Below are 238053 nucleotides of genomic sequence, written 5' to 3'. Positions count from 1 at the left end.
TGTGAGCTGTTGAACTGTATGGCTGGTCAATGACACGGTGGTGATTGACACTCTTCAGATCTTTGTGAAGGGTATCGGCCCACCGCTGTTTTGCTCGTCCTTTTAGTCTCCTATCGTCTTCGCGATAGTGTCAGCCCCTGCCCTTATTACATGTCCAAACCATCGTAGATGACTCTCGTGCAGTTTTTCTCGAATCGGTGCAACGCCAAGAATTGTGCAGCATAAAATGCTTCTGTCAATGGCTCATGAGTTCAATCTGAAAGTACAGATCAGAAACCTGAATTACCATGAAAGGGGTATGGCACACCCAGTCCAAACAGACAATGTAAACAACTTCCTCGCTGCATAACATGTATTCATATCGTGCAGAAAGACGAACGTGAATCATACAATATCAGCGACAAAACACAATGTAGAGCACGAACTTAAGCCAAGATATTGAAGATAGAGAAAAATTAAAGGTTACCAACCAAACAAGCAAGCAAACCCATCACGCACATGAAAAATCGGGCCGATGCCACCTTTTGTTCTTAGCAGAAATGAGCACACATAAGCAGACATGTAAAGGAAAGGAAGTAATGGAAAATAAGTCTGCAACAAGATAAAGAAATAACACAAAACAAATTGCCTTAATTCACATAACATTTTTTATTAATATTTGCTTTAGGTCCCACCGACACAGATAGGTCTTATGGCAACAATGAGGTAGGAAAGGCGTAGGAGTAGGAAGGAACCTGCTGTGGCCTTAATTAAAGTACAGCCCCAGCATTTGCCTGGTGTGAAAATGGGCTGAAGGCGCGTGGCTGTGAGCTTGCATCCGGGAGATAGTAGGTTCGAATCCCACTATCGGCAGCCCTGAAAATGGTTTTCCGTGGTTTCCCATTTTCACACCAGGCAAATGCTGGGGCTGTACCTTAATTAAGGCCACGGCCGCTTCTTTCCAACTCCTAGGCCTTTCCTATCCCATCGTCGCCATAAGACCTATCTGTGTCGGTGCGACGTAAAACCCCTAGCAAAAAAAAAAAAAAAAAGGGCTGAAATTGGAGTTCAAACCCACTATCTCACGGACGCAAGCTCATAGCTGCATGCCCCTAACTGCATGTCCAACTCGCCTGGTAATTCACATAAATTCCAATCATGAATACATTACATTCAACCCTTTTAAGCCTTCAATAATACATTTTTGACGAAATTATGTGAAGTAATTTTGTATCAGTGTCATTATATGCAAGATAACTGTGCTTTGCTCCAGTAAAGACCAAAGTTTTTTCTAAGTTGGATCTTTCTTTTTGTGTAAATAGTAGTGGAAATAAATAACAGTAATGAGACTGAATATGCGATAATTGGTGACCCTGACGTGATTTTAACACACAACCTCATTCGACTTCATTCAAGTCTCAACAACTCTTTACAGACTATGAATCTCATTGTTGAATACATGCGGGCCACATAACGTAAGTTAATTTTCGTTCTTCATAACATAATCTACATGTCGTTCCTGTTAGTCACCACTTTTCAACCTTAAGTCGATTTGTATTATCCATTTTATAGACTAAAATCAGATGGTTCAACTTCAATAATGCTTGTATATCAGCCCAGGTTGGAACAAAAAACTAAGCCAACAGTATACATATACCAGTTGAATCACACCAAAGGACAACAAAAAGCATTGAAACAGAAAGCCTTCCTGCTCAAGACTGTTTTAACGATCAACATTTCACAGTTTTTTAACTTTCATCATGCTTTTTAAAAACTTTTTGATTAACATTTCATTTTGTATGTTTCCTATGTTTTAATGCATCATACATGTCTTACTGAGGATGACGCAATGCCGGGTCGAAAAATGTCTATTTATATGTTAACTTTTGTCTTAATTGGACGTAAAAGTTTTGACTAGGAGGATTAAAATAGTTTTGTACAATTTTGTTAGAAACTATATTAAGTATTATCTTATTAAAAACAAAGACATTGTTATGTCAAGTCAATATTGCCAACTCTTTCCTCTACAAACTCTTGATGTAGTGCATTCAAATGCATGTGGTAAAGTGCTTTGTAAATCAGAAACATGTTTAGGGCTGAGCCCAATTGATTCTAAGTGCTAATGCCATTCATTGATATTGTTTTTTCATAGTGATGAGACCAGTACTACACCTAGTCAACATTTTCATTAGTGCTTGACTGGTTTTGAAATTCACATTCTGGGGATGACATGTTTATGTATTCTTTTGCAGGTCCTTACCACCAGTCACAGTGGATATGTCCAGATGAAAGTTAATGAGTTTGATCAGAATAAGTTGCAGCAATGCCTCCAAGATTATGGAGATGGGTAAATTATTTTCACATTATTCTTATGTCAAATACCGCAACTTTAATGTTTCCATATAAACTTCTGATGAGCCCATCCCACTTCAAAGTTGAGAAAGCATAATATTATGGATATCACTGATAGCGCAAGACAACATCCAGTTTATGAGCACAATATTAGCTGCTGATAAAAAACTTGCCTGCAGCAGAATTTACCTTTGGGTGATGTGAAACTACTGGTATCTGCTTGTGATTACGAACATGATGGATTTATTTTTTTGCAAGTTGCTTTACTTTGCACTGACACAGACAGATATGTCTTATGTCGATGATGGAACAGGAAGGGGCTAGGAGTGGAAAGGAAATGGCCGTGGCCTTAATTAAGGTACAGCCCGAGCATTTACCTGGTGTAAAAATCGGAAAACACGGAAAACCATCCTCAGGGCTGCCAACAGTGGGGTTCAAACCCACTATATCCCGAATACTGGATACTGGCCACACTTAAATGACTGCAACTATTGAGCTCGGTCGAATATGATGTATGGGAAGTAGGATTTATCTTTCATATAGTGGTTATTGTCGAGACTGAATCAACACTTGAGGTGGGAAGAGAACTGTGAGGCCTGCTATCATAATTCCTAATTCCTAATGACTCATTAGACCAAAGACTGGTTTGATGCGGCTCTCCATGCCACTCTATCCTGCCCTAACCTTTTCCTTTCTGTGCAACTACTACATTCTACATCTGCTCTAATCTGCTTGTCATTTTCATACCTTGGTCTACCCCTACCATTCTTACCACCTACACTTCCCTCAAAAACTAATTGAACAAGTCCTGTATGACTTAGGACAGGCCTTTCCAACTCGAGCACTCAGTGCTGGGGCGCACCAGCGCTGCACTCAACAGCACCGTTCCCCTCCTTCCCCACCTACTCCATGCAGTGCATTGTATTTTACATCAAGGACAATTATGCGCAAACAACTTTTGCAACTTTAAATCTGTTATGGATACTGTGTCAAAATGTGTAAATTTCTGCAGAAAGTAAGTTTTGAACCATCCACAGTTCAAAGAATTTTTAAAAGATCTCGAGACAAAATGTAGCGGCATTCCCTTTTATTGTATTATGCGCTGGTTAAGTTGCGTGAAAGTGCTAGCAACCTCCTTTGCAATAGTTGAAGAAATTGCTCTGTTCATGGAGATGAAAGGTTCTCCACAACCAACTTTGCGGAATAAAAATTGGGTAGCTGACCTCGCTTTCTTGGCAGACATAATGTCTTATTTGAATGATTTAAATATTTCATTGCAAGGGAGAAACACATTGATTAGCACTATGTGTAATAGAATTTAGGCTTTCAAAATGCAGTTTGTTATTGAAAAGTCAGCTTGAAGCCGGAAATTTTGACTATTTTACTTCATTAAAATCATTACATTTGTCTACTCACGAAAATCTTAGAGACTATCAGACGTAATTACAGACTTTGCACCATGAATTCAATTCCGAATTCAAAGAAATGAATGATATGGCACCTCAACTTGAAATATTTATGACACCATTTTCAGTGCGTCCTGAAAAATCACCATCATATTTCCAAACAGATTTGATAAACCTACAGTGCAACGCAATCCTAAAGGACAGGGACTACCACTACAACGGTGATTGAATTTCCTTTTACAAAGCTGTTCATCCACAAGAATTTCCCAGACTTCATGCACTTGCCTTAAAATTTACGTCAATGTTTGGTACAACTTATGCTTGCGAACAGATGTTTTCAATTCTGAATTTATATAGAACTAGGACTTCTCCGTCTGATGTTGTCTGAGAGGCTGTGTTTAGATTTTCTACTGCCAAATCTATTGTACCCATTACTGTATTGGTAAATTAGTTGCCGCAAAACAATGTCAACAATCGACATAAACGCTGAAAGTTCATTACGGCAAACACAATGTATGTACAGAATAAATTGTGTGTTTATGTGTTCACAGAATTGTCATAAATAATATTGTTCTCGTAAGCTGCGTGCTGACTTGACGACCTGTGGTTCTGCCTCTGCCACTTCTCCTCCTTCCCCCACCACCTAGCCGAGGCCGGCCGGGGCCATGGGAGCACCTCAGTTGGAATCGCTTGACTTAGGATGTGTCCTATCATTCTATCTCTTCTTCTGGTCAAATTTACCCAAATCAATCTCCTTTCACCAATTTGATTCAGTATTGTGATTCGATCTACCCATCTCACCATCAGCATTCTTCTGTAACTCCAAATTTCAAAAGCTTCTGCTCTCTTTCTTCCAGAGCCAATATAATAATAATAATAATAATAATAATAATAATAATAATAATAATAATAATAATAATAATAATAATAATAATAATAATAATAATAATAATAATAATAATAAACACCAACAACAACAAGAACAACAACAACTTCAAAACAAATATAATACTGTTTAGTTGTCAGTTAACATGCCATCTACAGAAAACCTGTCAGTCATCAACTGAAGAGCAAATACACGCATCCAATCATTGTATCAGTGCAACTTCCAGAAAAACAAGTTAGGTCAGCATGTACTTGGCTGTGTGTCAATCAATCAATCAATCAATCAATCAATCAATCAATCAATCAATCAATCAATCAATCAATCAATCAATCAATCAATCAATCAATCAATCAATCAATCAATCAATCAATCAATCAATCAATCAATCAATCCTGATCTGCATTTAGGGCACTTGCCCAGGTGGCAGATTCCCTATCTGTTGTTTTCCTAGCCTTTTATTAAATGATTTCAAAGAAATTGGAAATTTATTGACTTTTCCCTCGGTATGTTATTCAAATCCCTAACTCTCCTTCCTATGAATGAATATTTGCCCCAATTTGTCCTCTTGAATTCCAACTTTATCTTTCCTACTTTTAAAAAACATCACTCAAACTTATTTGTCTACTAATGCCATTCCACCCTATCTCTCCTCTGACAGCTTGGAACATACCGCTTAAAAGTAAGAAACAATGTTAGATTTTGATCAACCCAACCAATACACATCACTTTACAAGTGAACTATTTAATAAAAAAACATGTTAAATATATTTAAGGACATGTTTCGTCTCTATTTGAGACTCCATCAGCCATAAAATCACATGGTAGATTACAAAACTCAAAATTCAGAAATTTAAAAAAAAATTGGAAGAACCCAGTGCCTTAAGGACTATTTGAGAAATGCAAAAGATATAAATATAGTCCTTAAAAACTCCCCTTCCTATAAATGAATATTTGCCCCAATTCGCCCTCTTTATTTCTACCTTTATCTTCATACTGTGGTCTTTCCTACTTTTAAAGACGCCACTCAAACTTATTCGCCTACTAATTTCTTTCCACGCCATCTCTCTGCTGACAGCTCGGAACATACCACTTAGTCGAGCAGCTTGTCTTCTTTCTCCCAATTCTTCCCAACCCAAACTTTGCAACATTTTTGTAACGCTACTCCTTTGTCGGAAATCATCCAGAACATATCGTACTGCTTTTCTTTGGATTTTTTCCAGTTCTTGAATCAAGTAATCCTGGTGAGGGTCCCATACACTAGAACCACACTCTAGTTGGGGGTCTTACCAGAGACTTACATGCCCTCTCCTTTACATCCTTACTACAACCCCTAAACACCCTCATAACCATGTGCAGAGATCTGTACTCATTATTTATAATCCCATTTATGTGATTACCTTACATTCCTTATATTAACACCTAGATACAGTAATTACAATTATCCTCAAAAGGAACTAAACTAAGAGGACTATTTGTGAAACTCACAACCTGACTTTTAACCCCGTTTATCAACATACCATTGCCTGCTGTCCATCTTATAACATTATCGAGGTCACGTTGCAGTTGCTCACAATCTTGTAACTTAATTATTACTCTATACAGCCTTACCTCTGATTCCACTTCTTTATTCATATCATTTATATATATAAGAAAACATAAAGGTCCAATAATACTGCCCTGAGGAATTCCCCTCTTAATTATCACAGGGTCAGATAAAGCTTCATCTACTCTAATTCTAAGATCTATTTTCTAGAAATATAGCAACCCATTCAGTCACTCTTTTGTCTAGTCCAACTGCACTCATTTTTGCCAATAGTATCCCATGATCCATCCTATCGAATGCTTTAAACAGGTCAATCACGATGCAATCCATTTGACCTCCTGAATCTAAGATATCTGCTATATCTTGCTGGAATCCTACAAGTTAAGCTTCAGTGGAATAACCTTTCCTAAAACCAAACTGCCCTCTATTGAACCAGTTATTAATTTTGCAAACATGTCTGATATAATCATAAAGACTGCCTTCTCAATGCTTACATGCAATGCATGTCAAACTTACTGGCCTGTAATTTTCAGCTTTATGTCTATCACCCTTTCCTTTATACACAGGGGCTACTATAGCAACTCTCCATTCATTTGGTATAGCTCCTTCAACCAAACAATAATCAAATAAGTACTTCAGAAATGGTACTCTATCCCAACCCATAGCATATCCCCAGAAATCTTATCAATTCCAGCTGCTTTTCTAGTTTTCAACTTTTGTATCTTATCTTAAATGTCATTGTTATATATGTAAATTTCTTTAGCATTATTCCCCTCCTCTATCTGGACATTATCCTTGTAATCAGCAATCTTTACATACTGCTGACTAAATACTTCTGCCTTTTGAAGATCCTCACATACACACCCCCTTGTTCATTAATTATTCTTGGAATGTCCTTCTTGGAACTTGCTTCTGCCTTCTTACCCTTCCATTTTTCACAAAAATTTGTATTACTGCCAGTTACGCTTGCCATCAGGTTATCCTTAGCTGCCTTCTTTGCCAGATTCAATTTCCTAATAATACCTTCAGTTTCTCCTTACTTCCACAGCCATTTCTAACTCGTATTTCTTTCCAATCTGCACCTCCTTCTTAGTCTCTTTACTTCTCTATTATAATAAGGTGGGTCTTTATCATTCCTTGACACCTTTAAAGGTACAAACCTGTTTTCACATTCCTCAATAATTGCTTTAAACCCACCCATCCCAGAGTCTGTTTTCATTTTTATTTACCGTTTTCCACCGATCATAGTTACTTTTTAGAAACTGCCTCATGCCTGCTTTATCAGCCATATGGTACTGCCTAATAGTCCTACTTTTAAGACTTTCCTTTCTATCACATTTATTTTTAACTACCACAAAAACAGTTTTATGATCACTAATACCATCTATTACTTCGGTTTCCCTGTAGAGCTCATCTGGTTTTACGAGTACCGCATCCAGAATTTTTTTCCCTCTAGCTTGTTTCATCAATTTCTGACTCAGCTGTCCTTCCCATGTTAGCTTATTTGCCAATTGTTGGTCATGCTTCCTGTCATTCGTATTTCCTTCTCAATTGACATTGGATAAATTCAGATCTCCCGCTACAATTACATTCCTTTCCATGTCGTTTCCCACATAGCTGATTATCTTATCAAATAATTCTGAATCCCTGTGTCAGTGCTACCCTTTCCCGGCCTGTACACTCCAAATATATCAAGTTGCCTAATATCTTTAGAAATGAGCCTTACACTTAGAATTTCATGCTTGTCATCTTTAACTTTTTCATAGCTTACAAATTCTTCTTTCACCAGAATGAATACTCCCCTTCCCACCATTCCTATCCTATCTCTATGATACACACTCCAGTTCCATGAGAAAATTTCTGCATCCATTATATCATTTCTCAGCCATGATTCAACTCCTATTACAATATCTGGTAAATATATGTTTACCAAACTACCCAATTCCATTCCCTTCCCCACAACACCTCCACAGTTCAACACTTTTTTTTTTCTTAGTTGCTCTACGTTGCTCCGACACAGATAGGTCTTATGGCGACGATGGGACAGGGAAGAGCTGGGAGTGGGAAGGAAGCGGCCGTAGCCTTAATTAAGGTACAGCCCCAGCATTTGCCTGGTGTGAAAATGGGAAACCACGGAAAACCATTTTCAGGGCTGCCGACAGTGCAGTTCAACACTAACACCTCCATTGGCAGGTGAGTGAAATGAGTGAACTGAGTGAACTGAAACCAATATCAGTATGAATGTGAATGAATTGAAATGATATCGCTTCAAAACCAATACGAACTCTGCACAATCAAATAGCGGCAAGGAATTGCTGTTCTGTAAAGAAATTGTTGTATTAGGATGAAGCTATAGTATATCAGGATACAACACCAACTGACATCAGAAACATCTTTTCATAAGTACCAAAATGTAAAGAAAGTAAAGGGGTGCATGAAAGTTGTTTGTACATTCGATAACCTAATTCTTGACACAGAGGCCCTGTCAGCATGTCACATGCATGACCAAGAACCCCCCTAACCACAGAAAATAATACTGAATTCAGTAAACAAAAAACAGAATTTTGTAATGTAACCATTCTATAAAGAAGTGAGATATCCCAGTTCAAAAGATGTGAAGATTCATAGTATATAAACAGATCGTAATTTGGATTAATCCACAGACTGCAGCTAGTCATAAAAATCTGCAGTGAATAGGATAAGAAACAATTTCCCTCAACTTGATGGAATTTATCAAAGATTAAGAGCTGCTGTGGATGTTGTATTGGCCTAACATTCTGTTTATTCAAATAAAAGGGTGTCATACAAATATTATGTATATTTTGACAGAATTTCATTAGCCAGTTATGTTTTAATGATTTTTACACTCAAATATACAATTAAATGCAGTTACTACATACATGGGTGACATTAAGTGGAGAAAGTTATGTCACATGTATTTTATCAAGCTCCCTATTTCCATTTCTCATAACTGCATCGAGTTCGGACAAAAACAGTCATTCTTGTATTTATTTTACCATTTCTTTAAGCAATCATAATAACAAGTGATTTTAGACTGGACTGCTCCTTTAACTTTTCATGGATCAGAAATATTTTTTTTCTATTATTTTCAGAGAGAAGAGGCTCAAGCGGTGGCTGAATGATGCTGGCTTGCTCAAGAGAGAGCATGTCTTGAAGTGGATGCAGCATGTTGTAGACAAAGCACTTGTCACTATAGAAAGTGATCACATAATGGTGAGTTCTAATGCTGTTACACAATATTATAGGACTGGATTTTTAGATTTTATCCACTTTAACAGGGATTTTTATTGTTATTCTCAGTTATTGTAATGTTTTAATTTTGTAATATGTCTTTACTAATAAACAGCAATAAAACCCATTGCATGGAAAGATACTACAGGCTCTATGAGAACTTAAAATGAAAAATGTGGAAATAGTCATAAGTTTTCCTAATAAGAAAAGAATTGTGGATCCCCATTCAAGCTTTTCCCATTCGAGTTATCCCAGTTTTAGAGTAATTTACTTGATTTTTATGACTTTTTGATGTCTTTTTTATTTCTTAGCTCTTTAAATTGAAGTGCATACAAATTGCATCATCCTCTGAGCACAGCTCAAATCATACCGACTGAATGATGCTTCTAATACCTCATAATGTTGCAATCATTTGATGTTATGTCACTCCGCATGGCCTTCCACTGTCAACTGACAACTTTTAGTAGGTTTCTTCAAATCAGCCATTATTGTTTCAAGATACTCTTTAAAAAGTATACATTAAAGTTTACAGTCTATGTTTTGATGGCAAATGCCTCTAGTTTTCTCGGTTGTGGAATTATAAATCAGGGACCAAACTTCATACATTTAATGGTTAGAGGTTTCTCTTTTTCAACTTGGGTAGATATTTTTCAAGAATGCCATTTTAAGCCTTTTTTATGTTGTGCAAATCCACTCGGCCAGAGTTTTCAAATCACCTACGTAGCACCCGAGAAATACGTATTAATGTATGAAGCCATGGTCTTTTGTGTGTATTGATGGTAAAGTTTTCCTCTACTCTGATATATTTCTGTGGTGTAGGGCAGGGTTTCCCAAACATTTTGTGTTTGAGGCCCCATTAGCATATTGCATGAGTGACCATGTCCCCCCTAGCCACAGAACATAATACAGAATTCATTAAACAAACAACAGAATTTTGTAACCATGTTTGATTTTATTCATACAATTTAGGACTAATAATTACTTTCAAAGTAATCATGCTCATATTGATCCGTATTGACTATACAACTTGAGAAAAAAATAGATGAACCACCTAATCAGTGCACCATATAGTAATCTACAAAGATTATTTATGAATGTAGGTTTACATTCACAATCTTTCTTTCAAATGTGTTTATGTGCTATTAATTTATTTAAGTGTTTGTGTCCTGATGATGGCTCCCAAGAGCTGAAATATGTCCACTTTTCTTTGAAAAATATTATTTTTAGTGTATAATATGGTGTATTGATTAGGTAGTTGATCTATATATATATATATATATTTCTCTCAAGCAATATTTACTTTCTTTTAAAGTTTAATTTAACTTCATTTCCATAGATACTTTATATATGCATTGCAATAACAACAGCAGCAACAACAAAAACAACAACAACAACAACAATAATAATAATAATAATAATAATAATAATAATAATAATAATAATAATAATAATAATAATAATAATAATAATAATAATAACCCGTGTGGGGATTTACCGGTTACCTCCATCGGGCGCGTCCCATTGGAATTGGGGAAGCTCGCTGACTCTGCCGCCAGCAGAGTCAGAGGGTAGTAGGGAAATAAAATACCACAGTGAAAAAAAAACTGGTCCCTTTCCAGGGTTACGGTGAAGACTGGTAAATGACCAGAAGCCAGAAAACATCTTGAGGCAACCTCTAGGGCTAACAACCCTAGTTGTAAAAGGATGGGTACCCGTCCAAAGCAAAGTCAAGTCAAAAAGCATGATGGCACAACATTTCAAGAAACATACCCCAGGGGGTAAATCTTCGGATAAATCCCTCGTCGTGAACGCCACGGCGCACGAGTCTCGTTCGGATTCTGGGGGAGACTCGACATCATGCAAGAGATGAGTCGGAGCGTCTCGATGTACCCCGAAGAGTCAAAAACTCAGGCCAAAATCTAAAACCTTTCTAGCAACTTTCAACATAAATTCACTTACACAAACTGGCAAGCTGAAAACCCTCACCAAAGCTCTTCACGAAAATCAGGTATCCTTAATGGCCCTACAGGAAACAAGGTACCCAGATGAAGAGATTTTTGAATCCGAAGGCTACCGATTTTTCAAGAGCAAAGCGCAAAGAGGAATCCTCAGTGGAGCTGTGATGCTTGGAACCGCGTTTGCTGTTAGAACCAAGATCCTTAAATTGGTTGCAAATTTCGAACCTGTGAATGACAGATTGTCTATACTCACAATTAAATGCACGAACAAAACCTACGCCCTAGTTAACGCACATGCTCCTACAAACGATAAGAACAAGTCTGATCCAGACGAAGTTGATAATTTCTGGGACCTACTGGATGAAAAATTAAACAAAATCCCCAAACACCATGTTAAGCTTCTTTTGGGTGACTTCAATGCCCAACTAGGTCGTGAACAGAAGTACAAGAAAGTTATAGGAAATTACCCTGCTCACAAAAGAACCAATCCCAACGGCAAAAGACTGGTGTCCATTTGCGAAAATCACAACCTGCAGGTCATGTCAACCCACTTTCGCCATCTACCCAGAAAGCAAATGACTTGGCGTTCTCCCGTCCAAGCTCTCGGAGAGTTCCAAATTGATCATGTTGCGATCTCCAGGAGAAACAGCCCTGAGATTATGAATGTCAAGGTAAAGAAAGGCATCAATATGGCCTCAGATCATTATATGTCTCTTATCAAATTCAAACCAATTCCCGCAAACACAAGGAAGACAACCAAACAGATCACACGCTTCGACAATGATAAACTTCGGCAAAGGGTCGAGGAGTTCCAGGAGAAGGCTAGACCAACTGACAGTGACTTTAACAACGCCAAAAGTCTCCTTGTTGAGGCCTCCAAAGACGTTGCAGAAATCAAGAGAAGCAAAAAGCATGCCTGGTGGAATGGTACCTGCGAATCAGTCCTCCAAGAAAGACTCAATGCGTGGAAACAGTACTACTCTACGAAATCAGAAAATGATTGGGAAACCTACAAAACCCAACGTGCCCAAGCAGCTAGGGTGTTCAGAACTGAGAAACGTAAATACGAAAAATCTCTCATTGAAAAGATAGAACAAAACTTTAGGAAGAATGAAAGCAGAGAGTACTACAGAGCCTTCAAACACAAACTCACTGGCTATAAACCACCATCTCTATGCTTTGAGCGAAAGGACGGCACACTGGCGACGTCAAATGAAGAAAATTGCAGCATTCTGGCAGATTACTTCAAGAATTTACTTAATTGCTCTAAACCGCAAAGCGCTATTGAGACCAAGGAACCCTAACTCAGGTACCCAGATTCCAGACCACCCGACAAAGATGAAATCAAGCGCCACATTTACCATCTCAAAAATAATAAAGCGCCGGGGGAAGACTCAGTAGTAGCAGAACTATGGAAATATGCCCCAGAGGAATCACTTGATATCTTGCAAAAGCAAATAGAAGAAATTTGGAACAAGGAGACCCTACCCGAAGATTGGAAAATAGCTTTGATCCATCCATTACACAAAAAAGGCAGCATGAAGAACATCAACAACTACAGAGGAATATCTTTGCTACCCGTGACTTACAAAATTCTATCACTTGCCATCCTGGAGCGTTTGGAAGCACAAGTCAAACATCAAATAGGCGAATTCCAAGGAGGGTTCAGAAAAGGTCGCTCAACAGCCGAACAGATCCAAAATCTCAAAACAATCATCAGATATTGTACACTAAGGTCCACGCAGTATGTGTCTGTCTTTGTGGACTTTAAGAAAGCGTACGACTCCATTGACCGGGAAGTCCTGCTAAACATCTTAAATGAATTTGGAGTTGATTTGAAACTGCTGGCATTAATTAGAGCCACCCTGACCGATACAAAATCCAAGGTGAAGTTCCACGGATGTCTCTCGCATTCCTTTGACATCAAAACAGGAGTCCGACAAGGTGATGGGCTATCCCCGATACTCTTCAACTGTGTTCTTGAAAAGATCATCAGAACCTGGCGGGTGAGATTACAGGAAACCAACTACAGTCCATTGAGAATAGGAACCAAATCCAAGGGGATCGCAACAGACTGCTTAGCATTTGCTGATGATATTGCTGTTCTCTCAAATGACATAGAAACCGCTAGAGCTCAAGTTGAAAATTTAAAGGAAATTGCCGAACAACTGGTTTGCAGATATCGTTTGAGAAAACAGAAGTAATGACTAACATCAAAGAGGCTCCACCAAAACTCCATACAAAATACGGGGACATCGCCCGAGTAGACAAATTCAAATACCTGGGTGAGATCATCATGAAAAATGGACTGGACAAAGAAGCACTTCAGGAGCAAGTACGCAAACTGGAAATAGCCTACCAAACATCCCGCACAATCTACAACAAAAAATGCCTTTCCCAAAACAACAAGATACGTCACTATGAAACAGTTCTGAAGCCAGTAGTTCTATATGCAGCCGAAACCCTGTCTCTAAATGCCAACAAAGGACTCCTTGAAGAACTGGAGAAAAGAGAACGCAAAATTGTGAGAGGAATCTTGGGATCAAAGTACAGAAATGGAATCCATCAAAAGAGATCCAACAAGGAAGTCTACAGCAAAATAGAGAAAATTACCGACACAATCAGAAAAAGACGGGCACGATTTTACAGTCATCTGAAAAGAATGGATGGAAGAAAGTTAACTAGAGAAATCTTTCACTTTTTTGATTCAAACCCCAAAACCAAAATTCTCTGGTTTAGAAATACTAAAGAAGACCTGCAATTGCTACATATCTCAGCTGAAGACACCCTTAACAGAGATCTCTTCCGCAAGAAAATATTGACGAACGGGCTAAACCGAGACGAGCAACCGAAGAGAAGACACGGTGCCCCTTGGACAGAGGAGCGTAAGCAGGCCCACTCACAAAGAATGAGGGAAATTTGGGCTCTAAAGAAGGCCAAGTTCAGTGGTCCTTGATGGCTCCAGTGAATTTTATATATAATAATAATAATAATAATAATAATAATAATAATAATAATAATAATAATAATAATAATAATAATAATAATAATAATAATAATAATAATAATAATAATAATAATAATAATGTTAGGAAGAGGAAACAAAAGGATCAAATTAAATTGTCTTGCATTTGCAGATGACTTTGCAATACTTTCTGAAAATGTGACATCTGCTATAACCCAAGTAAATGTCTTGGAAAGAATCGCCAGCAGAACTGGCTTAAGAATTTCCGCAGAAAAAACAAAATTTTTAACAAATATTTGGGATGCACCAAAATTTCTGAAAATAGATATTGGCCAAATAGAGAGGGTAAAAAAATTCAAATATCTAGGGAAAATAATCCAAGAAAATGGTTTAGAAAAATCTGCAGTAGAGGAGAGGGTACATAAAATGGAGAGAGCTTATGGTGTCACCAAAGATATCTACAATAAAAGATGCCTATCCAAAAATGCAAAAATAAGGCATTACAACACAGTAGTGAAGCCAGAATGCCTATATGCAAGCGAATGTCTGGCATTAAACTATAATTTAGATAAACTAGAAATACTAGAAAGGCAAATCATGAGGAAAATATTGGGCCCACAAAACACAGCAGAAGGTTGGAAATTACGAAGTAATGCTGAAATATATCAAAAAATAGAAAATATATCAGATGTAATGAGGAAAAGGAGACTTATTGTTTTTTGGACATTTATATCGAATGCAAGATAGTAGATTAACCAGTAAGATTTTCAGATATTTGTGGGGTAAGAAATCAACAACAAGCTGGGTCAATGAAGTAAGAAAGGATTTAGAAAAAAACAATATAACAACAGAAGAAATAAATAATAGAGAAGGCTTTCGGGAAAAAGTATTGAAAATAGAAGGATTCCAAGGTAGGAAAGTAAAAAAGACTGGTTGAAAGTGGTCTGAAGACAGAAAGAAGAAACATAGTGAACAGATGAAAGTGTACTGGAAGAAAAGGAAAGAACAAAGAAGAAGGAATTGAAATTGGCACGTGGTCCTCTGGTGGCCCATTCGAAATAATAATAATAATAATAATAATAATAATAATAATAATAATAATAATAATAATAATGATGATGATGATAATAATGGTGGAGGTAGACAGTCGTCGTCTGTAGATTTGGTGCATTGTATCTCCGTTTGTGGAAGGGACCTGTACTTCATTTGTGGCTTCCTGGTAGTGTTTGTGATGATGTGGTATGTGTTGAGTGTACGTTGATGTTATCTGGTGGATCCGAGATCATTTAGTGTTGGTTTTTGGTACAAATGTTTTGTGTCTTTTGTGCCCTAAGTGTCAGCCATCTTGTTTTATTTGCCATGCCTGCCATGGAAACCATGAAGAAGTCAGGCACTCTACATGCCCTCACCAGCGTTGCATAGGTTATGGAATGTATACTTCTCGGTACCATTATAATGGACATACTGATTTTATAATGCTTTCATCCACATTCATATGGTCAATGTTTTATCAAATTTATTGTAGTGGATCTTTATCAAGACCAAGATGTGCATTGTAATGGGGGTTTTAACGAGCATTTTCCTTTGTATTATATTATTATTATTATTCAACTCCAACACGTAACCTACAAGAGGTGCCCCTGTTAAGCCGAGCAACCTAGTGGAAGGTTGGGTAATCAATCCCAGTGGGAAAACAGGTCGGCGAGATGATTAGTTTTGGGGGAAATGCAAAGATGGTCAACAGCTACAACACCGGAAGAGGAAAATAATTCCCAGCGGCAAAGAAGGTGGAAGAACTATCTTTGATGAAACTTAAATCCATCAGCGTATCCAGCGACTAATGGTCAGCGTCTGTTGGCTCATTGAGCTCGGCTGGAAATACCATGCTCCAAAAGTCTCAACAACCTCTGGTCCTATCTGGTCCTGGCAGTCACCAGGCCAAACCAATCAAGTACAAGCAAACATGAACTGTGCAAGCAAACACAACTCTACCTCAGGTGGCACACAATCCACCCGTTAACAGACGACAACTGGACTTTCGGATTCTGGGGAGTCCAGGTGAGCACAGCTGAGGGTGTCAGAGATCTCTGGTCACCTTTCACACAAACAGAAAACATTCATCAATATCAATACCCTAATTCAAACAAGAAAATTACACAGTGTCGCACAAGAAATTGACAGACGAAAAATTCTCATTCTTGCTCTTCAAGAAACTAGGATGACTGACAGCGAAATTATGGACTGTGAAAATTACCGCATTTTCAAGAGCAAAACATTACGGAGTGTCGAGAAGGGTACACCAATCTTCGGAATGGCTTTTCTTGCCCATAAATCCATAATTAACTCTGTCAAGCAAGTCACACCCGTTAATGATCAAATTATGACCATGCGAATCCAGGGCGCCAATTAGAAATACACACTTGTCAATGCTCATGCACATACTAACATCAAAAATAATAAAAATCCTGAAAATGTTGAAAAAGTTTGGAAAATCTAGAAAAAGTTATGAGATGATGTGAAAATCCTGATGGGAGATTTCAATGCTCAGCTTGGCAAAGAAAAATCTTATTACATGTTATAAATTTCTTTTTTGGTCCGTTTTGAAAATTTACAGTTCAAAAATAATAAAAGTGTTCTTTAATCCACCTATTCAATACTTTAATTTCCACATATGCTCACAATTTCATCAGCGGCCTTGAACCTGTTGTATTTATGACATTCATTTTTGTGCTTGTGTTTCACGCCCTCATGTCTTTGGCATTATGTCACTGTCACTTTGGTATTCCACTAACAATTTTAAATGAACCATTTTAATTAGAAATTATAAGTAGAATTTTGTAAACAATATAAATTTATTAAGGATGATGTGTATGTTTAATAGAAAAAATTATTAGCGTAAATTGTATAATATTGTATTCTAGGAAAATTTTCTTCGTCTCCTGTTAATTTAAAATTTAGTGCTTGACAATAATGTATTTTAGTGTACCATTTGCCACCGAGGTAGACACCTCATTTGCAAATAAAGAGATTTTGATTTGATTTGAAATATCTGTTCCGTCTGCAGCGACTCTTTCAAATTGTGGTGTTGTTGTGATGTTTCAAAGTGGTTGGGCAATTGGGCTTTAGTTTCACATTTGCTGTAATTACTGCATAATGAACATACACCTGTTTCATGCACTATCGTGACTAATGTTTGTAGCTTAGTGCAGTATCTCTTACTCATCCGTACCTACAAGCATCCGCAACTTCTTATCAGATGAAGATAGTACTGCAAGAACCTGGATGTTATTATAAGAAAATATCTTCATTGGGGTAATCACATTAATGAGATTGTAAATAAAGGTAACACGTAGTTCGGAGGGTATTTAGAGTTTACAGTAAGGATGTAAAAGAAAGGACATATAGGTCACTAGTAAGACCCGAGTTAGAGTATGGTTCTGGCATATGGAACCTCACCAGGATTACTTGATTCAAGGACTGGAAAAGATCCAAAGGAAAGCAGCATAGTTTGTTTTTGGATGTCTTCAGACAGAATAGTACTGTTACAAAAATGTTGCAAACTTTGGTCTGGGAAGAGTTGGGAGTAAGGAGATGAGCCGTTGAACTAAGGGGTATGTTCTGAACTATCAGCGGAGAAATGACATGGAATGAAATTAGTAAACAGATAAGTTTGAATGGAGTTTTTTTAAGTAAGAAAGACCATAACAGAAGATAAAGTTGGGATTCAAGAGGACAAACTGGGGAAAATTCATTTATAGGAGAGAAATTAGTGGATGAATAATTTATCAAGGGAAATGTTTGAGGAATCTCCAGTTTCTCTGAAATCATTTAAGAAAAGTCTAAGTAAATAACTGATAGGGAACCTGCCAACATTAGTGGTGATTGATTGATTGATTGATTGATTGATTGATTGATTGATTGATTGATTGATTGATTGATTGATTGATTGATGTCCCAACAACCAAGCCTTTCTGGACACATATTGATGTAACATTTTCGTGTTCTCTACAGATGAGGAATCCTTACCTGAAGTTTTGTTCACAAGAATTTCTTGTCAGGCCTTGGCGCACGTGCAGCAGCCATGTTTACCCACCCCACATCCACACGACTTCCTGTCAGATGACCATAGTACAGTGGTTTCCAGGAGGTACTTTCGTTCCGTCAACATAGTAATCAAAACTTGGAGGACTTTTTCTTTTGGTAAAACTTACAACCTAAACTTTTTCTTTCCTGTTCTCAGGTGAGGAATCTGTACCAGAAATTTTTCCTATTTTTTTTCATTACTTTGTGCAGTATAAATAATTTCTTATCATAACGAGTCCACCGATTAGCTGTTTGTACAGACTTTTCAGCAGTTATACTCAAAGAAAATAAGCATTTCAACAACCTATTATTTTATCCAGTTGGTCCTGCAACTTTATATTACATTATAACTATTGTTACTTCATGTTTTGTGGCTCCCCAACATTAACATCAATTTATATAATGCATATAATAACACTGCTTCGGTATAATTCTCCAAGGTTCACATTATGATTGCCAGGATTGCCTTATGTTCTGTCATTCAGGTCTATCGCCATGTACAGTAGTGCACTCAATTTATGTCTGAGTTAGTCAATCGATCAGTCCTGTGACTGTACTCAGTCTATTGACATGCCTGCTACTCGCCTTGATGTCCACCACCAACTGCAAAAAAATGACGCCAGTGTTGCTTCGCCAAAGTACAACCATATTTTTAATATGTAATAACCTCCCCTACTCCATTTACCTCCTATGACTGCACCATTGTCCGGCTCCATAGCTAAATGGTTATTATGGTGGCCTTTAGTCACAGGGGTCCCAGGTTCGATTCCCGGCAGGGTTGGAAATTTTAACCATAATTGGTTAATTTCGCTGGCAAGGGGGCTGGGTGTATGTGTCATCTTCATTATCATTTCATCCTCATCACACCACGCAGGTCACCTACGGCCGTCCATTCAAAAGACCTGTACCTGGCAAGCCGAACATGTCCATGGCCATACACCATTTCATTTCATTTCATTTCATTATTACTGCACCATTGTTTCTACTTGTTGGGCAGCTTTTAATAAATTCACATAGGCTTGCAGACTGAACACTGAAAGGCATAACAATCTATAATGAAGGTGTGTGCGTGTGTGTGTGTGTGTGTGTGTGCACGCGCACCAGTTATCATGTCTGTTACTTCTGGCATATAAATACGTAGGGGGTTTGAAAAGTTCTCGGAATGTACTAGAATTAAGTATCTTACCTCGGTGGAACTGCTTTTATTTTTCAACATAGTCTCCCTGTAGACTAATGCATTTGGTCCAGCGATGTTCCAATGCCTTGATCCCATCTCAAAAATGAGATTCCTCCAGGCCTGCAAAATACCTCTCCAATTCGGCTGTCAGTTCTTCCCTTGTAGAAAATCTCTGTCCACCGAGGAAAATTTTCAGCTTGGGGAATAGATGAAAGTCTGATGGTGCCAAATCAGGTGAATAAGGTGGATGTGGCAACAATTCATACCCCAGTTCATGAAGTTTTGCCATGGCAATAACACTTGTTTGTGGCGGAGCATTGTCCTGATGAAAGATGACCTTTTTCCTTGCCAAACCAGAACTTGTTTCGCGTATCTTTTCCTGTAGTTGGTCTAGGAGGTTTGCATAGTATTGCCCCGTAATTGTTTGGCCAGTAGGAAGATAATCTATCAGCAGAATGCCTTTTGCATCCCAGAAAACTGAGGCCATGACCTTTCCGGCCGAACGCACTGCCTTTGCTTTCTTTGGTGGTGGTGAATCAGCATGTTTCCACTGCTTTGACTGCTGTTTTGTCTCTGGGGTATAATAGTGGACCCAAGTTTCATCTGTAGTCACAAACCGGCGCAAAAATCTTGTTGGTTGCACTGAAAACGGGCCAGACTTTGTTCGGACATTTCCAATCTGGTGCGTTTATTGTCCAATGTCAAGAGCGGCGGCACCCATCTTCCAGATAATTTTCTCATACCCAATTCTTCAGTTAAAATATAATATACCCATTCAGAAGACATCCCTACAGCTTCAGCAATCTTCCGCACTTTCAGTCGACGATTCTCCATGACCATTTTATGCACTTTTGCGATAAATTCTGGGGTCGTTACACTTTTTGCCCGTCCACTACGCGGATCATCATCCAAGCTCTCCCGACCAAATTTAAACTCGCTGGTCCACTTGGCAACAGTTGAAAATGAAGGAGCAGAGTCCCCCAGGGTGTTCTGAAAGTCCGCATGAATTTCCTGTGCTTTCATACCTTTCTTTACAAGGTATTTAATCACTGCTCAAATCTCAGTTTTTTCCATTGTCACAAATCACTACGCGGGAACAACAACAAAGAGTCGTCACTGCCACACTCCTGCAGCTAGAGCACTGACACGCCACATGTTCACTCACAAAGGATGTGTGATTATTGCGCGGGAACCTCGTTGCTCTAGCACTGACATCTAGCGGTGATTCCGAGAACTTTTCAAACCGTCCTCGTAAGGTATCCTGGATACATGTAGTTTTCACTCCATACGGAAGTCAGAGTGATGTAAAGATACTATAGTTTCATCTGAGCACTCACTTCTTGCTTACAGTGTACCATTGATCACAACTGTGAGCGAGCAGCAATCCTGAAGATTGTTTTCCGTTGTTTCCCAGCAAACCTTAGTTAAGGCCACGGTCACTTCCTTCTCACTCCTACCCCTTGGTACACATCCTAAGTACGTGAAATGATTCATCTGTTCCACATATATATTTTTGACCTTACATGCATTCATCTTAGGCTGGTTGTACATCAGTGCGATATGATATATATCTTAAGTCATAAGCAGTATGCAATAATTATAAGATTGACATCACTTATGCATGTCTAAACGGAATTCAGATCAATAAACTGGTGTACACCAGTTCGATAACAACATCTATGTGTATTAAGCAACATGCTCCACCAGCCTCTTTGCTCAGTATCATATGATATTTCAAGCAAACGACATGTGGTGCAAGCAAGGCTGAAGATACAATATTCTTAATTTCCTTCATTGATACTTTTGAAAAACTGAGCGACTGGCCAAGCATGTTAACGCACTGCTGCTATGGAGCCAAGCTCTGCATACGGAGGGTAAATATATGCATGCACCATGTACCCCAAGGTTTATAACATTATAAGGAAGTAGAAATTATGCAAATCTTATTTTGGATTGATATTAGAGGAGCGATACGTTCATTGTGATGTCCAGGAACCCACTGGCCCCCCTGAGAAGTACATTTACTTTTAAATTCTAATAAAGTGCAGCGCATGGCATTCTCCATTGCTAAAGTAGCTACTTGCATTGCTACTGGCCGAAGTAAAATAGGATGTGACGTTATTCCCGTCAGTGATGATAATTAGATTCCATTATCAACCCTGGCAGAATAAAAGGGCAAATAATAGAACATGTCAAGGAACCTTTCACCCTACCGAATGCTAGGGGCCTAAAACCCACTTTGCGACCCTAATATGGGAGCTTACACCCTCGGACTGCCTTTGCTTGATCACAGTCCAATGGTTTTGTCACTAACCGGACGTAACCAATCCTTACCGATGGTTTGGTTACTTGCCCGAATGATAGGTCCACATGGCAAGAAAAAAACTGTAATTCGCCTTTATAACTCACCTTTTCTTAGTGCTTACCTTAGTTCTAACTAGATAGGTTGGCAGCCTTGTTGACCACCCGACCATGTCTTCCACGAGAAGGCCATGAGAAGTAAACAAACTACAGTCATTCTGCACGTAAATGTTAGCAACACAAGTTGGGGAACTCGTGATACAGTATTGATCATTGAGAGATGCATGGGTTCAAAGCCCACTGTCAGCTGTCCAGAGAATGGTTTCCAGAGGTTCTCCATTTTCACTTCCAGGCAAATATTGGGACACTTCTAATTCATAGGCCACAGCTGATTCCTTTCCCCCTCCTTACTCAGTTTCAACATCTTCATTATATATACCACAGTGCTTCGGTTGTAGAAGGATCAGCTGCTGGGATTTTCCCAACGTTGCCCAGGGTAGACCTGATTGTTTATCACAATCTTTGGGGAGACTCCTTCTGTGTACGTAATCCATCCCTGTGTTTAAAGGAACAACCTTCTGCAGGTTTTCACCTTCCGTATCCTATCTTGAAGACCCTCAATCGACTGTGGACAGGTGTTTCAAAGTACAAGTCTAACCTAGTTAAATGGGGCTATGTACAAGGAGATATCACCTGTGATTGTGGACCACTACAGGATGGAGCACCTTCTGGTTTGTCAGCATTTACCATCACTGTGCACAAAGGAAGATGTTTTGCATTTTGCAGGCCAATGATAAAGCTGTTCTTGTATCCGAATATTGGAAAAACATTATTTAGCAGTGTATCTGGACATAGAAAGTAAATAAACCATCTCCATTAGATCCTCAACTGAGGTTGGTATCAGGAAGGGCATCCAACCATAAAACAGGCCATATAAGTTCATCTCACTCAACCTCAACCATGGGACTTTGGTGTAGACAAACAGTATTTTTGAAAAACAGTTTATTTTTAATGGATTTAGAAACTTAAAGATTACAGTAAAGATGAGGTGACAGGTTTGGCCTGGAAGACTATTTTTAATTTAATTAATTACATTTTACAGATGCATCTAGTACTTTCTTTTCCTTCAGTTCTTTAAATACCAATACATCACAACACTGCCATTTTCATTTGACAAGCTCATTATTAAAACTGACTGGAAAGTTTGTCTTTTAGTAGCAGAGAGCATATCACATTGATATGTAGCTAAGTTGTAATTGTCGTGTACAACTTACGACTTGAGATATATATCGTATCATTACTGTTGTGCAGCTGTCATTAGGTTCCTTCCCAACCGACGTCACTGTAGTTTTGGTAAGACTAATTTTGTATCATATCTGCTTTTTTTAAGCCCCAAGATATTGGACTGAAGACATTTTGGACAGTCTGCCATTCCCATTTGTTGATATAAATTATTTCTACCCAACTGATTATGTCTCTGCCATTTGATACCTTACAGTAAATAGTCCATGTATACTACAAACAATAAGGATGTTAGATTACAGCCTTGTCTAACCCTTGTATTTGCTTTGAAGTAAGAACACATTTGCTTATCATTTCTTGTAGTAATCTAATAATCGATACTGGGCGAGTTGGCCGTGCGTGTAGAGGCGCGCGGCTGTGAGCTTGCATCCGGGAGATAGTAGGTTCGAATCCCACTATTGGCAGCCCTGAAAATGGTTTTCCGTGGTTTTCCATTTTCACACCAGACAAATGCTGGGGCTGTACCTTAATTAAGGCCACGGCCGCTTCCTTCCAACTCCTAGGCCTTTCCTATCCCATCGTCGCCATAAGACCTATCTGTGTCAGTGCGACGTAAAGCCCCTAGCAAAAAAAATAAAAATAAAAAATCTAATAATCTAAATAAAACAAAAAAATAATGTTTGTAAAATACATTGCAAAGTGTTTCCCTCTGTTTTTTTCTTTAGATACATCGCAGAAGATCAGTGACTGCAATCATTTTGGATATATATAGAGTTCAAGGATCTCAAGTAATGGAATTTTCAATTGATATGGTACCTTTGTTTATATTTGGGGTTGAACATTGGCCCAAACCTCCAGTTCGTCAGCCTGTCATCTCTTCATCAGCGGTATGTATTGGAGCATTGTTTCGGAGAAAATTGCAATACAATGTGTTAAGTTTTTCTCATTTCACTGATGAAGGTTTTCTAATTATTTTATTAACTCATATATAGAAGAATTGAGATAAAAATAGGACCATATAATAGGATAAACACAGAAATAATTCAAGGAAAGATAGAAAATCGAAAGGAACACACATTCAAATAGATCAATAATCAGTGATCTGCATTTAAGGCAGTCGCCCAGCTGGCAGAATCCCCATCAATCGTTTACCTCATATTTACATTTATTTATATTGTTTACCTAGCTTTTTCTTAAATATTTTCAATGAACTTGAAAATTTTTCAAACATTTCCTTTCATAATTTATTCCAATCCCTTACACCTCATCCTATCTATATAAATAAAGTTCTAGAGTGTCTGCTGTCTCTAATTTTGTTTGTTTTGCCAATTTTTTACATATTTATCTGATTTAGGTCAACTCAAGACCATATCAGTATTTTTTAGCTTTTGTGACTGTTTGTCTGTTTGTCCATCCATTCCACCATCACGGCAAATTTCATATATAGAGTAGACTGATCCAGGGGAAGATTTAGATATGCGCATGATTTAAAATCACATAATAGAATGGGGGTTTATAGGGAGACTACAACAGTTTTCTTCCATTTTCTCCTATTCCATTGATTTTCTGTAAACTCTGTGGACTATACGTGAAACGTCCCTTAATTTTAAACAACTTTTGTTTGAGCATAATTTTTCTTACTTTTCAAATGATGTAGAAAATTACTACTTTGTGCAGGTTTCATGCTCTGCATTGAGTGGCTGACAGACCGACAACGAACATACTGGTTACCATGGCAACGTCTCTGGCTGCTTGCCAGCAGGGAAGTAACATAGGTTAATGTCATTTTCTACAAAATTCCTGTAAACTCTTAGTTGTTCCTTGTGTAGAAGGCAAGAGAGACATGGTGCTGCCATTCTGCTGGATATTTGCAGAATCTCGTTGGAGGTTACAGTTGTTGTCGAATGGCTCTAAAGGAGCTGTTAGCATTTGAACAATACCACGGAGTGTAGGCTATGATTTCACACCATAAGGTGTTTTCTGGCATTTTCTATAGATTTTACTGCATTTCTCTTCATCTTCTTCTTCATCTGTTTTCCAATATATATATATATTTTTTTTGTTTGCTCTGTCTTTCCTTTTCAGACTTAAGTAATAACACCATAAGACATCCTCTTATCTGTTTACCCAAGAATCCTTGCGCCTGAATTTCTTCTCTTGTTTTAGCCTTCTTACGAGTATATCCTGACTCATATCATCACAATTTAATGAGGGACATTTCATTTTACAGTACTATACATCCACTTGCTATTTACATAGGCCTATTTCTCCTATTTGGCTGTCCTCATTTATAATCCTATTTTCTATTAATTTCAACTTTCTTAACTGTAATACTTTCTTCCTTAATTATTCCGTCTGTATGCGAGTGCTAATCCAGAAACCTGGACATTCTGTCCTTTGAGGAAAAATTGGAAGCTGTTCAAATGTATAACTCTTTGGCCCCAGAACATATCGAAATGTGGAGGCAATTCAATGACGGTTTAGACCTTCATTTCAGAATAATTGGTGGCTAAACGGTAAGTCATATTACAAAACAGAATTCACAATCACATTTCAATTTCGAGAGATCTACAACTTTGGTCCTATGACATATTGTCGTATCTCGATCCCTTATACATTAGATAGAGCTGCATTTTTCAATTTTAAGTTAATTTTGTATTTTTTATATGTAATTCTTATTGTTTGGCACACTTATAGGAAAGATAAAATTATCAAATGCAGTATGCACATTGACACGAGCAGTGGTCATATGTTAGCCAAATTTTATAATTTCAACTGCTGTATAAGTATCCAAAAAATAAAGTAATGTGTGAATACTGTACCCAAATTTCACTCTATTTAATGTTTCTTAATTCAATCTAACCCATAAATATAGGCAATAGGAGTAAATGTCATAGGGTCAACCATGTAGAACACTAAAAGAGGCATCTGATGGCATAATTCCTTTGTTGATATGACCTGCCATTTAAAAGTAGTAAATCTCGAAATCATGATCTGCACTTATAAACTTGCCCATGCTTATCTATACAGAGTGATTCAGCAGCCACTTCCAATATCATTTGCTGCAGCCCAACTAACGTGCACATGGTTATAGGGGTGCTATTCCCCTGCAGGCGTACTGTATAGTACTAATGTTCAGTGAGCACAGTTTTCACACAATTCTGAACCATAGCAAAATGTTATAACATCTGTTCACAAAACATGACACCTTGAAATCATTTAGCAACATCCTTTAACCATGTAACTATGTTAATGTGTCATGCCTCGTGACCAGGTGGAACAAAGAGGGGAATGAATGCATAAAAGTAGGTAACAGTGCTGTAATTAATGTCTTAAACAGCAAACCGGATGGTGTATATACTTTGCTCTCGTCGTACTACCAGCATATTTCCAGCAGTGTAGCGTAGCAAATGTGGTTAGGTGTTCGCCTAGCAATTGACGGAATGTCCCAGTGGTGGTTCGAGTCCTGCATCGTTCAAATATTTTTGCATCAGTATGATGTTGAATACATAAACACAGTCTCACATTTACCACATTCAAACAGTAGAATGATGCTCTTATTCATCTTGTGCCCTGTGCATACTCTGCTGGTTTGGGCCTGAATGTACTGTAATCTCTGCTGTCATTCGGCATGTTTTCCACAGAGGAATAAGTTGACATACTACTCATTTATGGGGAAGCAAGACAAAATGCATGTGAGGCACTACGTCTGTGCCAGGAACGGTATTCCGACAGGCAACACCCGGCTGCTACGACATTCCGCCATGTTGAAAGATGCCTAAGGACAACAGGCATGATTCCCAGCCAGCCACCAGTCCGTGATAGGCCTGTTACATCTGGTGAAATAGGAAAGGCCATCCTGGAGGCAGCTCACGACAGGTGAACACCAGCCATTTATCCGTCTGGCAAATACTGCATGAACATAAATTTCACATATACCATCTTGAGCTGCACCAACAGCTCCATGGGCAGGATTTCAAAGCCTGGCTATTAGGCAGGCTGGATAATGATGCAGCATTTGTATCGTAAATCTTGTTCTCGGAAGAATCGTGCTTCCACAGTGCAACAACATGCACTATTGGAGTCCGAAAAATCCTTACTGGGTGCGACAGGCGGCCCATCATGTACGATGGGGAGTGAGTGTTTGGTGTGGAAACTTGGGGACCACCTGATTGGACTTTATTTCTTTGAGGGTCATTGGATGGGCCCATGCTACCTGCACTTTATGCATCAGGAACTTCCACTGCTGCTTGAGGATGTGCCCTGGCATGATCGTTTGACAGTGTGGTTGTAACAGGATGGAGGTCCATCATATTCGATTTTGACCATTCATAAGCATCTGCCAGGTAAATGGAGAGGATGAGGAGGCCCTGTTTCTTGGCCCGTCAGATCACAGGATTGAATGCCTTTAGACTTTTTCTTGTGGGAACATTTGAAGAATGTTGTGTACAATCAAGCGCCAGTAAACTCCGATCAGCTCCGGCAATTCATCACGGATGCCTGCTGAGCAATTATGCCTGGAATGCTTTCAGCGCGCAAGACGATCTATTGGACACTGGGCTCACATGTGCATAAACTAAAATGGTCATCACATCGAGCATTTGCTGCAATGAAACATTGTCAGGGCAGTTGTGTTCGTATTATTTACAATCTGTATGTGTCCAGCCTGCTAACTAATCGGCCCTTCTTAGGGTGACAAACACATTAATTCACACACAATTTGCATGGAAGTGGATACTGAACTTACGCTGCTTGCGGTACGTATTAAACAAAGATCTCAAAAATTTCAAATCTTCGTCACGGACTCGAACCTCCCACCTGGCATGCAAGCCCATTCCATCAACCTTTATCAACTACACTACGGTTCTGTAAGGCACACTGGGCAGCTTATAGCAAGTATTAGGTTTACTGCGGTCACAATATCAATTTAGTGTTCTGCCGGCGCAGGGTCAGGTTCATATGATCTAGAAGGCACACACATGTCTTCCAGTGTTTAATACAAGTATATATTATGGTGCCCTATTATGGTGAGGCAGTAAATAGCAGGATATCCGGTTGTGTTGTCTCGGCATACCGGCAGAGGAGAAGTTTTCGGGACGGAATGAGTATTGTGGGTTGCATAAAACTACAGTGGAGGGGCAGCTGAATCACACTGTATAAATAAAGTTCTAGGGGTCTGCTGTCTGTAATTTTGGTTTGTTGTACAGATTTTTCAGATATTTATTCGATTTAGGTCAATTCAAGACTGTATCACTGGTTTTTAGCTTTCATGTCTATTTGCATGTTTGTCCGTTTGTTCCACCATCATGGCAAAACAGCTTGATAGATCTCGACCAAGCTTCATATATAGAGTATACTGATCCTGGGGAAGGTTTAAAGCACATGACTTAAAAATCACTGAACAGAATGGGGCTTTATAGGGTAACCACAACAGTTTTCTTCCATTTTCTCTTATACTATTGGTTTTCTGTAAAATCCGTGGACTACACATGAAACATCCCTTCATTTTAAACAACTTTTGTTGGAACACACAATTTCGCTTACTCTTCAAATGACGCACTTTGTGTGGGATTCATGTGAGGAATGCAATGGGAAACTACCTCACCACTCACTTCTTTAGTATGCCTCTTCAGTGACGCCTAGGCTAACTATGACAGCTATTGGTGGAACTGTGGGGGATCAAACCAGCCTTAGGGCTGAATACCCATCATACATGCTCTGTACTGAGTGGCCAACAGACCGACAACGAACCTACCGGTTACCATGGCAACGTGTCTGGCGTCTTGCCAGTAGGGAAGTAACATAGGTTAATGTCATTTCCTTCAAAATTCCTGTAAACTCTTGGTTGTTCCTTGCGTAGAAGGCGAGAGTGACATCATGCTGCCATCTGCTGGATATTTGCAGAATCTCATTGGAGGTTACAGTCATCGTCGAATGCCTCTAAAGGAGCTGTTAGCATTTGAACAATACCACGGAGTGTAGCCTATGATTTCACACCAAAGGTATTTTCAGGCATTTGGTATAAGTTTTACTGCATTTCTCTTCTCCTTCTTTCTGATTTCTTAATAATTTGCTCTGTCTTGCCTCTTTATACTTAGGTTATAACACCATAAGTCATCCTCTTATCTGTTTACCCAAGAATCCAGCGCCTGAATTTCTCCTCTTGTTTCAGCCTTCTTACGAGTATATCCTAACTCATATCATCACAATTTAATGAGAGACATTTCATTTTACAATACTGTACATCCACTTGTTATTTACATAGGCCTATTTCTCCCATCTGGTTGTCCTCAATTATAATCCTATTGTTATGAATAAAACTTCATAAGTTTTGTTACACTGATTTATTCAGTATGACCCTGCAAATGCACACACACATATTTAAACTCACACAGTTCTAACAAGTTATGAATGGCCACACTTACTAATTACTAGTCTATTCACAAGTCCCTTGTCCTTACGCACAGTAGGAGGTCCAGCTCGCTTGTCTACTTGCAGATGAATAAGACTCACATTCACTTCCCCAGGTCCAGTCAATCAACTCATAAAGCAACTGTGTGTAGATCACTGGTTTTGAACACAGTACCACTGGTGACATAACACATGACGACTGTTCATTGGTTTTACTCCACAGACAGTCCGGTAATTCACACAGTCACATGCAGTGAACAACCAAATAGCTCAACAGTATTCAAAAGCAGAACAATACTCACAACAGTGAACAGTAACACAGGTCCATTTGCCTTCATACTTGCGATAGCGGCTTTCCTCAGAGATCCTCAGTCCACAGAAATACACAAGCACACTGTTCTCTCAGGTAGTACACTTCTTCTGTTCTGTCGTCTCCAACTACACACTTGTCTCTCCGACACCACAACAGCTTGCTCGCAGGGGCCTTGTATTCATACCTCGATGTTGGGCCACTAGAACATTCAGGGTTTTGGCTGTAGATGAAACCTTCCCTTCGTATCTTCCAGAAATTTCATGGGGAAGCTAGATGAAGGGAACAATAGAGGAAGGGCCATGGCATGTTCTTGGGTGGGCTGGGAAGTTCCCCGAACTGGCTTAGTCATCCTCTTTCAGGTAATGCCAAAGGGGCTGCGACAAGACTGATTGTTGCCTGAGCATGTAACATCGCCCCCCCTTCGAGATCTGATCGTCCCGATCAGTTACCTTCTTCAGCTTCTCCCCAGTAAGAAACCATTTGGTCCACATGCACCACCTTCATATTGCTTGTCGGGCTCCGTTGTATGTGATAGATTACATCATTTATCCTCTTGACAACACTGTAATGGCCTTTCCATGCTGACTGGAGTTTGGGGGACAAACCTCTCTTCCTTATGGGGTTATACAGCCATACCAGGTCTTCTTCCTGATATCTGGTAGCGTCCGCTCGTTGGTCGTATTGTGCCTTCATTCTGTCGATCTCTGTTCTCAATCTCTTTCGGACAGCGGCGTGTACACCCTCTAGTTTCTTTGCTAGATCGAAGCAGTACTGCTCGGTAGGGACAGGATGATCGTCAGGTCGACCGAATGCTAAATCCTCTGGGAGAAGCAGTTCTCTGCCAAACAACATCCTTGCATCCAGTGGCCTTGTGCACTGCAGACTGGTGTGCTAAGAGGAACAGGGGAAGGTAACGATAGCATTCTCTCTAATGTTCACTGACGACTATTCACAGGTGATTCTCAATGCTCCTATTGAATCGTTCCACCATTCCATCCGATTGGGGATGTAGAGGTGTGGTCCTGGTCTTCAGGATACTCAACAAACAGCACAGATTCTGGAAGACTGCTGACGAAGTTCCATCCCTGATTGGAAGGCAGTTCCAATGGTTTGCCGTATCTACTGACAAACTCGTTCATGAGGGTTTCCACCACCGTAGTTGCCTCCTGGTTCAAAAGCTCATACGCCTCCGGCCACTTCATGAAATAATCAGTCACGACGAGTATATAACAATTTCCTGTGTCAATGGTAGGGAATGGTCCGGCCACATCAATTGCCACTCTCCCGAGGGGTGCACCCATGTTGTATGTCTTCATTCGGCTTTTATGTCTCTGACTTGGTCCCTTGCTAGCAGCACATCCGTTGCATCTAGTGCAGAAGTCTTCCACATCTGATTAGCAACCTACCCAATAGAACCTCTCTTGGACCTTTTCCAAGGTCTTCTTGTCTCCGAGGTGCCCTCCCAAAGCTCCACCATGAACTTCTTTCAGGGCTTTCGCTACCATACTGCGTAGGACAACCACTTGTTCCCGGAGAGTCTTCTCATCACTGCTTTCCCAGATGCGCTATAGTAATCCATCCCTGGTCACCAGCGAGTCCCATTGTGAGCAGTATGACTAAGTTTTGGGGATGAGGCACAGACGTTTAACCTTCCAGGCCTCGGTATGATCTTCCACTCAGCCAGCAGACTGATGTTCTTATCATCCCTCTGTGCATTGGTCCAGGCTTCATGATTCCAGCTTCCCTTGAACTCTACTGTGGTCCCATGGTGGGGAATATTGTGTCCACCTTCCTTCTTGGAGCAGAGCAGAACTTCCAGTCTTTGGGACAAGTACATCAAGACAGAACATTGGCGTTGGAATGTAGGTGACCCCTGCGGTGTTCGATTACATAAGTGTACTGCTGCAGTCTCTCCAGCCATCGCGCGAGCTGTCCTTCCGGGTTCTTGAAATTTAGAAGCCACCTGAGTGATGCGTGGTCAGTTCTTATGAGGAATAATTGGGCATACAGGTACTTACAGAAATGTTCGATGGCCTTCACAATGGCCAGCAACTCTTTTTGGGTGATGGAGAAATTTCTTTCCGGTTTGGAGAGGGCCTTACTGAAGTCTGCAACTACTCATTCTTCATTATCCATGACCTGGGACATGACGCCCCAAATACCAAATTTGCTGGTGTCCGTCTCGAGCACAAATTTCACCCCAGCTCTGGGATATACCAATACTGGTGTTGTACATAGTGTGTCTTTCAGGTGGTTAAAAGCTTTTTGGCATTCCTCTGTCCAGGTGAACCATTGGTCATTCTCCGTAAGACGATGCAACGGCTTGGCATTGTTTGCAAATCCCCCGACGAATAGATGGTAGTAGGTGCAGAGACCCAGGAAGCTTCAAAGCTGAGACTTTTCCTTAGGTACTGGCCACTCCCTCACCCTCATGGTTTTCTCAGGATCCGTTCGGACTCCTTCCTCCAAGATGATATGGTCAAGGTACTGTACTTCCTTCCTGAAGAACTGGCATTTCTTCGTGCGCAACTACAGCTGGGCTGCTCTCACTTTCCCCAGAATCTCCCTCAAATTCTTCAGGTGTTAATGGAAGGTGCTTCAGAGAACAATGACGCCATCCACGTAAATCAGGCACATCTTCCAGTGCAGCCCTTTCAGCACAGTCTCCATCAGCCTCTCAAATGTTTTCGGGGCATTGCACAGCCCAAATAGCATTACCTTTAACTGCCAGAGACCATGTCCAACTGATAATGCAGACTTCTCTCAGTCTTCAGGATGAATCTCTACTTGCCAGTAGCCACTCTTCAGATCCAGCATAGAGAACCACTTTGATCCAGAGTGTCATTAATCCGGGGTAACGGGTAGCTGTCTTTCTTTGTGACATCATTTACTCTTCTGTAGTCGACACGGAATTGAATAGCGCCGTCCTTCTTGTTCACCAATACCACTGGGGAGCTCAGAGGGCTTTCCGAGTGTTCTGTTACTTTCTGTTCTTTCATTTCTTCGATAATCTGGTCTACTTCCTGTTGCTTCATGAGTGGGACTCATCGAAACGGAGCTTTGATCGGTGTGCTGCCACCCACACCAATCCGATATTGTACAAGTTTCGTCCAGCTGAAATCGTTGCTGTCCAGAGAAATGATGTCTTGTTACTCCAGCAGTAGGACTTCTACCTTCTCTCATTGCCCATGTTCTAGGTTGTCGGTTGATTTTTCTTACACCTTCCACAGGGCCTCTGGTAAGTTCTGCCCTGATCTTGCTCCTGTTTCTGGCCAATCTGACTCGACAGCTTTGCAGCGAGCTATCAATACCACGGGCTGTGCCTTAGTGGATGGCGATGTCGTAGTCATTCATGTTGGATAGTTGAACGTAAGGCTGATGAGAGGTGCTGATCAAGGTTTTGGCGATCAGTAGTCCCTTTGTTTGACCGGTCTGATATTCCGGCTCCACAGTGGCCATCAAAACTCTAGCAGCTCCATCCACGTCCACAGCTGCATCCACCTTGGTCCTTGCTGGAATGGTCAGGTCCTCTCACAGCTTAACCTGGCATAAAGCAGTGCCTTCCTGCACTGGTAGCATGGCACATTCTTCATTCCCGTACCGAAGCTTGTTGACGCTCACATCCAGGATGATTTTGTGTTCGTTCAGAAAGTCAAGTCCATATGATTATCTTGTCCATGATGTCTGCAATGAGAACCTGGTGCTTCACTGTCTGCCACCCTACGGAGAATTCCATCACTGTCTCACCGTGGACAGGCATCGTCTGTCCTGTGGCAGTAACCAGGCTGAGGTTCACCGGAAGGGGTCAAAATCTCCACTGCTGTGCAACTGTTGGCTTCACGATGGTCTTCATTACGCTAGTGTCAATCAGTATGCTCCGTGCTACCCCGTCGATGACTTCGTCTGCCATGAGGCTGCTACAATCTGATCTCAGCCTCGTTACATGGGCATGGACTGCTGGGGCTTGACAAATTTCCTGAGCCAACCTTTACCCCCCAAGGCTGGCTAATGGTCGTTTTCCTGACTGGTGTATTTCTCGGCCATCGGGACGTCAGATGGAGGCTGCCGTCTTTGGTGGTTTTTGCAGTTCCAGCCTATATGGCCCTTGGTACCACAATTCTAACAAGTGACAGGTCTTCGAGGCACTCGATGGCTCGAGCGTTGCTCCATTGTCTCATTCGCTGGGTTCCGCTTGGCTTCATAGCACCTTCCCATGGCTTCAAGGAAAATCCGTCAGGGACTTATCGTCCTGCAACCATGCAGTTTTGTCCACTTCAAGGCGGCGCACCCTAGTTTGTAGTCTCGATGCCTGCTTCGCGGCCTCAAACTCCAAGTGGCCGAGAGCGTCTTCTAGGGTCTTGTGTCAGGCGAGGCGAAGGGCTTGTTGAGTATCTGGGTCGTGTAATCCATCTGTGAAGATCTGCCTACCCAGCTGTTCAAGAAACTCTTCTGGTGGTGAAGGATAGGCCAGGCAAACAACACAGGCGACATCTGTCTCGAATTTCTGGAGTATCTCCGTACTCTTCTGAGTTCTGGTTTGAAGCTGGGTCTGGTACACCTGTTGTAAGTGGCGATCTCCATAATGGGCATCCAAGTGGGCTACTAGCGCTGTGTAGTTGTTCTAAGCACCTTCTGGTATTGCCTGTAGTACATTGAGGGCTTCCCCTCTCAGAAACATAACGGGAGGTGTAGCTTTGTCCCCTTCACTCCAGTGGTCAGCAGGAGAGGCTGCCTCGAACTGCCGCAGGTACATACTCCATGGTACCTTCCCATCAAACTTTGGTGGTTTCATGTTGGTCAAACTCGGTACTGCAGGCAGTGGCCCCTCCACACAGGTCCCATATCATATGTTATTGTGTAGCTGGGCAACTTCTCACTTCAGGTCCTGGGAAATAGCATTTAGTTTTTTTTGATTGACCGTAGCTATTTTCCCATCAACCATCCCTATCTTTTCTTCAAGTTCATCTTTCAGTTTAGTTATTTCTGCCTGCAGAATATACTTTATCTCATGGTGACCCTACTCGATCTATCTCTGTATGTTTTCTACCTTCTTGTGACCTTCCTTTATCTTCTCCATCATCATTTTCTGGCCTTCTTCTATCTTCCTCTCCTTCTTATTTTGATTTTCCATCTTCTCCTCCACCTTCTTTTGATTTTCTTCTGTCTTCTTTTGATTTTCTTCCATCTTCCCCTCCATCCTCTTTTGATTTTCTTCCATCTTCTCTTCCATCTTTTTCATCACCATGTTGAAGAGTGCATTTAACTGTGCCTCCATTTTTGTGTGGCCTTTGGTCTCAACTGGCATGCAGTAATTAACAAAAAGTGAAAAAACATTTATATGAGTGTGCATTCACTATACACCGACGTTCTGGAATGTTCCCGGTAGTGGTAAAACCTGCAGTACGTGGTTCGCTGATTCACGCTGATTACAATGATGTATTACACATGGGGTCTATTCGAACTTCTGACAAAATTTTGTTATGTATAAAACTCCAGGTCCACCTCTGTGATGTAGTGGTTAATGTGATTAGCTGCCACCCCTGGAGGCCCGGGTTCGATTCCCGGCTCTGCCACGAAATTTGAAAAATGGTACGAGGCCTGGAACGGGGTCCACTCAGCCTCGGGAGGTCAACTGAGTAGAGGTGGGTTCGATTCCCACCTCAGCCATCCTGGAAGTGGTTTTCCGTGGTTTCCCACTCCTCCTCCAGGCAAATGCCAGGATGGTACCTAACTTAAGGCCACGGCCGCTTCCTTCCCTCTTCCTTGTCTATTCCTTCCCATCTTCCTGTCCCCCGCAAGGCCCCTGCTCAGTATAGCAGGTGAGGCCGCCTGGGCGAGGTACTGGTCATCCTCCCCAGTTGTATCCCACGACCCAATGTCTGAAGCTCCAGGACACTGCCCTTGAGGCGGTAGAGGTGGAATCCCTCGCTCAGTCCGAGGGAAAAACCGACCCTGGAGTGTAAGCAGATTAAGAAAGAATAAAACTCCATATGTTTCATTATTCTAATTTATTCAGTATGACCTAATAAATGCACACACACATTTTATACACACAATTCTGACCAGTTATGAATGGCCAGACTTATAATTACTAGTCTATGCACATGTCCCTCTTCCTCACGCGCAGTAGGAGGTTCAGCCCGCTTGGCTACCTCCGGACGCTTAAGCCTCACTTTCACTTCCCCAGCTTCAGTTAATCAACTCATACAGCAGCTGTGCGTAGACTGCTGGATTTGAACATAGTGCCACTGGTGACACAACATACGACGAATGTTCGGTGCTTCAACTCCACAGGCAGTCCAGTAATTCACACAGTCACATGCAGTGAACAATCAAACAACTCAACAGTATTCAACAGCAGGACGATACTCACAACAGCGAACATTAACACAGGTTCATTTACCTTCACATTCACGATAGCGGCTTTTCTCGCTGGCTCACGGCGATCCTCAGTCCACAGAAATACACAAACACACTGTTCTCTCAGGTAGTACATGTCTTCCGTTCTGTCGTCCCTAACTACACACTTGTCTTTCCGACACCAAAACAACAGCTCGCTTGCAGGGACCTTGTATTTATACCTCAACGTTGGGCCACTAGAACATTCAGGGTTTGGCTGGAGATCAACCCTTCCCTTCGCATCTTTCAGAAATCGGATGTAGAAGCTAGATGAAGGGAAAAATAGAGGAAGGGCCATGGCATGATCTTGGGTGGGCTGGAAAGTTCCCCGAGCTGGCTTAGTCATCCCCTTTCAGGTAATACCGAAGGGGCTGTGACAAAGCTGATGGTCACTTGAGCACGTAACACTATTTTCTATTAATTTCAACTTTATTAACTGTAATACTTCCTTCCTTAATTACTTCGTATGTATGCGAGTGCTAATCCAGAAACCTAGACACTCTTTCCTTTGAGGAAAATTTGCAAGCTGTTCAAATGTATAACTTTTTGGCCCCGGAACGAATCAAAATATGGAGAGAATTTTAATGATGGTGCAGACCTTCATTTCGAGATAATTGGTGACATGGTGAGTCGTCTCACAAAACAGAATGCACAACCATGTTTCAATTTTGAGAGATCTACAACTTTGGTCCTATGACATATTGTCGTATCTCGATCCCTTATACGTTAGATAGAGCTGCATTTCTCAATTGTAAGTTAATTTTGTACTTTTTACACATATATCTTATCATTTGGCACACTTATAGGGAAGATAGAATCATCAAATGTGGTACGCACATTTACACGACTAGTGGTCATAATTATGTTAGCCAAATTTTATGATTCCAGCTGCTGTATAAGTATCTGAAAAATAAAGTAATGTGTGAATAATGTGCCCGAATTTCACCCTACTTAATGTTTCTAATTCAATCTAACCCGCAAATATAGGAGAAAGGAGTAAATGTCATAGGACCAACCACATAGAACACTAACAGAGGTGTCTGATGGCAGAATTCCTTTGTTGATATGACCTACCGTTTAAAGCAGTAAATCTCGAAATATAGGTCTGCACTTATAAATGTGCCCATGCTTATCTATATAAGTAAAGTTCTAGGGGGTCTGCTGTCTGTAATTTTGTTTATTTTGCCAATTTTTCAGATATTTATCCAATTTATTTCAACTCAAGACCGTATCTGTGGTTTTTAGCTTTCATGTCTGTTTGTCCGTCTGTTCCACCATGACAGCAAATCGGCTGGATAGATCTGGACCAAACTTCATATATAGAGTATACTGACCCAAGAGAAAGTTTAGATATGCACATGATTTTAAAAATCACTGAATAGAATGGGGGGTTTATAAGGAAACCACAACAGTTTTCTTCCTTTTTCTCTTATACTATTGATTTTCTGTAAAATATGTAGACTACATGCAAAACATCCCTTGTTCGTTACGTCCCGTCCATTTGTTATGTACATTATTTTGCTTGGTCACTGCACACTCTTTCCTTTAAGGGAATATTCCAGGCTGTTCAATAATGTATTACTTTTAGGCCCCGGAAAATATCCATATATGGAGGCAATTTCCATGATGGTTTAGACCTTCCTTTTGTGGTAACTGCTTTCTAAACCATAAATCATTTCACAAAGCAGATTACAGAATGGGTGCTCTATTTGGAGAGACCTTTAACTTCGGTCCTATGCCTTATTGTTGTATCTCGATTTATTATGGTTTGGATAGCACTGCATGTCTCGGTTACAATCAAATATCTCCAACTCAAGTGGCACTATCATTAGGAAAGTGGCCTGTCATTGTAATGAAAACTGTCCTTCTCTGTTGCAAATGGCAGCTGGAAAGCGAGCCTGCCATTATTGTAGAAACTCCCAAACTCAATTGTGAATGGCAGTAGGAAATGTGGCCTTCGTTTATCATCTAAATTTCCCCAATGTTCACCTTCCTTCTGAAACAACATATGACGTCTTCCCCATACTTTTCTTGCATATTGCTATGAGATGTACAATTTAATTTAATCTTTCTCACTGCGTGTACAGTAACTTACGTAGAACTCCGTATACAAGGTACAATGGCGTAGCAAATCATGGGTACATTTGCTAGTAAATGAATATTTGCCCTAATCTGTCCTCTTGAATTCTAACTTTATTTTCATATTATGATATTTCCTACTTTTAAAAGCTCCACTCAAGCTTATTCTAATACTTATGTCATTCCACGCCAACTCACCACTGACAGTCAAAACATACCACATAGCCGAGTGATTTCTACTTGTATTCAATTCTTTGAGTTCCTCTAAATATAATGTTATTACAATGATTTTCAAATTCCTCATTAAATTCATGACCATAACTGATGTCTTAATTTGTTTTTGTTTTTCAGACTTGGTGCATCGTGCCTAAAGCCCCGGCATATGCGCCATCAGAAACGTACTGGAGAATGTCTTTCTATGACCAAGAGAGGAGAATGATGACTGGTTATGGTACTATGAAGCACATTATTAAACTTATAAAGGTGAGGCTCTGTGATTCTTTTTACATCAGTGTTGGGTTCCTCGTGATCTTCTTACGTGTAACTGCAACCAGTGTTACCACATGGAAAACTTAAAATATCGTTACAATCCCCACAGAATTTGAATACATACATTTCTTCCTCCTCTGACTAACGATATAGGATTTGCTGATTTATCTCAACCCATTAGGCACATACAGCTTAACCCTTTAAAATTCTTCTTAACCCTTGAAGTGCCAAATGTCACACTTGCGACAAAATGCAATATCATTAGAATGCCAACGTTTGTGACACATAGTGCAGACATTGGCACTATCAGTTATAAAATTAATTCATCTTTCACTGACACATTCATATCAAGTATAAAATTGAAGGCAAAAGTTACATTTTTTCATAATTCATTCCTCGACATCGATGATTCAGTGGTAGAATGCTTGCCTGCCAATAACTCATCTATATAAATAATATCGTAACAACCGTGCATCTGAATACCAACTATTTTGGCGAAATTTTCGTACAGTTATCCATTTTAGGTGTAATGATGACCATCTGCATATTTGTTAGCTTTGGTTTCCTGAAAGTCCTCATTTTACCGCCCACCCCCCCACCCCCCAAAGCAAGATTGAAGCACAGTCTTCCGGATGAGCTAGAAAATTGGAATTTGGCAAAATTATCTTAGCCTGTAATCGACAGAAATCTTTCAAAATCTTGACATATTTTATTTTTTACCCCCCAAAAATATTGGAATATTGCGGCAATTTTAATGCAGACCTTCGTTTTGAGATATTTCGCAGATAAACCATAAGTCGTATCACAAAACGGATGGCACAATCTCCGTTCAATTTGGAGTGACCTACAACTTTGGTGCTATGACGTCTCATCGTGTCTCTATTCCTTATATGTTACATTTATCTCTATTTTTCGATTATACCTACAATTTGCTTTTTGCATACATATAATTCGTAGTTAGAATCACTTATCGAAATGTAGAATCATCTAATTCTACACGAACGTTGCCCACCCTGTATCCATATGTGAGCCAAATTCTATGTTTGTAGCTGACATATTAGTACCAAAAAGTAATGCACCGTGAGAATACCCTACCCAAATGTCACCCTATTCAATGCTTCTATCTGAATTTTACCCATAAAAATAGATAAGACAGGAGAAAATACCTTAAGACAGCCTTTTAGACCGCTAAATGAGGCATCTTATGGTACAATCCGTTTGTCGATATGATGTATTGTTTAGCAGCAGTTAATCTGCAAATGAAGGTTTGCAGTATTGTATACATGCATATAATTCATGTGTCGATCTATATATATTCATTACCGGGCGAGTTGGCCTTGCGGTTAGAGGCGTGCAGCTGTGAGCTTGCGTTCGGGAGATAGTGGGTTCGAGCCCCACTGTCGGCAGCCCTGAGGATGGTTTTCCATTGTTTCCCATTTTCACACTAGGCAAATGCTGGGGCTGTACCATAATTAAGGCCACGGCCACTTCCTTCCCATTCTTAGGCCTTTCCTATCCCATCGTCACCATAAGACCTATCAGTGTCGGTGCGACGTAAAGCAATTAGCGAAAAAAGCTGCAGCCTTGCCTCACTTCTTTCTGGATTGCTGCTTCTTTTTCAAAGCCCTCGATTCTTATGACTGCAGACTGATTTTTATACAAATTGTAGATAGTTCTTCGTTCTCGGTATCTGATCCCAATCACCTTCAGAATCTTAAATAGCTTGGTCCAATCAGCATTATCGAATGCCTTTTCTAGATCTACGAACGTCATGTACGTGGGCTTATCCTTCTTAATTTGATCCTCTAGGATCAGACGTAAAGTCAGGATTGCTTCACATGTTCCAACATTTCTTCTGAAACCAAATTGATCTTCTCTCAACTCAGCTTCAATTTGTCTTTCCATTCTTCTGTAAATAATACATGCTAAAATTTTGCAGGCATGAGATACTAAACTAATGGTGCGGTAGTTTTCACATTTGTCAGCACCGGCTTTCCTGGGAATAGGTATAACAACATTGTGCCGAAAATCAGATGGCACTTCTCCTGTCTCATACATATTTCACACTAAATGGAATAACCTTGCCATGCTCGTTTCTCGTAAGGCAGTTAGTAATTCAGAGGGAATGTCATCAATTCCAGGTGCCTTATTCCTATTTAGGTCTCTCACAGCTCTGTCAATATCTGACCTCAAAATTGGGTCTCCCATTTCATCAGCATCAACATCCTCTTCTTGTTCCAGAACCAAATCATCTACATCTTTACCTTGATACAACTGTTGGAGATGTTCCTGCCATCTTTCTGCTTTGTCATCTTTCCCTAGAAGTGACTTTCCATCTGAGCTCTTGTCCGAGTTGTTGGTTGAATGGTCAGCATACTGGCCTTCAGTTCAGAGGGTCCCAGGTTCAATTCCCAGCCGGGTCTGGGATTTTAACCTTCATTGGTTAATTCCAATGGTCCGGGGGCTAGGTGTTTTTTCTGTCCCCAACATCCCTGCAACTCGCACACCACACATAACACTATCCTCCACCACAATAAAATGCAGTTACCTACGCATGGCAGATGCTGCCCACTCTTATTGGAGGGTCTGCGTTACAAGGGCTGCACTGGGCTAGAAATAGCCACACGAAATTATTATTATATATGAGCTCTTAATATTCATACACCTAGATTTCCTTTCTCCAAAGGTTTCCTTGATTTTCCTGTATTGCAGTGTCTACCTTTCCTAGGACCATACAACCTTTGACATCCTTGAACTTCTCCTTCAGCCATTCTTCCTTAGCTACCTTGCATTTTCTATCCAGTTCATTCTTTAATCACCTGTATTCTTTTCTGCCCTCTTCATTTCTAGCATTCTTGTATTTTCGTCATTCATCAATCAGGTCTAGTATCTCCCGAGTTATCCACTGATTCTTAGTTGATCTTTTCTTTCTTCCTAACATTTCTTCAGCAGCCCTACTGACTTCATTTTTCATGACTCTCCACTCTTCCAATATAGTGTTTCCTTCAGCCTTTTCATTTAGTCCTTGTGCAACATGTTCCTTGAAACAATGACCTAATGAGGATGAAAGAAATGGGGAAGACATCATAAACACCCAGTCCCAAAGCCGTGGGAATTAAGAGTACAAGAGGGTTGATTCTGAGTATTGAACCGGGGCCATTGGATCAAAGGCAAGCATTCTTTCCATTTTGCCACAAAGCTCCACTTTAATTTGTTACCATTTCCTCTGATCAGGTGTTGATTCTTGACAATAGCAGAGGTCAGGACAGTAGCTTCTGAAACAGCCTTGACAACACAGCAGCCTACTCCGTTGTCTATTGGCTGCAGCTCAAAACATTTAAGGCTCGACATTCACTAAACCAACTATTGAAAGGGATAACCTAAGTCTAGAGGTAGCCCATGTTTTGATCCCAGCATGTGCTACTGTTTAGTGTATATAATCATTGGCTGGAGGGAAAAATGGAAAAACGTAATGTGAGTGGGAGACCAAGCCAGGAATTTATTGATTTGATCAAGCCAGGAAGAGAATACGGTGAAGAGAAGAGTCTGGCATTAGAAAGAAGGAATATCTGCAAACCTTCCAACTTCTTGGTTAATAAAAAGAAGCAGCAGAAGTAGAAGATCATTCATATAGGTCTAAAATATGAATGAAAATAATCCTGGAGAAAGCAAATCATGTGACTGGCTAGAACAAAGTGATGTATCTGATTCTGAAGACACTGAAGTTGATCCTGAACACACGAGTAGTGATGATGTTAACAAAGCTGAGTTTACTGGCTATTGTCCGGCTCCATGGCTAAATGGTTAGCGTGCTGGCCTTTGGTCACAGAGGTCCCGGGTTCGATTCCCGGCAGGTTCGGGAATTTTAACCATCATTGGTTAATTTCACTGGCACTGGGGCTGGGTGTATGTGTTGCCTTCATCATTATTTCATCCTCATCACGACGTGGAGGTCACCTACGGGTGTCAAATCGAAAGACCTGCACCTGGTGAGCCGAACATGTCTTCGGACACTCCCGGCACTAAAAGCCATACGCCATTTCATTATTACTGGCTATTAATAGTCTGCTGCATCAGTTAATGGTAGTGACTAAGCAACTGAAGAAGTTGCTGTCACAACATGGACTAGAGTCACACCTTCAGAACCATATGCTCTGTACATACAATTACACGTTCTTCAACAGTTCTGATGCACTCAATCACTACTGATCTGCATTTAGTGCAGTCACCTGGTGGCAAATTTTCTGTCTGTTGTTTTCCTAGCCTTTTCTTAAATGATTGTGAAGAAATTGGAAATACATTGAAGATCTTCCTTGGTAAGTTATTCCAATTCCTAACTCCCTTTCCTATAAACAAATATTTACCTCAATTCATCCTCTTGAATTCCAACTTTATCTTCATATTTGTGATCTTTTCTATTTTGAAAGCCACCCTTTAGACTTATTTGTCTACTAATGTCATTCCATGCCATCTCTCAAATGACAGCTCAGAACATACTGCTTAGTCGAGCAGCTTGTTTCCTTTCTCCCAAGTCTTCCCAGCCCAAACATTGCAACATTTTTGTAATTCTACTCTTTTGTTGTAAATCACCCAGAACAAATCGAGCTGCTTTTCTTTGGATTTTTTTCAGTTCTTGAATCAAGTAATCCTGGTGAGGGTCCCATACACTGGAACAATACTCTAGTTGGGGTCTTACCAGAGACTTGTATGCCCTCTCCTTTACATCCTTACTACAACCCCTACACTAAGCCCCATGAGAGTTGGAGTCTGACCTTTAGCACCACTGGCAAGGAAAAGTTGACTAACACTGCTTGGAGTCTGACGTTTAGTGCCACCGGCAAGAGAAAGTTGACTAACACTGCTTGGAGTCTGACGTTTAGTGCCACCGGCAAGAGAAAGTTGACTAACACTGCTTGGAGTCTGATGTTTAGTGCCACCGGCAAGAGAAAGTTGACTAACACTGCTTGGAGTCTGACGTTTAGTGCCACCGGCAAGAGAAAGTTGACTAACACTGCTTGGAGTCTGACGTTTAGTGCCACCGGCAAGAGAAAGTTGACTAACACTGCTTGGAGTCTGACGTTTAGTGCCACCGGCAAGAGAAAGTTGACTAACACTGCTTGGAGTCTGATGTTTAGTGCCACCAGCAAGAGAAAGTTGACTAACACTGCTTGGAGTCTGAAGTTTAGTGCCACCGGCAAGAGAAAGTTGACTAACACTGCTTGGAGTCTGACGTTTAGTGCCACCGGCAAGAGAAAGTTGACTAACACTGCTTGGAGTCTGACGTTTAGTGCCACCGGCAAGAGAAAGTTGACTAACACTGCTTGGAGTCTGACGTTTAGTGCCACCGGCAAGAGAAAGTTGACTAACACTGCTTGGAGTCTGACGTTTAGTGCCACCGGCAAGAGAAAGTTGACTAACACTGCTTGGAGTCTGACGTTTAGTGCCACCGGCAAGAGAAAGTTGACTAACACTGCTTGGAGTCTGACGTTTAGTGCCACCGGCAAGAGAAAGTTGACTAACACTGCTTGGAGTCTGACGTTTAGTGCCACCGGCAAGAGAAAGTTGACTAACACTGCTTGGAGTCTGACGTTTAGTGCCACCGGCAAGAGAAAGTTGACTAACACTGCTTGGAGTCTGACGTTTAGTGCCACCGGCAAGAGAAAGTTGACTAACACTGCTTGGAGTCTGACGTTTAGTGCCACCGGCAAGAGAAAGTTGACTAACACTGCTTGGAGTCTGACGTTTAGTGCCACCAGCAAGAGAAAGTTGACTAACACTGCTTGGAGTCTGACGTTTAGTGCCACCGGCAAGAGAAAGTTGACTAACACTGCTTGGAGTCTGACGTTTAGTGCCACCGGCAAGAGAAAGTTGACTAACACTGCTTGGAGTCTGACGTTTAGTGCCACCGGCAAGAGAAAGTTGACTAACACTGCTTGGAGTCTGACGTTTAGTGCCACCGGCAAGAGAAAGTTGACTAACACTGCTTGGAGTCTGACGTTTAGTGCCACCGGCAAGAGAAAGTTGACTAACACTGCTTGGAGTCTGACGTTTAGTGCCACCGGCAAGAGAAAGTTGACTAACACTGCTTGGAGTCTGACGTTTAGTGCCACCGGCAAGAGAAAGTTGACTAACACTGCTTGGAGTCTGACGTTTAGTGCCACCGGCAAGAGAAAGTTGACTAACACTGCTTGGAGTCTGACGTTTAGTGCCACCGGCAAGAGAAAGTTGACTAACACTGCTTGGAGTCTGACGTTTAGTGCCACCAGCAAGAGAAAGTTGACTAACACTGCTTGGAGTCTGACGTTTAGTGCCACCGGCAAGAGAAAGTTGACTAACACTGCTTGGAGTCTGACGTTTAGTGCCACCAGCAAGAGAAAGTTGACTAACACTGCTTGAAAATGGTCTGTTGCTATGGCAACAATAACAGCGATGTTACATTTAAGGAAGTCATCACCACGTGGGTTGGCTTGCTTAGTCGCTTTTGTGATATTATTCAGAGTGGTACTGTATGAGCTGTTGCTGCTTTATGTACTTACATGTTTATTTTCTGAATATTATTTTAGTTGTTAGTTATTTTTTCTGTAAGTTAATCAGTGGCTCTGTTCTGTATTTAACATGTGCACTTGTTCAGGTTATTGTCAGAAACTTATAATTTTGTTAGTGATTGTGAAATCTCATATTTATAAGCAATGACGTGTTCTGTCTTGAATGCTGGAATTATTGGCACAAGCTTAGTATTTTTTTTTCCGCTAGAGGCTTTACGTCACACTGACACAGATAGGTCTTATGGTAATGATGGGATAGGGAAGGCCGAGGAGTTGGAAGGAAGCGACCGTGGCCTTAATTAAGGTATAGCCCCAGCATTTACCTGGAGTGAAAATTGGAAACCATGAGCTTAGGAATGGGCCAAAGTTTTTTGAATTGCTTTAGGCCTTCATGTTTTATTAAACACTCAGTCTGTATGTGAGGTGATATGCCAGAGATGAAGGTAACTATGACAGCACAGCATACTTCGTAGTTACCGCTTTCGCCACTCAGATGTCAGACTCCAACTCTCGTGGGCCCAACTGTAAATACTCTCATAACCATGAGCAGAGATCTATACCCTTTATTTACAATCCCATTTATGTGATTACCTCAATGAAGATCTTTCGTTATATTAATACCTAGGTACTTACAATGATTCCCAACTGGAACTTTCACCCCATCAACTGAGAGGACTTTTCCTATCTGTGAAACTCAAAACCTGACTTTTAACCCCGTTTATCATCATACCATTGCCTACTGTCCATCTCACAACATTTTCAAGGTCATTTTGCAGTTGTTCACAATCTTATAACTTATTTATTAATCTGTACAGAATAACACATCATCTACAAAAAGCCTTATCTCTGACTTCACTTTTTTACTCATATCATTTGTATATATAAGAAAACACGAAGGTCCAGTAATACTGCCTTGAGGAATTCTTCTCTTAATTATTACAGGGTCAGATAAAGCTTTGTCTACTCTAATTCTCTGAGTTCTATTTTCTAGAAATACAGCCACTCATTCAATCACTCTTTTGTCTAGTCCAATTGCACTACATTTGCCAGTAAAAGATTAACTTTCTGTAGAAACTTATGTACAGTGTTCAAATTTTGCCAGATGACATGGAGATATATTTGCTTAGATTTTTATACAGGGTGAAGTGAAATTCACGCACTCGGGTGTAGCAGCAAGACTCCTCACATGCCAGCAATAAAAAAATTGTCTCTCACAAAAGTTCGTCCTGCGAGTATATCTGGGAGAAACAGGTCATTGAAGAGTGGCAATCTGGCAACACTGTAACCACATGTAGGGTAACTACCTATGTCAGCACTTATTAGCCATGCTGTACAGTTGGAGCAGTGGATAGAGTTTTGGGTTAACATGCAGGAGGTCAAGGGGTCGATCCTGGTTTGAGGCGTATGTTTTTTATTTCGTAAATGTAGTCCAGGTGGCATGGTATCTGGCATCTTAATCGTCAACAGCGATTGCAGCGGGTTCTCTAGAAACAATTTGCACTTATATACTACGATCCTAGAAATGGACGAACATTCGTTTTCTTTGGTCAGCTTTGAAAGACGCCCTTTCCACGTCGTGGGCGTGAATTTATTCGCACCACTTCATCTACTAGAAGCATTACAATGTGTTCAGCATTACAAAATTTTGTAAATGTAGGGTACATGTGACCTAAGAAACGGTGTCTTACTGTGTTTCATTATGTAATGTCCGATGGAAATTAGCAAATTAAAAAACGCGCCTCAACCCAGGATCGAACCCTTGACCTCCTGCATGCTAACCCAAAACCCTATCCACTGCACCAACTGTACAGCACAACTAATACGTGCTGACAGATGTAGTTACCCTACATGTGGTTACAGTGTTGCCAGATTGCCATTCTTCAACGACCTTTTTCTCCCGGATATACTCGCAGGACAAACTTTTGTGAGAGACTTTTTTTATTGCTGGTATGTGAGGAGTCGCGCTGTGACACCCGAGTGCACGAATTTCGCTTCACCCTGTATATTGGATTTTGTCCATCATGTTCCATTTTTGTATCATAAGGAACATGTATTTATGTTCTGAAATTTTAATATTCTGTTTTTCACATTTGATGACCAAGTTCAGGCTTTAGAATGATGTATATTATGATATTGTAACATATGATATAGCTTAAAATCAAGTAGGCTAAATATTTTACCAAGCAGTTTTCTCATAAAATGGCTGCTGGTAGAGTGTTTACCACCACTGGTTGTAGAGGTAACATAACACTAATACAGATTGTTTCTACTTACTCTCCAGTTCCTCAGAGACTGCCAGAAGTGGGACCATCTTTCAAGCTATTATATAAAAACCGTCTTCATGTGGGAGATGGAAAAACGAGACCAACAGTTCTGGCAACAGAGCACTGGATTTCTGTTCATTCATGTGAGTATAGGCATGTAATTTTTAGAGTGCTAGTAAACGATGTTTCATATAAAATTTGCTCAAGTTCAGATACCTACTGGAGTTAGAAACACAGAAGTGGTATATCTCATGTACAGCATCATTTCTTCATCTATTCAGGGGATTGTCCCTCACCCAGTCACCCACGCTGCGAGCCTGTCTCGCGCCAAGCACTTTGGCATGATGCGCTTCTCGGAGTCAAAATTTCCTCTCCTTTGGAGTCTGCTGAGATCTTTATCAACATAAGGTTCTCTTTAGTCAAGTGTTCATGTGTTTAGTGCTCAGTGTGTTGTTCCAACGCCATTTGCATTACTTTAGCATGTGTATAAACATAATACCTTCATAAATTTCAGAAAAGTTTGTGCAAAAACACTATGACTTAGTGCTGAGCAAGCACTGGCCATATTAGGTCACAGTACTTGTCGGGAGACAGGCTCGCAACACAGGTGACTGGGTGAGCAACGATCTCCTGAATAGATAAAATAATGTCCTTTTACTTACGTATATTTACTGATGTCTATGTTATTGTGTTGCCTGTAGTTGTGTGGAAGTTACCATTTCTGGTTGTGAATTTTACATCCAAAAACTGTAAACAACCCTGTGTATATCAGTCAGATGAGTTTATTGGAGGATCTGGCTCCTGTTTTAAACCCACTCGTGTTGTGTTAATTCTTACCCTTTTTTGTTCTTGTAAACTCTCTCTGCGGCTCAATGGTAGAGAGTTGGGCTACGGATTTCGAGATTGCAGGTTAAAACTCGTCAGAGGTTGTCAGATTTTTGAAGCATGGAAAAAAAAAAAAAAAAAGTCGATTTGACACTGTGTCGTATGAAGTCAACATGTGAAAGATCTCGGTAATGTATTTGGTGTCACTTCACAAAATTTATTTTAAAAATTCACTCATAGGTTGCCAGTTTACTCTGCTATCAGGTAGAGTAATACCAAACATTGAAATTGACATGCAGGCAGCCTGGATGGCTTCAAATTAAAATGTGGCAGCTGAGGCCATATTATTATTATTATTATTATTATTATTATTATTATTATTATTATTATTATTATTATTATTATTATAAACAGAATCCAATTACCTATTTATTAACAGTACATATTTCATCCCCATGAGGGACATCCTAAGCTCAAGACGTACAAAAGAAGTTAAAGATATACAACGATAATAGTTAGCTAAAAAGAAAACTTGACAAATAATTATTGAAGGAACATTCTTAGTTCAATATGCATCCAATGTCAGATAGAAATCCAAACGTGTTAGATCGTACAATCCCAAAAAGGAAAACACAACACTTGATGTTAAAAAAGGTGTGCAGGGAAGACTAAAAGTGGTAAGTGCATCAAAATAGGTACAATGTCATTAAATGTTGTGTGCATTAAGTTAAGTGAAATCCATTTAATATATCACAAGAATGAAATGTTCATTTTTACGTGCTGATGTTGCAGCAGCTTTTTTTGTAAAGTCAGGAAAACTCCTCTAATTTGAGATGGACGATGATTCTCATAAAATGCTGGAATGAAATTATTTAAATTTATCTCATGTATGGACCATTTGCCAATAAAATATATATAATTGGTTAATTCCTTTTCTGTTCCATTCTTCATATCCTCAGCTACTTTTCTATTTAATTTCATGTTTATTGGAACACTAGCTGATTACCCGTGCTTCGCTACGGAATTCTACGTTGTATACAGAATTCTAGGTTAGGTAGTGTACACGTTGTGAGCAAGATGGTATGAAATTACATAGGTCTTAGCATTACCCTAGAAACGCGACGGGGAAGTCACCAAACATCTTTTCTCATATGAAGACTGAGTTAGGGAATTTTCACTGTAATGGTAGACCCGCTTGCATACCATCAGTCACAATCAGGTTGGGGAGCTTTCATTATAATGGTAGACACTCACTCTCCACCTGCCTTTTTACATCCTCAGAAAGACTGTCTTAGTGGTTTTCCCAACTGGAATGAACATACATTATAAGGACGTCAGTAGGAATGACGCGATAAAAAGCAATGCTTTCATATGAAATACTCGATCAAATGGAAAACCACATATTTTCTCACTTTTAACGAACAGGACTAAGCTGCCAACCTAACAGTCCAAAGTTCCAGAGCTGGAATGACCAAGCCGCAGACAGCCGTGATTCGTGAACACTCTTCGTCCCTTTTCGGTGGGGAGAGGGTCGAATAGTGGCGACTCCCAGGGCAAAAACTATGCCCTTTTACTAATCTCTTTCCTAGGAGTACCAATGAGTCGGAAAGTATCAATTCAGTACACTGGCGGCGGAAAAATCTATCTGACTTCGAGGCAAATTTTTCCTCCAAGCCAGGGGAGAAACCGCCTCTTCACTGCTAATTTGGAATAAAATGAATGTAGAATTTAATAAAAGTGAAGAGGAAGAAGTTTTTCTTAAGAAAAGGCTCTTTACAGGGTTCAATTTTAAGTTATTTAGTGAATTGTGCTGCTATAATTTGGAATAGCCCTAATTGTTATTCTAGACCATGCCATACTACTACCACCATCACCACTGCCACTGCTCTACTAAGTGAGCCTCTGCCTTAAGTATACCCACTGCTCATTCAAAACAGCACATCAGAGTAGGGACTGAAAAGCTAGAATACTATGATGTACCACTGTGTGTTACGTACCAGCTGTATCAGAAAATGTATGAACCAGAGGAATGGCATGCTAAAGAATAAAGTTTTCTAGCTCCCTGACTATTTCCCGCCAATATTCAGTCAGGCTGTTATACTCGGTACGCAGCAGTAATCCCATCTATCGGAGTTGAGAGGCAGCATAAGAGACAAAGAACATCACAACAAACAATGGTCAATGTAATGTCATTGTTGATCAATGTTATGCACTTTCGATATTGTAGGCCTTCACATTTAGTTTTCTTCCGACTCTGAAATACCACTCTTATCATAGTCGGTGCATTAAACTGAATAAAACATAGGTAAGGTAAGGGTTATTCTGCCCGAAGGCAGGTCCAAACCTGCACAGAGGTGTTCCTGAGCCGGAGTTTACGTGCGGTAGAGTGGCCAGTTCCTTTCCGCTCCTCCATTCCCTTACCCCCCACCAACAGCGCACGGCAACCCATCCAACTCCTGACCACGCCCAATGTTGCTTAACTTCGGAGATCTCACGGGATCCGGTGTTTCAACACGGCTACGGCCGTTGGCAATAAAACATAAATGACCGGAAATTGTGTTCTCTATAACTTTTGTTATGTAGCACTTTTCGATAGGACCAATGACATAGGTATTTAACAATTACATTTTAGGCGCCTTCCCCTAAACTACAATTTCATCCAGGGCGAATACAATTGTTTATAGTTTAGACTGTACTTTCTTATTCCCCGACTCTTTATACCGATTTTCATTAAATTCTGTTTACCTATTTTCTCGTGGCTCGGCGTTGATATGGAATTAGCAACAAAAATACAAATTAATGAATATCTGTGTTATCATAGCCAGTGTGGTAAAAATGTATAAGACGTAAATGGTCGGAAATGTAATTTTATATAACTTTGGTTATGTAGTAATTATCGATACGACTGCTAATAATATAAATATTTGAGAATTAAATTTTAGGCCTCCCACTAAACTACCATTTCACTCACCATTAATTAAATCATTTATAGCCTTATATTGTAGTGGCTCATTCTCCGAGTTTGCATACCAATTTTCAATGAGATAGGACCACTAATAATGCAAATATTTAAGAATTAAATTTTAGATCTTCCCCTAAACTACCATTCCACTCAACGTGAATGAAATTATTTTCAGCGTAGATTTTAGCGACTTATTCTCCAACTTTGTATACCAGTTTTTATCAAGATAGGACCACTAATAACATAAATATTTGAAAATTAAATTGTAGGCCTTCCCTAAACTACCATTTAAATCAGCGTGAATAAAATTATTTATGGCCTAGATTGTAGCAACTTATTCCCCGACTTTGCATACTGATTTTCATTAAATTCTCTTTAGCCGTTTTCTAGTGATGCGTGTACATAGAGACAGACAGACAGACAGACAGACAGACAGACAGACAGACAGATAGACAGACAGACAGAAATTACGGAAACGTAAAAAGTGCGTTTTCTTGTTACTGTGGACATGACCGATACAGAAATACCATTCTTTTCAAATTCTGAGCAATGTACAGACAAAACTCTTATTTTATATATATAGATTAGTCATATTGTGGGACAAGTTTATGTAGACCCTCGTTGTAGAAGTCCGCCGCCTATGAAGAAAACCATTTCTGATTTATCGCTCACTTTGTCATGAAGTGTAAAAATGCTTTCCACCGAGGAACTTTTTCAGTCACTTAAAGAGATGATTGTCACTAAGTGCAAGGTCAGGACTGTAGGGAGGGAGATTGAACTGTCACCAGCCAAAAGACTGATAGCATATGAACAAATCCTGATGACTACCACCTCTTTCTGCATCCTCGGTGGTGGCAGCAGCAGTCGTAGTAGCAGCTTATATCTAATCTGAGTTTTTTTTCAGTTTCCTCCACCTTCCTGAGAGACTATCTCTCGTGCTGTTACAGGAAAATAGTGCCCTTACTGGAACAGTGCAGAAGCTGTGTTGAATCAGACAGTTCCCATGAACTGAGGCATTGATTTTCTGCATTCAAATGGGTTGTCATTGGATTATATTTGTCACACCTTTGCCTTTCGTTAGTAAAATACCGAAACACGTTCACATGTAGGAGCAACATTGCATCATCATCATCATCCTCCTTTAGCCTTGTCAAGCTCCTGCCAGGTTGGGATATTTATGCTATTTCTCCACCTTCCTCTCTCCTTCCACCATTCCTCTTCCATCACTTTGTCTCAGGTCCAGATTTCTTCTTCTTCTTGCATTCCTCTTTATTGAATTGATCCAACTTTTCTACGTCTCCCTCACACTCTCATTCCCTCAAACTTCATCTGCATCATCTGTTTTGGTATTCTTTCCTCTTCTATCTTCTTTACATGCCCAAACCATCTTAGTTTACTCCTATCAGTCAATTCTCTCATTTAGGTTTTCCATTTCTACCTCATTTAACATCTTTGTTTATCAGTCTGTCCTTCCTTGTCTTTCTTATCATACTTCTTAGATGTTTCAGTTTGGTATTTCTTATCATACTTTGTAGGTATCTAATTTTGCTGCCTTAAATTGTACTCCCCCCCCCCCCCCCAATTGTCATTGTCCAGGTCTCAGCTGCATAAGTCAATACTTTTTCTTCTTCAGGTTCCGTGTCGTCGCAGAACGTTGGCGATCAGTAGCATGATCTGTTGTTTGTTCATAGCTGTTCTGAACAGAGTAAGCTTTGTCACCCCAAACCACTGGCTCAGGTTGCCGAGCCATAATGTCCTACTTCTCCCCAGACCATGTTTTCCATTAATTTTCCCTTGGAGTATTACTTGCAGAAGGTCGTATATACTGTTCCGCATCATATGACCAAAGTATTCTAGCTTCCCTCTCTTGATGGTAGTGAGAATTTCTGGTTCTTTGTTCATACAGTGTAAAACTTTTATATTGGTCATTTTAGCTGTCCAAGGTATCTTCATCAACCTTCAGTACGTCCACATTTCAAATGCTTGCAACTTCCTGCACATGATCTCAGTTAGTGTCCATGCCTCAACGCCATATAACAGAATGATGAAAATGTAACACCGGAATAGTTGTGTCTGTAGTGTAATGGAAATATCACGGCTTGTAAAAAGTTTTCTAAGTCTCTGAAAAGAAGTTCTGCCTGCTCAATTTTGCATCGGATCTTGTGAGCAAGGTCCCAGTCATCATTGATGTGACATCCCAGGTACTTAAATGTTGCCACTCTTGCGATCTGGTCTTTTGCTGCTGTGAGATTACCTCAAATGCCATCTTCTTTCCTTTGCCCAGGTGGCAGATTCCCTATCTGTTGTTTTCCCAGCCTTTTCCTAAATGATTCCAAAGAAATTGAAAATTTATTGAACATCTCCCTTGGTAAGTTATTCCAATCCCTAACTCCCTTTCCTATAAATGAATATTTGCGATTTGTCCTCTTGAATTCCAACTTTATCTTCATATTGTGATCTTTGAAGATAAAGTTGGAATTCAAGAGGACTATTTGGGGCAAATATTTGTAGCACTTGGTCATCTTTACATTAAGCCTCAATCCCATGGTGTTGCTGGCTTCAGTGACAGCATTAAATAGTTCCTGTTGATCTTGGTCATTGGTTGCAAGTAGAACAGTGTCATCATCATACCTGATGTTATTTATGATGAAAGTAAGTCAATATGAGGTGGGTAGGGTTGATGCTCTGGTCATGGGGGATTCCATCGTTAGACACGTGGGGAAAGTGTGTGGAGGAAAGGGAACCAGGGTAGAATGTTATCCAGGAATTAGGTTGAGGCAGATGTTGAGGAAAGTAGAAGAGAGGGAGGAGGGGAAGGAGAAGTTGGTAGTGTTTCACATTGGTACCAACAACGTAAGGCAAGCTGATATAAGTACCAACATAGTTGGAGATGTGTGGGATCTGGTAAATGCAGCACGGGTGAAGTTTAAGAAAGCGGAGATTGTTATTAGTGGAATACTGTGTAGGAGGGATACTGACTGGAGGGTGATTGGGGATTTAAATGAGACTATGGAGTGGGTATGTGGGAAACTGGGAGTGAAATTTCTAGATCCTAATGGGTGGGTAGGAGAAAGGGATCTGCGCTCGGATGGCCTTCATTTAAACCGCAGTGGTACGTATAAGTTAGGAAATTTGTTTGGAAGGGTAATAGGGAGGTACATTCAGGGAAACGGGATGGCCTAGGGAGCGGTGATAAGGGAACAGGGAACTGGAAATCAAGTAGGGATGACATAAAATTGTTAGTGTTGAACTGTAGAAGTATTGTAAAGAAAGGAATAGAATTAAGTAATTTAATAGATATATATTTACCAGATATTGTAATAGGAGTTGAATCATGGCTGAGAAATGATATAATGGATGCAGAAATTTTCTCACGGCACTGGAGTGTGTATCGTAGAGATAGGATAGGAAAGGTGGGAGGGGGAGTTTTCATTCTGGTGAAAGAAGAATTTGTAAGCTACGAAAAAGTTAAAGATGAGACACATGAAATTCTAGGTGGAAGGCTCATTTCTAAAGATAATAGGCAACTTGATATATTTGGAGTGTACAGATCGGGAAAGGGTAGCACTGATGCGGATTCGGAATTATTTGATAGGATAGTCAGCTATGTGGGAAACGACATGGAAAGAAATGTGATTGTAGCGGGAGATCTGAATTTGCCAGATGTCAATTGGGAAGGAAATGCGAACGACAGGAAGCATGACCAACAAATGGCAAATAAGTTAATATGGGAAGGACAGCTGATTCAGAAAGTGATGGAACCAACCAGAGGGAAAAATATTTTGGATGTGGTGCTGATAAAACTAGATGAGCTCTATAGGGAAACTGAAGTAATAGATGGTATTAGTGATCATGAAGCTGTTTTTGTGGTAGTTAAAAATAAATGTGATAGAAAGGAAGGTCTTAAAAGTAGTACTGTTAGGCAGTACCATATGGCTGATAAAGCAGGTATGAGGCAGTTTCTAAAAAGTAACTATGATCGGTGGAAAACGGTAAATAAAAATGTAAACAGACTCTGGGATGGGTTTAAAGAAATTGTTGAGGAATGCGAAAACAGGTTTGTACCTTTAACCCATTAGCGCCCAGAAAAAAAATGTTCCTACTTTAATTATATTTTCATTAATTTGTGATGGTTGGGGTATACAAATTGGGAAAATAACACAATATTTTCAAACAAGAATTCATTTTATGAGATATTAGCTGATACCATATGGTATCGCTGGGCGGTTACACTGCTATCATTGTACAGGGTACAATAAATTGTTAATATTGTTCCAACCTGTTGACACAGCTCACTGAGTATGGTATGTAGCAAAACATGTTACGCAAAAGCCTACATTACACTTCAGACACATTGTTCTGCCGAATGACTTGCACTCTTCATTGGCACATCATCTCCTATTGCAGTTTGCAACAAAGTGATTGAGTCCATCAAATCTCAAAGCTGGCATTGTATTTCGGGCAACACTTACTCTCTCAGGAATCTTTTGTGGGACACAATAGCATTTTAGATACACTTGAACAACTTCTCTACGGAAGTCAAGTTGTGATGTGCCCTTGCAGTCAGGAGGAGGGTAGGGAACATCAACACGTTCTAAGTCACCGTCATTCCATTCATAAATAGCTGGATTGGCTAATCTTTCTAGAATCCACTCAGGAGCTTGTTTTTCAGGTTGTTGTTGTTGTTGTCGCTGCTGCTGCTGTTGTTGATTTTTCTCCGTAGGCTGCATGGATGGTGAGAAAGTACTAGAGGAAATATCAAGGGGTTCAAAATCTCCTCCAATACGTTCGTTGTTTGCTAAGCGTGTTCCAGCTGCAGCACGCAGCCGACGTCCAGTTAGGTTATGAACCATTCCTCCTTCATCTTCATTGGATGAATCTTCATCTGTGTCAACGTTACCATCAGGTGGTTCAATGAAAATATCCTCAGTCTGATGTCCTAACTCATCGTCTGCTTCCAATATATCCATCACTTCTGATAAGGCCAGTCGACCCCTCGAATAATAAAAGATAAATATGTAATCAACTACATTTAGCACATAAGTAACCTTCGAATGTACGATATAAAATTTTTAAAATTACTGTATCAACGGCTTGACATCATAAACGCCCAGTGATACCATATGGTATCACGCACTTAGAGGCATTGCTGTGTTGTCACAAATAACATTGTTGAAATTCAAACGTTACAGAAGGTTTCTTTGATTCATCGTCAATGTTCTAATATACTGATTAGAAAGGAATAATAGATAATAAGGGCAATATTATACTTACACATATCGAACGTGCATGATTTTCACTCCAGAGAATCACACCTGAATTCATGCAAGCGCTCCCGCCAACAAACCACTCGTAAGTGTCGGAAGCTTCTTCAGGCGCATGCGTCACTTCAAGCCGAAGAACGTATAAAGCTCCAACTAAACCCCTCTTGCGACTCAAGCCAGTACCAGCTCAGTTAAACTTCTACTGTCTCCTGATACCATATGGTATCAGTGGGCGCTAATGGGTTTTAAGGGTGGTAAGGAATGGTAAAGACCCACCTTATTATAATAGAGAAATAAAGAGACTAAGAAGGAGGTGCAGACTGGAAAGAAATAGAGTTAGAAATGGCTGTGGAAGTAAGGAGAAATTGAAGGAACTTACTAGAAAATTGAATCTAGCAAAGAAGGCAGCTAAGGATAACATGGTGGCAAGCATAATTGGCAGTCATACAAATTTTAGTGAAAAATGGAAGGGTATGTATAGGTATTTTAAGGCAGAAACAGGTTCCAAGAAGGACATTCCAGGAATAATTAATGAACAAGGGGAGTGTGTATGTGAGGACCTTCAAAAGGCAGAAGTATTCAGTCAGCAGTATGTAAAGATTGTTGGTTACAAGGATAATGTCAAGATAGAGGAAGAGACTAAGGCCAAAGACGTAATAAAATTTACGTATGATAACAATGACATTTACAATAAGATACAAAAGTTGAAAACTAGAAAAGCGGCTGGAATTGATCAGATTTCTGGGGATATACTAAAGACAATGGGTTGGGATATAGTACCATATCTGAAGTACTTATTTGATTATTGTTTGGCCGAAGGAGCTATACCAGATGAATGGAGAGTTGCTATAGTAGCCCCTGTGTATAAAGGAAAGGGTGATAGACATAAAGCTGAAAATTACAGGCCAGTAAGTTTGACATGCATTGTATGTAAGCTTTGGGAAGGCATTCTTTCTGATTATATTAGACATGTTTGTGAAATTAATAACTGGTTCGATAGAAGGCAATTCGGTTTTAGGAAAGGTTATTCCACTGAAGCTCAACTTGTAGGATTCCAGCAAGATATAGCAGATATCTTGGATTCTGGAGGTCAAATAGACTGTATCGCGATTGACATGTCTAAAGCATTTGATAGGGTGGATCATGGGAGACTACTGGCAAAAATGAGTGCAATTGGACTAGACAAAAGAGTGACTGAATGGGTTGCTATATTTCTAGAAAATAGATCTCAGAGAGTTAGAGTAGGTGAAGCTTTGTCTGACCCTGTAATAGTTGAGAGGGGAGTTCCTCAGGGCAGTGTTATCGGACCTTTATGTTTTCTTATATATATAAATGATATGAGTAAAGGAGTGGAATCGGAGGTAAGGCTTTTTGCGGATGATGTTATTCTCTATAGAGTGATAAATAAGTTACAAGATTGTGAGCAACTGCAACGTGACCTCGAAAATATTGTGAGATGGACAGCAGGCAATGGTATGTTGATAAACGGGGCTAAAAGTCAGGTTGTGAGTTTTACAAATAGAAAAAGTCCTCTCAGTTTTAATTACTGCGTTGATGGGGTGAAAGTTCCTTTTGGGGATCATTGTAAGTATCTAGGTGTTAATATAAGGAAAGATCTTCACTGGGGTAATCACATAAATGGGATTGTAAATAAAGGGTACCGATCTCTGCACATGGTTATGAGGGTGTTTAGGGGTTGTAGTAAGGATGTAAAGGAGAGTGCATATAAGTCTCTGGTAAGACCCCAACTAGAGTATGGTTCCAGTGTATGGGACCCTCACCAGGATTACCTGATTCAAGAACTGGAAAAAATCCAAAGAAAAGCAGCTCGATTTGTTCTGGGTGATTTCCGACAAAAGAGTAGCGTTACAAAAATGTTGCAATGTTTGGGTTGGGAAGAATTGAAAGAAAGAAGAAGAGCTGCTCGACTAAGTGGTATGTTCCGAGCTGTCAGCGGAAAGATGGCGTGGAATGACATTAGTAGACGAATAGGTTTGAATGGCGTCTATAAAAGTAGGAAAGATCACAATATGAAGATGAAGTTGGAATTCAAGAGGACAAACTGGGGCAAATATTCATTTATAGGAAGGGGAGTTAGGGATTGGAATAACGTAACAAGGGAGATGTTCAATAAATTTCCAATTTCTTTGAAATCATTTTGGAAAAGGCTAGGAAAGCAACAGATAGGGAATCTGCCACCTGGGCGACTGCCCTAAATGCAGATCAGTATTGATTGATTGATTACAATATTTACATCCATGAAATAGATGAAACCATTAAGTATTGATTGATTGACTCCAGTAGAATACATTCCCCTGTAGCACCCCCATGCTAATCTTCATGTCCAGTCTTGTATTCTGTAATCACTCCCTAGGTATTTGAAACTGTCAACAATATTTCAAGGCTCTGACTGCCAGTTTCCACAATGCCTTTCCTTTGTCTTTGTCCTCTTGATATCATCATGTTCTTGCTTTTCTCTACTCTGACTTTCATACCATACTTTTTTTTTTTCTTGTCAGTGCATCAAGCTGTTCTTGTACTTCTTTGCTGTTCATTCCCCTTACCACAGTGATGTCTGCAAATAGTAATAACTTCATCTCCCTATTCCCATATGGTTCCTTTTTTTTTTTTTTTTTCTCCTTTACAATTTCATCCATAACCATTAGAAACACAAGAAGTGACAGCACACTCCCCTGTCTTAGTTCATTTCTAAACCATTCTGTCTTTCCAACCAGAAACTGCTGATGCAGTTGTTGTTCATTACTTGCACCATTTCTACAATTCATGTACCAGTTTCTTTTTTGACCAAGGTTTCTCAAACCTTCTCCCTGGGAATACTACTGTATGCCTTTGTTAGATCTATGAATTTCATGACCAGATCCTTTCCATAATTCCAATTCTTCTACTTCTAAAGTCATACCATTCCTCTTGCAACTCTCCTTCTCCTCTCTAATATCCTTTACAGTATCCTTTTTTTTTTTGCTATTGGCTTTACGTCGCACTGACACAGATAGGTCTTATGGCGACGATGGGACAGGAAAGGGCTAGGAGTGGGAAGGAAGCATCCATGGCCTTAATTAAGGTACAGCCCCAGCATTTGCCTGGTGTGAAAATGGGAAACCATGGAAAACCATCTTCAGGGCTGCTGACAGTGGGATTCAAACCCACTATCTCCCGAATACTACAGTATTTTTGACACTTATGATAATGTGATTCCTCTGATCACATACCGTACGTTTACAAATATTTACGAACAGAAATTGAGCAATAAGAAAAGGTTGGCTCACTGCAGAAATCCATTCTCAGGACAGCCAACGGTGAGGTTCGAAATGCATACCTACCTGCCAACTTTTAGAAATCAAAAATAGGAAGATTTCTTGATTCTTGGATTTCAGTTATTGTGCCACGGTCTAGGTGAAAAGAGAACAGGATAAAAGGCATACATTTCCACAGTTACCGTACATTGTGAATTGATCATTAAATTTGAGATCTTACACTGAGAAAACATAAAAATGGTTACAAGAAAATGTACCTAATCATTCTCATTTATGAGACATACATACAAATGATAATATTTATACCACACCGACACACGTAACAAAATGCATAATAGTTTCCCTTATTAAACTGTAAAGTGAACGGAAATTTGTAATTTTATAGGTATCTCTGAATGCTTGGAGATAACATTTGTTATGTTTTTTGGCCATAACGTGAAGAGAAAATAACTGTCATGACACCACTCCCTGAAATAATTTTAACACATTAAAATTATGAAGTAAGAATAAACACAAATGCACTGAAATATACAAAACTACCACATACAAAACAGATCAGTATGTGTCATATATTATTAACATACGACTTTGACATGAGGAAAAGCACAGGACCACAAGAAATAACACATGGCCTACAACTCCAATGAAACTATGCACGGAAACGATGTTAAAAGCACACAAACCACACAATAACAAACTCATTCTTTCGTCCCAATTAACTGAGTCGCTAGCGTGCACTAGCCTCTCTTGCTTGAAGGATGATTGCCATCCTGAATCCCCAGCTGTACAGCAACTCACACTGCTGTAGTGAGCAGGAGGTATGATACATGAAGGTTACGGATGATTTACTTACGAAATAAAGCGTCAAATACATACACTTGAAAATGAGGTTGCGTAAATGACACAAGCACATAACAATTTATCCTTTATCGTAGGGGAAGAGTATTGACCTTACTGGAGGTTATATTGGTCAAAAATAGGAAGTAAAAATAAATTTGAAAATCGGAAGACGAGTTAAAAATGGAAAGTTTCCAGGTAAATCGGAAGGGTTGGCAGGTATGGAAATGTATGAAATGAAAATAATTGTTTTTAAAAATCTACAGTACATACCTGAAAATGCAAAGTTTTGAATTTTCACTCCATTTACTACACATGCATCTCTCTCCAGAATGGTCAGCTCCCCATTATAGATGTTTCTGATTATATCTTTAATGATATATCTTCATTGTAGTTCTTTAAGGGAGCATGAATGTCCGATCTTGTCATTGTTAAGGATTCTATTTTTGTCTCTAAAACTTCTCAAGCTAGAATTGTTAAGTTTTGAGGAATTGTTTTGGCAGATCTTGTAAGTTCATTGTACCAGAATGAAGTGATACTTATAGTTTGAGTAAGATTTATGAGTTCCTTTCAATTAAAGGTATTTTTGGAAGGAATGAGTTCTCTTACCTGTTATATATTGTTACAAATAAAACTCCATCTGTTTAATTACTCTAATTTATTTCAGGATGACCTAATAAATGCACACACACATACAAACACAAGCAATTCTAACCAGTTATGAATGGCCACAGTAATTACCAGTCTATTTACAAATCTCTCTTCTGCACACACACCCGGGAGTCCCGGCCGGTTGTTACCTGGGAACGTCTATAATCCTTACTTTCACTTTGCCAAAGTACAGTCACCTCCTACAGCTGCTGTGTGTACATAGTTGGATTCGAACACAGTGCCACTGGCTATACAACACACGATGACTATTCGTTGGTTCGACTCCACTTATAGTCCAGTACTTCACACAGTCCCATGCAGTGATCAAGTAAACAGCTCAACAGTATTCAACAGCAGGACGATTACTCACAGCAGCGGACACTAAGACAGGTCCATTTATCCTTGCACTCACGATAACACGTTTCCTCGCTGGCTCACGGTGATCCTCAGTCCACAGAATTACACAAACACACCATTCTGTCACCTCTAGTTCATGCACTCGCTGGTCTTTCCGACACCACAACAACAGCTCCTGGTTCAGACCTCGGTGGGACACTAGCGACAGCCAACTCCTCTGTTGCCATCAGCCCAGCCATTGAACCCCAACTCATTGAGTGTCACACCGACTCCACCTCGGAGCCCAATTGTCACTCCGAGTCCAACACCGACCGACTGTCTGCGGCTAGCCTCCCTTTTTATAGCTCGCGTGATTTGGCCCAGAAATTTTGTGATGTCACTAGAGTCAGAACATTCCTGTTGAGTCTCCAAGAAAGTCACAGGTAAGCCGGCCGCCGAGATCAATACACGTATAGGCCGGCCCCACCCACAAGCCGGCTGAGAGATTCCAGGTCGTCTGAGTCACCAGCCCCTTCCTGGAAGCACCAAAAGGAGCTACCAGGGTGCTGGCACGTAACAGTATATGATGCATCTTTATATTCCTCTAGAAGGAATGACAATTTCTTGAACCACAGCACCATACCCTCTGTGTCCACAGTATGGAAGAGAAGACACTGTCACTGTAGATTTTGAAGACTAGATATATATGCTGGTCATTTCTCATTTCATTCATTTAGAGAATGAGAAATATTTCAGTACAATCTGAATTCAATGGCATTTTGTAATTGTTTTATAAATTTGATAAATATTTTAGTATTATTCTTTCAGTAGTTTGTCAGGTAGAGGTACTTTATTACACTGAGAATGTGAAATGCTGGAAGTTAGATCAAAATAAATGAAATAAATGAAACACTTAACTGCTAATCAAGAATTGCAGTTCAGACAGTTGTACATGTTATAGTGTTACCAACATAAAGAATGATGCCTTCTGTAGAAATTCTTAGAAACAAAATCCCTTTCTATCAGTTGGGTTAGGAAATGGAGAGGTTTGAACAGAACCACATGAGAAATTGAATATTTTTAACTATAACTGAGTAAAACCTGTTATTGGTACAAATTTCTTAACAAATAATATACTTATATTAACCACAAAAATGTTATTTATTCTGTTAGGGGAAAATCTGAAAATACTTGTGCAATTATACAGTAACTCGCCTTAAGGAAGTTCATTCAGTCTATAAAATTATGCCCCAAAACTAGAACTAAGGTAATTTGCTCAAAGTTTGTTTGGAATGAACATGTATAACCCGCCTCCATTTAAGTTCAGTGCCATTGTCCAATAGTGTAGGCTAAAGGTAAAAACTACATGTTTGTCAGCTCTTATCTTTATCATCTTCGAGAAATCATCAGTTGTTGTAATCAAGAGATGACGATTGATTGACATTATAGGATCTTGCTGCATTCTCTCATATTTTAAAAATTTATGAATAAAAATTGAATTGCTCAATTGTTCTCTCTTCCTCAGATGCTGAAATGTCTTGTCTACTACCTGAAGGAAATGAAATACATACCTTTCTACTGGGACAGGCGTTCCAACTTGACTGATGGTTTGGCTCGAGGAACCATTGTAAATATTGGAAATCATATCAATCGCATCATTAAAACTATTGAGCGAAACCTACGGGACAACCCAGACATTGTGAAAACCTATTCTCCTGACTACTGTACCTGCTAGAGCCATTCAGAATGATGAGTTTGTTAGATTTGTTTATTATTATTCATATAATTTTAGAATTGTGAGAAATATTGAAATTTTATACATGGTTTTAGATTATAAGGATACGTGCTCAAAAATCCATTTTATTAAGTGGAAGGGCTGGAAATATTATTGAAATATTATGACTTGCTAGTTTTCTTATTCTACCTGTTTAAACAACTTTACCTTGTTGTCAGTTGTAGGTTTTTCCTTTTGCACTAACCTTAGGGATAGTATATTAAATATTTTATTATTACTAGCATTGAAATTATTTTTGATTTATTTAGACCTCCAGTGGCTATTTTTAAACATTTTGTTTTGTACTTTTTAAGTCTTGTAATAAATGATTTAAGATTTCTTGTTAAGAATTTTAATCCAACTTTTTATGTATTCCAATCACTTTCTTTCTTGAGTTAAAATCATAGGTAATCTGAAATATTTTTAAAAAATGGATTTCTCATTACACACTTTGGAAAAATATACTTGTTGGTAATTTCCGTTGAACAAAGCCTGTGTGGTGGCCATGATCATTAAGGCATTGAAGTCTATATGGTCTGACACTATGGTTAGCCAGTTCGAGTCCCATTGGTCGAAAAAAATGTCACCATCAGAATGTTGGCCAGCAGGGTACAAATTTCTACAATTTCTAATCACTAGAATGCATGCAAAAAGCCTGGATTAAATTCCAAACCTCTCTGTAGTGTTCATATCGAGTGGGGGCATATGATGCTGTTGATGGTGATTTGTCTGTTGGATGGAGATATAAAGCTTTGAGCAAACCTCTTGATGTTATTTGACAGGAGTAGGCTACGTGCTGAAACCGAGTTTCACCCTGTCCCTACCTCATTATCATCATCCCTCATCCAGATGCGCAGGTTTCCTACGGGCGTCAAATAGCACCAGGCAAGCCAAACATGTCCTTGGATATTCCCGGCACTAGAAGCCATTTGATAAATAAAATTCATTGAACATAGCCACAGCATCTCCAATAGCAAGGAAACAGAACTTGCATTCTTAAAGAGGGATAAAATCAGTGAATTTGCCAGGGGTTTAAGATTATGTGCTCTTTCCATTGCCATATGCTGACTCAGTGTAAATTCCTAATTCATCCTGATATTTCTAGTTTGTTACTTACTCTGAATTACCTATATTAACTACTAATATGGCAGAATAGTGCAGTAGATTTAAGTTCTGTATATAAAGTTTAACCTTTTATTAGAACATGGCAACTGATCAAATTTAAATTTACAAAATAGTGCTTCACCGTTAATAGAACAACTGATTTTCTTCCACGACCATACACTCTTTATCTTATTGATAATCACCATCAACAGCATTAACATGAAGTCAGCTCCCAGGTCCCAGCTAATAAACTGTAACTGCGCATGCACAACACTGCTCTTTCATCTGCTACAGAGGATAAAGTAGACATTCTTTGCAAAGGGTGAAAGGAGGTACTAATACAGAGGCATGCATTGTTTGTAAATATTTTGGTAGTTGCTTTTCAAATTACAGTAATTGCATGAGTTGTTGTTACATTTAAAAATGGCCATGTATGTGTGGTAGACTGGGAAGCTTCCTTGGGCTATGGTTGAATTTGCTAATACTCTGCTTGTCTCTATTGATTTAGTTTTTTTTTTTTTGAAAAATGTAGATAGAGTAAATCCTCACTGCATCATTTTTCAAGAGGTAGGGAGAACAAAATGATACAATATGGTACTGTACTTGGGCTTTTTCCTTTATGAAAACCTCATGTTGTATTCCAACCGTTGTATGTGTGATGAAAATAAGCACGATGTTTATTTTTTCTTTTTCACTTTTCTTTACATCTCATCATAATTGTAACCCTTTAAGGCCAGTTCCATTATTACGAATTAATGCTGTAAATGGATATTACAGTGCTGACCTGCATTTTCAGTGAAATACAAACTATTTTAAAGGATATTTTAAATATTTAATATGAAAATAAACTTTCAGACTTCGTTTCGTTCTTTACATATGTAATGACTGGAAACTTTATCATGAAGTCAGCTCCCAGGTGGCTTCCAGCTAATAAACTGTAACTGCAAATGCACAATATTGATCTTTGCTTCTGTTTGGTACAGAGGATAAAGTAGTCGTTTTTTGCAAAGGGTGAAAGTAGGTACCAATACAGAGGCATGCATTGTTTGTAATATTTTAGTAGGTAGTTGATTTTCAAATTACAGTAATTACCGATACATGAGATGTTGGTAATTTAAAAATGAACATGTTGTACTGGAAAGCAGGTCTAGATATTTACTGTAACTGAACACTGTAATATTTGTTAGGTTATGTATGACCATTTCACTTCATTTACCCCTCTCAAATAAGTTTAATAAAATAGCAAAACCAGTTAGTGCTAATACTAAATGCAAATTTTTATATCACTTTTGTTATAAAGAGAAAAAATGAACACACTAATTTCACACCTAACTATACATCCTTTTATTATTGCTCTTGTTCAGCAAAAATCTTGAAAAACATATTACCACATTTTTGTTTCATTGAAACTTTGAGTTTTAGATGAAGCAAAGCCTTTTCTACATGCATAATATTATCTTTTTCATGCTCACTGATATCACATCTATACACAAAACATTTCTTTGCTAAGGCGACATGTGCTTATATGAAACTCGGGACTTCTTAGAGCTTCTTCCCCTTCCCCACCACACCCGTCTCTGCTTGCTCTTCAAGTAGCAAGTAGCAAGTAGCAAGTACCAGGAAAGCGATTAGCAAGGGACTTGCTAAATGGACTATCTTCACATTGCATTCGTCTGATATTGTTTAGATGAACCATGGAAATCATCAAGCAGAGTGGGTGCAACAGTTGGAAGGAGACAGAGTGCATTCCGACAGCTCTACTTGAGGATGGTCTTAATTAAACATAATGTGGTCTAAACTGTTAGATGGGGAGTATCAAGGACTGATGGAAGGGTAAGTCCGCTATTCTGTTTATGTGTGCCTTTGTGTATGAAAACAGAAATGTTGCACTCTTACTTGTGTAGAAAACAGAAATGTTGCACTCTTACTTGTGTAGACTATGAGCTGCTATTGTAAATATGGAAAAAAATTCTGTGAGAACAAAACTCTCAAGCGTTGTATACTGTTTTCATGAATGTGTAATATCTACTCAGAGGAGTAGTTCAGAGAGGCTCTCAAGGATGTAGAGGATGGCAATTCATTTTTTTTAAATTCATGTGGCTATTGCTAGATTTGTGCAGCTCTGTCAGGGCTGATCCTGTTTTGTACAGGAAACTATGTGTTATTGTGCTAAAGAATAGTGTTGTGTATAATGTGAGAGATGCATATAAGTTGAAAAACTAGTATGTTGGTTCTACCCAGTCAGTACTTATAAGTTTATTTACAATTCACAGTTGTAAAAACATCATATTAGAATGACAGGACGTGTTTTAGCCATATTAGGAAGGTGCTCAAATACATCAGCCTCATGTTGTTAGATTTACTGGCATATAAAAAAAACTTGTGCGGGACAAAATTCCAGCATCTCGGCATCTCCAGAAACCATCAAAAATAGTTAAAAGGACACAAAAACAATAACATAAATAAATTACAGTATTACTAGAGTGAAAACAAAACTGTTACTCATAAGTAAGAGCTGTGACAATTATAATCCAATCTATGTCAATAGGAAACAACTGTATAGAGTACAGAATATGGAGTGTTTAGGATCTTCACCAAATGAGAGATGGACCAAGCAGAGTGACTACGACCATGGAGCCAAGCTCTAGATTTGGGAGACGTGTGAGTTCGAACCCCACTGGTGGCTGTCCTGGGAATATTTTACTGTTGTTTCCCATTTTCACTTCCAGGCAAATGCCAGGACAGTTCCTATTCATAGAGCACAGCTGATTCCTTCCACCTCCTTCCTCAATTTCATTTACCATCATTCATTCATTTTCATTAGCTCCTCAGCTAAGGTTGGCATTAGGACTCCATTATCAGGGAACAGGACTAAGGGATAGACACACTAAAATCCGACTTGATAACACACAACCGGCATTCTGTCGCATGAAGAAAGTATTGCAATTTAAGAATCTCACAATTGATCCGTATTTACTTTACAGTACAGAAATATGTAAATTAAAAGTCCACCTTAGTCAATACAACAAATGTTAACTAGAAACACAATTAGTGATACATATTTCAGCCCTTTTGGGCCTTTTTCAGTCTTGAAAAGAATATAAAGTTTATAGTCAAGATCAATTCTCTTTTATAGACTTTTAATGTGGTGTGTTCTCTAGATTATTTTTTACAAACTTTATATTCTTTTCAAGACTAAAAAAAGCCCCAAAAGGCCCAAAACATGAATCACTAATCATGTTTCTAATCAACTTTTGTTGTAACGACTAAAGGTGGACTTTTAATTTACATATTTCTGAAGAAAGTATTATGACTTTATTTAAACTTACAAGAAATCAAGCTGAAATAATAAAAACTATGAAAGAAAGAAAGACAGGATACTTTGACCACATTATTCATAATGAGAAGTACCATCTTCAACAACTTGTACTGCAAGAAAAAGTAAAAGGATGAAGGGAAAATGGCCAAAGGCTCATTTTATGGTTGAGGAACCTCATCATAGCTGGCTTATTAGAGTAACTGTTAGCGAAAAGGCCTGGACGAAAGTGACAGCCTACATCCATTGAGAAGAAGATGGAATTCTGTTTGGTAATTTGGGATATAGAGTAGTGGGAGGTGGTTTAAAATATGAATTAGAAACAAGCAGTAAATAAAAAAAATACATAATTATATTCTTATTCATAAAATGAGTACATCTGCATGGACTTCTTAGCTCACAGAATCTGCTGTTCTTGAATTAACATGTTGCTTGATGATGCTTGTTGTTTTAACGGGCCTAGCATCAAAGGTCATCGGCCCTGATTAACATGTTCAGAACCATCATATGGGAACTGTTCTTAGTAAGGATTATTGAAGCTGCACATGCACAGTGGTCCAGAGACCCTGAAAACCTGGCCAAAACCTCAGAATGCCAACTTCTCAAAACAGGTCTCTAGGCTAACAATTCCAGGAGTTAATGCCCTGGGATATTCCAGACAACTCAGGTAGTCGTGAAACTTTTGGCCTTTATCCTGACAGAGATTTTGAAAATGAAAGTGTCTCAATTATTTGTTGGCAATGAAAAATTTCCAAGACTCAAATGTTTTTTAATGCATTTGTTTTTTTACCCAAAATTGCCTTGATTTTAGTTTACTTCTCTATAGATGGTTACAAGTAGGTTATGGTAGAAACTTCCATGAAATTTTTATTTATATTAGAGGTTTAATTTGACTGCCACCTTATGTCGCTTAGGTTTCTATCTCCAGAAGAATTTCAGTCCTTCCTCTTTTACAATCAGTAAACAAAACTTGTCCATGTTTGCTCCTTGTGAAAAATTAATACCCAAGGCCTTGCTATCGGATACTCAGTGTGTTCTGTTCATCGACCGAACTCCAGCCAACATCGAACAGAGAGTTGATGAAACCAGAAGAGGTTTATGTAACTTACAGTACATATTTATGACCAGAATGGAATTGTACAGGGAAAGCTGATAAGCCTTATGAAACCTCTATGTATTTAATTGTTCAGGTGTATGGAAAACATGTTTGTGACAGTCATAGAGTGAAATTAGGGACTGCTCATTAGAAGTAAACACAGATGTGTAAGCAGGACAAACAAAGTCTGGGAACTATAAACAGGGATAACTTTGTGGCGACATTAAGAAAGGCACCACTATTAGGCAATAAAAATTAGTCAGCCCGCGACAGAGTATAAGAGAGTAGCTAGAGGAGAAGATAAGGAAGTTCAGTAATCAGAAGCGAGTAGCCAGAGCAGAGAGGTGCACGGAGGTCGACAGTCAGGCATAGATATCAAGGATAGGTCGACAGTCAGGTCGACCCGTAGCGTAGTGTAAGAAGGAAGAAAATAGACGTCAGGCTTTAGTCAGGTTTGTACTCCAGTAACTTCAGAAGCCAGTAAGTGGAGACACGAGAGATTCATTACAGTCTTAAGAAGACTATAGATATTGGCAGTATAGAGACTGACAGAGAATTTATTGACGAGCAATATGATTTCCATGCTACCTCAAAGAATCACCAGAACATGTAAATACTGTATATACGAAACCAATATATTTTAATTGGAGAAGGGAATTCAGTCATTTGTTCTCACTAAGTATTCTCCGAGACCACCCATCCTGCTCCCACGCCACTTGACAAGTGACACACCGCTCAGCCGCACAGCATAAATGGTGTCAGATGTGGGGTTCCCAGATTTGAATACCTCAGAGAGCAGTACGACAAGAAGAAGCTGAAAGAAGACTAAGTCACAGGGAAGTCCATGTCCAGTAGTCCAGAACAAGCGGAGATCAACTGCCGACAGCCCATTGAAGAAGAAGTCAACAAGTGGTAAGTCATACTCAGAGCCACAATTTAAGTTATTGAGACTAAATTCAAAGTATAAAGGTAACATATCACACCATTCTGAAGATGTTATGTCCGATGCTAGTAAAGTTGAGGAAACTGAGGCACCTACTCAAAGTGTAACATATATTTATATGCCAGTGAATTCCGTATGCAGATTAGCAGAAGCAATCAAAATTGGTGATGGAAAGAATAAGAGTCAGTTAAGGGAATTATGGCCAGATGTAGATGCAGCTTTTAAGAAATTTAACCAGAACAACATACATTCTTCTACCAATATGTAGAATTAAGGGAGAAGCCAGGCGTAAGCTTATGGTTAGGTGTGAGGTAAATAATTGGCCGACTGAGAAGACCTTATTAAATAAATACTATGTGGAGAAACAAACACTTGAACATTATGTTAGCGAGATGTCAGAAACTCGTCAAGGAAAAAGCAAGAATGTACAGGAGTGGGCAACACGAATAGAGTCGTTCTTCACAGCCTTTCGCAATGCAGCTTTAGAAATAGTGAGTCCAGGAGAAACCAACAGGATTAGGAAGATAGAGAAGCACTTAGTGCATGTGTACTTCATTAGAGGATTAAGTAATTCCGATGTTAAATTGAACGTACGTGATCAGCACGCAAAGACTTTCAGAGCGCAGTAACATATGTGATAGAAGAGGAAACCTCTTATTGCAGCCAAATCGAAGTAACCGGGTATAATTCATACCAGAACATGCAATAACTGTGGTAAGATGGGACACAGTAGTATGGATTGTTACTTAAAGAAAAGCGTGAACACGAGAGGGTGTGTAGAATACAACCAACACAAAATTTGCACCACTAATAAAGTAACAAGTACAATGAAATGTTTTAAATGTCATAAAATAGGACGCATGGCAAGAGATGAAGGGTTGTGAAGTGTCAAAAATGTAAGAGAACAGGACATGAAAGTAGAGATTGTAGTGTTACAGCAGGAAACATGGAAAATACACGAATCAATGTGCTAAGGAAAGATATTAAATGCTTTCAAGGTTGAAAGAAGGGACATAAGAAAATTGAGTGCTGGAATTGAACATTAGGACACCAGGCGAAGATAAAACAATGTTATAATTTTGACGGGGTGTCACATTTAATAAAAGATTGCTGGTTTTTGATACACGTGTGCTAGGTACCAACTGATGAGCCCAACCTAGCACATGAGGGCGAAATGCTGGCAACTAGGAATGATTTACCTAGAAAATTTATAATGTCCAATAATGGACCATTTATATTTGTATTAAACAAGAATGGCCTAATACAGCAAGGGTGAGTACAAGCCAAGAAAGTGGAAAGGCTCCTAAGGTGGAAGAGAATGAATATAAAAAAGAGCAATCGACCATTTACAGTCATAATCAAGGTATCAGAAAATGAACCCTATAGGAGATTCTTAATTGACAGAAGTGCTGATGTTAGCATAATAAAGGGAAACTAGCCTTCCCAAGAACTGCTGAGTAAATAGACGGAATACCATGAAAATGAAAGGAATTACGGAGGGATCATCGAAAACAAAAGGGTCAACTAGTTTAAGGATAGGAGATAGGTCTTACAAATTTCATGTAGTAGGACATGAGTTCAACATCCCACAAGATGGAATTCTAGGACAGAATGTGTTATGGAATTCTGTGATAAATTGTGAGCAAAAGATCTTGAGTTTAGGAGAATATATATATCTGTTCAGAGCAGCGGCTACAGTAGGAATGAAGCTGAAACCCAGAGCAGAAACCATGGTATGTGTAGAAGTTGATAAAGAATATGGTGATGGAATAATTTCTAAACAGGAATTAGGTCCAAGAATGAGAATATCCAGCTGTATTACCACCACAAAAAATACGAAACAATGATTAGTGTATTAAATACTACTGAAGATAAGGTTTACTTTAACAGCCCAATATTTCACTTGGAGGAGACAACGGGGGAGAAGATTCCCCCCCTGTGGAGTAATAGAAGAAGAAGATACTTGTAGCATAAAACAGTGCTGTACAATGAGTCTGGAAAAACCAAGAATTAAGAGAGTTACTGAGCAGATCAGGACAAGTCACATGGTAGCAAATTTGTGCAAGGTATAATGAAACATGTACCAGTTAACGTGTACAGACATGCTTAAGCATTGTATTATTCTTCTTCAGCAGGATACGGCACCAATTAATGTCCACCCATATAGACTACCAGAAGCACGAAAAGAAGAAGTACAGAAACAAATAGAGAAATTCTTAGCAGAGGATATCATTGAAGAGTCCACTTTGCCATGGAACGCACCAATTTTATAGAAATAGAAAAAGGTGGATGCATCAGGCAAGCGAAAATTTTGCCTTGTCGTGGACTTCAGAAGTCACAATAGATGATGCTTATCCCTTACCTAACATTACAGATATTCTTGATCAGTCAGGAAGAGCTAAATACCTTACTAGTATTGATTTAGCAAGCGGATAATATCAAGTCCATTTAGATGAAATGGGCCAAGAAAGACAGCCTTTACTGCTTTAGATAGACATTATCAATTCAAAATGCCAATGGGGTTGTCACTCACTACTTTCATGAGATTAATGCAAACAGTATTAAGTGGATTAAATGAATTAAAAAGCTTAGTTTATTTGGATGATATTGTATGGCATGGAGACTTGTTTGACACTCATAATCAATGATTGATTGAGGTTTTTGAAAGATTAAGGGAACATAACTTAAAAATTCACCCAGATAGGTACAAATTCGTAAGAGCAGAAACTCAATTTTTGGGACATGTAATTTCAGATAAGGGAATTGAACCTGACCCCAAGAAAGTGGAAACAGTCAAGAATTTTCCACAATCACAAACGACTCAACAGCTGAAAAGTTTTCTGGGACTTTCAGGATATTGTAGAAGGTTTATAGATAATCATAGTAAAAATTGCAGCTTTTGTATGAATTACTAAAGAAAGGAGTAAAGTATGAATGAGGCTATGCCCAAGAAAGAGAGTTTAATTTTTTAAAGAGAGAAATTAACGACAGCTCGGATACTACTGTATCCAGATTTCTCAGAACCCTTCAACATTACTACAGATTCAAGTGATTATGTGATAGGATGTGTTTTATCTCAGGGACCAGTAGGTAGAGATCTGCCAATCACATATGGATCACGCATTCTAAATAAAGCCAAAAAGAACTACAGTGTAACTGAAAAAGAACTATGTGCAATAATTTTTGCAGTCAAGTATTTCAGACCTTATGAGTATGGTAATATATTTGCGATAGTAACAGATCACAAACCTTTGAAATGGATCTTTTCAGTACAGGATCCAAGTTCACAACTTTTGTGATGGCAACTGAAATTAGAGGAATACGATTACAAGATTCAGTATAAGAAAGGAAAGCTTAACCGTAATGCAAATACTTTAAGTAGAATAGAAGGAATGCTGAAGTATTCCCTGTTATGAGTGAAGCAGTAATTGATAATGAAGAGACAGGCTAGAACACCAAGGTGAGCTCACAAAAGAGCAGAGCTATGGGACATGAATAGATAGAAACAGACGGATCACAAGGACAAGGGAAAACGGCAGAAGAAAAGAGAAAAATGATCAGACAATTTCATGAATCATAAATCGGGGGATATCAAGGAACATAACGTACTTTTAAGACACTGAGTCAGTACACATCTTGGCCAGGAATGTGACAGGATGTAGAAGAGTACCGTACATTCGTAAATGTGAATCATACCAATATAAATGGTCCGTTATTGGACATTATAAATTTTCCAGCTAACTCATTCCTGGTTGCCAGCGTTTTGCCCTCGTGTGCTAGGCTGGGCTCATCAGTTGGTACCTAGCACACCTACCAAGACGCATGGCTAGTGCATACCGTGGAGGCCACTGCGTAGGCTAATTGTAGCCACCGGCAGTGCCAATGCACTATGAGACACTCTGACTCACTACTAAAAATTGATGCCTGCTTGGCCATCAGATAATACAGATGTTGATTCCCATAGGGAATCTGTAATATTTGTTCCGAATGAGTAAATTTATAATACCAATATAAATGGTCCGTTATTGGACATTATAAATTTTCCAACTAACTCATTCCTAGGTACCAACTGATGAGCCCAGCCTAGCATACGAGGGCGAAACGCTGGCAACCAGGAATGAGTTAGCTGGAAAATTTATAATGTCCAATAACGGACCATTTATATTGGTATTATAAATTTACTCATTCGGAACAAATATTACAGATTCCCTATGGGAATCAACATCTGTATTATCTGATGGCCAAGCAGGCATCAATTTTTAGTAGTGAGACAGAGTGTCTCATAGTGCATTGGCACTGCCGGTGGCTACAATTGGCCTACGCAGTGGCCTCCACGGTATGCACTAGCCATGCGTCTTGGTAGGTGTGCTAGGTACCAACTGATGAGCCCAGCCTAGCACACGAGGGCGAAACGCTGGCAACCAGGAATGAGTTAGCTGGAAAATTTATAATGTCCAATAACGGACCATTTATATTGGTATTATAAATTTACTCATTCGGAACAAATATTACAGATTCCCTATGGGAATCAACATCTGTATTAAATGTGAATCATGTCGGAGGAATAAAGTAACACAACCATATACTAAAATGAGTATGCAAATTACAGATACACCTCATGGCATAATGGAGAAAATTGTGTTAGGTATTGTAGGTCCACTACATGAAACAGAACATATTAGTCAATATATATTAACATGCAAGAATTGTTGTCAAAATATCTAGTATCCACAGCTATACCAAATCAAGAAGCAAAAACGGTAGCTAAAGCTTTGATGGGTAGTGTAATTCTGATATATGGAATACCGAACATTATTCTGACAGACCAAGCGACTTTATGAGTGAAATTATGAAGAAGCTATGAAAACTTCTTTGCCTAAATAAAGTGCATACAACTGTGTACAGACCAGAATTGAATGGATCAGTAGAAAGATCACACACCAGTATCACCGAATACTTGAGACATTATGTAAGCTATGACCAAACAAAATGGGATGAATTTCTGTCAGCTGCTATGTTTGTATATAATACAACACCAAGTACCAGTACAGGATATACTCCATTTCAATTGATCTTTGGAAGGAAGGTGAACATCCCAGGAGTACTACAAAGGAAGTCAGAAACAATTAATTATAGCAAGGAGGAAAGTATGTTAGAGAAATTTAAAAGCACACTTCAGGAGAACCATGAGATAGCCCGAAAAGCTCTCATCCAGTCGAAAAGAAAAACCAAAAGGTCATGAGACAAACAAACACACAAAGTAAGTTTCAAAGTAGGAGATAAAGTACTACTGCATGATGAATCAGTGAGGAGAGGCAGGTCAAAGGAGCTATCAGATCAATGGATAGGACCATATACAGTTATAAAAGTTGTAGGAGTAAATTGTGTTCTCCAAAAGAAAGGGAATAAAACTATGAAAGTGCGTATGAATAGAGCAAAATTGTTTTTGTAGAAAGCATGTTATAAGTAATAGCTCCACTATCGTTGAGCTAAAAGAAGATTAATCGTTTCAGAATTTGAAGATGAAGCTGACAACCTTAATGTTGGAGATCTTCTTCATCCACATGATGGCTTGTATAGGAAGAATTTCATCAATTGATTACCAGATAAAGCAGTACTAGGAGACACCAGGAATTTATTATGATCATGTGGGATCAGCAAAGTTTTATAGCACAACGTGGAAGCTTATAATGTATGCAAACATCAGTAAATTAAATGAAATACTTCAAGTAATTCAAAACTCAGCTCAAGAAATGGAGGAAATGTGTAAAGAATTAGAGGAAAATGAGAATCATATCTGTATAAGCGATATGTTCCGAGCTGTTGGCAGAGAGATGGTGTGGAATGACAATAGTAGATGAATAAATTTGAACGGTGTCTTTAAAAATAGGAAAGATCACAATATGAAGATAAAGTTGGAATTCAAGAGGACAAATTGGGGCAAATATTCATTTATAGGAAGGAGAGTTAGGGATTGGAATAACTTACCAAGGGATATGTTCAATAAATTTCCAATTTCTTTGAAATCATTTAAGAAAAGCTAGGAAAACAACAGATAGGGAATCTGCCACCTGGGCAACTGCTCTGAGTGCAGATCAGTATTGAATGATTTGAGACCGGGTTTCATTTGATTAGAATAATTAAGAATAGATTAGAAACAATTCAGGTAATTAAATCACTTTTATATCGGATAGTTACAACAGATAATGATGAGAGGCTGCAAAACAAGCAAGGAGTATTTAGAAATTTTGGAATGAAGATTAGTACTGTGAAAAGCAAGACTCTGATCATGATGAAAGGTAACAGAAAATCCAGGCGAGTGATAAAAATTAAACCTTTTGAAGTAGTGAACAATTTTAAATATTTGGGCAGCATGATGTCACAAGATGGAAATTTGGATGGAGAAATTGATTTAAGAATACAGCAGTCTGCAAGTTTCTACCAGTGTGTGAGAGAGACATTGTATGGAACAAAGATGTGCCAATGAAGTGCAAGAAGGTTTTATACTCATCCTATTATATTACAAACCTATATTGACCCATGCTTCAGCAGCCTGGACATTGACTAAGCGGAACCAAACTAAGATACAAGCAGCTGAACTGAGGTTCATGAGGATTATACAGGGAAAGACAAGACAACATAGAATACGAAATGAGGAAATAAAAAGAAACGTGGGAGTGTGTAAACTTCGAGAAGAGATTGATAAAGCAAAGCTAAAATGGTTTAGACACATGATGAGAATGCCAGGAGCCAGAATACCAAAGAGAACATTCATGGTTACAGAGACTGCCTTAGGGGAAAGCCTAGAATGAGATGGAGGAGCTCTGTTTTGGACTGTATTGCAAATAGAGGAGTCGATAGCAAATAAAGTACTGGAAGAGGTGTGGCGGAAAGATCAAGTAAGTTGGAGGGCTTTGATACACTACCCTACCCAGAGAGAATCTGGAAAAGGGAATGGATGAAGAAGAAGAATAAGAAGTGACTGACAGAGAATTTATTCATGAGCAACGTGATTTGCATGCTACCTCAAAGAACCACCAAAATGTGTAAATACTGTATATAAGAAACCAATATATTTTAATTGGAGAAGGGAATTCAGCCACTGTTTTCACTTGGTATTCTCCAAGACCACCCATCCTGTTCCCACACCACTTGACAAGCGACACACCGCTCGGCCACATGCCAAACATCTCTAATCTATGCAGTATTATGCGCTACAAAAAGACAGAAGAGACCTGCTAGAAATTTCATGGGAGACAATGAGAGACAGAGCAGCCCGAAGCAATATTTTCAACCCTAAAACTGAAGGGTTCAACTCAAACAACTTGAAAGAGGTTTTGGTCTGTTTTCAGGGACTCTGGATCACTGTGCAGTGGATACATCTTCATGCTTTAAGGCATCATTATTTTCCTGGCATGTAAAGTTCTCTCCAAACTATTTGTACACACCATAAGTTTCTCCATGAGCCCTACTTTCAGAATCATTCCATACTAGAATTGTCTCCCTGTCCTGAAGAAGGTCTGTGAATTTTTGTTGGTGAAGAGAAACGGTGCCTCAGCTGAAGGGCACATGAATTTGTCCATCACATGGTTAAGGCTGGATAAAGATTTATTACCCACAGGTTGCAACATGTTATTCCACAGCATATTGGCACCTGAACACAGACAAAAACAATTGGATTATTACATACATACATACATACATACATACATACATACATACATACATACATACATACATACATACATACATACATACATACATACATACATACATACATACATACATACATACATACATACATACATACATACATACATACATACATACATACATACATACATACATACATACATACATACATACATACATACATACATACATACATACATACATACATACATACATACATACATACATACATACATACATACATACATACATACATACATACATACATACATACATACATACATACATACATACATACATACATACATACATACATACATACATACATACATACATACATACATACATACATACATACATACATACATACATACATACATACATACATACATACATACATACATACATACATACATACATACATACATACATACATACATACATACATACATACATACATACATACATACATACATACATACATACATACATACATACATACATACATACATACATACATACATACATACATACATACATACATACATACATACATACATACATACATACATACATACATACATACATACATACATACATACATACATACATACATACATACATACATACATACATACATACATACATACATACATACATACATACATACATACATACATACATACATACATACATACATACATACATACATACATACATACATACATACATACATACATACATACATACATACATACATACATACATACATACATACATACATACATACATACATACATACATACATACATACATACATACATACATACATACATACATACATACATACATACATACATACATACATACATACATACATACATACATACATACATACATACATACATACATACATACATACATACATACATACATACATACATACATACATACATACATACATACATACATACATACATACATACATACATACATACATACATACATACATACATACATACATACATACATACATACATACATACATACATACATACATACATACATACATACATACATACATACATACATACATACATACATACATACATACATACATACATACATACATACATACATACATACATACATACATACATACATACATACATACATACATACATACATACATACATACATACATACATACATACATACATACATACATACATACATACATACATACATACATACATACATACATACATACATACATACATACATACATACATACATACATACATACATACATACATACATACATACATACATACATACATACATACATACATACATACATACATACATACATACATACATACATACATACATACATACATACATACATACATACATACATACATACATACATACATACATACATACATACATACATACATACATACATACATACATACATACATACATACATACATACATACATACATACATACATACATACATACATACATACATACATACATACATACATACATACATACATACATACATACATACATACATACATACTCTTATGATTAAAGAACTATCTAATTTAATTCAGGATGACTCAGTTAGTACACATACGATTATGTTCAACCATGAATGACCACACTCCGTTAATCGCTGCCTATCTACAAGTCTCTCACAGCAAAGTCCAGGTGGGCTGTCTTTACCTGAGGGATGCTAGAATCGTTATTGACAGTCTCCACATTTCACTTTCACTTGCATGCTCAGTCACTTTACACACTCCAACAGCTACACACAGACAAGCTTGAACACAGAGATTCTGGCCACCAAGACACACAACAACAGTTCCTTGGCTCAACTCCAAAGAAAGTCCGCCACTCACACAGTCGACACACTCAATTTACACGACCGCTCCACACAGTGAACTACTTAAAACTGACTACTAACCAGCAAAAGTTGAACATTGTTAACCAACACTACAATATTCCTCACAACAATATAATGGCACCACTCTATTCACACCAACTGTTCCACATACAGAATCCAAGTCGGTCTACAGTCCATGGCAGTACTCAAGCAGTACTCCAAGGAAGTATACACACAGCATTCTTCTCAGTACATGATGATACTGTGACTCTGGTGAGACACAGATGACAATCAGCACTACTGTCATCCAGCTCCAATCATTCACTCCACATCGATGTACATATAATACACTATTCAATAATCCAAGGCAGTACACACACAGCACTCTGCTCGGTACACGACGATACTCTGACTCTGGTGTGATACTGATGACAGCCAGCAGTATTACCATTCCTCTCACATTGCTGACTTCAACTACTGACTGACTGTTCATGGCTAGCCTCCCTTTTATATCCTGACTAGCAAGATACCCGTGCTTCGCTACGGTATTATACTGAAATTTATAATCTATAATTTATAATCAATCTTTCTTTCCAACAATCGATTTCGTACTTCCTGGGCTAGGACCACGTATTCCAACCAGTCAGTTCGGTCCCTAAATGTTTGCCATCTTTTCCTATAAGCATTTTTAATATGGATCAAATTCTTGAGGAGATTCGGCGTGGTGTCTTCTTCGGTGCCTTGGCAGTACTGAACCCGCGGCCGGACTGCATTTGTAGTCATGACCCGTCCAGACCCGTTTCCAGCGCGGTCCGCACATTTGACGACGGTCCAGATTATTATTATTATTATTATTATTATTATTATTATTATTATTATTATTATTATTATTATTATTATTATTATTATTATTATTATTATTATTATTATTATTATTATTATTATTATTATTATTATTATTATTATTATTATTATTATTATTATTATTATTATTATTATTATTATTATTATTATTATTATTATTATTATTATTATTATTATTATTATTATTATTATTATTATTATTATTATTATTATTATTATTATTATTATTATTATTATTATTATTATTATTAAGATGTCCTGGACCCCACAGCAAGATGCAAGGCGGTAAATTCCATCTGCTGCCATTGTCATTTTTGACATTGTGACCAGCACCATTGTCGCGCGTAGGCAAGTACGCGGAATTTCTGGCGATACGAATGACATACTTCCGTGCATTATTGAGCTTATTATAGAGGTGAACAATTGGACAGTCAATCTCATTCCTATCGTTTATTTCAAATGTTTTAAATTTTTATTTATATGCCAGGAGAGTCTACAGTAATCTAAGAACGTTCTCCCAAGTAAAAGATAGCTCTTGAAAACGAACCCAGGAAAGATTAAATATGATCGGTTTATGATCAGAATAAGTACAACGAAAATCCACAGCCTGTTTCCAGTCATTTGACAGGGTCAGGAATGGAATGAATAAACAGTAAAATCAATTGGTCTAACCTCCTTTTACACCCCACCGTTGTTAGTTTCACCCCCCCCCCCCCGCAAAAAGAAAAGAAGGCGTGTTTATTTATGTTTAAAAGAGATTCCAAACTCCAATGTTCACGTCTATAACCTTCAGTTTTGAGATATATGTACCCCATAAAAATAATTCACTTTTTTCACATCTTTCACACTCCCCCCACCCCTTAAGTGAATTTTCCTGCAACAAACTCGTTTCTTTAATAGTGAAGGATCTTCTAAATACCGTACCAATTATTACGACTCTAACTTCTTCAGTTTTTGATTTATGTGTCCTCATGAAAGGAATTCAACTCCTTTTCACTCCCGCCCCACAAGATTACTCCCCCCCAAAACGCTTTTTTCTTTGATTTTAAAGTAGATCCAAATACCAATTTTCACGCCTGGAACAAATATAGTTTTTATTAGATGTAAGTATTCTCATACAATTAAGTCAATTAATTTTTCAATAATTTCACCCCCCCCCCCCCAATGGATTTTCCGAGAATACTTGTTTCTTTACTTTTTAAAACAGATTCCAAATATCAAATTTCATGTCTGTAACATCTTTATTTTTGAAATATCAGTAGCCTAATTAAAAGAAATCAACACTATCTTCAGTCAATTTCCCCCCCCCCCCTCCACCCAAGTGGTATTTCCGAAAACTAAAAATACACGTTTTTTATTTTTAATAAGATAAAAATACAATTTTTCACTTGTAACATCTTAACATTTTTTAGATATACCGTAGAAATTCTCATTTTAAAATTTCACCACTTTTAGTTCCCCTTAAGTGGAGTTTCCAAAAACAAATCACCAATGTTTCTTTACATTTACAGGAGATTCCAAATACACACTTTTTACGTCTGCAACATTTTACGTTTCTCAGATATTCTGTAGATATAGTCTTTCAAAAAATTCACCCCAATTTGTCACTCCTGTTTAACCGCCATTAATTGGATTTTCCAAAAGCAAAAAAATACGTGTTTCTTTGTTTTTAAAGGAGATCCTATATACAAATTTTCAGTTCTGTAATATCTTCAGTTTCTGAGATATATGTATCCTCATTAATAGAATTCAACCAATTATTCACCCTTTTAAACCCCTCCTATTGGGATTTACAGAAAACAAAAAAATACGTTTTCCTTCATTTTTAAGGGAGATTCTAAATACCAATATTTTACATCTGTAAACTTTTAAAGTTTTAAGATGTAGACACACTTATTTTAAAATTCACCCCCCTTTTCCACCCCCCCCATTATTTGGATTTTTCAAAAACGAAAAAATATCTGGTTCTTTATTTTTAAAGTAGATCCCAAATACCAATTTTCAGGTCTGTAATATCTCCAGGTTCTGAAATATAAGTAGCCTCATTAAAGGCATTCAACCCTTTTTTCACCCTTTTCCACCCTTCCTATTGGGATTTTCCAAAAACAAAAAAATACATGTTTCTTTATTTTTAAAGGAGATTCTAAATACCAATTTTTACATCTATCAAATTTAAAAGTTTTGAGATATAGATACACTCATTTAAAAAATTCGCCCCCTTTTCACCCCGCATTAATTGGATTTTCCGAAGCAAAAAAATACGTGTTTCTTTATTTTTAAAGGAGATCCCGAACACCAATTTTCAGGTCTGTAATATCTTCAGGTTCTGAAATATAAGTAGCTACATTAAAGGCATTCAACCCGTTTTTCACCCTTTTTCACCCTTCCTATTGGGATTTTCCGAAAACAAAAACATACGTGTTTCTTTATTTTTAAAGGAGATTCTAAATACCAGTTTTTACATATATAAGCTTGAAAAGTTTTGAGATATAGATACACTAATTTTAAAATTTCACCCCCTTTTCAGCCCCACCATGAATTGTATTTTCCAAAAACAAAAAATACATGTTTCTTTATTTTTAAAGGAGATCCCAAACACCAATTTTCAGGTCTGTAATATCTTCAGTTTCTGAGATATAAGTATTCTCTTTAAAGGCATTCAACCCCTTTTTCACCTCTTTTCACCCCTCCTATTGGGATTTTCCAAAAACAAAGAAATACGTGCTTCTTTATTTTTAATGAACATTCTAAATACCAATTTTTACATCTGTAAACTTTAAACGTTTTGAGATATAGGTGCACTCATTTCAAAAATTAACCCCCCTTTTTACCCTCCCATTAATTGGATTTTCCAAAAACAAAAAAATACGTGCTTCTTTATTTTTAAAAGCGAACAAAAGTTCCAATTTTCAGGTCTGTAATGTCTGCGGTTTCTGAGATATAAGTACCGGTATCCTGATTAAAAGGCATTCAAACCCTTTTTCACCCTCTTTCACCCATCCTATTGGGATTTTCTGAAAATAAAAAAATACGGGTTTCCTTATTTTTAAAGACGATTCTAAATACCAATTTTCACATCTGTAAACTTTTAAAGTTTTGAGATATAGATACACTCATTTTAAAATTTCACACCCCCTTTTCACCCCCTTAGCGACGGAATATCCAAAAATCCTCTCTTAGCGAGCACCTACATCTTAATATGAATATATCCTCAAAATTTCATTCCTTTATGTCCAGAAGTTTTGGCTCGGCGATGATGAATCAGTCAGTCAGTCAGTCAGTCAGTCAGTCAGTCAGTCAGTCAGTCAGTCAGTCAGTCAGTCAGTCAGTCAGTCAGTCAGTCAGGACAAGTTATTTTATATATATAGATTGATGGAGTACTAGAAACATTGAAATGTGGCTAAAGAGGGAAGGTTCTCACTTCCTATTTCAGAAGGCCCACAGGGAAACCAGACAAAGAGAACAGTAATGGAGAAACTGCAGCATGTTCTCATGCTGGCTGGCTGGTCTGGCTTAGTCATTTCTTCTAGGAAATATCAAAGGGACAACGACAGGGCTGGCATGTGATGGACTGATATGCCATTAAAATTTCAGTCTCCAATCATCTGTGTATTAATTATGCTTCTCCGCAATCTTCTATTTGCAAACAGCTCTGTGGTCTCGATTAGACCCATGCTTCTTACAACTATATCATTAAACACTGAGTTTACCCATCATTTCCTTCGTCTCCCTCTGATTCTTTAACATTCCACAGCTGTAAGTCCATTCTTCTCCTAGGTAACTTACCCTCCTTGGGGCCGGTTCTACCATCTGCTGGTAAAGTGGCTGGCAGGTTGAATGGTCTGCATACTGATCTTATGTCCGAAGGGCCCCAGGTTCGATTTCCGTCCTGGTCGGTGATTTTAATCACGTCTGGTAAATTCCTCTGCCTTGGGGACTTGGTATTTGTGTTATTCCCAACATGCTTCTTTCTCTTCATATAGACACTCAACACACTATCTACCACAAGACACACGCAATAGTGAATTGATCCCTCCTAACAGGAAATCTGGCTATTAAGCAGGGCAAAGTTCATATAATCTGCGACCCCACATGGCCAAACTTAATAAAATATGGAAAATACTGGGTGTTCCAAAACAATATAAACTGTCCCTATGAACTTACATCCTATGGTGAATCGTTTGAGTTACATGCATTCAAAATTTGTGATGGAATTATTAGTAACGTCCAACTTCGAGTAACTCTAGTCATTTTTTTGTATACCAGCAGTGATACATCACACTACTAGAAGTGCTCAAAATAACCATCCTGTGCCTAAAGGCGTAGCCAAGGGGGTATTGCCTGGGGGGTTAGAAACCTGTCCCCTCCATGGAACTTTTCAAAAGAAAATGAACAAAAACTAACATTAAACAAGTGAATGTCAACTAATGGGTTGACTCTTTTGAACATTCACAGAGACATAATTGCAAAACCAACAGATATCTTGAATCTAATTTCTAAGAAGCCTTGAAAGTTGAATTTTAGATTGTAATCTAAACATACCATTTGCTATAAAACTGTTCACTTTGATCATATTGTTCTTGTTCTGTATGTTAATGTAAGATTTTAGAGTGTATCAGTACTGCAATCTGAATATCATAATCATTTACTTGAATCGGTGTCCTTATAATGACACTCATGCAAGCGCGCACCACACACGTACAAGCACTGTCATTATGTTCTATCATCATTTTGTAACTGTCCGACTCGTTGGCTGAATGGTCAGCGTACTGGCCTTCGGTTCAGAGGGTCCCAGGTTCAATTCCCGGCTGGGTCGGGCATTTTAACCTCAATTGGTTAATTCCAATGGCACGGGGGCTGGGTGTATGTGTTATCTTCATCATCATTTCATCCTCATCACGACGCGCAGGTCGCCTACGGGAGTCAAATAGAAAGACCTGCACCTGGCGAGTCGAACCCATCCTGGGATATCCCGGCACTAAAAGCCATACGACATTTCATTTTGTAACTATACCCCCCACCACCATTGGCCAATCCCGGCTACGCTACTACTTGCGCCTGAATACACACCAGAACCGCTGCATCATTGATTGGTTCATACATTCACAAGCACTGCACGTAGTTGACAGCAACATTGTTCCACATGATGGTGAAGCACTGCATAGCTCATAATGGGTGTTTGATAAACAATGGCCTTAAAAAGGCCCCACAGGCAATAGTCCAGTAAATTGGGATCTGCAGTGTGTGCAGGGAGATGACTGGTCCTGCATGGCCTATCCAGCCAAGCAACAAATGCTCATAGAGAAAGTCTCTGGCCACTCATCTGAAATGTGATGACGTATCGTGCATGAACCACATAGCAAATCCAGTGCAACATTCTGGAATAGCTTAGTTAGGTGGTGTCGCAGAAAGTGACAGTATGACTGACCTGTCAACTGTACAGGTAGCATGTAGGTCTGAATAAAAGGTTACCGACTATTCCTGCCCAGGCTTTACTATTGAATTGTTGCTCATGGTGATGTGTAGATTCTCGTTGGCCCAGTGATATGAATTGTAAGCACCAACCCTTGTTAAGCCCGTCGCATCACTAAACACACAACACAGATACTAAAATGTGCTGATCACGATCACACCTCTCACAGAGTGAAGAAGTATAACGATTGTTGGGCTTTCACCCTAATCTTTCCAGCTGTACCATGTTCGATGCGTAAGCCCTCTGGTCGTATGCTTGAAATGCTTCTTTAATACATAATTGTGTCATTATCTGGCAAACTTATAAAGAAAGTACATATGTATATTTCTGTGAGAAATTCTATTCTATCTAGATGATTTGGTAGGCTCCAGGAGCATAGTTTGGTGACCACAGTTCCCTCAGCTAAGCCCTGGCATTGCTTCCACTTACTTGTGCCAGGTTCCTCACTTTCATCTGACCTTCCTTGGTCAAATTTTGTTATTTTCCACCCCGACGCTATTAAGTTTGTGAATCCAAGGGAGTCTTTCATTTTCACACCCTTCATGGCCCTTGTCCTTCTTTGAAAGATACCTTCATGTTGTGAAGTGTCGGATCCCTTTCTCTTTTTCTCTCTGATTAGTGTTATATAGAGGATGGTTGCCTGGTCATACCTCCTCTTAAAACAGTAATCACCAACACCTTCTTCATTACGACCAAGAGTTCCGGCAGTGTATTCATTTTTAAGGGTCCCTAACACTCAGTTCTTCCAACTTATTCTACTCTTTTTAAAACCATTTGCTCCTCTAATAACTTAGCATAATAACCTATCACAATTTGTAGGAAATTGGATTTCTAATGTCAAACTAATATGCTGAAATCAGTTGAGTGGTTTCTGTAATTAGCCTTCACAAACAAACTCACAAAACTTCTCTCTTTATACTATTAGTACAGATTAGATGAAAGAGTTATCAAGTTTCTAAAACTGATGTTTAGGTTTATAGGTGACATTTCCTGGTATTCAAATGTGATCTTAAACTTTTTGACTGGTACTGTAAGCCTTATAATAAGTTCATCATGATAACACTAACAAATATGTGAAGAAAATAACTGATACATACCTAAAGCGTGTCCTTTTTGACTGAAATGGAAACAGTCATAGGTAATGTATGAGATGTCAATCACTTCTTTCAACTGTTCAGACTTTTTTAGGGGAGCGTTGAAGAATTTTATGAAAGGCTGGATAACTACGGTGAAGTCTTCTCGAGTATCGTACCTTCCACTCGATACCTGTTGAACAGCACACTATTACCACTCGCACATCTTGTGGGAGGAGTACAAGATAGAAATAAATAAACCCAAAACGAATGTAATGGAATTCAGTGTTATAAAATTAGGTGAAGCAGGAAATATTAAATTAGGAAATGTTTTAAAGAAAGTGGGGTAGATGACTATTGTTATCACAATTTTCAGGGGGTTCGCAACAACATTTTTGTTTATGTCTCTAATTTGCCAAAGGATCCATTTTATCCGAGACTAATCTGTGAGTGTAAAACAAGACAAATATTACCACCAGCCCATTGCATCCCGAATGCCAGGCTGAAAAGCTACTCAGCTCGGTGAAACTAAAATTCGCAGCAACTTTGCTGCACTACTGTATTTTAGCAAACATTAAAAGATGCGAGAACTTCCTACTCCCCCCCTCTCAATTGGCTTTATGTTGTACTGTACTGATACAGATAGGTCTTATGGTGGTGATGGAATAGGAAAGGGTTAGGGGTGGGAAGGAATGTGTGAAAATGGAAAACACAGAAAACCATCTTTAGAGCTGCCGAGAGTAGGGTTGGAATGGAAGCTAATTGCATGGCCAAAGTTCATCTAGGTGTGACAAGAAGCATAAAAATAATGTGCCCATGAATACAAACCACCTGTTCAGAATTGCTAGCAAAATCATCCAGCAATGCAGTGTAATAGTAACTTATGGAAGGCTGTAGCCAACAGTAACAGGAGAGCTGGGGACACTGTGGTCAACGGTAATACACATATCTTACTGTGCTCCAGCATAAGCCTGTTGTAGCCACTCCACTCATTGCACACAGAGGCTCGGCGTTAGGTGATGCTCTTATTTCTGATCTGTGCTTAATTCACAGGATTGCCGATAGGAGTGTCTTTTCAAGCTGCGAACTGTTACCAGCTGTTAAGGAAATGTCCAACGAAAAGCATGGGAGCTATTCCATCCCGGCATTCGAAAGAAGGTTACAACTACTAAATTAAATTTTTCTTGCCGTGCAGGCAGTATACTCTGCAGCGATAGTTAAAAACCTCTTGAAGGAAGTGTGGCTCTGGTTCTCATGACAGAGATTGGTCTGGATTTGCAAAGATAGGTTACAGTTACTAAATTAAATTTTTTCCTTGCTGTGCAGGCAGTGTGATAGTTAAAAGCCTCTCAAAAGGAGCATGGCCCCTTTTCTCATGACAGAGCTTGGCCTGAATTTGCAAAGATAGGTTACAGCTTCTAACAGAGACTTTTCTTATGTGTATACTTTATGCAGGTTGGTAACGGAAGGAGTGAATTAGAAATTCTGGGAATGATGTAATGTTGGCCAATGGCTGTGCTTGTAGCTGGGAGACTTAATGGACAATGGCGTGTGAAATCTTTCATTAGGTTATGAAAATAAATGTAACTTTATGGGCGGGTTGGGTGGGTCCCTGGCATTCATATAAAAGGATTTTAAGGTAAAATTGGTATATATTTCTTCGCGAAGTTATGTGCTATATGCTGGAGGGGCCTACATTAGGTGTGTACTCTGTGCTCCTTGCTTATGCGAATATCTATGCATAAACCATGATGTCATCTGCATGCACATCCATATAGACTTCAGCATAGTAGCACAATATCCAGTGTACTCCCTGCATTCGAACAGCGGTTAGTGTAACGGAGCTTCAATTCAAGTTGACTGATTGATGAAACCACATTGAAGGTTGAAACACAGAAAAGAATTTAAAAATTATTTATGAATATGTAAATACCAGGTGTTCTCATGCTATTGTGCTCCTGAGAGCCCACTGCCACTGAATAAAATACAGAGTAGTACAGGCAAGGGTTGGGGGTCCTTCTTAACCCAATTGCATCATTTGACCACCCTAGCTCGCAAAAGTTATTCATGGCATGCTTTCCCAAAGCTTACATGCAATGCATGTCAAACTGACTGGCCTGTAATTTTCAGCTTTATGTCTATCACCCTTTCCTTTATATACAGGGGCTACTATAGCAACTCTCCATTCATTTGGTATAGCTCCTTCATGCAAACAATAATCAAAAAAGTACTTCAGATATGGTACTATATCCCAACCCATTGTCTTCAGTATATCCCCTGAAACCTTATTGATTCCAGCTGCTTTTCTAGTTTTCAACTTTTGTATCTTACTGTAAATGTCATTGTTATCATATGTTAATTTTAATACTTCTTTAGTATTAGGCACCTCCTCTATCTGGACATTATCCTTGTAACCAACGATCTTTACATACTGCTGACTGAATACTTCTGCCTTTTGAACATCCTCGCATACACACTCCCCTTGTTCATTAATGATTCCTGGAATGCCCTTCTTGGAACCCGTTTCTACCTTAAAGTACCTCTACATACCCTTCCATTTTTCACTAAAATTTGTATGACCACCAATTATGCTTGCCAACATGTTATCCTTAGCTGGCTTCTTTGCTACATTCAATTTCCTAGTAAGTTCCTTCAATTTCTCCTTACTTCCACAGCCAGTTCTAACTCTTTTTTCTTCCCATCCCGCACCTCCTTCTTAGTCTCTTAACTTCTCTGTTATAATATAGTGGATCTTTACCATTTGTTATCACCTTTAAAGGTACAAACCTATTTTCACATTCCTCAACTATTGCTTTAAACCCATCCCAGAGTCTGTTTACATTTTTATTTACTGTTTTCCACTGGTCATAGTTACTTTTTAACTATTGAATCGAGTGAGTGAAGAACTATTAGGCAAAATCTTGGTGAACTTTAACAAGAAGAAGAGACATGGCACATCTTGAGATGCCCAGAACAAATTCAGTTACTTTTTGAGAAAAGTTTAGGAGATAAGAAGTAGAAAGAGATCAAGATATGAATATGAAAAATGTAGGACATAACAGTTAGGCCTACATAGAAATGAAAGGGTTGTTAGAGGATCAAGAGACACTGAGGGCTGTCAAGATATGAATACGATAAAGAGATCAGAGTAAATGTAAGACATAAAAGTTACATAGAAATGAAGAAAGGGTTAGCAGAGGATCTGAAGACATGGAGGGCTGTAACAAAATCAGTCTGTGGACTGATGACCCAAGCAACGAAAGCAACAACAACTATAAAATATGTATTGTTGCAAATAAAATACCATCTGTTTTATTGCTCGCATTTATTTCAGGGCGATCCAACAAATGCATACACACACATTTATACATACTGTACATAATTCTATATTCAACTATGAATGACCACATTCACTAATTACTGCCTATTCACAAGTATCTGTCCTCTTACACAGCAGCCAGTCTAGCTTGTTGGCATTACCTGCAAGATGGTAATCCTCATTGACAGTCCTTTCACTTTCGCTCCTGGAGGTTCAGTCACTTTACACACAATACCCTTTCGCAGACAGGCTCGAACACAACACCACAACACACAATGAATTTTCCTTGGTTCAACTCCAGAGAAAGTCCAGTAAATTACAGAATCAAAGAGAGTGAAATACTTAACACTAACAATTAGACAGCAACAGCTCAACAGTGCTAACCAGCACAACAATAAGAGGTAACACTACTCTAATTCTGCTTATAACAGCTGTTCCACATGCTAACTCAAGACGGTCTAAAGTCCATGGTAGCACACACAATACTCCAAGGCAGTACTCACAGTACTCCATTCTGTATGTGGTGATACTCTGACTCTGGCGGGACACAGATGACAACCAGGTCTATTGCCGTGAAGCTCCAGTAGCTCACTCTATGTTGGTACATGTACAGTATTCCAGTCAGTACTCCAAGGCAGTACACAAACTGTACTCCGCTCAGATACTCTGCCACCGGTGGGACAAAGGCAGCAGCCAACACTACTCCCGTCCCAGCCCGACTACCGAACTCCGAACTGACTGGTGGAACACCCACTACACACTCGACACTTCAACACTACAACCTACCCTCGTTTACTGTGGCTTTGTGTTATTATACCTCAATGATGGGTTACTAGAATATTCAGGGCTGGGCTAGATATGGAACATTTCTGCTTCATGTTCCAGGAGGTGCAGTGTAAAACCAGATGAATAGAACAATGCAGAGAGAGGCTGGCCATTCCCTCAGGCTTCCACATATAGCAGTTAATGGTACCAGCTGTCAGCAGTGGGTTTTAGAGGGAGCACTTCCAGACAGAGAGAGTCTGCAAAGTAACTATATTCAGGTGGAGGACAATAGAGATGCTGGTAGGACCTGTAGAAAGTTGCTCAAATAGTAAGCAGGAGTAGACTCGGTGGAGAAAGGACTTTGTAATGGCAGGCTTCAACCTTCATACTTGAGATTAGGAGTCCACACGAGGAGAGGTTCCAAATCCGAGTCTTTGTGTTTACATAATTCTTTTGAGGAAGTCAAATGGACGGCAGCCGGAGACCAGCGCCGGAAGACAGAAGAGAAGAATCAAGGAAGAAATTGTCCTCCGAGCTAAGTATTAATTGTATTTTATGGACCTATATTTGAAAGTAGTACTTCAAGAGACTTTTATAGGGAAATGGAAGGACATTTTATAACTGCAGGAATTTGAGAGTTAGGGAGTTCCCTCAGACTCAGCACTGTTAAAAGACTATAAGTTAGTGTACAATATATATAGTGCTTGTAAATATTGCTGAGGTTTGGTAATGTAACGTGATATTAAAATGGTGTCAGGTCAGTCTGATTGTTCAAAACTTAACCTAGATTCGAACCTAGGTGCCCAGTCTGTTCAATCCTTAGGATCACGACAAGGTTTTATGGTGACGATGGGATAAGAAAGGGTGGGAAGGAAGTGGCCGTGGCCTTGATTAAAGTACAGCCCCAGTATTCGCTGGGTGTGAAAATGGGAAACAACAGAAAACCATATTCAGGGCTGCCGACAGTGGAGTTCGAATCTACTATCTCCCGAATGCAAGCTCACAGCTGCACGGCCCTAACCTCGCGGCCAACTCGCTCGGTAGTAAATAAATAAATAAATAAATAAATAAATAAATAAATAAATAAATAAATAAATAAATAAATAAATAAATCACACTACTAACCATTATAGAAATGAGCAATAGAAAATATTACATCCCTCCACGGAAGACCATCCGGCCGTAAAACTAGGCTTAATCCACATTAGCACCGACACCAGAGAACTGGTAAAAAGGCCAGGAAAAAAGGAGAAAATCTAAACGTGATATATGCTAAGTAACTTACAAGTTCTTCCTCTGCTTTCTGATACTCCCGAACCAGCTGCGTAATTGTAGCCATCTTATCTGTGTCTCTGCCAAAGTGGAAACACTGGCAGAAGAACGTGTGAAGAATGCGGCACATAATGGACCGCTTCAACCGGACACTTACGGACACATCTGTGAAAAACAAGCAGAGGGAAAATTGTACCGGTAACTGAAATGCAGTTCTTTCTTTTCAGACAACTATTGTTAAGGTAACGGTACAAGTATACACTGCATATCGTTCCATAACAGGCAGAGTGGCATTTTTGGTAAAAGTTCACGACGCTCTCCTGATAGCAGTGCACCAGCAGGCATGGTATAGAGATGGGCGGTATTTAAAGTAACAGTTAAGATAACAGTGTTCCAGCCTGTTAACATGTTACCAGAATAACTTGTTACTCAATTAACCCAGTTAGATTTGTAACAGGTAGCAATTCCTCAAACGGTGTCGTCCCATTTGCGGTCAGTCCCATTTGCGGTCACTCAGGTAGAATGCAAAAATAAACTAGTTTTGACGGGTGAGACATTGTCCCATTTGCGATCACTCTTATCAGTGGGGATATGGAATTCCCTACTCAAGGACTGGTACAGGCAGACAGTCTTTTAAATAACTGGCGACAGCTGCGTGCTAGGATTCGGATGCTGAAACTCATTAAATTAATTATGTTTACCGCTTGAGTACGATGCGTTAATATCGGGACAAGGAGACTAAATAGGACTTATTTGTACCTTTTATTTAGGGTCAGCAGATGGTTATGGGTGTAATCAAATGATTTTTGAAATGCAGGACAAAAGCAGGGCGTATTAAACCGTTAAACTTCTTCAAATTCAAAATAAATGTTTTTCTGTAACACTCTACTTCCTCGACATTGCGACCCTTTTTGGGTTGTGTCTTGATTGCGGACAAGGCAAAAACCGTCCAGATTCCGAACAACTAAATATACCCTGTCCAGATTGCGAACAAGACATTAGTGTTGACGTGGGATACATAAAACAGATACAATTTTCAAAACAGTCTCATATGAAATTTTTGTTCTAGTAGTAGTAACATTAACTGGTACATTAGGGTGTTTTAGATAACCCAACTATATTTATAAAAATATTTTTCTTATTGAAAATGTTTAATAATTTAGTTTGGAGTAATCTTATGATTTAGAATATCCTTTTTATTGTATAACATAACTAGAGGGGCATTTGTTTATGGTGGATTAGTGAGAGTTGTATTATTATTATTATTATTATTATTATTATTATTATTATTATTATTATTATTATCATTATCATTATTATTATTATTATTATTATTATTATTATTATTATTATTATTATTTTTGCTTCTAGGTCTTATGGTGACGATGGGATAGGAAAGGCCTAGGAGTTGGAAGGAAGCGGTCGTCTCCTTAATTAAGGTACAGTCCCAGCATTTGCCTCGTGTGAAAATGGGAAACCACGGAAAATCATCTTCAGGGCTGCCGACAGCCGAACCCTTAAGCTGCCTGTTCATGGAATTCGGACGAAACGCTACTCGGGCGCTTCGACACCTCAACACGCACACAGCTATGAAGATAGGTGTATTTGCTAAAATACGCTCCTTTTGTAGACCATTGGCAGCGTCTGTCTTCGGATCCCATGTAAAAAATCTTTGGTGATACATTTAGGGTTACCGAGCGAGTTGGCCGTGCGGTTAGAGATGCGCAGGTGTGAGCTTACATCCGGGAGATAGTGGGTTCGAACCCCAGTGTCAACAGCCCTGAAGATGGTTTACCGTGATTTCCCAATTTCATACCAGGCAAATGCTGGGGCTGTACCTTAATTAAGGCCACGTCCTCTTCTTTCCCACTCCTAGCCCTTTCCTATCCCATCGTCGCCATAAGACCTATCGGTGTCGGTGCGACGTAAAGCAGATCCTAAAAGTAAAATAAGTCTTTCTTTCTTTCTTTCTTTCCTTCTCTCTTTCTTAATCCGTTTACAGTCCAGGGTTGTTTTTTTCCCTCGGACTCAGCGAGGGATCCCACCTCTACCGTCTCAAGGGCAGTGTGCTGGAGAGTGAGACTTTGGGTCGGGGGATACAACTGCGGAGGATGACCAGTACCTCGCCTAGGTGGCCTCACCTCCTATGCTGAACAGAGGCTTGTGGGGGGGATGGGAAGATTGCAAGGGATAGGCAAGGAAGAGGGAAGGAGGCGGCCGTGGCCTTAAGATAGGTACCATCGCGGCATTTGCCTGGGGGAGAAGTGGGAAACCACGGAAAACCACTTTGAGGTTAGTTGAGGAGAGAATCGAGCCCCCCTCTACTCAGTTGACCTCCGGAGGCTGTGTGGACCCCGTTCCAGCCCTCGCACCAATTTTCAAATTTCGTGGCAGACCGGGGATTCGGACTCGGGCCTCCAGGTGTGGCAACTTATCACACTAACCACTACACCACAGAGGCGGACCATGTAGTGTTTATCCGACATAATTTAAAAAAATCAGCCATAGATCGCCCTTGAGAGGTTTCTTTACCTTCTGGCAGAGTAACATGTAACGTCAGGATTACACTCAAGCAACCTAATTAGCATTAAATCAGAATGTCTGCGCATGATAGTTGAGACCGTACTACTACTGTTATTATTATTGTTATTATTTATTTATTTATTTATTTATTTATTTATTTATTTATTTGTTTATTTATTCATTTATTTATTTATTTATTTTTCTCAAATTGTAGGTACAATTGAGGGACGGTGAATGGCGAAAGTTCATAGCCCCACATACACGAATGTGCCTCCATCCCCACTTAAAATTACAATATTAAAATATGCAATTATATTCTACACAGTGTGCTTATATACAGTTACCGTATTTCCATAGACATATTTACATAATATTCACAAGACCTGTTCAACAGTGTATTATTGTTCCAAAGCATACAGTTGTGAATATTTTGCATCAACAGGGGCTGCTTAACTGAGGCGGTAAAGGCGTGCTCCTTTCACGCAAAAGGACATGGTTCGATTCCCCGTCAGGAAGTCGAAAAGTGTAGAGGCGAGATGTTCACTTCTGGAGAGGCACACTTTGCTGGGATTTACTCCGCTCACACTAAAAGTGAGTACGAAGTAGATTCTTGGGGGACAACGGCTGCCGGGTATAGAGTTAACAATTTACTCCCGATTTTACCAGGGGCGAATGCTGGTCATGAAAGTCAGGCTTGCTCTTCCATTCGTGAAAGTTGGTGGGGTGGGACATGCATAGTTCTGAATGAATAAAATTCATAAACCCAAAAATCGTTTAATCACATGAACATTTTAATCGTGCATTCAAACTGGTTACGTCACACCTTTAAGAATGGCCAAAAGAATAACAATCAGACAAATTTTATAATTATTAACAAATCATGACAAGCCAGTGATTATAAAATTTAAAGAAGTAAACGTCAAACTATGTACACAGAAAAACTGCAACTATTTATTAGTTCTTCCTACTTGAAAACAAACTCTACTCTGCGGCTTCTCTTTACAAAACTATGCGCTGGACAGGGCCTACCATTCTTATTAATGTCCGTTTTCTCTTGGATAGTCCTCCGAGAAAATAGATTTGATAACAAGTTGTCAATAATGCACGGTTCGGAACCCATTGCAGCACGTCAAATCATTCAGAATAGATGATCAGGAACTTACAGTACACTACTCACTGACACAACACACTAGATCTGTAGCTCTCAGACCAGAGCTTCCAACTACACATTACAAACGTGACAGCTTGCAACCGGCCTTGGAGAGAAGAAACCTGCGCGCGCATATATTTCTCGCTGTGTCGACTAGTGATGGGACATTCGATTCCTTTTACTGAATCGATTCATTTGATTCCGTTCACGTTACTGAATCGATACAGTGATCCGATTCACGGCTCATTGGTCACCGTTCCTACTGCATCTGTGTAGTATGTGCTGGTAAGACAGCAGCAACAGCATTCAGTGCTCGTAGCTGCCATCTGGTCTTCATACTATGAACTCCTATCTTAGAAGAAAAAAATGCTAGTTACTCTAATACATCGAAGGTTTCCGGCGACGCAGGGTGGGAAAGGTTAGGATTAGGAAGGTAGCAGCCATGGCCTGAATTTAGGTACCATCTTAACGGCTGCCGACGGTGGGATTCGAACCCACCATCCCCCGAATGCAAGCGCATAGCCACGCGATATTAACCGCACGACAACTCGCTCAGTCATTTTTGAAAATATGTATTTTTCTATCAGCTGAGGATTTTTTTAAATCGTCATATTTTGTATAGGCTACCCGAGATGTACAGTAGCCCGCTGGTTTTCTGATTCAACATACTGTTACGACGTATTGCGTCTGTCCACATATGATTGAAGTCTTGTGCAACGATGTGACATATGAACTGAGAGAATACTGAGCCGTTCTTCCCAATATAAAACAGGTACTTTTGAGTGGTCATGAGCATGACTCATAGTCATAGGGCAGGCTAGAGTCGAGTTTGTCAAATGTCCACTAAGTTATAATACTAAGATTCATTAAACTAATAAATAGTATAACCTAATAGCCTATCTACTTACTAGCTACTTCAGAGTTATGTTGTGACTACCTCTTTAACACTGCAAATAAATCCATCTATTATTTAAACCTCCCTATACGAAGAGGACAGTGAATGCAAATGGGTATTATTTTCAAATGAGCTGAGTTCGAAAGTCCATTATAGCATACCATTCTTTCAGTGTAGCATGGCTCACTGTATGTCTCGCTGCAGTGAGCCGATAAGGAGCCGTGTGTATCTTGTGTCTCACTGAGCTGGCTCGTTCACGATTCTTTCGGTGTACCATGGCTCACTGTATGTCTCGATGCAGCGGAAGCTCGGCTCTCCGCGTGTCCAGTGAGCCGACAAGGAGCCGTGTGTATCATGTGTCTCACTGAGCCGCGCTCGTTCACGATTCTTTCGGTGTGCCATGATTCGCTTGTCTCGCTGCAGCGGAAGCTCGGCTCCCCGTCAACGTCCAGTGAGTGCGCCACTCAGCGCTGTCCACTGGGAGTAAGCTGAATCGTGTGCCGTGAGCTCGCCGTTCCTGTGAATCGATTCACTCGGACACTTGAATGAATCGATACACTGCTTCGAATCATACATTCAGTAGCCAACACTAGTGTCGACAGCCCCGCTGAAGCTCCTAAGATACGAGCAAGCCTCGCTGAACTCGCCAAGATAAATGCAACATGCGATTTGTATAATGCAGATCTATTACAGATACGGTACATATTGTAATTTTTTTAACTCGCCTGCTTTAGAAAAATTTTGCGCTTGCACAGCAAGCGTAGCATGCTCGGAGAAATCGCCCCTGGATTTTACGAATAATAGAAGCCTTTATCTTCCACTACTCCTTCTTGGTCTGAACGGTGATAGATTTGCTTTGCAATATTTTTAATGATGAATGCCGCCCCCCCACCCCCCAATGCATTTGGCACTTTCCCAGTATACATTAAATAACGCATGATAGATTGTACACGAAGGAGATGAATTAGTAATTTAGGACTGCGTATACTGACCCCAATTCTGTTCGCAATCAGGACGACACCCTTTTTTGAAGCAATTGTAGCTCATCTCCAACTTAGCAGTAAAATTACACTTCCTTCTCCCCATTATACAATAAGGGACACTTTTTCTTTCTTTTTTTTTTTTTTTTTTTTTTTTTTGCAAGCTGCTTTACGTCGCACCGACACAGATAGGACTTAATGCTACGATGGGATAGGAAAGGCCTAGGAATGGGCAGGATGCAGGCGTGGCCTTAATTAAGGTACAGCCTCAGCATTTTCCTGGTGTGAAAATCGGAAACCACGGAAAACCATCTTCAGGGCTGCCGACAGTGAGGTTCGAACCCTCTATCTCCCGAATACAAGCTCACAGCTGCGTGCCCCTAACTGCACGGCGAACTTGCCAGGTGGAAGTGATTTTCAGATTTTAATTTTATTTTTATTTTGATAGCGCTATCCAAGACTCACGATTTGAAACCTTTTTGGGCCTTTTAGCTCTTTAACTTTTGGCACAATTGAGTAAATTGCTGCATTTTACGTTTTTCGTTGTACTTTGTCCGCTAGGAAATGTTTTCAATAATTAATAAGTAGTTAGAAGACTTAAGCCGGCCCCCGTGGTGTAGGGGTAGCGTGCCTGCCTCTTACCCGGAGGCCCCGGGTTCGATTCCCGGCCAGGTCAGGGATTTTTACCTTGACCTGAGGGCTGGTTCGAGGTCCACTCAGCCTGCGTGATTAGAATTGAGGCGCTATCTGACGGTGAGATAGCGGCCCCGGTCTGGAAAGCCAAGAATAACGGCCGAGAGGATTCGTCGTGTTGACCACACGACACCTCGTAATCTGCAGGCCTTTGGGCTGAGCAGCGGTCGCTTGGTAGGCCAAGGCCTTTCAAGGGCTGTAGTGCCATGGGGTTTGGTTTGGTTTGGTTTGGTTTGGTTTGGTTTAGAAGACTTAAAATCAATCACATTATATTCGTGGAATAGAACTACGGGGACGGGTTGGGAGAATCCCTGAGTCTAGCCTAATTAGCAGTCTCCCTGCTGCATGGACGTTAGAAAAACCCAACAGGCTGGTGATAACTTTAAAGTGATCGCAAAAGGGGCACGAACTGGTCTTTCTTCGCATTCCTTTTTTCTTCCGAACTGGAAGTGACCGCAAATGGGACAAATTTTGCTGTGACCGCAAATGGGACTGACCGCAAATGGGACACAACCCCTCAAACATTCATTATTTCATTATTCATTCCGTCATTCTACATTAGGCTACATGGTAATTAGGCCTACTGAAGTTATTTTAGTTCATTACGATTTAGTATGGTTGTGTTTTATCGTCTTATTCTGTGGAACAGTGTTCCATCGCAATGCATGTTCTGTCGAGATAACAGCATCAGCTCCGTGGAACACTCTTCCATCGCAACGCGAGTTCTGTTGAGGTAACACCGGTAGCGTTCTTCGGTTCTTCCTAATACGTTCTGTTGTGTTATTCTGTGGGACAGTGTTCCATCGTAATGAATGTTCTGTCAAGATAACAGCATCAGCTCCGTGGAACACTCTTCCATCGCAACGAGAGTTCTGTTGAGGTAACACCGGTAGCGTTCTTCCTAATACGTTCCGTTGTGTTATTCTGTGGAACAGTGTTCTACCACAATCGAGTATTACGGTCACGTTACAGCCACATAATTGTAACTCCTGAAACGTATCGTTATTCTGTGAAGTCGTAACGTTTTGAAAGTTCTCCGCTCCGATTTATAATGAATAAAAGTTCGAACACAGGTTAGCCTATATAAAGACATATTTTTCAGTGAATAAATTCACTTCGTATGATATTTTTGATCAAAGTCAATAATTTCAAAAAATTAAATCGGAATTGGAGAGCCCATTCAAACTCAGCCTCTTCAATTTCTACCGGTACTCACATTGTAACGAATAGTAGTGGCGATTGGGAGAGAGGTGAGGGTGGGGGGCAAAAAACAATTACAGACAAGAACAAGTACCCGGGTTTGTTAATAATAATAATAATAATAATAATAATAATAATAATAATAATAATAATAATAATAATAATAATAATAATAATATGATGTTACTTGCTTTACGTCCCACTAACTATATTTTTTGTTTTCGGAGACGCCGAGGTGCCGGAATTTTGTCCCGCAGGAGTTCTTTTACTTATCAATAAATCTACCGACACGAGGCTGACGTATTTGAGCACCTTCAAATACCACCTGACTGAGCCAGGATCGAACCTGCCAAGTTGGGGTCAGAAGGCCACGGTCTGAGCCACTCAGCCCCGCTTAATAATTTTAAAAAGTAAAGCAACGAATTAGCTGATAAGACAACATGTCTTCTAAAAATTGATTTTTATAATAATTCATATAATTCCTAGTTTCGGGTGGCTAAAATGGAATAAAAATATAATGTTTTATCCGCAAAGTGTGAGGTGACTGTCCCCACCCCCTAATCGCCGCCACTGTTTAACCGAAGATGACTCTACATCACTTAAGGCCTACTATGCCGTCAATTTGAAATGAAAATGCTGGAACAGATATTCCCTTTATACCCAACACACTCACAGGCGAAACTCAGTCACCTCAGTCATCACAAACTATCGCATGGAAAAAGATATCCGTTTTTTTTGTAAACATTCATACCGAAAAATGTTTTCCTTTCATGATTTACTGATCACCGAATTTGATTTTAATGTACGGTAGTCTAGTGAAATCGTAGAAGTTGGTTACGCATACTGTGCAGTCAGTTCGTTAATTGTTTCAACTTATTTGTTTTGCGTATTATTTCGAGACCTGATTTTCACAATAAAAGGTATTTACACAGTTTGTAGTCTATACCGTATGCATTTTATGTTCACTAATTTTATATTTGATTATTCTTCTTTTTTTTAGTTGGCTTTACGTCGCACCGACACAGATAGGTCTCTTTGCGACGATCGGATAGAAAAGGGATAGGAGTGGGAAAGAAGTGGTCATGGCTTTAATTAAGATACTGTCTCGCCATTTTCCTGGTGTAGAAATGGAAAACCACGGAAGCCCTTCTTCCAGGCTGTCGACAGTGGAGTTCGAACCCACTATCTTTCGAATACAAACACACAGCTGCGTTCAAAGACTATCATTGTTTGTGTACGTCTAGATTTTGTCTTTTTGAATCTACTGCATTTATTATTATTTATTTACTACAATTCAGTACAGAAATATGGAAGGTCTAGCGAAAAGGGCGAACCCCGGGTACGTATAAAATGTTTCCTAGTTTCAGTTTTGTCCTATTTCTGTATGATACACTTTTATCGGTAGTAATGAATCGAAACCGTCACATCGCAGCTATCAGTGAAGGCATTTTCGGTCTTTTCCACACCCAATTTATACAGCTGCCGGCGTAGTATACTACGCTACACGTGGCTGTGTGGTCAGAGGCACATGGCGATTGACTGCACATGAATGATTCTCAAGAAATCCCACCCTTTCGACAGATTGCACAGATTGCGCAGATTGATTCACCCGTAAAAATATCTGGCGCCTTCTAGCAAAAACTTCGTTCAGTAACATAATGCTTTGTAAATTTGGAACATGTTATCCAAGTAGAACTGAAATGTTGGAACATGTTATTGGAAAATAACAGTTTAGCCCACCTCTAGTATGGTACCGCTGTGTGATGCTCGTTTGTTGTTGGGGACGTTCCTGGGAACTACGACCAACTGAGGGATGGGGGAGCAGAGGGCGCGCAATTTAACTGAGGTCTTCTTTGCTATGATGTATTCGTTACTCTGCTATAAATTGGTTGTTGAGTGATGGCTGTTAAGCTGTCCAATGCTCATAGGATTAATGGTTGGCGCTAGAGGAACCATTCCTCTCTTTTTTGTCCAGTTCTTCAAATCATTTAACCTCACTCAGACATTAATAAAAGAAATTGCAGTGACTGCCTTGAAATATTCCGTCCAAATTCTGAAGAATTTTAATGCAACAAAATACAGTATGTCAAATGTGCTAACTCACAATTAATTTTAATATTCATCTAGCCTTTTTTGTATACTGTGTCCTCCGGGGCAATCTCCTGCTATTTGCTTTACGTCGCACCGATACAGATACGTCTTACGGCGACGATGGGATAGGAAAGGCCTAGGAATTGGAAGGAAGCGGCCGTGGCCTTAATTAAGGTACAGCCCCGGCATTTGCCTGGTGTGAAAATGGGAAACCACGGAAAACCATCTTCAGGGCTGCCGACAGTGGGGCTCGAACCCACTATCTCCCGATTACTGGATACTGGCCGAACTTAAGCGACTGCAGCTATCGAGTTCGGTAGAGGGCAATCTCCAGTTGGGGAAAGTCGAAATAAATAAACAATGACCATAATAACGCTCAATAATGCTATGACGATATCAAAGCTGTCAATCCACGACACAATTACAAGAAAACCGAGTGAGTTGACTATGCGGTTAGAGTCGACCAGCTGTGAACCTGCATTCGAGAGATAGTGGGTTCGAACCTCATTGTCGGCAGCCCTGAAGGTAGTTTCCTATTTTCACACCAGGTAAATACTTTTCTTACAGGCCACAGCCGCTTCCTTCCCCCTCCTAGCCCTATCTGTGTCGGTGCGACATAAAGCAAATAGTAAACAGAAGAAAAAATGACATGCAGAGAGAGCAGAATGGGAAAAAAATCGCACTCGTAGATTTTCCTCCGCTTTGAAGACGAGAGAGCTAATCACCACCTAAAATAGGACTATACCTTATAAAAGCGACACATATTGACTTTCGGTGCTTACTGGTACCCACACGTGACGACGTTCCGATTTTGGTGGTACAACCGCTCTAATTCGGGTTTAGGAAAGGTTATTCCACTGAAGCTCAACTTGTAAGATTCCAGAAAGATATAGTAGATTCGGGAGGTCAAATGGACTGTGTCGCGATTGACGTATCTGAGGCATTTGACACGGCATATCATGGGAGACTACTGGCAAATATGAGTGCATTTGGACTAGACAAAATAGTGGTTGAATGGGTGGCTATATTTCTAGAATATAGAAGTCACAGAATTACAGTAGGTGAAGCATTATCTGACCCTGTAATCATTAAGAGGGGAGTTCCTCAAGGCAGTCTTTTGGGCCACCAGTTGAAAACTTTTGTTCCAAATAATGAACTTACCAAGAACTGGAATCAGATTGACGAACGTCCTGGGCAGATTTTCATGGAGATAATCCAACGCCAGTTGCAGTCTTCTCTTGTGCTTCTCAGCCGTGCTTCTCTCCTTATTGTAGCATTGAACGGAACATAGGTTATTCGCTCCAAAGAAGATCGTAATAACCTGTGGATCAATAGATATTTTTAACCAAGAAGCTCTGAACTATTTCAGCTTCAGGAATAAATCTAAATACTACTACTACTACTGCTACTACTAATTGTACCGGGAGGTACACCTCAACGCCGTGCATTTTTAAATGAAGCGTCTTGAAGAACGCTATCTATCACATAAAAATTGAAACAACTAGTGCAAGAAGTTGTGACGTTGATCAACAGATGTCACTACTAAAGTGATAGAGTAAAGTGTTATTTTAAGGTTTCCTAAACTGACTGGATTTATTATTATTATTATTTTGTTTTTGTTTTGGTGTATCACAGTTTGCAACAACTATTTCAAGAAGTTTGCACTGTTTCGACCGCTCTACTACATCTTACCTTCTGCCTTCTGTCGCATTCTACCGTCCATCTGCTTGCTCGCCCAGCTGTTCACTGACTGGCCTGTTCTCCGGCACTGTTGCTGCTCCCTCGTTGTGACGTCACACCTACGTATTTTTCATCGAGTAACTTCTCGAATCTCTTCACCACGTATATAAGCAAGCTATTCCTTAGTTTCCCCGGTCAGACATTGAGTTGGAAAACAACACGAGTGGAGAGAGCGGAACTGTTCGCTAGCGGCTGGCCCGTTGCGACGTTTTACCTACTTTTAATTTGTGAATAGCTGCAGTGTTTATCAACAGACTGGGTGAGCAAAATACTACAACTTTTTATATCTTTCGTGGTTTATATCAAGATTTGAACTTTGAATGTTAATTTATTTGGTGGCTTCATGGTCTCCATTCTAACTGAGTCCTTCAGACTGATACCTTTATCTATCTCATACACCAAAATAAACTGTGCTTGGACAAGTGATAGAAGTGTTGCCACATCCTGGACTTTTTCTACAGACCCGAGTGGTCGCTTACATTGCCAACGTGATAGCGTTTAAGCAGCCTGGAAGGATTCACCCCCCCCCCCTCCTTTTCCTCTTTTCTTCCCTTTTCACTCAGTTTTCTTTTTCTTTCCCTTTTCTCTTTTCCGGTATTGAGCCGTAAAAATTTTTCCTCCCGACGTGCTTTAATTCTCTTGCCCTCTTTTGGGTTTCAAATGAAGATTCTAAGGGTGGCCTTAAATCATTATTTTCAGATATACTAATGTACCCCCCCTTAATTCATAACCAATGTGTTTTTTAAAAAAGGTAGTAGTAAATTTAAATAGGTGCTAATTCTGTTTTTTTTTTCTGTCGAACTCTGGTCTTGGGCTTTTCTTGAAAATCATAATCGTTATTCCCAAGAATTCTTAATTATTATTCATATTGATTGTATTTTGGTTGTCAAACGGGCTGAGCCCTTGCTAAATGTTTGTATTTCCCATTCTTTGTTTGTTATACACTGCCAATTCTAGTCATGTGAAGTTTAAATACAATTTGTTTTAAATCAATTCACTTTTCTTACATTTGGTTCGTTGTACGTTCTCTCTCACTCTTTACCTTTTCCTTCTCTTTTTTTTTTGAACATTGTACTTACCACGGACAGCCCTCTCGGTTAGCCCGCCGTGGCGTCCACTGGCTCTGCTGATTGATGAATAATATGTCTGATATACTAGGTTTGGCACAACGAGGCATCAAGCGCATGCCTTTCCTTGGTCCGACAAGTCACCACCAGTGAAATAACATTTGCTTGCTTCTAGCGTTATGGTGTCCTAATGATTACCGTTTGACGATCTTTGATGTTGTGGGTCGACCATCCTATCATTATCTATGCCAAGATTTTCGTCCTTTTAGCCATTTGTATGAACATAATATTTATTAGCACCCCACATTGACAAATACGCCACAGCACTTTTCTCCATAGATGTCTCTATTAAAGAACTGATGTCAGGCACTCTGGTGCAAAGTGGAACAACTAGAAATTTAAATAAATTTTGTGTTTATAGGTTTTCTCAACTGAATTGACTTTCCTTGTTTTTGATACTTCAAGGTTTGCAACACTTCTTATTCATCCCGCCAGCTTTTAAGTCTGGTCAATCAGAAATTTTGTGTATTTATTTTTCAGCCAATCAAACGCTTCTTGTACCTATTTTATCTGCCAATGAAGTGAGAGGGTGTGTCTGGTTTTAGTCCAGATCCTTCTCGAGCCTTCCACTCGGGTATAAAAGCTGACGCCTTTTCGAGCTAACTTGTCTTATTGATCGTCGCGTTACTGAGTGTGTGTGTTAAGAGAGGAGGCGGGGGCCTCATTCTTCGGGAGGCAGAACATCAACTAAGGTAATGGCCACCATCTTTCTATCTCAGTAGTTATCTCCGCAAGCTGACTCGAGGGGAAGGTTCCAATCTTTAACTATGTAACAGTCAATTTCCTAAAATGTAAACTTTCTTCTTTCTCATGAAAAAGTTCAAGTAAGTCATAAGTACTTAAACTGAAAACCGGGGACAGAGAGGGCGTTACCCCCTCTCGAATTCCCCTTCCATTAATCTTGAGGTGACTATGATTTTGTAACCGTTTTCGCTTGTATATTGTAACTTAACTTGCCCCTCTAGTCACCTCAGTAGTTTAGGATTAGACTCTGCATTGTCGGGCCACAAGACCAAGTAGGGTTTTAACCTAATTTCAAGGAGAGCAAGTGGCCGCCTCCATACGGTACCTTTTTGTTTTTGGGGCCAGTAATTGAACCTGTTGATTTCCATAAAGGCCCCAGTAAAATGGGTACTAGATACCCCTGTGTAAACTTAAAAGGTCATTGATATGGTCTTGTAAATTGTAGGTAGTACCTAGAGAGAGAGGCCTGAAAGTGTAAAAGTTATCGAGCAAAGACGCTCTTATCCGAATTGTAAAGGTGAATGGTTGCCTTGAGTAGGCTGTAAGGGTGCAGCGTCGAGGCTCTTTTCTTGTAATGTAATGGATATTTGTGTAATATTGAGTGGTGCCTTTGGAAGGCCGTAACTTGTAACCGCTGGAGAAAAGTGGTCTTCAAAATTGTGATTTAGAATTTCCTGTGAAAGAAATTGGAAGATCGTCTCCTTGCCTATCTAACTAAAACATACCAGATGTAAGGCTTTTCAGGCGTTTGCTCTATTAACCAGCGTTTCGTCTTAGGTCTGATACTAGACTCGTCAGTGGGATGTGTCAGACCCTACCCACTGACGCTGGGTGTATGCAGGTGAGCATCATCATCATCATCATCATCACGGGGTCATTTCACTCCCTCCGGAGAGGGTGGGCCGCCAACGCAACTACGGCGTTCTTCAGCCATATGAGATTTCTTTATTTGAGTGTTATTTGTAGGGAGAATTCAATTAGCGAGTATCAATATTGAATGGGTTACCGCTACTACAAGGCTGATACCCCAGGGGAGATCCGCATATGCCCCTCGTTGTGCTTCCCCCCCGAAAATTACCCCGTTTATTTTCCAATTTTTCATATAACAATACATATATACAATATAAATAAGTAAAAGAAGTATAAAACATGTATATCAAAAGTTTATATCGTTCCGGTTCGAATTATATTTGGATATTCACTATTTTTCACTTGCACTTTTAAATAATATTATAATGTGATATATACTATTTGCTCCTTGAGCTTCTGTGTAATTGAAATGTATTAAGCACTAGCTATTCTTTGCAATTTTATGTGAGGGAGAGATATTGAATGAGTTTTTAATTCTATGCACTGTATGGAGAAATAAATTATGGAGCATTATTTCTTCTTTGCACTGTAGTTAGCTATTCTTTGCAGTTTGGTGTGAGACAAAAAATGTTGAATGTGTTGTTTATACACTGCACTGTATGGAGAAAATAAAATTTCTTGGATCACTGTTTCTTCTTTGCACTATGGTTAGCTGTTCTTTCCAATTTAATGCGAGGCAAAGACGTTGAATGTGCTATTTATTTTCTGTATTGTGTGGAGCAATAACTTCTGAAGCACTGTTTCATCTTTGCACTGTCTATCAGCTTTGAAATGTTTATCTTCTTTCTTGAAGGAATGACCGATGCCAGGTTATGTGAGGTTACATGATATTCTGTATAAATGGGGAGGGAGTTTACTATTAAGGTACAATATTTCGCAGTAATTTAAAGGCCCGCCGTGCTCATTGTTTATGGAGGGAGTGTGTCTGGTGGGATGATATGGGAGTTATCGGGGCGAATATTATTGTGTAGGATGTCTAAAGCCAATGTTTGAGGAAGAGGTTTAGCTTTACGTTTCTGTCTGCATGTGACAGGAGTGGTAAGCAGCTCATATGTTATTGGTTGCTTACCGCGGACTATGGACTGAATATTATCAGAAGCCTATATATGAGGCACAGTCTGATAACTGCGTACGGGAGATAAATCTCCACAATGGAATTATTGCCCGCCTAGCAATTCCGAATGGAAAATTCTAAATTCCCATGCAGGGAATTATTTTTCACCAATAGAGCATGTCAGAAACGTATCAGAAGTAAAGCTTTTCAGGCGTTTGCTCTATTAACCAGCGTTTCGTCTTAGGTCTGACACATCCCAGTCTGACGAGTCTAGTGCAGATAAAAATCCTGTGGATGTACGCAAGAAACATTATATTAAAAGAAATCCTCATCCTCATTCCAATCCTTTGACTGGGTCAGGAATGAAGACCCCATCTAGCGGCGAGGATAGGAATTGTGCCGGCTGCCGAATACTGTCGCACTACTCTGGGACAATGATTAATGCCTGATAGATGAAATGATACTGGAGAGTGTTGCTAGAATGAAAGATGACAGGGAAAACCGGAGTATCCGGAGAAAAACCTGTCCCGCCCCCGCTTTGTCCAGCACAAGTCTCACATGGAGCAATCGGGATTTGAACCACGGAAGCCAGCGGTGAGAGACCGGCGCGCTGACGCCGGAGCCACGGAGGCTCCCGACAAATATAACCGTAAGTTCAGTTGGTTTTGAGAAAAATGTACCTGCGAGAAACTTGCATTCATTCTTTCTTTAAGCGACTATAGCTGCATAACAAAAGCAAAGCAAAGCAAAGCAAAGTCATCTCCGTACAGGCCATGAAGGCCCTTGGAGGGGTGGAAGGTAAAGGCTTCCACTAATCGTAACCTCGGCACTTAATGGGGTAGAGTGGTTAGCTCTACGCCCGGCCACCTTTGCCCCCAGGAATTAACATGGTACTCATTTTTGGTGTAGGCTGAGTGAACCTCAGGGCCATATGCACCTCCGGAAGTGGAAATCTCGTTTCTTAAGTTTTACGACTTCCTGACGGACATTCGAACCCACATCCTTCCGAGCGAACCGAGCGCGCCTTTACCGCCTCGGCCATGCAGCCCCTAGCTACATAACAAAGGTTTTAGGAATTATAATTTTCGATCGTTTTACCATGCGAGTTATGATAGTGGAAATATTATCAAATTTAAATGTCGATCCAAGCATGAAGGAATGATCAGTGGAAAAATAAGGGAGAGAAGAATTATAAAGTGAGAGAATGAAAGACTTCCTAGACCTCAGATGCCCTAATATCACCGAGAGAAAACTAGCCAAAACCCAATCCTTCAAAAACTCAAGTCTCTGCCTTCAATCTAAATAATAAACAGACAAAAAGAAAATTACAAGAAGTAGCTCTCCCTCGAAAATTTCGTTTTCAGTTTACATCTTACAGTCGTTTTCGAAAATCAATAAAGTTGTCCCTTATATTTTGCCATTTTTAAATCAGTGCCTCCTTCTTCTTCCATTGCCTTATCCGTGCCGGATGTTCGCTATCATCTTCGTGATTTTGGTCTTATTGGTTTCGTTTCAGAAAATTTCTGCTGAAGACTTCTGCCAGCCCTACTCTCAGGTTTCTTAACTAGGAAACCTGTCTTCTCCAATATCTTCCCTTACATGACGAGCTTGAGTACCTGGAACTCCGTTCATTCCTCATAATATGCCCGAAGTATTCTAGCTTCCTCTGTTTGATGGTATTGAGTAGTCCTTTCTCTTTTCTCATCTGGGTCAATGCATTTTAAGGAGTTACATAGTCAACCCATAAATATTCTAAACAGCCGTCTAGAAAACCACATTCTATCTACTTCTCATACGCTTTGGTCAATGCTCAAGATTCAACTCCATATACAAACACGGGGAACTTGTTACATTTAACTGTTCTTGACTTAAACAGTGTTGGATCTCTGAACAGAGCAAATGTCTTATTTGCGAAAGGTGTGTGGATATTGCCCTTTCAACTCTCATTCTGATCTTCTCTTGCTCCCAAAGGTCATCTAGAAGCTTTCCCATGTTGATAAAGTTATGGACTCTTTCAATTTGTGTTGTTCAAGCCAGAAGTCTCCCCTGAGTTGTACTTCTACTAATGACTGGGGATTTGGTGTTCTTGGTATTAAGATCCGAACCATAATTTTCACTTAAAGCCCAGCTTCGGACCAAGAACACCTGAAAATCCTCAAGTTTTGTAGCGAGAAGCGCGGTATCATTAGCATAGCGAATGTTGTTCAAGTACTCCTCACTGATCCTGATACCGATGCTAAGTTCTGACAAAATATCTGTAAAAAAATCGGTGCCTGAATCATCTGAACTGTGTGTAACGAAAAAGTGTCTTCATTCTGATGAAACTTTGTAAAGAAATGTGCAATAAAAGTTTTCAAAATATCGGGAAAAGTGACTTTCATCACATTCTGGATTACGAATCAAATGATGAGTTGCTGTTAAAGGCAACCGAGAGCTACAACCGATTCCAAAATCGAAACATTGCTAGAATTTGTGAATAAATCAGGTATTTATAGACATAAGTTACATATTGAGTGAGCAGAATATGAGTTGCCAGTGCGTGCGATGGGTCCAGTCCAGCTGTGATGTTGGCCTAGTCCCGACCAACAAGCCGGAATCCCGAACTTCAAGGGAACTGTGAGTGTGTTATTAGTCTGAGCTAAACAGCTGCCGAGATCTCACTTGTATTTCATCCCAAAATGAGTGTTTATTTACTATTCTAATGCGTGTGCAGAATCAACTGGTACTGTCAGAAGATTATTTCAAGAAATATTTCCTGATAATCTAGCTCCAAGTCGTACTGCGATTCGTAAGTTATACAATATAGTTAACGTATTTCGGGAAACAGGAAGTGTTGTTGGAGATAAGAAGAGAAGACGATGATCCACAGTGCTCACAGAAGTACGGTCACAAAGTTGCTTAAGCGAAAACGGGTGAGTACATGTTCTTTTTTTTTCTTAATGGAACTTATAACCTCTTCAACCTGCAGTTGGGAATTGTGGATTCGTAGGCGTCACATTTTACTTTATGGACATCCGCCGGTTTGATTTAGAAGCCTTGTTTATAATGGTAGGATCAATAATTATAAATCCATGAGCTGAGCCTGTTGGAATGGCTATTATATCTATCAGCTTAATAAAAAATTAGGGGACATGTTAATTACAACGTCGAGGAATTCAGGACGTCAATCGAATCACGAGGTATGACGCCAGAGTTGAGAATATAGGTGTCAAACTCGAATTAGGATTCTCTTACTTGCTTATCTACTGGCTACGCGTGTTGTTCAGAAGCTCACTACGCAGGGAGGTCTTTCATAGACCTGGACAGCTTGGAGAACAGTGTCATTTCTTGGTTGTTTAACAGACCATCTACAGTCATAGCAAACGTCAATAGTGTCTAAGAAGAAAGTACGTATCATGTCAATTGTGAAACCACGAGTGGGGAATTTATACTAATATTTTCGTGAAAGTTTCAGTGCACATAAAGCAGTACCAGTTGGATACCGGCCAAGGCAATGAAGACCTACAGTAAGAAATTCGTGTGCCCCGGAGACATGCCCAGATCAGGATGCAGTACTAAAGGACAGGACGAATGCCGACAGCGTCCTAATGCCATTAATACGGCCTAGAAGGAGACCAGGGTCATCAAGTCGATATTTCATTTATACTGGGTCTTATCTGTTCTATGTAGCTGTAATAAGCAGTTAACCTTCTTCTTGAAGGGATTATTGATTGAACAGTAGTTTGAGTAGATTTCTAGTATCTTTACCATGTCATTTTCTTGTGTTATACGACGTTGAATTTGTATTTTCTCTTACTATACGATTTTTAAGGTGCGTGATGACGGTATGTCAACATCATGGACCACAGGATCAATCGAATCACGAGGTATGACGTCAGAGTTCAGAATATAGGTGGCGAACTCGAATTAGGATTCTCTTACTTGCTTATCTACTGGCTACGCGTGTTGTTCAGAAGCTCACTACGCAGGGAGGCCTTTCATAGACCTGGACAGCTTGCACCACGAGGAGAACAGTGTCATTTCTTGGTAGTTTAACAGACCATCTACAGTCATAGCAAACGTCAATAGTGTCTATGAAGAATGTACGTATCATTTATTACGTGCATTTTTATTTTGTTATTTCCGCAGGTTGAGTGATTTTATTTTTATTGTAAATTATTGATGTGTGTGTTACCATCGTTGTTCTGAGTTTCGGCGTTGTGTTAAGGTCATGACACGTGGTTAAAGATTATATTTTTATCTTTCTTGCTTACTTTTATCACGTAAAGTCACGTATATTCTGAGATTACGCTGAACAGATAATCACTGAAAGGTCGAGTTAAATTGGAGAAATAATTATCAAGTGAAATTAAGTGTCAAAAAATTATTAATTTGTTTTGTATTTTCATCTTTTTGACCAGTCATGTAACTTAAGCATTTAAAATCTTGTTCCAGATTTTCCGGAATGATTTGACATGCGTACGAGCATCATTCTCTAAGCAAGTCAAATTTACATTCAAAATAATATTCGATAAAATATGACTATATGAAAAATTTTTTTGTCAGAATTAATAAGAATTCATTAACATGTACCATCCCATTTGCTTTAAGTTTTGGATGTACAGCAAGAGTTAACGTAGAATTTAAAATTTTAGTGATCATCTCACACAATCATAATTCTTAGAAGGACGGAATTATTTTGTAATAAATCATCCACCATTAATTTGTGTTTCGATGCTTCATTATTTAGTGATATCTGCCCATTTCCTTGATTCACACCATCTTTTTTTATGGAACATGTCAATCCCTTACTGAGCACCCCTGAGGGTGTCTTGTGTCTCTAATGTGTTAGTCGTGGCTTAAACGGGCAGAATAAATACATACATACATACATACATACATACATACATACATACATACATACATACATACATACATACATACATACATACATACATACATACATACATACATACTGTGACCGTTCGTGGGACGCCTAGTTCGAAGATGATAATAAATTTCATAATGCGCTCGACTAGAATTCAGTGGTTTACATGATCCTCCACTCAGGGCATGGCCCTTCGGAAAGAAAGCGGTCACATCCTATCAATAATTAACTTGGTAATGATCCAACATCAGTCTCAAAATAATGAGTTCACTTAAATTAGGCATAAATGAAAATTGCAATGAGAAATTGGAAGTATAATAATTTTAATAAATGAAATCAACTGACTACAATTGAACAACTGAATATGCAACGTAAAATAAATTATCCTTGTGCATCTCCTATCGCACCGCATTAAAAGAATCAAGTCCATCTTGAAAAATAATTGTCAGTCATTAAATTAAAATCCCATCATTACACAACACTGATTCACTTAAATAAAGGTAAATTAATATAATGGAAAATCAGCAATTTCAGTTTGTATTCATTCATCTTGTTTGTTCATTCGCTGACGTATTTATTAGACGAACCTGTCCTCCCTGCTCTACTTTTCCTATTATTTCATTATAACCTCCTAACTATCTGAATAATAACTTGAATTTTCTAACGGCGCATGATAAACACAAAAAAATCCTTCAAATACATTATAGTAGTATCATTGCTCTATAAATAAATAACTGCATGTCTCCATTCAACCAACGGCATCATATGGCTGCACCTGAAATAAAGTACCAACTACTGTCATAAATAAGTGAACGATCAAATGCCAGACGATCTGCGTTGCATCGGCTCCACTCCATCCTGCTGGAAAATACTTCTACAGCGCCAACTTACTACATCTAGCAATGCTACAAGTTGATCTACAGTACAGGTGACAATACTCCCACAATCTAATTATCGTTCGAGTAGCTTGTCGAAAATCCTACTCGTGTGTTCGTAAAACACATTCCGCTATCCATGTGATACCAAATTAAACTCAAGTCAGCTCGTATGCCTAACCAATCTCTTCGAAAAGCATTCAATCAACGCTACGAAACTCGCTCATCTAATAAACTCAAACATACGCGGCGGAAATACCTCTCAATAACACTATCCTAACTATTGGCCATCTCAAATAATTAAATTACTACCGCAATTCACCACTCAATAAATCATTCTCTAATTGTACCGTCAACTATACCTCTAGATGACCCTACATATTTTACGCCACACAATGTCCACCACATAACGAAAATACTCATCATTTCCTACATAAATGAGCTAACATATCTTTGAAGAGCTTCACTATTATTCATACAACCATCACTGAATCGATCCACAAAACATATCACAACACTCCGCGGAATTATTCATATTATAAGATCACCACATCAAATATCTCACACATCGGTACTTCCAACTTACCTGTGGCATTCAAGATCACACTCGCTTCACAGCTGTTCCACTAACACGGAAAACAACGTAGGAAAGATCGCCTAACCCTAATATTCACCGACGGAAAACATTATTCTAATATACGCAGTAGCATCATATGACGTTAAACCAACACCGTTAGCACGTTAGAACATTCAAGTTATTTCACTTTATATCACCTGTGTGACATTTAAAAAGATCTACTTCTACTATAAGCATCTACAAGTAAACAAGAAGGGCAAGGTTCGACTACTCATCTGACTTCCTCACTTCTCCACAGGTATTGGTTGTCAGGTCATTTTTTCAACCATCTCATTCATCCCGGCAGAGTGCGGATCCACCAGGATCCTACTGGTTTACTCGAACATCTCCTCTATATGGCCTTTCTTATTCACAAATATAGGCAACATCTTGGGTTCAATCTGAAACTCGAACAAAATAATTAGAGCGAATTCATACAGATTTACAAGTCCACTGTTATCGATTAATACTGGCCTGTATAAATTAGTGTCACTCAATGCTATATTTACTTTATCAAACGTTATTTAGGCCTCAACTTCTTAAATTTTAAAGACTTTAACTCGCATACAGGAGCTGTGCTCACTATTTGCTTCCCGATCTTTTTCTGCTACTCAAGAATTAACATTGAAACAAATTCTAACTTCATTATTTACAATAATAATAATGAGGCTGCTTTCCATGAACCACATAACTATGATCCTGACTTCTTTACATATGATTTTGACATTTGAGGAAACGTTATCACTGAGATTCACAAAGGAACACACGCTACTATTGTTTATTCTTCTCCACTTGAAGTACGTCACACCACACGCCTGTTAGATGATTAACTGTATGTAATTCCGGCTCAATCCATGGCCTCCTTGACGTCTGTAATACTAGATGTAATGTCTGGCCTTTCTTCTTCTCAGCTGTTACTGCAAATATTTATTGATACCCGCTTGCGACTGTTTTCATGCGGTCCGATGTATACCACGGGGTTCTGAGCTTGATCTACCGATTCTCTTCCATAAGATCTACCATCAATTCGCGAGTAGTGTCGTCTCATATATTACGAATATATATAAATTCACCGTGCATCAACAATTTATCTTACATCTATGCCGTCCATATGCATTTATCATAATTATGACCTTCAATGACTCCCTGACATGTAATTACACGTCATCGGAAGGTCATAATACATACATACATACATACATACATACATACATACATACATACATACATACATACATACATGACGGAAAATTAAAAAGTGTAATAATTTCTTTGTTACTGTGGACCAGACCGATACAGAAATACCATTGTTTTTGATTTCTCAGAAATGTACGGACAAAACTCTTATTTTATATATAGGACTATACAGTATATTATTTAATACCGGGTGAGTTGGCTGTGCGGTTAGGGTCGCGCGGCTGTGAGCTTGCATCCGGGTGATAGTGGGTTAAAATCTCACCGTCGGCAGCCCTGAAGATGGTTTTCCGTGGTTTCCCATGTTCACACCAGGCAAATGCTGGGACTGTACCTTAATTAAGGCCACGGCCGCTTCCTTCCTACTCCTAGGCCTTTCCTATCACATCGTCGCCATAAAACCTATCTGTGTCGATGCGACGTAAAGCCACTAGCAAAAATAATATTGAATTTTATAGTTATTCACCAAATAGTAAAAATAAACACAAATTCAGCACCAGATTCTCTCATAAATAATTCTAGAACTCTCTTTGTATTGCAACAGATAACTAACCTTCCAGTCCTGCTGGAAATCAATGGAAGGGTGACGTTTCATCTTTCGAACCAAGTATTTTGCCTGCTGGAGAGCGTCGGCATCCTCTGAGACGGGGAAAGCCACGTTAAATTCAGCGTTAGGCGATAGAAACTCCCCCCTACCAGTGGAATACCCTCGAAGGTTAGGGTTGAACTCCTTCAGGATGTTGGGTAGAGTCAGGAACTGTCGCCATGTTCCTTCGCCGCCTGAAAAGGAAATATGTAATATTCAAGAGCTTCGCTACTATACATCCTGGTACAATATTGAAGGAGACCAACCTTTATTTCAATCAAAATAAACTCCTTCAAGTCTTGGCGTGGAGAATGTTCTTCTGCAATTATCTGCGTGTATTACCCCTTAAAAGGAATTACTGTCATCTTATTTACCTAAGACACAATATGACATCCATGTTAATATTATAAAAAGATAATTTTTATTTCACCATTAGAAGGTTTATTTCTTCCAGATTATTATAGTCTATACCGTTATCCAGGAAGCAAGCAATATTCATATAAAATAAGGAGCAAATAGACAAAATTGCGTATATGGCATGCATAAAAAAGAAAACGCTGCCTAAACAACTACCGATACAACAAAATAATATGGTAATATTTGTAGTTCTTACTGAAATGAATGACAGTGTTTGGTGACATGCTAGGAGTAGTTGTAGAGTTTTCGCCATGCTGATCGATTTGCAGCCAGCTGCGAAGCTTCGAATGAGGACTTTTTCAACAAGTGTCCTGAACTGATCAAACTATCTTATAGGTGCCCGCCCTTCTACCACAATTTTCTTCCTTCCTTCCTTCCTTCCTTCCTTCCTTCCTTCCTTCTTGAGATGTTGCCAAAGTATCTTAAAGACTGTCTCTGACTCTGTTCTCCTCAAGAACTGAAGTGTTGGTCCGGTGTTCCGCCCAAGATATGCGCACGACGCGGTAGACCCACATTTCCAGCGCTGTTCACTGTTTTAACTGACTTCCAATTGGTCATCATGGGTTCGATGCGTACCAGCACCTTACCTTTTATTTTCTTCTTCCTTTTTCTTTGATCTTCTATCTGTTTTTTCATTGTCCTTGCGGTTAGGAAATCGTGCAACTCTTAGCTTGACAAATCTACGATATATCTGTTTTCTTTGTAACCACTGCTACAGTAATGGCAATAGATGGAAGGAAAGTGTAACTGTTTACATTTTACAACAACAAATAATCGACCCAGAACTGTAGTAAACTCGTTTGTTATGATACAGTTTGTATTTAGACTGCACCATTCCAAATATTAAGTCGCTGCTGTGGACCAATTTGAAGTGAATATTTAGCATATTCTACAGATCTCTTGCAACGCATTATGACTGAGGCCATTGTAGCTCTGTCGGTAGAGCATCCGGGGAGAAATCGGGCAGCTGTGGGTTCGGTTTCCAGTTGATTATTTTTTCTATCGTCATTGCGCCTAAAACCGCTATGTGATCGTATTTCAGCTTAGAATTCTGACCAGAAAGATTCTGTCATCTAAGGTTCAGTATTGCATGAAATATATCAACGAATATTCGTTCTAACTGGTACATGTGCTGCGGCTCAGTATTTCTCCCTTCAACATTGTCACAAAGCGGTATTTCGAGATACAATGACGCTATACTCTCTTCTCGGCATGTAAAATACCGTCGTGACAACAGTAGACTATCGAACGTAAAAAACGCATTTGTTCACGAAGTGAAAAATACATTTGTAAATATAACTGTGAGATCAGCATATTCAACAATCATTATTTTACCGTCGTAATTCTGTGCCTTTGAACATCATTTCATAGGAACATTTAATAAAATGCACTTTCGATACTTTGCATTTGCAGTCGCATATGTCGTTTTCCCAGTAATTGGAAGTAAACTATCGCATATGCAAAACACAGTTAGTGTTGAGTATAAGATCATAACAATGAATCTAACTCAAAACCAATATTTGTTAATCAGCAGTTAATTCAGAAGTACAAAACATTGCACAATGAGAATATTTAATTTAAAACTTTAGCCAAATTACATTTTTACTATTTAATAACACTCAGAATTACCGTTATTTAAACACAGGCCTTTTCTAGAAACATGAAAAGGATATTAATCTCCGCACTTACCTTTTTTTAAATTGTGAAATTTTTAGAATTATGTGTGAATTTACTTTGAAATTATTGATTACATTTACAAATTAAACTATTTGTAAAAAATAGTAAATAATAGAGCTTTTAATGAAAGATGTTAGAAAAGATTTAACAACTGAAAATTATAAACTAACAGAACAACAAAATTCAGCGTATGTACATAAAACTATATAAAACGGTACAACTTTCTACAAACAACTAATACAGTTTTCCTCGTCACCAGGTGGTCCAGTATTGTGATGTTACACGCAGTTTGGGCAGCACCCAAATCAAAGTATATAATATCACATTCGATACTTCACCATTGATAAAGGCAAGCATATTCGACCCTTAACAATGACCGATCAGATTCCCTAAAGCTTCTGTCTCAGTGTAATCCGATGTTTTGTGATGAACTTTTAAAGAGTGCACACTAGTCCTTTGCGTAGTTATCACATTGCACGGGGGTATATTTCGTGTACATGTTTCCTCTATACTAGTTTATGAGCAAATTAAGAAATGATGTCTTGATATACAAGTACCAATTCGTCCGTAAGAGCCAACAGTAATGATGCATTTCGAACTGGTGAATATGGATGCCGTCAGAAAATTTTCCAGGTAAAAGGAGAGTTTGTTACATGTTAACCAAATAATCTGGAGACATGTTTAATAATCATGGCATTACAGGACTTTGTGAACAGGTTAACAGCTCTCTTCGTAAAGTTATCATTGCTCTAATAGTTCTTCCTTTCATATATTACATGATTTTTTTCTTGAACATGGACAGTTTGATATCACGGACATTCTGACATTATTGACATTTTATCGTTATGAACCTTTTGCCGTATGGGACAATTTACGGTGGAAGCGTGCAAGTTGACTAGTAGGCCTGTTTTCCGTCGCAGAAAATGTTTTACCTTGCGCCGCGCAACATTAGTACCTTGGGTTACCACTTGCATCGCAAACATCTAGGCGCGATATGACTGTCGTTTGTTTCTTCTCGCAGACGACGTGATCGCGCGGTGCACAAGGCTGCCAACCTGTCTACTTAGGAACTAGGAACAAGACGATTGGTGTACATTGTTAGGTGCGGCAAAAAGTCTAAATGACATTTTTTCTTGCCGTGCTCCGAGGGGCCACTGTTGTCATGACAGAAATTGGCTTGAATGTGCAAAGATAGGTTCTATTTCCTTGTGAGTTTATTCTGCGCGGGTTGGTAACGGAATGTATTTCTCATCATTGCTGGGAAAGACGTCATATCCGATTATATGTTAGCCAATAGCAATGCTAGTAGCTACTTGAGCAATGGAGAATGGTGCATACTACATTTAATTAGGTTATAAAAGAAAATGTACTTCTGTGGGTGGGCTGGTGGGTCCATTATGATGAACACATATTTCCTCTAAAGGGAATTCCACATAAGATTTGCATCATACCTACTTCCTTATACTGTCATAAAGCTTGCGCGGGTCACATTACAACGAAATACAGACAGGTACCCCGCGCACTACGTGACTGTCACTTCGCGTCATAGTTTCAAGGCCGTGAATGAAACCTGATCATCCCTTGATATATAATTCTCAATGAATAATAGCAAAGTGAACGTTTTTTGTTAGTCTAAACAAGTGTTACTGAAAGGACAGTTTACCTGCACACCAGGACACTCCCCGATGCTCGATTAACGTTCCTAGGGCGAAATCCTCCATGGCTCCATTTCCTGCCACCAGGCTGTCACCCATGGCACCGATCACATCCACATCGCCCGGCCTAAGACGGTGGACACTCGATGGGCGAGGCCGTGAACGCCCACTTCTCACATCACAAGGGAACGGCAAGGACTCGGGGAACACTTGCTGGCGGCGAACATCACTCCTAGGTTCCGACAATTGTTGCAAGAAACGATCCTAAACACACAGGATACATATTTAGAAAACTTCCGTAACCTCATCACTAGACCTTGGATTTTCGGTCCTCAACGTTTAGGCACCTGAAGTAGGCTGTAAAATTGAAGACCTCCTTGGAATAAGGATGTAACCAATAATTTTTTGAGAAATGAAATATCAGTGGAAATAGGATGCATCATTACGCCTCTATGCTGTGGTGTCATCTTATGTCTTACATTTAAACTTCAAGCTGGTTTACATCCGGCAGAACTTTGTCCTCCGCGGTGTAAGGATGGAATATCAGTCGTGTTGATAGACAACTCTTGCGTTTGTTCATCATCAGGTGTAACAGATTATTTAAATAAAGGTCACAGACGAAATTACGTCTACAGTTCATTTTGAAATGTTGTCTTGACATTTTATAATAATGTTATTGGCTTTACGTCCCACTAACTACTTTTACGGTTTTCGGAAACGCCGAGGTGTCGGAATTTAGTCCCGCGGGAGTTCTTTTACCTGCCGGTAAATCTACCGACACGAGGCTGACGTATTTGAGCACCTTCAAATACCAACGGACTGAGCCAGGATCGAACCTGCCAAGTTGGAGTCAGAAAGCCAGCACCTCAACCGTCTGAGCCACTCAGCCCGGCAATGATATTTTTTGTTATTGTTATTATTTTTATTATTACACTTATATAATTTCCTATCATGTTTATTCCAGGTGCATTACAGGATTTCCCTTCTGTTATATAGAAACATAAGATTATATCAGATTACTTTCTAACGTATCACTTCCAGTTCATATATTATTTTTAAAACCTTAAGGTATAAAAATAAAATATTGTTTTTAATAGATGAACTCATTTGTATGTTTACATATGCAATATGCCTTTGCTGGCAAGATGTAGTGTTTACAGTGCGCCATGTCTTCTGGTATGGGCTAGAATAAAATTGTTACTTTCATTGACCTGTCTCAGTCTTATTCTTGGCTTTGACAATAAGAAAGTGACTGAGGTATGAGCGATGCTAGTAATATCATTCTTTATGCAGCCAGTCCCTGCTATGAATGTTGTGAAAATGTCGCTCATAAGGTCGGTTGGTGCACGCATTTCAGTGGGCTTGCCAGACTGATGTGCAATAGCAACTTCTGGCTCAGTGCGGAAAGCAACGGGAAACTACCTCACTCCTCATTTCCCTTGTACGCTTCTTCAGTGACACCTAGGCCATCTATGACAGCTAAGGGTGAACCTGTTGAGGATCCAACCAGCCTTCGGGCTGAATACCCGACATACATACACACATATGCAATTGGTTGAAGTAGAGTATACCCAGAAATAAGCCCCAAAATCATTCTCCTCTCTCCTGAAAAATGATTGATTTGTTGATTACATCCTTATTTCCGGGAGGTCTTCAATTATCAAATACACACTAAAAATGGCGTATTTAACAGAAAGATAGGATTTTACAGACCCAAAATGTGTTTCTACCTACAATAATTATAACAATGCAATGAATGAGTAGTAAACATTACAGTATAAAATGACAAGAACAGTAAAATATTACTGTAGTTAGATTTTATTTATTTTTTAAATTACGAGGGCGAGTCAAATGAAACCCTTAAACACTTCAATTTATTTTATTGAATGCAAGTGATAATAATAATAATAATAATAATAAAATATAATGATGATAATGGCGTGTGGCCTCCGAATAGGCCGTATAGGCGACCTGCGCGTCTGTGAGAATGAGGCCCTACCTACGATGAATTATAATGCTGAAGACGGAACGCACACCCAGCCCCCAAGCCATTGGAATTAACCAACGAAGGTTAAAATCCCCGACCCGGCCGGGAATCGAACCCCGGACCCTCCGGACAAAAGGACAGCACGCTTACCATTTAGCCATGGAGCTGGACAATGAAAGTGATAAACAGCTGTTATGACCAATACAAGACCTTTAACTATTTCAAAGTGAATAGATTCCTTTAGGAAAGAAGGAAAACCATTTGATTCTCCACGGAGCGACTAATGCACCTCCCCAAACCTTCGTCGTCATTTGAACAAAACTTTTTTCCTCTCAGTGCCTCCTTGAGTGCCCCAATCATGTGGTAATCACTAGGGCGAAGTCTGGTGAATATGGTGGATGTGAAAGACACTCATAATTCAAGTCTTGGATGATCGTAACTGTTGCACGGGCAGTATGGGACCGAACATTGTCACGTTGCTACCGTGACAAACATGCATCACCATATTGAAACGTCATTCGTCTATGAGTTTCAATAGGTTTCACTCCTTCACTACTTAAACATCTAAATAACGGAATGCTGTTCTTCGTTCGCACATATCTGAAGCAGGGTGGTCATTGTTACATTGGTACTTTGATGGTGTTTACTTGTCTACACGGTGCTGCAGACAATAGGATATTCTTGACTGTCAGTAGCAAAACGGTAGATCGACATTTCGAATTTTTATTACACTTTTAAGATTTTCATTGATTCGTCTACGCATATTTATCATCGGCCTCATCGCTCTGAGGTTTCGGATAGTCTACATGAATGTCAATATCAAGATGTAGCAAAGCTAGTCCAGTGAGCTAGCAATTGCGATCAATAGTATTCTGTAACGAGACGACCCGTCTGTTTTCAGACCAACCTTATTGTAAGGGAGTGAACGCAGGGTGAAATCAGGATATCGTATTCATACAGTAATACACGAAAGGAGCGCGATTGTTGGTACGCGCATGCACAGAAATGGTATCCCAATATAAACACCTCCTCACTTAACGCATTGCTGCAGGTAGACAGTCCGCTACAAGACCGTTGTGATTGAAAGGGCACAGTGGTGGATGTATAGCAATACACACACTGTGCCTTCAGCACTATCCCTTCACTCACTTCCCCTCCTTTTCGGTACTGGAGTGGCCTTAAGCACTACTCCTTCGCTCCGTCCATTCCTTTTCAGTACTGGAGTGGGGCATTGTTGGTTGTTGGAACACCATTTCTGTGCATGCGTGTACAAGCATGCAGGAACAATAGCAGGAGGGTACTCAGAAGGAGGAGGTAAAAGCTAAGAATGCCATCGAGGAATGGATCTGTACACATGAAATGGCTTCGGTCGTGGGGTCATGTGAGGAGAACGGAGGAGGGTAGTTTAACTAGAAGTATAATGGTCTCGTCCATGGAGGGTAAGAGAAGTAGAGGGAGACCAAGACGATAGTGGTTAGCCGAACAGCGGACCCCATTTGATGGGAAAAACGCTAAGGGAGGGAGAGGGAAAGAGAGAGGACGGGAGGGAGAGAGATGTGAAACTAAAGGAGACCACAAGGCTATTTGCAAAAAGATGCTTGTTGGAGGACTTAGTTAATTCAAAGAGGCTTACAGACTGAACGCCGAAAGGCGTTACAGTATATAATGAAGATGTATATTTCTGTAGTGATACTTCTTACAATAAAAGTATTACAAGTTCTCAGAAATATACCCACCTCCTGGTATTCAAAATCTTCCATTTCATTGCTGCAATGATAAATAGAAACACATCTGAACTAAATAGAAATAGGTAGACTCTAAAACATTAAAGTAGGTCACAAGGTCTAAAATATGCATATTAGACACCAAACGATCGTATTATATTATTCAAGAACTTGAAGGTTTTTCAATCGTGAAATTGTCAGTGTTTCGCCCCACCATGCCAGTGGACTCGTCGGTGGATTGTCATACATTTCCAACACGGTGGTGACTAGTGTGCCGGTGCCGTTGCAAGCCTCCCATGTAGGACAGTGCAGAAAGGAAACACTAGAGGACAGATATGTTGTAGCGCATATGTTCATAGAGACTTTGTGTGTTGTTTTGTGGTGTATATCCATTTCCCGAGTACGTACCACATGTTTCGGAACATGCATTCAGTATTTCGCTACACTTCGAATTCTATTTGTATAAATTATTATTATTATTATTATTATTATTATTATTATTATTATTATTATTATTATTATTATTATTGTACCGGGCGGTACACCTCCACGCCGCTAATTCAAACTTTGCGCCAGTTGAAACTCCTCTACTGGAGGAAGTCTGAACTTTATCTTATGTGTTAATTTTCAAGTTTCTCAGAAGATGTCACTACTTGGAAATTTTGAAGTTTCTGAACTGGGTCAATTTTGATGTATTTTTGTTTTGCCTGTAGTAAGAAGTGTGGACATTCTCTTCCAGATGGCACTACTGAAGAACTACAATTATGCACCCTAGTGCGAAGTGAAAGAACTATGTTTTTGGAGAAATTTTGAGTTCATAAGTTTGTTCTTTGTTAAATTTCTTTCAGTTATTGTTTATGTTGGCAATATTACCCCCTTCTTTCCGCCAGGTTTGAATTTAGCCAATCCCGAATTTCCTTAATTAATTTATGACCAATCAGGTGCACCTTCTTCAACTTGGATATGTTGCTTAACCCTAGCCAATAAAATTCTTGTGTGAGGGTGTTCTCATTCCTGAAACGCCTCGAACTTTCCGCGAGGGTATTTAAACTGCTGATTTTCGGGTCTCTGCGCCACTTCAGTAACACCTATCAGTGTGTAAAGTACGTAGCAGGGGGCGGAAAGCGCCTCTTTCTTCGGGCAGCAGTTCAACCACAAGGTAATGGCCGTTTAATAACTTCTTTTCCTGTCAGTTCAGCAGTTTAACTCACAGGGCAGGTCCGAAGCCTTTCCGCCATGTAACTTTTCCCTAATATGTAAAGACACTTAGTATCTATTCTATCTTTTAAACTACATATTGGGATAAAGAGTGCTTAAGCCTCTCGATCTCCCACTCATATTGCATTGAGGTGAACTTATTTTCACAACCGTTTCTTCCTTAACGTAATGTAAATTGTTTCCTTCTAAAAGTCACCTCTTTAGTATGGGATTAGCCCTTGCAGTAACGGCCTAGTGCCAAGTAAGTTTTATATAAAGTGTATTAGGAGTGCAAGAAAGCCTCCTTTCAAGTTGATATTTTAGAGGCCATGTAATATTTCTGTTTCTTCTCTAAATAGGCCTCAGTAGGTTGGGCATTTTTACCCATGTGTATGTGTCCTTGGAGGACAGCTTGAAGGTGGAGTTTGGTGTGGCCTTTGATAGGCTTAAATTTTGAGAGCGGGTTGCTCTTTATTGAAAATTGAGTTGTTGTATGCCTCGAGGAGGCTTTACCGTGTAAAGAGGAGTAAGTGCTACTAGGCATGATTGGGGTTTTCTGCCCCTGTGTTGAATCTTGTTTTTGGGTGAAGTTGGGCTAATCGCTCAAGAATTGTGAGTCCGGGGCTCGAAGCCCAAATCCTGTAAATACTGTAATTGTACTTTTGTTGTCTTGCTACTCTGTACCTGCCATTCTTGTTATTTCCTGATTTTGCAAAGAAAATATAACCTTGTTAAATTTTAAACTAACTTTAACTTAGTATTTTGAGACCTGTTCACCCCCGCACCTTCTTTCACCTCTACCTACCGCGGAAAACTCCGTAACAAGTGGTAGCAGAGCGTGGTTGAATGGGTCTCAATTTAGCCCCTTTTGACGGCTAAACATTGCCTTATTTTCGAACTCTAACAATTTTCTCAGTTGCTGGAATTTTTTTATTTTTCCGTTTGTTTTCAAAATTGCTTTGTCATCATGCCCGGCCCTCGCGATGTTCTCCATCTTAACTATTTGCGCAAGGAGGAGTTGATATATGAATTAACTATTAGAAATGTGCAATCTGGAGGCACGGTTGCGGTAGATACAAATAAGCTTAGAGAATCCCTTGACTTGCCCATTTCCATCCCCACTTTGGGAGAGAAAGAAATTGACGACCCTTTCTCCACGATCACGGACAATACTACTGAGCTGGCATCTGTGATTACCTTTTTTTGAAGAGAATGACCCTTCGCCTAACCAAATTAAACGTGTGCAAGCCAGGTTATTTCATTTTTCTAATAGAGTTAACGATCTGTTGTCTCTGAAGTTGAATGATGTTCAGAGGAAAGAAGCTAGTGTGGTTCTTGAAAATCTTTCTGAATTGTCCAGTAAGGTTACCCAATTGTTAAATGGGGAAGTTCCTCCCAAAACTGATCAACCCACTACGGTGAATGTAGGTAGCGAGGAAGAGCCTCCTAAGGAAGAAGTCAATAGGAAAACCGTTGGAGCTCAAACTATCTCTGCCCCATTGGACAACGAGTCTGAACGCCGTACCTCGTTGAATAATGTACGTTCTGAATTAACTTCTTTGCCACTTAAACCTTTACCTACTATGTCACCTGGGTTCAGTAGCTTGCCTCATCCATTAGCAATGTTGCTTAGAGGTATCTCTAAGTTTTCTGTTAATACCACCAGTGAAGTAATTTCATTCTCAAGGTTTTTAGTTGAGTTTCAGGACCATGTTCTTGTTTTTTCTCTTTCTCCATGTCAAATTTTACAGATAATTTATCCTTATGCAATGGGTGTCCTCACAGACAAAATAGTAAGAGCCATTGCCGAACAGTCATCTATTGAAGACTTCCACGCCCACTTGCTAGCTAACTTCATTCCGCCTAGGGCAAGGTCGTCACTTATTCAGAAGTACTATTATCGTGTACAGCGGTTGGATGAAAACTTGGCAGATTTCATCCAAGATATTAAGTTCTATACTAGGGTGTTTGCTCTTCACTTCCCTGAAGATCAGATTGTACAGGCTATTGTGGAAGGTATTTCACCATCTTATAGGTCATATTTGTGTTTCGCGGCGTGCCCGCAAACCTTCTCTGAACTTGAAGCATTGGCCGTCTCAGCGGAAGGAGTTAGATACGCCGATTCCTTGCGTGTCGCGAAAGAACCCCCTCCTTCTTTTAGTAATCCTCGGCCTCCACCTCGCCGACCAGTCACACCCCGTAAATGTTATGCTTGCGGGTCGCCTGACCATCTTCGCAATAAATGTCCATTGGTCAAATCTAGTAGGGCAAACAATGGAGCTGGTTCATCACAAGGTTGTTTTAAATGTGGGGCTTTCTCACATATCGCCAAGAATTGCCCAAATTCGAATAGCACCCCCTCCTGCTCAACTTCTGGTGCAACTTCCTCCAATCTCACTAATAATAAGTGACTAGCGGCTTCGGCTGAGTCGACTAATTCAGCTTCCCAAGGCTCAGCCCCTGGTAAACAGGTCGAAAATTCAGGGAAAATTCAGTCTTCAAATTCATCTTTTGAATGCCCCAAAGAATGTCTTAGGATTGCGGCGGACTCCCCCGCACCCGTACCTTTTCTCAAAATTGAGTTAAATAATGAGCCTATAACAGCTCTATTAGATTCAGGCAGTGTTTGTTCAATTATTTCGGCTCAACGGTATTCGAAATTGAAATCTATTTGTAAACTTCCTGACTATTGTTCATCGTCTGTTCAATATGTTTCGGCTAATTCTTCTCCATTAGAAATTTTAGGTTCCTTATATGTCAAAATTCGCATTTTTAAATTTACTTGGAAAATTAAATTGTTTGTGGCCAAGCACTTGTCTTGCCCCATTATATTGGGAGCTGACTTCATTTCTCACACCGGTCTAGTGCTCGACCTTCAGAGTAAGTCGTGCACGTTCAAATTTGCTTCCAATTGTAAAATCCCCTTGTTAAAGTGTAATTCTGTATCATGTTCCTCTATTTCGCCTACCCAGGATGAGATGTTGTTAGACCTTAGACATCTACCTGAGGAGCAGGCTGATAGTATTCGTAGGTTGTGTCAGTCGTTTCCAGAGGTGTTCTCTGATACTCTTGGTGTTACTGACCTTATTGAATACAAAATTGAGGTCACGGATTCGATTCCTGTCCGTGTTCCACCTTATAGGCTATCCCCACCTAAAATGAAGGCTCTGAAAGAAATCATTGATCAAATGTTGAAGGATGGTATTATTCGGCCCTCTAAGTCAGCGTATTCATCACCTATTTTTCTAGTCCCGAAACCCCAAGGGGGCTTCAGGCCTGTCATTGATTATAGGGCTCTCAATCGGAAGGTGGTGTTACAATCTGTGCCCCTTCCTGACCTTCATTCTTGTTTTTCATGGTTTCGTAAGGCCAAGTTCTTCACCATCTTGGATTTGAATCAGGCTTATAATCAAATTCCCCTAGCCGAAGAGTCTAAACACCTTACAGCGTTTGCCACGGACTGGAATTTGTATGAATACAACCGCGTGCCTTTCGGGCTCCACACGGGAGCAGCTGTACTCACTAGATTGCTAGATAGGGTCTTCTCCGACATCAAATTCGAGTACTTGTACCACTATCTCGATGATGTCGTCGTATTTTCGGAGAGTTTCGAAGAACATCTAGGTCATCTGCGAGAAGTTCTCAATCGCCTTCGTAAGGCTGGGTTAACTGTGAAGTTGTCCAAGGTTGCCTTCGCTAAGCCCTCCATGTCATTCCTAGGGCATATTGTCTCGCCCGATGGTGTTGCAGTCGATCATTCTAGAACACAGGCCATCCGTGATTTTAAACCTCCCAAGGACATCAAAGGTATCGCCAGGTTCATTGGTATGGTGAATTTCTTCAGGAAGTTTATTCCTAACTTCGCTAACAGAGCGGCGCCCTTGAACCTTCTTCGTAGGAAAGGCACCAAATTTGAGTGGGGACCTTCTCAACAAGCCGCTTTTGAAGATCTTAAATTAGCTCTCTGTAATGCCCCTGTCCTTGCTATGCCTGATTTCTCGAAGAAATTCATCGTCCAAACCGACGCGTCGTCGTCGGCGGTAGCTGCAGTCCTTCTTCAAGAGACTGAACTAGGGAGGCGACCCATCGCCTATGCATCTAGGACTCTATCGGCTCAAGAGCCAAGTATTCCATTTATGAGCTCGAGGGTTTGGCAGTCTTATTTGCCTTAGAAAAGTTCCGTCTCTATCTGGAACATGTCAAATTCGACCTGGAGACAGATAATCAAGCCTTAACCTGGGTCTTAGGTAGGCCGCGTCGTACTGGTCGTATAGCCCGGTGGGCCATCCGAATTTCTGCCTTCCAATTCGACGTTAGGCATATCAGAGGTACCGAAAATGTCGTCGCAGACGGACTCAGCCGTATGTTTTCCAACGACGTCGAGACCCATGAACCGGTCGATAGCTCATCACTTCCCGAGTCCATACCTTCTGAGGTTAATGCCATCTTAACAGATGCTCCCATGCTCTTTAGGGACATTGAGAAATATCAACGTGAAGATCCGACGCTGGCTCCGATAATGGAAACCCTTTCTTCTGGGGAACATGTTGTCCCTTACGTACTGAGGAATGGTGTTTTATGTTGCCCTTCGAGGCATGATAATATGATGAAAGTTGTCGTTCCAGCAGTTCTTGTACCTATGATCTTCAAGTACTATCATGAGACCCCATTAGGGGGGCATCTAGGCATCTTTAAAACTCGTGAAAAGATTCGTGAAAGGTTCATCTGGAAGGGTATGGACGGTGAAATCCGTGAACTAGTAAAGGCTTGTAAATCCTGTTTGCTTAGTAAACCCACCATTTCCACCAAGGTAGGCCTTTTGTCTTCTCATCAGGCTTCGCGCCAAATGGAACGCCTATATATTGATTATGTAGGACCCTTCCCCCAGTCAAAGGGAAATGCCAACAAGTTCATTTTTGTATGTGTAGACGGTTTTACAAGATTTTCCTGGTTATTTCCGACTAAGCTGGCTACCGCTCAGTCCACCATTACTTGTCTAAATTCTATCTTTGCTTATTTTGGTCCGTGTAAATATATTGTGTCTGATAATGCTAAGGCTTTTACATCTAATCTATTTCGTAAATTCTGCTTTGACCTGTCCATCTCTCATGTGACAACTTCTGCTTATTACCCTCAACCATCTCTGGCTGAACGGGTTAATCGTAATCTCAGGTCCGCGCTTATTGCCTATCATCATGAAGATCATTCTAGGTGGGACACGTCCCTGCATTGGTTAGCTTTTGCTTTGAACTCTGCGGTTCATGAATCACATAAATTTACTCCAGCTTCGTTGATGTTCAAGTTTGTTCCCAACACGCGGCTCTCTAACCTCTGGTCTCTGAGTGACATTCTACCTGAGACAATAGATCCAGATAACATTAAAGATCGTTGGAAGAAGGCTAAAGCCAATTTTAAGGTGTCTCATGAAAAGGTTAGGGAATGATATGATCGTGGACGGAGACCCACCCATTTGAAGGTAGGTGACCAGGTGATGGTCAAGAATTTTGTTCCCGCGGGCAAGCTTGCCCCCAGATTTCATGGGCCATGTTTATATTCTCGATTTCTTTACACCCGTTACCTTATTGTTAAGTAATCCAGCCACCGAGAGGATATTTAGGGTTCACCTGTCACAGGTGAAACCGGTGTAATTTCTGTGTTAACTTGCTTCATATAATCTTGAAAGAAATAGGAAGGTTATATTTTTTTGAGGGGTTTCACTTTTAAGGCCTTCAGCCCTTGGAATCTGTTTCCTTTGTCTGTAACCATTTATTGTAAACCTTTCCCGACCAGTTAAACTGCCATCCTGTCCTTACCACGGCCATTACCACGCTCCCGTCTCCTGCCCAACAAACGCACAGTGGCTTTCAAGTGAAATAAATATTTCTACGCCGCTGGCCCCTCAGTTCCTCCACAATGAATGTACCCTAAAATCATTCTGGTCAAACAAAAATTCTGCCGCCGAGCTTTAATGTTTCAGTGCCCCCGCAGCAGCGCGGCGCCGTACCGCTACTGAAGTAGGGTATGGGCCCGCCCTTCTCCAGTGAGGCCAACCAGTGTACGGCGAGCCGGAGTCCTCCTCCCGGCCAAGGCTGATGTGCGGCGCACAACCTGTAACTGGCCCGCGACCTACATGTTCGCCGCGGGCGCGATGTGCTTCAACACCACTACTCCTCTCATAGTGCGGGCGAGCGGTATCTCAGGGTACTTGAGGGGTCCGAGCGGCCTCCTCTGGACACAAGCAGCAGCGGCCGGTCTGGCCGTCTAACTTAATCAACTTTGGATATATGTAATCAGTTACATGGACATTTAACATCAACATTACTACTATTTTCGAATTCAACGACAATATCTGGTGGACTTAGAAAATTTTTCCTCAACTTTAAAAACTAAAAGTTCCCTTCTGAATTCAACCTCTACAAGCACAAAGACATTACATCAATAGTAATCAAAGAATTTTGAAACTGGATCCAATCATTTTAAGAAAACTTGTTGGCAAATACTTCCGCAATTAACTTCTATATCAGCATCATAATTTGGACTTTATTTTGAAACAAAAGTTTATGTTCTTCTGTGTCACCCCTTGGAGGAACATTTGGGGGGGGGGGGAGGTCTGTACCGGGCGGTACACCTCCACGCCGCTAATTCAAACTTTGCGCCAGTTGAAACTCCTCTACTGGAGGAAGTCTGAACTTTATCTAATGTGTTAATTTTCAAGTTTCTCAGAAGATGTCACTACTTGGAAATTTTGAAGTTTCTGAACTGGGTCAATTTCGATGTATTTTTGTTTTGCCTGTAGTAAGAAGTGTGGACATTCTCTTCCAGATGGCACTACTGAAGAACTACAATTATGCACCCTAGTGCGAAGTGAAAGAACTATGTTTTTGGAGAAATTTTGAGTTCATAAGTTTGTTCTTTGTTAAATTTCTTTCAGTTATTGTTTATGTTGGCAATATTAACCCCTTCTTTCCGCCAGGTTTGAATTTAGCCAATCCCGAATTTCCTTAATTAATTTATGACCAATCAGGTGTATCTTCTTCAACTTGGATATGTTGCTTAACCCTAGCCAATAAAATTCTTGTGTGAGGGTGTTCTCATTCCTGAAACGCCTCGAACTTTCCGCGAGGGTATTTAAACTGCTGATTTTCGGGTCTCTGCGCCACTTCAGTAACACCTATCAGTGTGTAAGGTACGTAGCAGGGGGCGGGAAGCGCCTCTTTCTTCGGGCAGCAGTTCAACCACAAGGAAATGGCCGTTTAATAACTTATTTTCTTGTCAGCTCAGCAGTTTAACTCTCGGGGCAGGTCCGAAGCCTTTCCGCCATGTAACTTTTCCCTAATATGTAAAGACACTTAGTATCTATTCTATCTTTTAAACTACATATTGGGATAGAGAGTGCTTAACCCTCTCGATCTCCCACTCATATTGCATTGAGGTGAACTTATTTTCACAACCGTTTCTTGCTTAACGTAATGTAAATTGTTTCCTTCTAAAAGTCACCTCTTTAGTATGGGATTAGCCCTTGCAGTAACGGCCTAGTGCCAAGTAAGTTTTATATAAAGTGTATTAGGAGTGCAAGAAAGCCTCCTTTCAAGTTGATATTTTAGAGGCCATGTAATATTTCTGTTTCTTCTCTAAATAGGCCTCAGTAGGTTGGGTATTTTTACCCATGTGTATGTGTCCTTGGAGGACAGCTTGAAGGTGGAGTTTGGTGTGGCCTTTGATAGGCTTAAATTTTGAGAGCGGGTTGCTCTTTATTGAAAATTGAGTTGTTGTATGCCTCGAGGAGGCTTTACCGTGTAAAGAGGAGTAAGTGCTCCTAGGCATGATTGGGGTTTTCTGCCCCTCTGTTGAATCTTGTTTTTGGGTGAAGTTGGGCTAATCGCTCAAGAATTGTGAGTCCGGGGCTCGAAGCCCAAATCCTGTAAATACTGTAATTGTACTTTTGTTGTCTTGCTACTCTGTACCTGCCATTCTTGTTATTTCCTGATTTTGCAAAGAAAATATAACCTTGTTAAATTTTAAACTAACTTTAACTTAGTATTTTGAGACCTGTTCACCCCCGCACCTTCTTTCACCTCTACCTACCGCGGAAAACTCCGTAACAATTATTATTATTATTAATTCATTCATATCGTGGTTATTTGAAGTATTATTATAAACAATATAAAATTATGTTGACTTGAAACGAGGACAGAATGGAATGATATGTTTGTATAGTGAAAGTAATGGAATGATGTTAGCAACTTACATCTTTGGTACTGGTGTGCCCACCACTGTGAGAAGTTAGAATACCATTAATATCGCTACTGTTATCCGTGTAGGCTAAGACTTTGCAGACTTCAAGTACCAGCAGGAAACAGGCAAGTGAAGGAAGCTCCAAATTCATGTCCAAGATGTTACATTGCTCCTGCAAAGAAAAATATTCACATTATTTTAAACAATAGTAATGATTATTAGCTTGGTGTAAGTAGTGACTTTGGCTTCCTGTGTGATAGTTCTCCAGTACTGATCTTCATCGAAAGGTTTCTTTTTGTTGTTGTTGTTGAGGGCTAGTAAATGAGAGTCCCAGGGCGAAAACGATGCCCTCTTACTGATCTGTTTCCGAGAGGTGCCGATGAGTGGGAAAAATCTCTGGTTTCGCGCTGGCGGGGGAAAAACGATCTGGCTGAGAGGCGATATTCGTCTCCCGTCAGAGAAGAAACCCCCTCTTCGCCGAGACACTGAATTAAAATTTTGAATCGGAGAGTTTTTTAAGGGAGTGTATGGGGAAAGGCCTCATTTCGTAACAAATGGCCTCTCCCACGGGTTTAATTTAGTGAGAGAGTTGTTTGAGTTTGGAAAAGGCCGAAAGAATTTCGATTTCTATTAAAACAGGTCGTACGTGAGCCAAGCCTGCTACATGCTCCTACTTCTAAAACGTTTTTATTCCGTCCCTGAAGGGGACGGCGGGCCTTCTAGACGGTAACGCAGTCTCTCAGACCAAGGAGATGTGCGAATGTGATAGGTTTCGGCCGTGGCGTACACTAGGAACTGTCCCGGCATTCCCCTTAGTGCAGGAGAATGGAAAACCACGGAAAATCATTCTCAGGACAGCCGACAGTGGGGACCAACCGTATGGTCCAGCCTCTCCCCGTCTCCTGAATACAGAGGAGTAGAGCACGGTAGAGCTGTGACCACCCCTCCTCTGCTCGGTTGGCTGGTCGGAGTACAAAACTGGCGAACCACGGACCAGCCGTGACCACTTGCGGGCCGAGACACACTTTGCAGCAACGACGTAAATTTTATGTGTTATTGGCACTTGTAGAAAACGTAGTGAACTTCGTGTTGGCCTTCTTCAGCGTAATTTTAAACTAATTTCTTGTGATCTAAATGTTTGAATTGACACTAAAATAGTTAGACTATAAGTTATCCTGTATTGTCTACTATTGTTTTCTGTAGAGCCAGTAAATGAAAATCGGCAGCATACTTCCAGTCAATCGACCTGGTCAGGAATGGAATGAATGAAGCCCCCCAGCTAGCGACGAAGAAATTAATTATATAACCAGTAATCTAGTTGTTTTCCTAGTAGGATGCGCCTGTTAGCACTTGCTTCAGAATCGAAATGATATCTTTTGTAAAAATTGGTGGAATCTTACTATTTCCTAATACGCTCATTCAATACGCAAATAATATAAATAAACTAAAGAGGCTGATAGAAGTAGTGAGTGAAAAGAAATACGTTTTCTTCACACTCACTCCGACTGAGCGTAATATTTGTGTGTTGCTGGCAACAAGCAACTACTCACATAGTGTGATATTTTCTGTTTTAGCCCTTAACATTCTACGCCACTGTATAGTATTATTATATTATTTTATTTTAAAACTGCCTCCCATTGGAGGAGGAGCGTAACGGATGCGATACCGGCCCGCCTGCAAAAATAAACATTCTCCTCAAATAAAATGTACAAACTTACGAATAATGAATATAAGTTTAATTACAGCAGGTAGAAGTAATACAGTATATTGTCAAGTTACATAAATGAAGGAATGATTCGTTATTCTAAGATTATTAAAAGTAATGTTTAATAGGTTTTATTTGACTGCCTCCTTGTTTCAACAACTGAGCTGCTGAACTGCCAACCATACACCCCTTAGATCAGGGCCTCTCAAACGCCCAAAATCTCACGGGTGCAAACTGAGGCGCAGAGTTCCTGTGCACAGTGCATCGGTCCTACTCGGCTCCGCTCTCGGACCAGCGCGTCGTCTCGGGGTGACTCGGCTCAGCTCGGCTCAACTCGGCTCGGATTTGGAGTGCTACGGAGCAAGAGAGGAAGAGGGAGACAGGCTGAGCGAGCGAGACAGGCGTGGAGTAAGAGGGAGAGAGAGAGAGAGCGCTATTGCTCCAAATCGAGTAGTGAGGGTATGCACTCTGGTCAACCACGCGAAGTTGTCTTTTGCACCGTGCACAGCGCAATGCACTGGTGCCTGCACCCTGAGAGACCCTGTCTTAGATGTTCATATTTAGCTTTAGTTGGATTCATTTTTCAGTGACTATTGCGCTATAATCTTTAACCGATACCGAAGTCTCTGTTATAGTAATTTATTCGATTACATCACAAACAAATATATGGACAAAATAAAATCAAAACTGTTCAAATAAAATTTGAAAAATTTCTGATAACTCTAGTCTATTATTAACTTCACGCAGAGAAAGCTCGTTTGACTGATTGCTACTACACCAATTTCTTATCCCCCTGTGGGTGGGGGCGGTAGAATAGCACGCACGTTATCCCCTGCTTGTCGTAGGAGGCGACGAAAAGGGGCCCCAGGTGCTCTCAACTTGGGAGCGTGGGTTGGTGACCTCAGGGCCCTCTGCTGAGTCCTGGCATTGCTTCCACTTACTGTGTTAGGCTCCTCAATTTCATCTATCCTATCCGACCTCCCTTGGTCAACCCTTGTTATTTTCCGACTCCGACGGTATTAGAGCACTCGAGGCCTAATGAGTTTTTCATCTACACTCCCTTCGTGGCCCTTGTCTTCCTTTGCCCGATACCTTCATTCTTCGAAGTGTCGATCACTTCCATTTTTTAAATCTCTGATTAATGTTATGTAGAGGATGGTTACATAGATGTACTTCCTCTTAAAACAATAATCACCACCACCATCACCACCAACAACAACAACTTCTTATTTCCATCATACACTGTTGTGGAATACAGAGGAGAGTGCCGCAGTGTTGCAGAGATGGCAAGCTGTTTACAGCTGTGCTGTGTTACACTCAGTACTGCTAGGCGCTGTCCGCCTCTGTAGTGTAGTGGTTAGTGTGATTAGCTGCCACCTCCGGAGGCTCGGGTTCGATTCCAGGGTCTGCCACGAAATTTGAAAAGTGGTACGAGGGCTGGAACGGGGTCCACTCAGCCTCGGGAGGTCAACTGAGTTGAGGGGGGGGGGTTCGATTCCCTCCTCAGCCATCCTGGAAGTCGTTTCCCGTGGTTTCCCACTTCTCTTCCAGGCAAATGCCGGGATGGTACCTAACTTAAGGCCACGGCCGCTTCCTTCCCGCTTCCTTGTCTATTCCTTCCAAACTTGCCATCCCCCCCCCACAAGGCCCCTCTTCAGCATAGCAGGTGAGACCGCCCGGGCCAGGTACTGGTCATCCTCCCCAGTTGTATCCCCCGACCCAGAGTCTGAAGCTCCAGGACACTGCCCTTGATGCGGTAGAGGTGGAATCCCTCGCTGAGTCCGAGGGAAAAACCGACCCTGGAGGGTAAACATATGAAGAAGAAGAAGAAGTCTGCTAGGCGCTACCAAGTGGTAATGCCTCAACTGTAAAAAAAAAAAAAAAAAAAAAAAAAACTATTTGGACTCATTCTGAAAACCCGCACTAATCATTTCCGTGCAATCTGACATTAGGCTAGATATATAAGGTTTATGCGAGGAGACAGCGGGAATCCTTAAATGCCTGGGCCCGCCTGTATTGCAGACCCTGCATGCCCTAACATTACGCCACTGCATTAGCATTAGTCCCATCGGACTTGGTATAATTTCAATTTCTTTTACAATGCACATATGTTCATTTAGGTAGGTGACGGACTAAAATTTGGCACGATTTCTTCAGTATCACTGTGAAGAGTGTGGTAATCCAGATTTCTTCCGAAACGATTGAAATAATTTCGCAATAACACCGGAAGTATCCAATTATTGGCTCGTATATGTTTTTTTTTCAACATTTATTTACTCTGCTGATTTATTTACGTTTCAAATCTAATTGTTGGGTTTATAATGAATCTATTTGAAGTGACCTTTGAATAAGCCAAGACGTCTATTCGTCTAGTGGAGCCGTTTGTGCAATACAGGATACTTTCTCTCCTCGACTTCCCATGATTTATCTTTCACTGCTGCTGCTGCTGTTAGTTTCCTTACTTGATGGTGTCCAGCGGTTCTGATTATTAAACCACGGTCACATTGCCCTCGATGGCGAGCAAGGGTTTCATGCTCCGGGCATCCATAGCTGCACCGGGAACTAACTACCGCAACATTGCCATTCATTATCCCACCTCTACCGCCTCAAGGACAGTGTCCTGAAGCGTAAGACATTTGGTCGGGGATACGACTGGGGTGGAGGATCAGTACCTCGCCCAGGCGGCTTCACCTGCTGTGCTGACAGTAACCTTGTGGGGGTAGATGGGAAGACTGGAAGGAACAGACAAGAAAGAGGGAAGGAAGCGGCCGTGGCCTTAAGTTATGTACCATCCCGGCATTTGGCTGGGGAAGAAGTGGGAAACCACAGCAAACTACTTCGGGGATGGCTGAAGTGGGAATCGAGCACTCTCTACTCAGATGACCTGCCGAGGCTGAGTGGACCCCGTTCCAGTACTCGTACTTGGGCCTCCGGGTTTGGCAGCTAATCACACTAACCACTACACCACAGAGGCGGACCACAGTATACTGTAATAATCAAATAATATACAGGTTATTGCACAAGCGAGCTGTCCCTGAAAGAAACTACCGAGTATTGAGAAATTCTGTTGAATCATTTCCTCGTGATGTAACAGACAGACAAAAATTAAACCGAACCTGCCTTCGACTTTTAGGAAAGGTTACCGAGGAAATCAATGGACTCTGTCATGGTGGGTAAGAGAAGTAGAAAGGGGCAAAGGTGACGAAAATTAGAATCAGTTTGTAATTATTTAATGATGCGAGGCCACAGAAATAGTTGCAAGTTAATAATTGTGGATGCTCATGGTTAATTCACAGAGGTTTGCAGACTGAACGCTTAAATTACGATTTTTATTGCAGACATTTTTGGAGGTAAAAAACGAAACACCGAGCAAGTTGGCCGTGCGATTATGGTCGCGCAGCTGCGCGCTTGTAGTCGGGAGATAGTGGGTTCGAACTCCACTGTCGGCAGCCCTAAAGAAGGTTTGCCCTAGTTTCCCATTTTCACGCCACGTAAATCTGGGAGTGTATCTTAATTAAGGCTTCGGCCGTTTCTGTTCCCTGTCATAGCCTTATCCTCTCCCATTGCCGCGACATGAAGCAAATAGAACAAAATAGCCTTTTGTGAAGGTGAATATTTTTATAGGGATCTTCTTTTCTTGGAGCTGACTGCATCATACACCATGCCCATGTGCAAGAACTTGGCTGATATCTGACATAACTGCAAATCTCCCTGACACCAAGTTCTTCATCTTGAATTATGACAAGTAAGTAGTATATTTGATCGGTTTTCGATTGGATTTCTTAGGCCTAGATTAGTCTTTTAAAGAAGACTGTTTTTAAAGACCTATGGGTATTTTTAATTTTCTTCTTTCTTCCTTTCTTATTCTGGGTACTCTCCAGGGTTAGTTTTTCCCTCGGACTCAGAGAGGGACCCCACCTCTACCGCCTCAAGGGCAGTGTCCTGGAACATGAGACTTTAGGTTGTGAGGGTACAACTGGGAAGACGCGCCAGTACCTCGCCCAAGTGACCTCACCTGCTATGCTGAACAGGGGCCTTGTGGAGGGATGGGTAGATTGGAAGGGACAGACGAGGAAGAGGGAAGGAATCGGCCGTGGCTTTTAGTTAGGTACCATCGCGGCGTTTGCCTGGAAGGGGAAGTGAGAAACTATGGAAAACCACTTCGAGGATGGCTGAGGTGGAAATCGAACCCACCTCTACTCAGTAGACATCCCGAGGCTGAGTGGACCCCGTTCCAGCCCTCGTACCATTTTTTAAACTTCGTGGCAGAGCCGGTAATCGAACCTAGGCCTCCGGGAATGGCAGCTAATCAAGGTAGCCATTACACTACAGAGGCGGACATTTTTACATTGTAATATTTAAATTTTGTATATTTCCTTTAAAGTTTTTCACGTGTTTTAAAATATGTTGATTTTGTAACGGGTTCTTCCTATTTTTCTGATGTTTTTTCTCAAATTATTTGAGGTTGACCGAGGACTTGGAATTGCAGTTGAGTACATAGCTTGTGGAGGGAAAAATAAATGGAAGAAGAGGAAAAGAAGATGAAGGTTTGGAAACTTTACAGATGTCAAGCAAGGCAGAAGCTATGAACAACTGAAACAAGTGCTCAGGACAGAAAGCTATAGAAGAGGTATAGTTGATACCTGTGTCAAGACAGATTCACAGAAGAAGAAGAAGAAGACATAGCTTGTACAATAAAACTGAGAGCGGGTGTGCAGGAGAATGAAAGTTCCACAACCTCTGGCCTACATCTGCTAAAACATACGTTTATATGACGTAGTTCGTGTAAGAGCAAGGTATAATCTGAGTTACGTAACACAGTATGGGAGGGCTGTTAGATCACTGATCCGTAGCAATACAACTGGACAGGAAACTGGTATGTGCAAGCTGCTCCCTTCAAGTTTCTCGCAGAAGCAGAATATATACATAAAAGATGTAACGAAAATACTGGGAAAAGTTTCAGTGATGTAGTGGTTAGCGTGACTAGCTGCCACGCCTGGAGGCCCGGGTTCTATTCCCGGTTCTCCCACGACCGCTTCCTTCCCTCCTCCTCGTCTATCCATTCCAATTTTCCCATCCCCCCACCCACTACAAGGCCCCTGTTGAGCATAGCAGGTGAGGTCGCCAAGGTGAGGTACTGGTCATCCTTCCCAGTTGTATTCCCCAACCCAAAAGTCTCACGCTCCCGGACACTACCCTTGAGGCGGTAGAGGTGGAATCCCTCGCTGAGTCCGAAGAAAAAACCAATCCTGGAGGGTAAACAGATGGTTACGTCTCAAAACTCACGGGCTAAAATTAGTAGCTAAATTAACATTCTAATGAGTCTCAAATTTCACGATTCTGGACAGCAGGTGCCTGCGTCGAGCGCAGGAGGGATGAGGTGCGTGGTGACTTACGCGCCAGGCCTCTCCGGAGGCCACATGCCATTATTACAAATGTATGTCAAAGGGAAAAATACATTATATTAGCTTTAAGATAACAGCAAAATATAATAATAATAATAATAATAATAATAATAATAATAATAATAATAATAATAATACACCTCTGTCTCTTTCATTCACCAACCATTATTTTCCTCTGTGGATTGGGATGGCAGAATAACACCCACAGTATTCCCTGCCTGTGAATAAAACGGGCCCCAGGAGCTCTTAAGTTACTTAAGAAAAGGCTAGATATAAAACTGCTAGGCAATCTGCCACCTTGATGACTGCCCTAAATACAACCTGTGACAATAAAGTTCGGTGAATGAAGTCAGAACGGTCGATCCGGCAACACTGGCGACACAACGCTGCACCTGCGTAGCAGCAGGTTTTGACCACCTGCTCCCAACGTTGTACAGTTGAGCATCGTGTGTGTGCCGTGTAAGACCTGTTTGACACAGTGCGTGTTTAATGCGTTGATTCTGAACTGCGAACAGGAACATGAACAACCAAAAGATCAATTCAAAAACAAAACTGTACATTGATCTTGGCAAGACACCGAAAGAAACGCATGCGATGCTGGTACGTGTTTATGAAGATCAAGCACTGTCCTTGAAGTGTGTGTACGAGTGGTTCACCCGTTTTCGAGGAGGCCGGGAAAGTGTTTCTGCCAACCCCCGTAGTGGAAGACCGGCGACCGCCGTCAGTGACGAAAACATTGAGAAGGTGACGACATTAATCACGAACGATCGGCGATTAATTGTGCACATGATAGCAGATGAACTGCAGATTAACCGTGAATCCGTGTGAAAAATCGTTACCCAGAAGTTAGGGAAGAGGAAAACGTGTTCTCGTCTTGTGCCACATCACTTGACTGACGATCAGAAGCAGGCACGTTTAGAGGCTTCACAGGATTTTGTCAAAACGGCGGATGCGACACCAAATTTCTTGAAATGTATTGTCACTGAGGATGAAACCTGGCGTCTCAGGTACGACCCTGAAACGAAACGGCAAAGTATGGAATGGCGTTCTCCGGGATACCCTGGTCGGAAAAAGATCAGAGCCTAAATGTAACCACAGTAAATTGGAGAGGAAAACCATTCCTCCGATTATGTTCCAAGAAACAGAAATATGTGTGAGAGATCCGTGAAGAATCTTGGTCTAATCATTGACAAAACACTAATGTGGTCTGAACACGCAACGAAAATCTGCCAGCGAACTTTCTACACTCATTTAAAAGGCTAAGTGATCTTCTCCCATTTAAAACAACGAAATTACTTATACAAAGTTTAATTCTACCTATTTTCTTCTACGGGGACGTTGTATACAACAGTTTAAACAAGCACACTCAGTACCAAAATACAGCGCACATGCAACGCATGTATCCGCTTTATCTTCAAGAAATCGAGACATTGCCATATCTCCCCCTACTTCAATCAGTTTATCTTGGCTATATTTAGATGAGAGACGAACGCTGCACTCTGTGTCAGTTATTCATAGTCATAGTCATAGTCATAGTCATAGTGTTCTACGGACGAAACACTGGTTTACTTAAGAGATGACCTTCAGTATCTAATCATCCAGAAATAGTCACCAAACAAGGTCATTACCTATCTCCCTGCTAAGTTTCCCTACCCGTCACACTACTAGTTAAGTGAATCATTCATCCCCGCTACTATCCGCCTGTGGAATTCCTTGCCGGCTGAAATTAGACATTCCAAGTACTCAGCTGTTCAAAAGAAGGTGTTACAAACATTACTTGTACATATAAGAACATAATATATAGAACATATCCAAGATAATTTAAGTTACTCTCTTCATGTAAATATTAACCGTAGGAATTACATGATAAGCTTTCCCATTTAGTCGATAATTTTTAAACTTGTAGTATGTTGTAGAATTCAACACAAATTATGGTATTATGGTTGGAGTCCGCCTCTGTGGAGGCTCGGGTTCGATTCCCGGCTCTGCCACGAAATTTGAAAAGTGGCACGAGGGCTGGAACGGGGTCCACTCAGCCTCGGGAGGTCAAATGAGTAGAGGTGGGTTCGATTCCCTCCTCAGCCATCCTGGAAGTGGATTTCCGTGGTTTCCCACTTCTCCTCCAGGCAAATGCCAGGATGGTACCTAACTTAAGGCCACGGCCGCTTCCTTTCCTCTTTCTTGTCTATCCCTTCCAATCTTCCCATCCCACCACAAGGCCCCTCTTCAACATAGCAGGTGAGGCCTCCTGGGCGAGGTACTGGTTATTCTACCCAGTTGTATCGTCAGACCCAATGTCTCATACTCCAGGATACTGCCCTTGAGGCGGTAGAGGTCATAGAGTTAGTAAATAATACACTAGAAATAGCATTGGCGCCACCGTCTACGAGAGAATCACTGTAGCGAGCGGAGCGTGTTGAAATCGCAGCTGTTTGGCAAAAAGCTCACTCCGCTGTACTCATCAATGTAAATAGGGGCTTCTAAAACTGTGTGGATTTAGATACGGTTTAAATTTCTTATATGTAAACATTCTCAGATCCTACAGTATACTTGCGATGATTCTCTCCAGTAAAAAAGAAAGCACTAAAAGCATAAATACAGGAGAAATGCGTGATAAAAGAGGACGGTGTTCAGCTGCAGTTAAGTAACACAAAATCAATTTACTGTTCATATTGTCTTCTAACAACATACGTTTAGAAGGAGGGCACGTATATTTCGCTATCTTTTGTGTAAATGACCAGGACTTTGCTATAATTCTGCCCAGCGACCAAAAATATCCTCTTTCGTACGAAGCGGATGAGAGAGTTTTTAGGCCTAAAAGCGTTGGCGAGATTTTGGGGTAAAGTAGACAAAATATTATCATCGCCGGTTTAGACGCTGGCTTTCTGAGCCCAAGATGGTAGGTTCGCGCCTGGCTCAGTCCGGTTACCGTATACTTGAAGATGCTCAAATATGTTAGCCTCTTGTAGATAAATTTACCGGCACATAAAAAAAACTCCCATAGGAAAAAATTACGACACCTCAGAGTCTCTAAAAACCGAGTAAGTAGCTAGCAGGACGTAAAGCCATTATTATTATTATTATTATTATTATTATTATTATTATTATTATTATTATTATTATTATTATTATTATTATTATTGTCGATGTTTCTAAATGTGATTACAAATGGAAATATGACACTCGTTTGTGGTTTCAGCCTATTATGGAGTTTTTATTCAGTTTTTTTTGAAATGTATGATTTGCTTTTTGCTTTGAGATTTAAACTTGTAAAATGACTTCTGTTAATAGAAAGGGAAAGTGGTTAATTATATGATTGAAGAGAACTGAAAAAGTACAATAATTTTTACAATTTGTTTTAAATCGCACCGACACAGATGGGTCTTATGGCGACGATGGGATAGGAAATGACTAGGAGTGGGAAGGAAGCGCACATGGTGTTAAATGACGTACATCCGCAGCATTTGCCTGGTGTGAAAATGGGAAACCACAGAAAACCATCTTCAGTGCTGCCGACAGTGGGGTTTTAACCTACTATTTCCCGAAAGCAAGCTTACAGCTGCGTGGCCCTAATCGCATTGCCAACTCTTTCGGTCAATAATTTACGTATTATGCTTGTATATAGTTCTATATGCCATTCACGAAAGTAAAGGATTCAGATGTTCACACGGTCTTGCACATTTAGACTCTACATTTTAAAGTCTGGTATGGTATGAATGAGGACTGCTGCACGTATTGTACGAAGGGAAAGCAACAAACTGTATATACAGAAAATATACTCAATAGCTTTTAATACTATAAATACACACAGAAAGTGAAAAACGGGGCACAATTCCAGGCCATCATGCACAACTTTTCTTATTTTCTTTTTTGTACCAATTTGCTTTACGTCGCACCGACACACAGAGATCTTACGGCGACTATGGGACAGGAAAGGGCTAGGAGTAGGAAGGAAACGACTGTGGCCTCAATTAAGGTGTAAAAATTGGAAACTATCTTCAGGGCTGCCGACATTGGGGTTCAAGCTGACAGCTACGTGACCTAAAGCCTGCAGCCAGTCGCTCGGTATCACACACATGATTTTTCTGGATATTCGCTTTCAAAGGCATGGCCATTCAGTGAAAGGAAAATGTCATACCTCATATTTTCTAAAACTTTAATTTCAGTCTTCAAGGAAAGATCCAAAGAATCTCATTCACGCCGACAGGGGAATCAGTCGCGAAGTCAGCTCAAGTAGGACAATTCACATGACAATAAGTGTCATGCAAAGTATTATTTTATACGCACGGAAATTAATTTCGAGGAAACATACATGTGAAATGATAGGCCACTGCCATTTATGAACCTCTCTGTGCAGCTGTAAGCTGCACATGAGACTGGCATTTACCTTTACCTTCACCTTCAGAGAAATATATACTTCAATTAATCGGGATACTCCAGTAGTGATAGTGCCAAACAATCCAGCTTTTGCCACACAGCGCGCTCGTTCAACTTCGCACGCGACTGCAGCGTCAATGCTACTCTAGTGTATTATATACTAACTCTATGGTAGAGGTGGGATCCCTCGCTGAGTCCGAGGGAAAAACCATCCCTGGATTGTAAACAGATTAACTGATCGGAATATCGAAAACGGAAGGCAAGGTTGTCTGAACGACACGATTTCAGGCCGTCTACAACACGGTAGCTGAGGCCAGACTATTATTATTATTCTGTATTTTACAGATATAAAATCAGTGGAGAAAGTATAAATCGTGTGGAGGAGTTTAATGATTTAGGTGTAATTCTTAGTAACAGGAATGGCTTATCCTTTGAGAAACACATCGATGGTATTATAAAGAAATCTTTCAGACGCCTGGGGTTTGTCAAAAGGAATTGTAAAGATTTCAGTAATAATGCATGTGTCAAAACACTGTTTTGTTCCCTGGTGAGACCCTGTCTCGAGTATGGTTGTGAGGTGTGGCTCCCATATCAGAAAGGCCACATACACCATCTCGAGAGAGTACAGATAAGGTTCATGAAGTGGATTAGTTTTGGATTCCTGGGCATGCCACTCTCTTCAAGCAGGTATTGTGATAGTACATATAGCACACCCCCGAATTATATGTAGAAGTTAGAGATATTATTGTCAGTATTCGATTTATTATTATTATGTATTTCATATGTATGTATTTCATTTGTATATTTTGCCAATTATATTGGTAAGCTGGAAGATGTCCACATATATAGGTAGTATGAGTAATTTGTTTTGCACGAGTGGAAAAACATTGCTTTAATAACTCTGGTAATTTGGATGAGTCATGTAAATACCCCAGTGCCTCATGAGATGAGCTTGTTGTTGTACCAGGGAAATTCGATGATTCATGTAAAACTCCCGAGTGTTTGTTTATAACTTGGGAGAAAGACTAGGGTTCACTCATGATTGGTTAGCAAGCACCAATCCAGACGTATCATCTGAGAGGAGGGGGATGTTGATGTCTATAAAGGTTGATGATACGGCGGCAACCAGGGACATTGTAATGTAACAACTACAAGCAGTAACTCGGTACGGACAAGAAGGACAACTGACACACTGTACGAGAAGGAAGTAGTGCTGATACACGGTACTGGAGTGACACGGCTGCAATGGACTGGACTTCATCGTTCGTGGAGCGTAGTCTTGTTATGTTCGTGGAAAGTGGCTGATTATGGAGAGTGCTTGCGCATTAAGTATTGTAGTACTTGTGGAGGTCTGGCATTATATGTTGGTGAAAGCTATCTCAGACTTTCCATAATTTATGTTGAGGATCGACAGACGTGTGTGTATATCTTTACAACAAGTGTTAAAATATGTGAACACAGTAGTACAAGGTACAGTATCTGTGTGATGTGATAACTGCCGATTATGAGAATCGGTAAGTCGAACTGATATAGGGACAGTGAAGGGTATTTATCTTCATACATGTACATTGTTCATCGGACTATCTACAAATGGTAGCTTAGTTCTCGCTTTCGTTTTCCCACAATTTTCATTATTGTTGTTGTTGTAAATATGGAGTCTTCCAGCAATATTTTATGTGTGTATTATATGTATAATGTTGTATGTTGATGAGGTGCTCATGCACGAAATTTGTTAAGAATATAGTTAGCTATTTTAGAATCAGTGTTATTGATGAACCTAGGTGCAGTTCCTACCTAAATAGTCGTTTTCAGGAGGTTAGGTAAGGCCTGCAGCAGATGTACCAGTACGCAGCATTATGTACACGCCCTGGGATATACAGTTTATCATGCTCTTTTCTAAATTCGAGGGATCCATTCTGGTGAACTCTGGCGCCCATACTACGGACATTTCGGTTCATTATGTTTTTTAAATTTATTAAGTTTTTGAGTAATTTTATTTATATATTTTTATTCATGATTTTATTTATTATTATCATCAAAAAGTTACAATTGGCTTCCCAACATGTGGCTGAATGATTGGTACATCTGTTAGGCTTATAAGCGTAGGTGCACTTGTCAGGTGTGGTTGGAATTCTGCAAACTATGTCAGTGAAGTGTTTTATATGTTTCATGTGTATTTTGGAATATGAAGAAATGTTGTAGCGAGTCCAGTGTTATAAAATTGAGAAGTAGAGAGGTTTTGAAAGTTGTTGGTACTATGAATCACGATAAGAGAAGTCAAAAGAATTCCACCACATTGAGTTTATCGAATTTAAGTGAGAGTAGCGAAATGGCTGATAGTAGGAAAGATCAATCGGCAAAGATAGGTGAGGAACCGAGTAACCCGTCTCAAACTCAGAATGTAGGGGATCAAGAGGCGACATTAACTCTTAGTATTCTGCAATCACTATTTAATCAGTTCAGTAAAGAGTTGAAGGGTGAATTTAACAGTAAAAGTGATGTATTGTCCAGTAAAATCGATAATAATAATAATGTTGAACTGTCCAGTAAGATTGATAGTCAAAGTAAGGAGTTAAATTCAGTGAGTGTTGAATTGTCTAGTAAAATTGATAGTTTAAGCAGTGCTGTGAATGGTAGAATAGATGAATTGAACCAGAAGTTTGACCATCAAAGCAGGGAAATTCAGGAAGTCAATAATAAGGTAGAAGCTCAATGCTTGGAATTGACTGAGAAAATTGAATGCCGATTTAATGTAGTTAGGAAGGAATTTGTGGAAAACAGCAGGGAATGTGATAAGAGAATAAAAGTAGTGGAAGATAAAGTCGAAGAAATAGATAGAATTAAATCCAATCAGAACGTTTTAGCGAAGCGTATAGATGAGAAGAATGAAAAATTGGAGAAAGACCTTAAGTCGGTAAAAGATGATCTCAAGTCAGTAGAAGGAAATGCCAGAATGGTAGTGGAAGAAGGAATCAAATCATGTCATGAGAAATTAAGGCAGGAGATCACTCAAATCCAAGTAGGTAGCAGTATATGTAATAGGTACGAATCTTGTACGAAGGACTCTGAATTACCCAAATTTAATGGCCGGCAGTTTAATCCGATGGAATTCTTGAAAACGGTGGAGAAACGGTTTTCCAAGAATCTTGACGATGGTTTGATCGAGTGGAGTATGGTTGATGAGATGTTGGATGTTGCATTTGTCGGAGAAGCGAGATCCTGGTTTCAAGTTTACAGACAGGGTATTTCGAGTTTGGAGGAATTTAGGGAGAAATTTTGTTCTAAATTTTGGAGTGAAGCTATTCAGGGAAGGAAAAGGGATCGCCTGCTATTTGGCAAATATATACCTCAGGAAGGTGTGTCTATGACGGAGTATTTATTGGCGCATGTTCTGATCAGTCAGAATATTGAAGGTCTAGCATCGGAGAGAGATACAGTCCGCCAGATGTTGAGGCATTTTCCTGAGAAGGTCGGATTAGCTGCATGTATGCAGAATATTGTTACGATTAAAGAATTAGAGCAGCTGTTAGAGAGGTTTGATGCTTTGGAAAGGCAAGGGAGGACTAGGCAAAGTGAAGGTAGGAATTACGGGGATAACGGGAGACAAGGTAATCAGGTAGCGGGAGATAGGAATAATCAGAATTTCAGTCATTCTAGGCAAGGGAATCAGGGTGGTAATTCCGGAAGGGGAAACAGACAGTCTAATCAGGAAGTTAATCACCAGGAATATTTTGGCAGAAGACCTCATCAAGGGGAATCAGAAAGTAGGGGGCGTACGGATCAAAGACCTCCAGATCAAGTGCCAGACATGATAATAGTGAACAGTCCACGTCAAGTAATTTAAACCGGAATCGGACTTCTTAGTTGGGTCAGATAGGCAGTCCGATACCGAAATTCCTATTTACGCGATGAAACAGGTAAGTTACGAGGTAGACGTGAAAGAGGAATTATTGTATGACCATGTGTTTTGTGTTCAGGGAGATTTTGAGTTTAAGGGGCGTGATGAAGGTAAGAAAGATGTGTTGGATGTCTTACTTTGTGCTAGTGGTGATGGTAATAGCGGTGTTGTGATCGATAATCTTACAGAAGTTTCTGAAATTGAAAGTGAAGTTTTTTGTGAAGTTGATGAAGGTTGTTTTGTGAGTGAAGAGTGTTCACGGAGTATACATCATGAGGATGTTTTTGTTGATTTAAGTGTACGTGAGGAGAGTAAAGTTAGGTCCACTATGTGTGAAAATGCTGACTTTGAGATTAATGGAACTTCTGATAAGAGAGTCGAAAGTAGCAGTGTTGTTGGCATGAAAGTGGTGCAAGTAGGAGCTGATATGGAAGGTGGTGAAGATGGATTAATCGTTGGGTCATTAAGTAGTAATGACAGCAATTTTGAAGTGTATTATGGTAAGAATTTCTGTGATAGAGTGAGCGTGTGTGAGAATGGAGGTGTGCGTGAGATGAAAGTAAGTCTTTTCAAGGGAGTGTGTTATATTGTATATAATTCTGAGACTTGTGTGAATGATTTGAATGACGTGCTGTATGATATCGATGTGGAATGTGTGAAAAAGTATGGGATTAATTTGCTTGTATTAATTATGGGTTTGTGGAAGAGTAAACATTGTGAGATTCCTGCGTATTTCAGAAATAGGGATTTCTTTGTTATGAATGTTCCGAATGAAAGTTTGTATAATTCTTGTGTGACTGCATGGGATGAATGTTTGTGTGTGAGATAGAGTGGATACTAGACGTAGTTAGATTTTATTGCGGTACGCATTCCTCGTCTATCGATGCCGATGTTCAGTTTATGTATAGTTTTTTTCAATTGTATCAGGGTCCGTATACTGTGGACAGTAGAATAGGCAAGTGTGCTTATAGGTTCCTACGCGCTGACAACAAGGTCTTTGGGACATTTAATATCTATAGCCTTCTCAGGTATAATAGATAGGATATGCACCATGGATGTGTATATTATCAATTTTGAAGTAAATGTACAGTAGCAAGAAGGGATTGTGTTCAATGGTATGTGAAACAATCGGAGTTGTGTGTATGTAGCCATATTATTATTATTATTATTATTATTATTATTATTATTATTATTATTATTATTATTATTATTATTATTATTATTATTATTGTTGTTGTTGTTGTTTGGACAAATTGTTTTTCGTGTGTGCGAATACGATGCAGTAGACGCAATGTATATACCATTATTACAGTAAATTATATGTTCAGTTATGTCATTATAAGGTTATATATGAAGTTCTGTTTTATGGTGAATCATAATATGGGATGTCATCGATTCACCAAGGGGGCGTTATGTGATAGTACATATATCACACCCCCGAATTATATGTAGAAGTTAGAGATATTATTGTCAGTATTCGATTTATTATTATTATGTATTTCATATGTATGTATTTCATTTGTATATTTTGCCAATTATATTGGTAAGCTGGAAGATGTCCACATATATAGGTAGTATGAGTAATTTGTTTTGCACGAGTGGAAAAACATTGCTTTAATAACTCTGGTAATTTGGATGAGTCATGTAAATACCCCAGTGCCTGATGAGATGAGCTTGTTGTTGTACCAGGGAAATTCGATGATTCATGTAAAACTCCCGAGTGTTTGTTTATAACTTGGGAGAAAGACTAGGGTTCACTCATGATTGGTTAGCAAGCACCAATCCAGACGTATCATCTGAGAGGAGGGGGATGTTGATGTCTATAAAGGTTGATGATACGGCGGCAACCAGGGACATTGTAATGTAACAACTACAAACAGTAACTCGGTACGGACAAGAAGGACAACTGACACACTGTACGAGAAGGAAGTAGTGCTGATACACGGTACTGGAGTGACACGGCTGCAATGGACTGGACTTCATCGTTCGTGGAGCGTAGTCTTGTTATGTTCGTGGAAAGTGGCTGATTGTGGAGAGTGCTTGCGCATTAAGTATTGTAGTACTTGTGGAGGTCTGGCATTATATGTTGGTGAAAGCTATCTCAGACTTTCCATAATTTATGTTGAGGATCGACAGACGTGTGTATATATTTTTACAACAAGTGTTAAAATATGTGAATACAGTAGTACAAGGTACAGTATCTGTGTGATGTGTTAACTGCCGATTATGAGAATCTGTAAGTCGAATTGATATAGGGACAGTGAAGGGTATTTATCTTCATACATGTACCTTTTTCATCGGACTATCTACAAATGACAGCTTAGTTCTCGCTTTCGTTTTCCCACGATTTTCATTATTGTTGTTGTTGTAAATATGGAGTCTTCCAGCAATATTTTATGTGTGTATTATATGTATAATGTTGTATGTTGATGAGGTGCTCATGCACGGAATTTGTTAAGAATATAGTTAGCTATTTTAGAATCAGTGTTATTGATGAACCTAGGTGCAGTTCCTACCTAATTAGTCGTTTTCAGGAGGTTAGGTAAGGCCTGCAGCAGATGTACTAGTACGCAGCATTATGTACACGCCCTGGGATATACAGTTTATCATGCTCTTATCTAAATTCGGGGGATCCATTCTGGTGAACTCTGGCGCCCATACTACGGACATTTCGGTTCATTATGTTTATTAATTTTATTAAATTTTTTGAGTAATTTTATTTATATATTTTTATTCATGATTTTATTTATTATTATCATCAAAAAGTTACAGTATGAAGAATTTGGAAACATTCTTGGAATGAATACGCTGGCAACGCGCCGAAAATGTGCGAACGCAATGTTAGTGATTAAATGCTTGAAGAGTAAAGTGGACTGTCCGGCTATACTGGGGTTGATCCCACTTCATGTTCCAAGCAGACGAACAAGGCAGATATGTACATTGCACCTGCCCAAATGTAGGACGGTTGCACATGAAAATTCTTGGTTCATGCAAGCCCTTAGGACCATAAATCAGCTGGAAGGGTCACTCGACATATTTTACCACCCTTCCACTGCAATTCGGAAAGTTCTTCTCAAGGGTGGAACGTGATAATTTCGTAAATTATGTAAATAATCTGTAGAAAACATGGGAAGATTTATATCTGCTTGTATATACAGTCGAACCTCTCTTCTGCGGACACCGTCGGTTCCGAGGAAAAATGTCCGTTACGAGAGGTGTCCGCTAAAACAAGTTTGTAAAAATCGGACATTTTAACTGCAAAGAACATCCACCTTAAATATAAGCATACATATCTTTATTTTTATTATTCTAAGTTATTTCTGTGTTATTATTTTATAGAGAGTTATTGTAAGTGATTTTACATCATTTACAAACATTACAGCTTCGTGAAGTATCCATTGTTAATCATGTTTAACAGACAACTGAAATGCTACGGTATTACTGTCTCACTAATTAGCGCCTATACTGTCTTTTCCTTCTCAAGTTGACTACCTGAGCTCGACCTTATCAGCGACAATCAGAGTTATGAATAGAATGATGCAAAAAGGGAAGAAAATCCCCAGGTAAGTTGTGAGTCAACAGTCTCTGGCAGCATTTCTGGGCAATTAGAATTCTCGGAATAGGCCTATGCACGACAAGGTAGAACTGCGTTCCGATGTATCTCCTCTTCCCTTGCTCGCGAAATAGTACAAACATTCAAAAGATATTTCCTTATGTCTGAAGAATGGTTTTAAAAGAAAGGATGATATGTGATCCGGCGTAATAAATTGTCCAGCAACGTGTGAAGTGTCCGCTTAAGTCAAGTGGACGGGACAAATTACGCTGTCCGCTGTCCGGAGTTCGAGGTGTCCGCTAAAATGAGGCCAATTTAACACTTGTCTTATGTAAAATAAAATCGGTTCCGAGGAAAATTGTCCGTATAGGGAGGTGTCCGCTGAATAAGGGTGTCCGTTAGGGCAGGTTCGACTGTATATATATATTGAACCCATAATTCTACGATGAGAAAAATATTTTTTATTTTCTCAATATTTATTTCAAATCAACAAGCTACTTTTTGAGGGCAGCCATGTTGAGCTCCTAAGAGACTCGATGTCGCGTGGGAAGGATCTCACCCGCGGCAAGCTCGTGAAATACCGTGACTCCTCGGCGGACCTCGAGTGGCCGATAATTCTTTAAATTCACGGAATTCTGCGTAACGAGGGATTTTGGCAATACAGTAAATAAAGGAATAAATAATCTAAATTATTCTTAAACCCTACGTGAAGACAGAATCCCCCAGGGTAAATTATAAATGCAGTTAAGCCTAAGTACAAGTCAGCGTCAGATCAGTGAACTAGCGCCACGTGCCAAGGTCAATGGATGAAGAAAACGCGCGAAACGTCCGGGCAGAAATAATTTATTTCACCTGTTGTGAGTGTGGTAAAATTACGAGATTAACATCTAAAATAATTACAAGTCTGTCCGGAATTCTGGGACAAGTCTCATAAAAATCGGTCTATTGGACGCGAAATTAGCAGATTACGCAATCAAGCTTAGTAGTGTGTGTAGCGTCCCTCCTAGGACTATAAGAGGAACCCCCCAATTGCATATTTTTCAGTGTCGATCTGGTTCTTGAAGCGGCGGTAGCTTACGCCCGTCGTCAGCAGAAAATTGTACCAGATTGATCTACAAACAACTTAGTACATGTTCGTGGCTGAGGTCCATCCAGTCGGTTAGAAAGGGAAGGTGACAGAAAATTTCTGAACTATTGCCGAAAAATTGTGAAAGTATAGGCGTCTGTTAAAGTACACAGCAGATTTTATTATATCACCTCATGTGCGTTTGAAAGTGGTAAGAGAGTTGGGGAAGCTAGTCAGAGTAGTTCTGATTTCACTATCTGTTGAACACCTGGTGTGTTGTGGGAGACAGAGAGAGACAACTCTGGGAAGAAAGCAGACAGTCGCAGTTGACTGCAAAACAAAGGGAGGTTCGTGGTACAAATTATAACGAGGAAAGTGCGTGTTTGTGTCGTAATTTAATATCGTGTGAAAAAGGCAGTGTTTGTAAGATTGATATGTTGAAGAAGATGATGTTATTTGTACCAATGTACGGCTAAAGGCACGAGGTCATCTGGCGACAATGTAGCCAGAATACTGAGGATGACTCCATTTTGCAGGTCTGTCTATATTTGTATTATGTTGTAGTTAGATTCATTGTTCTGTCCCGACATATTTTTCAAGATGATTGTCGGGTTGATATTTGCAATTATCAGGCGAAAGTGTTATAATTTTTGTCAGCGTGTGAAAATTTAGTTTGTAAATTTCACGTCAAGAAACTGTAAAATGCGACGGTTAAATCTGGTGTTAATGTTCTATGAGATATTGTCCAAAGTGAGGAAATTTTGGAAAGCTATAATGGTAAAATAGTCGTAGCGAATATCTTAATTTCAAATATCAGTTGAATTCAGAAATGTTTGTCGATAATAATAATCATAATAATAATAATAATAATAATAATAATAATAATAATAATAATAATAATAATAATAATAATAATAATAATAATAATGTCTACCGCGGGATAAAGAAAATTTTTCTATGTTAAAAGTGCATTTAACCTGTATATTTTACAAGGATCACAGGCACTTAGAATATTTCAGTGAAATTCGATAGGGTTATATTTATTCATGGGAAGTAAAAATTTTTGGACATCGTGTATATCAATGATACGGAAAATCGCGGTGTGTTCTTGGATTCTCGGGGTCCGAAAGTCGTAGTAATAGTAAAATAAAGAGGTGTATTTTATAATGGTTGTTGTTTTCACTAGAGGATTGAAAAATGAAAAGGGTACTTGGAAATATAAGAAAAATGGATTGAGAGCGAAGAATTTATATATGTGGAGATGAGAGGGATAGGAATATTGAAGATGAAATGAAGCCTGGATTTTAAGTGATACCGCTGGGATAAGGCGAGGAGAATGAGTTCGAGACAGGCTATGTTTGTGAAACAGACTGTATTGTGACAGGCTGTAGAGTATTCCGCTACCAATCCGAAATTTGAGACGACTTATGTGTGAAGCATCGTAGATTTCTAGTAAGATCCCGAGTGAAAACGACTCTAGTAAAGGTTAAAAATCTTGGTAGTAAAAGTCAAGTGACTAGTTACGTAAAGCCCGTATGAATATTAAGATAATGTGATCTCAAGGATAAAAGAGCATTTAGAATACATGGTTGGTGTTGTATTGAATTTCGTTTCACTGGATATGTCATTGATATAAATATTTGGAATTGACGGTAGGCGATTGGTGAGTTTCTAATGCGGTAGTGATGATTATTATTTTGAATACATCCACTAAATGGTAGACGTGTGCTGGGAATTATCATTGCTTCCCTAAAACTTCATGGCACAGGCCGAGATTGTGCTTGAGTTGGAGAATTGTTCGTCACGTATATTTTCGAGTTCACGTATTGTAACGAGATGGAGACTTACTGCATTTTTCGACTTGCATTCGTTTAATAGTAAGAGACGTGGTTCCATGTGTATTGAAATGTCAGAGTTGGTTTGAAATTGTTAGTTCGCCTGATATGCTAAGGGATGCGTAGTACGACCCATTTTTTACGCCCGACCATAGAATAAGGATGTCACATGTTATTCTTGGAGTTACTGATGATGAGATGTCCTAGTTCACGCCCGACGATAGAATTTGGAAGGTATCGTGTACATAGAGATTAGTGTTAGGATGTACAGATTTTAAGTGAGCCCGACGATAGGTCTGGGATGTCAGCTGTACATACTCAAGTCTCAGATTAGATGTTTCTTTTGTTTTTGCGAAGTGACCTGGACGAAGGTAGCATCTGCAGTAAAATATGAGGAGGGTTAGATCGACAATAATGAGGCCAACTAGTGCGTAGCTCCAACAGCTGAAGGGTGTTCCTTAAGATAACGGGGCCGCTATCGGTGAATGAGGGTTGCCCAAATATTGGATATCGACCTGATGAAGATTAAATATTTTTACTGTAATTCTCCATGCGTGTTGAGTTTTAATGACTTCGATATGTTATTTTATTTTACGGACTTAATTGTTTTGTCGTTCTGACGTCCGTTTCGTTTTGATAGTGTGCATATTGACACTCAGTGTATTAGTGTGAGACTTGAGTTGCGAATGCGGTTTCGATTCGTCAGCCAGTAATATTATTTTATTTTCAATCTTTGTCGTACTTTCATTTGTTTCGTAGTTGAATTCGATTAAGTAATCACTTTATAGGTAGTGTGTTGGGACAGACAATAAGTAGATGGATCTGTAATGGTAGTCATTGTTTTTTCAAAGGAAAGAATTCCTTAAAGTTGTAATATTTTTCAATGTGGACTGGTAATTTTATTAAGCGTAACAAAACCATTTCTAACCTGAAAATCGGTGATTTACCACTTTTTAATTAACTTCAGTGTTTGGCATTTCTTCTAAATGCATGATAAGTGTTTCCTGCATTTCGCAGTTTTGTTCCTTTAGAACGACGTAACGTAAGATCCTCGCGGATCATGTTGTTGTTGGTTCCTTCCGAACAGCTGTTTGGGTGATGCACCTTTAGCATCGGGATTACCTTATCACTTAAGGGTGTCATGAATGACAAATACATGGTGGAATTTTATTTCAATTGTGATTGAGGCTGTTAACTCGTAATGAACACCATGCTTTCCCATAATATTTCGCAACCTATCCAAAGCAACTGATAGTCAATTTGGTTCGATTAAGGGTCCATTCGGCGGGTGTTCCGTATCCGTAAAGGGTATTCGACTGGTGGATAACCTTAATTGAGAGGAAATCAGGCGTTCTACTTGTTGAAAGTCAGATTTTCCACGGATCATGTGGATTAATTCTCAGTTCTCGTTTGGAGTAATAGGTGCCCGGTTTTCAGGTCTTTCCTTTTTTCAGTTTTTCAGTTTCGCTGTCCACTAATGTACTAATTTCTCCGAAGCAACTCTTCGATATTGTGAGAAATAAATCTACGCTATGCAATGTGACTGCGTTTGAAACATTCAATAATAAATAATTTTAATTTTTTTCTTTTTTTCTTTCTTTCAAGGATTTATATTAAAAATACTAATGTTGTCGTGTCATTTCAATTTTAATAAAAGTTAGTAAGCACATATTTGCTCCTCATTTCAAGTAGTTAGGCTCTCTTCTGAACCCCATCGTTTGGTTAAGATCGTGACCGAATTTATTCCCGCAACGACCCATGATTTAAGAGTTCTATATTGTTCTACTGTAGCAGCCGTGGCCGACCAACGATGGAATGGTAAGTTCAAGGGTTCAATATATATGTATATTTGTATATATATTATTTAATTTAATTTTTAATTAATTTAATTATTTCATGTAATTTTTAATTTAATTTTCTATTACATCATTTGTAATTGGGACATCCTGTAGGTGTTAAATAGATATATTCTATTCTATTCTATTTTTTGTTCGTACCGGCCTACTAAGGACCACGTTAGTTCACTGTCTTCTCTGGACTTTGATCTTTTCCCAGTGTTCCTTCATTCGTTCCCGCTGTTGCTCTTTTCTTTCTACCGTCCACGTCTTTCCCGTCTTCAACTTTGACCTTTCTTGAAAACGCCGGTGGTCTTTTAGTTTCCTCCTGAGTGGGTTGCGTTCTTGTATATCTTCATAAGTGATCCCCATCTCCTGTAGGTCCCTTTCCACCTTATTGAACCAAGTTGGCTGGGTCTTCTTAACTTTAAGATAGGTCAAGATATGGTTCGATAATCACATGGGTTTCAATCTTTTTTTTTTTTTGCTATGGGCTTTACGTCGCACCGACATAGATAGGTCTTATGGCGACGATGGGATAGGAAAGGCCTAGGAGTTGGAAGGAAGCGGCCGTGGCCTTAATTAAGGTACAGCCTGGTGTGAAAATGGGAAACCACGGAAAACCATTTTCAGGGCTGCCGATAGTGGAATTCGAGCCTACTATCTCCCGGATGGGTTTCAGTCTTAGCAAGTGGCCATAAAATGCAATTCTCCTTCTCCTCATGGCATCAGATTTTCTGGACATGAGTATACAGCTCATAGTTATGCCGACGTCTACAATCATCTTTGTCTTTAATTGGGCCAAGACTTTTACTTAAGATCTTTCTTTCTTTAATTTCCAGCCTCTGGTCTTATGACAGTGCAGTAATGTCTGAGTTTTGCGTTCAAGGATATGGACTTTTTGTTGTAAACATCTTTGGTCAGTTGATAAGCCTTTTCCATTTTATTTATGCGTGACGCGAAAGCTTCTTTTTCACAGATGTTTGGTTCTATCCACTCGCCAAGATATTTAAACTTATCTGTCCGTTTGATTGCTCCCTGGTTTACTTTAGCCTCTCTTGGTGCTGCCTTGATGTTAGTTATGAATTGTGTTTCCTCCAAAGATATCTGGAGGGCTGATTTTTCCGCCTTTGTATTGAGGAGAGTAATTAGCTTTGTAGCCATGTCCAAAGAATCAGAGAAAATTGTTAGATCATCTGCAAAAGCTGAGCATTCAATTGAAAGGTTCATGTTTTTCTTCTCCTTCTTCTTCTTCTTCTTCTTCTTCTACTACTACTACGTCTTATTATTATTGGTTGCCGAGGCGGTGACCCGGAAGGACATGGGTTCGATTCCCTGTCAGGAAGTCTAAAAAATACTAGAAACGAGATTTCCACTTCCAGATGTGCACATGGCCCTGAGGTTCACTCAGCCGACACGCAAAGTGAGTGTTAGGTTAATTCCTGGGTGCACAGGCGGCAGAGCTTAGAGCCAACCACTCTACCGGAACAAGTACCGAGGTTACGGATAGTGGAAGCCTGTACCTTCCACCCCTCCAAGGGCCTTCATGGCCTGTACGGAGATGACTTTGCTTTGCTATTATTATTATTTTATTATTTCATAATCCTCCAGGGTTGGTTTTTCCCTCGGACCTCACCTCTACCGCCTCAAGGGCAGTGTCTTGGGGCGTGACACTTTGGATCGAGGGGATACAACTGGGATGGAGGACCAGTACTTCGCCCAGGGGTTCCCACCTGATATGCTGAAGAGGGGTCTTGTGGGGGATGGGAAAATCGGAAGGGATAGACAAGGAAGAGGGAAGGAAGCGGCTATGGCCTTAAATTAAGGACCATCTCGGCATTTGCCTGGAGAAGAAGTGGGAAACCACAGAAAACCACTTCGAGGATGGCTGAGGTGGGAATCGAACACCCCTCTACTCAGTTGACCTCCCGAGGGTGAGTGGACCCAGTTCTAGCCCTCGTACTACTTTTTCAAATTTAGTGGCAGAGCCGGGAATCGAACCCGGTCCTCCGGGGGTGACCACGCTGCCAACCACTACACCACAGAGGCGGATTATTATTATTTACATTGTAGACGTAACTCAGCAGTCAGTCCGTCAATACATCTGGAACTAAATTTAAACATGCTCGCTGAAGATAGGCTGTGAGCTTTCACTTGCTGTCATGACGAAACGTATCAAGCTCAACAAGCCTCACCAGAACATTATTTCCTTACAGTTATATGACCTGGTATATTCTTGTTTATGCCAACTTCCTCATTTCTTCTAGAGCTTGTAGTGTGTTAAACCACCTTACCAGATTTACGGACTGTGGAAGAGATTCGAAAATCTCCCGAAAGATTTGATTCGGAGCATCTAGAGTAGGTTCTCCCTGAAATCCTTTCTTCCCCGACCGAATCCACATCATCGTGTAAGTTCATGTACATTTTATTCTCGGTATAAACAGATCAATTCCTTACGGTCACTACATCAATTACACGGATTTCGCTTGAAATGTCATGATTGTGTTTGTTTCTCTTCTTGGCCACTAGAGGGAAGAAGAAGAAGAAGAAGAAGAAGAAGAAGAAGAAGAAGAAGAAGAAGAAGAAGAAGAAAATTCCACGAAGGAATCTAAGTATGCGCTCAAAAGTATATCGAAAACCGGGGCCTTCGGGTAAGAGTCAAGCACGCTACCCCTACAGTGCGGGGTCCTATAATACTATACCTGTAACTATTTCAGTTGCATATAACATATCAAGGGCAATCAAAAGAAATAGGATTAAAAGCAAAAACCAAACCTCATGGCGCAAGAGTCCCGAAGAGCCTTGGCCTACCAAGCGACCGCTGCTCAGTCCGAAGGCCTGCAGATTACGAGGTGTTGTGTGATCGGCACGACAAATCCTTTTGGCCGGATTTCTAGACCTCCTGAGTTGACTTCGAACCAGCCGTCAGATCCAGGTAAAAAACCCTGACCTAGCCAGGAATCGAACTCAGGGCCTCCGGGTAAGATGAAGGCACGCTAACCCTACAGCGCGAGGCCGGCAAATGAAATTGGATTACCTGCCAAATGTAAAGTAGAACATTCTGTACCTCAAAAGTAATCACCAGACATTTTAAGTAATTTTTCCCACTGGATGATGAGGCAGTCAATCACATTCTTGGAAAGGCTGGTGGGCTGTCAGCGGAATCACACCTGACCCTAGTCTTCTCACACGTCGTCATTTATGCAATCCGATGCAAAGAATGGATGTAAATCAGTTTGAACAAAAATTGGGTCTAATATAATGACTTAGAAGCACATCGAAAACCCAACGGCCGTCCAACGTAAATAGCGGTGGTGGGGAAGAATTGTCCGTGCTAACAGAGTAGGAGCACTTACCCAGAATACATGCGCATTCATTGCAGGCGTTGTCAGACGTGTATCTAGCAGATCAGTGCAACCATCTTTAGCTTCCATGAGGTGTATGTGTCTCTGTTATCAGCACGACACCGAGCCCATCTCAATTAGGCTCGTGAGGGTGCTAATTGGACCCTGGAGGACGACATCATGTCATCGTTGCTCCTGCGAAAACCGCCGTGTGAAATATTTCAGCTTAGATGATAATAATAATAATAATAATAATAATAATAATAATAATAATAATAATAATAATAATAATAATAATGCCCGCGAAATTTTAAAAGTGGTACAAGGGCTGGAACGGGGTCCACTCAGCCTCGGGAGGTGAACTGAATAGAGAGGGGTTCGATTCTCACGGCAGCTATCCTCGAAGTGGTTTTCCGTGGTTTCCCACTCCTCCTCCAGACAAATGCCGGGATGGTACCTAACTTAAGGCTACGGCCGCTCCCTTCCCTCTTCCTTGTATATCCCTTCCAATCTTCCCATCGCCTCAATTCAGTATAGCAGGTGAGGCCACCTGGACGAGGTACTGGTCCTCCTCCCAGTTGTATCCCCGACCCTAAGTTTCACGTTCCAGAACACTGCCATTGAGGCGGTAGATGTGGGATCCCTCGTTGAGTCCGAGGGAAAAACCAACCCTGGAGGGTAAACAGATTAAGAAATAATAATAATAATAATAATAATAATAATAATAATAATAAAAATTAGTGGACCCCTGCTGCTCCACAGCATTCATTATATATAGGTCAGATAACTATTCTTGATATGCCTGTCGCAGTTATTATTCTTGCTGCCCTTTTCAATAGTTGTATGAAAATTAATTACTGGTACATAATAATTTATTCATTCGTAATGTAGTTTATAATATTTCTTTCCGTAAAATATGCACTGTGCTTCGTTCATTCGAGCGAATCTGGATCTTATCATTTCAAACGATTTTGTCCGAGATAATGCTACATACAATTGGCCCTGACTGAGTACTGAATCGGGTGAGTAGACACCCACTTTTTCAAAATGCGCTTTCTTTGGTCATACAAAAGGCTAGTCGAAAATTAATACTTCCCGACTGTGCGAACGGCGACTGTTTTTTCTTACAATTGGCTTTACATTGCACCGACACAGATACGTCTTATGGCGACGATGGGACAGGAAAGGTAAGGAAACGGCCGTGAACTTAATTAAGGTACAGCCCGAACATTTGAATGCTGTAAAAATGGGAAATCACGGAATTACCTTCACGGCTGCCGACAGTGGGATTCGAACCCACTATCTTCCGAATGCAAGCTCACAGCTGCGCATCCCTAATCGCACGACCAACTAGCTCGGTTTTTCTCTTAGCACCATGTAAGTTAATAGGAACAGTCTACCATGTTGAGTATAATGACTTAGAAGCAGGGTAAGGTCAGAGAATCAAAGAGTATGTAGCAGAGAATAGCGAAGTGTATACTTTCTGGCTTGACACGAAGTATTCAAACTTGGCTGCACGCATTCACGTTTCTAAGGATGAAATTTACATATATATCAAAATATTGATGAAAGTGTTAATCGTTTAGCAACCCGCTGAATGTATTGCGGGCTAGGGCAAGCCTTCGCCTGCAATTATTGGACTGGTCATTTAGTGATTTAAGGGGCTGCCTGGCCGAGGCGGTAAAGGCGTGCTCGGTTCGCCCGGAAGGACGTGGGTTCGAATCCCCGTCAGGAAGTCGCGAAATTTAAGAAATGAGATTTCCACTTCCGGACGTGCACATGGCCCTGAGGTTCACTCAGCCTACACCAAAAATGAGTACGAGGTTAATTCCTGGGGGACAATGGTGGCCACTAACCACTCTACCCCACCAAGTGCCGAGGTTACGGATAGCGGAAGCCTTTACTTCCCCCCCCCCCCCAAGGGCCTTCATGGTCTGTACGGAGATAACTTTATTTTTTTTTTTATTTAGTGATTTGATTTTAGGATTACTCGAAGTTGACTGGACTTAAAGACCCATCAATGTCAGGTATTTTCGGAGAGAATTAAAAAAAAGAGTCCGCCTCTGTGGTGTAGTGGTTAGCGTGATTAGCTGCCACCCCCGGAGGTCCGGGTTCGATTCCCGGCTCTGCCACGAAAATTTGAAAAGTGGCACGAGGGCTGGAACGGGGTCTACTCAGCCTCGGGAGGTCAATTGAGTAGAGGTGGGTTCGATTCCCACCTCAGCCATCCTCGAAGTGGTTTTCCGTGGTTTCCCACTTCTCCTCCAGGCGAATGCCGGGATGGTACCTAACTTAAGGCCACAGCCACTTCCTTCCCTCTGTCTTGTCTATCCCTTCCAATCTTCCCATCCCTCCACAAGGCCCCTGTTCAGCATAGCAGGTGAGGCCGCCTGGGCGAGGTACTGGTCATTCTCCCCAGTTGTATCCCCGACCAAGAGTCTGAAGCTCCAGGACACTGCCCTTGGGGCGGTAGAGGTGGGATCCCTCGCTGAGTCCGAGGGAAAAGCCGAACCTAGAGGGTAAACAGATGATGATGATTAAAAAAAGAATGAAGCAAATAGGTCCAGCAGAACGGCCGGACAAAGCTGTTTTTAATAAACTTTCTTAATACATAGGTAATAAAAATATTATTGGCTTAACGTCCCGCTAACTACTTTTACGGTTTTCGGAGACGCCATAAAGCCGGAGTTTAGTCCCGCAGGAGTTGTTTTACGCAATAAATCAACCGACACGAACTGACGTATTTGAGTACCTTCAAATACCACCGGACTGAGCCAGGATCGAGCCTGCCAAGTTGGGGGTCAGAAGGCCAGCGCCTCAACCGTCTGAGCCACTCAGCCCAGCTTTCAGCTTAGAACTATTCCCGGTAATGTTATGTCATCTAAGGTTCAATATTGTGTGACTTATTTCAGAGAATTCTCGCTCTTATAATACATGTGCTGCGGGTCAGTATTTCTCCCACAATATTATCACAGCGATTTTCGTTTTTTTTTTACAAGTTACTTTACGTCGCACCGACACAGATAGGTCTTATGGCGACGATGGGACAGGAATGGGCTCGGAGTGGGAAGGAAGCAACCGTGGCCCCAGCAATTGCCTGGTGTGAACATGGAAAACCATCTTCAGGGCTGCCGACAGTGGGGTTCGAACCCACTATCTCCCGAATACTGGATACTGGCCGCAATTCAGCGACTGCAGCTATCAGCGATTTTCGTAGGCGCAACGACGATATGCCTTCACTCCGTAAAATGAAATGGCGTATGGCTTTTAGTGCCGGGAGTGTCCGAGGACATGTTCGGCTCGCCAGATGCAGGTCTTTTGATTTGACACCCGTAGGTGACCTGCGCGTCGTGATGAGGATGAAGTGATGATGAAGATGACACATACACCCAGCCCCCGTGCCAGCGAAATTAACCAATTAAGGTTAAAATTCCCGACCCTGCCGGGAATCGAACCCGGGACCCCTGTGACCAAAGGCCAGCACGCTAACCATTTAGCCATGGAGCCGGACACTCCGTAAGAACACTGCGAAGATGCTTGGAATTGAATCCTGGGCGTTGGCACGCAATCTAGTGTTTAGAAATTTCATCCCACCATCTCTCCTACCCTGCCGGCCAACATTCTAATAGTGAAACTGTTTTCAGCCAATGGGACTCGAACCAGCTAACCACGGAATCAGGTCATATAGACTTAAAAAGCATGGCCAGCGGGCGGGCTACTGTTTGTCATTGGGAGAGACTAAATCCTAGATACTGAATGTGTTACCACGCTACATCTGCCCTCTGGGAGTGAATTGCGAAGCCTATCAATCAATGAGAACCGTGTGAAGAATGTCGGAGCTTGTTCATACCTCGATAAGGCGACGAACCGAGGCCTGAATACAGTCAGAGAGTAGATATTTTTATTATTGAATTTAAAGACTGGGAACAGATCACTCAGAAACTAGGCATTTCCAACCTAACTAGATATAAAATATTGTACCGAGCAAGTGGCCGTGCGGTTAGGGTCGCGCAGCTGTAGCTCGGAATCGGGAGATGGCGGGTTCGAACCCCACAGTGGGCAGCCCTGAGGATGGTTTTCAGTGGTTTTCCATTTTCACGTCAGGCAAACGCTGGGATAGTACCTTAATTAAGGCTATGGCCGCTTCTTTCCCATTCCTAGCCCTTCCCCATCCCATCGTCGCCGTAAGACCTATCTGTGTTGGTGCGACGTAAAGCAAATTGTAACAACTAATAAATTAGTTTCCTCTTTCTTTCTTAATGTGTTTCGTGTCGTCTCAGAACTCACCAGTCTCAAAACACACGAGTATCAAAATTCACGAACTCCAAGAAGAGGAGTAGAAAGAGCATGTGCCCGTGTCCATGGCTAAATGGTTAGCGTCCTGGCCTTTGGTCCAGAGGGTACCAGGTTTGATTTCCGGCCGGGTCGGATGTTATTTATTTATTTACTTTTTATAGTCTTGTTTTGTATTGCGTGGCTCAGGCTATGGTAAATAACTTTGTATTAACATTTTCTAATTATTCCTTAGAACGCTTTTTATAGTGTTTAAAAATTGCGAACATCTAAGCCAAGCCAAGTACAGCTATTTCGACAATCCGCTCGCACTACCGCAGTTCAGCTTCTCCAGCGAGCTGGGTTTCCTTGCCGGCGCGATAGAGAGATACCCCCAGCGAAATTTAAGGTCGCTTGGGTGACGTATGCACTCGAAGCTTCCTCGAGGCGGAACTGTGGCCCCTCCCCCGACAGCAATTTACGGCGACAGGCCAGCCAGGTTAGGTAAGGGGTGTTAGTTTTAATACTTGACACTCGAAGTCTTCAGCGCCACATACTAGAGACTGCAAAAAAAATCAACATCTTAACAGTATAGCCACTTCCACATCGTCTTGCTAATAAAAATAGAAATAATATATGAAATCAATTGTAATATAGAAGAATATATTTTAGTCTTGGGTTTCGGCATGTATACAGTTTTTTCGAGCCATTAATTGATTACACATGTACTGTAGAGTATGTGTTGCGATAGCCGCAGAAAAATACTTAGGTTGTCCAGCATGAACACAGAGTTAAGCGCGAATGGTTGTCTCTGATGGTGGCATATAGTGAATTTTTGTAGTGTTCCTCTTGGATTATAGGTGAAGGTTTCGCGAGTTCTGTGGCATTCTTCATGAACATAACTTGTGTTATACGTCGTGACAAATACTTTCCCTCGTTTGTCGTTGATGCACGTACATTCAGTATGCAAGTGAAACCATAAAACTTCAACGACGGTAAAAATGCCAGTTAAATGTTGCTGATTAATTTAGATTAGGCTTTTTAAGGAAAAAACAAATAGTCCCAGAGTATTTCTGTGAAAACCATCACGAAGCGTCACCGGATGAAACTGTAGGTACATTGTTTAAAATCTCCTATAAATTAAGTTATGATGGTGTCGTCACTGCCTTGAATATCAATTTGGAAGCATGTGCAAGCCTGTGGTTGAAAATATTCTTGAAAGATCTTTCTCAGGTAGACCTTTCCACGAAAAATACAGCCTTATAAAATGGTAATGTTGACTTTAGAGAGTGTAGTGGGGTTACGATTTTTTATATTTGAAAACTTTTTTGCAGCTGATTATTTCCGATTTTGCTGCTATATAACAGTGGATTTCTTCTGGATGGTCCTTGTAAAGAAACAAGAAACAGACCCTATGCTACTGCAGCCCTGATAGACTTTGGCCTACGAAGCGACAGTTGTTCAACCCGAAGGCTGGTAAATTAGACGATGACGCGGCCAAACATCTCGGCCGATATTCTTGGATTTCTAGACTCGGGCTGCTATTACACTATCTGACAGCTCCTCAGTTGTTCTCACGTAGGCTGGGTGGACCTCGAAATAACCCCTCACATGAAGGTAAAAATCTCTGACCTGGCCTTGGAATCGAACTGCGGCCCTCCGGAAGAATCTTTACCCCTAGACCACGAAGCCACCAGGGTGTCTCCTATTGCTGAATTAATTGATATTTGTCGACAGACACTGAGTAAGCACCAAAGATGTTTAAAATGCCCGACAGCGTAGCCAGTTCAGAGAGCCCGGGTTCGATTCTCGACCGGCTCGAAGTTTCTAACCTTAAATGATTAATTCCTCTGGGTCGGGGAATGAGTATTTGCAATGCCCCCAACATTCCTGCAACACACACAATACTACCCTCCACCATAATAACACGCAGTTTCCCATTCACGGCAGACACCCACCCCCAACCCCGTCGTCGGTGGGTCTGCCTTATAAGGGCTGCAACGGTCTAGTAATAGCCACGCGAAATTAAGAATCTATAACATGCCATGAACAGTGACATGGAGAGCCAAGATTATTGACTGCCCTTCAAAAATTCATTACCTCGGCCAGGATTGGACCCGCGAACTTCGAGTTGGACACTACTACTAATACAAGCAGGCAGCTAGTACTGCACATAGAAGTTACCCGCCAATCACCGTACCATGTTGAATACACCTGTTTTCATGCAATCATAGAAATTAAGCAACACTGGGTATAGTCAGTGCATTACATTTTCTCATTCTTCTCTCGTATTTCTGATCAGACAAACTAAAGTTAACTTTGGTTAGGCAGCGTTTGTTCTGTGGTGTAGTGGTTAGTGTGATTAGCTGTCATCCCCGGAGCCCGGGTTCGATCTCCACCTCAGACATACTCGAAGTGGTTTTCTGTGGTTTCCCAATTCTCCTCCAGGCAAACGCCACTTCCTTTCTTCCTTGTCTATCGCTTCCGATCTTCCCATCCCCCGCAAGGCCTCTGTTCAGCATAGCAGGTTAGGCCGTCTGAGTTAGGTAGCCTACTGGTCCTCCTCCCTAGTTGAATCCCCGACCCAAAGTCTCACGCTCTGGGACACTGCCCTTGGGGTGGTAGAGGTGGGATCCCTTGCTGAGTCCGAGGGGAAAAACAACCTGGAGGGTAAACGGAGTAAGAAAATAAATAAATAAATAAATAAATAAATAAATAAATAAATAAATAAATACGATCAGATAGAATGAAGAAATACTGGAAGATCAGAAAAGAAAAAAACATAAAACATCATAGAAGACCGGACATGAATTGACTACAGTGGTCCACTGCGGCCGTAAAAGCACAATAATAATAATTGTACCGGGCGGTACACCTCCGCGCCGCTAATTCAAACATTGAACTGTGTCTTTTTCGATTTATATTTGTTTTCTCTGTAGTGAGAAGTGTGAACATTCTCTTCTAGATGGCACTACTGAAGAACTACAATTGTGCACCCTGGTGCGAAGTGCAGGAACTGTTTTTTGAGAAATTTTGTGTTCATAAGTTTGTTCTTTGTTAAATTTATTTCAGTCATTTTTTGGGTTGGCAGTATAATCCTGCTCTTTCCGCTTGTTTTGATTTTGGCCAATCCCGAATTTCTTTAATTAAATTTTAACCAATAATGTGTGTCTTCTCAGATATGGATATGTTGCTTGACCCTAGCCAATAAAGTTGAGGGGGGTGTGGGTTCTCATTCTTGAAACGTCTCGAATTTTCCGCGAGGATATATAAACTGCTGATTTTCTTGTCTCGGGGCCACTTCAGGAACATCTTTCCTAGTGTGATTATATAGCAGGGGGCGGGAAGCGCCCCTTTCTTCAGGCGGCAGTTCATCCATCAGGTAATGGCCTTTTAATGACTTCTTTGCTTGCTAGCTTAGCAGTTTAACCCTCGGGGCGGGTTCGAAACTTTCCTCATGTAACCTATATTTAAAATGTAATAGACACTTGGTATAAATTCTGTCTCTTTAACTACAAATTGGGATAGAGAGTGCCTAACCCTCTCGAGCTCCCATTCATTTTGTTTTGAGGTGACTGCGTTTTTATAACAGTTTCCCTTCTACTCGTAATGTCATAACATTTTTCAATCGTGTCACCTCCGTAGTATGGGATTAGCCCTTGCATAAGCGGACTAGTGCCAAGTAGGTTTTAAAGAAGTGTATTAGGAGTGCAGTTACGCCTCCTCTCAAGATGGTATTTTGGGAGCCATGTAATTGCCCTGTTTCTTTATGGAATAGGCCTCAGTAGGCTGGGTATCATTACCCTTGTTCTTGTGTGCCCGTAGGGCAGCTTGAAAGTGGAGTTTGGAGTGGCCTTTGAATTGGCTTGAACTTTGAGAGCGGGTTGCTCTTTCTTAAATGGTATTTTCTGTGTGCCTCAAGTAGGCTTAACTGGGTAATTGGGAGCAAATGTTCCTTGGTATGATTGGGGTTTTCTGCCCCTTTGTTGAACCTGGTGTGTAAGTAAAGTGGGGCTAATTGCTCAAGAATTGTGAATCTGGGGCTTGAAGCCCAAAATCCATTAATAAACTGTAATTGTACTTTCTTAACTTGTTGATATAAGTTCCTGTTATACTTGTTATTTCTTGATCTTGAAAAGAAAATATAACCTTTGTAAAATTTTAAATTAACTTTAATTTCGTAAGTTGAGACCTGTTCATCCCAGCACCTTCTTTCACCTCTGCACATCCACAATACACCGTAACAATAATAATAATAATAATAATAATAATAATAATAATAATAATAATAATAATAATAATAATAATAATAGTAAATAAATAAATAAAATGTAGTCATGATATAGGCTTTTGGGCTTATGCCATGGCAAGAAAATAAGGTGGAATTATTTACGTTTCGCAGAGAACTTTGCTCTGTGGCATCAGAAGAAAATCTCGACTGTCCACGAGAAAGGCTTCTCAAACAATCAGGTGTTTGAATTTAGACGTTGTAATAGAAGTGGAAATGGTACGTTCATTCGTACCTGAGGCGACGACCGCTTCCTTCCCACTGCTATCCCATCGTCGCCATAAGACTTACTGTGTTAGTGCGACGTAAAACAAATTACAATTACAGGGGTTAGACAAGTACGTAATCTGTCCGACTCCTTGGCTGAATAGTCAATGTTGAGGCCTTCAGTTCAGAGGGTCCGGGTTCGCTTCCCGGCAGGGTCGGGGATTTTAATCGCGTGTGATAAATTCTTCTGGCTCGGGGACCTCCAGATGCGGTTGGCATTGGGTAGGGCATCCGGCCGTAAACAGAGCCAAACCCACATGCGCAGCCGTAACCGCACGTATGTGGGGAAAGCAGAAGGAGAAGAAGAAGAAGACAAGTACGTAGTATTTCACTCTAATCATTCGTACTTCCTGCAGCTCATGGTGACTGGCCTCCGGTGAGGCCTAGTATAGTCCCTTTGAGTTGATTCCCATGGGTGACCTGCAGATATTTGGTTATAGGACTCAACCTAGGATGAAAGACAAAGTTGAAGACGACACAAATATCCAGGCGAAAGCTGGGGTTGTACCTTATTTAAGGCCACGACCTCTTCCTTCCCACTCCTGGCCCTTTCCTGTCCCATCGTCGCCATAAGACCTTTCTGTATCGGTGCCTGGTGTGAAAATGGGAAACCACAGAAAACCATCTTCAGGGCTGCTGAGAGTAGGGTTCGAACCCACTCTCTCTCGAATTTTGTATTTCTTAGAATGCTACTTTCTCCTCTTGGTTTTTAAAAATCATTTCTGCGTTAAAATATTTACTTCATCTCCCGAGACTCTTCACAGAAGGTCACGTACCTCCAGAAAGTTTCTTAGTGTAATAAAAACACCGTATACTCTGCAGCCTAAATTGGACAAGTGTCGTGAAATGAGCTGCAATAAATAACTTAACTTGTATTTGTTTATCCCCTCTGTCATACTTTCTTCTTTTTTCTTTCTTTTCCACTTTCACGTCGTCAACCTAACTTAGGTCACGTGCTCAGTCAAACAGTCACATTTAACCCATTGCTCTCCTAAGTGGGACATGACCCTACATCATGATCTCTTGTTGTGTTCGTACGTCGAACATCTTCCGACATACATTTATTATAACAAGGGAGGGAGAGAGAGACAGAGAGAGAGAGGGGGGGGGGGGAGGAGGGAGACGGGGACAGTAATAGCGTCTGCGATTTGTATCAAAATTTGGTTGGCTGATCTGCAGTGTCGGATTAAGCCCTATATGGGCCCAAAGGCAGTTGTGCTCTTCGCGGCCCCACTTGATAAATACTTTCTACCAAGTATTTAATTTCATCCCCGAATTTTAGTAAAACACATAACAAAGCTAAACATTATCAATAATTAACTTACGTTTATATTAAAATTCCAGTTACTTTAGAAGGAAACAGTCTTCTTCTGCTTCTGTTACTTCTACTACTGCTGCTGCTACTACTACTGTACTACAGCTTTTCCCATATCTGCGGGGTCGCACGTGCGAATTGTGGCGCACATGTGGATTTGGCCCTGTTTTATGGCCGGATGCCCTTACTGACGCCAACCTATGTGGAGGAATGTAATCACTATTGCGTGCTTCTGTAGTGGTTGATAGTGTGGTGTGTTGTCTATGAAGAGGAGAGTGTTGGGACAAACACACGCACACAAGAATTAATCAGAACCAAAGAGTACTACGCTGATCATTCAGCCAACGAGTCGGACAGCCACATAATTTGCTAAATGGGGTCTAAATTTGATCTACTGTCTTGGGCCCCTAGCAGCGCATGGGCCGGAGGAGGCAGCCTACTCTGCCTATTGGATGATTCGGCACTGCTTATCTACGTTATAAATCAATAGATGCGTTTATGAGGTTTTGCGCCGTTGCCTTTATTTAACTAGAAAATGGTCCTTTAAATTTTTGAGTCTGGGTACCTGTTGACAATAATTGCGTCTGAATATCAGTAGCATCGCTGGTCTAGTGGTCAGAGTGACTTCGACGCGGGCCTCGTTTTTACTTTTTCTTTATATCGCACCGACACAGATAGGTCTCTCGGTGTCTGTGGGATGGAACGAGTAGGTCTGGGGAGGAAGCGACCGGCCTTAATGAATGTATAGACACAGCATTTGCCTGGTGTGAAAATGGGGCACTACGGAAAACCATCTTCAGGACTGCCGGCAGTGAGGTTCGAACCCACTGTCTCCCGAACGCAAGCTCACAGCTGCGCGACCTTAACCCCACAGACACTGGCTCGATTTTGTAATATTTCAAACTACCTGTTCAAATATTGAAATCTATTTGGAAATGTAAATTCTAGCGACAGGACAGCAGGCAATGGAATGATGATAAAACGTTCAATGCGGATCACGCGCTGAGCTACTTTATAAGCAGGTGCGGAGTTCGCGCCTAGCGCGTCATGGGATGGTTGCTGAATCACACGTTGCCCGCATGGTAACAAAGGCTCTGATTGTCATCCCGCACATCGTGTAAGTCCAGTCTACTAGCAGATTCATCCGTAGCCATATTTGCGCATGCGTATTCCTTTTCCCGCGTATTTCCTCTCCAGAGTTGTCATACGTCATCATTCATTTATGGGATCTTTGAGCAGCAAGACCACTTCAATGCGAGTTAAGACACTGCATTTTCTGTTTATTATTACTTCAAGAGAATTAATAGTGATTTCGCTTTTGAAATAAATAAATTCCACTACTGCAATATGTTCAGTAAAATAACTGAACTTGTAATTGTGTTTATTCTTGCATCATATATGTGTATAACACGAAATAACTTCTAATTGTTATTTACTCCTCACCACATTTATAAGTAACTTGAAAGGACGTGTAGTAATCATTTTTGACTGCGTCGTGATGCTTATGCTATCATTTTTTTTTTTTTTCTGATGGCCGACAATGTGGTTCTTTCAACATCACGGGACCTACATATTTTGCCAAAGTATTTCATTTTTGTTTGTCAAATTCTGTAATAGAGAAGTGTAAATATGAATAGTTTTATGTCTGTAACATACTTTATGCATTTGTTTGCTATCCGCGGTAAATAATGCACAGTAATCTACCAACGCGCGTAGCGCGTGATCCGTCTGGTGACCAGTATTACTTCTCAATTTCAACCACCGTGCGGGTCACGCACCAGGCGCGTGAGTGGGATAAGTCCACGAGTTCGATAGAACTCGTCCTACCAACGTACAAAACTTCGATAATTACAACTTTTCAAGAGTCCTACACAAATATTTTGTTCAGGTTGGCGGAAATGTCACGCTCTGCTAACACGCAGTGAACGTGATAAACGGGGTTAAAAGTCAGGCATTGAGTTTCACTAATGGGAAAAAGTCCTCTCAGTTTTAATTACTGCATTGATGAAGTGAACCTTATAGTTAAGTACATAGGTGTTAATATAAGGAAAATCGTAACTGGGGTAATCATATTAACGGGATTATAAATCAAGGATACTGAACCAGGAACCATCAATGGCCTGGAACATTATTTTGTTATGTCAATTAACTGTAACGAAACGGCCTAGCGTGCGAGGAATAGCAACGACACGGCCTAGCGTGCGAGGAATAGCAACGGCACGGCCTAGCGTGCGAGGAATAGCAACGGCACGGCCTAGCGTGCGAGGAATAGCAACGGCACGGCCTAGCGTGCAAGGAATAGCAACGACACGGCTCAAGCTGATGATGATTAGGGCTCGGATGTTTAGGAAAAGCCATATTTTTTTCTTTGTCCCCATTTTCTTGTCTAATTGGATTTAGGTGCAAATCAGGTGATTATCGTCACAATTCAATGATTTTCATTTGTCATATAAATGCATATTTTGGCTATTTTTTGCCATAAGGTCATATTTTGAGCTATTTTAGTAGAAACGTCATATTTCGGTCATATTTCGGCGGTTTGACGACAGCTGTAGGTGTGCGAAATCGTCTTCAACTAATCGATTGCGAACTAGTGTTTACAAAACTGCTTCTCGGTATCATGCTGTTGATACTGTCACAGGTGTAGAATGTATTGGAAGTGGAAAGTGTTTATTGAAGACTTTATTTGTAAACCTTCCGTAGTACTTACTGTATGATCTGAAGGGTGGTGATATAATGTTTTATTTGTATTCCATGTAACGACCTAACCTGTACAGTGTAATATTTTGGTAACATATGGTATTTGTAAATAGTAGATTTCATTTCTTTATTTACTGGAACTGTCCAGAAAGTTGTTACATGAATTTTTGATTAGGGTGTGTTGCCTTTTGTTGGTTATGTATTCTAGAAAGTATTTTCTGACTATCCTGGAAATGGAAGATTCGCGATCGTATGTATTCGAGAAAGTATTTTAATATTGCGACTGAAGTAAGAGTTGTGATTGGTGAATCTGGGTAGCGAAAGGCAGGCCCTTGCTTTCTGATTGGCCATTCCAAGGCCAGATTTCCATTTTTAAAGAGAACGAGGCAGCATTTCGTGGTCTCTCTGTGGTCTGTGAGCGGTCTGTCTGTCAGTCTTCGATCTCTTGGCCGTCCGAAGTTTTGATGCCGTCAGCGACGTCTCGCTACCGGGATGGGCCATTTAGGGGTAAGCACTCTTGATTTCTGTTCCAACTTAAATTTCACTTAATGTTCGCTTGCTTTTTCATATAGGAGTCTGCCCTAACCTCACCTAGATTCGCCACTCCATTATTTCAGATGCCTTAGCTTTTCAGCTGGGCTTGCCTGTTTGTTTTCGAGGCATTCCCCGTTCCTTGTTTCGCTAAACATGTAGATTGTAGATTTATATATTTACCTTGGGGTTTTGCCTCTAGCAGTTCCGTGTCACGCCAGAGTTTTGAAAGGTACGTTTAACTTCACTCTAAATTGTATTGTACGACTTGGGTTGTAATTCGATGTATGGTATTTGCTTGACTCTTTGAACTTATAGGAAGCTATTGTCAAGGAACTTGTATTAATAATGGGTGTGTCTCAGGAGAACATGTAAGTTGTATTTTACTGTAGTTATGTGTCGGTACCTTCCGCATGGCTGAATTTGTTCGGAATTCATTTGTAAAGTCCTTTGGTAAATAATACTCTTGAAAATTAAGGATCACGGTTGATTATTTCAGAAACTGCAACCTAAGCCATCTCCATGCCCTCGGTAGGTTCCCAGCTCCTTCCCACCTTCCTGGTTTATTGTCATTTAGTTGGCCCTACTGATATTTACTAGTGTCGTTATCGGCTGAGATCCGCGTAGTTTCAGCTGAGGTTTCACTGAGTGTGTAGTGGTTTTTGGTGCTGTGTAAATGCACTTTCTTTCCTCCCTTTCTGTGTTTAGTGTAGCCGCTGTAGTAACGGTTACAGATACAAGTCGAATTGTCGAATAACCGAAGTTTTGACACTTGCACGGAGTGACACTTGCACGGAGATGGAATGTGTTGACACTTGCACGGAAAACCAAAAATTCCCAGAAATTACTAAGCATGGCTATTTCAAACAGTGACACTTGCACGGAGGCCCAAGGAGGGTTGGAAAACTAGAAACAGGGGAGGGGAAGGCCCACCCGGTAAGTGGAATTCATTGCTACAGTTGATACCTGTGTGACAACTAGTGTTCCGTGTTGAACTGATGCTCTGCAGCTATGGAGTTCACTGAGACCGCCTTTATTGATTTACGACGGACATCAGTATATTGTGGACTATACCATAAAGATCAAATGACTTAAGAACAACAACGAAAGATAATACAGTTTTAGGCGAGACAAGTCATGTTTGCGTTCCGGACGACGCGGCGAATGAAGTGAAAAAAGTGTTGTAAATACAAAAAAAAAAAAAAAAAAAAAAAAAAACGTGCAAGGGAAACAGACAGTATGATTTCAACAGTTTACACCGAAGAAGTAGGCCAGCTCTTCAATAGAGACTATGACCTTGAGACATCGCTGCCATCACATAGAAGTGCCAAACAACCATTACATCGCATCCGACGGAAAAGAATGGGACATGCAAAAGACCCGATCGATTCTGGACGTGTAATAATACAGGAAAGACACATAGCAATGAACGACGGTGGAAAATTCCTACTTGAAGACGACAACAGGGGGCTTAAAGACAGGATATTAGTGTTTGCCAGCGAGAAAGGAAAATCTGCTTTATCAAGTTGCTCTTCCTTCTTTGTCGACGGGACCTTCAAAAGTTCAAGCAAGCAGTTTGGGCAGTTACTTAACATCCACGCCGATCTTGGAAGTTCTTGGGAAGAAAGCAACACGATACCAGCTGTCTACGCGCTGTTACCAAACAAGAAACGGGAAATATTATGCTTGTTTCTTCGAAGCTGTTAAAACGTACTAGGATGGAACCCTGTGACACGTATTATGGACTTCGAAATCGCCATCGTCCAATCAGCTAAAACGCTGTTTCCTCAAGCAGATATTTTTGGTTGCAACTATCATTTTAATCAATGCATATGGAGGAAAGTACAAGATTGTGGCCTTGTTACTGCGTACAGGGAAAATGAAATTATAGACTTCATATTCGAATGTGTTCAGCACTAGCGCACATTTCCCTAGAAATGACTGATAATGGTTGGCTATGTATTCAGGAGAGCTCACATGAAAATCAGAATCTACAGGTGTTTTACGACTATGTCGTTGATCAAAGGCTGGATAACGAGCACATGCCAAGGAATATGTGGAACTGTTGTGGAAGGCGGCATCGGACCAATAACGTTTCTGAAGGCTGGAACCAAAGAATAAACAGTTTAATTTCGAGAGCGCGCCCGAATGTATATGATCAAGACTCTTCGAGATGACGCAGAGTACTACGGTCACCAATTTGACAGGATAGTTTTGTATATCGATGGGAAGAGAAGGAAGAAATGAGCAGTGAAGATCGATGAGAGTATTTCAAAGGTCTTAAAAATAGTTGAAGTTGATGGCAAACTAAGATAGTTTTCCGTAGTTTCCCATTTTCACACTAGACAAATGATGGGGCTGTACCTTAATGAAGGCCACGGCGGCTACCTTCCCATTCTCCCACTCTTCCGTCTTAGTGCGACGTTAAACAAATAGCAAAAAAATTCTAATTCATTAGGTCATTTTTGTCATATTTTGCCATTTTGTATTATGTCATTTTATAAAATTGTAAGTCATTATGCGGTCATTTAATGGAATTTATTGTCCGAATCCATGGCTAAATGGTTAGCGTGCTGGCCTCTGGTCGCAGGGGTCCCGGGTTCGATTCCCGGCAGGGTCGGAAAGTTTAACCATAATGGGTTCTGGGTTCGTTCCGCTGGCATGGGGACTGGGTGTACGACCCGCAGGTCGCCTACGGGAGTCAAATCAAAAAGACCTGCACCTGGCGAGCCGAAGACTATTTTATACTTTTTGAGTCATTTTCTTACATGTTGAAGCATTTACGCGTGTGGTATTGGATTTCCAGGAGAGGCCAGTATTTATGTGCATCTTCGTCAAAGTACCTATCAAATTAGATTAGGTATCCAAAATTTATGTTAGTATGACCATTCTACTTCTGAATCATCAGGTAGAGTGAAAGCTCCATGCAAGTGTCACTCCGTGCAAGTGTCACTCCGTGCAAGTGTCACCATCCTACTTCTGTCTCATCAAGCAGAGTGAAAGGCTCCGTGCAAATGTCAGTCCGTGCAAGTGTCGCTCCGTCCAAGTGTTCCAACCCCGAATAACCAACTCGCTGTACTCGGCAACCCGATCTCCCAGGTAGAGACAGACGTAATCCGGAAAAACCTGTCCCAGCAGTGAGCTAATTACTTCTGGTAATCGCTCACTTGTCTTTGTTCAGATATTAGAACCTGAACCTCCTTTCACTTGCACAAGCGTTAGTTTACAGTAAATCGTATCCGAGCACACATTCCAACATGCCTAATGAAAAGTCTTCTACTAGTGTTAAGTTAAGAAGCTTTGTTAAGGAATTTGGAGAAGAATATTTCTGTACAGACGGTTTAGTTCTATTTTGTAAGTTGTGTGAAGTAAAAATCGTGGCTGAAAAAAGTTTTAATGTGCAACAACATTGTAACACGGCGAAACACAGCAACAATGTCAAACGACAACGTGTCAATAAGAAGAGGCAGCAATTGATATTCGAAAAAGCTGTTACATTTTCAGCGATGGACAGATGTTCGGATTTTTCGAAGGAACTTTGTGAGATGATGGTGTCTGCAAATATTCCTCTAAGAACGTGAACAATGTCCATTTCAAGAATTTTCTGGAGAAATACACTAAAAATCTGTTCTTACAGAATCAACACCGCGAAAAAACTATTTACCGTGTTGCTATGAAGATACTCTAAATCGAATACGACACAGTGTAGCAGACAATAAGATTTGGATATCTATTGATGAGACGACGGACACTGCAGGTAGATATATAGGGAATGTAATTATTGGAACACTCCGTGCTGATCACCCTGGGGATATTTTTCTACTAACCTCAGAAGTTTCAGAGAGAGCAAATCATTCAACAATTGCAATTCTTTTTGATAATGAACTAAAAATTTTGTGGGAGGATGAAATTAAGCTGGAAAACGTTCTTCTCTTTGTTATTGATGCTGCTCCGTACATGGTGAAAGCAGCTGAAGGCCTAAAGCTGTTTTTATCCAAGAATGATTCACGTCACTTGACTTGCTCATGCTCTGCATAGGGTGGCAGAAGAAACTCGTGGACATTTTCCTGAAGTCAATAAATTAATATCTAACGTCAAAAATAGTTTTGAAAGTAACACTGCGGCTTGTGACATTCAAGGAGTTAGCTCCTTCGACGCCACTCCCTTCACATCCAGTTCTTACTAGGTAGGGGACGTGGCTCGATGCTGCCGTGTATTATTGCGTAAACTACTCCACTATCAAAAGCATTGTTAACGGCTTCAACAAAGATGGTGCCTCTTCTATCAAGATTGCCCAGGAATTGTTTTCCAACAGTTTGTCAGATAGTTTGGCATATAGTAAGTCGAGCTTTGGAATTATATCGAGTACAATTACTCGTTTAGAATCTGCTGGTTCAGAAAGTCATGCAAGTATTTACATTGAGAGAAGTGTTGAAATTCAAAACGACAAACACATGCAATTGTTGGTAACAGTGTAAAACGGAAACTTAAAAATGTGCTTAATCGAAATGATGTGTGCAAGGTAAATTATGTTCTTAGAGGAGAAGGTACCAGTACACTTCAAGATGAGTGCATACTCGACAGCACCAATAACGTCTCGTGGTGTAGAAAGGAGCTTCTCTTCTTACAAGAATGTGTTAAGCGATAATCGAAGGTCTTTCGCGCCTGATTCTTTGAAGATGGATTTTGTCATACACTTCAATTCCACCCGCGGAGAAAAATGAAAAAGGTATGCGAGTTTGCACTATAGGCTCTGACGCCCTACCATAATGCATTAAAAGTCATCTATTTAATTCGTTTCTTGGTGCTCAGTTTAAACGTTAACGCATTTGAATAATGTTAATGAAATCTGGGCTTAAACGTTCTAAAATATATTTTTTAAATAGATTGATTCCTAGTTTTCTCGTATTTCAAATCACCAATGCAAGGTGCAAACATGGACTTTTACAATGTTGTGTGATCTGATAATATTAGCGAACTTAGTTCACAAAAGTTTGATAAGTGAATCAAGGATAATAGACTGTGAATAATTGCTGCACATGTATATTCAGAAAACTAATATTAAAGTAAGAATAAAGAATTTAGTTAACAAATATGTATCAGAGGAATTGCCGTTCCGATTTATAATTTATTTTAAAATGCCCATATTTTGATTAATCATTTTCGGGTCATATTTTTGTCATTTTTACGTCATATTTCGTCACTTTTGAGGTCACATTTCCTCATTTTAAAAGTCATATTTGCCTGCTTATTTGGGCTATTTTTAGGTCTTAAACATCCGCGCTCTAATGATGATGATGCTTGTTATTTAAAGGGGCCTAACATCTAAGGTCATCGGCCCACACGGCTCAGGCAAATCTTTTAAATGTTTTAGGGTCCACCTTATTCAATACTATACAGTTTGTTGTGTAGATGTAATTACAACATATTATGTTTATTCAGAACTAGTTTCGACGCTATACTGCGTCATCATCAGCTGAACAGAGGCATTGGAAAATCGGTAATCATATAAATATTATCAACATCAACATTATTACAAATTAAAATCTTATAATATTACAATTAATATGGATATATATTTAAAAAGATATAGTGTTTGTCCGTCCTTTCTCAACAAGTCGAAGACTTGCTGGTCTATTGTACCAAATTATTAAAACCATACGCGATCAGGGTCACTATAATCATTGTAAATTTAAGGTGAATTCAAATTAAAATTCACACACAAAATTATTAAAATAGTTCCGTTCATAAGACTCTTTGTGCTTAATTAAATACACTTTGTAATTCTGCGTATCATAAAAACATATTCAATGAAGTTATACAGTGTCCTTTTTGACAGTACTGTTCAGTGAAGCGAGCCTGATGAGGTGGAAACGTACATAAAGTCCTTAAGCTATTAACAAGGACTACGTATTCCAGTTGAAATCCGGAACCTGTGAATAATAAGAACTGTAACAGTTATAATGTCACAGAGGGAAGGCAAGATGTAAGATCGTGTCCAATACCGTAAATGTTTAGATGACTCACCTCAGAAGGTCGTTGACTGAGCGAAGCGTAATGAAGCACTATGAGCAGTGATATGATTGAGTTCAAGTGCCCACGGTGAGTTGAGACAGGAAAGGAAGAATGGGAGTAAGTGGGAGGAAAGACTGAGGAGTGGCAGCGTGAGGGGTATCTTGGGGGGTGTGGTGGAAGAGACTATAACGCATAGCACGAAAAACCGAACTATTGACTGGAAATTGTACGTTATTAAAAATGCAATAAAAATCAAATAGAACTTTTGATTTTCAGAAATCTCACTTAAGTTAAGTTTTGGATTGAAGTATTGATCCGAGTGTATATAGCAACATTCTGTAACATCAAGCAAACTTACCTAAAATCTCCAGGATATTTCAATGTCTTGCTCTATAGTTGTGAATTTATATTTTAGTCCATGTATGTGCTGTCCTACAGCGGAAAACTTGTTATTCTTCACGGCATTAACATTGTTCTGTATATCTGATTTTGAAGTTGTGTCCTGTTTGACCCAGATACGTGCAGCCACAATCATTACATCGAAACCTATATACACCCAATTTGGAATAAGGATTAGATCTATTGATTGAGGTTGAATTATGCAATACTTCAGTGTTACTATTATCGGTACGAAATCAAACCTTGACATTATAGTTTTTGAAAATGTTAGTAAACTTATATATATCCTCATCAAAAGTATATGTTGCAAACGCCTTTTGACTAGGTTTATCTTTAAGTAACGTGGTTCGTGAACGATGCTTAACCTTGTTGATTATACGGTCGAAAAAGTCTTCTTTAAAGCCATTAGCCTTAGATATTGAACGGATGATATTCAACTCCTTGTTTAAATTAGCCTTTGTCATGAGGATCCTAAAAGATCGTTCTACCAGGCTATTGTATGTGGCGTTTTTGATTCTGTGGGTGCTCCGAATCCCGCCTTATGGTACAGCTGTTTGTGTAGGCTTTATTATGTATGTAAAAGAGGAATTCAGTCTGTTAATTGTTAAGCCCAAAACAATAATTGACTTATTCCTTTCTGATTCCAACGTAAACTTTATATGTGGGTTTATACTATTGAGACTATGGAAACCAGGCGAGTTGGCCGTGCGCGTAGAGGCGCGCGGCTGTGAGCTTGCATCCGGGAGATAGTAGGTTCGAATCCCACTATCGGCAGCCCTGAAAATGGTTTTCCGTGGTTTCCCATTTTCACACCAGGCAAATGCTGGGGCTGTACCTTAATTAAGGCCACGGCCGCTTCCTTCCAACTCCTCGGCCTTACCTATCCCATCGTCGCCATAAGACCTATCTGTGTCGGCGCGACGTAAAGCCCCTAGCAAAAAAAAAAAAAAGAGACTATGGAGAGTAGCAGTTGCGTCCGTGACACGTTCGTCCCGAATTGCAAACGTGTCATCCACGTACCTAGACCAAAACAGTATGTTATCAAATTTATTGCCGTTCTCTATTACGTCGTTTTCTAAAATATCCAAATAGATCTCAGCCAAACTCCCCGAGGCCGGAGACCCCATTGCTAACCCATCTTGTTTATAAATGACCTTGTCAAAGACGAAGTAGTTATTATTTATTAGTAATTTGACTATGCTCATGAAATCTTGTATTTCAAGTTCACTCAGATGACTATAAGTCTTTAAATTCTTATTAATGATAGGAAGCAGCTTATCAGTTTTAATACTTGGACCGAGCTCGATAGCTGCAGTCCCTTAAGTGCGGCCAGTATCCAGTATTCGGGAGATAGTAAGTTCGAACCCCACTGTCGGCAGCCCTGAAAATGGTTTTCCGTGGTTTCCCATTTTCACACCAGGCACATGCTGGGGCTGTACCTTAATATAGGCCACGGCCTCTTCCTTCCCACTCCTAGCCCTTCCCTGTCCCATCGTCGCCACAAGACCTATCTGTGTCGGTGCGACGTAAAGCAAGTAGCAAAAAAATTAATACTTGGAAAGATATTAACAGTGTCACATTAATGTATGGTATGATGGGCCTGTAATTTGAAGTTGTTTAATTTATTAACCAGCTCTATGGAATTCTTTATAGACTTGTTTGCAGTGAACCTATAGTGTTGTCTAAGAAATGTCTGGATGAACTGAGCCAATTTGTATAGAGGCCAAGGTCTGTAATTTATTATGGGTCGAATGAGGACTCCGGCCTTGTGAATTTTGGGAAGTGCTTTTGCTGTTGTAGGCCCGGATTCATATTTATTAATTTATGTTTCTCCTGTCGGTAAAGAGAAAATACGCATTCTTTAATGTTTGTTTTAATTGACGTTGAAGTACTTGTGTCGGGTCTTTCTTGGTCACTAAAAAGTTCTCATTATTAAAAAGTTTTTGGTCTTTTGAATGTAATCGTCCCTATGCATAATAACGGTTGCATTACCCTTATCGGCCTTAGTAATAATGAGTTCCTCGTCTTTAAGCTTCTTGTTAAGTCCAAAATAAACTAAATAGCTTGCTTTCTACCAAACAGAGAACATTGGAGAAAAAAAACTTGAAATACTAAAGAAGGAATCAGCATCAAGCAAAACCCCTCCTGAAAACCAATCAGATTCCTAATAATGATTTAATCGGACATTTTCATTCTCCAGTAATCAACCTTTCCAAGACTAACTTGAATGAGAAAGAAAAACAAATTCTCTCAAAAAGCCTAAAACACAACTGGCCTAATTTCAACCTGGCCAAAGTGACCTCAGATCTTGTTATAGAATCGGAAGTCGCGATCGGTAAACTGCCACATGAGGTGCAAGATGAAGTTAGATTAGATCTAAAAAGAAAGTTGAACAAAACTTTTGTTACTAATAACAGCGCGATACCTGCCTCTAGTTCTAAGGACTTCCTTACGGAAAGAAAGTCTATTGTAGGAAAAGCAGGTCGATTTGTTCTGGGTTATTTCCAAGAAAAGAGTAGCGTTACGAAAACGTTGCAAAATTTATGCTGGGAAGACTTGGGAGAAAGGAGACGAGCTGCTCGACTTAGTGGTATGTTCCGAGCTGTCAGTGGAGAAATGGCGTGGAATGACATTAGTAGACGAGTAAGTTTGAGATCAATTTGGAATTCAAGAGGACAAATTGGGGCAAATATTCGTTTATATGAAGAGAAGTTAAGAATTGGAATAATTTACCAAGGGAGATGTTCAATAAATTTCCTAATTATTTAATAAAAGGCTAGGTAAACAAAGGATAGGGAATCTGCCACCTGGGTGACTGCCTTAAATGCAGATCAGTGGTGATTGGTTGATTGATTGATTGATTGATTGATTGATTGATTGATTGATTGATTGATTGATTGATTGATTAATTGATTGACTCCGTGTATCATATATGACACATCATGTATTTTATTTTTTTTCTGGCTCATACCATAAGTGTAATTTGTGGTGACCTGTTATAACACATTTGATATTCTGTGCTTTATGTTTGAAGAGCTTTTTACCGTTTTCCATTCAATGGTATAGGTGGCAGCACAGTGTATATGTCAAACCTCCGTCTATTCCCGACTTATCATATATGACACATCTCGAAAATTATCCTAGAATGCCTCGCCCACTCCACAAGTATGTCCCCAGAATACTCTTTTACAGTTATGTCTTATTTGACCCTTATCATCAAACTAGACAGAGAAAAAGCAATGATAACATCCAAACCTCTCACTCGAAACGCCCAAGGCCCACCTCGCCAAAAATTGTATCTTCTATTTTTACTTCTTTCTCAGATTATAAATTTTTGTTCTTTTAAAGCCCATTAAGTAGGCTAATACAAACATTTAAAAAATATCTAGATTATGCTTTGGTTCTCTAGCGGCTTAATAAGACAGTTATTTTTAAAAACATACGTTAAGTAGCTCAAAAGTTACATTAACGGAGCAAGTGGCTGTGTGGTTTGGTTGACGTAGCTATCAGTTTGCATTCGGGAGGTAGTGGGTTCGAATCACACTGTGGGCAACCCTGAAGATGATTTTCGGTGGCTTCCCATTTTCACACTAGGTTGTACCTTTCTTAAGGCCACGGTTGCTTCCTTCCCACTTCTAGCCCTTTCCTATCCCATCGTCGCCGTAAGACCTATCTGTGTCTGTGCGCTGTAAAATAAATTGTAAAAGAATTATTCATTTTTAAGTATAGTTTCCAGTTATTTGTAATGTTTTAAAGGGAATAACTGTATGTAGAATATTTTACATTAAAAATTGGTATGTTAATTAACACAAAACAATTACTTATGTATGAAATTATGAATTTTTCTCAGGTTCCATATAGTTTGGAAAACTTGGCAATATCCCTTCCCTTTTGCATCTATACCCTTCGTACGTACACTTCGAAGTCTCCATTTTTAGGAGGACTAACAGTTTAGGCAATATAATCACTTACAACGGTCCCCAGAACACCACGGGTCTACGTTGCCTGAGAGTAGTACCATTATGTGAGGAGCACCATGGGAATACCAGCGCCCGTGATTAGTCACACTATGCGAGGAACACCATGGGTCTGCGCTACCTGTGAGTGGTGCCATTATGTGTGACATACCATGGGTCTACTTTACCAGTGATTAGAACACCATGAGTCTACGTTACCTGTGATTAGTACCACTATAGGAGGAACACCATGAGTCTATGTTGCCTGTGATTAGTACCACTATAGGATGAACACCATGGGTCTATATCACCTGTGATTAGTACCACTATAGGAGGAACACCATGAGTCTACGTTGCCTGTGATTAGTACCACTATAGGAGGAACACCATGAGTCTACGTTGCCTGTGATTAGTACCACTATAGGAGGAACACCATGGGTCTAGGTTACCTGTGATTAGTACCACTACAGGAGGAACACCATGGGTCTACGTTGCCTGTGATTAGTACCACTACAGGAGGAACACCATGAGCCTACGTTGCCTGTGATTAGTACCACTATAGGAGGAACACCATGAGTCTATGCTGCCTGTGATTAGTACCACTATAGGAGGAACACCATGGGTCTACATCACCTGTGATTAGTACCACTATCGGAGGAACACCATGAGTCTTCGTTGCCTGTGATTAGTACCACTATAGGAGAAACACCATGGGTCTACATCACCTGTGATTAGTGCCACTATAGGAGGAACACCATGAGTCTACGTTGCCTGTGATTAGTACCAGTATAGGAGGAACACCATGGGTCTACGTTACCTGTGATTAGTAGCACTATAGGAGGAACACCATGGTTCTGTTTGACCAGTGATTAGTACTATTATGAAAGACCAGTGACCTGGATTTGGTCTCTTTTTTGAAACAAGCATCATCTCAGAAAAGAAGGCATTGTGAATTGGATCCACTGAATGTTTTGGATTCATGGTTTTTTATTCATCATCATTCGTTTTATATTTTAGTCAGTGGATACATTTTGAAGTTTTAATTATCGTTTCATTTCCTTGCACCTCGTACCATTACGAGCCGATGACCTAGCTGTTAGTCCCCTTTACAAACATTATCAGACCAACGTTTTCCCCCGTTTGCTCAATACTTTCTTTCGCTGCCATAGCTCCTTATGAAACGGTATTATACAGTAGTAAGTAGCCGATATGTTAACCCAGTTAATACTCTAATTATGTCTGACATTTAATCCAGAGGCATCAAGTCGGTCAGGCGTGACAGTTCCGGTGATGATGGCAGTGATGGTCTTCGAAGTGTCAGTCGTGATAGTTCCAAACATATTTTCACGTTTATTATATTAACTAGCAGAAACCCGTGGCTTCGTCTGCACAGTCATGTTGGATAGCATACCTGAATACATTTGTTGCGGATGACGAAACACCACTGTAGAATTACAATATTACAGTCGTCATGTGTGGTGAGTGGTACTTAAAGGAGACTTTGAACTGTAAAGGGCCTGCGTCTTGCCTCAACCCGTTCTAAGATGACAGGTAGGACGGAACGTTTGTGATAGGATTTTCGTACCTGTAACGTCTTAAGCTTGGCTCGAAGTAAATCTTTCAGCAACTGCTTTTTCTATGTGTGTACAAGCAAGACGGCGAGCGAGTTGGAGCGTGTGTGGAGTCTTCAGTCTTCAGTTTTAACTACTACTATTAAATGTTTTCATTCCTTCCCTGAACGGGGAGGCGGGCCTCCTAGACGGTGACGCTGTCTCTCAGGCCAGGAGATTTGTGTAGGATAAGTAGGTGTGCGGTCCGTGGCTCAGACGGTAGCGCGTCGGCCTCTCACCGTTGGATACCGTGGTTCAAATCCCGGTCACTCCATGTGAGATTTGTGCTGGACAAAGCGGAGGCGGGACAGGTTTTTCTCCGGGTACTCTGGTTTTCCCTGTCATCTTTCATTCCAGCAACACTCTCCATTCTCATTTCATAGCATCTATCAGTCATAAATAAATCACTTTGGGAGTGGCGACCCCATCGTACTAATAGCCTATATCTGCTTCATTCATTCCATCCCTGACCCGGTCAATGACTGGAAAACAGGATGCAGGTTTTCATTTTCAAGGAAGTGTGCGGAGAAGATGAGAGGGTTCGTAGTCGTGGCCTATAATGGGAACTGTCCCATCATCCACCTTAAAGCAAAAGAATGGAAAACCACGGAAAACCATTCTCAGGACAACCGACGATGGGGACCAGTCCTTCTCCGTCTTCCCAATACAGAGGTATTTTGTCCTAAGGTGTACAGGAGGAGCAGCACACCACTTCATCAAAATAATGTCAGCGTTTTAATGAACTTCGGAAAACTGAATGAGTTATATTGCTGTGAGATTGACGTTATCCCACTGGGCAAGACGAATAAAACATTGCTGGGACTTATAAGGTAGGAGTGGGGGGGGGAGGGCATTGCATCCCCGCACCTAATTTCGCGCCCCCCTCGGGATTTCCAGTTTGCGCGGTTGGTACCTGATGTTTAGTCGCACGCACACGCGTAGCCTCATCCTTGTGAGAGTTGGTTGAGTGCACCACGTTTAGTTTCCGTTTACAAAGAGGATTCATTTTTCATGCTGAGTGGTTCTTTGAATTTAGTACACTGAATGTCATGTCTAATAATATTTAAAAAATAAACATTACAGTATTTTTATTTGCATATTTTACCGTACAGAACTCACCCTTTAGTGCTTATCGGAAGAAGCAATCACAAGACTGTTTTATTTTTCGACTTTTGATTCAATTTTCCTACGTAATCCAAATAGAGTTTCAATCATTCCTAGTTGGTATAAAAACGCATAACGTTCCAACTCATTGATAAACTGCACAGCTTTTTGAAGAGTAGGTGGCTCTTTGGGAAGTGAAACTGTTTCTTCTTCTTATGAAGACAACCTTTTTCTGAGGAAATCACTTTTTGTAACAATCCATACGTGGAAATACGTAGAAATCCTAACAATTTCAACAGGGACACTGGCTATCAATTAAGTAATACCTGGTTGCCAGCCGTTAAGGATTTACGTAAGTAGTTCCCTTCCCTGTCCCTTCACTATTGTTATTTCATCTCGGTGTTTTCCAAATTCGTATGTTCCTTATCGCCAGATGGTTCATTCCAGGCTTGTGTCAATGTCATATGTTAGGTTACACATGTTATGTGACCCCTCTTAGACTGATTCTGATGGTTCGGTCAGCTTCCGCTTCGAACGCTAGAGCTGTGCCACGTCCGGGGTGCCATCTGATGACGAATGAACGTACCATTTCCACTTCTATCATAACCTCTAAATTTAAAAAAAAGTCATTGTTTAAGAAGCCTTTCTCGTGGACAGTCGAGATTTTCTTCTGATGACGCAGAGCACAGTTCTCTGTGAAACGTAAAGAATTTCACCTTATTTTCTTGACACGGCATAAGCCCAAAAGCCTATACAGTATCATGTCTATAAGTACGGGCCGTGAAAGCATCAATGGCAACAACATCCATCAATTATTCCAGGAATATCATCGTGTATTCCCAACACATTACCGAAATCACTAGGAACACCAATCAACGTCTAACAATTCACTGCGAAGAAATCCAGCAAGTTGTGTCGAGAACTGTCACACTCCGTGTAAATTCGATTGCATTGTTACACTTATCAGCCAAATTACAGGATGACTCTATCTTAACATTATTGCTTTTACATGCTCTTCGACAGTCTGCATTTCCAACGACAATGTTAATACTTCTTGCACTAAACCATTACAAAACAGCAAAACAAAATAGTTTTGAATCTGTGCAAACTGTCATTTAATGGCTGTCCAATGTCCAGGGTTGAGGGGTGTCGAGTCTACAGAGGATTTTTAAACCTCTCCAGGCCTATGATTCCAATTGGAATCACTAACTTTCATGTTTTCTGTGAATTTCTTAAGTAACTCTTTCATATTCCATTTGGAACCACTGGTCTATTTTCTTTATTTTTCCTAAAATTGTATGGATTCTTGCACATAAACTTTATTCATGACTATTTGAAGGGTATTTTAAAGAATTTTCTTTTTCATGTGTCAAATACATTTGGGTTGGAGAGGGTTTTAACATGTAAATGTATAGGGAATTGAGCGGTCCATTCAATATATGTCGAATCCAAAGGCGTGTCCAGGCTATAGCCGTGTCCAATGTGACGGGTTTCACTGTAGCAACATTTTGTGCTCCACCAAGATTTTATTACCAGCACATGCCACTGGTCACTCTGTTGGAACTCCGAACTAACTTGCATTCTTGTCGTACAAGAGTGGATTTTCACATTCACATTTATTTTCCCTTTCGAGCACTGGGACCCCTCCGTACGCATTAAACACTAAATTCCAGTTATTAAGTCAAAATAAATCAAATAATTGTGGATTAGAGCACTTAAATCACAATCACACAGAAAAGTATAAACGATGTGAAAGAAATTTTAAAAAATACTTTTTCAACGCATCTGTAGCTCACAACATAGAATAGGTACAATTCTGATGTGTCCTATTTACATGAGTTGTTATTCAGTCTTCATCCAGAAGGCTGGTTGGATCCTAAACAGCTGTCATAGATGGCCTAGGCATCACTGCAGTGGTGTACTAGGAGTGAGGTAGATTCCCGTTATTTCCTTACTGAGCCAGAAGTTGCAATTCCATTTCAGTTTGTCAAGCCCACTAATATGCACACATCAACTGCCCCTATGAGCAACATTTTCACACCATTCATAGCAGGGACTGGCTTCTTCTTCTTCTTCTTTTCTAGCCTATTTCAATCCACTGCTGGATATAGGCCTCTTCCATGTGCTTCCATCGTCTTCGGTCTTGAGCCACTTGGAACCAGCTGCTTAAGGAATGGAATTACCAGCATTTCTCATACCTCAGTCAATTTCACATTGTCAAAGCGAAGGATAATACTGAGACAGATGAACGAAAGTAAAAAAATTGTTCTAGCCCATACCAGAATACATAGTGCATGGTAAACACTAGGTCTCATCAGAAAAGGCATATTTCGAGGAAAAACAATATCCGCATCGTAACTTACGAATAAATTGCAGAATTACATCTGTATACCGTTTATAAAAGCAAAACCTCACTGGCTCACTCACTGATCATTGTATCTCCAGAAAAACCTCTAATGAAGGTAGTTAAAATTTTACGTGTTGGTTGTCCTGTTGTGTTAAGTGCTCATTGAGGAAGGCTTTGGGGATATTTCTCCCATAAGGAGATAAAATGAGGGTCAAAGCCTGAAAACCAAAACCTTCCCCGTATACAGTTAAAATTACACGTAATAGTTTCTCTTTTCTATACATATACTGTAAATGAAAGTCGGTATGGAGCGATCTATAAATGAATAAAGGTACAAAAATGAAAATAGACGTGAATTAATGAGACGCTTCCTGGCCTCTTAGAAACTTAGAACTTGGTCACAGAGAAGGTGATGACCTCAAGATCCCTAAAAAAATTGAAAATTCCAAAAATTCCCTGAGGGGGCAACACTGGGGGGAGGATTTAACATTTGGGGCTCAGCCTAAGAACGTAGTCGGATACATTTATCCAAAGCGATAACATGTAGAATTCATGGGATTAAAAGTTTCCTGGAAAGTCCTAATTTTACCCCCTCTCCCCAAATCAAGATGGTGGTACAATCTGTCAAAAAAACTAGAAAATTGAAATTTGGAAAAATTATAGCTTTTAACCTGTAACCGACGGAAAAATACCAAGATGTTTACATTTTTTCAATTTTTACCCCACAAAAATATCGAAATATGGAGGCAATTTAACGACGGTGCAGACCTTCGTTACGAGGTATTTGGCGGATAAACGTTAAGTCGTATCACAAAACAGGTAGCTCGATTTCGAGAAATCTACAACTTTGGTCCTATGATGTTTTGTCGATTATAATCCAATCTCCTCAACTCGATTGTGGTTGGCATGAGGAAAAGGAGCCTGTCATTATAATGAAAACTCTCCATCTCCATTGTGAACTGCAGTGGGCAAGTGAGCCTGCCGTTCTAGTATAAATTTCCGAACTGGAGTGTGAATGGAAGTAGGAAACGTGGCCTGCCGTTAACACCTGCCTACGCACCTTACATTGGAAACAACGTATGGGGTCCTCCCCGTGGTGTTTCTCGGATAAGGCTATGAGACATGCAGTTTAATATAATCTTACTGAGTGTACAGTAATTTAATCCTTATACAGTGAAGAATACCGTAGCAAAGCACGGGTACATTTGCTGGTATTATCTAAATGTTACACGAGAAAATATTTGAAAAGATTTCATCGTTCAGGGGGTTTAGGACCCTGAAAATTAAGCTCCTTTCTCTACAACTATTTTCACCTACGATCTTGTGAAACTTCACATAATGGCCTTTCATTCATGTCGTAAAATGTATTCAAGACATGTTTTTAAATATGTCAACGCCCCCAAGTGTTTTAAATGGGGTTAGCTCCGAAAACAAAAATATTCACTCTTGAGAAACCGTTTGACGTATGAGGTTGACATTCATCATGACGGTTATATGTCTTAGATATTACGTAAGAAATAGTCTTAAATCATTCCACCCCTAAGGGGTTTGAATACAGATTAGGACCGATAACAAAAAATATGAATTTTTCAAAATACACTTGACGTTTGAAACAAAAATTTCACGTGATGATCGCTTCAATATCTTACAACGTAATAATAATAATAATAATAATAATAATAATAATAATAATAATAATAATAATAATAATAATAGTATGGCCTAAGCTACCGTATGCAAACATTTCATTTTGACGCCATCTGTTTCGATGATCCGTTTTACTCCAACAAGGGAAGTATCAGGTACGGCAAGTGGAAACCTACCTTGATTTCTTTTGACACAATCGTTGAACTGGTAGCGCGCGGAGAATTGGCCTCCAGATTTAAATGCAAGGTTCCGAAATCGTACCTGGAATCCCGATACGCATGCATGACGGGTGGCGCAGTTGGACATCACTGAGCCAGCTCGGAGTTGTGGTGTGGTGGGACGTATATGCACGAAGTCTCTCGACTCGCTCTGAAACTGCATTGTTTCACTCACGTGTCAGTTACTCACAAAAGTATAGCAGAAATGGCTGGTGTAAATTGCACGATGATAGCACAAGATATTTCTGTACATCAAGAATAAAGAATTAGAGCTTCTTTGTCGCGCTGTTCTTCACACGTTTGTTTCTTCTTCTCCGAACAATATTTAGCGGGCAGTACGACCTCGTAATTCATTCATAACGATGAATATTTTATCATATCCCGAAATCGTGGAGATCAAAACTTAAAATGTATGAAGGACTGCAGTTTTACGATTGTATCTCTGTGGTGAATCCCAAATTTAACATCATTACGCAAAGTTAGAATAAAAAGCTTCCCACTGTCGGAGAAGAATTTGTCTAACGGTTGAATTATGCCCGTGGTACCTGGAGGAATCTGAAGCAGTTCGATTGTTTTGCGTGGAGGTATGTGTTCATGAATAGTTGTATGTGGTCCACAAATCGAAAAGCAGGGCACAGTTGTCTTCAGAGAACGAAAAATAAAGGCTTCTCAAAACCATATTTTCAGTTCTGTTTTCCCCACTTTCCCTCACTTTGTGGCGATGACAACGATGTTATCTGCTTTAAACATATTTTTTGAAACCAGAGAACCGAAGGTTCCGGTCGACTCCTGCAGTACAATAAATAATTTAGGGAACAAAGAACCATCCATACTGTACCCGCTCAAAGCCTGAGTCCCAACCAGCATTTATCTCAGGGAGTGTTACGGTCCGAATCCATCGCAACTACTACTCAATAAAAATATAATGTTTTGAGATATAAGATCTCAAACTAAGTGTAAGGGCGCCATCCAATCAGTACAACAGGGTTGAACGGGACACTCTAATCTCTAACTTTAAGGCTCATCATGAAACACACAAATTATATATATTCAGATCAAAGGGAATTTAGGAAGGCTCCGTCCTAGGAATGGGGACGGATATTTAAACGGTCACCAAGGGTTTACTATTCTACAAGAACAAGAACCTGGAGCTGTTTCCTTGCAAATGCTAAAGGAGCATTTTATTTAAGTAATCAAATGAAATTTTACACACAATCAAAATCTGTTGACCCTTGATTTGCCGGTAATTTGGCAAATTATTCCTGAAAAATAATTACATAATATTTGTCACTTTTGACCACCCTTCCATTTTGGTGGTAGAACCGTTGATATCTGAAGGTATCAGATTTACCTTCGTTAACACCATGACCATATTTGATCATGGACCAAGAACCTGTTGGCTAAGTAGGCGCGATCACATGGACCATGTTATCGCCTCTACTTTAATTGAGATGAGACCACCCCGGGAAACTACAAACTCTCCCCGGGTTCCTAACCAAGATATGCTAATCGTTAGTTGAAGGAATACGACAAAGGGACTCTAACCTAATGGTCCAGATGTAGGGATTGCCTTCATTTACACAATTTAACTTAACTTATTATTTACAACCAATTGACATTATTCCGTTAATTCGCCAGCTGACTTCCCTAGTATCATCCATCATCATCGTCCGAAATAATAAGAGAAAAAAAAATTAATAAAACAAAAAAAATATTTTATTAAATATTATTATTATTATTATTATTATTATTATTATTATTATCTGTGGAGATCATGATTATCGTAACCCGTAATCATCCTCGGACTAATATTGCAACTTTTCGCGATTTTATTTTATTTTCATCTGAAATAAATAAAAGTACCTTCGTCGATTATTCTTCTTCTCCTTCTTCAAATATTCTCATTATTATTATTATTATTATTAGTTAAAAATCTCAAATTGTTCATTTCAACTCCCAACATCATAATTATGTTCAAATTTTTAAAAAAAAGTAAATTCTTCCAAAAATAAAAAGTACTTATTTTTATTTTTATTATTATTATTATTAAAAAATATAATTTCGCCTGTTACACGGTAGTCCACTCTTAATATGTTTAACGCATAACCCCTTTTTCAATTCCTATTTATTTTGGCACTAATCAATCCAGATATGATTTACTTGGAATATTATTATTATTATTACTTCTTTCGAGAATCTTTATTTTTATTCCCCATCTTTATAATTTGGTCACATACGTTCTCTCCCAAACAGACATCACCAAGATCCGAATTCACATCGGTCAGGACATACTAGTGTTCGAATCCGCCACCTCATTTTCGTACTGCCGTTAATTCATGGAGACCCTATGCTCCTAAGACAATTCTCAAATCCCATAACACCTCGCAGTTGGGCAAATACCTCCAATCTCTGCAAGTGTTAAATTATTCCTTCCTTTTTCCATTTTTAAAGTCCATTTATCCATTGGAACTCTTCAAAACATTTTCACCAATTAACCCTCGGTGTGTGGACTCTATTCTACCACTCAATACACCGGTATATAAATACAACCTCTATGTGGGCCTTAAGATCCATCTATTTCTTCATCAACACCAGTACAATTCACTTTCATTTCGGGCCGGATTTCTGTCCCACAAAACTCCAAATCTCAACCTTTGGCTCAAATCCCTCTGGATCTCAAACATAGCGTGACCATATTATAACAGTGCCTATCTCGTTTCTACCAAAATTATTTATGATTATTATGGAGTCCAAAAAAACGTTAAATCAAACATTTAGTGTTAAAACCGGATTCACTGCACAAATTATAATTATTCACGGCACAGGTGATCTCCACATTTAAATTACTTTAATTTGCAATCATACTATCCAACTAGGCCCGTGCCTTTATTCTCAAAGATTATTATTAAACACGCCTTTACACATTACCAAATTCTAATGTCCGACTTCGACCCTTGTACAGACTATTATTATTTTGTCCACTGGCGAACTTCGCGATATTTACACGCATATCAATGGACTTCATTCCGTCCCACAACAATTTAATCACTTGGCAATCCTACCTCTGGATTATCTTAACAACATGCCTTAATATCTATCAAAGTTCCGATAACGGAAACCCACTTTGGAAGCACTTCTAAATGAATATTTACATTATCTTTATGTGAAACGTGCTCCATATTATAGCAAACAACTCAAGCACTTGAATGAACAACTCAACCCTACTATACTCTATTTAATAATCAAAATTATGATGAGTGCTTGATCTACTCTACATATTAATTTGTCCCTTTGTCTATCTATCTTTGAATTTATACGAGCCGTAACGGCTCGTTTCACAATCAAGTTACCATGATAAAATATGATTTCCTCCCCCTAACGATAGCTATCTATTAATACATTAAAAGGTACTCAACTCTGCCATTGTAGTCTGCTAAAACCGGACGAGAAGCCATAGCCCCTCCGGTTTTTAGCAATGCATCTCGCTGGTATTCATGCCAGCTTGAAGAATTAATCCTTGACCCTTTCCAACTTTACACATTCTGAATAAAAACAAATAAATTAACTGTTGCACTTTGGAATAATTTCCACCCTAAATTCTATTCACAAATTTTACACTCTCGGCCTTGTATCTAGCCCACTTAATGTAAATTTACATTCTTCATTCCATTCCCGGACACTAGGAACATGGGATACCTCGGGATCCCCTTTACAACGGCCCGTGCGCGCACTTGAATTTCCCGTCTCACGTTCGTGTAGCTGACCAGGTATCAGTTTAGAATCGACTGTTTACTAGGTGACATAAACACTCGTGACCGTTCTCATGTAACGCACTTCCTAATCTGTTGGTAGAATCTCACACTCCGTAAGTTATGCTTTACTGAGTCCTGTCTATTTGAAACACTTCATACTAGTATACTGCTCCATACTGTACTATGAGCTACATCACGTCATGAATCACTGTACTATGTAACAATATAATACTTCGAACTCTACTCCATGAGTAAGTACACACTCGCACCCCTGGCGTAGTCACGGCTCGAACGCTTTGTCAAAAGTAGTCACGTACCACGGGCGTGGTATCCGCCCGAACACTTTGTCAGAAGTACTCCCGTCCTAGTGTACGACCTCATATTTATACTTGTATCCCCTCTCTTCCGAGTTCAACGGAGGTCATCTTGGAACGCACAGTCCCGATATCTTCATACGACAGTTTGCAGTTTGGCCGGTGGCTTATATATATGATCCAATGATGTAATTATGTTCTCAAATGCTCTATACCAATTCTCAACTATTATCGTTCGCTGGTAATGGATATATTCGCGAATTTAGCTGCCGTAACCCGGCTCGGGGTTTCGCGCTCTATTGTGGCGTCCTTTGCTTTCAGCCAATCAACGAATAGCGTCCATGAATTCTCAGAATTACACCATGCAATCTCCCGCAATTATTAACTTTATATAAGTTTTATGGTATAGTAAGGTTCCTAAATTCCACTTTATTCTGAATCGATTCTTCACTTTTTTCTATAAGTTTAATCCACGGAGTTAGCCTCGCTAGTGCTTCTTACAATACGAAGTTGTCACCTTGCTTTGGTCAAGTGAATTTTTCCATTGGTCCACCTTGACCACGTGACCGGGAAGGCTCACATTTTTTTCTTCTAGTGCCAACCCCGTTTTCCACTCCGGCTAGTTACATGGAGATACCTCGCCATCATTTCTCAGAATTTTGCACACGGCTCCCTGCGCTGTTGCTACTACCAAGACTGCCCCGGGCTAGGAAAACTTTGGCAACAAGCTAGCCTCTCTCTTTCCTTGTTGTGACAAATTCTGAGAAACCTAATTCTGTCCCCCCATTGTGTTTGTTAATCTCACTGGAGACAAGAGTCTGTGGTATGGTGAAACCTGCCATCTCGGCCTGGCCTGTTCTTACTGTCTGTACAGTAAGATACTATTTATTCTGAACATGAAATATATATTCCTCATTAATTCCTCATAGTTTCAATTGCATGACGCTTATCATACCCCCACCAGGGTGCAATACTGATTGTTGGTATTATGATGTATGAGTGTATGAGTGAACTAACCTTTTGGGGATATCGTGTGTGTGATTTTCTCATCTACAAAAGATAGAATCCTTCTCGATCGCATTTCGCGCTCGAACCCGCATTGATCCGTGTGTAATGGAGAATCGTTCTCGAGCCGCCTCTAGAAATTCTTCTGCAGCCTTATTATTTTGTATTACCGATCTCGATAGCTGCAGACGCTTAGTGCGGCCAGTATCTAGTATTCGGGAGATAGTGGATTCGAACCCAACTGTCGGCAGCCCTGAAGGTGGTTTTCCGTGGTTTCCCATTTTCACACCAGGCAAATGCTGGGGCTGTACTTTAATTATGGCCACGAACGCTTCCTTCCCACTCCTATCGTCGCCATAAGACCTATCCGTGTCGGTGCGACGTAAAGCAAATTGTAAAAAATAAAATTAAAACAAATATTTTGTTTTACGTCCTGATTATGCGAACGTGATACACATTTCGTGATTTTCCTACTCCCAGTTCTGTGTTATTTCGTGAAACGGCTGATCCGGGTGTGAGAGGCGGAGAAGTTACTTTTTCGGTAGATAGTTCATGTGCAGTTTCCAAGGCCCACGGTCATAAATCTTCATCACTTACATGTCAGCTTCCCCTTCTTGCCTCCTGGAAACCATTTAGCCTTCCCCTTCTTGCCTCCTCGGAACGGGAACAGAGTTTTTCATAAATAATTTTTTTTTAAATATTCAATCGGACTTGCCGACACACCCGTATTTTCCAACTGTTTCTTCACGAGTAAAGATATCGCTCCGACCTCATTGAACCAAAATATTTGTGGACGTGTGAAAATGATAATCGCTGTTTACCACCTTCGTTAAGCCAGAATTTTACAGTCTCTTCTTTTGCTCCATATCGATATATTCAGGCACACTTTTTACGTGACTAGGTTCATAACCAGAACTGGACGATTTAGATAGCAGCGGACTCGGAGCATCACTAGATTCCGGGGAGCAATGTTCTAGTTTCGAACTGGGACCCGGAGCTTCACTTGCGATCGGAAGAAGGTTTTGACAAACGGAATCACTTGAGTCGCTTTCACTGTCTCCAGTGTGGAGAAACCGCTTCAATACATTGCACTCCTCTACGATTATTTTCTATCAAATCCTTTTCCTTGGAGCCAATTTTTCCCGAAAACGCCTTTTCGTGAAAATAACTCATTACAAACTCCGCTAAATAACAGGATATAAAACGTCATCCTCTGTGGAACTCATTTTCACGTTGTCCTCTGAGAGAAAAACAATTGCGTCAAAAATATTCCAAGGTAGGTTTCGACTTTCTTACCTGATACTTCTCTTGTAAGGCTACTAGACGGCTGAGTTTTATTGGATTTTGTCGGATTTTGTGTCACTAGAGATCTTTTACCTGCCGACATTGTACGACAGGGAATGTCGCAAGGGCCGCCCTTCAAACATCTCACTACCTCTGCCGGGTTTGAACCCGCTATCTTTTGATCCGGAGGTCGACACTCTATCACTGGTCCACAGACGCTGCTTCTCAGATCGTAAATAAGATATGTTTTGAAAAAATGTCCTGTCTCATGGTGTTAAATGGGAGTTAAGACACAAAGGCAAATATTAATTCCTCCAAAACCGTTTGATGTACGAAGCCGAAATTTCACATGATGGTCGCTTCAATGCCTTAGAAGTTGAATAAGACATAGTTTGAAAAAATCAATTCATCAGAGAGTTCGCTTATCTGGTGTATGGCTTTTAGTGGCGGGAGCGTTCCGCTCGCCTGGTGCAGGTATTTCTACTTGACGGTCGTCGGCGACCTGCGCTTCTGGGAATGAGATCATGGTGATGCATGATAATGAGATAGGGAGGGATTGAAAGCCGATGTCAGCACGTAGCCTACTGGTGTCGAATACCATCAGATGGTGTGTTCTATGCTTAAAGTCTTAACGATTTTATTTCACCGAGTTTCAAATGAGTTCGATTAGATCTAGATCACAGCGATAAGGAGATCCTCATAGAATAGTAAACCCACTGGGCCGATTGCAGAAACGATGGCTGGTTTTAAGCCTTAGATATCATCTAGCTAAACAACGTCTTAAACGAGCACGATCTTCCATTGCATAAACAATGTTCAATCGATGTTTAACTAGACATCGATTAAAGTTTCAATTTTGGTTTGAAAATGGAGACAGAAGTATATTTCATGTTACTCTTTGCTTGTCGCAACCAATGAAATTTGGCGGTGCGCGCGCCGAACGCCAGTCAGCTGTTCGTCTTCCTACACATTACTCAAATATGGCTGAGCACAACTTGCCCACAGATAAGAGTATCGCTTTCGGTGGAAATTAAATCTCATAACTGATAATATTATGGACTCTAAAGTGACACGCCACCGTACGGGGAAGTGTAGCTTTCATTATAGCGTTGTTACAGCGAGTGTAATCTACTCATAAATACTGTAGCTTCTACGAAGGGAAGATGAAGCAATAGTAATGTGTAACCGAGTGTGTTGTACGGGCCATACAGAGGTTTTTGCATTCTGGAGATCGTAGGTTCGAAACGCATCATCGGCAGCCGTGAAGATTGTTTTCCGTAGTTTCCCTATTTTTACACCAGGCAAATACTAGGGCTGTTATTATGGCCAAGGCTCTTCTTCCCTAGTCCTCTTTAAACAATTATCACCACCACTTGCTTTTTCCTATCTGATAGTTGCCGAAAACTTATAAAATTATATATACAATAAAAAAACCCATACAACGTACTTTTTAGTTTTTACTATTATGTGTGTTTAGTTGGCAGTAAATATAAGTGAATCCCTCCCGGTTGATGTATGTGACAGCCCTCTGACGATCGGGACACGTAATTCTGATATGTAGTCGAAGTGACCTATAATTCCATGGAAATTACCCCATGTATATAATAAAATATATCGGTTGCCAAGAATTGTATTCAAGTTGACAGTTACCGGACTGTCACTTTATCAGCCTCAAGAAACAAGTCTCTCGAAAAGCGAAACATTTTATGATGTATCTCCCCGTGCATGTCAAACGAATTGCTGCGATTTAGCAGCGGGCGACCCACAGAGAGGCCGTCGGACTAACCTTTCTTCCCGGAATCGTCTCAATATGATAATACAAATTACATGTTTCATGGTACATAACCTCTGATTGTGATTCACTCCTCTCATTTGAGGTTAAACAGTGCTCTCGGCAGTGTTTAAACATGACCGGTTGAACATCGGTTTTAGACACTGTCTAAGTGATAAAGAACGTCTCTGCAATGCGGCAGCCATACTTAGGCATTGTTTAACCGTAGACATCGTCTAAATACCGTTTCTGCAATCGGTCCCCTGTCTTTCAAAATCTTGCCTAGCTGTACACAGGTTTCAGTTAATTTGCTTTTACACCTTCAACCACGACACTAAGGTGTCTTTGCGATTCTCCTGTGGGTGTGGGCAGTAAAATAACACCCAACCTAACACAGAATACCAATAAAAACCTTCGATCCTTTGAGATGTTGTGCTATCGATACCTGCTCACAATATCGTGGGTTGACAGAACACTGAAGTACTCTAACGCTCAACAAAGAGATAGAGGTCATGCAAAAAATCAAAAAGTACTTGAGTACTTTGACCACATGAAATGAAATGAAATGAAATGGCGTATGGCTTTTAATGCCGGGATGTGTCCGAGGACATGTTCGGCTTGCCAGGTGAGTGCAGGTCTTTTGATTTGACTCCCGTAGACGACCTGCGCGTAGTGATGAGGATGAAATGATGATGAAGACAACACATACCCCCGTGCCAGCTAAATTAACCAAAGATGGTTAAAATTCCCAACCCTGCCGGGAATCGAACCCGGGACCCTTGTGACCAAAGGCCAGTACGGTAACCATTAAGCCATGGAGACGGACGCAGGGGCCTTATTCAGCATAGCAGGTGAGGCCGCCTGGGCGATGTACTGGTTCGCCTTCCCAATTGTATCCCAGATCCAACGTCTCAGGCTCCAGGACACTGCCCTCGATGCAGTAGAGGTGGGATCCCTTGCTGAGTCCAAGGGAAAAGCTAACCCTGGAGGGTAAACGGATTTAGAAAGAAATACTTTTTATGAGTCTTCAGAATGTTTGTTTCCCTCCTGTAAACGGTAGGTTTTCTTATGGAAGCATTAAAGTGTTTACGTAAAGCGGGAATTTGTTCGCGAACATAAAATTCCAGAGATGTTTGGCGCTCAACACTCTTATCGAATTCATCAAGCTTTTTCTTCTTCCGACAAGGACGACTTTTACCTAGGGCATGAATCACAGTTCCATCTTCTGTGACTTCTTCACGCTACATAGCGATATTACGCACAGTTCTTTCTCTTCTCTCCTTTCCCACAGCTTTCTGGAGAGGGATTATGGGACTTCTCCTAATAATAACGTTATTGTTTTTATGTTCCACTAACTACTTTTTGACGATTTTCGGAAACGCCGAGATGCCGGAATTTTGTCGCGCAGGAGTTCTTCTACGTTCCAGTAATTCTACCGACAAGAAGCTGACGTACTTGAGCACATTCAAATACCACCTGATTAAGCTAGGATCGAACCTGGCAAGTTGGGGTCAGAAGGCCAGCGCCTCAATCGTCTGAGCCACTCAGCCCGGCAGAGACCTCTCATCTTCTCCTCTTTACAAAACTGTACATCATAACTTTCTACTCTGAGACTGGAGCACTTCGAAGGATTTCTTATGGGGCGTCTGCGTTCTAAATACTGTACAATGCAACGACATGTCCGATTTTGTATATTTTTTTCGAATGTTTACAAACTCTCTAATAGAGAATAGCAACACTTCATCCAATATACGACCGAGCTTAGTGCTAGTGGCTCAACGATACACGCGGGTAGACCGTACCGCGCGCTCTATTTCAACCCACTGCGCCACACACAACTGTAAGTGCTCCAGGGGCTCTGAACTCTGGAGCGTAGGATGGCGACCACGGGGCCCTTAGCTGAGTCCTGGCATTGCTTCCACTTACTTGTGCCAGGGTCCTCACTTTCATCTGTCCTATCCGACCTTCCTTGGTCAACTCTTTTTCTTTTCCGACCCCAACGGTACTAGATTCCCGCGGCCTAGGGGGTCTTTAATTTTCACCCCCTTCGTGGCCTTTGTCTTCCTTTGGCCGATATCTTCATTTTTCGAAGTGTCGGATCCCTTACATTTTTTCCCCTCAGATTAGTGTTATATAGAGGATGGTTGCCTTAGTTGTACTTCCTCTTAAAACAATAATCACCACCATCACCACCACAACTGTAAGGCCGGGCGTAATTTGCGACCCCAGGGCGGCGCAGGGGGAGCGAAAGTTGAGGTGACAGTTCTACTACTAAAATGTTTTCATTCCTCCCCTGAAGGGGGAGGCGGCCTGTTTAGACGGTGACGCCGTCTCTCAGGCCAGGAGATTTGTTTCGGTGGAGCAGATGCTCGGAGAAGGTGAGGGGGTTGGCGGCCGTTGCCTATACGAGGAACTGTCCCGGCAGTCGCCTTAGTGCAGGAGAATGGAAAACCACAGAAAACCATTCTCAGGAAAGCCGACGGTTGGGGCCAGTCGTGAGGTCCAGCCCTGTCCCGTCTCCCGAATGCAGAGGCGTAGGCCACTCCTCCTCTGCTCGGTTGGCCGGTCGGAGTGCAGAGCTGTTGCACCACGGACCAGCCATGGCCACTTACGGGCCGAGACCCACTCTGCATCTACCGACCGGCAGTTCTATCATCACTGCGAGTGACTTTGCGTCGATAATGTGCGCGACGATTCCAAAGCATATATAAGTTTTACTTACTTCAGAATCTGATTCCGATGATAATCTGGGAGACCAAATAGATGCAATGAAAAGCTTCCGAAAAGCAGTTAAAAAAATGAAAGGCACATGAAGAATTCATCCTTAATCATCTAATGGATAATTTAAGAACCTATTGCCGTGTAAGCCGTGAACAGTTTTCTGAATTGCATGGATTCATCAAGGAGTCAATAGATGCTGGAGGGTGCCATACGTCAAGGCCTAGCGGAACTGAAGAAAAACTAGCAGTATTTTAAGGCAAGGAATGTAATTATTTCCTCCTACAAGTTAAATTTTTTTTAATGCAGGAATGAAATTTTGCTTCAAAAGAATAAATACACGATTAGTTATTTACGCAAATTTTTTACTATGAAAACTGTAAATACGAACAGCTGAAATTTGATTTTCATGTAGTTAGGATGTGAAGTGACATATAAACGTTCTCTCTCTTGAAGTGCTTCGATGAGTTTCTCCTCCATCGTGGACTTCTTCGGAAAACAAAACTTTTCATTCCACGCAGGTCGAATGCGGCACGAGCACAGATCTCCGCAGCTCACGGACGTGCTGAAACTGAGTCACTTCACCCTGTGTTTGTTTGAACATTCGCTGTTGTATTCATTTCATTGTTTCACGGAAACTCGCAGTGAGTCATCTCACCAAACTGCGTCTCAACTTGCGCCCGGCCTTAGTTTGCTCGAATCACGCCGGCAAACTCATGCAACGAGTAGTGTATTGAGTCCGATGACATAATAAACAAGGTCGTGGCTGGGCGCACTCAGCAGAATGCGCTGTGATGTGATACGTTAAATTAATTTAAAAAATAGGTATGATAAATTTCATTTTTATAGATTTTGTTTTTATAGAGATTTAGAATTATACTCAAATTGTTTCCATTCATGCTCATCATGAGTGTTTGGAATGTAATTAGACGGAAAAGGGCTTACAAAATAACCACTGCCTCGGGGTGAAAAATGTCGATAAATGGCCCTGATTACAGCACTGGGGATTATTATATACTGTATAGTAGGAATAAAGGCAGTTAATCAACTAAATACATCTTGAAATCCGTCCGCCGTAGCGTATTGGTTAGCAATATTAGCTGCCGTCCTCAGAGGGCCGGGTCCGATTCCCGGTACTGCCAGAAATTTAAGAATGGCAGGAGGGCTGATACATAGGGGTGAACCTGAAAAGATCTGCGTCACCTCAGGATGAGGATTTACTTTACTATCTCGAATAAACGCTGTTTATCAGCTGTGTTGTCATCCTGAAGATGAGAAGGCTTGCGAAGCTTATTGTCGAGGAATGACAACGCTTGCATGTCGAAACGTGTTGCAGGGAGAAGGTAAATGAAATAGGCAGCGTGAAAGCCGTGTTACAGACTTTACGAAGAATGAAAACTGCCGTTTAGTTTCGCACCCACTCGTCTCTATGGAATGTTTCTCAAAGTGAAAGCATCGCAGTAAGCAAGAGTTCAAGGCACGATGCTGTATAAGGCAATACTGACATAATCAGGAAGGTGTTTTTCAAGTTTTACGGGTTCTTGCAATGTGTTTAAGTAACGATCCCTGGTTTTGACAAGATTGCATAAAGCAGTTGAAACTAGCTTTTGTGCAATGACAACACACCGAGCCTGTAACGATCCAGTATTCCACATGCACCGAGCGAGTTGGCCGTGCGGTTAGGGGCGCGCAGCTGTGAGCTTGCATTCTGGAGATAGTGGGTTCGAATCCGACAGTCGGCAGCCCTGAAGGTGGTTTTCCGTGGTTTCCTATTTTCACACCTTAATAAAGGCCACGACCACTTCCTTCTCACTCCTAACCCTTTCCTTTCCCATCGTCGCCATAAGACATATCTGCGTTGGTGCGACGTAAGTCATTAGTATTCCATACGTGCGCACATACATACATCTTCATTTTAGACTGTTATGCCTTTCAGCGTTCAGTCTGCAAGCCTCTGTGAATCAATTAAGCACCTCCATGATCTTCCACTTGCAACTAGCTCTGTAGCCTCGTTTAGTGCCCCGCCTCTTATCATTTGTGATATCTGACGCCATCTCTTTTCAGTTTCCGCCCGGTTAATTTATAACTGTTAAGTTCTATAGAATTGTATTTTAATTTCATTTCTTTCTTTCTTTCTTAATGTTTACGCTCCGGGGCTGGTTTTTCCCTCGGACTCAGCGAGGGACCTAATCTCTAACGCCTCGAGGGCAGTGTCCTGGAGCATGAGACTTTGGGTCAGGGATACAACTGGGCAGGAGGACCAATGCCTCGCCCTGGAGGCCTCACCTGTTATGCTGAACGGGAACTTGTGGAGGAAGGAAATATTGTAAAGGATACACAAGGAAGAGAGAAGGAAACGATCATGGCCTTAAGTTAGGTACCATCCCGGCATTTGTCTGGAGGAGAAGTGGGAAACCACGGAAAACCACTTCCAGGATGGCTTAGGTGGGAATCGAACCCACTTCTACTCAGTTGACCTCCCGAGGCTGACTGGAGCCCGTTCCAGCCCTCGTACCACTTTTAAAATTTCGTGGCAGAGCCGGGAATCGGACCCGGGCCTCCGAGGGTGGCAGCCAATCACACTAACCACTACCCCACAGAGGCGGACTTAATTTAATTTAATTAAGTTGTTTCTTTTTCAGATTGTTTAGAAATTTATTTATTCCAAATTAGTTTCAGTAGACTGAAGAACCAAACAGTTATACAAAATCAGCTTTTATCATTAAAACATTAAAAGCTGAGTCGAATCATAATCGCCTTGGTATCCCTCTATTTATTTTACTCTCCATGGCCGAGGCCATTATTCTTCTAGATGACCTAAATTCATCCATTACCATTGCTTGTCCCCACCACTCAAGCCGGTTTACGCGTACAGTTTCATCCATCGTGCTGTTTCTAACTTAGCCTTTATCTACTCATTCCGAGTACCCTCTTGTAATTTTTTCCACCCGAATGCATGAGCAATCACTCTCGCTACTTTTGTGCTTGTTACTTCTAACAACTCGCCTGGTGCCATTTCAAATGCAGTAACTTTCGCACCTGTCTCTTGGTCCAGGCCAGAGTAAACTGTACATTCCACCTTTACTGATCGAGGAGCACATCGTGAAGGAATGCACCCTAAGGATGTCATCAAAGACCTCGAAATTTTAGGTGCTAAAATGTTGTTTTAGGTGCCTAAAATACGCTCTCAAATATGAAAAAATAGGTTCTAAAATATACTTTAGGCAGCTTCATTTTTACATGTTAAAGGTATCAATTAAAGTATCATTTTTACTTTGCTAAATTTATAATAATTCGTTTGGAGAAAATATAAGACAAATGGTCACTCACCTCTTTGCTGGAAATGTCACATAAATTTTACAATCCCGTGTAAAATAGGGAAACTCCTGTAACCACTGTTTAATTAAAGACGACCTGGAAGCTGACACTTTCGGCATCAGTCATATACTGCCGAAACGGAAACAATGAAATATTTTAACAGCATTGAAATGAAGAGTTTTGTTTCGAGCTGGTCAATGCACAGTGTCTCCCGCCTCGTGACACTCAGACTATGACGTGTTTACTGCGGGAGGTCCTTCAGCACTTCTGGGGAGCGTGGTTTAAGATTTCGTTTGTAAAGTATTTCAAGAGTATACTGTTCAATATACTGAAAAAGAGTCAGCAAATATTTTAGTGTCTCGGAGTAAATTAAAAGTATTTTTAATCAGTTTAGGGATAAGAAAAGAAATTATATGAATATTAGGAAATTTACAGTAGATATTAACGTAAATTTTGATATTTTTAGGCACTGTAGGACCACCATTTCTAACCTTATAAAGAAATGAAATTTGTAAATACAGCTTATTTTTTAAATTTTTCTTCAGGAACAAAATAGGTTTTTGCCTAAATTCCGAGGACTAATCACCAACGCTACATCTTACTTCTCGGACCGGCTGCAACAACTGGACATTGACCTATGACAAGATTAAGTGAATGCTACCGACATTTTTGTCTTTGTCTACAACATACTCTCACAGGTAATAATTAATTATCGTTGCTTTGCCATAGCCAAATAAATAAATAAATAAATAAATAAATAAATAAATAAATAAATAAATAAATAAATAAATAAATAAATAAATAAATAAATAAATAAATAAATAAATAAATAAATAAATAAATGCCGAAGTCCCTGTCTAATCCATGGCTGTGACAATATGGACGCTGCTGAGTTATGGATGGGGCTGAGTAATGCCATTCAGAGCACGACTATTGCGTCTGGATGTTATGAAAAGTATTATTCATAAGATCAGTAGAACTACAATATCCCTTTCTGGCCTAATGAGGAAAGCAATGGCCAACTACTTCTTTCCTCACCTTGCTTAGTACGCCTCAGTTTGGCGCCGCCATCGGTTTTACCTCAAGTGGTGCGTTTTGACGGTCCAACCAGCCTCTGGGCAGATGACCTAACAGACAGACTTCTAAGATGAATAACATATCCTGAGTCCACTCATCTTTCACTCACGTACAACAAAGTCGGTCTGAAAACAAACGGGTGTTGTTGCAAGATGATTCAATTTTATTTACAAGGAGACCTTGTCACTCTGTCCCTACTACTACACAAATTTTCATTCCATCCCTGAAGGGGACGTTGGGCCTCCTAGAAGGTAACGTCTCTCTCAGGTCAGGGAGATTTAATTCGGTGAAGATGGGAAGGTTGGCAGCCGTGAACAATACTAGGAACTGCCCCGTCATTCGCCTTAGTGCAGGAGAATGGGAAACTTCGGAAAACCATTCTCAGGTTGTAGAGCTGTATGCACCGGTGAAGCTCACTCTGCTGGGTTGGTCGGTCGGAATGCAGAGCTGTAGACCCATGGATCAGCCGTGTTCATTGTGTTTAAGTAACGTTTGTAGTTGCTGATCTATAAAATTAAAATTTTACTAAATTTAAGCCATTATCTTATTTACCCCGCTTGGTGCCGACAGTCGTTAAGCGGAAAACCACTGTGGTTAGCCGGTTCGAGTCCCATGGTCGAAAAAATTTCACCATCAGAATGTTGCCCGGCAGGGTAGTAGAAGTGATTATATACAATTTCTAATAGCTAGGTTGCGTGCCAAAAGCCTGGATTCAATTTCAAACCTCTCCGCAGTGTTCAAATAGTGTGAGGAAATAATGACGCTGTTGATGGTGATTTGTCTATCGGATGGAGGCGTTAAACCTTTAACAGACACCTCGGTGATATTCGAAGGGAGAAGCCTATGTGCCGGCACCGAGTTTCACCCTCTCCCTTCTTACTGTCATATACTGTATATCACGTAATTCATTACATCTCATTAACTCCTCTGATAAGGTTGACGTCAGGAAGGGCATTCGGTCGTAACAATTCGCTGCCAAGATCATACCGGATCCCATATAGAAACGGGATAACGTTTGGACAACATACGTACATACAACATACATACATCCATACTGTTATGAATAAAACTACGTCCGTTTCACTATTCTAATTTATTTCAGGGTGACCCAATAAATGCACACACACACACACGCATATATATATATATATACACACAATTTTAATTAACCATTAATGACCACACTCATTAATTGCTATCTGTTTACAAGTCTCTCTTCCTTCTGGTGCAGCAGGCGGTCCAGCCCTTTGCTATTACGTCGGAATGGCTGATCCTTACTTTCACTTCCCCAAGTCCAGTCACTTCGTACAGCAGCTTTATGTAGACCACTGGTTTTGAATAGAGGGCTACGGGATACACAACACACGATTTAATTTAATTTCGTGTGGCTATTTCTAGCCGAGTGCAGCCCTTGTAAGTCAGACCCTCCGATGAGGGTGGGCGGCATCTGCCATGTGTAGGTAACTGCGTGTTATTGTGGTGGAGGATACTGTTAGTGTGGTATGTGTGTGTTACAGGGATGTTGGGGACAGACAAACACCCTGCCCCGAGCCATTGGAATTAACCAATGGAGGTTAAAATCCCCGACCCGGCTGGGAATTGAACCTGGGACCCTCTGAACCGAAGGCCAGTACGCTGACCATTCAGCCAACGAGTCGGACACAACACACGGTGACTGTTCCTTGGTTCCATCAATTCACACAGTCTCATGCAGTGAGCAACTAAACAGCAACTGGTCAGTGAATATTAACACAGGTCCAATTATCGTCACATTCACGACAGCGGCTTCCCTCACTGACTCACGACAATCATCAGTCTACAGAAATACACAAAAACAAAGTACTATCAGGTAGTACACAGTCGTCTGTCCAGCCACTCGCAGGACACTCCGACACCACAACAACAGCTCCTCCTTCAGACCTCAGTGGGACACTAGTGACAACCAAAACCTCTGTCCCCCTCAGCCCAGCCACCGAACCCCAACACACTGAGTCTCACACTGACTCCACCACGGAGTCCAACACCGACTCCGAGTTCAGCACCACACTGACTACACCACGAAGCCCAATACTGACTGAACGTCCGCGGCTAGCCTTCCTTTTTATAGTTTCGGGTGATGTGAACCAGAATATTCGCAAGGTGGCTAGAGGCGGAACATTCCCGTTGAATCTCTAAGATGCTCACAGGTAAGCCAGCCGACGAGAACAACACACGGCTGGGAGCTCCCTAGTCGGCTGACTTACCAGTCCCTTCCAAGAAGTACCGAAAGGGGGTACGACAGGGCTGGCACGTAACAATACGTACATACTACTTCAGACTGAAAATCAGACGAAGTGAAACAAAACCTAATTTACTTTCTCTCTTAACATACTGGGCGAGTCTCTCCACTACGGCAAGGTAACTGGGGCGATGCTAAGGAAGATAGTAAACCAAGAAGTATGTTCCAATACATATTTAAAAAAAATATGCTTTATATCGTACCGGCACAGGTAGGTCTTACGGCGACGATGGGATAGGAAAGGGCTAGGAGTGGGAAGGAATCAACCGTGGACTTGATTAAAGTACAGCCCCAGATTTTGCGTTGTGTGAAAATGGAACACCACGGTACGCCATCCTGTGGGCTGCCGAGGGTTTCGAACTGTTCAAATACTCTGTTACTTTTGTTAATTACATTTGATCGAAGTTGTAGGAGAAAGTGCACCGTGTTTGTTGCCTTTAGCAAGTGAAACAGGTCTAGTCAACATTGATCACAGCAAAAGCTGCCGCTACATATTTTCTCGCCCGGCCCAGCGTTTACTCTGTCACAGGAGGCGAGCTTATCAATAGTCTGCCCGCAGGTTACAGAACAAAAAGTTCTCGGGCGCACTTGCTATTCATACTTACGTTTAAATTACGTATTTTATGAATGTTACAAAGAACTGACAGTTGATGTAGCGTCAGCAGGCCTGGATGCGCGACTACTGTCGTAACATAAAGAGTTATGGTACAAAATCGGTAGTGGATTGGATTACACTTTGGCATTGCTATTTTCCTTATCATTTCACGAATAAAATTCTTGCATTCTTTTTTATAGAGGAGAGAATCGTTCTTTCTTTCTTTCTTTCTTTCTTTTTTCCTTCTTAATCCGTTTTCTGTTCAGGATTAGCTTTTCCCTCGGACTCAACGAGGGATCCCACCTCTACCGCCTCAAGGGCAGTGTCCTGGAGCTTCAGACATTTGGTTGGAGATACTATTGGGGAGAACAACCAGTCCCCATCCGAGGCGGCCTCAGCTGCTCTGCCGAACACGAGCCTTTCGGGGGATGAGATTGGAAGAAATAGATAAGCAAGAAGGAAGGAAGGAAGGAAGGAAGGAAGGAAGGAAGGAAGGAAGCGGCTGTGGCCTTAAGTTAGGTACCATCCCGGCATTTGCTTGGAGAAGAAGTGGGAAACCACGGAAAACCACGTCGAGGACTTCTGAGGTGGGAAACAGTTGACCTCCCGAGGCTGAGTTCTCGTCCAACTTTTCAAATTTAGTGGCAGAACCTGGAACCGATTTTATGATAGTACACTCATGTTCATAATAAACGGAACACCTTGAAAGAATAGAGATATGAAGTTCATATTCACAGGACATGTTCATTAGTATGTTCTGCAGAAACGATTAGCATTTCAGTCACCTAGATTCAGCATGTGTCCTGTTGCCTAGTAGGCACTGGGTCCTCCATGGGCACTGATAACTTGTTTCATGCGTGATGGCATCGACGCGTATAAGGCGCGAATGGTGTCCTGGGGTATAGCCATCCATGTTGTATTCACTTGGTTCCACAGTTCATTTTTGATAGTTGGCATTGGGTCACAGCGCCGCACTCGTCGTTTTACCATATCCCACACATTTTCGATTGGCGACAAGTCCGGTGATCGGGCGGGCCAGTGCAACAGTCTGACACCCTGTGACAACAAGAAGGCAACATGTGGTCGCGCATTGTCCTGCTGAAATACGGAGTCTGGGGTGTCATGCAGAAAAGGTATGGCTACGGGTCGTAGGATGTTATTCACATAGGTCAAACGTGTCACAGCGCCCTGGGCACGCACCAGCTGTTATTCGTGGTTTTACCCAATAGCACCTCACACCATAAGGCCTTGAGTTGGCGCTGTTTGTCATGTGAGATTGCAGTCAATATGATGTATCTCGCCCTGTGTGCGGCGAACCAAAATGTCGCCATCATTTTCAAACAAACAGAACCTGGATTCGTCCGAAAACTCTATCTGCTGCCGTTCCTGTCCCCAGTGACGTCGTTCCGTACACCATTGCATTCTAGTATGTTTATGCACATTAGTCAAAGGTAGGCGAAGAAGTGGACGACGCGCCGGTAACCCAGACCGTAATAAACGCCGACGGACTGTCACTCCTGATAGTGTACGATGTGTTACACTGTTCCACTGTTGCGCCAGAGCCGAGGAGGAGGCAAATCTGTCCTGCAATGCCTTTCGGATGAGGTGTCGATCTTCTACGGGGATGGTCTGGGTGGTGCGACCAGACCCATCTCGTCGTGTTATACGGCCTTCTCTGAACCATTCTGTACACACCCGTTGCACTGCCGACACACTTCGTCCCACACGAGCAGCAATTTCCCGGATGGATGCATCACGTTCTCTCATGCCAATAATGCGCCCTCTTTCAAACTCACTCATTTGACGGCAGAGTTCTCACATACGTCTGCGAGGCATCCTCCACGTCTGCTTAAGTCACACTGATCCATTACCTTCTGTTTATGGCGACAACGAGAGCCGAAGGCCCATTTTACCAGTCGGTGGTGGTGCGCCGACATATCGATGTGGATCTTGAACCGGAGGGCCGACAAGGTTCAAATGCTAATCATTTCTTCAGAACATACTAATGCACATGTCCTGTGAATATGAATTTCCTATCTCTAGTCTTTCAAGGTGTTCTGGTTTTTATGATCATGAGTGTATTCATTTCACAGGACTGTTGTGATAGGCTTTGTAATTGTGTGTACCGAACGACATTGAAGTACAGTACTTTAGGATCTATTACTGAAATAAATGTCATCCTCCGTAGCGTAACGGTTAGTTTTATTAGCTGCCGTCCACGCGGTTCGATTCCCGGTACTACCAGAAATTTGAGAATGACAGGGGGGCTGGAATATGGTTGAAATTGTACATGCGGCTCACCTCCATTGTGGGTGTGTCTGAAAAAACCTGCACCACCTCAGGATGAGGACACGAGTTTACTTTACTTTACTGAAATACATTTCTAATAAATTCAGCCGCTGAGCAGAAAGAAACGGTGAAGAGAAATATTTCAAAGTCACAACAACCAAGTAGCATTTAAATACAAACTCACCCGAAGACATACAGTCTCGTGCCAGCCATCTTGACATTACTGAATGTTTACCCCAGCGGTCTAGGGGTTGCAAACCTGCCTCTCACGTGGAGGCTCCAGATTCGATTCCCAGCCAAGCCAGCGATTTTTACCTACATCTGAGGGTTGATTCAGGGGCCACTTGGCCTACGTAAGAACAATTGATGAACTGCTTAGGTATGTGCAGTAAATTATCCCTGGTAAGTATATACCCCCGTCCGCCTCTGTGGTGTAGTGGTTAGTGTGATTAGATGCCAAACCCGGAGGCCCGGATTCGATTCCAGACTCTGCCACGAAATTAGAAAAGTGGTCCGAGGGCTGGAACGGGGTCAACTCAGCCTCGGGAGGACAACTGAATAGAGGGCGTTCGAATCCCATCTTAACCATCCTCGAAGTGGTTTTCACCGGCGAGTTGGCCGTGCGGTTAGGGGCACGCAGCTGTGAGCTTGCATCCGCGAGATAGTGGGCTCGAGCCCCACTATCGGCAGCCCTGAAGATGGTTTTCCGTGGTTTCCCATTTTCATACCAGGCAAATGTTTGGGGTGTACCTTAATTAAGACCACGACCGCTTCCTTCCCACTATAACATCATCGCCATAAGACCTATCTGTGTCGGTGCGACGTAAAGCCAATTCTAAAAAAAGGGAAGTGGTTTCCCGTGGTTTCCCACTTCTCCAGGCAAATGCCGGGATGGTACCTAACTTAAGGCCACGGCAGCTTCCTTCCCACTTCCTTGTCTATCCCTTCCGATCTTCCCCCCAACATAAAGCTCCTGTTCAGCATAGCAGATGAGGCCCCTGGGCGAGGTACTTCTCCCCAGTTGTATCACCCGACCCAAAGTCTCACGCACCAGGACACTGCCCTTGAAGTGGTAGAGATGGGATACCTCGCTGAGTCCGGGAGAAAAACCAACGTTGGATGGTAAATGGATTAAGAACGAAAGAAAGGAAAGAAAAAAGTATACAGTATATCCCAGTATTATGAGCTTCTGTTGGCTACTCGGACCAAAATTGAATACAAGATATAATAATTTTATCATAAGGGTGGATAGACTCAATGAACTCTATTTGTATTATTCAGTGGCATGAATCGATAAACTGGCCGCACAGTGAAGGGGTAGCATGCCTGCCACTTACCCGGACGCCCCAGGTTCGATTCCCGGCCAGGTCATGGATTTTTACCTGGTTCTGAGGGCCGATTCGAGGTCCCCTCAGCCTACGTGATTAGAATTGAGGAGCTATCTGACGGTGAGACGGTGGCCGGTCTAGAAAGCCAAGAATAAAGGCCGAGAGGATTCGTCGTGCCGACGATCTGCAGGCCTTCGGACTGAACATCGGTTACTTGGTAGGCCAAGGCCCTTCGGGGCTGTTGCGTCATAGGGTTTGGTTTGGTTTATATCTCATATACGGATACTTAGCGCTTGAAAGATAATAAAATGAAACCAGTTGGAATTTGATTTCCGGGGCACTTTAGCAAAACAAGTTGATTGGCAACTTTAATGCCGGATCAAGATGATAATCTCGGCCACCAATTAGAGAGAAAAAATCAATGAAGAAACCAGTTACGGAGTACCGGTAATCCAGAAGACAGGTTTAGTCTTAGGTTATGTAGGCGATTAATTATGCCTGCTCGTGGCACATGGAGGTGATGTGTCTATCGTGCTGTACCACAAGGGACCAACAAGAGTTTAGGAATCTCACCAGCCAGAAAGTTGCTTTCTACAAAACGAGTTGGCCATGTGGTTGGAATCGCGCAGCTGTGAGCTTGCATTCGGGAGACAGTGGGTTCGAACCCCACTGTCGGCAGCCCTGAAAATGGTTTTCCGTGGTTTACCATTTTCAAACCAGGCCAATGCTGGACTTGTACCATAATGAAGGCCTAGTTCACTTCCATCCCACTCCTAGCCCTTTGATATCTCATCGTCGGCGTAAGACCTATCTATGTCGGTGCTACGTAAAGGAAATCGTGGTGATGAGAAGATGCCTTCTACAAATCTTATTCTCGTTTATATCAGATCTAAGAGTGTTTATGTTTCATAATAATCTATTGACTCTTAAAATCTGAAGAATTCGGAAGTGCTTATAATTTTTTTTCCGAAATTTGATTTAGAATCGGTTTTATGTAGGCTACTATGTCCAACCCTTGTCCCCTTTCTTTACGGGTATGGGTATGAAGTGAGATGCATCTTTTTAGCGATGTTCTGCGACCAGATGTCCTTCCTCATTTATAATAATAATAATAATAATAATAATAATAATAATAATAATAATAATAATAATAATAATATAAAACTAATCTGGCGTACATATTTCTTATTATTCTTATTATTTCTGATATTTTCCAATTACCTGGAGTTTTAACGTTTGAGTGGGTTCGGTGTAGGTTTACAGCCGGACGCCGTTCCTGACGCCAACCCTATGAATTCACTATTGCATGTTTCCATATTGATTTGCAATGTGATGTGTGTATTCGAAGATGTGTATTAAGACGAACTTAAACACTCATTCCTTGAGCGAGAAGAGTTAATTAGAAGCGATTAAAATTGTCGGCCCGGCATCGAACCCCATGCCTTTTTAACCAGAAATCTAGAAAACTTGGAGGAGACTGTTGCAGTGTACTGCAAAGGAAATTATGGACAGGAAAAGTAGGATGTGCAGTGTAAAATGGAAGAGGAACGAGTATTTAAGCGAGTTTCCTCATGTTTCTGGGTTTTGATACGCTTTTCTTACAATCTTACTAATTTATTTATCATGTGTATTAATTAACACACTGTGTCTTATCTAGGAGACGTGTGCATATTGTTTTAACAGTGAACACTGATACGTCTCACAAACTATGCCCGGATTGTCTGTTCTAGTTGACCAGCCGCAGCTGTAATTAGTGTGATTTTTGTTTTTATTGAGATGTTTATTCATGATCATGATTTTTATGTATTGGTGTGGGTGAATGGCGTGTGCCTAATAAAGGAATGTTACGTTCCCATTTCATTTTCTTTCTTAATCTGTTTACCCTCCAGGGTTGGCTTTTCCCTCGGACTCAGCGAGGGATCCCAACTCTACCGCCTCAAGAGCAGTGTCCTGGAGCTTCATACTCTGGGTCGGGGGATACAACTGGGGAGGATGACCAGTACCTCGCCCAGGCGGCCTCACCTGCTATTACCATTTCATAGAAGTGTTTAATAGCATGAAAATAAGTGCATATTTCTCCACTTTTTGCACCATAGTTGCATGCTTATATTGGTGATGTATAAAGGATATAAACCCAATGTCTACTTATTATATATTCACGTTTAGAAATAAATTGAGAATCTTTCTTGCGAGAACCACTTAAGTAATTTTTATATTTTTTTTTATTACAAATTTTGTTAAAATTTCTTGTTAGAATTTCCTGTTCGTGCTACAGTATAAAACCGTGCAAAAACATTTAATTCACGATGAATTTGCTTTTTAAGACGCGCGAGCACGTCATTCTAACAATAATTTTTAACACGAAAACAAAAAAGTCTTAAACATGACTTAATGGTGTTTGCAAGAAAGCTTCTCAATTTTCAAGAAACAGTTTTCTATAAACATTATAATTAATCACTGAAAGCGTTAATTAAACCGAGTGAAATGGGAGCTGTGAATAACAAGAGTCTTACCTTGATAAACAATATCCCCTAAGTCACCCAGCTGCAAGTGGGTTAAGACCGTCCTCCAGTTCGCACTAGACCTGACTATTGCTCACTACCTGGCTCCCGCTGCAGAAACACGCTGTTACTGCCTAACTCTTCAACCGCAGTGTCGTGAGCACATTGGAAGGGGCACGGTTAGCTAGTAAGTGGGAGATATTATTGCTACTGTAAAGTACCTGCTAATGATATCGTGTGTTGTTCCACATCAATCAGTGTGGTAATCCAATCAGACAAGAACGTTGTTACTAGGAATCTTCAGGTGTGCCTGGGTGTTTACTGCAGTCGCAATATCCCAGGGCAGAGGTCTCCAGCGTAAACACTTTATCCAGTCCATCACTTACCGTAATTCTAATTAAATCTTCTTATTATTATTCTCCTACCACTTTTCCCACACCTGTGGGGTCGTCGATGCGAACTGTGTCACACATATGTGAATTTGGCCCTGTTTTACGACCGGATGCCCTTCAACCATATATGGAGGGATATAATCACTATTGCATGTTCCTGTAGTGTTGGTAATGTAGTGTGTTGTGTTGTGTTGTGTGAATATGAAAAGGAAAGTGTTGGGGCAAACACAAACGCCCAGGCACCGGTCAAGAAGAATTAATCAGATGCGATTACAATCCCTGACCCAGCCGGGAATCGAACAACAGACCCTCTGAACCGAAGGTGTCTGCGCTGACCATTCAGCCAATGAATCAAATTCCCAGTTATATTAGAAGAGAAAGAATCCTTGGCTGAATGGTCAGCTTATTAGACTTCGGTTTAGAGGGCCAGACCAGGGAATTTCACGTGTGCAGTTAATTCCTATTGCTAAGTGAGTGGGTATTTGTGTTGGTCTCCGTATTCATCTCACCATCTCCCTCTGTGGATCAGTGGTTAGAGTGTCGTGGTCTGGATCCCAAGATCACGAGTTCAAACCCAAGTCGAAGAAACCGGATTTGTGAAGGCCAGAAAAAAAATGTTCATTCGGCACTCCTCGTCATGTGATATCGGATTTTAACAGATCTCTGGTGACACATTTGGTTTTTAACCGACAAAATTAATAAATCGACCAGCAATGATCCGATGATCCATTTCTCTCCCATCTGCTAGGGTAGAATGGAAAGTGGAAATAGATACGCAGGTAACCTAGACGGCGTCAAATCAGGATGCTTTGCATTATTATTATTATTATTATTATTATTATTATTATTATTATTATTATTATTTATCTGTTTACCCTCCAGGCTCGGTTTTTCCCTTGGACTCAGGGAGGGATCCCACCTCTACCATCTCAAGGGCAATGTCCTGGAACTCCAGACCGTGGGTCGGGGTATACAACTAGGGAGGATGACCAGTTCCTCGCCCAGGCGGCCTCAACTGCTATGTTGAACAGGGACCTTGCGGGGAGATGGGAAGATTGGAAGGGATAGACATGGAAGAGGGAAGGAAGCGGCCGTGGCCTTAAGTTTGGTACCAAACCGGCATTTGCCTGGAGAAGAAGTGGGAAACCACGGAAAAACACTTCGAGTCTGGCTGAGGTAGGAATCGAACCCACCTCCACTCAGTTGACCTCTCGAGGCTGAGTTGACCCCGTTCCAGCCCTCGTACCACTTTTCAAATTTCGTGGCAGAGCCGGGAATCGAACCCGGGCCTCCGGGGTTGGCAACTAATCACACTAACCACTACACCACAGAGGCGGACATTATTATTATTATTATTGATAATTTTATTGTTTTTCTCGTCCCTCTAAATACTTTTAAGATTTTCAGACACGCCGAAGTGCCGTAGTTTTGTACTGCAGGAATTCGTTTACGTGCCAGTAAATCTACCAACACAAGGCTGACGTATTTAAGCACTTTGAAACATGAACGGACTGAGCCAGGATCGAAGCTGCCAAGTTGGGCTCAGAAAGCCAGCGCTCGACCGTCTGAGCTACTCAGCCCAATATTCTTCCACTTCTTCTTGTCTACACACAACACACTACACTACCAACCACCACAGTAACACGCCATAATGTTGACCTTCCTCTAAATGGGGTTGGCATCAGGAAGGTCATCTGGCCGTTAAACTGGGTCAAATATGCACGAAGTGACGAACAGTGATGGCAGGTATACTGATTTTCAGGAGTTCTCCTTCCTTTTTCAACCATATACTGATCAACTGCTGGGAACTCAAACTACTACTTTTTGAGGTATTATAGGATATTTTCTAAAAATAACTTCCGAGAAAAAAACTGCGGGGCAAAATTCCGGTACCTCGGCTTCTCAGAAAACCGTAATAGTACTTAGAGAGACATAAAGCAAATAAAGCAAACAACACATTTTATCGCCCCTACAGCTTTTCTCTATCCCAAAATGGAAAGTAGGACGAAATCCAGGGAATTAATAACGAATGGTAATTGTGTTACTTACCACTCACATTTGGTGCGGTAAGAGAAGCACAGCACAGTACTAAACTTTTGGAATAGTTATCAGGACTCCGTGACTCAGGTGGCAGTGCGCCGGCCTCTCACCGTTGGGTTCCGTGGTTCAAATTCAGGTGAATCCATATGAGATTTGTGTTGGACAAAGCGGAGGCGGGACAGGTTTTCTCCAGGTACTCCGACTTTCCCTGTCATATTCCATTCCAATAACACTCTCCAAATAACACTTCATCTGTCATTCATTAATAATTGCTCCAGAGGAGTGCGACAGGCTTCGGTAGCCGACACAATTCCTATCCTCACCGCTAGATGGGGGCTTCATTCATTCCATTCCTAATCCAGTCAAATGACTGGAAACAGGCTGTGGATTTTTAGTTATCAGGAAGAAAAAGTAGTCTATGGAGAAGCCAGACAAGACAGTGTTCCTTCTCTTGTCCAAGCTTATTTTATTCCTTTTGTGTTTTATCTCACTCCAATGTTGCAGTGGAGCGAGTTTTTTCCTGAGATCACTTAATGGAAACAAAAGCAAGAAAAGTCCATCTACAAAGACAGTAAGTGGACTGTTACACACTGAGAGACTTGTGACGAAGTAACATATCGAATTCAGCACCGAAGAAGGCTAGCAATAATATGTATGACAGCGAAGAAGACTAACTTGCTCGGGGTAGGCTGTCATTTACAACTATTCTTTATCCACCGCTGCTAGTTTAGCAGAAAGTGATCTCCTCAACAACAACAACTGGATTTTGTAAATAAAACTGTAAATTGTTCACAGTAGCGATTCTAAGCAGTTATTTTATTATTTGTAGTTACTATGCAGTAATGATTCAGTTATTTAAAATTTTAAATCTACAGCCAGTTTCCAGTCATTCGACCGGGTCAGGAATGGAATGAATGAAGTCCCCATCTAGCGGCGAGGATAGGAATTGTGCTGGCTGCCGAAGACTGTCGCACTGTCCGACTCGTTGGCTGAACGGTCAGCGTACTGGCCTTCGGTTCAGAGGATCCCGGGTTCGATTCCCGGCCGGGTCGGGGATTTTAACCTTAATTGGTTAATTCCAATGGCACGGGGGCTGGGTGTATGTGTTGTCTTCATCATCATTTCATCCTCATCACGACGCGCAGGTCGCCTACGGGAGTCAATTAGAAAAACCTGCACCTGGCGAGCCGAACCCGTCCTGCGATATCCCGGCACTAAAAGCCATACGCCATTTCATACTGTCGCACTCCTCTGGGGCAATGATTAATGGCTAACATATGAAATAAAATGATATTGGGGGTGTTGCTGGGATGAAAGATGACAGGGAAAACCGGAGTACCCGGAGAAAATCCTCCCCGTCCCGCCTACGCTTTGTCCAGCACAAATCTCATATGGAATGAACGGGATTTGAACCAAGGAACGCAGCTGTGAGGCCGGCGCGCTGAGCCTGAGCACAGAGGATTTAAGGATTCAGTTATATAAGTTACTATTTTTGTAGATTTTTTTTACTGCTGTTTGATTATCATCTTTCTCATCGTCATCGTCCATCACTTCATTACTGTAATTGGTATAGTTATAAGTAACTTCTATTCTTTCTTTCTTAACCTACTTACCCTCTAGGGTTGGTTTTTACCTCGGAATCAGCGAGGGATCCCACCTCTACCGTCTCAAGGGCAGTGTCCTGGAGCGTGAGACATTGGGTCGGGGGATACAACTCAGGAGGATGACCAGTACCTCGCCCAGGCGGCCTCACCTGCTATGTTGAGCAGCCTTGCGGGGGGATGGGAAGATAGGGAGGGATAGACAAGGAAGAGGGAAGGAAGCGGCCGTGGCCTTAAGTTAGGTACCATCCCGGCATTTGCCTGGAGGAGAAGTGGGAAACCACGGAAAACCACTTCCAGGTTGGCTGAGGTGGGAATCGAACCCACCTCTACTCAATTGACCTCCCGAGGCTGAGAGGACCCCGTTCCAGACCTCGTACCACTTTTCAAATTTCGTGGCAGAGCCGGGAATCGAACCCGGACCTCCGGGGGTGGCAGCTAATCATACTAACTATCCGAGGTTTCACACTTCTCCTCAAGGCAAATGCCGGGATGGCACCTAACTTAAGGCCACGGCCGTTTCCTTCCATCTTCCTCCTATATCCCTAACAATATTCCCATCTCCACCACAAGGCCTGTTCAGCATAGCAGATGAGGACATCTGGGCGAGGCACTGGTCGTCCTTCCCAGTTGTATCCCCAAACTCAAAGTCGCACTGCCCTTGGGGTGGTAGAGATGGGATCCCTCGCTGAGTCCGAGGGAAAAACCAACCCTGGAGGGTAAACGGATTAAGCAGAAGGAGAAGTGAAATATTTCCAAAAAACCAAACTCCATGATGCAAGAGCCCCGAAGGACCATGCCTACCTTGCGACCGCTGCTCAGCCCGAAGGCCTGCAGGTTATGAGGTGCCGTGTGGTCAGCACGACGAATCCTCTCGGTCGATATTCTTGGCTTCCCAGACCGGAGTAAAACACTTCAGATTCTTTGTAACTCTACGATTTACAGTAGATATAGTGGTACAGTGACTTAGTAATAATAATAATAATAATAATAATAATAATAATAATAATAATAATAATAATAATAATAATAATAATAATTTAATACACTCTTCGGTATAATGTATCTGGTGTGTGATTAAAACTGTGCATACATCTTATCCCTATTCGGGGTGTGGGTTAAAGGGCCTGGACCAGATCGAGGAATAAAGTCAGTTATTAAAATAATGTCCTTTTAAGTACGAGCCGCCTTAAAAATAGGTTCCCGTTGGGGAAGGTCGCTCGACAGTGCGACTGCTCGTATCATTAAAACTTCCTACAACGTTTGTTGTGCTAATGGATGGGAATCGAAGTGTTGCGATGTATAGAAGTAGATATATATAAAATCAGACTCCTTGGCTGAATGGTAAGCTTTGAGGCCTTCGGTTCAGAGAGTCCCGGGTTCGGTTCCCGGCCGAGTCGGGGATTTGAATCGCATCTGATTAATCCTTTTGGCTCGGAGACTGGCTGTTTGTTTTTTGTCCCTAAACTCTTCTCCTTCATATTCAGATAACACACTGAACTACCAACCACCACAGAAACAAGCAATTGGTGATTATATCCCTCCACATAGAATTGGCGTGAGGAAGGGTATCTGACCGTAAAACAGGGCCAAATCTACGTATGCGTCACAATTCGCACCATTGACCCCATATTTGTGGGAAAATCTGTATAATAATAATAATAATAATAATAATAATAATAATAATAATAATAATAATAATAATAATAATAATAATAATACCGAACAGGTGGCTGCGTGGTTTGGGTCACGTAGCTGTCAGATTTCCTTCGGGGGTAGTGGGTTCGAATTGCACTGTTGGCAGCCCTGAAGATGGTTTTCCGTGGTTTCCCATATTCACACCAGGCAAATTCTGGAGCTGTACTTTAACTGGGCAAGGTCGCCTCCTTCCTACTCATAGCCCTGCCCTATACCATCATCGTCATAAGACCTATCTGTGTCGGTGCGACGTAAATCAAATTTTACGTAAAGCAATAATAATAATAATAAGAATAATAATAATAATAATAATAATAATAATAATAATACAGTTGCCCCTTTGGTTTGCAGTCGGCGAGGGGGCCCACTAAAGGGTACAAGGAAAACGTCATAATCAGTATTAAGGTAAGGTCGCTGCTATCAATCAATGTGTGTCAGAATTAATTACGGTATCTTATCAACAGGATCTTCCTTCATCAATATTCAAATAATTGAAGTACTTTAGGACACTGTTCCTTCATAAACACACTTAGTTTGTCCATTTTATTCAAAACGCTCTGAATACAGAGTGTAAAAATATGGTACGGCCAAAATATTCAGGGGGTGCGAGTAGTAATAAGATTGCTCAAACTAGAAGCATCTTTGAATGATAGCATTAATCACATGAGAATATAAATTTCATCTCTAAGAAACCTGTCTGAGTTGGTGCTCTCTGCGTTATAGCCCTTCAGGATAGGGTATTAAAACTATGGGTGTAAAGATATTGTCTGACACCCGCTATATAGGCAACCCACCATACGTTCGTGTTAAGCGGTATTATATACTACAGCAGAGTGTGAAAGATCCGGCTGAGTGTGTTACTGTTCTGTCCTTTCTATCGGTGTGAAATGTGTCCCTTCTGACAAATATTCTTTTGTGTGCTGTGGAATCGTACCACCAACACCACCGACAACGACGATGACAACAACAACAACAACAACAACATATTAATAGGGTATGGTATTTCTTTCTGTTTTAATTCCAATTGTCCGCGAGAAAATAACGTTTCTTCAATTATTATAAGGTAGTCATTGTTGATTAATATAATTATTTTTGTTAACACATTGAGAATACAGCAAGGAATTCCAGTATTTAGCTGGTGTGAACAAGGGAAACCACGGAAAACCATCTTCAGGACTGCCGACAATGAGATTCCAAACGGAAGCTGACAAGCTATCTGATGGTGAGATAGCGGCCCTGGCGCAGAATTCGCCGTGCCGACCACGCGGCACCTTGTAAAGTGCAAGCCTTCAAGCAGAGCACGTCGCTTGGTAGGACAAGGACTATCAGACTATCCCTCCAAGTAAATATTTAAATTATTTAGAACAAGAGTAGATCCCCTCGGTTATAATAATAATAATAATAATAATAATAATAATAATGTTACATTATAGCGTGTTATGAATGGCAAATTCCTGATAGGCCTACATATAGGCTATCGTCGCTTTAGAGCCTGTACCATGTAAATACAAAATTTTGATTTGACACCAGAAGTAAAGAAGCAGAAAATACTATAACAACGGTCCAGAATTCTTAGGAATTGGTTTCTTATATTGTAACGTCTGATTATGTTGTAGTGGTTAGTGTGATTAGCTGCGATTCCCGGAGGCTCGGGTTCGATTCCCGGCTCTGCCACGAAATTTGCAAAGTGGTACGAGGACTGGAACCGATTCACTCAGCCTCAGGAGGTCAACTGAGTAGAGGTGGGTTCGATTCCCATCTCAGCCATCCTCGAAGTGGTTTTCCGTGGTTTCCCACTTCTCCTCCAGTTAAATGCCGGGATGGTACCTAACTTAAAACCACGGTCGCTTTCTTCACTCTTCCTTGCCTATCCCTCACAAGGCTGCTGTTCAGCATAGCAGGTGGGGCAGCCTGGGCGAGTTACTGGTACTGCACCCATTTGTATCCACGACCAAATGTCTCAGACTCCAGGACACTACCCTTGAGGCTGCAAAGGTGGGATCCCTTGCTGTTTCCAGTAGAAGAACAAACCCTTGAGGGTAAAAGGATTAAATAAATTACATACATAAATGAAGAATTAAATAACTCAACTATTTTTTTCTTAGTGGTTTAAGGTCGCATCAACACTTTGAAGGATTTCGGTGACGCACTGATGGGAAAAGGGAAGCGGCCGTGGCCTTAATTAAGGTACAGTCCCAGCATTTGCCTAGTATTATAATGAGAAGTCACAGAAAAAACTAGTTTGTAATTTTGAGCAATAAAATGATCTATTTGCGATATTGAACCACAGCATTTACTGTATTATGTTATTAATGCGGTGGGGTATAGACAGGGATAAGTCCAGTCCTTATGAAATGAAATGTTTGACCGAGTGCAGCCATAACCTTATAATCACTGACCATTCGAAGTCAAACCGAGTCTTATCCAGTTTAATCAGGCCTGTAAGATCCGATAGGTAGAAGTCCCCCAGTAAAAGCAGATAGAATGGAAGGTTTTGAAGCTTCATTAGTTTTTTTTTTTTTTTTTTTTTTGCTAATTGGTTTACGTCGCACCGACACAGATAGGTCTTATGACGACGATGGGGCAGGAAAGGGCTAGGAGTGGGAAGGGAGCGGCCGTGGCCTTAATTAAGGTACAGCCCCAGCATTTTCCTGGTGTAAAAATGGGAAACCACGGAAAACCATTTTCAGGGCTGCCGACAGTGGGGCTCGAACCTACTATGTCCCGAATACTGGATACTGGCCGCACTTAAGCGACTGCAGCTATCAAGCTCTGTCTTCATTAGTTCTGTGTGGTTTCTTTCTCTTGAGGTTATTATGCTGAAGACATCGGGGTAAATAATCGTTTCTTCACAGAAAATCGGATTATTTCAGTTGCCGAATCTCATATTTCTCTAATTGCTGAGAGAGAAAAAAGGAGTACCGTCCCTGATCCGTACAGCTCATTATTACTCCACAGCGCCGCGTTTCACTGTAGCTGCATTAGGACCTGCGCAATGAAACAACCTATTTCTTCAACTAATATAGGGGCTATTTCTGTTTGACTAGAAAGTACAGGGAAAATATCGTTCCTGATGTTAATTGCCATTCACCGTTTTGGAGATACCAAAAATAAATCCCCGAGAAAATTGTAACGTGGGATGCCCCGAGCTCACTCGAGGTGGTATTCTGGGAGTCATTTACTTTCACTTTTGGCTTTCCCTTTGACCTTCATATCGTCAGGTAAACTGTGCGTTCAATATGTCTTCGCATACCGACTGCTCGAGCGTCGAATATTTGTTCAAGGAGAAGATTTATTAATACAATTCCTGGGTCAAAAGTGATCGCCTGACAAATTAAATAATGATAATTAATACTACTGCTAATAATAATAATATCGGCCAAGTTGGCAATGAGGTTAGGGGTGCGCAGCTGGGAGTTTGCATGCGGGAGATAGCGGGTTCGAACCTCGCTGTTGGCAGCCCTGAAAATAGTGTTCCGTGGTTTCCCCTTTTCACGCCAGGCAAATGTTGGGCTGTACCTTAATTATGGCCACGGATGCTTACTTACCTCTCCTAGGCATTTCCTATCCCATCGTCGCCATAAGACCTATCTGTGTCGGTGCGAGGTAAAGCAAATAGACAAAAATATTACCGGGTGTGTTGGCCGTGTGCTTAGGGGTGCGCAGCTGGGAGTTTGCATGCGGGAGATAGCGGGTTCGAACCTCGCTGTTGGCAGCCCTGAAAATAGATTTCCGTGGTTTCCCCTTTTCACGCCAGGAAAATGCTGGGACTGTATCTTAATTAAGGCCACGGTCGATTCCTTCCCACGCCAAGCCCTTTTATACCCCATCGTCGCCGTAAGCCCTAACTTTGTAGGTGCGACGTAAAGCAAAATTGTAATAATAATAATAATAATGAAATGAAATGTCGTATGGCTTTTAGTGCCGGGATATCCCAGGACGGGTTCGGCTGGCCAGGAACAGGTCTTTCTATTTGACTCCCGTAGGCGACCTGCGCGTTGTGATGAGGATGAAATGATGATGAGGACAACACATACTGTACACCCAGCCCCCGTGCCATTGGAATTAACCAATTAAGGTTAAAATCCCCGACCCGGCTGGGAATCGAACCTGGGACCCTTTCAACCGAAGACCAGTACGCTGACCGTTCAGCCAACGAGTCGGACATAATAATAATAATAATAATAATAATAATAATAATAATAATAATAATAAACTCTTTAGGCATTTTCAATTGTAAAATTTCCAGCGTTTCACCCCTGTGATACAGTGGGCTCATCAGTTGGATTGCTACACTTTTCCAAGACGCTAACGTCTAGTGCGCCGCTGAGACAATACAGTATTAAAAAATAAATGGTAAGAGGAAGAACAAAACATACATACATACATACATTATCATTATAGACTGTTATGCCTTTCAGCGTTCAGTCTGCAAGCCTCTGAGAATTTACTAAACGTCGCCACAATCCTCGATTTGCAACTAGTGTTGTGGCCTCATTTAGTTCTATACCTCGTATCTTTAAATCGTTAGAAACCGAGTCTAACCATCGTCGTCTTGGTCTCTCTCTACTTCTCTTACCCTCCATAACAGAGTCCATTATTCTCCTAGGTAACCTATCCTCCTCCATTCGCCTCACATGACCCCACCACCGAAGCCGGTTTATACGTACAGCTTCGTCCATCGAGTTCATTCCTAAATTAGCCTTTATCTCCTCATTCCGAGTACCCTCCTGCCATTGTTCCCACCTGTTTGTACCAGCAATCATTCTCGCTACTTTCATGTATGTTACTTCTAACTTATGAATAAGATATCCTGAGTCCACCCAGCTTTCGCTCCCGTAAAACAAAGTTGGTCTGAAAACAGCCCGACTTAAAGATAGTTTCGTCTGGGAGCTCACTTCCTTCTTACAGAATACTGTTGATCGCAACTGCGAGCTCACTGCATTAGCTTTACTACACCTTGATTCAATCTCACTTACTATATTACCATCGTGGGAGAACACACAACCTAAATACTTGAAATTATCGACCTGTTCTAGTTTTGTATCACCAATCTGACATTCAATTCTGTTGAATTTCTTACCTACTGACATCAATTTAGTCTTCGAGAGGCTAATTTTCATACCATACTCATTGCACCTATTTTCAAGTTCCAAGATATTAGACTGTAGGCTTTCGGCACAGTCTGCCATTAAGACCAAGTCGTCAGCATAGGCCAAACTGCTTACTACATTTCCACCTAACTGAATCCCTCCCTGCCATTTTATACCTTTCAGCAGATGATCCATGTAAACTACAAACAGCAAAGGTGAAAGATTACAGCCTTGTCTAACTCCTGTAAGTACCCTGAATCAAGAACTCATTCTACCATCAATTCTCACTGAAGCCCAATTGTCAACATAAATGCCTTTGATTGATTTTAATAATCTACCTTTAATTCCATCGTCCCCCAGTGTGGCCAACATCTTTTCCCTCGGTACCCTGTCATATGCTTTCTCTAGATCTACGAAACATAAACACAACAGCCTATTCCTCTCGTAGCATTTTTCAATTACCTGGCGCATACTGAAAATCTGATCCTGACAGCCTCTCTGTGGTCTGAAACCACACTGGTTTTCATCCACCTTTCTCTCAACGACTGACAGCACCCTCCCTTCCAAGATGCCAGTGAATACTTTGCCTGGTATACTAATCAATGAGATACCTCGGTAGTTGTTGCAATCCTTCCTGTTTCCTTGCTTATAGATAGGTGCAATTACTGCTTTTGTCCAATCTGAAGGTACCTTACCAACACTCCACGCTAATTTGACTACTCTATGAAGCCATTTCATCCCTGCCTTCCCACTATACTTCACCATTTCAGGTATAATTTCATCTATTCCTGCTGCCTTATGACAATGGAGTTTATTTACCATCCTTTCCACTTCCTCAAGCATAATTTCACCAACATCATTTTCCTCCTCCCCATGAGCTTGGCTGTTTGCAACACCACCATGATGATTTCCTTTTACATTGAGATGTTCAAAATATTCCCTCCACCTCTCCAGTGATTCCCTGGGATCTATTATGAGTTCACCTGAATTACTCAAAACACTGTTCATTTCCTTTTTCCCTCCCTTCCTAAGATTCTTTATTACTGTCCAGAAAGTTTTCCCTGCTGCTTGACCTAGCCTTTCCAGGTTATTACCAAAATCTTCCCATGGCTTCTTTTTGGATTCAACAACTATTTGTTTCGCTCTTTCTTTCATCTACGTACAAATCTCTGTCTGCCTCGGCCCTTGTTTGGAGCCATTTCTGATAAGCCTTCTTTTTACGTTTACAAGCTGTTCTTACTTCATCATTCCACCAAGATGTTCGCCTTTTCCCATCTTTACACACAGTTGTTCCTAGGCATTCCCTTGCTGTTTCTACTACAGCATCCCTGTATGCCACCCATTCACTTTCTGTATCCTGAACCTGCTTACTGTCTACTGTTCGAAACTTCTCACTAATCATATCCATGTACTTCTGTCTAATTTCCTCGTCCTGGAGATTTTCAACGCTTATTCTTTTGCAGACAGATTTCACTTTCTCTACCCTAGGCCTAGATATACTTAGTTCACTACAGATCAGATAGTGGTCTGTATCATCGAAAAATCCGCGGAAAACTCGTACATTCGTAACAGATTTCCTGAATTCAAAGTCTGTTAAGATATAGTCTATTATGGATCTGGTACCCCTAGCCTCCCATGTGTAGCGGTGAATAGCCTTATGCTTGAAGAATGTATTCGTAACAGCTAAACCCATACTAGCACAGAAGTCCAGCAAACGCTTCCCATTCCTATTAGCTTCCATATCTTCCCCACATTTACCAATCACCCTTTTGTATCCAGGAAGAACAAAAGAAGTACAACAAAAATCAAACGCAACGAAACATCAGTTGCAGGAGTTTGACCTAAAAATTAGTCGTGTAAAACAGTTCTTATGCCAGTCAGCATGCATCCTTGTACTCGGAGATTTAGAAATTCTCAGCGGCCAGACTGATGGCTCAAATGGTACAGTTCTAGCTAGGTGGCGACCAGATCTTTCTAGGCTGAACAAATGCAGACACCTTCTCGGTTATGCATGGCATTTCTGAGCTCTTTGGAGTGGCAAACATGTTCTCTTCATGAGACCATCTCCCAGCCATGTTGAACTTATCTGCAAGTACAAATACAGTAGATGGATGTATTGATCGTAATCGGCGCAACGTGCAAGTTAACGCCACCATGAATAGGTAATTGTTTGTTGGTCTTTGGCAGTGAATCAACAAGCCAAGTATATTAAATAATGGAATTCCTCAAGGTGCAGTGCTTGCCCCACTCTTATTTAGCTTGTATATATATTAAATTCGCACCGTTGGCGACGGGGCCCGGGCTCGCTACTGGGGCACCGCTGACGTCGGCCGGCTGGCGACCGCTAGCGCTAACGTTAGCCCTGGCGTCCTGTCTATCAGTTTCGACATTCTGATCGTGCTGCTGTAAGCGGAGAGAGCGGACTTCTACTGGACTGTTCCTGTGCCTATCTATGAATGAATGAATTTTGTTGGTTGACATTTAGTGTGCACTAGAGATCGTTAATATGCTAACAGTAAGTTAATACCTACGTCTGACGAGAAGCCCCAGCGGCTTGTAGGTACGGCACGAGTTACGGATACTACACTCTTAGCTACAAACATTAGTCGCTGACGAGTACAAATAGCGTCAGCCTGTCTATAAATGAAGCGCATTTGCTTAGACTCTCTAGAATATAACATGTGATAATATATTGTACTCATTCCATCACAAAAATAGTACTGATCGCACGTAAGACTGTCGATACCACAACACACCTATCACACAATGACTATAGCTATGCGCACAAAAACACTTAATCTGAACTGTGACGTGAATCGCATAAACTATAACATAGAATAAACTGAAATGTGCAAGGTGAAATGCCTTATATAGCCGACTAGTTGAGTTCGCTTTTACATATTCGCTCCGTTAGTAGTCATCATCTAAAGTCGAATGGATACTCAATTTGTAGCTCTTTACACATTATATCTACTGAACTATTTTCATTCAAATTGGATCGTGCCTGACAGTCTGTCATTCAAAGCGCAGTCATAACATGGTGAAGGTTTTTTCTCCACTTGTACAGGAGATCCTCACATACATCGTGGCTGGTCCGAATTGGATTAATGTGCGAACCTCCCCCCCCCCCCCCGCAATCTTCACTCTGTATCCACGCGACTTCTCGTGAGACGACCATAGTAATGACATGGGGTGCTATGGTTCAATCAATACTGATCTGCATTTAGGGCAGTCGCCCAGGTGGCAGATTCCCTATCTGTTGCTTTCCTAGCCTTTTCCGAAATGATTTCAAAGAAATTGGAAATTTATTGAACATCTCCCTTGGTAAGTTATTCCAATCCCTAACTCCCCTTCCTATAAATGAATATTTGCCCCAGTTTGTCCTCTTGAATTCCAACTTTATCTTCATATTGTGATCTTTCCTACTTTTATAGACGCCATTCAAACCTATTCGTCTATTAATGTCATTCCACGCCATCTCTCCACTGACAGCTCGGAACATACCACTTAGTCGAGCAGCTCATCTTCTTTCTCTCAATTCTTCCCAACCCAAACATTGCAACATTTTTGTAACGCTACTCTTTTGTCGGAAATCACCCAGAACAAATAGAGCTGCTTTTCTTTGATTTTTTCCAGTTCTTGAATCAGGTAATCCTGGTGAGGGTCCCATACACTGGAACCATACTCTAGTTGGGGTCTTACCAGAGACTTATATGCACTCTCCTTTACATCCTTACTACAACCCCTAAACACCCTCATAACCATGTGCAGAGATCGGTACCCTTTATTTACAATCCCATTTATGTGATTACCCCAATGAAGATCTTTCCTTATATTAACACCTAGATACTTACAATGATCCCCAAAAGGAACTCCGTCCTTCAAAAGTCGACTACTTCAGCTAACATTTTGCGGGAATGTGGTAGCGACAGCACGTATTACAAAACTCACGAACTCCTACTCATGTCTTGTCCCGGAGAAATGCATCTAAGCGTGATATTAACGAAAACTAGCGATCGGAAAAGAAAATGCGTATATAGTCTTTAATGTCACGCTCCTTTCGTGCATGATAAATAACGTTCCCGCGTGCAGTTGATACTGTGATTAGTAAGAACAAAATATCATAGTGCTATAGTGAGCTCGTGTGGAGTTACCAGAGGTTATAGACGCTATCAGGTAAACTTCTTTATATTACCCAGGGCTGAGTGAACTGAATAGTGACGCGGAGATGTGGGCTAAATAGAGTATCAAGTATCGTTATTTGTAATGAACGCGGCGTGAGTGGCAATCTTCAGGAACATTAATCGCTATTTGTGGTAGTCCATTTCGAGCCTATGAGTGGTCACTACTATTATCGTACTTATTTAGAAGGCAGATAAACAGTACTTCGAATAACTCGACTTACATTTGTGTTCGAATGTATCCGAGTGGCCCTTGAACCCAGTACCACTGACGACGAGAAAGCGCCTATGTGCCAGCGGTATTCCTGAGTGGAAGGAGCGCGTGGGGTTTTTAACGCCTTGGAGATAGCGGTTTCCAGTATATCATGAAGCCAGCGTGGAGCCAGAGGAACCCAGGACCCTCTAGTAGCGAGATGGTGATCATGGACAACTAAATCCATATGGGTATCGCCAGATGATAGCAGGTTACACACCAAAAACGATAATCACATTCCAATCATATCTTAGCATGACAACTTTGTAGATAAATTCAATAGAATGCATTTTGATTTCATGTATAGCTGTAGATAGCGAGATAGGTGAATCTCAAAGTGGTATAGTTTCCTTATTAGCCTTATTTTACGTGTCTTCAGGGTGATTATTGGTTAATCACTAAATTTATCTGCGGGAATCTGCATGGAGTAGTCTTTAATGCCATATATGTTGTTATGTGTGTTTAGTGAAGCATTCGTAGATGGGGAGGATTTAAATAATTTTGCTGACCTTCATAATATTTCCATTTAAATCAGCTGATAGGATCTTCGTAAGTTCCGATTATTAGTTGCGCGATGAAACGGTAGCCAGGTGATTCACAAATTAAAATGTGAATGGTTATAGACATCCTATTTTAGTTTAAGGATGTTGCTAAGTGAAGAAAAAATGCTGACTCGAGGTGTGAATTATTTCCCAAGAAAAATACGCGAGTGTGTGAAGTATTATACTTTAATTCCCTGTCGGTAAGGATCATCGAAATATAGTCTATAGGCTCTTGAGTACTGTGGACATTAAGTACGTGTGTATGAAATTGAGAACGATGGGGAGAATATGTGAAAAGATATGCAGGATATGAGAAATAATAATAATAATAATAATAATAATAATAATAATAATAATAATAATAATAATAATAATAATCATTGGGAGAAAGTGAGTAATATGTGATTAATGACCATTGAGAATAATGTGACCGGAAACAATATGCGATAGGTATCAATAACTAGATCGCTCATTCCGGATGCAGCCGCTCAGCTGTCTCGGCCAGGGCTTGTTACCCTAAGCGAGTGAAATATTACTTCAAAGTGGGGGAGTGAGAAGGAGGTGAGTCTCCAGACCCTTCGTCGTGTTTGTTTTCTTTTTGCTGGCCCTGTTTTGAGGAATGTGATATTCTTAATCTGCAGAGATTTTCACCCATTTAAACGCACAGTACTTAGAATATTTACTTGCGTAGTAACCTGTCTTTACCACCGGAAGGCTCTGTGTTTAATGAGCCGGTAGTTGATGCATTTCCTCCAATTAGGGGAGTAAATAAATTCGTAGTTAGGGAATTTCAGCTAATACCTCGAGTCAGAATGACGTGGTTCGATACCCGACTGGTATCGAAGTTCTTGGGTCGATACCAGAAGACCTTTGCGGGGCGGGACTCCGGAGAGCATTGAGTGTATGTAATATCTTATTTACTGGGGAGATGCTCCACCGTATTATATATCTTATTGTTTGTGCCATGTGAATTATTTGGTGATTCATTTCTGTAGTTACAGGCTTACCAGCATTGTAATGTCCACATTATAAATATTCGTAATAAGTTTGTTACCCCGGAAAGATACGTGTGTTCGGTAGTATGGTAGTTTGTCATTACAAATTATAGGAACTATTAGTAATAGGCACCTGCAGGATTTTCATGATTAGGTGTTTTGTTGTTTTATGTGGAACGTACTTATTTAAATACTCTCAAAAATACGAAGAACCATTGGAAATGCCAAATGTGTTCGTGTAATTTATGTTTTCCTTTTGCAGTATTAAGTGGATGGTATATTTGCCATAGGGGCAAACAGGTTCATTGACCCTTGTAATGAAGTGTGAATATCCAAATGATGTCATCATCAAAGTGAAAGGGAATAGTCCCTAATATTTTGCAGTGAATCTGTAATATATGCGATGTTGAGTGGTTTCGACTTGGTAATGTCAGAATGCAATAATTCAAGAGCGAATAACGAACTTATAAAGACATTAGATGGCATTACCCATGCGGTAATTTAAGTGTAGGATATCTCAAATATTGCCGCACAGGCAACTTAATTGGCATTTCATGTGTGTACAGAAATTCTCATAGATGTGAATAAAACTGTGTTTTGAACTTGGTAAAATCCATTCTTATCCTTTATTAGATTAATGAATTCTTCTCATTTTCGTGCCCTACTTTCAAGATTTAGTTTACTTGCTCACTTTATTTTCGTCGGACAGATCCCTGACTCATATGCTCTCGAGCGAAGCCGTTGCTCGGAGTGAAAGTAGGGTGGATGGGGCTTTGATGCCCGGGTTTTACCCTCCGAGGTTTTTCATTCATAAAATTTCCATCCATTACATATTAATGAGGCTTTTATTTTTACTTAGTACTCTGTCGATACCCGGAACAGGTACAATATGTACGTTAAAGACTCAGTTTAGAAGGTACAAAATTTGATTGTACGAATGGGATCACTTCTTTGATTTTGGGAAAGTAATTGATTGGCATATGAACATACCTGTAGTTCAATAGTTTCCAGATTCCACACGTTTTAATACCGCAAACGGATCTTACATGGATAGTTTCTCCCTGTTAACATCATTAGGCATTACATATACACCCAATCTCATTTTTTATTCATAACACCCTTCATAATAAAAATGCGTTCAGCCGTTGCCTACGAGATACACAAGGCCGGGAAATACAGCACACTAGACTCGTCCTCGAGATACCTCCGGCAAGTGCCGCTAGAGTTCTCTTTACTGATCTGTCTCGCCCGCTCATTGCAACACGTTCGAATATGAAAAACTATAAAAATTCATTAAACCTAGTAATTTCAGAAGGCAGCAAACAGATATGAGATCAAAGATAGACCAAGAGCAATTGTTTGACTTATTTTCTACAACGTATTTCTTACAATATGCTTAAACGAAATAAGTAATTCACGAAAGAAGCAGAGAAATACGATAGAGAGTTTGTCACTTCTTACCGATTCCCTTAATTGTGCCTCAGAGTATCCGATAAGCGGATCGAGATTGCGGTCATAAATAACTTTTGGTTTAATCGCCCTTTAACCAATTATCAGTGATCCAATCTTTTCCTCTGCGCATCAGATATTTTGACATTCGTACTGAAGCCGCTGTTTGGTGAGCGATGTTATGCCCATTACGCAAATATTTAGCGTCGTTTCACCGTATTTCTCTTTTTCCTTCCCGTAAAATTAAATTTGCGTTCGCCTGTGTGGTGTAGTGGTTAGCGTGATTAGCTGTCCACCCCGGAGGCCCGGGTTCGATTCCCGGCCCTGCCACGAAATTTGAAAAGTGGTACAAGGGCTGGAACGGGGTCCACTCAGCCTCGGGAGGTCAACTGAGTAGAGTTGGATTCGATTCCCACCTCAGCCATCCTCGAAGTGGTTTTCCGTTGTTTCCCACTTCTCCTCTAGTCAAATGCCGGGATGGTACCTAAGTTAAGGCCACGGCCGCTTCCTTCCCTCTTCCTTGCCTGTCCTTTCCAATCTTCCCATCCCTCCACAAGGTCCCTGTTCAGCATAGTAGGTGAGGCTGCCTGGGCGAGGTACTGGTCATCCTCCCCAGTCCTATCCCCCGACCCAGAGTCTGAAGCTCCAGTACACTGCCCTTGAGGCGGTAGAGGTGGAATCCCTCGCTGAGTCCGAGGGAAAAACCGACCCTGGAGGGTAAACGGATGAAGAAAGAAGAAGAAAATTAAATTCGTTCTAACAGGAATAAAGCTCCTAAGTGACCAATTTTAGCATGCTTTTCAATTTGGTTTGCTTTTCAGTCAAGTTCAGATACCGTAAAACTTTTTTTCTGTTTTCATTACCCGTATCCTACTTCTCCATTTACAGACTGTTTTCTGTAATATGGTATTTAATTTTCTCATCCGTATAATTTTTAACAGAGATACTCGTAGACTTTCCTTGATATAGAAACGAGACTTGTACTCCTTTTTCGTTTGTGACTGGCGTATGAATATATTGTATGTTGATCGTTATCTGAATTGGAACTTTTACTAAATTTTGATGGCAATACATCATTTTTGGGAGCTGGACGCTTCCTGCGTTTTGACATTTTCCTGTTTGTGAACAGGATACACAATGAAAACAGAAGGAAATTTGATTGATGTGTTTACACTGAAATCTGTCTTATGAGAAGAATTGCTAGGTACCTAATGGGATCCTACTATATCGCCTTGCCTAGAAATAGTTTGCTTCCATTTCTCCCTTAAACCGCACTCGGAAAGGAAACTATGGAACGTCAATTTTCATGCTGTTTTTAGTGTCATCCGAAATACGGAGAGGTACAGAACACTGCACCTTCTTCTCAACCTCAGAGAGACTCACCGACAGAAACAATATTCACAATATACTGCACAAAATCACAATTACTCCGCATAGCACAATGTTAAAGTCCGATAAGAACAGAACGGAAACCTGCCATCTAGCAGCCAAACCGTGAACACGGACGAGCCGCTTTTTTCAGCGACAAATTAGTAGCTATGTCCCGGCGTAGTATATCTCGTAGGCAACGGTTCAGCAAGTACCCTATATTATCAGTACTATCGATTAACAAGATTGTACGAGTTGGATAAAATATATGGCACTAATAAGACGTAGGAGAAAAATAAGTGATATAAAAAGGTTAATAACATCTGCAGTGTCACCGTTAATGATAAAAGGGGTCGTTATACTGTACTTACCGTATTCTCACAGTTGGACTGTATAACATAAAACCTGCTGCTGTGACAATGTTCTTACTATCAGTTATTCTCCCTAAGACGGGTCACGCCTCCCAGCCACATATCGACATGCAATCCATCAGAACAATTTTCGTTGAGTTAATTTTCCTATGCGTGCGTGTGAAGTAAAATGAACCTTAAATATATCACACTCAAGGAGCGGGTAAATATGCCATTCGAACATACATTCCTACAGTACGGTACAGTAAGGTTCATTTTCCTTTACACATCAGCATAGGATAATGAACTCAATGAAAATTGTTCTGATGGACTGCATATACATATGTGGCTGGGAAGCGTGAGCGGTCTTGAGGGAGATGATGGATATGAAGAGCATTGTCACATTCGTGGTTTTTTCACAGCAACGACGATATTGTACTTTTTGTGTAATCTACCTGAGGATAAGTTTGTATCAAGATCTTATTTCTTTGTATGGACTAACATTATTAGCCCACATTTCCCATGTAGAAAATCCTAATTTTATATCACTATGTATGCTTATGGTATTACTAGAGGGGAAAGTAAATTTTGCTATACATATATAAGATCATTCTAAAGATATGGCACGATGAAGTTATTCCAAGCGAATGGCAGAAATCACTTATTGTCCCAATTCATAAAGGAGAGGATAAGGAAGAACTTCAAAATTCTCGTGGTACCGATATATCTCTTGTGAAAACGCCCTACAAAATTCTGGCTTTTATTCTTTTACAGCATTTAAAACCATTTGCTGAAAATGTTATTGGGGACTATCAAAACGGTTTTCGTAGTAACAGATCCACTACAGACAATATATTTGCAATTAAGACTGTTAATGATAAGGTGTGGGAACACAAGGATTCAGTTCGTTATATCTTTATAGGTTTCTTCAAGGCATATGATTCAATCCATAGAGAAGAGCCGTGGAACATCATGATGGAGTTTGGATTTCTCATAAAATTCATTAACATATGCAAACAATGTATGGATTGTAATGTTAGCTGTGCTTTGCTCAAGGGCAGAAAATCAAATTCCTTCCAGAATAAAACTGGTCTGAGACAAGGGGATCCACTGTCTCCTCTTCTGTTCAACATTGCACTGGAGAAGATTATCAGAAAATTAGCTCTTGTACCTGCTGGCATCATATTGGGGGGACAACCTAAAGTCCTTGCATATGCGGATGATATTGTTCTTATTGGCCGCAATGAATTAGAAATTGTGGAACTAGAGGAAATGGCAGCAAAAATTGGCTTACGGGTAAATTATAAAAAGGCACATTACATGGTTGTACAGAGACCGAATCATGGGGTGGTTGACAGATTGCCTCGAAGATTGAGAAATATATTTTTAAAAGAGTAGAGGAGTTTTGATTCCTCGGTGTATTAAAAGATGAGCAAAACCGATGGCAACAGGAACACTAAGCTAGAATTAAGAATGTAAATAAGGCATTTTACTCTATGAGCCCTATATTATGCTCCAAGTTTTTAACAAGGAATTCAAAGTACAATATAAAATACAACACAATCATTCGACCAGTAATTCCGTATGGTTCTGAGACATGGAGTATAACCAAGAAAGTGCAGCAGCAGTTGCAAGTCTTTGAGAATGAAGTTTAGAGAAAAATATTTGTCCCATGGTTCATCCTATCTCTCAGTGCTGGCAGAAAATATCTAATTATGAGATTTATACACTCTCTTAACAACACACTATAATGGGTGTGATAGAGTCCAACAGACTGCGCTGGTATGGACATGTTCTGAGGATGCAGGATAACAGAGCACCATTAGATCTATACAAGGGATCTCTTAATGGGAAAAGACCTTCAGGAAGACCCCGAAGCAACTGGAAGAAGGAAATCAACAAGGCATGCCGGACCCTCCAAATTAATAACTGGGAAGTGCGGGCTCAAGATCAAAATGGATGGAAGAGGATTGTGAGATCGGCACGGGAACTTCACGTCCCTCAGGAGCCTGCGGAGTGAGTGAGTGAGTGAATGAGTGAGTATCCATATGATTTATTTGTAGCAATATCTTTCACAACTTTCCGTGATAGTATTTTACATTTTCCTGCCTCATTTCCATATGTAAAAATATTAAAAAATACACTTCTACTGATTTTTCTGTATTCTTGGGGGAACCTAAAGATCTACATTCACTCCTAACCTCATTTGTTTACTTCCATACAAGTAGCACTTTTCAGAAGCATTCAAATCCAGTGTCAATTCAGCTGGTGGAGTGTCGGCCTCAGGATCCCAAGATAGCGGGTTCAAACCCGGCAGAGGTAGTCGGATTTTTGAAGGGCGGGAAAAAGTCCATTCGACACTCCATGTCGTACGATGTCGACATGTAAAAGATCTCTGGTGATACATTTGGTGTTTACCCGACAAAATTCATTAAATCAAAGCCATAGACGCCCAAGAGAGTTTCGGTTTACTCGGTCTGCCATCTAGTGGGCTTAGAGTAAAACGGAACGTCGAAATTGACGAGCTGACAGCCAGATGGCGTCAAATTGAAATGTCTGCACACGGTAGCTGAGGCCATACGATTATTATTATTATTTGCCCAGTTTATCCATTAATCCCAATTTTCACACAAAAATTGCACGTTGTAAGATATTGTTTAGTATAAAACAAATTATAAATCTTTCTGCATAAAGTAGCATTGCGCATTCAATTGTTCTTATTGGCAGCAATGAATTAGAAATTGTGGAACTAGAGGAAATGGCAGCAAAAGTTGGCTTACGGGTAAATTATAAAAAGGCACATTACATGGTTGTACAGAGACCGAATCATGGGGTGGTTGACAGATTGCCTCGAAGATTGAGAAATATATCTTTAAAAGAGTAGAGGAGTTTTGATTCCTCGGTGTATTAATCGATGAGCAAAACAGAAGGCAACAGGAACACTAAGCTAGAATTAAGAATGTAAATAAGGCATTTTACTCTATGAGCCCTATATTAGGCTCCAAGTTTTTAACAAGGAATTCAAAGTACAATATAAAATACAATACAATCATTCGACCAGTAATTCTGTATGGTTCTGAGACATGGAGTATAACGAAGAAAGAGCAGCAGCAGTTGCAAGTCTTTGAGAATGAAGTTTAGAGAAAAATATTTGTCCCATGGTTCATCCTATCTCTCAATGCTGGCAGAAAATATCTAATTATGAGATTTATACACTCTCTCAACAACACACTATAATGGGTGTGATAGAATCCAACACTGCGCTGGTATGGACATGTACTGAGGATGCAGGATAACAGAGCACCATTAGATCTATACAAGGGATCTCTTAATGGGAAAAGACCTTTAGGAAGACTCCGAAGCAACTGGAAGAAGGAAATCAACAAGGCATGCCGGACCCTCCAAATTAATAACTGGGAAGTGCGGGCTTCATTCATTCCATCTCTGACCCAGTCATTGACTGGAAAACAGGTTGTAGGGTTTCATTTCAGTGGGAAGTGACTTGAAAAGAAAAAAGACATTTATGACGGAAATGCTTACAGTAAGAACAAAATAAAAAAAACGCCATGGTGCAACAGCCCCGAAGGGCCATGGCCTATCAAGCGAGCGCCGCTCGCCCCGAAGGCCTGCAGATTATGAAGTGTCGTGTGGTCAGCACAACGAATCCTCTCGGCCGTTAGTTCTTGGCTTCTTAGA

The 238053-nt window shown here is 40.5% G+C and overlaps 2 protein-coding genes across 3 annotated transcripts; both read right to left on the bottom strand.

Moving 5' to 3' along the window:
• Positions 1 to 55632: 55632 nt before the first annotated feature.
• LOC137501862 (uncharacterized) lies at positions 55633 to 56809 on the bottom strand. The gene is made up of 2 exons (XM_068228974.1): positions 56706 to 56809; positions 55633 to 56426 (listed from the first exon to the last, which is right to left on the bottom strand). Exons 1-2 carry the CDS (start codon positions 56720 to 56722, stop codon positions 55823 to 55825), a joined length of 621 nt encoding a protein of 206 aa, XP_068085075.1. The 5' UTR covers positions 56723 to 56809; the 3' UTR covers positions 55633 to 55822.
• A 4695-nt stretch (positions 56810 to 61504) lies between these two features.
• Positions 61505 to 214499, bottom strand: LOC137501863 (phospholipase B1, membrane-associated-like). 2 transcript variants are annotated; one of them, XM_068228975.1, is made up of 8 exons: positions 214408 to 214499; positions 132492 to 132650; positions 119344 to 119599; positions 115554 to 115780; positions 103075 to 103234; positions 92395 to 92546; positions 87050 to 87218; positions 61505 to 62440 (listed from the first exon to the last, which is right to left on the bottom strand). In XM_068228975.1, exons 2-8 carry the CDS (start codon positions 132627 to 132629, stop codon positions 62256 to 62258), a joined length of 1287 nt encoding a protein of 428 aa, XP_068085076.1. In that variant the 5' UTR covers positions 132630 to 132650; positions 214408 to 214499; the 3' UTR covers positions 61505 to 62255. The 2 variants fall into 2 exon arrangements, with proteins under 2 accessions (XP_068085076.1, XP_068085077.1); XM_068228976.1 differs by lacking the exon at positions 87050 to 87218 and having other exon boundaries at positions 62254 to 62440.
• Between the last annotated feature and the right edge of the window lie 23554 nt (positions 214500 to 238053).

Source organism: Anabrus simplex, chromosome 8 (assembly GCF_040414725.1).
Source record: "Anabrus simplex isolate iqAnaSimp1 chromosome 8, ASM4041472v1, whole genome shotgun sequence".
NCBI classification, from domain to species: Eukaryota; Metazoa; Arthropoda; class Insecta; order Orthoptera; family Tettigoniidae; genus Anabrus; species Anabrus simplex.
This window is presented reverse-complemented; position numbering and strand designations above follow the sequence as displayed.

What these genes read in the sequence shown, in the direction of transcription:
- LOC137501863 (XM_068228975.1), bottom strand. Translation starts at nt 132,629, where the DNA reads ATGAATTTGGAGCTTCCTTCACTTGCCTGTTTCCTGCTGGTACTTGAA. An exon ending in GGCACACCAGTACCAAAGAT is followed by an intron (nt 119,600 to 132,491) that starts GTAAGTTGCTAA and finishes CTGTGTGTTTAG; the next exon opens with GATCGTTTCTTGCAACAATT. An exon ending in TCAAAAAGGACACGCTTTAG is followed by an intron (nt 62,441 to 87,049) that starts GTATGTATCAGT and finishes CTGTGGACACAG; the next exon opens with AGGGTATGGTGCTGTGGTTC.